This window comes from Miniopterus schreibersii (assembly GCF_964146895.1).
Source record: "Miniopterus schreibersii genome assembly, chromosome: 6".
Lineage (NCBI taxonomy): Eukaryota > Metazoa > Chordata > Mammalia > Chiroptera > Miniopteridae > Miniopterus > Miniopterus schreibersii.
The window spans coordinates 53,250,975-53,539,332 of record NC_138107.1 but is presented as its reverse complement, the minus strand read 5'-3'; the positions used below and the strand labels follow the sequence as shown (position 1 = coordinate 53,539,332).

Below are 288,358 nucleotides of genomic sequence, written 5' to 3'. Positions count from 1 at the left end.
TGCTTGGCCTCATTAACCCACATCAAAATCTGCTATCAAGAAAAGATCATCCATTCCAAATTATGAATGGCTGATAATGCTTCAAGTATGACTCCTTCAAGAGGATCTTCAGTTTTCAGCATTCTTTCAGCAAATACTGAGCCCCTTCTGGTGCAAAGAGAAGTGGAGACGGTACTGGGGGAAAAGGACAACCAAGCTTTCCAGCCGAACTCAGTATTTCAGTTTCTAATTTTGGCCATTCTGATAATGGCAGAGTAGATTCTATCTGATTAACCTTCCCACCAAAGACAATTAAAAATTCTGAACCCTAACCAAAAATAATAATAACAACCCATTTTAAGGTCCTGGAGAGCAACCAGTGGTTTGGTTCTGTAGACAAAACCTATAGAAGATATTACCTTTGAAGAAAGGGAATCTCAATGGGTGAGATCCCTGTTGATCAGGCTTTTCCTCTGACAGCACTATTCACTTCCCATGGTGGATGCAGACAGAGCTCAAACAGAAAGTGGCAGTTCTGTTGAGCTGAGGAGTCAGAAGCTGGAGTTTGGGGTTTCCACAGCAACTGCAAATTGGGGAGGGGAGCATCCCAGAGAGGAGAGAACCTCAGAGGGGAAGCTCCAAACTTCCCTCAAATCCCAGATGATTCCTGATCTGTTCATGTGCAGGGGGAAGAACAGGGGAGGCTCAAGTTGCCCATGGAAAAGCAACAACTGGAGGGCTGAAAGAGCGGCTGCCTTATGTTGGGAGATAGAGTTTAGAGTTTAATTCCTACCAAGTTAGAGTAGCATGGTAAACACCTAAGACTTTCCACTGAGACCACAAAAGGGCACACCTTAGGAGTAAGGCTTACTTCCCAGGACTAATGTCTATGCCCTAGGATTAAAGGCAAAACCAAGCTAGACTTGCCTAAAACCAAGTCTTCACAGCTGTACTATTCAGTATAGTAATCCCTAGGCACATGTGGCCTTTGTAATTAAATTAAAATCATATAAAATAAAAAAATGTAGTTTCCAAACCACATTTCAAATGCTTGTAGTGGTAAATGGCTATTGTATTGGACTATACAAATTATAGAAAATTTCTATCATCACAGAAGTACTATTGGATGGTGTGGCTCCATAGGACCAAGATAACATGCAAGTAATTTAACTGCTTGCTAGAATAAATCTCAATTTTCTTCTGAGGAAAATAGCAAAATCCAAAGTTTCTTTAATGTATTATTCATAAAGCTCAATATATAATTTAAAAATTACTAAATGTGCAAAGAAGCAGGAAAATGCAATCCATAGTGAAGAGAAACAATAGTCAATAAATACAGGCCCACACATAACCCAGATGTTAGAATTAACACTAATATACCTGATAAATATGTTGAAAGATCTATAGGAAAATATGCATATAGTAGGTGAAGAGATAGGAAATTTCAAGGGAGATATGAGAACTATAAAAAAGAACCAAATGGAAATTCTGGGACTGAAAAATACAGTTCTGGAATTGAAAACTCATTGGTTAGGAATTGACAGCACAATGAACACATGTGAAATTATCAGTGAATTTGAAGACAATGGGTATCATTCAACAGGAAGGGGAAAAAAGGTTAAAAGAAAAAGAACAGGCCTCAATAATCTGTCAGATAGTATCAAGTAATCTAACATACAGTATATGTAATTAGAGACCCAGAGAAGAGAGAGAGAATGAAATAGAAAAAGTATTTGAAGACATGTTGGCTGGAAAAATTTCAAATTTGGTCCAAACCAGTAATCTCAGCAAACCCCAAATAGCATAATTTCAGCCTCACTCACTTACTGACAAGATTCAGGGGAACTTCTATAAGTACAACAGGACCTGAGTTAAGGATGCAAACATTTAGAAGCAGTGTTGATGCTGACAGAATTCCAGAGATTTCTTCTCAGAATTTTGTCGACTCCAGAAAACAACTCTAGGGCACACATAATGGACATTTTCTTTCAGGCCACCCTGCAATGGGTTCTTCACACATTTTGAAAGTATTAGGTGGATTTGACTTCAGATTAAATTCAATTGGGAAAAAACGTTATATTTGGATGGAGAATAACAATGATTTCTGAGAGTTAGAGAAAAATGGGGTGAAGTTTGGGGAAGAAACAAAGGAAAGTTAACTAAAAGCACCAATAATTCCCCTATCAGGAATCAGGTTGAGTGAGTGGAATGAAGAAAATATTGGTAGGAATTAGCCCCAATGACTCACATAACCTGACAGACCCTCCATAGTTACACAGGTGAGGCACATGTGAGTACCTACAGTGCCTAGGATGCTTTTCTTGGCAAACACACAAACGCACACACACACACCTGGACAAAATGAACGTAATTATAAGGAAAATTTTTATCTCACAAAACTGAAATTCTAGAAGTAATGTGGCCTCCAGGGCTGGTTGATTCAGCAGTTTAATGATGTCAACAAGGACCCATGTTCTCTCCTTCCCTGTTCTGCTCTTCTCCACAAAGGCTTCATCTTAAGGTTGGTTCCCCTTGGATTTTAAAAAGGCTGCCAGGGCACGGGCTACACATGTATACTTGTTGATATATAGAAGGAGAAAGAAAAAGCAAGATGACTCCTCAAGCAAGGAATATAAGTCCTTCACTTAGTCCGATTCAGCCAACTCAAGTTGTGCCTATAAGGGAAAAGGTCTTTATCTCAGATGCCAGCAATAAGATTTTAGAACAGATATGTGTAGGGTAACTTTAAACCTGAGTTTCTACCCATGCTCTTTAAAAAGGTCTCTGATATCAGGGAGGTTATGGAGTTACATATTTTGCTAATTTAGAACTAAGCCTCCCACAGCAACAGTAAATTACATTTTTGTTTATTTTATGTTACTAGGAGCAAACTGATGAGCAAATGAAGTTGCTGTTGAAATTCTGAGTACCTGCACTATGGGGCTTTCTCTGGTATCAGACATTTAGCCAGCCCTTCAATATGGGTCTGATAGGCAGCAATTTCTGTGTTTGAGACAGTGTGTAAGCATTTTAGGTGATAATAAACATTGGGTCAATAATGGAGTCAATCCACTTACAGCACGACCAGAAAACATTGAGGACTCTAGCAACAACAAAATTTAAAACAATAAGAACAGCCTGGCCGGGAACGGCTCAACGGTTGAGCATCCACCTAAGATAGAGGAGATCGTGGTTCGATTCCTGGTCAGGGCACATGCCAAGGTTGGGGGCTCGATCCCCAGTTGGGGGGCTCGATCCCCAGTTGGGGGCATGCAGGAGGCAGCTGATCAATGATGAGTCATCATTGATGTTTCAACTCTCTCTATCCCTCTCCCTTCCTCTCTCTGAAATCAATAAAGATATTTAAATAAATAAATAAATAAATAAATAAATAAATAAATAAATAAATAAATAAAATAAGAATAAAACAAAATGGAAGAGAACATTGAATTGAAAGTTAGAGTTCTGATCAAAAATATCCAAATGACAATAACTTATGTGGCTACTCTAAGTCTGTTGCACAGTGAAACCAGTTTGCTAAGTGTGTTTTTCATACATAATTGGATTTGTGTTCTAGGTTGGCCTATCCACTATGGTGCATGGTATACTTCTGGGGAATGAGAAAAATGGTGATAAACACTTGTGATCTACTTGTCAAGATGAGGTCACAGCTTGCATTCTAAGATTTAGTAATCAAGTCATAATGAAATGGAAAAGGCTTTTTCTTTTGGTGAAAGGGAAAATTGGTAAGTACAGTCTCACTGTTTACATAGTGACTTTTGTTTTACTTAATAATACTTGCAGAATTTGTTTAGCTATCCACGGTGCAACTAAAAGTCCTGAAAGTCAGGTCCCACATAATTTCTTTTATTAATAATGGGCATTTGCTACATTGGCATCAACCTGGTGATCTTAGAGGCACCCTGGCTACCCAATAACCCCATTTATTGCCCCAAGAATGGATAAAGGCAAAGGGAGGATACCCAAGCAGAAGTGAAGTGGGGATGGAACAGCTCAGAGAAATCACTAGAGGACAGTAGCAAGTACAAGGCTGAAAGACGTGGTGAGAGGTAGCTATAGAAAACCATCCAGAGAACACTGGCCTAAAGCAGTCCTTGGTGGAAGGATTCTTTTCAAACCATGATGTTTAGTGAAATAGGAAATAAGGAGACAAAAGGAAAAATCATGCCAGACTCAGCAAACAGCAGCTGGAACCCAAGAAACCCAAGGACAGTCCTGAGCATGGAGAAAATACTGCTGGTTAGGCATTGTTCTCTAGAGCCAGGCCACACACAGAGGGTCACCACTGAAAACAAAGGACGATTAGAGTTGGCATATGTGTATGTCTTTGAAAAGCAGGCCTAATGCTTTCTGGACACAGACACTTATTTTGAAATCTGTCTAATGGCAACTCTTTTCATAAGCTGTAACCCAAAGACACCCAAGTTGAAACCTCTCCTCTTTATCCCTGGTCACTTCTGCTGCCTACACTCACAGCAGGGTTCTTGGTACCTCAGACCCATGGAGGACCTCTGTCTCCTTGCCTGAATTGAAACCCATCTCTACTGCTCCTTTTGCAGTTCTCCTAAGTATTCTTCTACACCCTGCACATCCAAGATAAGGAGATGGGAATAGCCTGCTCCTCATGCCCTGGTGCAACATCCAGACATTCTTGGAAAAGTGGCTGCTTCTCTGTGGTTCTGGTGGTGTTGTCATCCATTAGCTTGCCAGACACTCCCTCTCGTTCCCCAAGGGCTTTTCTTTCTAGCTCACAATGTTCCCTAACACCTCAACCCCCCACCCTTCTAGGAGATGTTACTGTATACTCATGGCCTCTCAAATTTCTTAATCTACTCCACCACCCCCATTACTAATTTCTCTGTCATCTTGTCATCTTTCAAATTTCCCACTCTGACTACAATTCCCTTTCTCTTTCTATGTAGCCTAGTCTGCTTACTTACCTACCCTGCATCTCATCTTACTGAGGCCTTACTGGGCCCCTCTACTTTCCCTTATCCATCAACCCACTCTGTCTTTGCCTTTGAAGCCACTTTAGATTCCATGGTCCATTATGTCAATTACTATCTTGCCAATATCCTATATTTACTGGCCTATTTTGTCCTTTCATCACACTAGCCTGGTGGGAGGGGGGTGCGGTGGGGGAAGCAACTCTGGAAAAACTCAGCAATATACCTTTTACATATGTCCTCAGCAGCCAAGCACAACTGGAGAAAAAAATCCCCTGGCTTAGCAGAGTCTTCCCTGTCATCATCTCCACTAGCTCTCAAACCAACTCCACCCCTGTCCTCTTGTCCACTCACACTTCAGCCTCTGAAACAAGCATTCAAACATTTTTCTCAAGGCCTTCAGTCCCCAACTCATCCCTCACTCATGGCAGATGTCTTTGCTCCTGCTTCACAGAGGAAATAGAGGTCCTTGGGTGGGAATTACCTCACTTCCTGCCATCTGCACCTATAGTCCAACTTGCCCCTGTGCCTATCCTTTGTTCTTTCTTTCTGACAAAATGGAAGTGATGTCCCTCCTCCCAGATAAGCCAACTCTTTTCCTCATGTCACGGATTCCAACCTTCTGAGAAAGGTATGTTACCAATTATCCCCCTTTTCTATCTTTCATCTGTTGTCCTCTTTTCATCATCACCTAAACATGCTCTAGTCACTACCATTCTGTAAAATTCTATTCCTGGATCCCAAATTTTCTTCATGCTTCTACTCTTCCCCCCACCCTCTTCCCAATTGGTTGAAAGAGTTGTGCATAGTCACTACTTGCCCTTATTTAACACCTGTTTACTCTAACTGGTTTTCTCCCCTACTTTGATACCTTTTTCAAAGTATCTAGTGACCTCCATTGTCCCTAAATCTCATGAATAACCCTCAGTCTTCATATTATGTGACTTCTCAGTGGATTTTAACAAAGTTGACCCTTCTTTCTTTTTGACCTCTGTGGCTGTATTTCTCTGTCCCTTTGGCCAATTTTCCTCTTCTTCTTGAAATGATGGAACTGCTCAGGTGCAGCCTTAGATCCTCTTATTTTCTCATTCTACACTCTCTGCCTAAGTCAACTCATCCACTTTCATGGCCCCATTTTTATGCTGAGAGCTCTCCAGTGTGTACAACTGCCCAGACTTTTCTCCAATCTCCAGAGCCACTCAACTACCTGCTTTACGTCTCTGCTTACATACCACAAGCACATTTGTTTAGAACTGAACTCATGGTCTTTCCCACCATACTGCAGATCTTGCACTTTCCCTTCCAGATCCATTCTCTACCCAGGAGGCTGACTTGGTTGACTATAGTCACTGACTCACTTGCTTCTGGATTCCACTTGGATTTGGCCACTGGCGATCCCTGGCAAGAGACTGGAAATAAGGCAGAGAGTGAGTTCAAGGTGTTTATTCCCTTAGCTCCCTCTCTGTGAGGTTGGCACAGGCTGTCTGAGTCCCTTGACTGAAGGTCAGTACTTCTCTTAATGGGGTCTTCTCCATATGACCCTCCTCTTCAAGTCCAGGGCAGTAATACTCAGCTGCTACTAGCCTTTGGTTATTGCCCTCTCTCTTCTGATTTTCCTATACCCATCTACACCAATATAAATAGTTCCCTTTTAAAATTATCCTAATTTGAGCACACAACCTGTTTCTTACTGGTGTTCTGACTGATACAGTAATTGATGCTGAAGTTGCATCAGGAAATAGATCTTTATAATGGGATTCTGAGAGTGGGTTGATCATGTTTAAGTCGTCAAAGGGATAAGTTTGTGGGTGATGGGGAGGTCCAAAAGATGGAAATGGACTCTAATAATCTATGTTTGCAGTAGTATCACAGTCATTCAAATCATCAGTGCTCCTAGCATGGGATGAAGAGTAAGTGGAGGGCAAGACTTTGGCACTTAGTTATTCAGTGAAAGGCAGTGAGTTTGAAGATTGTGGAGTCACCTGGTTTTTTTCTTATAGCTCCAGAGTGTATATGTAAGCAAAAAGATGAATTAAGAGCTATGACTTTATATCCCTAAGAACACCTGTAGAGATTAAGCGTCCATGGCAAGCTTGAAGGAGTCTCTTGTAATATAGTCCTTACAGTAAACAACCAAGCCCCGGGCTTCATTGTAAGGGTTGCAGAGTTAATGTACCAATTAAAAGTTCAGCCTTTCCAGGTCCCTAATGCTAATGTTAGGCACTGGTGGGATGTGGAAAAGGCTGAGAACTTTGAACTCTAAATTCCCTTGAGCCCTTTTTCTGCAAAAAAGCCTTTTTAGTAACTACACTTGGAGCAATGGCCTTAAGAGCTGGTGCCTATGTTCCTTAGACCCACTCTCTCTCCTTTTTGCCTCCAGCTCCATGATAAAAAATAAATCTGATGCACATTAACATTTGTTATGGCTCTTTTTTATTTGTTGGCATTGAATTGGGTAAAAACTGTTATCTTGTTTTAATTTGAAACCCCTCCTGTAGGAATTAGAGTTTAAGTATTTTTTTCCCCCCCACAAGATTTTTGATTATTTGTATTTCTTATTCTGGGCCTAATCACCATGTTCTTTGCACAAAATACACACTTGAATGGTTGGTCTTTACTGATTTTTAGGCATTTTTGTACGGTTGATATCATGGGCATTAACCCTCTATCTGTTGGTCTTGAACTTTCAACATAGAACTTTAAGTTCTTATGTAATCAAACTGTCACATTTTCCTTTAAGCCTTCTTATCTTGTTTGGGGAGAGCTAGCCTACTTTCTATCCTGATTTTATTCCTATTTTATTAGAGTTGTGCTGTACATACTAGTTTATAAGTTGCTTCAAGTCCTTTTTGAAAGAGATAAGGGATACACAGACCCTATAAAGAAATAAAAGTGCTGCATGAGACATGGGAAATACTTTTATTTATTTGTAACTGTCATGTTCCTTGGCAAATGTAATTCTTGCTGTGCCACATACATTTTAAAGTGATGCCGGAAGAAGTAATTATACCATAACTTTAAAGGATTATAAACACCTACGGGACAAAGGTACTGTTTAAACACGTTGCTAATAATGTGTTTGCACATTTTTCAAACGGCTCCAATTACATTCACGTGGATCAGCAGCATGACTTACACCAGCCTCCTCTGAGAAGGATGGAGAATGAGAGGAGGTCAGAATATTATTCTGTAAGAGGTTGTTTAGGCAAAGAAGTCATTTCTCTTGCTATAAACAGAATGAAGAACTCATCATCCAGCCATTGTAATTGATCACAATTATGTTGCCTAGTTGTAGGGTACAAAATGAAGGAAAGTATTTGGTCAAAGATTAGCACAAATATCAGAGTATTTAGTCAGATCCAAAATTTAAGTTGATTTAGCACCACCAACAAAAATGAAATCATTTCAAAGAACCAAAAATGAAACAAAGAAATGAAAATGGAGATTTATTCCACATGTTTCCTTGGAAGGCATGGTCGACAATTTTTTATCCTTACAGCAACCACATATTAAAGTAATTTAACTAATTTAGACATGTTTGCCACTACCACAAAGAAAATAAATTATAGTGGCCTCTAGACTGATAGCTAAAAAGCCAATTCACTGGAAATGGAAGGATGTTGAAGGCACTCACATTATGTAATCGGTACAGTATGTCAGTCCTAGTGGTCTGGTTAACCAAATGAATGCACATTTAGTGAAATTTGATATAATTTTTTCCTAGAACTACTCCGCTCAATTACAGCAAAATCGGTTTTACTGATCACAGGCTGCATAACTTGGAGACTGAGCACGGTTTGGGGACAAAGATGCTTTTATTATATCCTTTGGTCTTCTGTGGCATATGAGGGAAGATGTGTCAGCAAAGCTAAATGGATCCCTTCCATACTTCCTTTATTTAGGAACCTACTTAGGATTAAGTGATATGGAACTTGAAATAACTTCAGCACTCATTTAGTCAACGCTCTTCATTTTACAAAAGAGGAAAGAGAAGAATAAAAGTTATGACTTGTCTGAGGCCATATAGTGAGTTCACGAAAAGCTTGGACCATACACCCAGACCAGTGTTCTTTCCATTGTAGGAAAATGCATACTCCAAAAATCCAGGCCGTTTGGGACCTCTGGCTCATTTCAGATAACTCAGGCATTTTCATAATCTTTCCTAGGTATCAAGCTATGTTGAGTTAATCCCACTGAACAACTGGAGGAATAAAGAAGGGATCTTGACAATAGGTCACTGAACCCGAGGTTAGGGTGTTGGTCTTTTTCTTTTTTTCTTTTAAAAGCTGAATTTGATTCTTTGCTTCAGATGAAGATCAAGACATGGCCATTCATTGTGGAGAAGACAGGTCCCCTGTCCCTGCTCTCTCTTGTTCTCTTTTGCTGGTGGCTTTGTAATTTGAAAAATGCACAATGGGCTGAAAGTTGAGGAACTCTGAGCTGGGGGTAGAGCACCACCAAAGAGGGGGGTAGAGCTGCCTAAATGTTAATTGAGCATCAATTTTTTTAAAATTTGCAATTTTCTTTATGTATTTTGGAACCTGTAAATTCCCCCCAAGTCTCAGATAGTTTCTTAGGCCCCTGAGATCACAGGCTTGGGCACTATGCTTATAGCGCCCATGGGATAAAGGAGCTGGAAAGGAGTGACATCCCTGTACTGTGACCTTCTCCCCTCAGTTTCTACAGCCCCTACCCCTCACCCGCCCCCCCCCCCCACGCCCCAAGATTCTCTAGGGGGTCCTGGAGTGACACAGACTTGCTGAAAATGACAAATTAGTAAACTTTGAGTAACACGATCTCCTTATTCAAGTCCATTTGAAAACAGGTTAGCAAATCAGCTGGGGGTCATTGTCACATCAAATTCCCTTTCCAAGCTCACCCTATAGGCTCAGGCCAGTTTCCTTCCTTCCTCCCTATTTTTATTAACATCCTACTGCAAGTGTCATGCTGTTGAAGGCAGGGCTACAGTGAACATGTGGCATTTCTTTGACTATTCAGTATGCATTCCACCTTCCAAATGACATCTCATTTCTCCTCCCATGCATGCAGTTTCAGTGGGGTACAAGCCCAGGGGTCTGCTCCTCACATGGAAGCTCTTGAAGAGACCAGATACTACCTCTCCCAGCCTTGAGAGTTGACATGTGGTCTAAGCTCAACCAATCTCAGCTCCCCTGGAACTTTGAACTGTGAACAAGTGACTCAAGGACCTCAGGAAGAGTTGTCAGGGAACCACACTGAATACAGTGGTACCTCGGTTTTCGAAAGTGATCCGATCCGGAAAGCTGTTCTAGTTCTGGAAGGTTCGAAAACCGAGGGATCCACAGCCAACAGCTAGGCCTCAGGATCTTGCCCTCAGCAGAAGCTATGGGGAATGTTCTACTTCCGAGGCGTGTTCGAAAACCGAAGCATTTACTTCTATGTTTACGGCGTTCATTAATCGAAATGTTCATCAAAGGAGACATTTGAAACCAAGGTACCACTGTATCCTGAATTGCCTGCTGCTGACCTTCTGGACCCTACTCTGTTCCTGCCCATCTCTATGCCTGGCCCTTTACTCTGCTATCAATTCTGTGAGTACCCAGATATCTTTCAATACATAGTCACCTGATTATATTAGTTTGAGCAGGTCTCTGTAGTTTGCAACCAAGAAGCCTGCTATAAGAGTCCTTTCTGGCTGGACCATCACAATGGGTCTACAGCATTGTCTTCTAATCTGCTTCGTCTAAAGTGTTCTAGAATTAGACTAAATTAGCTCTCTGCTCCACAGGTGGCACAGCCTCCAGAGTTGGCATTCTTTTAGCTGGTATTGATAGAAAATTTTCCTCTAACTTTTTAGTCCTTACAGTTTCTTGTTATTAAAATAAACACACAAACAAAACTCATCAGAACTCCACTTCCACAGCTATTAGAAATGTGAGTCCCCCATTTTCCTGCTCGGAACCCTCCTCTCAGGCAAACACATTGCACATGTTTCTCTACCACAATAACTAAAATGGAAAGGACTGACAATGCCCAGTGTTCCCAGTGTTCCAGGATGTCAAATAACTGCAACTCAAACGTGTTTGTTGGTGGGAATGCAAAATGGTGCAATCACTTTGGGAAAATGTTCGACAGTTTCTAGTAAAGTTAAATGTATGCCTACTCTTTGACCTAACAATCCCACCTCCAGGTATGTATCCAAGAGAAATTAGTGCATATGTTTATAGAACAACTCGTACAAAGATATTCATAGCAGCTTTATTCATAATAGCCAGAAACTGGAAACAACCCCAGTTCCATCAAGAGAAAAATGGATAAAGAAATTGTTGTGTATTCATACAACCAATACTAAGCAATAATAAGAGCAAATGACTCATACATATAACAGTGTATGTGGATCTCTAAAGAATTATATTGAGCCAAAGAAGACAGGAACCCACATGACTCCATTTATAGGAAGCTTGAGAACAGACAGAACTAATTAATAGAAATCAGAACAGTAGTTATCTCTGAGGGGATATTGACCAGAATTTGGCACAGGGAGCCAGCCTTCTGGAGTTTGTAAATATATTCAGCATAGGTGGTAGTTACATGAGTATAAAAGTTCATTAAGCTGTATAATTGAGATCTGTACACTTTATTGTGTATATGCTATACTTCAGTGAAAGATACAAAAAAAGATAAGAAAATGATTATATGGACATCAGCAGTTCTATAATTTAAACATATTTTGCTATTTCTGCACTCAGTCATATTAGATTTATAACCCCCTTCCATATATGATGTTGAGGAAGGTTGGAAACCTTTGTACTTTCCCCCTCCATTCTTTGTTTATATCAAGGCATTAGGAAACTAGCGTGTTTCCCCTTCCAGGAGTATTTTAATGTACAAAGGAAAACCTTGGGGAGAAAGTAATGATTAACACAAAGGAATGATAGGCTTAATGGTGGGCTTTCAGGCATCAGTAAGGGAGGTATTTCAGGTCACAGGAAGGTCAAGAGAAGTTTCCAGAGTACTCCACACTGAATGGAGAGAAATGAACAATAAACTCCTAACAGGACTTCTGCTGATCCACTGGTGTGGCCAACAGCCTTTGTTGTTCCGCTCCCATGATGGAAAAAAATCAGCCTACTGGTTTCCGACAGACAAGAGGAAGGGTTTGTCTCTTGGGGCCAGTCTTTTCCTCCAAAGCTGGAGAAAGGGGGGTTTCCTGGGCAGCTCTCCCTCCATATTGAGAATGAGACAGAAAGTAGAAAAAGAGAGGCGGGGATAAGGGACACTGAAGTGGAAGATGAAAGCAGAAAAGCACAAGAGAAAGTGAACATGGGGCAGCACCGTGGGGAACGGACAGAAGACACAGCAGGGACAAGGAGAGGGAAGGAGAACCCAGAAGAAGGTAAAATGAAAACAGAGGAGACCCAGAAGCAAGAGCTACTGTGCACTGGGCACCTGCAGCCTGTGAGTTCCCTTGTTCCCCATGGAGCAGCTGGGCAGGGTGAAGGACCTCCTGGCTCCTTCCTTTCAGTCTCCAAGCTCTCCAATCCCTTACCTATGCCCACAACAGCACAGTAGTTTTCTTATAACCTCATCAGATCCCATTATTCCCCAGCTTAAAATTGTTTAATAGCTCAACATTATCTCCTTGAAAAGTCGAAGCTCCTTAGTGTGGCCTACAGAGCCTTTCACGACTGGTCCCTGCTTGTGAATATGTTTAGTGAGTTTTAGTTATAATCCTATTTATGGAATTCGATGGTCTAGTTTCTCATTGAGAACTCTAGGAGGGTATCCGTTGTATTTACACAACCCAACTCCAGAAAAACACTGTGAGAGATACCTGTCCATGCAACAGGGGCCCTGGCAGGCCCTGAGTCTTCCAGCCGGGACTACCTGCACCCTTCCCTGTGGACTAGGAGCAGGAAGTTGGGATTACCTAATTCAAATTTGAATAAAGAGTAGACACCATCAGCCTATGATCTTATCAAGGCTCTGGTTCTGACAGAGAAAGTCTCTCTTCTACTGTCCAAATCCTGGCCCCCCTTCATGACCCATCTTAAATACCACCTCTAGTATGGCCCATGCAGGAACGAGGCTTTCTGGTGTTTTGGCTGCAGCCCTGGTTTACAGGGAGTAGGAAGAACTTGGAACCAGAAGCTGACAGGCATTGGGGTGGTAACCTGAGAAGATACTAGTGGCCCAAGGTACAGCCTTCAGGGACCCACAGCAAAAAGGTTTAGTTTCTGCAAGCAGCAGTCAGTAAACTCAAGGGTCTGGCCTCCTGTGGGGACATAGAAGCAGACAGTTCTAGGAGGGGAAATAGCTGAAATTAAGTGAGAAGCCTTGTCTGTGTGGTTCCAGGAGACTAGTTTGTTTAGAGCAGGACCCGGACTAGGGATATGGAGCTAGGATGTAGGAGCTAGTATTTAAGTGCCTGAGGGAAGAGATAGACAAGAGCAAAGCAGAAAGTCAGGACTCCAGCCTGGATGAGGAATGGGAAGCAGATCCCAGTCATGCAGACCACGTCAGCCCCCAGGGAGAGCTCCGGGAAGGTGGAAATTCTGCAGGTCTCAGGTGTTAAAGGCCCAGTGCATGCTCCATCAATGAACTATCAACCAACCAGTGATTCCAGCCTGACCGCTGCTAGTCACTCCAGCTAGAGCTCAAAACTAGGTCTGGCCAGGCTTGAAGGCGAAAGAGTACTGTGAACTGCAGCTGCTCTGGGCTGGGGGAGGCAGGGGCTGCACTTCCTCTAGGAACCTGTCCTGCCCTCCTCCTGCCCCTCACTGTGATATTTGAAGGCACCTCTCCTCACTTTGTTTATATTCTCCTACTGTAAATAAACTTTGCAGTGTGTAGCAGAGGGCCTGGCACACTCAGTAAATGAGAATTAGGTTGGATTGAATTGCCTTTAGCTCCTTGGCAGTGCAGGCCTTGGTGTGTGTTGTGCTTTCTAAACCAGCCTTTTCCCATATTTCTTTTTTTTTAAAGTATATTTTTAATGATTTTAGAGAGAGAGAAAAGGAGAGGGAGAGAGAGAGACATCAATATGAGAGAGAAACATAGATCAGTTGCCTCCCCCATGCACTCCGACCGGGGATCGAACCCACAACCTGGGCATGTACCCTGACTGGGAATCGAACCAGCGACCTTTTGGCGCACAGGACAGTGCCCAACCAACTGAGCCCCACTGGCCAAGGCTCCCATATTTCTTACATCACTGGTCAGGACTCCTCTTCCTCCAGGTCCCGTAAAAGGTAGAAACAATCACTTCCCATTCTCTCTGGGAGTGAGCTGGGACTCACAGGGAAATGGGGGAAAGTGCGTACACCCTACACCCACCTTCCTCTGCCATCTCAGAGTTCAGCCCTCAGCAAAAGCGATCCATTCTTTCTTCCTTTCTACCCCCAACACCGGTGGAAAAACGTGCTCTGGTTGCTATGGAGACCAGTCACCGACTTCAGAGTGCCTGTTTATTAAAGATGAAAGTAATGTATGCCTGGCTGCTCTGAGCAGCTGTCAGCCAGAGATTCGGCTGTTGGTAGAGGAAGTCCCTAATTTCGAGGCATGATCACTCACTTAAAAGAGAGACGGCCCCCTTCGTCTTTGGAGCAGAGCTGGGCAGTGCGGGTGAGGTCTGCCCCAGCAAGCACTTCTTGTTCAGGTTATTTTTGTGTACTAGCCTGGTCACTGTACTTCTTTCCCCACTTATTTCCTTCTGAAAATATATATCCTTTCAGTGGTGTGATAAATTAATTCAGCTTTGTGGGCAGGTCCAGGAAACCCAAACCCTTGTGACGTCGCTTCCTTTGGAAAATGCATTCTGGATTTCGAGCCACCTACTTACAAATGAGGTTATCTGTTTATCCATTCAACAGTCCCCAGCAGGTGTGTGAGAGGGAAAGAGGTGGTGTGGAGAGCCATGGAGAGGAACTGATGTATTTTGTGTGTGCTTTGACAGGTGCAAGAGAAGCAGGCACCTTCTGGGGGAGGCAATAAATTACAAGAGGTGGGATCGCCTCTCTCTCGGCCAAACGAGCTGTGCGAGCTACAAAAAAAACAAGTTCGTTTTTTTCCTTTTGTTCTTTTCAGTCATTCGATAGTAAATTCTGAGAGAAAATTTGAATTCTGAGATTCATTATTTTGACTCACCAAATATTTAAAACCAGCGAAGCTACTGGGTTAATCACTGGCCGGTTGTAAAGGCACAGTCCCCAAGGCCGAGCTCTAAGATGAACAAACCAGCCAGGGAGGCACGTGGCTCAGGGAGGAGGCTGCTGGTAGCTGCCCTCAGGCCCAGGAAGAGAGATCTTGCCCTTGCTGTCTCATCAGAGTCTGTCCGAGTCTCTCACCCTTCCTGACCTCAGTTTCCTTATCTGAAAATGAAGTAACGAGCAAGCTCATCTCTCTCAATTCTAAGTATTCTTTTGTTTTTGGTAGAGAGTGTAAATGTATGTTTCCATAAATAGAAATGGCTCCTGACCTTGAACAGCTAAGCAAAGGTTAACTCTGGTCTAGATCATTGTTAACCACATACAACTTGTGCCTCTGGTCAACGATGTCTCAGGCCAAGGTGGGCACTTATTTATAGCCACAGGCATTTACATGTGGTCTGGGATAGAGTTTCCACCCTGTTCATTCTGAGCCACCTGGAATTTGGGAACAAAGAGGGCATGTGCAGCTAAGGAATGGAGACGGAGATAGTCAGTGCCTTCAGAAAGTGATGCATCCAGAACCTACATCAGCCTGAGGCTCCAGACAAGAGGCTTCTGGGCAGGCAGGCCACTGGCCATCACCTGAAGCTGTTTATTTCTCACACTCTCCATACCTAGGGCAAATAGAACTGCTGTCTCATGTGATTGAAATGTCCTAAGTTTGTCCTGAAATGATTTTTCTCCAAAGGACATGCACAGATATTATGTCTCGTGTTTCATTAAAGGAAATTTGAGTCCCACTCAAGGGATGCCAAGGTAGGTCATAGCAATGTGTGTTTTTTTAAAACATATCTATTTTTTATTTTTTATTTTATTATTATTATTATTTTAAAATATATCTTTATTGATTTCAGAGAGAGGAAAGGAGAGGCAGAGAGAGAGATAGAAACATCAGTGATGAGAAAGTCATTGATCAGCTGCAGCCCGCAACCCGGGCATGTGCCCTGACAGGGAATTGAACCCCGATCTCCTGGATCCTAGGTCGATGCTCAACCGCTGAGCCATGCCTGGCTAGGCAAAACATATCTATTTTTAAAAAAATTTTATGCCAAATGTACAAAGCAGCGGGTAAAAAGGGAATAATATTTATTCATTCATCCATCCATTCATTTAACAATGACTTATTGTAGGTACATATTACAGACCTGTTCTAAGTATAAACCTGACCTCAAGGGGGATACATTTTTTTTTCTTAAAACCAGTTTTATTAAGGTATACTTCTATACAATAATTCACCCATTTTAAGTGTATGGCTTGGTGTGTTTAAACAAACACATAGGTTCATATAACCCCCATAACAATTAGGATATAAAACATTTCCATTACCCCAAAAAGTTTGCTTGACTGCTTTTTGGTCAATCCCCTGCCCCCTCCCGCTGGCAATCACTGATCCGCTTTCTGTCACTGTACTTTTGCTTCCCTAGAACGTCATATAAGGAACATACCTTTTATTAGAGACTACAGCTAAAACAATAAATAGGCATTTGCTCTCCTAAGTGAGGCAAGGGCTTTGAAATGGGACACACAGACTGTGCTATGGGAGCACATAGTGATGACAAGAAGGGACTTCTGGATCTGAAAGACTGATAGTTAATCAGGTGAGGAGGAGAGAGAGTAAGGAGTGTTCCAAGCTGTGGGGATAGTATACAAAGGTCAAGAGGAGAGAGAGCGCTGGCAGGTTTTTCTGGGACCTAAAAATTTTCATAGTTCAAGGATGGAGTATGAGAGGGTAGGAGTGGCAAGTCAAGAATTTGAAGAGACAAACTTGTTCAAACACAGAAGGTCTTGATACATCTTGTTTGGCCTTTATTTGCAGAGTGGGGATCCTCATTGAAGGATCTTAAGCAGGAAGGATCGAGGGGATCAGATCCGCATTTTAGAAGGATCACTCTCCCTGCCTGGAGGAAGCATGGAGGTCAAGGCAGGAAGCAGAGCCCTGATGAAGAGGCTGGTACTGCGACCCAGGTGAGGGGTGCTAGCACACTGGGCGGGGGTAACGGCAGATGGTAGGGATGAAGAGAGGTGGGTAGATATGGGAGAGATTTAGGAGGCAGAAGTAACAGGACTGAGTAACTTGTGGGAAGTGGAGAGAGGGGGAGAGAAAAGTATCAGGAAGATTCCTTGGTTTCTAGCTTGGATCCCCTCAAGGAAGACGGTGGCTGGCACTGTTGGAGAGAAGGGTTGGAGAAGTGGGCAGAAGAGACAATGGGTCCTGCTCTGGACACGTCGAGTGTCGGGGCATCTAGATGATGGCACCTGCAGTTGGCTGTGTGAATCTAGAGTCAGGTTAAGAGACCCACAGTGAACTTGCTCTGCTTCCCAACTCTCTGTAAACTAGTTCTTCCATAGAGTTGACCTACAGTAGACCAAAGTGTTTATCCTGTTGAGTGGAGCGTTTTTTCATATGAATAGGACTTGCTCTTTGTGTAGTTAGGCCTAAAGAGATTGGCTTCTGTGTTACAAAGCTTTGAGAAACTGGGAAGGTATTACTACTTTTCAGTGACATTTTCTCCCCTCCCCTTTCCCAATACAACCCATCTATCAGCACCTGAGTATCTCTGAGATGGGGAGGCGAAAGGGGAGTGAAGCAAGACCAGTCCTGCCTGAGCTTTCCCATCTCAGATTGCCTGGGGGCCTGATGGTATGCTGTCAGTGAGGCTGATAGATTGTGTTTGGTTGCATTAAGAAAGTGAAGCCCACAAACATGTTTCAATAAACAGAGACTACAAGTGGGTAAACAGTCCAAGGAAACCCTCTGAATTTCAACCTCTATTTTTCTTTCAAATGGAAAGATAACTAAGGAAACGCATTTCATATTTTTTTGTTCTGGAGAAACCTAATCATAGGTGCTGCCATGGGGGCAATGAGGGGCTGGGAGGCTGACACAGCACTGTTTCGGTGTGGGGCAGAGCTATGTGGAGGGAAAATTATTTTGTCACTGTTTAAGGCTAAGGGAAGCCACAGTCTTTTAAGAAACTAATAGAAATTCCAACAGAAAGAAAATGAATATCGACTTCTATAAGCAATTTCATTCCTTTCACAAAATTCACAATCTAAAATGTAAAAGCCTCTTATAGTTCAGGTAGAGGCTGGGTGTGAGTGGACAGTGGGTTCACAGTACACAGACCAGACTTGTCCTGGGTCCCTTTCCTTGCCACAGAGGAAAGTGAACCACAGATCCTCTGTTCCCAAAGGCAGGCACTGTTTTCTTTCAGGCATATGTCATTAGTTAGCTTATCAAAGTCTCAGGTGGGACTGCTCTTAAGTGACCTGTGTTTTAAAACTACATCTCCCCTATCCCTCCATAACTAAGAAGATGAAAAGGGGCCCCTCAGTCACCTATATAAACACCATGAATTGTGAGCAGTTGTCTTGCTTGCCTGGGAACTCAGGCATATTATGCATTTGGCTCTTTTTTCTGCTTCTCTTTAAGCTGACAGTCATAGCCGGGTCTCATGTTGATCAGCTGTGCGGGCTACTTAAAAGTATTTTTGCTTTTATTATACCGTAAGTCACATTCTGCTCGCCTCCATTGCTGTATTTTCCGAAGGGGTTATGTCAAAGGAAACTGAACACCCACTTTTCTCATGATTTGCTCATCAGCTCGCACACTCATCAGAAGACCAATGCTACCTGATCCTTTGGAAGGTTATTTTCCCCGTTAGGTGATGTGTCAAGGGAAGGGGAGCTGGCCTCAGCGTCAGGTGACTGTTTTGTTCCCATTTCTACCGTTGACTCAATAAATGCCCTTGGGCAAGTCACTGAGCCTCTTCGTGCTGCAGTCTCTGGGGATGAAATTTGCCAACTGCACCACTGCATCATGTGCACTTGAACCTTAGTGCCCTCCGGGATAAAAATAGGAGGGGCAGGTGTCCATGTGGCTCCAAAGTGGTAGGAGGACAATGACCACGGGACCTCAGAAATGCCCTTGAGCTGCAGACTCTGCAACAGGGTCAGGCCACACCTGTGTCCTCAGGCATTTGTCCAGTCGCCTGTGGGGTCAATTCTAGCACTTGAATTTTTCCAGAAAAAAAGAAGGAACTGCTTAACCTTCCAGTCCTGCATATTCTGTCTGCTCCACGTCCCCATATCTCTGAGCTTCCCCGGCCATGACACTCACCGCTGATTGTTGCTACTTGTTTGATCACTTGCCTCCTGGACTAAAAACTTCTTGAGGGAGGGGATCATGTCTGTCTCATGCCAAGTTATACCCTTAGTATCGAGCAAATGTTTGGCAAGTAGAAATTATGTGAGAAATATTTGCCAATTGGACAAATGGGTGGATGCTGTCTAGTCTCAACAGAACATCCCATTTCTGCATCACTGAGGTTGCCTATTCTTGGCCAAGGTGTGGTGGGATCTGATTGACCTCATCTCCCTACAAACTCACTATGGTGTAATAATGAAAGCAAGTCTCAGACCAAGTCCTGTGACATATATTTATTAGTAAGAAGGCCTCACAACATTCAAGCAGCTGATTCTCTCTAAGCTCAGCAAAGTTCCAGCCCTCTGACCTTTTAGGTGCTCCGTCCACACTTTATATGAAAAGTTCTCTTGGGAGTGACAGGACAATATTCCAAAGACCAGATTTTAGTTAGCATCAGGCCACCAGAATGGTCTAAATGTAGGCTAAACACAGGACAAGTTCTGAATCATGCCTCGGATGTCATTCAGAAAGTGAACCAGTGAAGGGCTGGCTAGAATCTTATACTCAGCTTACGTAAGAGTAGAGAGGATCCCTAATGTTTTAGCCATTCCACTTGTCTTGAACACCATTGGGTTCAACAGTAAAAGCCCATTTTAAACATCCTTTATGTTAATTAGCAGATTGCTAATTTTGCCAACAGAAGCCATTTCTGTCATTCATGGTGCTAATTAGCCAAGGTTCTGCTGTTGACTCAGGTAAAGATAGTTAAAGCGCTTGGGGGCAACCACCTGAGTAAGTTTTTTTTTTTAATGGTGAACTGAGGGAAGCCACAGAAGCAGCTCAGACTTTTAAAGGGCAATTTAAAAGGCCCATGAGGCCCTCTCTCTGGAAATCGACAGAGCTTCCTTCCTTATATGTTCTTAGCAACCCTCAGGGGGATCTGGTATACTAGTTGGCTTCCTCAGGTGGACCTCAGTCTGTGGTTGTAACCGGCAGTAACTTACCTGCTGGGTTCCCTTACAACCTGCTTAGCCATGTAGGTAATTTTAAGCCTGAGGGGAAGATATCAGATAGGCCCCAGAATATTTTGATTCTATCGACCAAGGAAGGTTCTTTATATTCTTCCTTTTGCCTCTCATAAATACTTATATTAAGGTCAGCTGAAAAGTCATCTGATTGCTCACAAGCTCCTCTCTGCTCCCACCTTCTCTAGCCTCTTAGCTTTGGACATGGACGCCCTGCACTGCTGACCCACTCCTTACTGGTCAGGAGCCTAAGCCATGCTGCAGGTAGAGGTCTCAAGTTCTTTGTGCCATTACTGATCCTTTGTGTTATTGTGGCTGATATGTATTCCTGGAGCTGTATCAGTGTTCTCTCCTACACACGCACACTCTATGCACATTCTGTAAGAGTGGGCCTCTATCTTGGGTGTCCGCTTAGCACTCCAGTTCCCCTCTGGAATTAGTGGTTTGCTCTGAATTTCAGAAAACATGGAGATCCTGCCCTGCTCTTGTTGCCATTCCCTGTAAGACAAATCCACCCCTGGTACAGTATATCCCATCACCTGGAACCATGCCATCCTGCCAGGCTGGCTGCCGTGAACCCCTTTGGATACAATACACAGCCAGATGCTGCCAATGACTCTGGATATTGCCCACCTGGCTACTCTTGGGACAGTGAACCCTGCGGACAAGAGGTTCCCCAGCTCTAATCCTACCTGGTTATAGGTTCTTTTCTTTTCTTTTCCCACCATCTGTGCTGCCAAGCTTGCCAAGGAAGTTTGTCTCTTAGTCTTATTACAGCACAGGGTTAATTTTATATGTGTCACACTCCATGGTAAACAAGTTATTCACATTATCTGTTATTTCCAATAACCCTGCTAGGGGAAACCCAGAGGAGCAGCTTTAAGTGGTTATGCTTTGCTCCATCCAACATCACCCCTAGAGCTGATTGGTTCAGGGTGGGCCCCTAACCAACAGGAAGCCAATCAATGGGCTGTTCACACACACACACACACACACACACACACACACACACACACACACACACCCTGGTAATCCCCATTTCTTTCTTGGAAATTTAGACAGAGGAATGTCAAGGAAAAAAAGACTTGGTAGGATGTTTAGAAATAAGAAAGTAAGAGTTGAGGCCACATGGGTCATGAGAAGCCCAAATTACAAAATATTGAAACTATGAGTAAGCAGAAGTAATGGAGGAGAGAAGTGTTTCAAGCCAAGGGAAAGAAAAAGCTCAGAGGAGACTGAGCTAGGTTTATAGGCATGGCCTCCAACACCTGTCACAGCCTGGAGTCTCCCAAAACTAGAGTGTCTCTCCAAACCCAGGGCTGTGAGTCTGCCCCCTCCAATACCTGTTTCTGGCTGCCTGTGGAAGACCCACTCCATTAATGCTCCATATTTAATTTTACCAAAAAAAAAATCCCCCTCCTGAGCTAGCCTGCCTGAATCTGTTCCTTCTGACCAAGAAAACACTCCCATTTTACTGTCTTCTTTCTGTGTGCAGAGAGGGTGGCATGTATCTTTGCAGCTTTTTATTCCTAATACAATGCATGGTAAGTAATGGGCTTTTGGTAAATGAATGAATGAATTTTTTAAAGCCCAAATTAACAGACTAATTCAACACTTACTATTTTACGTTGTAATGTCTTCAGTTTGGTTCTCTCAAAGCTGAACAAAGAATAGCCACATTTCTTAGCATTTCCCCCTACCCCAAGCCTTTCTTATTCCAGGAAATTAGAGACCCATTGCTAATTTTTAAAATATAAATCCTTAATCAGATTCAAAATCTCCCTCAAGAAGTAATTCTTCTACTCTTATCCTCAATCCAGTTTGTTGAACTGATCAACACACATGGATACACACACAGTAATTCATCATTTTGATTTCTGGACAGTCCTCAATATTTTCAGTACCTAAGCTTGTGGTTCCAATTGTCCAGTTCTTCTAAAAATGTACTAGCACTGGTTTGAGATTATCTTCCTGCTTGAAATTTATTGATCAATTCACTCTTTTGTAACTTTGAAAAAAGTTAATTCAATACAAGAAAGCAGCAACCTTTTCTTCTAAAGGTATGTAAAATTAGTTTGGTTATGAAGAGAACTTTTGAACTCGGAGCTGTTGAAAATTACTTACCAAAAAAGGAAGGTGTATCTATCCCCTAATACAATAGTCTCCACTCCGGTGGCTATGGGCCTGCTTTCGCCCACCATCCTGAGAACAGTGGTAGCTTTCACTACGGTGACCATCAGGACAGGGAGGAGGAGAGGGAAGGTTTGTGATAGGGCAGCTGTGGGCAAATGTTTACTGTAAAGGGCCAGAGGGTAAATATTTTAGGGTTTGTGGGCCTTGAGGTCTCTGGCACAACTTCTCAGATCTGCTGTTGCACCACAAGAGCAGCCACAGACAATATGTGAATCGGTGAGAACAGCTGTGTTCCAACCAAACTTTCTATATGGTGGCTAAAATTTGAATGTTATGTAACTTTCATGGGTCATGAAATATTCTCCTTTTGATTTATTTTTGGCCATTAAAACATGTAAAGGCTGTCCTTATCTTGTGAGCTGTACCCAAACAGGATGGGAATGTGGACGCAGATTTGAGGTCCCTGCTTCCTACCCTACTTGAGTGCTGGGGGTGCAGGGTGTAGAATAGATGCCTTAGATAAATGTGGGGGCCCCAGGATGGAAAACACTTGGGACTCCTTCCCAGGGTGAGTCCTGGGGAGACTGTGAGCCTCCTTGAGAAGCTCTGTGTCCCCCATGGCACAGGAGCATCAGAGGAACAGTGGCCAAGGGAGGGATGGAGGCAGCTCTGTGACAAGCACCCAGAGTGGTGAGAACAAAGTAGTCAAAGCTCCAGAGCCCCCATTCAAGGGCATGTGGGGGAGGCTGGTGAGCAGCCAGGGTATTAAAAGAAGACTGGGCTGGGGAGAGAGGCCAGCCTAGACTCACAACCAGAGGCTGATGCCCAGAGTCATAGGGGGCAAGGCTCTCCTCAGAGGAGAAGCAGCCTGCCTCTACTCCTCCAGGCTCCCTAGAGCTGGTGAGGGGCAGGGAAGAGGGCTCCTCACCCCCTCATGCTCGAGGAGCCGAGGGATTGGCACAGAGCACACTCTGAGCACCTTCAAAGTCAGAGCTGAAGCAGAGCTAAGATCCAGTGTATCTTCTTAGCAGTAGCATCCGCCCTTCCTTAGAGAATATTTTTATCCACACATGGGGAGGATATTTAAAACACACACCCATCTCTTCCCACAGGACAAGGGGGGCTTCCCATACCAGCTGCAGGATGGTTGACCACCCAACAGGCTGCACATTGTGTCTTAGACAGGGTGTCACCTGGCAGTGGCAGAGAACTCAGCCAGCACTGGTTCGCGAGATGCTTCCCGCGGGGCAGTGACATCACCCCTGAGATAGGAGACCGAACCCAAAAGCTCCTGGTTCTGTAATTCAGCATCCTCGACCACCAGATCTCTGATGAGTAGGGCTGTGGTCTCAGGGGGTTATTCCAGAATCCCATCAGGGTACTGTTTAAATCCAGAACCAGAATGAGCCCTGGAAATGACACAATTGCCTGCCATTAATTCACTTTGATGAAAAGAAAGGTTTTTGGTTTCTTTATGCCTCAGTTTCTTTACCAGCCTTATTGTTGTTGTGTCATATTTATTTGTTTAATTCCCCCCGGCCCTTCCTTACCAGACTTTTTCCTACTGCTGAAATCTAGTCTGCAGAGAGTAAAAGTTGTAGAGTGGATAGGAAATTTATATAACCACTATAGTTCGATATCTCAGTGGTTAAAAGAATGCAAGTATTTATTCCCACAAAATTGAATTTATCAGTTCAAGAGAACTTTGCTTTAAAACTCAGGCTCCTCTACATGAATAGTCAATTTTTGGATTTTTCCTCCGCCCTGGGCCTCCTTGTTCCTGGATGCCATCCCGGTTCCTGTGCAGAGGGGGACAGGGCATGCAGCACCCCGGCATTTGGGAGAGGGAGTTTTTGGCTCAACACTGTCCTCTGTCCTACACTGGCATCTACTCAGCTGGATCTTGTCCTGTCTTGTCCTCATAGTCATGGGTTGGCATCTCCTATTCTCGTCCACAGTCTTACCAGGGCCTCCAGTCAGCAGGCCCATATGATTACATTCTCTTGGGCCCAGTCCCAGGTTCCTTTGGCTCTGTGAGCCTCTGGTGCTTGGCTGCCTGGGCACATTGGCTGCTTTCTCTTCCCCTTGCTGAGGAGTAGGGGTCCATGAGTCACTCCTTCAGTCCCTTGCTCAGTCACTGCTGGTGCCATGCTAGATGGGGGCTTGTAGAGCCTCAGGACCCACTCCTGGGGAACCAAAACATAGTCCCCTCTGTTCCTGGCTCCTTATTGACCAACATGGTTTTTTATTACTCTGCCTCCCAGACTCCAGTAAGAAGGCCATTGGTGAGGTCAGAATTTGGAGGCCTCTCAGAGACATCCATTAATATCTGCTTTACTCTCTTCTCACAATTCTTTCTCCTCAAACATATCAGGTCTTGGATTGCATGACTTAAATTATAAAGATGTTAAATATCTCCAAATTAATTTATAATTGTAATGCAATCTCAATCAAAATTCTAGTTGTAATTTTGTTTTTTAGAAATGATATACTTATTCTAAAATGTATAGGGAAAATAAGTTCCACAGTTAAATCAGTCTTGAAATGAAAGAATGAAGAGGGGAAATTGGCTACCAAGTGTTGAGAGACCCATGCAGTTGTCTTTAATGTGGCCATGGAGTGGCATCAAGGGCCTGCAGACAGCTTTATGTTTACCTGTGAACTTCATCTAACATGGAATCAGCACTACAAATTAATAGGGAAAGGATGGGCTGTTTAGTAGATGGTGGGAAAACAGGCAGAGAATGGATGGAGAAAAAGTTGGATCCCTATCAAACCCCACATACAAAGGAGATTTCCAACAAATTAGAGACCTAAATACAAAAGGTAAAACTATAAAGTTAACAGAAGAAAAGCACTGTAACCTGGAATGGGTAAAAAATTCTTAAGCCAGACTTCAAAAGTGCAAACCACAAGGTATAAATGGTAGATCTGATTACATAAAAATTAAGGGTTTCTGTTAACAAGTGACACCACAGTTGAATTTAATTTAATGATAGATGAAGGTTGTAAGAAAAGATTTACAATGTCTAAAATTTACAATGACAAAGGATCAACATCTAGAATATACAAGGAACTTCTGAAATTCAACAACAAAAGTTAGTGCACCAAAAGAGAAATGGGTTAAATATATAAATAGACAACTTACAAAAGAGGGAACCCAAAAGATTTACAAGGATATGAAAGAAACTGCTTGTTAGTAATCAGAGAAATGCAAATTAAAGCAACGATGAGAGATCACCTTACATTCTAAGGATGTGATAAGCTGTAAGGCTTACAGCTATTAGCCTGGCAAAATTAGAAAGCTAGACAATGCCAAGTGTTGACAGGAGTGTGGAGATAACCAAATTAAGTATATGGATATCTTATGACCCTGCAATTCCAATCATGGCATAGGTCCTTTAGAAATTCTCACACAGCTTCTTTAAAGGAACATGTAGAAGCAAGGGTTGGTCAAGGATTTGTGGGGCTTGAAGTGTATGTAATTTGGAGAACCCTATTTAAGAAAAAGAGTAAAATTTATGAATGTAAAATTAGGTACGACACTTTGGAAAGGCCTGTGTAGGCAAGTTGCCCCAAAGCTTAGGCTTTTATCAGCCTCTCTGTGAATTTGTCTCTGCATATGAGGAGGTTCACTGCAATGTTGCATGCAAGGTGGGAAGCTGAAAGCTTCTAAGCCAACTTGGTTATCATACCTATTGTGTCCCTTGGAATAAATAAAAGATTATAACATCTCAGCATTCTCTTTCATAGTAAGGTATCCCCCTATACTTTTTTCAAAAATGTAATCCTCCAATAATGGGAAACCAGACCCCCAAATTTGTTCAAGTAATTTATTACTGAGGCTTCCAGGTGTAAATATGCAAATAGAGCCTTAGAGATACAGTGAGGAAGTCCCTATGCCTCTGGCATGGCAGGGGCATTCAGTTGTACTAGAAGAGAGAGAATATTTTGCAATACTTCCCAGCTTATTGATTTTTAGAAATGCTTTTCTACTAAGGAGAGTGCTTGAGACTCCATGAGATTCCCCGGGTTGTGCAGGATTTGTTCTGCTCTGCAGGTGGAAGGTCTAGGACATGGCCCTGGAGAGAGTGCTGGGTTCATCTGCCTCAGGCAGCTTTCTTGGAAGGGTAGTGGAAGCTGAAAACACCAAGCTCCCTTGTGAAGCAAAGTACTCAGAGAATAGAAAGAAGCTAGATGAGTATGGGCTTCTCTTAAGTGGAGCTAGATCTAGGGATGCTGCTGTGTGACCTCTGGGCGGTGATCAGATCATGAGGGTGGAGCCCTCATGAATTGGATTAGCGCCCTTATAAAAAGCTCCCTTACCCCTTCTGCCAAGCGAGGAAATAATGAGAAGACAGCAGCCTGCAACCCGGGAGAGGGCCCTCCCCAGAACCTGACCATGCTGGCACCTGATCTTGGACTTCCAGCCTCTGTGAGCAATAGTTTTCTGCTGTTTACAGGCCTACCTTGTTTTACTGTGCTTTGCGTTATTGCACTTCACAGGTGTTGTGTTTTTTTACAAATTGAAGGCGAGGCTCTCTACCAGCAAAAAGATGACAGTACTACTCACTTTATTGTGGTGCTCGCTTTACCATGGTGGTCTGGAACCAAACATGTGCTACCTCTAAGGTATGCCTGAATACACCACGCAGTCTGCAGTGCTTAGTTATAGCGGCCCAAACAAACTAAGACACCGCCACAGAAAGAGGCATCCATGAGGGCTGCCTGCAGTGGACCCAGTGGTCAAGCATGCCCTGGGGCTAATAGGGTTAGTGATAGAGCATGAAACAGCTCCAAGGAAGGTCCTCTGGATGGGTTCCAGGACAGACACCCGTTACATGCAGGAATGGGGTGCATGGCTGGTGCTCAGGACCGACTGCCCACCCTTGTTGAAGGGCCTTTATGATGTGCTGTGAATCTATGTTGTGTGTGTTCAGCATCCTGGGTTCACCTCAGGCTCAGCGCACAAGGCCAAAGACAACTCAGCAAATTCCAGCTGCCACCTGCTGGTGCAGCTGAAGCTTCTGGTCAGGAGCTCAGCCTCTGACGAAAGAGCAGATGAGCAGAACTGGACTGAGTCACAGGACCCTGGCTTAGGAGTTGAGGGCATAACTGGTAACACTGCACATGGGATTTGCCTATCAGGTATGGAGAAAGAGGAAATGCCATGAGCCAGAGTGAAGGAGAGACTCTTTGGGGCCCCTCTGGGGAGCTCCTGACTGTGGCTGTATGGCTTGAAATGGTGGAAGAAGAACATGGAGGAGAAATTTGGGGTCAGGTTAGCAAGGGGCCAAAGAGATGGGCAATGAGGGGCAATAGAAGACTTTTTAAAGAGCATAAAGAGAGAATTAAATATTTTAGAGATAAAACTCAGGAGATGGGAAGAGAGAGAATGGAGGAGGGGAGAGATTTATTGGAAGCAGCAAGACCTATTATGAAGGTACCTGCAGCAGTCCCTGGAAGAGATAACAAGGACCTGAGCTAGGGATACAAGGATGAAAAGCCCAGATTCCCTACTAAATCTAGTGTGGAAAAGATGAGAAAACAGATAAGTATAATGGTCAAACAGAGCCATGATGACTGTAGCAAGGCATAGCCAAGCACCTCACCAAGCATGGTGGCCAGGAGTGTTATAAGGAGTTGGTACACGAGCTGCATTCTGGAAGATGATTCAGAGTGAGCCAGGCAGGAAGGCCGAGCAGGAGGCATTCCAAGCAGGAGGAACAGCATGTGCCAAGCACAGAGGCCCAAGAGAGCATGGGGCCTTTGGGGAACTGCAAGGGATCTGCTGTGTGTGGCTGGTGTATGGAGTGTGAGTAGGGAGTTTCAGTGGAGCTGACTCACAAAGAGCTTGTACCCCACACTGATTGATTTACAGAGGGCAAGTAGGAGCCACTGAAGGTCACAGTTGAAATGTGGGTCCGGAGCTCACAACCCAGGCTGGGGCAAGAGATAGACTGGAAGGTCACTGTAAGCGTGGGAGAGAAACAAAATTTCCTCCACCCTCAAGGTTTTCTGGCTGGTCTAATAATCAAATAGACATCAGACAGATTCACAAGATAAAATAACCAAATTTAATACACACTGTATGGGAACCCCACACACATGAGAGAGTTGGAGAGTCAGAGACTGCACATGCGCGAGAGGTTCGGAGACAGAAAGGAGGGTTGAGGTGTATGAGACATCCTGAGCTAGGGATGAGGCAATGCGCCTGGGGGGCTTCAAAGCGTCATTGCCGGATGAGAAGAACTGAAATTTAGCCCAGCCAGGCGTGGCTCAGCGGTTGAGCATCGACCTAGGATCCAGGCGATCAGGGTTCAATTCCTGGTCAGGGCACATGCCCGGGTTGCGGGCTGCAGCCAATCAATGACTCTCTCATCATTGATGTCTCTATCTCTCTCTCCCTCTCCCTTCCTCTCTCTGAAATCAATAAAGATATATTTAAAAAGAAGAGCTGAAATTTAGTAAATAAGCTTTCCCTGCCATATAGGCGGGTCAATTATTTTTTGGTCGTTAATCTCTTATTATGGGCAAGGCCTCTAATTCAAGTTCTTCTAGGAGGTTAAAGGGAGGGATAGGAGTTTCTCTTGAGCCTGAAACTAAAACTGCCTTTAGCTCAAACATTCTGCATACCACAGAGGCACACCTTGGCATGACTTGTGGACCCCCACATAAGCAAATGCTGGTTTAGAATAGCTGGGGGGGGGCAGGGCGGGGAGAAAACTCCCAGACTTCTTCTCTCTGAACTCTGTTTTTTAAATTCTATTTTACGTGGCAATCGATTTACTGGTACTTTCCCCCCAGTCTAGATAATTGCTAAATGTACGGATTTTGCCAGTATGAAATTAATCTGCTCTGTGGAGCAAATTGCTTGAGCAGAACAACTTTTAAACTGTTTCTGCCCCGGCAGACCCCACCCCCAGAAGATCTCAGGATGTGATGAATTTGACCAAAAAATAAGTCCCAGGTGGGCTACTGAGCCAAGGCTGAGGAGGGAGGTGGCTCCTGTTCTCAGGGCAGATCCCAGAGGAGGTGCAGGGTTGCGCTGCTCCCACTAGGGCCCAGGCTCTCTGGTCTGCTCAGAGGGCAAGAGCTCCTGCAGGGGGCCAATTGTAGGAAAGCAGGAAAATGAGAGAATGGGAAGAATGAGGCTTATTTCCTGCTGGTTCTGCAGTGATGGTGGAAAAGCTATTTTTCTAGCCCACAGGAAACTCAAACTCACTGAAAGGGAAGAAAAACCTTGGCATTGCTTTAGCAAATTTCAAGTAGACTCCACATTCCACCAGAACAATCTAGACTGCATGTGCTAGTCCCTTCCACATTGCAGGTTGCATTCTCTCTGGCTGGCCAGTCTCACTGGGCAATAACACATCTAAAGAGAAATTGCTTCATCTCCAGGTCCTGTGTCCCAGCCTTGTCAAAATGAGAAATGAAATTAAAATAGGATTTGGATTTTTTTAAACATTAAAGTTGCTGGCTCAATTTGGATTGGCTCTCCTTAAAGTATTGCTTTTATTCACTGTTCCGCTGCTGAGGAATCCACGGTGACCATCTATCAGCCTTTGGGTTAGGTTAGAACTCTCTTTGGTCTTCAAGGCTCTCCATGAGCTGTCTTTTCAATTTTGTCTCCCACTCCTGTGAACTTCTGTCATATATTCTAGCCCAGCCAGTATCTTACCGACCTGCCCTGAACACCAGGCACTGTGCTTGTTTCTATTTTTGCATTCTATTAGGATGCATGTTTTGCAACCCGAAAGAATGCGGAATAGAATGCATTTCTACCCTTGTATTCAATTTTGCATTCTTGTTTTTGCAGCTTTCCCCTACCGTCTCCTTTCTTCTCTATCTGCCCACATATGTCAAGATTCAGACTTGGACCTGCCCTTCCATAACTGACTCTACTGGTGGCCTCCACATATCTATGCCCCTCTTTTTCTTGGCAAACAGGACCTCGGACCTGTTCAGGGGTCCGGCTTTCTTCCACTCAATTTAGTGTTTCTTTCGGTTATGAACATAAGCAACAAGCTTTAGCAACATTAGCAGAACCTGTGACTTGGCCCTAATAGCAATCATGGATATTTTCATATCACATTTTGGTTGTTGCAGGTATCTTGAATAGAGCGGCATTATGATTTTCACGATCTTTAGCACCTTTGCCTTTGTGAGTACCTTGCTTCATAAAAGTTATATTTTGCCACAGCCTGAGGATAAAGACAAATCAGGGTGTCCCGAAAAAATGTATACATACTTTAACAGCTGACAGCTCAATTTTGAAAATGAAATGTATTTTAATAAACACTGCCTTTATAATTATTCAAAGTGTGTTTATACACTCTTTGGGACATTATATATATAATGGATAAACATTTATATAATGGATAAATATATATATATTGGATAAACATTTTATTCAACCTTAAAATTCATGTTTTCTTTGGACTTTAAAAAAATCAAAACACTTTTAGGGCCCCTGAAAATATGTCGGTCCTTAGGCACTATGCCTACAGTGACTATTATGAATAAGTCAGGTCTGATCTAAAATATCATTAATGCTCTCACTATTTCAGAATTTTGGTAGTTATTAGACCCACTGCTAGATCTTATTATTTAATGTATTAAATAATTTAAAAAAATATTTTGACAGCTTTATTTCAATATAATTAACATATTGAATACAGTCACATATATTTAATTTTTCTGTATTAAAAATAGTTTTATGAGAGGGGTCCACAGGCTTAACTAGATGGCCAAAGGGTCCATGGCACAAAATTGGTAAAAAAATTATGTCAATAGTATTCCCCATGAGTCAGTGGTTTTGCCTTTTTTCCATCAAGATTCATACCGTAGTGCCAATCATTTTAGAAAATAGTTCTAGCCAACTCAGGATTTTAAGGTGTTTGTTCTTCCAATGAATGATGCTTCGTGTTTTACTGTTTATGTAAATTGGATCTCCTCTTCCTGGAAGCTCTTCGAGGGCTGGCAATTTGGTTTCCATTTCCTTGTGCCCAGTAGTACCAGGTGCCCAGTAAGTGCTTGCTGACTCAACTTTGCCTCTGAGCATGACACTGAGGTAAGTGGCGTGGAAGGTATGGTTGTCTTTTGTAACATCAATCAGCAAAATCCACAAAAGTTCTAGTTTTCCTTAATCCAATTTGCAAACTCAAAGGCCTTATGAGTTTCCCTAGACCAAAATTAGTTATAATTGAACAAAAGTTCAGTGTTTAGAATTATGAATGTAGAAGCAGGGCGGTAAGATATACAGAAAAAATAAAAAAATCTCACTTCAGGGAGGCAAGGAGAAAGAGGCCTTCCTTAGAGCTAAAATAAACATCCCCTTTTCATACAGCCATGGATGTGATTCAGGGGCCCCCAGGCCAAGTCTAGAGCCCAGCCCTACATAATTTAAAATGTCACCCTCCAGTTATAAAAGTAGGGAGCCCTAGAAACACTGGAAGAGGCCAAATACAAAATAGGCTGAAAAAGAAGCTCTCTCTGCCTGCCCTTTATTCACCAACAGCAAGGTCCCAGTAACGGTGATACGCACAATCCACTTACCCTCTCCCCCCTCACCTTTAATCCTCCCCAACCCCGTGGATTGGGTATTATATCCCCTACTCTGCAGGTGGGAAACAAGCCCAGAGAGGTTGAAAGTAAGGTACAGACTTCCCGAAATACACCCCTACTTTCTTCTGTATATCTCCGAAGAGATTCATACTCCATATATTCCTACATAACAATAGTACAATCAGTGCAATGTTAACTCTGAAAAGTTAGCACTGATGAAATGCTATTATTTAATATAGTTCAATTTCAAATTTCCCCAATCATCTTAATAATGTCCATTGTACATTCTTTTTTCATCAGCAATTCACCTGGCATTTAGTTGTCACATCTCTCGTCGTTAATCTAGAACGGTTATTGTTATTATTATTATCTTTCATAACAATGACATTTTTAAAGAGTTCAGGCCAGTTGTTTTGTAGAATATCCTTATTTGCTCTCCCCATTTGGATTTGTGTGATTGTTTCCTCCGGATTCTATGGAAGTTAAACAATTTTTGGCAGGAAGATGGATAATTCACTCTTGAGGAACAAAGAAAGCCACTCATATATATGTCCCTGAGTCCTTTAAACTGTGAGGGCTACCACAGAATCCACATTCTTGGGTATTGTGTTTATAAGAGTTTCCCAAATACATGCTAATTTGAGGATCCTGTGATTTTGTGTTTCTTGTTCAAATTGGTGAAGCTATTTGTGTCAAGGCAGGCCTATATTTCTCCAGACCCTTAACAATCTTGCTTCATCCAGACAGTGCCTGAACCCAGGGCCCAGGGGCTGAGCTGGAGCTGCTGCCAGTGGACTGTCATGGGTGGAGGTGGCCAGGGGGTGACAAATGCTTGTGATATTGCCAGAACCCCCGGTGCAAGCTTTGCATGGATTCGGCAGAGGCTCAGCTTACAACCTCAAGGGCTGTCTGATCCTGCCTTCTTTCTGTCTGGTAGCTCCCAGCCCAGCCCTGAAAAGGCTGAACAGGGAAGGAAACAGGTCAGACCCCATTACATGTGGTTGTGTAGGTGCAGGATAGACATTCCGAGGGGCAAGACTCTGAATGTAGAAATCCCAGCAAACCTGCAGATGGGAAAGAGCTTTAGTGATGATTGACTGGCTGCTTTTCAGATCAATGCTGTAAAATAAGAGAAACAATGAGAGGAAATTCAGTTGCTTAAACTTTATTATTTTGCTTATCAACATTCTGGAGCTTTACACAAAATCTCAAAAGAGCTATTTTTATTCTTTGATGCCTTTAAGTTTACTGCTTCTGGTTCCTGACAGTTGTCCTCTGTCAGATTCCAAGGGCTCAAAATTACTCCAATTAAAACTTGGATTCAGTTTCTTTCATGATAAAGTGTAAATGACTAACAACACTTTAAAGTGTTATTTATATGGAGAAATTGGCACTTTCTCACACTCCACAGCCAGTGGAAGAGATTTAGCTTAAAATTTTTCACATTTGCCAGATGGGGAAAATATCTAAGCTTGTGTGTGAATCCCCCTAAAATTAATTTACTTGTTCAAAAAATATTTTTTGATGCCTGTTATAGCAAAGCCTTAGGGAAATATAGAGATGGATGTAAAAGTACACACAAGAAAATTCACACAAATGGTGAAAATGTGGCATGGAAACTTAAATAAATGTTTTGCTTGAGATTACCAAGTTTACTTCTACCAATCAAGTCATAAATCACTCAAGTATTTATTGATTATTTTAAGATGTGCCTTTTACTATACAAAGACCCCTGGGGAAATATTGGAGAAATGTAACTTAGTCTGTCACCCTATACACAAAAAAAGTGAAACTTGACCCCATCTCACCCTGAGATGGGGTCAAGTTTCACTTTCACTCATATGAATATCTTACTGATAACACAATTTTTAAAAACACTCATCAGTGCCATCTTTGTCACAATCAAGTGTCCATTTAAGTGTGCATCTGTGTCTGTACACTCTCTCCTCTGTTCCTTTGGTCTATTTGTCCTTGGTCTTTACTACACACTTTAGATTTGTCCCACCTAGGGCCAAGGAAGCTGGGTATTGGTCCACCAACTCCCATTACTCATTGGCTGAAGATTGCTTCTGGGAACATTAGCTCCTTAGCACGTCTGCACTGCTCCATGCACAAGCCCCAAATAGTCCTATGATCAGGGAAAGCTTCAGGATCCATTTCCCCACTCACATGGTTGGTGGAAGCATACAATTCCTTGTGGTTGTTTTTTTATTCACTATTATATCCTCTAGATACAACCTAGAACAGTGCTTCACATGTAGGAGATGCTTAACAAATGATTGTTAAAGAAACAAATGCTGTATCCTGAAGAGACCTTAGAGGTCATCTGGTCTGGTCTTAATTCAGAGAAGGGACCAGGCTGCCACACATTCAGTGACAGCAGAGCTGGGACGAGAACCCAGGTCTCTTTTCTATTCCATTGCTCTTCCTACTCCACTGCTTTCTACTCATCCATGGGAGCTCAGTACTGATAACTGATAAGTAAAATAGAAGGGAATAGAACTGAACGTGTTCCTGAATGTTTTGCCAAATAAAACTATGCTGCTCTTTTGATCTAGTAACTTGTCCAAAGCAAAAGTCAACAGTGACTAGAAGGGGGCAAAGCATGAGTTATTATGGCTGATAAAGCAGCAGGTTACTGATCAAGTGAGTCATTGTCCTGCCCCAGGGAACAATGGTCTCAGTTGTCTGCAAAGGTAAATGAGTTTGGTAAAGAACTGGGTTTGCTCCTTTGATGAACAGGTGAGGGAAGTGTTTGCTCAATAGCCCCTTTCACTTTGTTCTTTACCTGAGTGATGGCTCCATGAGCTGCTCTTAATAAGCTTAGTGTCTACCTTGTAAAGCCCAGAAAGGGAATTCCTCCTCTACAAAGTGGGTCAGACTCCTTCTGCAGAGAGGTTGCATGTGGGGAAGGACTCCCCTCTCCTCCCATACTTTCCCCTGACCCACCTCTCACTGTCCTTTGTAGCAAACTCTGCATTGTTAAGACAATTTAATTAAACTAAAACAACTTTGTAGGTCCCCAGGTTATTTCTTTTCCCACCTTGTTTTTAGGTGCTTTCCTTTCTCTGTACTTTCAAATGTATTTCCTGCAATGGCTAGACATGGAGCGGAGATGCAAACTAAAAAATAATGGTATTATTTTATTTGCATATTTCCATGGGAGTGGTGGAGAAATTTCAGATGCCAAATTTGCAGGTAGGATACGTCAGAAAGTTGTCTCTTTGCTAATTAAAAAAAATTCATTGTAAACACTATGGCACACATATATGTAAGTTAACTCTAATCTTCACCCTAGGGGTCATGGACAGCATTCGAAGGAAACTAATCGAGAAACCGTCATGTAGAAGTGGTTATGTAAGCAGTATAAACATTGTTATAGAAGTCTATTCCAGAAGGTGTGTCAATTATCATAAGTGATGTAAAAAAGACTTTTTTATTAGCTGCACAGTCTTCAAGCTATGAGTTTGGATAGAAGACTATACTAGGTCCTGCTATCCTCACATGGGACTAGGGTACTTTTCTAGGAAGCCCATGAACCTTACACGTTGGGGCAGTGCCCCAGGTCCAGAAATCCATATGGCCCTGCCTCCTTCCACTGCATGGGTGGCTCTGCTGCCTGATCCAGCCAGAAGCCTAACTAAGCTGCTGTCAGAATATTGGGGTGACTGCCTTCTTCTTGTGTAAGGTGCTTGTTAGCATCTGAATGTGGGGACTTGACCAAGATTAAAGGAAGAATTCAATGATGGGTTTTATGCTTGCTTGCTAATGAAGTTTCCTATGTGTGGCAGAAATTGGCCTAAGACTAGCTTCATTATAGCAAAGTGTCTGGGGGTGAGGAGGTACAGGAAAGGGATGTTTGCCTTTAGATGCTGCAGTTTGAGGAATCTGAAAGACACAATCTTTTTAAGATCAGGTACAGGCTCCCAGTTGGAAGCCAAGATACTCAGGTAGGATCTTGAGGACAAGGTAGAGAATAATAACAGACTAAGGGGATGCTAGAGGTGATGTCAAGGAAGAGAAACTAGAGAGAGAGAAGGGAATGTGCTGCCCATCCAAGGAGGAACCTATATGGGCTGATAGAATACTTGGCACTGTCCTTCAGACTCCATGTGCTTAGGTGATTGACTAATGGTAGGAATCTCTTTTTTTTGGTAATGGGCTCTATATGTACAGTTGTGGGCCTAATTAAAGAGTTACATTGAAAACTTGGGCATATTGGCAAGTTAGGGTTTTAATACTCTGCTATTTGGAATCCTATCCCAGACCAGCTACACTGGGCATTCCTAAAATAGTTCGTATTATTGATATGTTCAAGCTGTCCCATAGAGCATCTGCTTAAGAAGGGTTCAGATAACTGTACAGGATGCATAACTGGAGTGATACTTGGGGCACTTCATTCCTTTTTTTTCAATCCACCCCTACCAGCTGACTTCTAGGCCATTTTACCTTATATGAGCATAATGTAGTATAAAGACTGTAGACTTTGGCACTAGACAGATCCAAATTCTAATGGCAACTCATTACTTCCTAACTGAGGACAAAGTTTCTTTAACTACCCAAGTCTCAATGTTCTCATTTCTAAAATAACAATAATAATATATACTTGGTAAGATAGTTGTGACCATTAAATAATATAGGTAATACACTTGGGCGGCGCTTGGCACACAGTTTTCAGTAAATGGTGACCTTTATTTAACTCTGGCACTACTTGAGGAGAGGAGGAAGGGAGATGGTGTCTGAGAGAAAAGGAAGGAAGTTTCTTCCTCCTTGACTGCAGGAGAGTTAGGAGTTGGTAGGAATGGCTGGTAGGAATAATGAGTTGGCCAAAAAGAAGGATGGATGGAAAGAAGAAAAGAAGGATAGGAAAGAAAGAATAAAGTAGAGAAAATAGGCAAGATCCCCAGGAAGAAGAGCACGACATGGCCATAAGTAGTCATAGAAGAAGTTTCCTAGAGCCCATCTCTATGGAAAGTGTGGTCCTCATACCAGCAGCATTGGCCTCACCTGGGAGTTTGTCAGAAATGCAGAGTCTCAGGCCCCTTCCCAAACCTTTCAAATCAGAATTGATATTTTCATAAGATCCCTAGGTGATGCCCGTGTCTACTAAATCTGTTCATGTTGTTTTCATCTGCTTGGGGTTGAACAGATTTAAATCAACTGGAAGGCACTGGGGCTTAATGATATCTCAGAAAGATTTCCCAACTCAATGAGTGGGGTCCAGGATGTGTCACTGCCCTGGGCACTCTGATCTGGACAGAGGTTCTCAAAGCCAGAGCCAGGCTGGAGGCTCTGAGGTATTCTTAGAATTTCTTGTCTGGATCTGAAGTAACAGGTGTGGAGGAACTGGGAAGTGGTGTGGTTAACCTTTTTCTGAGGAAACAGGAAGAGAGTTAGGATTGTCCTTGAGGCATATCTGGTAACCAGGGAGGCACCCTTTCTGCAAGGCATCCTGCCATCTCTCCCTTCAGCTCCTGGTGAGTTCCTTGACTCTGAACAATGAAAGCACTTTTGTCTGTGCCCTGTATTTTTCCTTTACGACAGGTACATGAGAAAGAACTCTGGACTAATGGCCTCGGGAAGACCTCTTCACTTCCCGGTTCCCTGTTCCCTCAAATGTAATAAAGTCTTAAAATTATGATGTTAGGTGCCCAGCACTTCCCAGTGCAGTGGGGACCACAACTGTGGCCTTCTGGTGACTCTTCCTACCAGGTTCCACTCCTAAGCCAGCAGCCAGGCAGGTGATGAACATGAGAGAAGACTCAGGATGTAAAGTAAGAAAGTGTTGGCTTTGGGGTCAATGGGAGAACACGTGCCGCATCGGAACAGGGTCAGTCTCCACTCAGTCCTGCCAGTTGTCAGGGCCCAGGGTGACCAAACTTTTATGTTAATTTTCTGATTTTAGAGGCTGCTAGTGAATTCATTTAAAAAACAAACAAACCCTGCTGCTCATACAAAACACATCTGAGGCTGGATGCAACCCACAGGCTGCCAGTGCCTGACCTCCTTCCTAAGTTGTTTAAAAGAGAAAAATAAAAATGTTCATCCAGCCAGAAATAGGCAAAGGAGACAAAAACTCCTGATTTGCTGCTTGCCCCAGTGTGGCAGGTCTTGGTGATGCCGGACCAAGGAGGACAAAGATGCTTGTTTACCCTTCTAGATGGGCACAGTTTGACATGAAATATTGTTGTCATACTATATTGTTGGCAACTAAATACAAAAATACAAAAACAGTCAATAAGTCACGTATTATGAAATGAAGAGAGCCAATCGTAATTAGTTGATTAATTATTGTCAGCCTCTTGTCGTGTGCTGATACATGAGTAACGTAGGTTCCCAGTATTGATTGCATTCAAGCCAGGATTCCTCTGCGGCTGTCACCTGAAGGACACTGTGGCCACAGAGGTCCACCTCAAGTTACTGCCTTTTGCAAAGTGATAATGGGGTGTACAGCCAGGTGTAATTTAAGCACATCTTTCTACAGGCTGTGGGTGGTTATGGCTGCATTGCTGTAGCTGTATTGCTTTCAGCTTTAATGGGAATCTTTATTGAAACAGAAACCTAATTCCATTTAGGTTAATAATATGTCCACTCAATCTTCCTTTCCAGAACCAACCTGATCTTTAAAGTTTCTGGAGGAGACTGGCAGTGATTCCTCATTGCAGGTGATATCTCATCAGATAAAGCAGGGTCAGGAAAGACATTTTCACCTAAAGCACTTTGATTGCTTTTTTTCACAGTGTAAGGCAGTGTCTCTCTTATCTTTGTATGCAGTGGTGCTAAAATTGTGGTGTGGGACCATAGTAGTTGGCATTTGTCTCCCACATGGACCAACTTGAAATTCAGGAGTGGTATGAGCTTGTATTCACATGTTGAGCAAGGATGCTAGCTATTCATTCCAACTCCGCTTTTAATCTGAGCTCCCTCCCCTGTGTGATTAATGGCTATGGAAGTAACTTATGGAGGCTGAAGGTGGGTCCTGGGAATATGACAACCTGGATGCCATTTCCACCTTTCCCACTCCCAATTCCCAAATTTCTTCCTCTCCAGAGCCAAACAGCTGCAAACTCCTATGAGTGGTTGTGTACGAGTAGAGGCCTTGGGCCATGGTGAGACCCAAGCAGAGAGAATTGTGAGGTTTTTTTCTCCCCATGGACTGGGTAAGTGCCTAGAGAATAACGCCAAGGCCAGGAATGGAGAATGGAAGGCAGCAAACCCCGGGGAGCTCCTATAATTCAGCCTGGGGGCTGAGGTTTCCTCACCTTCTGCCATCTGTGGGACTCCCACCATTTGGGACCCATGAGCTACCCTGATACCTAAGTGCCCACACAGAAAAATACTCCAGTGTTTCAAAGGGGCTCGAAGCCAGAAAGAGGATAATCAGTTAGAAAAAGCAAAACACATTCCCAGCAAAATGCAACTGTGAGGAGGAAGAGTGTGTGTGTGTGTGTGTGGGGGGGGGGGGGGATAGGTGCTTAAATGAAAAAAAATAGCAACTGTTGGTGGGTGGAAAGAGAGGGAGAAATGAACAAGATTCCCAAGGTCCAAGGAAGGGAGGAGAGAGGAAAGTAAAATTATTCTAAAGCTCTCATCTTATTGGAGTGAGGGGCAATCAGGAGGCAGCTGAAGCAGCTTTGTGGGGGAAACTATGCTTATTAGTGAGGATAATAGTATCTTGTTTTCAGGGGCAAAATACAGATAAAAAGTTTATACAAGAAGCAGTTAGGCTCTCAGGTCACACTCCTGCCTTATACAGGATGAGTGGCCATCTACTGCCTCCTAGCAGAAGGCTCTCTGAGAGGTTGAGCCAGAGGGATTCTGGACCCAAGGACACCAAACACACTGAGGCAAGGATACCACATTGAAATGTGGGTTAGGAGGAAGATTAGTTACCAAAAGGTGGGACTCCTGGGCCCTGGTGTTCTTTTGTGCCTCACCTTCCAGAATGCTAGCAGCTGTGCCTATTCTTCTCAGGAAGGGAATTAGAAGTTTCCTCTCTGTGGGACCCAACTATCTCAGGGGAGAAGACCTAAAGATACTGACAGGTAGAGAACCCCAATGAAACAGACAGTGCTATAAGGACACCAATCAACAGATTCTACCCGCACCCACTGAACTCCTGAACTACCATTTAGTGTATCACTCTTAAATATGATCAGACAACCAAGGATCACCAGACATGTGAGATAATCTAACATGAAATGCAGAGATAAAAAAAAAAAAAAAGGACAAAGAAGAAATTTGGGGAACAAAAGAGGAAAAGTAGGGCAGCAAAAAAAACCCTTAAATGTCTCCAGGGACAAAAGAGAAGATATTGTATTCAAGAAACAAAAGAAGCAATTAGAAAGGAACATTTACAGTACAATTCAAAGAGATCTTGGAGATTAAAACTAGGATAGCATAAAGGAACACTGTAAGAGAAGAGCAGAAAGAAGTGTTGTCAAATTTAGCACATAAAAAGACAGGACTCCTAGTTAAATTTCAATTTTAGAGAAACAACAATTTATTTGTTAGTATGAGTGTGTCTCATGTAATTCCTGTCTGAAATTAAAATTTATCTGTATTTTATTTAGTAACCCCAGTTGGAAGACAAAAATAGATGAACTCTCCAAGAATATAAAGAAAGAGAGAACAAAACTGAGGAAGTCCAATAAGGAAGGACAAAAAAAGAGGAATAATTTATCAAGGAGATTTCCCAGAACTGATTTAGACAGTCTGCCTTAGAGCTAAGCACGAAGGATAAAAAGTGCCCAACAAAGCACATCATTATGAAATTGCATAGTACTGGGGAAAAAACAGTGAGAGATCAAGCCACGTACAGAGGATCAGGAATGAGAATGAAAAAATTATCTACAGAAAACAGTGGAGTGATACATTCTGAATTCTCAGAGAAAATTGATTTCCAGTTTAAAATTCTATACCCAGCTAAATAGACCACCAAATCTGAAGGCAGAATAAAAATTTTTTCCAGACCTTCAAGATCTCAACAAAGTTAACTTCCAAGTACCCAGTCTCAGAAGGTTATTGAAGGATGTGCCCCATCAAAATTTGAGAGTTAACCAAGAAAGAAGAAAAGGACCCAGGAGGCAAAGGCAGGAATTCTCTGAGATGATCTTGGGGAGATCTTAGGAAAATAGCTGTGCAGCAGGCCTCAAGAATGATCAATTCTAATTGGAGGAGGACAAAGGCTCCAAGTGGGGTATCTATTTGAAAAAGAGGAAGTTTACAGAATATCTGATGTTTGAAAGTACTGAGATGAGATTTTAATTCAGTTGTAGAGTTTGGATATGAATTCGTGATTGGCACATGGGAAAATTAAGGATGTGAGAAAATTATTAACACAAAAGAAAATGAAAAGTTGTACAAGAAGGTCATTTAATCATAGTTCATTTCATGACTTAGTTGGGAACATTGTCACATAGTCATAATAATGTAAACTGAATGCTAATCAACCAATATTATGGCATGGGGAAGACTGTCTGTGTGTCGGGGCAGGTAGGTTGGTGTGTATGTTATAGAGTTTGTGTGAGCAAAAGAGCTAAATTCCATAATGCAATAGTTGGAAGTCTCTACATGATAATCAAAAACCGAAATATCAAGAAATAGCTACATACATATACCATTTAGAAACAGAAGAGCAAATACCAGTAGAAACAGATATAAATGTTGTAAATGGTTGTCTTCTAAAGAGTGTGAATTGAGGGGTAGGTAGGGGCAAGGCAAGGACTACTGTTTTGTATTATAAGTTTTATGGAACTGTTTTACCCTTTAAAAGTATTTACCTTGATCAAATTAAAATTTAAAAATTGTTAATGTAGCAAATTTTATTTTACAAGGAATCTAGCAATACATCCAAAGAACAGAATCCTTGACTATGCAGGATTTATTCTAGGAATTCAAGGGAGAGTCAATATCAGGAAATCTATCGACATAATCTAGTATATGAACAAACTAAATCTTTAAATGATTGTATCAATAAAAATATTGTTTATAAAATTTAGCAGACATTCCTAATAAAATTTTTAAATGAATTGGACACTGAAAAGAAAATGATTTATAAAAATTATAAAATAGATTAGACTACAAAAAATAAAAATAAATGTTATCCTAAATGGCAAAAGGAGAATAGTAGGAGACTGTTCTTGAGAGGCAGCAGCTCCCTCATTGTAAAGAGACTTGTTTCCTGTGAAGTTAAGAAATTTAAGTTATATCTTTCCTGTAGTCTCCAAAATGTGAAGCACTTGTTTTAGGGTCCCAGGGATCTACGTTTTAAACAAAAGCCCCAGCTAATTCTGTTTTGGATTAACTTTGGGAACCATTACTTAGGCCAACAGAGGTTACCAGAGGGTTCAAACTGAGAAGCAACAAAATCAGATTTTCAAAGACCTCCTTCTTTCTCTCCTCCTTACCCTCCCTAGCCCACCCATCTCCATGCCATTAGAATGTAGGACTAACAGGGTTGTAACTCTAAGTTAGACACACAGTTTCCTATGGAAAAGTTGGGTTATGCTAAGCCATTAAAACTGGAAAAGTTACTGGAAGTGGCCTTGTTCCTGAGGCATCACACTTTATCTGATTCACAGTAAACAGCAAAATAACATCTTCCTGGGACAAGGAAATAAATTAATGTCATGTCTTTTCTAAAAATCTGAAGCTGGTTTATCTTGGTTTTGAAAGTTTTGTGTGTGTTTTTAAAATTTCATAATAACAAAGCTTAAAATAGTTCTCAGAGGTAGTCCATGCCATTTTTGCAAGCACTGGAGGAAGTAAACAGGGCAGAGGAAGTCCTCAGGGTGGGTCTCAGAACCCAGCTGGAACTGTGCTCATTCAGAATTCAGTGACACCAGTGTATGAAGGTGGATGGGCTATCCCTAGAGATCTGGGGAGAAACCACCCCAGAGAGTCCTAGGGCATCTCAGGAAACATAAGTAGCAGCAAAAATCACATACAAAAAATCACTATTTCTGATAAGGTGGTTCCAAGGAAAGCAAAGGCAATGACCTGGGAGACTCTCGGAACAGAAATCTAGGCACTGGCTCTGCAGCTTTGGCACACATCAGAATCACCTGGAGGGTGTGTTAGACAGTGACTGCTGAGCCTCATCCCAGGCTTTCTGATTCAGCAAACCTGGGTGCAGCTTGAGACTTGAGATTTGGCATTTCTAACAAGCTCCCAGGTGCGGCTGCTGCTTCTGCTCCGGGGACCACAATTCCAGAACGGCCGTCCTGTCATAGGCAAAGAAAATCCACTCAGCAACTTTTGACCCTACTGAAGGAGAGGAGCTAGTGGTGCAGGTGCATGCATGCTGCGGTCATACTTAGAGGTCTGCAGGACTGTAATAAAACACTCCTGTTGAGGCCAAGGAATAGACTTGGACCTACTTGGCCAGATAACTATGCACCTGCTTACATCAACCAAGCCATAAACATCTGATGAGTGACTATCATCATTACAGCTACCATTCATTAAGTGCTATCTGTATGCCAGACACCTCATAAACATTTAATCTTCACTGTAGCCCTACAGCTTTCTCCCAGTGGCCTTGCCAGGCATATCCTACCCCAGGGCCTTGGCACAGCCTGGTCCCTGGACCTGGAACATGCTTCCCCCATATAGCTCCCTCCTACTTTCAAAACATCTTGTCAGAGAGGTCTTCCCTGGCCACCCCCTCTAGAATCTCAACCTCCACTACTGCCCTAAACTGTCATTCCCACCTTCAGGACTTTATTTTCTCTCTGAGCACTTATCACTAACATTAGCAAGTAAGCACAAAGCAGGGATTGTGTCACTGTTTCCCTAGAGCCTAGAAACTATCTGGGACTTAGTAATAGTCAGCACTTAGTGGTAAAATGAACAAATGGAAATTTCAGAGATCCAAGCCTTACTTTGCAGGGATCTGCAGAATTTGGTAACGTGATGATTAGAGCCCATCAATCAAAAAGCATTCACGCCCTGGCCTGGTAGCTCAGTTGGTTAGAGCATCATCCTGATACACCGAGGTTGTGGGTTCCATCCCCAGTCAGGGCACATACAAGAATCAGTGGAACAACAAATCAAGTCTCTCTTTCTCTCTCCCTCTCTTTCCCCCTCCCCCTTCCTCTCTCTAAAATAAAAATAAAAAAAAGTGAAAATAAAAACCAAATCTGGTATTATTTCATTGGAGATGTCTAAATGTGAGGGAAGAAAATAAGTAGAAATTAAAACAAGGAGAGGATGGGAAGTGGGGCTAGGGGAGGGAATAGGCTGGGCTGAGGAGAAGCCCGGACAGTGGCACCGCTCTTCTCCGCCCTGGAGGGAGTTGCCCCTCAAGACTCTGCCAAGGATGACTCTGAGTGGGTGGGTGTGTCCTGTGGGCTCTAACTGGAGCAAAGATAGCTACTGCTGTCAGCAAGCATGGAAAACTCTGCCCAGCCCAGCTGCTAGGAGACAGGATTGGTTTCTGAAATGACAAAGAAGGGTTAGTTGAAGAGTAGTGTTCACATAGCCAAACCAGCTGACACTGGAGGAAACTAGAACTAGGTTTTCACCAAAAGTGGAAGCTGGCACAGCAGCATGACCTCCTGGAAGATGCCAGGTTCAAGAGCAGTCAGCAGCGAGCCAGCAACCAGACAGACTCCTGAGGCAAAAGGAAGACTCTAGGCCTGTGATTTAACTGCATAAACAGACTCAGTTAGATTGGAAACTGTCTGACAGAGTCCATGCCACGCAGAAAATATGAAACATTTCCTCTCTTGGCACCTGTTTCTAACGGACAGTCTGCAGTGTTGACTATCTTGTGACAATATATAAATTCAGTTCCTTAATGAGCTCCAGGGAGAGTTCACATGCTCTGGCCAGTGTGGCTTGTCTCATATTTGAACACGGGGGCGGGGGGGGGGGTGCCAAGTGCCTCAACGGTTGAGTTCACAGTACACACAAGCAGGTGCTTGGTTATGCTTCACAGCACAGAACAAAGAGGAAAAAGAATAAAGTTTAAAGCCATGAACAGACTTGACCTATTGTGATCAACTGACTCACGATTAGATTCAACTCAATTCTATAAACAGTAATTATAGAAATCCACTGAGAGTAGAAAAACCTTCTTTAAATAAAAGCTGAAGTGTGATAGTGACGGTTGGGTTTCCAGTGTTAAAAGTCCCCAAACTGTAGAGAAGGTAATTTAGCAAAGCTGACTTCCAGCGTCCATCAGGATAACGTTGAAGACCTACTATGGACTGCAGAGTGAAGGCTGCCCGTGTGACTACAGTCCCAGTGCTGAGATGCAAGGAGCTGAGTGGAGCCAAAGGGAGTAGCTCTCAGGCTAAGAGCTTGGTCTAGAGGAGTGCAACTGTTATTAGAGGTTTTTTGATAAAAAGCCCAAGGTTACATATGCTTGGGACACAGCAGGTTAAACAGTTAAACTGGTCTCTTTACTGCGTTTTTTATAGGCTTATGTACACTGGGAATCTACGAGAGGACTACAGCATAGAGTGTTTCTCAGATATTTGAACATAAGAGGTTTTTTTAACAGAATCTACCTGAGGAAAAATGGCTTAAGCCCATTTACCCCTCTGTACCTATTTGGGAAGACGACTACGGGCCAAGTATGAGTGTTCATGAGCAGATGCTGTTAGGTCAGCCGGGAAGATGTGGCCATCACTGTGTTAGCGAATTCTTGAGGTGGACATGAAGCTTTCTCGAGCCTCTGAACCTGACTGTGCCAGTGACCTGGAGAGTGGCTCCCTCCAGATGGGTAAACTCAGGGTGGGCCTTCCACGATGCGCTCGCAAGGCACAGCTTCGAACCACGCCTGACACTGGAGACACGTTTTTTGTTTGTTTCTGTTTTTGTTTTTTTAAGTGCTGTTTGCAGCTTACCAAATTGATTTTATTAGTCTTTAAAGGGTTGCAATTTGCAGTTTGAAATATACTAAATTCTATCTAAACTTTAGCATGTTAAAAGTTTTGTACCTCTTTCCCCAAAGAATTCCATATTCATTATCTCACATGGAGAGGCCTTAGGACCAAGTTTTTCCTTCAAGAAAAGTGGTACCTAATATCTTCTTTGTGTAATTCACCATCTCGACTAGGCCCCTGCTTTAGGAAAACAACAGGGAGAGCTGTGGTTGTTCAAAGGGTGCTTTCAAATTCTAAATGTGACTTCATATTCTAATCTTATTCTGCAAACAACACACAGCTACTTGTTTTCATTGAGATGACAGGTGAGCGCCCAGATAGAGGGAGTACAGGCGCCTCGACGGGCACCGCGTTGGACGCTCCCAGGCAATCCCAGGGCAGGCAGCCTGACCTACAGACGCTCCTTCTTCCCTTCGTCTCACAATCAGCGTCTTATCTGACGCTCTGACACCCAGTCTGGGCTCAGCATCTGAGTGAGAGTGGACCTAACTAACCAGACTGAACTCAGGACCCCAAACAGTCTCCTGATGTCTTGAGAAAGGTGAGAAATATTAGGAATTAAAAGATTCTCGTGATACCTTTCTGCCATGTCAGAAAGGCCTGCCCCTCAAGGCCTTGGGTGCGGTTCTCCAGGCCAGCCCGTGCTTTTATTCCCACGCTGTGCTCCACTAAGTGCGCCTCCATCATTTTTTTTAAAAACTAACAATTGAATGTGATATTTTGCAAAGCACTGTGGTTTTTCAAGCTTTAATTTAGAGGGGTCTAGAAAATATTTGCATTCAGTTTCTTTTTTCACTCTCTTTTCCTCTTGATTTGCTTGCTTTTTTTCCTGAGCATTTTGGCGGTGAAGTTTATCATTATTGTCCCTTGGAGTACTACCTGAAGTATAAAATACAACCTTGTTGTTTGGAAAATTAAAAGAAAAATAGAAATGCCAACGTGGGTCTAAGAAGCAGCGGGAGAGAAGTGAGGTGGTGGCGGGGCTGGGAGGGACTGTAGTCCAGACACAATGGCAAATGATTCATGTAATTTCAAGACTGAAAAAAGTGAATTTTACCATGCTAAGTCAATTTAACTGTTCGAATGGTTACTGCTCCCCTGGTGTTTATAAAAAGATATGAAATGAAAGGAGACAGACTCACATAGGCTTAAAGAGTTTTCAGAAACCATTATGGCCACAAAGTCTGTTTTGGTTTTGCCCAGTGTTATGAATCCCAGCTTAACCGTTTTACTGTATGCAGCAATGAGACAGCAGAGCATGGTGGTCAAGAGGGGGCTCTGTCCCTGACTCCCTGGGTGACCTTGGGCAAGACACTTCATGAAGTCTCAGTTTCCTCCTTTTTCAATGGAGTTCGTTCACAATTGTACTTACCATTTAGGGTCGTCATCGGGATTTAATGAAGAAATGTGTGGAAGGCACTTCTAGAAGTCTCACATGGTGAATGCCTAATGAATTTTGTTATGAAACACTATGTGAATAGAGTTACTGCAAGCTCATCATTGGCAGAGTCCCATGAAAGCCAGCAAGAGAAGTCCTGCAGGCCTGTTGCTCCATCCACCAAGAGTAGCAGATTTCAATGAGGAGCGATTTGCCCTTCAGGGGACATTTTCAATGTCTGGAGACACTTTTGGTTGTCACAGTAGTGTGTGTGGGGAGGGGATGCAGAGCTACTGGTGTCTAGTGGGTTGAGGCCATAGATACTGCTTAACATCCTACAGTGCACAGGACAAACCACACAACAAAGGATTATCAGGCCCCAAATGCCAACAGTGTCAATGTTTTAAAAACAAAACAAAACAGATCTAGCACAGTCCCTTTAACATCTTTGGTCCAGGGATTATACATTCCTCCACGGCTAAAAGCAAACAAACAAACAAAAAGTTGTAAACAAAGTCTCTTGAGAATAAAAGAAAACTCTCAGTTGCTTTTGGTAGAGAGGGGCGCAAATTAGAAGATGCAGATTTAAAAAATATATATATATCTTTATTGATTTCAGAGAGAGGAAAGGAGAGGGAGAGAGAGATAGAAACATCAATGATGAGAGAGTCACTGATCGAGCCTGCAACCCGGGCATGTGCCCTGACCGGGAATTGAACCCCGATCGCCTGGATCTTAGGTTGACACTCAACTGCTGAGCTACGCCTGACCGGGCCAGATTTTTTGTTGTTGTTATTTTGTTAATCCTCACCTGATGATATTTTTTCCATTGATTTTTTAGGGAGGGAGGGGAGAGAGAGAGGGAGAGAGAGAAACATCAATGTGAAAGAGACACATTAATTGATTGCCTCCTGTACCCGCCCCAACTGGTCCAGGGATCGAACCTGCAACCCAGGCATGTGCCCTTGACTGGGAATCAAACCGGTAGCCCTTTGGTGCATGGGCAGTGCTCTAACCACTGAGCAACACCAGCCAGGGCTAGAAGATGCAGATTTTAGCCTGGTAGTTAATGTTAGAGACAGAATCCTGCTATAAATCTATGACTGTCCAAGCTTTCAATGTTGAGGTGAATTGGTGGGAGCCCAGAAGTCCATGGGGAGAATTAGACCAGTGAGAACATGGACTCACTTTAAGTAATTTTGTTTGGTGGCCAGAGAAAGTTTTGATGTTAAGCAGAGTCCTGAGATAAAAGCACAGACATGCTGAATCTAAGGGGAATATCTTGATTGATAATTCCTTGGGCCTATTTTCAAAGTAAATATAAATCAGGCTGGATCCTTGTTTTGATTCAAGCAAATATACTAAAAGGTATGTGATTCTCCAAGATTCGCACAAATCAGGCCCAAAGACTTTCTAGATTGTTGTTGATAATAACCCTAAAGGGGAAACAGTATCTTTATGTCTTGACTACATCCTACCTTCAATTTGTGATCAAACATAATAAGAGGAAGCAGAGACATGGGCTGAGAAATGAGTGAATATTTGCCCAATGTTATAAATCTTAACATCAACTTTGTTGTCCAAAGCAACGAAACATATCACTGAGCGTTAAGGTCCAACCATCCTCCCTAGTCACCTCGCCAGAAGCAGTAGGCGTGGACTGTTCTGTGTATATGAGATGCAAACCTCATACTTCAGAGCCACTCCTTTCTCTTGTTTAGCAGAGAGACCAGGTGGCAACAGAACCTCTTGGGTACAGTTGGCAGACCCGGCAGGACAAGCAGCACTTCAGTCCACAGTCTAGTGTTTGCCTGAGTTGCATAAGGGCAATTCTACGGCAACTGAAAGGGAGGGTGAAGGATGGTATGTCTGACCAGAAAAGCAGGGTCAAAAAGCCCCTGCGAAATGGCACAGGACCTTTTCATGTTAAATTTGGAAGGTCAGTACACCACTTGAACTGCCATTATGGCTTATTCATTTTCATGAAATCCTCTTGAAATTAAAAAAAAAAAAAATTATTGATTTTTAGAAAGAGGAAGGGGGAGAAAGAGAGAGAGAGAGAAACATCAATGTGAGAGAGAAACATTGATCCGTTTCCTCTTGAACAAGAAAGAGAAACATTGATCCGTTTCCTCCCGAACAAGCAATCTAGGTATGTGCCCTGACCGGGGATGGAACCCACCACCTTTTGGTGTACAGGACACTGCTCCAACCAACTGAGCCACACTGGACAGGGTTGAAATTTTTCTCATATTTAAATTTCTGTTGGAGTTCAACCAAATGTATAACTATTCCAATGGCAATTTATAGTTGAAAACCTATCAAAAATTAAATAAGCTTCTTGGTTTGGGGAGGGGGTGATGGCTGTGTAAGGGGCACCCTGACCTTGCCACTTACTAAGCAGACACAGGTGTGAATGTACAGAACAATATTCCAGAATAGTCACAGAAAATAAATAAAGATTACCCTGTTGCCCCGTTTGAATGCTGGGACATTGTTAGGAGTGCCCAAAAGTTTGATTACATGGTCAACTTTGTAGCAAGAAGGGAAGTCTGAGTGATCTTCAAAACTTTGATAGAAGTGGGTTCACTAAAATATTTCAAAGCTAGAATGCTCCTCAGAGTACCGAAACTATTGGGCAAGAAGGAAACATCTGCAAGGAAATGCCTTTACGATAAGTAGTATAATTTGAAGAGCTCCCTAACTGACCATGATATAATAACTACCTCTACAAAACACTTCGCTCTGGAGAGGCTCTGATGGAACCTGGAGACCTGTAGGTCAGAAGGAAGCCTCCTTGCCACATGCATGAGTGAGGAGGCACCATGGCACAGTGCACAGTGGTAAAAAAGCACTGGACCTGGTACCCAGAGACCAGGCCAGAGTCTTATTTCCTGCCCTTGTGATCTCAGACATTCTTCAACCCCCTGGAGTCCAGACCTATCAGTAAAATGAAGATGGATGCTGGCATCTGCTATGTACCCTACTGGGCTGTGAACATTTGAGGAAGCTTCACGAATGGTTGACTAAACAGCCAGTGTCTTACTGTTCTTGTCAAAAGGTAATGAGAGTTAGAATCAAATTGTATCCTATTAAGGAAATATGTTTATAACCAGATTACTTCCTGAGAACTTCATGCTTCCTGGCATGGTCTTTCATTTCTCTTCTAATATAAAATTCGTCAGGAAACCTATGTTTCACTGAGTAGAAAATTGCATAGCCAGTAAATATATTTTAAAATGTCATACTTTAGGCCCATCTCCTTTGGTCATCTGGACATGGTCTTTTTGAGGGGGTCTTATCCAGAGATCTTTTTACTGCAGTGGACAGAAACCCATCCAAGTTAGTTCAAATAACAAAAACAAACACAAAAGCAAACGACCAGCAGGCTATCTCGCATGCATCCCGGTCCAAGTAGAGTCACCCCTCATTTAACTGGGTTTGGAAATGGCCAATATCAGAGTGGTGCTTTTTCTGTTTTTCAGTGGCTTTGTGGCTTTTCTCTTAACCATAAATTCACCATAAATTCACCACCACCCCCAGTCTCTTATTGGTTCAACACAGGGACTATAGTTTGTGTCTCATAGTTTAATCTCCCCTTCCTTCTTCTTGCCTGGAGTGTAGCTGCAATGCTGTTCTCTCCACATCAGCTTCCTTTTTAGCATCTAAAGCTCAGAGTGCATGTCACCAAAGCTATAGAATGACAAGCAAATTTGGAACTGTACTTTTTACAGAATCACCTTTGGACAAGTTACTTAATCACTTTGTGCCTCAGTTTCCTCACCTGAAAAATAGGGATATTATTATTTATTCTCAACCGTAGTGTCTGTTCCAGGATGCTCAACATTAGCCATTACCATTATTAATTTTAAGGAGAGGTTAATTTATGAAACTGACCAAAAGCAGGCATAAGACTGCACAATCTAAGCACTGTATCCAAGTTCTAAGATAAGATGTAGTAAACACTGAGCTTGTCAGGTACATCTCCAGAGAAGATGACTTGAAGGGATTGGAATGACTTGGTGAAGAGATATATTTTGGTTTTCAATGACTATATAACAAATCATCCCAGAACTTAGGGGTTTAAAACAACAATTATTTATCTACTCACAATTCTGCAGTTTGGGCAGGGTTGGCAGCATCAGCCCATCTCTGCTCCACACGGCCTCTGCCAGCTGGGCCATCCAAGATGACCTCCTTTCCTATCTGCCCCAGCATATCAGGTGGGGCTGACTGGACATCATCCTCTTTCCATGTGGCCTCCCCATGTGGACTTCCCATCATCACAATGGCCTCAAAGTGGTCATCTTCTTACAATGTGCCCAGTTCTCCCAAAATGGAAAAGCAGAAGCTTCCAGACTTTCTTAGTAGCTGGGCTCAGAAGTTCCAGAATGTCATTTCCACCACATTTTATCAAAGAAGTCACATGCCATCCAGTTTCAAGGGGAGGGGACTGCACAGGGCAAGGATATCAAGAGGCGTGGTTCACTGGGGACACAAGGGGAAAGAGACCGTGACAAGTGGTTGCACAGAAGCTTAGGTGCAGGAGACAGAAAATACAAAAAACAATGCAACCAAAAAGCCCAGCTAGGCCCTGATGAGCATGAGAATTACAGAAGAGAATGGCCTGGCTGTTGTTGTGAAGAGTAGGAACAGAATCTGAGGGTTTATTGGGGTCTCAGTTCTATTGCATCACCTTTACTGATTCAAATGTTCAAACTAGGGAGTAACAGACACCTCCACCCCACCCCCACCTCCAAGTGTCCCTGGAAGAAGTCATCTTTGGGAAATTAGAATAATTTCTTTAACAGATCAAATCCACATAATTTCTGTCAAGGTTTTAAATTGGCATGCATGTCAACAGAACCCAACGGTGACAAAGGCTCTGGGAGGGGCCTCTAATAAGATGTTCATTCCCATGGTGACTCTTTCATCACTCACCATTAGTATTTTTCCTCTCAAATTTTCCCTTTATTTCTCTGTTTTGTAAAGCGGTAAAACCCTTGATTTTCTGTCGGCTGATTCTTTTCCATGTGGGTAGATCTGGGAATTTTCCCAAAGAACCAGCTTTTGATTTGATTGATCCTGGGTGTTTCGGGATCTTCTTTCTGCCCCCATGGTGGGGTGTGGTGGGGTTGATAGGAGAGGCTAAGGCTGGTGTCGGGCGATTTCGATGGCACTCAGTGTGGTTGCTTAGCTGGGGCTTAAATTTACACCCCAGTGCTTCTCTCTCCTGCCTCTGAAATGGAGAGCTCAGGCTTTCCTTTAGTGACCTCTCTTCCCTAGAGGGCTGGTGGAGCACAGCGAGGCCTTCCCACCACAGGAAGGTGTCAGCATTTGTACTGGGGGGTGGGACTGAGAGGTTACAACTGCGAGGTCAAGGCCTCTTCCATTCACCCAGGCTGCCTCTTCCTCAGCACCCATCTCCCCACCTGCCATGACTCTGCCGCCTCACTCTGCTCCTGCCACTTAGCTCTTTGGAGAGTATTTCCCCTCTCCCCCTTTCTTCATTCTGATTTCCAAACTTCTCTGCGGTGCCTTCAAAACGTGAGATTTTTAAAAAATGCACACAACTTTATTTTAAAGCAGCACGGGTCTCAGGGTTCATGAATTATGACATCGAACTTAACTAGAATGTTAATTCATTCTTGTCTAAATCCCGGGTCTGGCACAGAACCTGGCCAGAGTAGAAACTCAAGCCCTAGGCACTGAATGATGCATGAATAGCACCCGGAAAAAATCACACCCTGCTTGGGATTTTATAGTTTGTTTCCTAAGTTTGTCCCTTTGGACTCTTCTCCCATCACAGGCTGTATCCAGGGAAAACAAGAGATGAGTTTCTTAGAAACGGCTTCTGTCAACAGTCAGTCTCCCTCCTGCCCCCTCCTCTGCCAAAGTGGTGAGTCTGTAAACAGCTTTCCTTGGGAAACAGGCACTGGGAAAACAGAAAACCAACCAGGGAGCTGTGAAGCGACTCAGGAGAGCATTATCTGAGACCAGGAGGGGAAACACAGGCATATTGGAAAAGAACATTTAAGATGTAACCTTTCCGAAGACAGCATTGACTGTAAATAGTCAGGCTCTAAGTTTAATCGTTAGGTAGTTACTGAATTTCTTTAGCTATATCTGCTTGTGCTTTGTAGAATTGCTGGGCTGGGGATTTATCAAGAGGAACGGCTACATAGTTTCGGGGAAATGTTTGATGTCACATTCTTTTGCCTTGTATACGAATCTGCTTGGGCCACCACAACAAAACACCATAGACTGAGTGGCTTAAGCAACAGAAATAAATGTATTTTCTCAGTTCTGGGCTGGAAGTCTGAGATCAAGATGCAGGTAGGGCTGGGGTCTTCTGTGGCCTCTCTCTTTGGCCTTATAGATGGCACCTTCTTGCTGTGTCCTCACATGACTGTCCCTGTGTGTGTGTACCCCTGGTATCTCTTCTTTTTTTTGTCAGGACACCCAATTATATTGGATTAGGTCCCATCCATATGACCTTATTTAACCTTAATTACCTCTTTAAAGGCCCTGTCATCAAATACAGTCACATTCTAAGGTACTGGGGGCTGTGACTTCAATATATGAATTTTGGAGGGACACAGTTTACTCCATTAACCTTGTTTGCTTGTGGAAGTGAGAGTAGCAGAACATGTCACCCCAAAATATACCACCTTGGCATTAGGATTATTTTGAATTAAAGGCATTGAAAAACAGCATATGCAAGAAAGCATGCTGACCTCTCCTTTTCTTCCTAAAAGCAGGGGGTAAAACTCAGATGTGAAAGATGCCCCGTCTATACCAGGAGGAAAAAATATTCTCATCACCGAAGATGGGGAGTCGAGGCTGAGAGCAATCTGTACAAACAGACCCTGTTGAATAACCCTTATCTGCCTCTAGGCTCCTATACATTTTTTTTTTAAAAAAATATATTGATTTCAGAGAGAGAAAAGGAGAGGGAGGGAGAGAGATAGAAACATCAATGATGAGAGAGTCATTGATCGGCTAGCCCGCAACCCGGGCATGTGCCCTCACCGGGAATCGAACCCCGATCACCTAGATCCCAGGTCAATGCTCAACCGCTGAGCCACGCCTGGCCGAGCTCCTATACATTTTAGATGCTTTTCCATAATTACCTTCATTTTCCTGTGAAGGCTCCTATGTACATGTAAAAATAGTAAATAAAATGTCATACTTTTCTCCTGTTAATCTGTCTTGTACCAACCTAATACTCGTGCCCAGTTGGAGACTGTAAGAGTGTAGAGGAAAAGTTCTGCCTCCCCTAAATAGGCTTGCTAAATACTTGTTGGATGAAAAACAACATCCTTTCTCCCCGGTACCCACTCTTTCAGCCAGTTCCTAGGACTGTTAAAACATAAAAAGACTATAAACAGGGAAGGAGATTATACAGGGAGCCCCATGTGGAAATGTGGGAATATGGATTCCAGTGCAGGGGTTCTGGCCCTAGCTCTGCTTTGCCTCTGTTGCCCTTGAGATCATGACTCTTCCCTTGCTCTGTCAGAGCAAAAGAAATTAGATCTCAGTCATTTGATGGGAGGTGCAAGAAAACAATTACTTAGTTATGAACCATCATTTCAGAAGTCCTCCACTGTGGAAACTCCATGAGAGGTTACATTACAGTATTTTCCTTTGAGTGTAGGACAAGGATGTGGCCTGCTAGCTACAGTTTCTCTACAAGTCTTGAGATGCAGAACATGTCTAGTCTTTTGAGGAGTGTCTTGTGTAGCACTGGAAGCCAAAGCCATGAACAAAGGAGAGGCTAGAGTACGTTCTCATGGGATGCTGCCAACTTCTTATACCATCGCTTGCTGGGTTTACTCTGCCCAGCCCCACTGCCCAGGGGCTCCCTCCCAGGATGGCCGCCTGCAGAAAGGCTGCCCATTGACATGCAGAAACCAGACAACAGGCTTTACTTTTCAAAGGAAAGAGATCACATTGGAACCTTTGGAATTAAAACTCGAATAATTTTAAAAGGACAGGATAAAATACTATTTTTGTCAATGTTCCCCCCCCCATATTATATACATAATTTTTTTTCAATATGCACAAGATTATACAATAGCCTAGAAAAATACACATTCAAGCAATAAATCGTCCCTGTTTTCTCTGGACGGTGGTATTTTAGATTTGTTCTTTTAATTCACCCATGTTTTCTAATTTTACTACAAAGGGATTGATTTTCTTGAGTAATAATAGAAATTTGTTTTTTCAAGGATGGGAGCATTTTCAGTTTACTGTAGTCTTTCATTTACTCCACTAGCACTTGATAGGATAGAAATATTACCTTTATTTAATGAGTTTGCTCATTAGTACCATAGATTAGAAATGTAATGAACTATCTATGTTTCCGATGGGAGTGATTGGAAGGAATGACTTTGGCATAGCTCTGGGAGACGAATTTTTGGTGTTGCTATGGTTATAGGAGCTCTGTATTTCACTTCCAGGTTATAGGTAGACTTTCTCATTTCTTAAAAGGAAGATATTTTCCACTGATTTAAAAACTGATCAAATCTCACCAAACCTATATACTTTACTTTCTTTCTTTATGAGAATGGGAAATGGCATCAGGGAGAAATTACGTGGTATGTTTTTGCCTTTACTTTTATGTCAAGAACTACCAAAATAATTTCGTTTTGGAATCATTTTATCTACTATATGACTCCTTTCTGTTCAAATAATAGCAAATGGAGTTATTTACATAATTGATGCAATTATTTAATAATGAATATACAAGTTTATCAAGATTTACTTACTGAGTTTTTTCTCTTGTGTTTTTAAGAACCACAGAAGTTTTTCATGGGAAAGGATACATCCAAAAATGTTGGGGGGAGTAGGTGTATGATTTTCTAGCCTCAGTTCCTTTCAGATGCATTTATCCCTATCACAGACAAGGGACAGGAACTCTAAACTGTCCTCTGGTGCTTCTGAACACAACGGATAAATTTTACCCTAGGCTTGCACAGTCAACACACAGTTAGCCTTGGTATACACAATCAGGTGTTTGAGGAAAGGAAGATTAAAAATAGAGTGAAAAGTTTATAATAAAAACTACTGTGCATATTATATTAGTTCACTTCTCAGCTTTGAGTGAAACAGGGTGTGACACAATTTGCAGAATCCTTATCTACTTATTGGTGCCTTGTAACCAGATCTCTTTTACTGTCCTTAAGATTCTGTTCTAAAACCCTAAAGGCATTTGTCTACATTAGAAGGCACAGGTGCCCAGCCAGTGTGGCTCAGTGGTTGAGCAGCGACTCATGAACCAAGAGGTCACCGGATCGATTCCCGGTCAGGGCACATGCCTGGGTTGTGGGCTTAGTCCCCAGTAGGGGGCGTGCAGGAGGCAGCTGATCGATGTTTGTCTCTCATAAATGTTTTTCTATCCCTTTCCCTCTCTCTCTAAAATCAATAATAATAATAAAAAAAAAGGCACAGGTGGTTTTCTCACAAGTCACCCTTGTTATTTTTAGAACCTCTTCTGTACCTCCCTGTCTTTTCTAGGTGGCCCAAGGTCCTCTGTGTTCCTGATGAGCTGGTGTCAACCACCCATTCAGAGAGAACATTCTGTCTCCCTGGTTTCAAGTGATTTTCTTGGTATCCCTGAATGTGGGCCAACACGGAACACTGGGTTTCCCACTGCTTGCTCCCTGGGCTCTGTGGTGTCAGTGTGCCTCATCAGTTTTGGAAGCTCGTCACATCTTTTCACCTTAGCCGTGCGTGTGCTGTCAAATCTAACTTCTGCTTTGTTCTGCTGCGCCTTATCAAGGTACTCCTCTTACACTGGCAGCGCCTTTGCCTTTCAGAAGCGCTCTGCTCCAGCAGCCTTGCCGCTAACAGTCTCAGGGTTTAATTAACCGAGGCACAGAAACCATTTCCCACTGAAATTCCCAGACAGGGATTTGGTAAAATGAGATCTGCTAGAGTTAGGGTAAAGGTGGAGGAGAAAGACAGATTAGGTATCATTTCATGCTAGTTGGGTATTATTATGTGAGGACAGTCAATGTTTTACTTTCCTATTTTCAGAGTCAAATTCTTAGTGCAGCTCAAGTAGGAATGAGAGCTATAAAAATAAGGGATATTACATAAGTATTCTCAGAAAATTTTTTTTTTCAAATTCTACACACGTTTTAAAAAAAGACTGGGGCAAGGATTTATTTGCTTGCTTTTTATATCATACTAGCTCCTTCAACTAAGGTGGTTTTCTCTTGTTCTGAAGTAATACAATTCTCCCTCATGAATTTCTTCCTCTTTCAGGGGTTCAGTCAAAATGTAGAAGGGCCTGCACAGAAAGTTTTTATATAAAGTTTACTGATTATTTGGGAGTGGGAGGGTCCCAGTGAGTAGAGAAAACTATTAATGAAAACTAACAGGCAGGTTAAATTCCTACCATGCAACATTCCAGTGGTTTCACCTCTTATATTTTTCCCTCATGTACTTCATAGTTAGAAAAGATTTTTTTAATTCTCACCCAAGGATGAGAGAAGAGAGGAAGAGAGAGAGAAAGAGAGAGAGAGAGAGAGAGAGAAACATTGATCAGTTGCCTCCTGTATGTGCCCTGACCAGGGATCGAACCTGCAACATTTTTTTTTTTGGTGTACAGGATGATGCTCCAACCAACTGAGCCACCTGGCTGTGGCTAGAAAAGATTTTTTAAAGTGAATTTATTAAATAATAATTCACCTTCCTACTTATACTTATTGACAGTAAGTGACAAGTGAGAATGCCTGACCAACATGTGATAACAATGTTCTGGCAAAGACAAAGAAGTCAATGATGAAACTTTATATAGAGGGTAGTATGGTTTTCATCAGATTTATTTTTTTAAATTTTAGCCATTTAAAAGTCTCTTTGGACTCAAGGGGCCCAAATAAAGAGAACTTGTAAAGAAAGTCAATAGGGGAAGGAAATTATAAGGACTAGAGAATCTGGGTTAAGGGATGCCACGGGACTCCTCTCTTTGGCATCCTCACCAAATTATCTACAAGTTTCTCATATTGGATATTACTTGTCTACAGTAGTCTGTGGTTTTGCTTTCTATCATTTCAGTTACTAGTGGTCTGAAAATATTAAGTGGAAAGTTCTAGAAATAAACAATTCATAAGTTTAAAATTGTGTGTTCTGAGTAGCGTGATGAAATTTTGAGATGTCCAAATCTGACCAGCCAGGGACAAAAGTAATCCCTTTGTCCAGCATATCCACACTGTATACAGCACTTGCCCATTAATTAGTAGCTCTTTCAGTTATCAGATTGACTGTCATGGTATTGCAGTGCTTGTGTTCACGTAACCCTTATTTTACTTACTAATGCCATATTCACTTAACTTATAGTTATAATTGTTCTATTTTATTATCAGGTAGTTAATCTCTTATTGTGCCCAATTTATAAATTATATTTTATCATAGATATGCAACAAACATAGTATATGTAGGATTTGGTACTACCTGTGGTTTCAGGGATACACTGGGGGTCTTAGAATGTATTCCCCTCAGGAGAGGGAGAATACTGTACATTGAAACTTTCTCAATAAAACCGTGTTGCACAACCTACCAAAGTTTTAAGTCCAATATGGTCTGTTATGTTACAACTAATGTTTCTGTGACATCACTGAGTTCATCTGTGATCCGTTAATAGGAGAATGAGCTCAGTGTAAGATGGAGTTGTTTTGGTTCCTTGACATGGGGCTCTGGAATAGCAGAAGTAAAATTTTAACCTTTAGCATGAAGGAAAGTTCTCAGTCAGTGGTCTATTTTTAAAGAAATAAAAGGAGTGCCTGCACCTGGGGCGAAGCATGCTCCCAGTCTTGCATGACTCTGGGCCCCAGCAGGTTGCACTTCCTCCTGTGATCAAAGCTCCTCTTACATCTGCTTTGCTCGGCAAAGGCAAATATTCCCATTTTATTGTTTTTGTGCATTTTGCAACATCCCCTGAGACAGTCTCCCTCACATGTTGAGTTAGTTGCCTGTTTGCCTGGTTGTCCAGATGACCTCTGGAGGCCTCAATTATTGTTTTTGTTAACATTTTGGTTACAAAGATGTATAAGTTTTAAAAGTTTATTATTATTTTTACTGTAAGCTGTTTTTCTTTTTCCTTTCATTAAAATTAAAATATAGTTAATATACAATACTATATTAGTTTCAGGTGTACAACATAGTTATTCAACATTAATATACCTAATAAAGTAAATAAGCTCTGTTCTTTTTAATGAACATTTTTGCAAAATGCATCATTTTTCAGGAACACGTGTCTTGTATTACAGTAGAAATCCTGTACTTTGCACTTAGCAGATGCTTAATAAATGATGGCAGATTATAATTACCTATATCACAAGTATTTTAAACAGTGATTCCAAGGAATGGTTATGTTGACAATGAACCAAATTGCAAGAGCTTAGCAAGATCATTAGACTTTTCTAGAATATAAAATCTTTAAGTCATTTTAATTTGTCTGATATACTTGTCACTCCTGTTTTAGAGAAACAGAAGCTAACTTTTTATTTTCAAAGATTGATGAAAAATCATCCATTATTTCTTGAAGTTGAATAACAGGAAATTGTACTTGTTTTTCAAACCATTTGGCAATTGTAAGAAGCTGCTGGTCACAAAATGCACGTCCAATAAATTGTAGTCCTATTGGCAACCCTTGGTTGGAGAGGGCCACAGGGACAGTCACTGCTGGCAATCCTGAGTAAAAGAAGAAACCTATTAGTTGATTAACTCTCCATCCAAAGCAGCAAAGATCTCTTCCATTTTCCAATGCTAGTAGGTCCATGACAGGATAAGGTTTAAAAAAATAACGAAAATTATATGATATACATGCTTTTGTACCTTCCTTTGTTCACTTAACAATGCCTTGGTTTTCGAACATTTCAGAACTCGAACAGTCTTCTGGAACGAATTACATTTGAAAACCGAGGTACCACTGTATGTTGAAAATCACTGTTATCGGGAACATCTTCATTCTTTCTTATAGCCGCACATATCCCATTGTGCAGGTTTACTGTAATTTATTCAACCATTCTTCTATGGTTCAGCATTTAGGTTGTATTCAGTACTTAGCTTTTTCACACTATGCCCTAGTGAATTACCTTGTACACGTCTCTTGGTATTCCTGAAAGTTTCTCAAAGAGGATTGCTTCACCAAAGGATAAATAAATATGTAATTAGATAATGCCAAATTGCCCTCCAAAAAAGATTTGAACTCCTATCAGCAAAATGAGTGCTTTTTTCCTACAGTCTTGCTAAGAGAATATACTGTTGAGCTTGTAAATTTTCCCAATTTGTTAAATAAGAAATAGTAGCTCAGGGTAGTTTTCATTCCAGGTTTGGGGCAGAGAAAGTACAGTGGTACCTCGGTTTTAGAACGTGATCCATTCTAGAAGACCATTCAAGTTCTGAAACGTTCCAAAACCAAGGGATCAATAGCCGACAGCTAGGCCTCAGGATCTTGCACTCAGTGGAAGCCATGTGGCACGTTCGACTTGCGAGGCGTGTTCAAAAACCAAAGCATTTACTTCTAGGTTTATGGCATACGTAATCTGAGATGTTAGTCAACGGAGATGTTCGAAAACCAAGGTACCACTTTATAAAATCTTGGGATATCTTGTTATGCCATAAAATAAGAAAGTTTCCAAAAATTAATGGGACAGGTCTGAAGGATACGTGCAATTTGAAGGGGCTCCTGTTGACTAAATCTGGGACAATTTGAGCAGCAAACACAATAATGATAGTAATTGCTTATAATACATTGAATTTTAAAAAAAGGAAAGCTATTTAGAGAAGACTGCTAATTAATATATACAGATGGAATGCTCTAGTAGAAAAGTCAGTATTTTGTAATTCTCTAGGTATCAATTCAGGCAAGGAGCATCAATGGATGCTAAAACTAGGTTCACGTTTATTGGGGAATAGAATATTCACATGGTCTCAAAGTATCACCTCACCAAATGCTTATAACTGATAAAAAGGAAAATGTAACTTTACAAGGAAAACATCTGCAGTTACTTCCTTAACCAAGGGTTCAATTTATCTTCCAAAAGTGGAGCAAACTAATGTTAACTCTTTCCTGACATGAATAATACGTAGTATTTCTGCCAAAAATGTTTAACTCAACCCAATCTCAAGGAAGCAATCTGACATTCCAAATTATGGAGGGGACATCCTACAGGACAAGTGAATTAGACTCTTCAAAAAAGTCAATGTCACTTAAAACAAAAATGTTAAAAGTAGGGGATTTCTTATCAGAAATAAGCAGGCTAGAAGAAAGCAGCACAACATTTTTTAAGTGCTAAAGAAAAGAACTGTCAAAATAGAATCCTATTTATAGCAAAAATAATCTTTAAAAATGAAAGGAAAGAAAGCGAGGAGAATTAGTTGCCATCAGATGTACCCTAAAGGAAAGGCTAAAGGAATTTCTCTAAATGGAAAGGATATGATAAAACAAAGAACCTTGATATATCAGGGAAAAATAAACACAGTAAGCAAAAGCACAGGTAAGTACAATGGACTTTCCACCTCCTTTTGAGTGTTCTACATTATGTTTGATGACTGTAATAAAAATTATGATACAGACTGATGTGGTTCTAAAAACACAAAGAGAACTGGGGGGATTTAAAAAGACATCATAAACGAATGTACATATTAGGGGAAAAACAACTTATAAAAGACATTTTTGATGCAATTGATAATTTAAATTTATTATTTTAGAAAATTTAATTATTTAAATTTAAAATATAAATATTTAAATATGGACTGTATTTGGCAAATTATTGTATTTATGTTAGTCTTCTTAGGTATGATAATGGAATTGTAGTTATATAGGAGAATGTCTTTATTCTTAGAAGACTCACGATAAAGGTGTGTGTAGAAAGAGAGAGAGCTAGAGAGAAAGAAAGAAAGGAGAAAACAAAAGAGGCAAAATGTTAACAAGGGTGAATCCAGGCGAAGGGCATATGAGTATTCATTATACTACTTTTCAACTTTTCTGTAGGTTTGAACATTTTTAAATATAAGTTTAAAAATATGCTATTCAGTGGACTGATTCTTAATATGTGTATGTGTGTGGGGTGAATACTTGTATTCACCCCACACACTTTTCTAATCATTCCAGAAGGACTAGCAATTGCCTTTAGGAAACAATCTAGCTAGAACCTAAGTTGAAGACCAGGGTGCCTACATAAAAATGTAAAGAAATACAGAACATTCTTGAGAATCCTCACCTGCCATATTTACAGCCTGTGTAAAAATATCACCTTGGGCACTTCGAGTTCTGTTGTCTTCCTTGATGAACTCCACATACGGTACTGCCTCACTCAAGGTGGTGGGAGTTAGCAAGACATCCACTCCAGAGTTAAAAACATTCACAAAATCATTAGCAATGAGTCGTCTCACTTTCTGTGCTTTGACGAAATAATTCTCATAGTTTCTGGGGGGGAAAATAGATATTTTAATTTCAAGGGCTTTTTGTTATTTTTTTGAACAATTCTCATACATAAGGCTTGTTAAAGAATCACTGGATTCTTGGTTTTTATGAGCAGGCACCACAAAGATTCCTAACAACACATAAAAATGAATTTTGTTCAACTGTGATGTCATTTAAAAAGTCTGTCAGTCTGAAATTTAATCAATCAGAATCCACTACTCGATGCAATTCTGCATATATAATCACAAAATATTAACACTTCCAGGGACACCATTAAACCAGAATGTTCATTTTCAGGTGAGGAAAATCAAGTATAGTAATTAAATGAATTTGCAAAGGTTACAGAGATTGGCAGTGGAAGAAGAAGGACTAGCAATGGGTCCCTGGAGGCTCATTCCAATCCTCTTTCTATTATAATGTCTTATTTCATCAATAGTATGAGGATAACTAATGAGTAGGATGCTGAAGTTTTGCAAAATTCTAATATGCCATCAGAATTAGACACTAGAAAACAGGCTCTGGAAACAGATATTGGGGAAAGTATACTGTATTTGCAATTTGGTATTTTATGGATAGGCCCAGCCCAGGATGGAAATGTGCAATTCAAGGAAAGGTGCTTACTTTACTTAAAAGATTAAGGAATTAGTCAGACATAGAAGTTTACTATAAGTCCATAATGGAAAGAAATGTTAACAAGGGTGAATCCAGGCAAAGGGCCTATGAGTATTCATTATAATACTTTTCAATTTTTTCAAAAGGGAAAAAAAATAATCTTTAAATCCCTCTGAAGCTACTAATGAAGGCTGGCAAAAATACTAACTATTTTAACTTCAGTTTCCTCACCTGTAAAAACGGATATCACAACTCCAGTCTTACTGCAGACCAAATACAATGAGATAAAAATGTGAAATCTGTTTTATCCTAAAAGAATGCTATAGAAATATCAGATGTCTTTCTTATCATTTGACCACAGAGTCCACAGAGATGAATGCAGGCATCACCTGTAACTTACACAATGACAACTGATGGCTTAAATAATGTATTAACAGCATTCCCCAAACCTAAATTTTATAAATGAACAAATACTTCTGTTTTCTATTAATTTTCTTCCTCCTTTAAATGTGGTTCAGAAGCAGAGCTTCTGCTTCCATCAATGATGTGGTAAGAGAGATGGGACTTATCCTGCCATATTAAACAACTAGAAAATGAGACAAAAGGAAACCACCATTTTCAGACCTTAGACACCAGGTTTTGGGAAGAGGGAACTCAGAAGAGGGGGCTCTGAGAGAACAGAAGCAAATGAGTGAAAAGCCCTTTGATTTCCCTAGAGTAATGGCTGCAGGCAGTTTTCAGGCCTGAGCCCAGAGAGGAGGACCCTAAACAGAGTTTAAGAGTGGGGGAAGGGGCTTTCAGTGATGGAGCACACGATGGGAAGTTCAGGGAGGCACACAGCCACAATTTGCCAGAGCAAAGTAACGGACAGGAGAAAGGAGCACACAGAGCTCAAGGGATCACTAGAGATTGGTGAGAACATTTAAGATCTACTCCCTCAGCAACTTTCAAGCATACAATACAGTATTGTTAACTATATTAACTATGCTGTACATTAGATCCCCAGAACTTATTCATCTTATCACTGGAAGTTTGTACCCTTTGACCAACATCTCCCAATTTCCCCCAGCCCCCAGCAACTACCATTCTACTCTCTTTCTATGAGTTTGGCTTTTTAAAAAGATTCCACATGCTAGTGAGATCATACAGTATTTGTCTTTTTCTTATTTCATTTAGAATAACGTCTTCACAAGATGGTCAATAAACATATATTGAAGACAATCTAGGCAGGAGTTATAATAATTCAGAATTCTCTCTTGGAGCAAACGGGTACATAATGGAAGGGAAAACTAAGCTGATTCACTAGATTTTTCAAGAGACATCAATGTAACTTCCTACCTAAGGCTCTAATAGCAATAAGCCAACGTGGCAATAACAGTCAGGGAACACTTAATGAGTCCAAAATCCTTCAGGGTTTACTATTTAGTTTGTACTAATTATTTAACTAGAACATGAATTTTTTTGTTTCTTAACAGGAACCAAAATTACTATAAAATAACCATAGGCCTTTAATTAGGATTTCTAATTCAAGTCTTAAGGATTTTGCTTCTTTAGCAAATTATCTCAACTTATAAGACCTGCTACTTACTACCTTACTGTTGAGTTTTTAAGAATGGAGAAAATTCCTAAACCAATTATCTTACTCTTTTAATAAGAAAAAGTTTCCTGAGAGAATTCTCCCTCTCACCACATCGTTAAAGCCTTCTCGTCTGGTTGCAGCATACATGGCTTCGGTAGACACATTAATGTCACATCTGTGACCTGAAAACAAAAAGAGATAAACATTACTTGAAAAGGAAGTAGAGTTGTGGCTGAAAGGCAGACCTAAATTTACATTTGTGACCAATACTAAAATTGTGGGAGATTGTCCTTAATGGTTCCTCTTATTTGCCTTGTGACTGACTGACCAGTCAGGAATCAAGGAGAGAGAAGAAAATAACCAAGAGGGAAACATCATTTGTTTCTCCCTCATTTGTTTGTTCATCCATGCATTCAAATGTTTACTGAGCATCTACTATGTGCTAAGCACTACATTAGATGAACTGAGAATACAAAGATAAGATACTGTCCCTTCAAGGTGTTAAGCTCAGAAAGGTGAACCGAACACACAGAGATATTAATGATGAATAGTGTAAGTATAATGCTAAAATGACAAAGGATTCACTGATTTACTTCTCTAAATTATTAACATTATCTTGGGCAATAATTTTTTTTAAGCCACTAATAAGTAAACCTTTTCCAATGTTGAGACAACTACCTTAAAAACACAAAGCACAGCCATCTTACCATATTCTAGCCCGTCAAATCTTGCCATGTTCGATGCTACTTCTGACGTACACAATACTTGGTAGCAGACGACTGAATAACTGGTGTGGGGCAGGGACACTTCCATTACTTTGGCCCCCTCAGACTCAAAGAGGTTTGCAGCTTTGGACCAAAGAGATTGTACTTCATTTGATAAGTCTGGTACAAGATATTCCTTATTGGAAAAAAGTTAAAGAACAGAAATTAGAACATCTGTATAGATGATTTATAAAACTTTATACTCTAGGACCTTTGGCAATAGATTAGAAAATTTGATTAAACTGCTAGTAGGTAGCCACAAAGATTGAACTAATTTAAGAGTGTTCATGGTATGACAAGCTCAGTACTAGATATGAGCTGGATTAACAATATTAAAGATTAGCGATTTGGTTGGAGAACTTATATTTGTTAAATGTTCATTATATATCAGGTACTCTGCTGGATGCTTTCCAAAGGTTTTATACTTTAATGCTTTTAACAATCCCATGATGTAGGTATTATCTTTCATTTTATTAATAAAAAATATAGAGACTAGAGAAGTTAAGTAACTTTACTAATATTATATAGCAGCTAAATATAGGATCTAGGATTCTAAACTAGGTCTGTTTCTATAACCTGTGCTCTCTCTAAATCCTTAAAAGAAGGCACAGCTGTTACTTTAATTGAAGATTTTAAAGAAAGTAAAATTTCTCTACAGCAGTGGTCTCAACTGGGGACAATTTTATCTTCTTCCTTTCAACCAGGGGTCATTGGTAGTGTCTGTAACATTTTTGGTTGTGGGATTGTGGTATAGTGGGGGTGTTACCTCTAGGGGCAGAGGCAGTGATGCTGCTAAACATCTTACAATGCATAGGACAGTCTCCCACAACAAAAATTACCCAAAAAAGTATCGGTGCCCTGGCTGGGTGGTTCAGTTGCTTTTGAGTGTCATCCTGTACACCAAAAAGATTACTGGTTTGATTCCCGGAAAGGGCACATATCTAGGTTGCGGGTTAGATCCTGAGTCAGGAGGCAACCAATTGATGTTTCTCTCTCACATTGATGTTTCTTTCTCTCTCTCTCCCTTCCTTTCTCTCTAAAATCAATAAACATATCCTTGGGTGAGGATTAAAAAATAAAAATTATTGCTAAGCTCAAAATTAAAAAGAAAAATTAAAGGTCAGTAATTTAATATATTTACTTTCATGTACGAATACTCAATTGGTATTGTAATAAGTGCAGTAGTAATACTACTACTAATAGTAATGTTGGCAACGTTATTGATCCTTTACTATGCAAAGCATATCTTGGGCTCTGTCCTTTACATCAGGGATTAAGAAACTATTGCCCATCTGTGGGCCATATGACTTGCCAGCTATTTTGGAAAATAAAGGTTTATTAGAACACAACCATACTCTTGATTACACACAGTCTATGGCTGCTTTCACAATACAGTGGCAGAGCTAAGTAGTTATGATAAAGACTGCATGGCCCACAAAGCCTAAAACATTTACCTAATTGACACTTTACAGAAAAATTTTATAGCCCTTGCTTAACATGATCACCTAATTATTTTTATTGAGGTGTAATTGACATACAACATATTATATTAATTTCAGGTGTACATGATTCAATATTTGTATGTATTAAGAAATGATCACCACAGTAAATCTAGTTAACATCTTTAACTATACAGTTTTTTTTCTTGTGATGAGAACTTTTAAGATCTACCCTCTTAAGCAACTTTCAAATATGCAATAGAGTATTATTAACTATAGTCACCATGCTCTACATTACATCCCCATGATGGTTATCTAATTCAAACCTCATCACTCTCTGAAATCAACACTGTTATTATCCCCATTTCACAAATAGGGAAATTGAGCTTAGACAGATTAAGGCACATGCCCAGGTCACATAGCTAATAAAAGCGGCAGAGCAAGGATTCAAACCCAAGCAGTCTGTTTCCCAAATCTGTGCTCTGTGTTTGACTTGACAGTATTTCTGTAAAGTAATGAAAGGGAAGAGTTACCTTTGGAATTCCTATACATAGTTTGCTCACATCTGTCAAACTGGGAAGCACAAATGGTTTAACAGGATCTTGTACTGTGGTAGAATCTTTGCAATCATGCCCCGCCAGTACACCTGTAAAGAAAAATACTTGGGAGTGACATTGTTTTACGGTGAAACTGTAATATTTTGAAACTATATGGAATTATATAACTACCCAACACAGTTGCTGCATCATCCACGCATCTGGTTAAGATTCCTGTCACATCCATTGAATTCACCAGGGGAATGAGACCGTGACGAGAAACCAAGCCATAGCTTGGTTTTAAACCAACAACCCCACAGTGGGCAGCTGGATTCCTGGTTGATCCTCCTGTATCTGATCCTAAAGCCCTGGAATTTAAATGGAATTCTCTTTAGAAGACTGACATATATGTAATTACATCTGAAATCTACCTTTTTAAATGCACATTTAAAAACTGTATTTCCCCCTGATTATATAAAAGTAAAGCATGCTCATCTCAGAGAATTCTTAAAATATAGAAAAGGGTAAGCGGTAACCATCCTGAGGCAAACAGTGTTAACATTTGGCAAACAGTGTTAACATTTGCCATATTAACTTTTTAAAAATGCATTTCTCTTTCATAGTTCAGGTCGTTCTATAATCATGTTTCCATCTCTTTTTTGCTTATCATGAGCCTTTTGTTATATCTTTAAAATTACTGAAAATTTAAAATATTCTATCATATCAGTTGGCAATTTCCAATATTTTAAAGTACATTTTATCAATATACATACAAATCTTATACCTCCCTTAAATGGCAATTTTACAGTATGCTTTTACCAACTGAACACACCCTTCCCAGAAAGTCAGATACAGCCCTTCTCTACCACATTTATAATCATGAATAGAAATGTATTTTAATTTATTTAAACATTATGTTGTTGCCAACTAGAATAATAATTGCATAATTAATTACTTCATAACAAATACCTTTAAACATAAATCTTGGCTCATATGTCTGATTATTTTTTAAGTTAGCTTCTAAGAAGTAGAGTTAATGGGCCAAAGAATCTGCCTGTTATTATAAGTTCTTAATACATACGGTCAAATTACTCATCAGAAAGGTTATGTCAATTTATAGTCCCAACTGCAGTGAATCACATTGTGTTTAATGTTTCATTGTTTCACTGAGTGCTAGCAGTTCTTAAAATATGGTTAAACTAATAACCAAAAAGCTTTGTTAATGTGTATTTTAAAATAATTTTTCACATTTATTTGTATTTGTATTACCCAACTATGAAGTGTCTATTCATTGTTTTGCCCAAAACTCGGAGTATATGCTTTTATTAAAAAACAAACAAAAAACCCCCACAAAAACTAACCTTGAGGACATTATGCTAGGTGAAATAAGTCAATCACAAAAACTGCATAATTTCATTTACATGAAATACCTAGAGTAGTAAAATTCATAGAGACAGAAAGTAGAAGAGTGGTTGCCAGAGGCTGGGGGACAGGCAAACGGAAAGCTGTTGTTTAATGGGTAGAGAGTTTCAGTTTTGCAAATGAAAAAGTTTTGAAGATTGGTTGCACAGCAATGTGAATGTATTTAACACTACTGAACTTACACTTAAAAATGGTTAAGATGAGCCTGGCTGGCGTGGCTTAGTGGTTGAGCATCGACCTATGATCCAGGAGATCGAGGTTTGATTCCCGGTCAGGGCACATGCCCGGGGTTGTGGGCTCAATCCCCAGTGGGGGGCATGTAGGAGGCAGCTGAGCAATGATGCCCTCTCATCAGCAATGTCTCTCTCTCTCTCTCTCTCTCTCTCTCTCCCTTCCTCTCTCTGAAATCAATAAAAACATATTAAAAACAATGGTTAAGATAGTAAATTTTATGTTGTGTATATTTTACAATTAAAAATTAAAAACATTTTAAAAACTGTTTCAGAAAAAAAGTTTCTCTGATTACAAAAGTGTGCATGCCTGCTGCAAAAGCTAAAATATTCTATTAATAAGTGTAATGTAAAAAATAAAATTTTTTATAATTACTACCCCCATAAAAATCTAGTTATCAGTTTTAATATACATTCATCCAGACACTTCCACGCAAATAACATATAGGGTGGGGCAAAATAGGTTTATAGTTGTTCATGTGGAAATACAATAATTAATAAATAATACAAGGATAAACTCTGCTTTGAGTACTCACAACTGTAAACCTACTTTTGCCCCTCCCTGTACACACATATATAATTACTAATTTTAATAAAAACTAAGGTCATACTATACATGCTATTTTGCAACTTGTTTTCTACTTAACAGTATACCTTGGATATCTTTCCATGTCACTAGTGGTCTAGCTCATTCCTTTTAGTGGTGCACAGTATTCTAAGAATCGTCTCATTTTTAAAATTATTATAGAAAGAATGAATCAAAGTGAGGGGGAGGATGACAAAGCAGAACACTTGATAGTTTGGGACCCATTCAATTTGGAGTTACTTTGGGTCTGTGCTTCTCTTGACTACACCCAGAGTAAAACTTTGGACTGAACAAGGCTCCTACCAGTCACATGGCCCATGTGTTCTACAGAAAATGCAAATTAGATTGCCTTTCTTACCCAGTCCATTTGAGCCACAAGATCAGACTGTTGCTTTCACAATTTCTAAAAGGATACATTTTCTTATTAGGATTCACTGACAGCTATGTAAAGTAAAACGTACATTTCCATACGAATTACATGTCAAAACGCCATCTTCTCAAAGCTCATTCGGAAAGATGAACACTAAGTGGGGTGATGAGGATAGGAAAGAGCACCTAATCTGGCAGTTCTAACTTATCAGAACTCTCATTAATATTAATGCAGTGCTATCAAATTTCACAGAGATAAAATGAAATGGTTTTGCTTGTTAACAATATTTCAGGGAAACTAAAAAAAAAAATCTGTAGAGTCTAAATCTCCATAGCTGTAAAGAATATAAATAATTTATTGTTCACAATGCTTCTGAAAGGGCTTAGTTTCAGTGGATAATTAAGGAGAGATAACTATAATAACAGCACTATCTATTTACTCTTCTTTAGGTGGTTAGGAAATGCTTTACAAATGGGAACTAAAACATAAAGCATGAATGATACTTTCCAAATACGAAGTATGACAGGTAAGCAAATCAACTCCCTACAAACTTGAAAAACTTTTACTTGCTGATATACATTTTTAGTTGCTGATTGATAAAAACACTATATTAAATATTCTATTGATACATACTAGGAGCACTTTTTTTCTTTCTTTTTGTTTTGGGCAAAAGTCAGAATTAGCTGAAGGATAAACCATAGCTAACAATTTAGCTCAGCAGTATTCAGCTAAAGCCATGGTATGTTAGTTAGTCCTTAAATATCTATACAATCAGTAAGCAGACACCCAAATAAAATATTTAAAAAATGAAATTCAATAAAGTCCATTTATGCTAACTGGCTTATTCTGCAAGATCCATAAAATCATGTTTTTAAGAGAATCAGGTACTATAGAGGAAGACTTTAAACGTTATCTTAAAGTTAATTTATACATTTAACTTTAAGATAACATTTAAAGTTATCTGAGTGTATTTATAAGACATAATTTTGATACACCACTGAACACAAATAGCTCACTAAGAAGAAATAAAAATACCAAAGTATGAACTTCTCTACTGTTGGATTTTGCCTATATTTTATGACTACTGGTATTAGGTTGGGTTTTAAAGTACAGATGGAAAAAACAACTTACGCAAAGCACGTGAACGCTGCTACGGCTGCTGCACTCCCTCCTGAGCTTCCTCCAGTTATAAGCCAATTTGAATCCTTGTGCTCACCATGGGGCTTCCACTTCCTCTTTTCTCTGTACTGTTCTGAATAACTCCAGGGGTTTTTAACTGGTCCAAATACACTATCTGTGCTCCCAGATCTGAGATGAAGAAAGGTGCTTAAAATTTTCATTTTATGTGAAAATTTCATCTTCTGATTATTTGCTTCTGACACTGTATATAATCCACTGTAAACTGAATTGGAAAAGGTAGGAAACCTGCTTAGATGTAGCTTTCTTTAATTAGATGGTTGCGGAGGTGAAGGATGGAAAGAGCATTTGTGATAGAAAGTAGAGAAAACTAGTCTGCTAAGAAACAAAGATTTTTATTCCAATTGATCATCTAATTCAGTTTAAGATGATTTCTCTTGTAAACTAAGGTCTTCCAGTTGAAGAGTGTCACAAACATTCAAACAGTTAATAAGAAGTCTTTTGAAGGAATCCCTCTATTAATCAGAAGTTTTAAGAAAAGCATTGTAAGTGGAATGCTAATAACTTACTTTTTAAATTTTGAAATAATTTCAGTCTTACAGAAAAATTACAAAAATAAAAAAGCATGAAAAGTACTTTATACCTTTTAGCCAGATTCACCTACTGTTAACATCTTGCCTCATTTATCATTTGAGTGTTCTGTGTGTATGTATGTACATACACACTTTTTTTTTTTTCTGAACCATTTAAGGGTAAATTATATTGCCATGGCCCTTTACTCTTAAATACTTTAGTATGTATTCAGTATATATTTCCCAAGACTAAGGGCATTTTTTATGTGTTTATTTGCCAACTGTAAATATTCTTTAATTAAATGTCTGCTTATATCTTTTACCTATTAAAAGAAAAACTGAGTTGTTTTCTCGTTATCATGTTGGGAAAGGTTCTATACATAGGCTGTCTCCAAAATATGTATACACACACTTTGACTAATTATAAAGGCAGTGTTTATTAAAATACATTTCATCTTCAAAACTGAGCTATCATATATTAAAGTGTGTATATATTTTGGGGGGACACCCTATATACTGGATGTCAGTTCTTTCTCAGATACATGTGTTGCAAATATTTTCTCTCAGTCTGTAGTTTTTGTTTGTTCATTTTTAAAACAGCCATTTCAAAGTCCAGAAGTTACTAATTTTAATGAAGTCCAATCTATCAATTTTTTTATTTTACAAATTGTTCTTTGTGTCCTAAGAAATCTTTGCCTAACTCAAGGTCACAAAGATTTTCTCCTACATTTTTTTCTATAAGTTTTAGGTTTTATGTACTTTAGCCTCTTTTAATCTGGAACATTTTCAAAGCCTTCTGTAGTTTTTTGATATTGACATTCAGTAGAATATTTCTCAGTTCAGATGTCTTTTGTTTCCTTGTTATTACTTTAGTTTATACATTCTCAGCTGGAAAATTGCATAGCTGATGGTGTGTTTCTTTCAGGGAATCACATCTGGAGGTACACGATGTTCACTTCATCCTCATTGAAGATATTCATTTTGATCAGCGCTTCAAGGCAATGTCCTTATAACCTATGTTCAAGTTTACTCCATGGATTTACTAAGTACCAAGACAATGAAAAGATAAGCCAAAGATTTGGAGGAAATATTTGCAAGTCACCTGTATGATAATGGACTGGAATCCAGAATATATATAAGAACTCTTACAACTTAATAAGACAAACAACCCAATTTTAAAAAACGGGGTGGAGGGCAAAAGATTTGAATAGAGTTTTCATCAAAGAAGATATACGGGCAGCAAAACACATAATGTTTAACATTATCAGTTGTCAGGGAAATGCAAACTAAAACCAAAATGAGATACAACCATATACCTATTAGAGAGTAGAACATAATCTCACAGAGGGAACTGAGAACCTGGCATGACAGTCCTCACAGAATTACCTGACTACTTTTAGGAAACTACATAATGAAATTAAAGACAGATGGAAGAATACAAGAGAAGAGCATTTCAATTTTACTTACCCCATAGCAAACTCATCTAAGTTTGTTTTTCCCATTAGTAGAGCTCCCTGATCCAACAGCTTCTGAACTACTGTGGCATTATAAGGTGGTACATAACCTGAAAAAAATTCAGTTATTTTTATTATAGGAAAGAAAACAGTGAACACATATATCATATTGAAGAAACAATATTTTAAACTGCAATTAAGCAATTCATATTGACATGTGTTAATTATTCTTAATTTGACTAGTAGATTGTACTTTCTTTCAAAAGTTAGCTAGTTTTTTCTACTGCTAACTACTGTGTTTTCCAAAGACAGTCTATATTCACTATTTTTATAATCTAAAAACTTTGACTGTAACAGCACTGCATAATATTGAATGACAGAGGTGTAACCAATTTATTTGATTTTAATCACAAAATCATATTTTTGTTTTCTGAACTTGAATTTTTCTTCTAGGATGATGCTATATCACAGTAACTTTTATCCATTTCCAGTCAGAAATAGATTTTTATTGTTAATTAAAATTTTTTCTATCTAATGTATATTCCAAAACAAGGAACAACAGTCTACCTATCATAGGAACCTAGGCACATACCTCAGAATATTACTTTTAGTATGTAGTACTCTGAATAACCTTTTTCCATTTCATTTTCTTCCTAGGATCCAAACACTTTGATAAACATGATTACTTTTTGACTTACTAAACTGTAAAGAATAAAGCTAAGCACCACAATACTCATATAAGGTATAGTGATGTAAGGTAGAAAAGTCAGAAAATAAAAAATAACAGGACAATAGAGGATGATGAATCCTCAAGATTCAAGAGGGGTAATGACAGCCACTTCATACTATTACCATGTTATCAATGAGTGGGAGTTAGAGGTTGCTTAGTGTATTTGCAGTGATCAGTTATTGAGTTTTCCTAAACAGGATTGCTAAAATTTCCTAAATAAGATTCATCCACTAAGCTAGCCTACTTCTAAAGAATAATTTTGCATTCTGAAAGAGCAAATAGTGAAAAGGTAAAATTCCATCCTAAGTATCTCCTTTGTAGATATAATTAGTCTGAGAGTATCTTGGTGCTTTAGTATCTTATCTCTAATTTAAACTGAAAAATTCTTATTTTTAATAAAACTATTAATGTTGTGATCAGTTAGACTTAACCTTTCAGCATGTTTGATGCACACGTTGTCTCAATGCCAGATGTGCTAAAGTTGTCTTTTACTGCAACAGGAATTCCATCTAAATCCCCAAGTGGGTGACCTGTGATAAAAAGCCAAAAGAATAGATGTATCTAATTCAAGATATAACGGCATATTAATACTAGTTGTTTACCTAGAACTATTAGTTCTAGGTGAAGATACTTCTTCAGAAATAAAATTCATATTAGAAATTATTGCAGTTGGACAGTATAAAGCATCATATATCCAATTGCTTCATTTTTATTATACCTCATGGCAAGTTCTTTAAATTCCTTTAAATAAAGGAATGCTTTATGTTAAAAGATTCACTTGCCACATGGAGACTGCTACATCCAATTAAACTCTTTCTCTAAGGACATAACAATTAACTATAATTCAAAGTAACTTACCTTTCTTATATCTTTCCTCTGATTCTTCAGCTTGCTTTAAGGCCACCTCTTCTGATACAGTAATGTAAGCATTTAGAAACTTGGTCTTCTCGATAAGGGAGAGACATTTTTGACAGAGCTCAGTTGGAGTAATTTGGCCTTGTTTCAGTGCCGCAGAAACCTATAATATATAAGTACAAAAACCCTTTGCTGAGTCTGCAAAAGTTTCAAATATTATACTGAGGCAGGCAGATAGAGTGGAATCTCTTGGATGCAAAACCCAGAGAACCTATCAACTCTACACTTAGTGTAGTGAATCAGGGTAATACCTTGATCAGCTTGAAGATGGTTTGGAGGACACCACTTTCACAGGCCTAGCTAAGTAACTGTTTCTAAGCCAAGCTTGAAGAGACAAGAGCAATGGTTTAGGTGAACCATCGTGCCCAGTAGAAGTAGAGATCCAGCATGGGTGAAGCATGGGTTAGGGCAAATTGTGTACAGAGAGTAGCTTAGCAGCAACACAGGCAGTCCATAGAGAAAGAAAAGAGAAGTGAACTTGACAAGGCAATACAGGACTTCATGGCTCTAAATAAATGATCTTTATTAGATAGATCTTTAGATTTATTGCAGAATTCAAGCAAAAGCCATTATGCACTGAGAGAAATGCTTAGAAAATATGGATTCAAAAGCAAACAAGCTTTTCTGAAATCCTGTCTTTGCTACATTAGGAAGACTGGTAAAGAAAGCAATAAAATAAACTGTACCACAAGTGATCAGAACCTGTATGTTGATAGCAAGTGCAGCCTGAGGTGAAGAGATAATTATTTAACACTTCCTACAGAAGTAATAACTACATACTTATCAGGTAAAGTAAATCAATAAGAAGTCAAAGATAACACCAGTTTGGAAGATAATACAAAAAGGATTGGATTAGATGGGAGCTCAGAGATAAGGGGGCTGGGGAAGAACATTTATTGAGTATTTACCAAGAGTCAGGCATTGTTGTTGGCTTTACATGCATTACTTCATTTAACCCTTAAAACAACCACAGAAGTTAAATATTATTAACACCATTTTAGAGATGAAGAAACTGAAGCTCAGGAAGGTTAAGTGATTTGTCCAAAGTCACACAAATAGTAAAGGGTAGAAGCAGTTTTTTTAACATATGCTCCTTCATCATTTCTTTCTGTACTAGTGGGAGCTTAGTTTGTCCTCTAAGTTGACTGTATTTTCACGTGTCCTAAATACATCAAGCAAAAAAAGTCTGCATTTGGAGGAAAATTTGCAAATAATCTGCTCTCAGCTGCTGAATAAATCATCAAAGCAGTCGTATTCTTAGGGCTGAGGGTTTTAAATGAGAAAGCTGTGGCAATAGGTCACTGGGAGGACCTAATGCTGATGGACAAGAGGAGGAAAGAACTGCCATGGGGAGTCTGGGGGAGTGATTCAGGGATGGAGAGAGGCAGCTGGGCTTGGCTTAAAGGAAGTAACCTAGTAACAAGAAGAGATATTTCTGTTCAATGTTTTGTATGAAACATAAACTCTTTACAAGAAAGGAGCTAGAGAGAAATAAAAAGATAGCACTGTGTTCTAATATTATAAATATGGAGTGAAAAGAAAGAAGAAAGTATTAGGCTGGGTACAAAAGTCAGAACTAGTAAACACCAAAAGGAGAGAAACAGAGAGCTTCATAGGCAGGCCTACCCCATGGCAAAGTTGTAACGGGAAAATTATGTCTGCCACTTTCTCTCCTTTGCCTCAAGTCCTCTAATGCCCACTACCCGTAAACTGCTTTCTGACGTGTCAACTGGTATGAGAATAAGAAGGAGCTACAGTTGTAGGAAATGAGATTGCCTAGGAGCACTCATTTTAAATGGTGTGCTGATCTTCGTTAGGACCATTTTTAGGAAATCCAGATTTGAGAAAGTCAGTAAGGGAATTGGAGAAGAGAAATGAAAACAAAGATGCTAATGAGCTAGACTGGATTGAGCATAAGGAATATGAGATATAAATAGTACGGCTCTCATGGGAAAAAATTAAAAGTGTCATATCTTGAATACAGGATGAAATCAAATATAAAACTTTTTGTTAAAAAACAAATTCTCTCTCCTTGGCACTTCTTTCCTCTATTGGAAACTAGGCTTTTCCTTGAGGCTATTGCTTCTCCTGCAGCTTTCTCAAGGGATTACTGTTTTAGGTCCTACCTACCATGTACCGGAGTCCAAAGGAGAACGGAATGTGCGAGCAGGCATCCTCCTAGGTCCTTAATGCCTTTCTCTTCCATCTTCTTTCAAAACCTGAGCTCATCTGAAGCACAGGCCTTGGAGGTGATTATACCACCCTCACTGGTGTAGTAAGTACTGCACCAAGTCTCTCTACTACTCCTTTTCACTCATTGAAGATTTTAGTAGCTAGCTCACTGTAATCTTCTTTAATATGGCTCCCGTTGCTATTTTTGTCAAATTCGAACTTCAAGTCATGTACCCTGACACCCGGCCTCTCAGTTCTTGACCTCACTCTACACACTTTTCCTTCACCTCACCCCAGTGACCAACTCACATGGTCATAGCCCAGACTACATCATTACCAATATCTTATAACCTCCCAAACCTCAATTCTAGTTATTCCACATCTCCAGGCCCTTAAGCCCATTTACTCTACTACCCACATAGTTTGCAAGAAAATGGGGACCTCAGTTCTAAAACCGCAAGGAAATAGATTTTGCCAACAACAAATGAGGACCCTGCGATGTAAAATTAAACTACAGATAGCCCTGGCTGACACACTGATTTCAGCCTTGTGAGACTCCTAAGCAGAGACCCCAGCAGTTCCCTTCCTGGACTCCTACTGGATATGTAATTAAACTTTAGAATTAATATTAGCCTGGTGTCTGGCTCCTAGAAACAATGGGGGTCATGCCACAAAAAAGGAAGGTAAAAGTAAGACTCCTCCCCTTCCTGAATGTACCTGGGTAAAATTCACAAATAGGAGTTTTATCTCCTACTTGGCACTTTAGCTCTTTTTAGTGCTTCCTCCCAGGGCTTCTCTGTTGCCCTAAGCCTACACTTAGGTCCTCCAAATTGCCCTAAAACTCCATAGTTTTTAGCCCTCCCCTTAATTTCCTCCCCAGCAAATTTTCCCTTTCTTCAATTGATTATCTCAACTAGGGTGTGATGGAGAGAAGTTTGATTGAACTAATGAACAGATCATTCAGTCTTTCCAGGCATCTTTACACATTTAAAATAGAATGTGTACTAAATTAATCTCTAATTGGTAGAATAGGGGGCAATGATACAATGATGTGGAGAAAATACAGAGTGGACAAAAGATATATTTGGGGTTGGGAAAATAACCACCAAATGTTTTGCACACAGTATCAATAAGTAATTGTTAAAGGAGTGATTGAATGAAAGCAATCATGCCAGGGCAACCTCCGGTATATCCCTGGGTCAGTTCCCCTACACGTTTTTTTTACCCCCTTGACGTAAAAGCTGTTTCTCATAATGCCTCACTCAACAACCTGATGAAGGGGTAGCACATAAAAGGGGGAGCTGAACCGGAAAAGAACAGAAAAAGACCATATTTGTTCAGTTGTATTTCATTTTAAAACAAGTTTTCTTTAGTTATTTTAAAGAACAAATAGGATTCTTCACTGACAGTAAAGGCCAGATGCAATTAAAATGGTAAAACAATAATTATTTGGGGGGGGACTTTTTAAGCCTGTGGACTTTAAAAGTTCTCATAATTTACAGTTTTCTAAAAGGCTGCCAGGTGGGAAGAAAAGACTTTCCAGGTGAAGATAGAAGGCAGGGTAAGTCCTCAACCACTACTTAGAAGCAGAGTCACCTGGAGCCTTGGTTAAACCATATACTCTGAGCCTTACCACACACACAGCCCTGCCTCAGTGGGACACGACTTAGTTTTAACAAGGGCTGGAGGCGATCCTGATAGCAGTGCGCCTGCATTCAGATATAAAGGTTGAGAGATGGAGGCCAGGAAACACAGACCTGAATTAAAACCCTAAGAGCAGGGATAAAGCGAGAGGACAGATTCCAGACATAATTGCAAGACAGAATTAACAGGGGTCAGTGATTTATCGGATGCTAAAGATGAAGAAGAATCTAAGGGCAACTAGGATAACAGTTGTCCCATCAATAAGACTATTAAGAATTCAGAAATCAGGTTTCGGTGTGCTTTTTTTTTTTTTTTTAAGATGGAGGTTTGAGAGGAAAGAGGTGGTCCTGCTACAATGATGAAGCCAACTCTGGTTAAATGGTGCCTGAGATGCTTACGGGACATTTGTTAGACACGTCCAGAAGACATTCGCCAATACAGCCTAGAGTTAAAACGTGACGCCCAGGAAACGGAGACAACGGTAAAGCAATCGGGCATCTCAGTGGCGGGTAGAGCGCCGAGAATGAATAGATCGAGGGGGCGGAGGAGGGGCAAATCAGTCGTTTGACTTTTGCCAGGGACAGAGTTGCTGGGCTCCTGAGAACTGCATCAAATGAGTGTTGGGGACAGAAGAGAGACTGAAGGGGACCAGTAAGACCCCCCACCTCTGGCAGAGCCGCTCTATAAGCATCGGCAAACGTGTAACTGAGAAGCCGGTGGACACTTCCACCCCATAGCTCCGCGGTACAGAAGTCTCCCCTGCTAAGGTCCTAACTCTAGAACCGGTATGGAGAGTACAGCCGGAGGACCCACAGGGCCGAGTCCCCAACCCAGTTCCAGGGAAGGAGGCGGCGAGGCTGACAGAGGTGCGCGGTCGGGCCTTGGACTCCGAGTCCACGGGCTCCGCGAATCTGTCCGACCTCCCTGGGCCCTCAGCAGCCATTTCCACTCACTTCTCGGAGGGTCCGACCCAGCATGGTCCTCGCGCCCAGCCTGCCACCCCAGGGGCCAGGCGACAAGAAGGAAAAAGAAAGGTCAACCACTGCTGCCGGTTTTACGTGGGCGCAGCCATCTTTGCTCGTCACGGCACCCTTCAGCACCGAGTACTTCCATTGGTCGGGGTGCAGCCGGAGGAAACGATCTTGGCACGCGATTGGTTGGCGCCGCAAGGCCTGTCCCGCGGCGACGGCGAGCGGGCGGCGAGGAGACTCCGGGCTAGGGTCGCGGCGCGAGGCCCTGAGCGTCTGATTTCCTGCGGCGTCCGGAACGCGAGCGGAGTCAGTTGGTCCGGCCCCGTGCTCCCGGGACCGGGCGGAGTTCTAGGGTTTTGATTTTGGTTCTGTTTTTAAGGGGAGGGGGTGTGAGTGGGGAGGATAATGGACAGAATGCTGACTGGAACGTTAATTGGAGCATTTTAGATGCGAGGAGCCATCTAATTCCATATTCGTGTTCCTTCGTTGTCTCCATTAGGCCAACTTCATTTTTAAATTCTGAGTTTTGAAATCAGCCGTTGTGCTAGGCGAACTCAGACAGAATTCAGGGGTGACAGTTGAATCCAATCCAAGTGCATTTTAATTAGACGCGCAACTCAGCCGCATGTTGACGATGGAATTCCTGAAGACGTGTGTGCTTAGGAGAAAGGCATGTGCTACGGTTTGCTTCTGGAGAAGCCAAGTTATACAAAAGCCGTCGGTTAGAAAGATTAGTACTACCTCTCCAAGGAGCACTGTCATGCCCGCTTGGGTGATAGATAAATATGGGAAGAATGAAGTGCTTCGATTTACTCAGGACATGATGATGCCTATCATACACTATCCAAATGAAGTCATTATCAAAGTTCACGCGGCAAGCGTAAATCCTATAGATGTTAACATGAGAAGTAAGTTCGAAAGACATTCCTCCTTGTTATACATTTTTTCTTCTTCAGAGAATTTCATCAGGGATCAGTAGCTTTAAAAAATCAATTGTTACTTGACTACACTTCTTTGGTTAACACAAAGGTTTTTGACAGTATGTCAGCAGATATTTCCAAAATTGTTGAAATTGCAATGCCCAGGGTATACTTTAATAAGTTTGAATTGCTTCCATGCTTCCTTAAAGTGTAAATTGGGACTTGAGAGTTGCGTCCACAGCAAACTTTCTGGTATACTCTCCCGGGAATTTTGTGATGTTCTGAAGTTTATCACCGATTTTAGTTTTCATGTCAGTTCAGAATTTGAATTTTTATAATAATCCTTTGGTCTCTCGCTGTTCACAGCTTTATTGGTCCAGTGGACAAAGTGGAGCAGAATGCCAGGATATCGACACAGTACTTTCCCCCTTTCTCCTGTTGCATTTGCCTCAAGCAGTTCAGATACACTTTTCTGTTATCCAAAGTGGGAATAGTGTTACTGCGTCTTAATTTCTTCTAGGCTATATTGACAAATACTGGAGAGTACTAGGATTCCTTAAATATGTACTATGTAATGATTATAAGGCTGAAAAATTTATTACTATTTGTGAATTACTTAACTTTGGAAAGTAAAGACAAAAATATTTCTTATGGGAACTCATTCATGTTTCTAAAGAAGTAAAAAAACATCTGGGGTGATTGGTCAGTTAACCTCAGTGCTCTAAGTAGGCTTCCGAATGAGTTTTAACTTAATCATGCGGCTGTGTTTTGAAGGCCTGTGTGTACACCTACAGTTCTACTCATCAGATTGCCTCAATAATAATTGTACAGGGTGGGGCAAAAGTAGGTTTAAGTTGTTCATATGAAAAATACAGTAACTAATAAATAATACAAGAATAAACTGCATTTTGTGTACTCACAACTATAAACCTACTTTTGTCCCACCCTGTATGTGAACTGTGTGTAATGAATTAAATTTCTTTGTTTATATACATATCTAATTACAAAAACAAAATTAAGATTAATGATAGAATGAGTAATTTTGTGGAATTTATAGAGAAATATGAGAAGTTGAGACTTTGACTTTTATTAATTTCTTCCTCTTTGTTTCTAGGAGTTGTGTGATAGATTAGAATAGCAACTCTCAAATTTTTTGGTTCTAAGACATCTTTACGTGCTTAATAATTCTTTGGCTTTTGTTTATATGGGTTATAGCTATGAATATATCTACCTTGTTAGAAATTAGAATAAAAATTTTAGCACGCTTATTAATTCATTTAAAAATACAGTAAACTCCTTTTGCGTTAACATTACAAAATTAAATCAGGTTAAAATATAAAATGACAAAAATAAGGACTCAAAAACAACTGCATATGTGAAACACTGAAAACAGGTGGTAGTAGTAGTTGATAGAGCATAGAATCTACCTTCAAAGTGCTTACAGTGAAAAATAACTGCATTTTCCAAAATAAGCCAAAAAAAAAGAGTGCTAAGAGTCGCATTGTTTTACACTTGTACATATCTCTTTGCTTTCTGGTTTAATAAAATAGATGGGTCTTCATATATATATTTCTGTATTTAGTCTGTCACAATATGTCATGTGAAGTAAGTGGAGAAAAACTAGCCTCACGTAGGTAGTTGGAAAAGAAAGGACCTCTTAGACTCCCCAAGAAGATTTGGGGACTTAGAAACATGGAGCACAACTGGATTAGGGACTTTTCCAGTTTCACTGTATTTAGTTCTTTTGACTCCAATTTTTAATGCTGCTATTTTTAACTTAGTGAATATATCTAGTATCCACTAGTTGTCCTATATGGTAGCCACTAGCCACATGTGGCTATTGAGCAGTTGAATTGAGAAGTGAAGTTAGTGTAAAATACACACTGGATTTAAAAGACAATCAGAAAAAAGAATGTAAAATGTCTCAGTAATTCTATATTGATTACATAAAGATCTGATTGTATTTTGTGTATAGTAGGTAAAATATTAAAAATTAATCTCACTTGTTTCTTTTTACTCTTTAGTGGCTACTAGAAAATTTTAAATTACATATGTGGCTTGTATTATATTTCTTTTGGACAGTGCTGATCCAGACAATGTGAGGACTATCTATTACACATTCCTTTGGACTCTTAAAGAGTTTGTAACTAGAAAGTTCAATTAAGAAGGAAAGGAAATGATATACTACGGAATCCCACATGAAATCAACATTTGTACAGCACATCCTCAAATACTATTGTTTAGGTTAACACTGTTTCATTATAAAGTTGATGAGATTAGCCTATGGGAAAATTGGTTTTATTTTACATTGTTTTGCTTAAAGTTGCAGAATGTATCCGTGATTTTAAGTGAGGACTTAACTGTATTTTTCGTTGTTGTTCATTTTGACATAATAATTGCTACCACTACTTGGGCATGTTGTTTTATTCCATTTACATTGGGCTTGAAGATAATTTAGTTTTTACAGGATATGTCTTTAAATGGTTGGTTTATATCCAATGATCAGTGCTTACACCCAGTGATCAATGAGTATAAACGGTGAAGGTAGAACTTATGCTCTGTCAACTACTTCCTGTTTCAGTACCCTACTTCACGTATGTAGTTGTCATGCAGTCATTATTTTTATGGAAGTTTATATTTTCATTCTAAGTTAAGATTACAAATTAAAATTAGCAGTATTTTATCCATGAGCAATATTTACATTTGTCTTCATTTAGATCTGTTAACTTTCATTTCTTTGAATGCACATGCATAATTTGTATTGTGTACATTTTCATTTCAGTAGAATGGCTGGATCTGGACTTTCTTTGCTGCTACTTAATAAAATATTGCAGCATCTTAAGTATAGTATTCTTAAGACATCTTAATTTCTTGTGATTTGACTGGGTAATATTATTTGCAAGTTACCCTCTTTATTTCCTGCTCATGGATTCTTTTTTGAGAATGTATGATTGTTGTTGCAGAAGGTATCTGAAATGGTAACTTGGGAAAATTAGTAATGAGTAGATGATTGTAAACTGTAGAAAGTAGTTATTTCCCTTGACAAGAAAGCAAAGACATGGCTACTTTATTTTGAAAGATGAAAGTAGGCTGTTTTTCTGGATATGGCCACTATTGTTGGACATAAAATCATAAGTTTTACAAATGGCTAAAGAAATTTTTATTTTTAAATTTTTTATTTCCATTCCCCCACCCCTTTGGTAACCATCAACTTGTTCTCTATATCTCTGGGTGTGTTTCTGTATTGTTTATTCTTTTGTTTTTGTTTTTAGATTCCACATATAAATGAAATTGTATAGTATTTGCCTTTTTCTGACTTATTTGACTTAGCATAATATCCTCTAGGTCCATCCATGTTTTTGCAAATGGCAAGATTTTATTCTTTTTTATTGCTGGATAATATTGTGTGCATGTGTGCGTGTGTGTGTGTGTGCGTGTGTGTGTGTGTGTGTGTGTATCTCACATCTTCTTTATCCATTCATGTATTGATGGACATCTAGGTTGCTTCCATATCTTGGCTATTACTGGGAATGCTGCAGTGAACATAGATTAATTTTAAAATAAAAATAAAAATGCAGCCAACAACATCATACCAACAGTTTGATCTCTTTAGATGGGATTAAAAGTCTTTGAAACTGATGACAGATTTATGATTTTCCAAATTATTCCAATTCTGACCCAGTCAAACTGGCCACCTCTAACAGTGGGATGAAGTTTTTAAGAGCCCCCATTCATCTGTGTCATGAAGCAGGTTCTCAGTTACTAACTACCAGGTACATTTTGGATTTGGGGCTAGTTTAGCTAATACCAGTGAGCCAGGACTACTCGGTTGATACATTGACATATCAGAGTGACCAAGAAAGCTATTTAAACAACCCTGCCCTGCAGGTCTCTACCTCAGAGAGGACTAAAGCCTTTTTTGCAGCTCTGAAACAGCAGCTAAAATTTGATACGGCTAAAAGCCACTTCTGTTGCTCAAACCACATAGGAATTTCAGTGAATAATTGTTTAATTGTGTTCTAATGGTGGAAATGGAATGTAAGACAGGAAAAGTAAAACATGACTTTTATATTACATGTGAAATTGATTTTTTTTCTTTTCCTGATGGAATGTACCTCTAGCTAGATGACAAATGTGTAATATTCACATGATGGCCATCCGCTTAGATTTTCTGGGACTATCTCAACTTTCAAACACTCTCCCATGTGTCTTTTTTTTAATTAGAAAAACAACGTCTACAAGCTACCCACCTGTCAGGATCTCTCCCTGTATCTTCCACATTCCCTCCTGCTATATAGGTTAATTGTCATTGTTCCCATCTAAGGCCAGCCCTCCACTTGGGTTCTAGATTCCATCCCCTCTCAGCTATTCGGGAGCAGTGTTTGAGCAGTTCTCTTCTACGTCTTCAATCTTTTACTTTCTACTGGATCATTCCCATTAGCATACAGACTGGCTGTTATTTCTCCCCTCTTAAAGAGGGTAGAAAAACAAACTAGTAAAAATCCTCTCTCCATCTCAGTTGCACACTTCCACTTCTCTGCTCCCCTTTATAGCAGGACTATTTGAAAGAGTTGAATGTTCTCACTGTCTCCTATTTCTCACTTCCCATTCTTTGTCACGCCATGCCACAGCAGCTGCTCCTATCAAGGTTACCTAATGTTGTACTGCCCCTGAGAGTGGGTGTGGGGAAAGGAGACTTACAGACTGATCAGTGATTCTGGAGCATAAGTTGTGGTACATGACACTAGAAGGTAAGCAGGGTGCTTATCTTGGAGAACCTCACATAGAGGAAATGTTCTCAGAAGATGTCAAGCAGAGAGACAATTCAGATACTTTTGTGTCTTGGGAAAGCCATTTTATATGTTGAAGCTGTGCAATAAACTGCTTGGGGTTATTGTAGATAGAATAGCCAATTTATTACCAAAAATATGATCAGAAGAATGTTTTCAGCTCTACTTAGCTGGTATTTATGTAAATATTCTTAAAAATAAAAGGATATGTAAAATAAAGCAATTAACTTGATTTAACATACCAGAACAGGTGCAGTCAAGTGGTTCTTTTTCACTGAGGAATCAGTCTATGCACTTAATCAGTGATGTTGTAGAAACACTTTTTGGGAGGTGGAGACCATTACTTATAGACCAGTATCAGTGTCAAATATAACTCTGTGCCTTATTTATTGTTTGTTTTTTTTTACTTCAAACAGCTTTAACATTTATCTTCTTCATCAGATGACACCAAACAACTTTGTTGTTTAAAAAGTTTATAAATGAATAAATTAAAGAAACTGTTTTCAAAGAACAAAGTAAAACTATAAAAGAAAATACTGAAAGTACTGAAGACAGTTTCAAAATTGGAATTTAAACATTTTGAGCAATGGTAGCTTTAGTTTAACAAGTGATTATAATTTTCCAAGTAATTTTCTTTGAAAGGAACAGGACTCATTTTGTTTCTTTTTTCCTTTTTTATTGAATTTATTGGGGTGATAGTGGTTAATAAAATTATATGTTTCAGATGTACATTGCTGTAATACATCATCTGTATATTGTCTCCTATCACTATTTATCCCCCCTTTACTTACCTCTGCCACTCCTATTCAGCACTCAATGATTTTATGCTTTCTTGTGTGATGGTTTGAAAAAACCAATGATAAGTTTGATTGCTTTATAATCTACATATTGAAGATCTAGAATTGTACCTGGCCCATAACCTTATAGTAGTTTTTAAGTCATTCCACTCTTTTGGAAGAAACAGATAAAACTGTATTTTATAGGTGGTTATGGAGCTACAGCTTTAAATATGAAACGTGATCCTTTACATATTAAAATCAAAGGAGAAGAATTCCCCCTGACTCTGGGTCGGGATGTCTCTGGTGTGGTGATGGAATGTGGACTTGATGTGAGGTACTTCAAGCCCGGAGATGAGGTGAGTTATGAAATGCTACTATTCCTTTTCTAAATATGCAGATTTCATTCTGCTTCTTTTGCAAGTATTTTTCATATCATTGACCTTCTCTTCTTTTCAACAAATATACTGAGCTTGGCTGGAACCCTCATTTTCTTGGTTCTCTTGTTCTTGGTACTGTCAGAATAGCTTAACTGTACCTAAGTGTTCTAAATCTAGTGCTTAAGAATTCCAAGACTTTAAATATGTATGATTGGGACTATTTTTCTTTTTCTTGAAAGAGTCTTTAAGTGACAATTTCTACCTTATGGGCTAGATGGTTTTAAAACAGCTGAAGTTTGGTATAATCACCTGTCACTTGTCATCTTGAATTTTTACACCAAGAAATTAAAGTGAGTTCATAATCATAGCTAACACTGGTCTGGTTGCTTTTCATAAAATAACTCTTAATCTCTATGAAGTATGTACAGTTAGCCCCAGTTTACAGGTGGGGAAGGCAAGCTATACAGCTACACAGAAGTCCCACAGCTAGTAAGTGGTAGAGCCAGAATTCAAGCCCCAGGGACTGCTCTTAACTGGTATTCCAAGTATGTAGTCAGTAAATACAGCAGGATTTTTACTGGCATCTGCTTCTAATGCGGCTTGACTTGATAAATTCAGAATCATACTAAGTAATACATTTACTTCATGTGAAAATAGCTCTTTTAGTTGGTATATTTGCTGACTTGTGCTTTTTTCACTGGGTGGGGCATGTATTGGGAATACCCTCATGCTTAGCTTTGGTTAAAAGAGATCTGTTTCTAATGAAGTTTGTGTGTGTGTGTGTGTGTTTTAGGTCTGGGCTGCAGTTCCTCCCTGGAAACAAGGCACTCTCTCAGAGTTTGTTGTAGTCAGTGGGAATGAGGTAACTCACCAGTTCTGTGCTGAAATGCCATTAGAAAGTATAAACAAAGACTGACAAATATCTCTGAAATAATTGTGGGTTTTTTTTCAGATCAGGTTCATGTTTAATGGATAGGTTTGAAAGAGCTGAGATAGAGAATAGGAATTTTTGAAAGATTAGAAAAGTATTTGATGTCATTTAATAACACTGCTTGCCAAAGTGGTATCTTTGTCTTGTGGAGCAGGGATTTGGAGTGAGATCTAGAAACCCTGCTGTGTTTCTTGGTTTTACCCAGTGTAAATGGTGGAAACCAAATATACCAAATGGAGTGTACTGATTAATTATAAACAGAAGCATGGAAGTATCAAGCTGTTTCAAATAACTTTAAAAACAGGAGTCTAATCACATATAGTCAGGAGATCTGACTATTTGAATAGAGAGAAAGGGGTTAACATTGCGGAAGTTGGCTACAGAAGGGAGGGTGGGAAGGGAAGAAGGGGTATTACTGAGATTAGAAAAAGTCTGGAAAGATTACCTTCCAGTAAATGGGAGTAAAGGAAACAGCTGATCTAAAAAACAAATTAGAATGTTTTTATGAGGACTCAAGGTTTATTTGTATTTATTTTTGAGTATTGTCAGGACTAATGGGATTATCAAGTGTGACCTTTTTATGAGTTAAGCAGTTATATCTGATAATGTAGCCTGTAAAACATTACTCAACCTCTGACCCCAGGAGGGCAGGTTGAATCATTTGGAGAATATTCCTTAGGGATAATCTAAAGTAGTGTATGTAATAAATACTGAACCTGGCAGAATGTTATAGACTTATCCATGAAAATGGTTGGATTCCTATGAAGATAAATGTACTTGTGTTCCTGGGTTTGTAAGTCATTGCTTATTTTTATTGTCTTCATATCTAGGTCTCTCACAAGCCCAAATCACTCACTCATACTCAAGCTGCCTCTTTGCCATATGTGGCTCTCACAGCCTGGTCTGCCATAAACAAGGTTGGTGGCCTGAATGAAAAAAATTGCTCAGGAAAACGGTAAGTATCAATGATGGCATCTCAGCTTTCTCCTTTTTCTTCTGTAAGGTCTTTGCCGTAGATCATCAGAAGTGATAAAAAGAGAATCGTTTACATGAGCAGAATTGTGCTGATGTTTAAAACAGCTTCCAAAAAGAGTCTATTTGTGTCCTTTTGTATTTTTTCTAAACCTCATCCTATTGATTCTTAGTCCAATCAAATGTCAATTTTAAAATTGAAATGTATAGATGGACTTTAGGACTCTGAACCTTCTAAAATAATGCAAAATTTTATGTGAATCTCTGGGAAGAAGATCCCTAGCTTTTACCAGACTCCTAAAAAAGGTTAAGAATCACTCTATACAGTTTCTAAAGAATGATGTCAAGGTGCAGGTGTTTTTCCTACCTCTACTAGGAGTTGCTCTCATACTTGTGGATTTCTATGAAAAGCAGATATAAAGAGACTACAAAACACTGCTGAATAATCTTGAGGTGTCTTAGGCTCAATGCTTGGTGTTAGGTTAATTTTGGTGCCTCAAGGCCTTGAATGTATGCTTGTTTGAGTTAGCAACAACAGTGAGTAGAAATGTCTTCGATGGTTCATATTACAATCCGGCTGCTTTCTAGCTGGGTGGCCCACTCAGTCACTTCTCTTTGGGTTTGTTTTTAATGAGATAATATAAGTAAAACTAGTGGCACAGGTTGTGGCACATGGAAGGCACTCAATAAATGGTGACTACTATTATTAGCAATGAGATTATACTCTTTGTATTTTAGAAAGTTGGCATCATAGGGAAAACTGATGATTTTCTTTTGGTGAGAAAACTAGGTACTAAGAACCACTTAATGATTGTGATGAGGGAGAGAGCTATAGGGCAAGTTTTAATAAATTACAATAACTAAGTTTTTTGATTGCTAAGGATTGTGCAGATAAAAATAACTAAAGTCTGTGTCATTTCATACATATTCCTGTTGTGAAACATTGCACTTTGCATTTAATGTGTTGAGTTATAGAGCATTGGATTTAATGAAAGCTAAATAGCTATATTCCTGAAAGCAGGGTGAAGACTATTCATCTAATGAGGTGCTGTCCTTTATCGTAGGATTCAAAGCAAATATTTATTCTAAAGGTCAACCCTGTTTATTTTTTAAGCTTTGAGGCTTAGCTTTCTTGCAGGTGCCATTTTGGCTCAACACTTTGTTTAAATTAAATTAGCTTGACCACATAGATTTTTATAATGACTTATCTTAATTAATAACCTTGCAAAAATCTTTATTCAAGATTTCTAGACCTTTATCATTATTATAGGCTCTGCATTGACACTGATGCTTTATTGTTTTGTTTCTCCTTAAAAGCATTAGACTTTCTGTGCCTGCATGACACTGTGGTTAGAGATCTGTCATTTCTTTTGCCAGTTCAGGGCTCTCCAGGTGTCCTTTTTTTTAGTACCCTGAAAAAAAACAATTTAGAAACATCTGGCTCTCTTCTCAGATACATAAACATGTGCCCCCCTCCCTCCATTTTATTGTTGGCTTTTTGGGTAATTCTTAGGTACTTATTTATTTTTTATTTAAGCAATAATGGCTTGGAACTGGAGAAGTAGAGCCCTGAGTTCTATTCTCTACCCTGCTACTAACTAATCAGGTGACCACTTGCATGCTATTTATTTTCTCTTGGAAGTTTTCCTCCAAGGTACTGTGTAGGTTGTTAGGAGAGCTTTGAGAAATGGAAAGTTTTATACCTTATAAGGCAATTATATATTATATTGAGTTGGGTCTGTTCATTGATTTAGCCACATGTTAACCGAACTGGAGTGCATCCATTGTAAAGAGCCTCACTAGCTCACATCATAGACTTCTGCCACATTCCCACGTGCATGGTGACCATATGATGCCTTTGTTCCAAGCGACAGTGAGAGCTTGGCTCTTGGTGCTCTAAGAAATTTTAGTTTTCTGAAATTACCACACATGGGTGGTAATTAACAGCCTACCTCTCCAACTACTTATTTGTGAGAATCACAATAGATCAGTGAGTACCTTAAAATACTGTGAAAAATACTTTTACATGAAGAAATTACTACAATAGTAGGATTTTATTACACATAAACTCAGAGGTTCCAGTGTCCAGAGTGGTTTTTTTCAATTTGACTAATGTGGTGGTGGAGCCTATTTTGACTTCTCTAAGCAGTAATTATTCTTTTTCTGTTACTATTGGCATTAAGGCAGTCTTTAGCCTGCACAAAGCAGGTCAGTGTTTGTCTGTTTTTTTTTTTTATTATTATTTTTTATTGAATTTATTGGGGTGACATTGGTTAATAAAATTATATAGGTTTCAGGGATACAATTCTAGAATACATCATCTGTGTATTGTACTGTGTGTAAAGTCTGTTTTTCTAACCAGTTAATTAAAAAAAACAAAACCCCAGCAATGATAAAAATACCCATCAGCACCTTGGAAGATTTTATAGGATGTTTTTAATAACAAACCACTTTTTGAAATAAGACAAAACTTTCTAAGAGTTTGATCGTGTTTACCTTTCTCTTTTTGTTATACATATAATTAATTCTTGCAACAATTGAGCATCAGTGAAGCAAGGGGATAATTTTACATTGATGTCATGTAAAATGTCATTTTTGCCCACACTTTGGTATTACTAGAAAATGTCAGCTGAAATGATTTCCTTCTTACCTGCCCATCCATAGTTTCTTCATGATTTATTCAGTAGGAACACACAAGGCTCTTAAAATGAATACAAATTTTTTAAAAAGTGGTTACACCAGATATATTTTTTTAAAGCAGTCCGATCTAATGGTTATATTTATTAGTAATGTCATGGTCCACCGTGAATATTTCATACTCTGCCTGAAATTCATTTTTTGCTGGAAAAGTTGTGCTTGACTCTGTTAGACAGAAGTATTTGAAAGTGTTAGAAATGAACCATTCCTCCTTCACAAAATAAATTTAACTTTTAAATTGTGTGTACTTAAAACTCAATGCAGTGAATTTAGGAATGCTATTCATTGTTTCCTTTTTGAGATCAGGCTTTATGACAGTAACATTTTGTCAAGTAAGGGTAAATTAGGCATCTGATTAATTCTATTTATAGAATTAGGCTCAAACTTAAAAACACTGGATTTACCCCTCTTCCCCCAGTGTGCTTATATCGGTAATAATAACAGCTTCCTTCTGTCAGATGCCTTCACCTGCTTGTTTTTCACCCCACCCGTTTTGCCCCCCTCCACTCCCACCACCCCTTTGGACTTTGGGTTTTCATTTATATTTGACTAGGTTGTATGGTTAGAGGGTTAATGGGAAGGAGAAAGAAACCCCCGCATTTTACTTGTTCCAAGAAATTGTGGGGTTGGGAAGAGGAGGAGAGGGAGAGTGGAGGTGCTGGCCTGTCCAGTGTGATGCAAACGAATGTGGCCTCTACTCCTGGACCTGTTCTCCAGGAGCTCCAGGAGAACTCAGTTAAAGGAATTAGTAGAAAACTTTTTCCTGGCAATTTGTATTTTAGAGATGAGTTTTCTAGGTGGCAGGGTAACTGTCTTGTGGAGTTTAGAAGTCATTTACTTTTCAATGCTCTATAATTAGTTTCCAGCCTTGCCATTCAACTGCAGCTGTTCTCACGGGAGTCATAGCTGACTAAGTTGTGATGTGGGCTGGGCCACTGGGGCAGCATCATTTTGTGGGTCCTCATATATGAATTAACTTTATCAGTAGTGTATTGTAAGTTTTTACAAGTCTTTTAATTGCAAGAATTTTCTACAGACTGGCTTCTGGTTCTGTACATCTCTGGTTCTGTTACACCTTGTTTAACCGTGTTTTTACTTCATTGCTCTCATAATCCAGTGCAAGGTACAATGGTACTCAGTCTTATCATAATAACATTTAATGATGCCTTATTGTGTTGTCATTTGTTACAGGGGCCCTAGGCAAGAACTTCAAATGGTAGAGCAAAAAGATATTTTCCCTACCCTACAGAGCCAATGAAGCTTAAGTTTTGGGTCCTGAGAGGAGCCCCAGCAATATATTTGTGTGGACATATTAGTGGGAAGTAGGAATGTTCCTGGAAGCCATGTGGGGGAGGAAGAGACTTTCCTCTACCGTTCTAGGTTCTGCTGGCTGATCTACTCATCAAATCAACATGAGACAGATTAACAAGAAAATAAGCAAGTTTAATTATATAAATATGTATGGGAACCCCACATATATGAGAGAGTCAGATATATACATGATAGGTTCAGAGACAGTTAAAATGAGGTATACATGGCATTCTGAGCTAAGGATGAGGTAAAGTGCCTTGGGGCTTCAGAGGGGAGGAAGGTCATTCAGATATTTAGTAAGAAGTTTACTGTGCCTTACAGATACGTCATAAAAAGTTATTTCTTGTGATAACACTTACTATAGGCAAGATCCCTAATTTAAGTTCTTTAAGGGGGAGATAAAAATTTCTCTTAAGCCCACAGAGTCTCGATTGCCTTCAGCTTGAAATAATCCACATGCCAAAGTGTCACTTCTTGGGGGGCCTGTTCTGAACCCTCTCATCATCCTTATACCAGGACAGCCTATAACAACAGCTCTATTCAGAAATTACAATAAATACATCAGTATTTCCCACTAAACCCAAAACAAATGTATGTTTTTTTAAAATACGTTTTTAAAAATTGTATTTTAGAGAGGAGGGAAGAGGGAGAAGGGAGAGAGAGAGAGAAACATCAGTGAAAGAGAAGCGTCTATCATCGATCAGCTGCCTCCTGCATATCCCCTGCTAGGGATGGAGCCCACAATCCAGGCATGTGCCCTGACCGGGAATTGAACCAATGACCTCTTGATGCAAAGGTCAAGACTCAACCACTGAGCAACACTGGCTGGGTGCAAATGTACTTTTAAATCAACTTTCCTTCAGCCAAATTTAGTTAGTGTCACCTGAGAAGAGGACAAGTATAATGGAGTATAAGAGTGGAAAGAGACAGAACTTTTAACTGATTGTGCTTAATATGGGCGGAAAAGTAATTTTCACTCTACCTTTCCGTGTTTTCTGCTGGGAACCCTGTAAAAAGATTTAAAAGAGAAAAACAAGTAGAAGTTTATTAGCATGCATACCTCATGTATACATGGGAGATACCTCGGGGGGGAAATTCCTTCAGCTTAAACTATTCATTATGCCAAGGTGCCATATTTTGAGGTCGAATGTCCTGAACCCTGTCAGCTCCATGGTAAATCCTTCTCTCACCACACTACTTCTCTCTCTCATTCACCCTACTGTTGCCATCCTAAATGATCCTGCCCTCTGTCTCTCTTCATTCCCTCTGTCCTGCACCAGATTGAAAGAACCAGTTCCCACTGCCTATCCCATTTGGGGAGATGTGTTCCCAGTACCCTGGGCTGAAATTCTGAATGCATTTCCCACAGAATCATTGTTCTACTGTGCATGAGGTTCCTGGTCCATTATGGGTTAACTAAACCTTTTTAAATGGCTACCCCGGGCACCTTGCCAAGGTGTATAAATAGCTTTGTTTTCATGGGAAAATGTGTTTAAAGTTCCAAACAACTAATTCACACGTGAACTCTTCTATAACTTGAGGAATGTCTACGTGAATTACTGAGGCATAAAAGAAGGATACACAAGTCCAGGCTGCCTTGGTCGTGTTCGGTTGATTTGTTTTGCAGCTGTATTTCACTTCCATTAAGTTTCTCACTCACTTCAGGGAGTAAACTCGGCATATTATGATGTATTTGGCTGTCTTTCACTCATTTCCCCCCAGATGCAAAAGGAGTGTGTGAAACTGGAAAATGAGATTCTACATTTTCAGCAGCATCCGTATTTTTTAAAGACCATTTGTTTTTACTGAGGGAAGATTTGGATATATTTAAATCATCTTTATTTCTGAGCCATTAGGACTTAGTAAAGGGCACTCTGCTCTTACAATGTGGCTGTTTCCCCCACCACAAGTATGTGGTCTGAGGGGAATTGTGCAAGTCATTTACTTCTATGTTAGAAAGGCAGAGAAACTAAACATAAGCCTAAATTAGGTTGAAAATGCCAATTCTTTGTCATTAATTCCTAGAGTATACCTTCATGATCATCATTTCACAGGTGATGAAGCTGAGGCCTAGATACTAAGTTAGTGAAAGAGTTGGAACTAGAACCCAGGTTTCTAGGTGCCTAGCTCTGGCATTCAGAGATTTCAGGGGCTAAGCCAGAATATAGAAATTTGAAAGATGATCCCCTACTTCTGGAATTCTTGCTATTTTTTAGTATATTTCATATATTTTTTATTTGTAAGGCAATTAGGGTGTTGATACCCTTGCCTCATATAGGATTATAATACTGAAAAACGTGATTGTAGAGGACTTAGGGGCCCAAGAACTAAATAAAAAGTGACTCAGGAAAAAAAAAGCCAGCATTGCTTTAGTGCCTTAACATATTTTAGGGAGAATTCAGAGATTGGGTAGAAATTACATAAAATTAGATTTATGTAATTAATTACATAATTAATTAAGAATTAATTAATTAATTCTTAGGGTTTAAGAATTCATAAGCAGTGTAATAATTATTCATACTTTTGACCATATTTTATATATCTGCCACATTGTAATGCCCAATGACTTCAAAAGAAGCTCTATATGTGGACTTAGGATGTAACAGAGAAATGCGATAAAAAAATCTTAGCAATTTTTAATTATAGTGCTTTTTGCAAATTGTATTTCCTGGGCAGTTGCTCTATATAAACCAATAAGCAATACAGCACACCTTTCTTTACTATAACAGGCTTCTACTTAATGAGGTTTGAGTATATATTGTAACCATCATAGCAACTAGGTAGAAAGTATTCCCTCTATAGCACATAAGTGAAGGGCAGCTGGGGGTAAGCACAGCAGTGTTTTCCCTTTGTAGTGAAAGTGCTTTGAAGAGTACAAGAATAAGTTAGTTCAGCCACAGGACTTCAAACTGTAGAGAACCAACTGACTTAGTGCTGGCTTGAAAATTTATTTTGCCTGCTGTCCCTTTGTGGGACTTTCTTTGAAATAAAGTATGGGCCCTGGTTGAACCTGCACAAAACATGGAGTTTGCAGGACCAGAGAATGTTGTGTCCCCAGGGCTTCTTGACCAGCTGACTGATGGTATGTAGCACTTCGGTAGGCTTGCTCCTTGCCTGTTTTACACTAGGGCACCATCAAGTGGCAACATCAGGAACTGGAGCTGCTATTGCAGCTCTCCCTCTTCGGCCAAGCACTGCTGAGAAACTTATTTTTGCTTTTTTATTTGGAGGAATGGGCCTGCTTTGGATCAAGAGTTATAGGGAAGTGATGAACTGTCAATAATGAGGTCAGAGAGGTGTCTGGCAATTGGATCCTTAGGCAGCCATTATATTTGGCATCATCTTAAATCCAGCATTCTCAGAGAGAGAATTATAAATTATTTAAAGCCCTTTTCTTTACTGGAAAAAACTTTAATGCAGTCTTTCAAATAGGCAGGTGATTTCTTCATTTGGGTAATAGCAATTGTTGCCTTAATTGTAGGATATAATGCTGATTTAGATTTTGTTTTCTGTACACTGTATTATGTGTTCACCATTCCAAGTCAAGTCTCTGTCCATCACCATTTCTCCCACCTATACCCTCCTCTACCTCCCTCCACCTTTCTCCACCCTGCAATCACCACAGTGTCTATGAGTTTTTCCTCTCTTTTTTTTTCTTTTCTGCTCAATTCCCCCATCCCCTACTCCCCAGTATCTGCTGCATTCAGGGTGGTATCCCCAGTGCTGGGCATACTGTGAGGTCTCTGTCCTCAAAGCCTTGCAGAATAGCTTGGGAAACAAGTGAATGAATGAAAATTAACAATGTGACAAATGCCAAATGCAGTGGCATGGGTATAGTCTTTGGACTGTCTCAGGGGTATTGTGCAGGAAAACTGGGACTTGAGCCTTCAGAGGAAGGGAGACCTTAGCAGATAGTGAAGGCATTTGAGAGCCTGATGAATGGGTCAGTGTCCATGGGACTTGGGGGCAAGAAGTGAGGGGGCCAGGGTGGCTGAGAGTTCTGGTCAGGAAATACTGAGAGGGGTCAGAGTTGAGATAATTAGGCTGTGAAGAGCTTAAATGAGAGTTTGACTAGTTACCTTTCTATAAGAATGAACCACAGTAAGAGGGTAAAGGTGGATGAATTAATCTTTGGATGTATAAGTGAGGCAGTTTTAATGCTATTTCCTTTCATTTAGGAAATACTAAAGCAACTAAATGTGTGAATGAAGGGTTTTAGAGGAGTGGATCTTTAAAGTTTCTTCTATTTATAATTTTGTGAAATTAATGTAACTCTTCTAGAAGGAACAAATTTAGAAGGAGACTTTTAAAATTTCATTTAATGGTATTAATTTCAAAGGGAACAGCCGGCTCAGAAACTTTACTAGTAACTTTTAAGATCTAAGGAGTGACAACCAGCCTTCTATGATTTGAGTAAGAGAGAAAAAACTAAAATGAAACTAGTGTTAGGATTGTAGACAGAATACATGTTCCAAGTTCTGGTATACTTGCTAGAGACAGGTGGAAATATTCTCTGTGCTTTCTAGCAGCCAAGCCAAAGAGGGACCCACAACTAGCAGTTACACACTTTGTAATGACAAATAGAAGTCCAGCTACTCCTACCACTTAATCTTCAGAAAAATGTTTTTCTGTAGGCACTCAGAATTCTCATGAAGAATTTTCTTAACGGTATCTCCTTAGCTAATGTGTCCAATGTCAAATTGTCACTAAATGTCCCTCAGCCTATATTGCTAGCATAACACCAAAGTGCAGTTCAGTACAAACAATTTTCTGGGGATCTGAAACTATTCAGTCTAAGGAAGGTGATTCACTGGAGCCCTGGCTTAACAAAAATAAAATTTACTAAGAGTATATAAAGCAGTGATTCTTGAATAGTGAGATTCTCTTTTGGGTCACACATTTCTTTGGGGAACTGATAATAAGTCTGGATCCCTCCCCACCCCAATGCACTATGCATACTCACACCAAATTTTGTGTATTATTTCAGTCTGTTCACAATTTCAGAGGGTTCATACCCTTACACCCCCCCCATCCTCACTCATCCATAAACTTCCCAATGTCCACCCTTGGTACAAAGTTGCAGAAGGGCTACAGTAATCAAACATGATAAAAACCTGGAACACAAGAATGTTTGTGCTGATAGGACAGATTCATCTGCTTTAATAGGAAGCCAAATTGAGGCTAAGATTGATTTCCATTTATGAAAGTCGGTGAGCTTGATGAGACATGTCTGAACAAAAGATGTTTATTCCACTTTGGCAGGAATGTGGTCAGGAATGTGATTTTTCTTAGAGAGCAACTGAATTGCTCTAACACTAAAAAGGATCCCAGAGCGCTCTCTTAAAGAGGAAGCTGTGGTAATTTTAACTTAGAAAAATTGTGAGACAGATGTTACCAAGAACCTCCTGAGCCTCTTGAAAAATACAAATTATTGGTACTTTGGTATTTGGTTTCTTGGTAAAGAGTTCATAGAATGTCTCTAAGCATGTATAGCTTATTGGTGAATTTAAAATAAAAATCCTTGTGTAATAGAATCTTGGGAATTTGAGTGACTTTGCTTTTGAGATTGTTTATCTTTGAACCAATTGCATGTTGAAAATATCTTGTTTATTCAGTTATATTGGCTTAATATTTTCATTAATTGTAGTTTCTTTTGAATTGCAGTGTTTTAATCTTGGGTGCTTCAGGCGGAGTTGGTACTTTTTCCATACAGGTAAACAATTTTTTTTTCTTTTAATTTTGAAAAGCGATTTATACATGCTGTTCCAGGGCTGCTTGTAGTAGAAGTAATACATTAATAATAATAAGACATGATGATGATGATAGTTTAAAACATCCTATATGGTAGCACTTTATAAATGTTAGCTATTTAATCCAACAAAGGTGTTTTATTATTGTTTTTGGTTTTTTGAGATAACTGGTTAATAACCCTTTTTAAACTTCATGTGTACAGCATTATAATTCAATATCTATATACACTACAGTTTGCTCACCACCAAAAATCTAGTTTCTATCCATCACCATATACCCATTTCACTCTCTCTCCTTCCCCTCTGGTAATCACTATTCTATTGTCCCTATCTATGAATTTGTTTTTGTTTTGTTTCTTTTTTGTTTTATACTTCACATGTGAATGAAATAATACATTTTTTGTCCTTTTTTGGTCTGGCTTATTTCACTTAGCATAATACCCTCAAGATCAATGCATGTTGTTACAAATGGTAATATTGTCTTTTTTATGGCTGAGTAGTATTCCATTGTGTATAGTGCCGGAGTTCCTATCATCCGCTCACTGAATTGGGGAAGAGGGGAGAGTACTCCTAGGAGATGCACACTTTGACTTCCTTTTAATTCACTCCTTTTTAATGCACGATTAGAAAATGCTATGGTGTGACTATTTGTGTTCCTCTAAAATCTTAAAAAAATGAAAATAAAAAAATAAAAGTGAGAGATTAGATAGATTATGAATGGTTTTTAAATTCTTTATTCATTTTTTTTGTATTTAACAGATATTTGTTTAGCACCTGTGTATGCCATGGAGTAGGGATTCAGTCATGAACAAAACACGATCTCTTATATTCTAGTGAACCTTTGCAACTTATATTAGAAAGCTCAGGGAATCAATAGTCGTCAGAATGGAAAAAACAACTGATCTCTTATGAACTATAACTATCAGTACAAAAATGTATTGGTGAACTTCAAGTAACTATTCTCAAATTAGGCTGATGTCTCCCTTTTAATTCTGTGAAATTGTCATTATAAAAAAGAATTATGGCAATTTTGGAGCAGGATGCTTTTTGGATACTTAATCCTGAATAATTTAGTTCTTTTTAAATTTAAGTCTAATTATTCCTTATTACTACTTTTTCAAGATTTTTATTTTTTTATTTTTAGAGAGAGAGGGAGAGAAACATTGATGTGAGAAGGAAAAATTAATTGGCTGCCTCCTTCATGCCTCCTAGCGGGGATCAAGCCCACAACCCAGGCATGTGCGCTGACGGGAATCAAGCTGGCATGATGCTTTTGGTGCTCAGGATGATGCTCAGTCAACTTAGCCACACCAGTCAGGGCATTCCTTACTGTTTTAAAAATATAAGGCATCTGCATTTTATATCTTGGGAACTATATATTTAGGTCTTTTTATTTTAAAGATAATCCATGTTTAAAAATAAAATGGCCCTATTTTCTTCACTTCTTTTTAAAAGCACTATATCATTTATTATCTAGTACTGAGAACTAATTGCTGTGATACAGCTGTCTGACTCAAGACTGTACTAACACTTATCGGAGATGCAAATGAAGAAATATTGCTTTTTTATGTTCTGAATATATTTTAAATTGTCATTTTCTGAGGACATTTTTATTTTATTGTATTTTATTATTTTTTGCCATTTACTTTTGTCAACCTTAAAAGTACTAAACTTGAGGCTATCAACTCCTGTCTTTGCTGATACTGGTGAAACATCAAGTCCTTCTCTGATTGGATTGGTTAGAACTTCATAACAATAGGTGACTGGCTGTCTCGTCCAGGGAAAATGAGATCTATTTCTTGGAATTTCTAAGTGAACAAAAGTTGAATCATTTTTACTAGTCTCTGACAGATGGCTTCCTGTAGTTCTTGCTAAGATGAAGCACTTAGAGTTCTCTAGAGATCAGGCTGATATATGTACATGTGGTGCCAACTATTTTTAAAAGCACAGTCAGTTTTCTACTTTCCCCCTCCCTCCCTTTTTTTGGCAGGTAATGAAAGCATGGGATGCTCATGTGACAGCAGTTTGCTCTCAGGATGCCAGTGAACTGGTAAAGAAGCTTGGAGCAGATGATGTAATTGATTACAAATCTGGAAATGTGGAAGAAAAGTTGAAATCTTTAAAACCGTATGTATTAAAACAATGTTCACATTGGGGAGGTCAGAACAGGGACAGTTGATAATGCAAGCCTGAAATGGTTTGGTGGCCTTATGATCATGTTGGAATTTTAGAGAAGAACATATGAAAACACTCCATGTCATTAGAAATCCTAAATGTTGGTTTCTGTTTTAATTCCAGATGTTAATATAGCACAGTAACACAATGAGATAGGTACTGAGGAAGATATTTTCAGTTAACTTTTATTGTTGGTTTGTAACAGGTCTGAAGGCAAAATTGGAAGTGTGTTTCTTTTGATGGCATCTGTCACCACAGGAAGAACTTAGAGCAGTGCATGAAAATTTATGATTAGCACTAAACATGCTTTTAGTGTTTTGGCTTAATAGGGGCTTCACAGAAACAAAGGCAGCATAAATATTGATGATGGAGCACTGTGAATGTTCTCAGTGTCTCTACATGCCAGGCTGTGGTTTGGCCTAATGTACCAAACAGGAGTAGTTTCAGGCATTCTCCCAGGCTGTATTCATCCCAACTGTGGCCCAGGCAGAAATAGAGGGTGTGCTTATTAATCTGGTCTTCATCTGGCCAGTACAAAGCTGAAGCTGAGAGCATAACCTAGGAGTGTTTGGAAAGCTAACTGCTTTTTAAAAAATTATTTTATTGATTTTTAGAGAGATGAAGGGAGAGAGAAACATCCCTGTAAGAGCGCAACATTGATCTGCTGCCTCTAGGAATAGCAGTGTGAGACTGAGGCCAAGGTCAACCCATTCCCCTCTACCTACCCTATGTTTATACACATCTGGAATGTGTCACCAGCGGACAGAGAACCTTACAAATGGAAAGCTGTAGCACGCTCATACTAGCCCACCACAGCTGTGCTACAGTTTGCTCCTCCACATCTCTGGTGCTACTCCTTTTAAGTAGGGGGACCTCACCAGCTTACAAATGCAGGCCATTACTTTTTTTTTTTTTTTTTTACAGCTTTAGTTAACATTGATCTTTATAACCTCTACCTGGAGTTTGGCCTCTGAATCCACCTAGAATAAACTTGTTCCTCCTTCTAAATCACTATAAGAATCTTAGAATCTTATAGCAGGAAAGGGCTTTGAAATTCTTCAGTACAACTCTGTCATGTTATGGTTGAGAAAATCAGGTGTAGAGGGTGTGTAAGTTTTGCATGCTCAAGGTCACTTAATCGTGGGTGGGAGAACTACATCTACAACCTAGTCTCCTGACTTCTTTTTCAAGTGGTGCCTATTCTGTGATACCAGGCTGCCCTTAAGTTTTATTTAAAATAAGTATCATCATTTTTGTTTATTTAAAATTTGGGAAGGAAGAAAATTAAAAGCGGAAACTTTAGAAACTTAAATTCATATTTTTTAATCCTTTCTAATGAAAAGAAAGGTCATTCTCCTGCACTCATAGCCTTCCATTTCTATCTGCCCTTCTTTAGTTTAGACCCAGGAAAGACTCAAGATCCACAAAGGTGGTCAAAGCTGGGTTTAGAAGTTCTGCTGTTTGACTTCATCCAGATGAATTTAGAAGAGAAAATGGATTCACCAAAAAGGAATTTATCTATCAACTTGCTTAATTTTTAAGCATACATTCTCTAAATAGATCTTTGTTTTATTTTCACAAGTATTTAAAAGCTTCATTGGGTTTTATCCCCTTTAAGTAGAATGTAGTTAGACTAGACTTAAGAAGTTGAATATCTGTCAGTGCCTGTGGATTCCATTATGACTGGATTTTCTGGGCATGTTAGAGCAGAATTGAAGACTGAGAGCAGGCTGTTGATTTCTCTTTATACATTGTCCTGATGCTATACATGAAACAAACAAAAAATAGAACGTTCCAAGTGAAGAGCATGCTTCTATAAGCAGTTCTGAATCTAGAGGGATTAAAAGCAAATAGTTCTTGTGGGTGAAAACCTTACATACTAGTCATTCCAGTATTTCTGTGCACTAAAAAATACTTTGACTTGTATGGGATGCATAGCTTTGCAGTTTTCTATAAAGCTTGAGTTGGGGTTTCTCAACTTTGGCAACCTTAGTTTTTCATCTATTGGCTTTTGGGGCTGGATAATTTTTTGTTGTGAGGGGCTGTTCTGTGCACTGTAGGGTGTTTATCATCATCCCTGGCCTCTAGATGCTAGTAGCCTCTTCTCACCACCTTCCACAGTTGTGACAATTAAAAACGTCTCTAGACATTGCCTAATATGTCCCCTGGGAGCTAAAGTCACCCTCTGTTAACAACCAATTGTTTAAGTCTTTCTTAAAGTATTAGAAAATATGGTTTTATAACAACAGCAAAATCAGTCACATTTGACTTATCTTGGAGAAAAGCCAGAGAGTCCGTGAATGGGTATGGCCCTTTCTCCTTTGTCAAAGCGGCCTCTCCTCTGCTGCATGCTTGGTTTGTGAGCTGTCCCTGAAAGAGACCCCATGGCTAACTGGTGGTGGGAGTGAAGAGGGATTGGCGTTCTGGGCAAAGACTGATAAGGGTGTTTCAATTTCATTCTTCCTCTCCAGGTTTGATTTTATCCTTGATAATGTGGGCGGATCCACTGAAACATGGGCTCTGAATTTACTCAAGAAATGGTCAGGAGCCACATACGTGACTTTGGTGACTCCTTTTCTCCTGAACATGGACCGGTTGGGTATAGCGGATGGCATGTTGCAGACAGGCGTCACCATGGGTTCTAAGACATTAAAGGTAGGATTAGAGTCCTGGTTGGTGAGAGCAAGCAGGTGCTAATGCTTCTGGAAGTTGATTCCCACCTCTTCGGTTTCTTTCATCTTGGAGGCAGCACAGCACTGTGGCTACGAGCATGGGTTCTGGAGTCACACACTGACTGGGTTCAGAGTCTGACCTCCACTTAGTAGCTGTGTGACCCCTTGCAAGTCAATGTCACTAAACCTTGATGCCTTCACCTGTAAAATGGGGCTAATAGGATATCTGCCTTACTTCATGTTGTAAGGATTTAATGAGATAATACATGTGAAGGACTTGGCACAATAAAAAGCCCCTGATCAATGTTAGCCTTTATTAATTATTACCATCTGATATACCTTCTACTTTCTTGCCTGTTCCTGATGGCATCTGTCTTCACCAGTCTCAACACATACAGTCTCTTGTATGGGAAGGTGAAAACTTTATTAAGACCATGTGCAGTTGGCTGTTTTTATGTTCATAGGATTGTGATATGCCATTGATTCCCAGCTGGGGCTTTCAGACCTTTAGAAGTCCATGAGCAATGTTTGAATTTCAAAAACCTGAAGGAAATTGTATTCTTACTTCAGTGAGGCTACAAAGACTAAGAGAACCATCAGGCCTTTTCTGGAATTATATTAACTTGTCCTAACACTGCATATCCCATGTGGATCAGAAACTAGCTATTGATGGCATTCTGGGAGTTTCTGAGGCTTGATCAGTCAGCCTGTTAACAGGGCCACTGTTACCAGGGCTGTAAGGAGCTCTGTCCCCCACCTGAACACATCCAGTGTGTGGTGGGCCTTGGAGATGCGTAGATCAGCCTTGGTTACAGAACTGATAGCTTGAGAGACTGCTCTCTACTTAACGTGATAGCCTGTTGTCCTCACAATGATGATAGAGCCAAACATAATTCCATGTTATACACTGTTGGTAGTAATAGATCATTGGTTTAAAGTCTGAATTAGTGTTAAGTTGGAATAAGTGATATAAAAATGAAGATAAATTCTATTTCATTAATCAGACAAAACACGTTAGATCCAGGAAAAAGGCTGTAGAAGGTTCCTTTACAGTAAAAGGTTGTGGCTCACTGTGTTGAGCCCTCCACCACTGACCCATGTTTGTGAGATGACTGGCTAGATAATTATCTTAACTTTTTTTCCTAGAAATTCATTTGGGACCTTTTGGGGAGTGAAATTTAGGACCTTGGTCTCTCGAATTTTGTGTACTAACTAAATACTTAAAGGTAGTAAAGAAGAGTTGTGGTAGAGGAGAACAGTCCTCAATTCTTAGGAACCGCGTGTGGGTAATAGAGGTAAACACCCAGCACAGTGCTCCAGGGTCTTCATTTTCATTTGATTCAGACACAGCCAGAAACAGTGTCCACAGGGTGCTTTGTGAGAGAAACGAATCATAACTGTCCTTTTTCTCATCTTTCCCTTTTCACAAAACCCAGGCTTTCCAAGAGCTTTAAAATATAAGTTTAAGTTTTCTATAAGATTTTACAGTTTGTACCAGTGAGACCACTTACAATTTAACCTTCAGAGCTGTCCTCTGAGCGTAAAACAGGCAAAGCTCTCTTCATTTTCTCTTTCCCCCTGCTTGAAAGATGATAGTAGTAATCTCATGTGAAAACCTTTTAAGTAGTTTCTGATGTCTTTCTGAGAATGTGCACAGTTAAAGCCTCATTGTAATGCTCCAGGCTCTCCTGCCTGCTTTGGTTTACTCTCTCCTGTAATGGCCTGGAAAAAACACACAGATGCCTTAGAGCAGAATGTAAAAATTCTGCTGTTGCAGACCAAAAGTTTCACTTTACAGGGCAACCCGCTGTAAAGAATTATAGACAGGGCAGTGGTGACTATTATTGTTCCTTCTTTAAAATTCTAAACAATTACCAGAATGTTTTAATTGTGGTCTATAAGGCCAGACCTTAGCAGGAAGTACATGAGCAGGTCTTCTGTGATTGTAATTAACTAGGCCCCCTGTAAACTTGGGATAACCTCAGTGCTTCAAACTGTATTTTTTTGCTTTCCTTTTTAAAGTTAGTTACCTAGACCAGTGTTTCCCAACCTCTTTCATGCTCTAAAACACATAGAAAATGGTAGTATTTGAAGAGAATATTGAGGCTGCTGTTGGTCAGGAGCAAACTATCTGGAGACTCTGCCAGCCCAGGTTCAGCCTTGCTCCCACAAGGGCTGACAGGAGTGCATGTCTCATCACACCTATTCTGGGGTAAGCTTGGTTCTGTTTGCATCTGTGGTCTTGGGATAATTATTAATGGTGACTCCATTAACTCTTAAAATTGTTCCAGGTTAGACAATAAACTGTAGGGTCAGTTGACCAAGCCAGTATGCCATTCCTGGCACACCCACTGGGAAGCTCTGCCTATACAGCAGCTTGGTTCTATCTTTATTTCTATAGTATTAAACTCTGATTTGATACTGCCTCAATCTTCCCTCAATGAGCTTTACTTTTAGCACATGATAAATACTTATTGTATACTTTTTATGGATCAGGCACTCAACGTACATTCTCATATAATCCTTCCAACGATCCTGTGCGCTAGGTGGTGGTGTCACCATTCTGCAGGCCTGGAAACAGGCTGAAAGTAGCTTGACCTAAATAACACAGCTATTACGTACCTGAGCTCGAGTAGCAGGGGAGTTCCATTACACTTGCCAGCTTCCTGCATGGTATCGCGCTGAGGGATCGTGAGGGCAGGCTCCGGGAGAGCCTGAGCTGCTCCACAGCAGTTGTGGGAAGGTGTGGGGAGGGAGGCAGCCTCTGGATAGTTCACATCTGGTGAAGTGTAGTTGGGCAGGTTGTTGAGGTATTGTGGAGACTCTCCGCTCACTTATTATTTTGATCATGGCCTAATAATAATAAATAATAACAATTCAAAGGAAATTTGGCAGTAGAGTGGTCATAAACCCTCTTGGTATAAGATTTTTGCTTATCTTCACCTGGGGATGTTTTGTCCCGTAATAAATTAGGTGGCTTGGGACTTGCTGTAACTATACGGAAGACCCAGCCATGATGCATAAAAAACTGTAACTTTGTTTTGCCTTTAAAACTCTTATTACTTTCAGAGCCAGAAAAAAAATGATTGGATTTCTTTTTAGATTATATTTTGGTGCCTTATACTCCCAAAGAATTCTTGAATAAGGTAAAAAGCTCTTTTCTGGTGCCTCTGAGCCTTACTCAAACCTTAGTAGAGAAGGCCTAGAGGTCTCAGCCCTAGTTTCTCATGGGGAAAAGTTGAGTGTGTAAGACCAGCTAGACTGTCACTTTCAGGAGAACTTTCTTGTACTTACTTGCTTGCCAGTCACAAGTTGGTGAAGAAGCCTGAGTTCACAGGGATATTTCTTTGTTCATTCACTTACTGAACATTCATGGAGCACCCACTGTCTGTCAGCCACTGTGCTAAGGCGCTGGGCATATAGCTCACTGTGGCAGCATGAAATGGGAAGTCAGTTTGTCTGTCTTAGTTATCCAGAAAACACTTTTCTCTAAATCTGCATTTAGTCAGATTTTACCCTTTCCTATATTTGACATGTCTTTTTTTCTTTTTTTTCTTCTTAGCATTTCTGGCAAGGAGTTCATTATCGCTGGGCCTTTTTCATGGCCAGTGGTCTATATCTGGATGACATTGCAAAACTGGTGGATGAGGGAAAGGTATGTGCAGCCTATTTTGTTGCTAGTGTTCCTTGTAATTTCAGTGACCTGCCCACCAAGCCCAGTCAGTGGGAACTCTGCAGAGGTAGGCTCGACCAGCATACGTGCTGCCTCACATGGCCAAGTTTAGGTGCTGTGGTTTTGATTCTATCTCCAGGGGAATCACAGACATAGACTAGTACATCTGCAAAAGCTTACGCCAGCTAGTCTAATGCTCTTGGTTTATAGATGAAGAGGCAGGCCCAGAGAGGTTATATGATTTTCCCGAGGACAGTGGGTTAGTGGTTAGCAGAGCTGGGATCTGTAACTGGGCTGCTAATATTTTGGCGATGGTCCTGAAAAGATGGCACCATGAGGGCAGTCTGCATGGAGGTGGGGGCACGCTCATGAGTTTATAGTGGAACTGCTTCTGGAGGCAAGCAGATTTCCAGGCAGATAAGGAAACCAAACACTGTGGAATCTAAACCCCAAAAGAACTGTAATGGAAGTCAGGTGCCCCGGCCTCCTGTTCCCTGGCTCGTGTAAGAAAATTGAGGGCCAATAAATGGTATCCCTGAGAGGGTTAATGGGCAGGAAATGGGTGAGAACAGATAGAGACTTTGTGGGGATAACTGGTTGGTTTTCTGACTCTGTGTCTGTCCTGCAGTGGGCATTGTGGCGAAGGACTGCTGCTTGTAGTCTGGTCATATCTTTTGGGGTATCAAAAGGCCTTTCAGAGCTGCTGAGAGTTGAAAGGCTCCTCAGGTACTGCCTGTATATTTGGGTTCTTACATGTTCTTAATGGCCCTGCTATTCCATCTCTGGAGGATGACCCAGAGGCAAACTCATATTTTGGTACTGATATTTATGGCTTTATTGAGAGATTATATGGAATTATAGGATAGAGAACCTTATACACCCTAGAGGGTTGCATGAGGGCATAGATAAAATCATTCTCCTTTTACAGATGACAAAGCTGGCTCAAAGAAATAATGGGACATGCTCATTTGCAAAGATGGGACCAGAACTCAGACTTCCGGACTCCCAGTCCCGTGCTTTTCCTTCTCCACCGTTCAGCTGTATTCTTAGTGCTTAGACTGTTCTGGGGCTTCAACTTAGGTTATCTTTTCCTTGTCATTTTACAGTGGGCAGTGAATGGGATTGGAGCAGGGCCAACATTACCACCACATGATCCATGCTAAGCTACTTGCAAAAAACACTTTGCAATGGGCTTGCTTGTGCTGGCACCTGCCCCTTGCTGGCCCATTTCATCTTTCCATTTCAGTTTTTCAGTTTTTGAATGGAATGTTTTTAGGAACTTCTGACTGGTTTTTGCGCATTTAGTGTTTTTTGTTTTTTTTTTATTCTAATACAACCAAGGAAATGTATGATAGTAAAGACCTGCTGTTTCCCAAATTTTTTTATTCCAAAGTTACATGCCTTTTCTTGGACTTCTGAGTGGACAGAGGCTCAGCCTTATATTGACTGTGTGAGTGCTTCTTTGCAGGGTTCTTCCCACATCCCTTGGGATGCTTATTTTATTTCTTGGAAGATGGGACTAAACAATCATCAGATAATTTGGCCCATAGATCTGCACAGTACTCATGTTGTTGAAGCCCCCTTGTTAGAGGTCCCTGTCCTGTAGAGGGCCACCATACAACTGTGCTTGCCCTGATAGCTACTCCAAATTGTCCACTTGCTTACCACTGCTGCTTTGTATTCAAAACACTGTCTCTTTCTCTCTACCTGGAAATCACTGTTTACGAAACAGAAGAGAGGTGACTTGTGTATATGTACCTATCAAATTTGGCAGATAATGGTGGAATGGCTAAAAAAGGACATGATAGAAACAAAGATGCCCTTGAAGTATCCTCAGATGAGAGGGAGTGAAGAAATGTTTTTTTGGCCTTCTCGTGACCAGGGTTATTTGGGCTTGGGAGTAATTCTGACAGTGAAGGGCTCTGGGACAGTGGAAGTTGATATGTGACATTGGATGCCATAATGAAGTCAGCTGTCTTGTCGTACATCCTGCTTCTTTGTGGGTGTGATAGGTCATTGACTGCCTACACTTGGAAATCGGAAAGGATTACATACTAGGTCTACTTACATACCGTGTGGTTAGTAACGATTGTTAAAATGGATGAGGCATTGAAATTGTTCAAGCTTTGGCTGAGCGCTTAATGCCTAATTCACAGGTATCTGATAGAGGAGCTTCACACTGTGAAGCCATGAACCAAAAGAGCCTACTCTTTTAAAATACTTTAAGTTTTTAAATAGATACATATTTATAAGGTTTAAAATTTAAAAGGTAGGAAAAGTAATTTCAAGAAATCTTCCTTTGCCTCCTGTCCCCCAGTCACTGTGATTCCCATGTCGGACACGACCACCGTTACCAGTTTCTTGGGTATTCCAAAGATGTTCTGTGTATAATAAGCTAATACAGAGAATGACTTAGAATTAGCACAGTGAGTATAATGGACTGCTACTGAAATCGTGCCTACAGTTTATTGTCATTTTCTGCTAAGCACAATAACTATTCCCTATTTTTATACTGTTTAGCAAACATTTTTGTAGGAAATGGGAGGGCCATAGCAAATATTATATTTGTGCCAAACATATGTCATTGGCTAGCATACGCAAAGATTAAAATCAGGAAAACCTAGCCCATATCTAGTTTACTGTCCTCACCTCCCTCCACCCTCCATCCTGCCACTGTGTCACATTTGGAGAGACCAAAGCCCTAAGAAGGTCAAGGTCACAGAGCTAGGCAGGGCCCAGGTCTCATGACCTCTGGGACAGTTCCTTCTACCATGCTTTGCTGCCTTTAAAGATTGGGGCAATAATAGTTAAAAAATAAATTTCTCACAGGACCTTCACTGTTTTCTGCTTGCTTAGGCACCCAAACATTAGATAGGTGGAGTTTGAATTCTATCTACAATATCCTCTTCATGAATCTCTCAGTGTCTCTTAAGACTGAGAGGAGGTAGTGAGGCAGTCTTTAGACCACAGTCAGCCACCAATAAAAATGACTGTGCCTTTTTAGGAAAAATATTTATACATATTTGCCTTTATATGCATGTATTAGTTTCCTATTGATGCTGTAACAAATTACCGTAAGTGTTGTGGCTTTAAACAACACTTATTATTTTAGCTGTGGAGGTCAGAGTCCAAAATGGGTTTGCAGGACTGTGCTCCTTTGGAGGCAGGTGGTGGGAAGGGTCTGTTTCCTTGCCTTCTCCAGTTTCTCTAGAGGCTGCCTGTATTCCTTCGTTTGTGGCCTTACATCACTTTAACCTTTGCTTCCATTATCATCTCTTTCTATGACTAATCCTTCAGTCTCCCCCTTATAATGACCCTATGATTATGTTGGACCCACCCGTCGGTTCTCCCATCTCAAGATCCTGAACTTAATCTCATCTGCAGAGACCCTTTTGCAAAGTAAGTTATCACATTCACAGGTTTTGGGGCTGTTACTCTGGCCGCCACAAACACAAAATAACTCAAAAGATATGAAAGAAACTTGAAATATTGGTTGCCCTTGAGGAGGGGAGGGGAACTAGATGGCTAGGGATCAAGGATGGGAAGGAGATTTTTCTTTGTACCCTTTCATCTTTTTGAGTATGTTTCTTTGTACACATTCCTCATGTAATTATTAAAGACCTTTGAAGACCCTTTAGTGTCATCAGGTCTATCAAAGATCCTATGTGACCAGCCAAGCTTCTTGGTTGAGTGATGATGTAGATAGCTCTGTTTATGTCTTTATTTTAGCCAGCATCAGAATAGTTCCTGTGTACTAACTTGAATCTAATTCAGAACATTTACTGAGGGCCCGCTAGCACTCTGTTTCCCCCAGGAGGGTGTGGAGAGATGTACTGGCCATGCTGAGTTACCTATGAGCTCCCTGCAGCAATGGAAATGTTCTCTGTCTACACTGTGCAGTATGGTAGCCACTGGCCAACTGAGGGACTGGATTTTTCATTTTATTTACTTTTGATTAATTTAAATTTAGATAGCTACATTGACTAGAGGTTACTATATTGGAAAGTACAGCTTTAGAGAATAAAGTACTAAGTTCTGAGTTAGGCAATTTCCCAGACCCCTGTTGGGATGGCCAGGCCCTAGTTTGGGCAATGAATTACATTCCAAAACTGTAGGCTCCTTATTTGCAACTGGATTTTTTTCTCCATAGGAAGAATGCAGTGATCAGGGATTGAATCCTAGGACCACTAGAGGAGGGTTATCTTGCCAGATATGGCAGCTAGCTCATGGATCTCAAGCCTTGATGCCGCAGACATTTCTGAAGAAACTGAGATTCTTTCTGTGGGGAAATGTAGGCGGAATTGCTCTTCACATCTGGCAGGAATGAGTGCCTTTTTTCAGGGGACCTAGGGACAAGTCCTGGATACTGTCCAAAATGGGCACAGTTACTCCCTTGGAGAGTATCCCCATCCCACCCCCCCACCCCATCCTACCACCTATTTTCCACCTTAATGTTTTCTATCTAGGGCAGGAAGTTCCAGAAATAGCGAATTCAAACAAAGTTGGCTTCTTTTATATCTCCTTAGTTTAAGTCCCCTCATTCCCCTTTACCCTGACCCTGGAAATATTAAACCTATCTTAGAGCCATACCTGTTCAAGAGGCTGGAACTGTGGTCCTGTTGCCCCTGTCCTGGGTCCCCGGTGTCTGTCCACAGGAGTGTGGACTTGGACTCATGCCAGGAGCCCTTAGGTCTCCCTTGGTGTCTGTCACTCATCTGTCTCTCCTCATGCCCTACCCCCTGTGAGATCTGAGGTTTCCATGTCCAGTGGAGGCTAAGGCAAGGGCCTGTGAGGAGGTGGGTAGACTGTGACTCGAGCTTCCCTCCTCACACTACATTCTTGCATGCAGTCCTGAAATCAGGAGTCCTGGACCCTAACTGTGGCTCCTGTGCTGACTGCTCTGACCTTGCACTCAGCATTTAACCACTTGCAGTTCTGTTTCCCAATCTATCAGATAGGTTTGCTTAGTACTTGGGTGCCTTTTAAGCGCTGCTGTTCTGTAGTTCTCACTGGGAAAATGGGGATTGAGCAGAAACCTCCCCGCCCTCTGCCATGCCTGTCTACATGATGTCCTTGCTCCACCAGCTTGCCTGTGCTTTCATGGTGAACAGACTTTTCTTTCCTCTTCCCCTCAAGAGGCAGAGAGGGTTTTGCCTCTGAGGCCAGGAGGCTTGTCCAGAGGCTGGTAAGCATCAGTATGCCTGGGCCACATGGGAGGTTGAGGTTCCCACTGTCCCTGTCTCCTCATAGAAGGGATTTCAGGCAACAAGTGCCAAACCCTGGGGCCTGGCTTTCTCCAGCCTCTGTGTAAGGAAGGTAAGGAGATGCAATCAGGAGACCTCGAGTTTGGGGCCAAGACTGGAATGAGTGCTGCTGCCTGGCGTCTGTCTCCTGGTCAGCTGTGGCCCCATGAGTAGCGGGGAGTGTGGTGTTGAGCCCACACACTTTATAACGGCTTCCTGTGCTGGACGGACTATAGCAGTGTCATCACATAAATGTCCCCACTCACTGCGAGTCACCTTTCTTTCCCCTCTGGTTTTCACTCTGATCCCTTTGTCCCTAACAAAGGAGCAGTGTAGTTCTGACGGGAGGCTGTGCGTAGACACTGCCTCATTATCCAGGTAATCTCCGTTTGCTATCACGTATTCAGCCAACATTGGCATTTGCCTGCCTGTTAATCGAGAGCCCTTTTTTCATTGTCACTTGTGGGAAGAGCTGAAAGACTCATTATGCCACAGTCAGCCTTCTGGGGTTATTCACCACAATAGGCCTGACCAGCCCAATTGAAGTGTGTAGTCACTGCAGGCTGCTGTGTCATCAGTTCCAACCCAGGTCTCCCGTCAGAGTCTAAAGTGAGCAGAGCTGGATGAGCCAAGGCAGTTCATGCTGGATGGAGCAGGTGGAGTCAGGCTTCCTTTGTGACCTCTGGTACCACTATAGCTGCATTGGTTTTGTGACTGGTGTCCAGTGCTCAATGACAAGTTGATATTATTGCCTCCTTTGTTTCTTGATTTCTCTCTCAGGTGCCTGTTTTGTGTACCTACTTTGGATTAGTGCCTAGCACTTAGAATGGGCACAGTCAATCTTTGTGGAATGAATAAATATGTGTATGATATGAGTCAGGGACCCTAAGGATAGAGCAAAAGGATGCAGTGATTCCCACACTAGTGTGCAGAAAACTCACCTGGGAAGCTTATTTAAAATGTATTGTCTCCACCTCATCCCTAGAGATTCTGATTTAGTTCTAACAGGAGGCCAAGGACTCTCTGCATTTTAAGTATGCATTCATTGCCCTAGCTGGCGTGGCTCAGTGCTTAGAGCATCGGCCTGCGGACTGAAGGGTCTTGGGTTCAATTTTGGCGAAGAGCACGCACCTTGGTTGCAGGTTTGGCCTGGTTGGGGCACGTGCCGGAGGCAACCAATCAGTGTGTACACATGGATGTTTCCCCGCTCTCTCTCTCTCCCCCCGCCCCCCTCTCTCTCTGTAAAGCAATGAAAAAATATATCCTCGGATGAGGAGTAAAATAACTAAATAAGCATGCATTCAGGTGATTCCTTTTCAGGTAATCAGCATCCAGAAAACAATGTCCCAGGAGCTTTAAAGAGCGTGCTGGGCCCTGGCTGGTGTGGATCAGTTGGTTGGATATCATCCCATGCACCAACAGGTTGCCGGTTCGATCCCTGTCGGGCACATGGCTGGGTTGTGGGCTTGATCTCCAGTGGAGGGCATGCAGGAGGCAGCTGATTGATGTTTCTCTCTCACATCGATGTCTCTCTCTCTCTCCCTCTCCCTTCTTCTCTCTCCAAAAATCAATTTAAAAATCTTTTTTTAAAAAAGGGAGTGGGAGGTTCGGGAGGTTTCATGTGGGACATGCAGGACACAAGGTTAATGCAGTCCATTCTTTATCAGAGAAGGCAAATAGGTTTCATCTAACAAGCCGGTTCAGGTCTGTTCCTAGTGGCTGCAGTGTTGAGGAAGACTCTGAGATCTTTTTGCTGGGAGGACCATAATTACTAATCCGGGATGTCCTCCATAGGTACAGATAGGAGGAGTGGCATATGTACCGCACATCTGCCCTCTTGGTGGCCTGGACACAGGGCTTAGGGACCAGGTCCTCAGCTGGTATGGTTTCTTAGCACAAGATAGGCCAGCCAAGATGCAGGCTGTAGTAAATTGTTATAATCCTTGACTACCTTTCCCAGCCTTAAGATTGTAGGAGGAGATGTAAAAAGCAGCTAATGATGTATGAAAGGCTCAGTGAGTAATAGTGAGAGCATCGACTCTGGTAGCAGATTGAATTCTGCCTTATCACTTGGCAGCTATGTGATGGGCAACCTACTTAACTCTGTGCCTTAATTTTTTCATCTGTAAAATGGGAATAGTACCTACCTCATAAGGTGGTTATAGGGATTAAATGAGGTAAACGATATAGAGCACTTAGAAGAGCACCTGTCACAGTGAAGACAACACGTGTCAGCGGTTAATTTTATAACGAGCTTATTGTGATTTGTGGGTACAAAAGAATTTTCAACTCTTTGGAGAAGGGAACATTTGGAGTCTGAGATACTCTTCTGGTGGCTGAGCTGTGAAATAAACATAGTACATCAGGTGCATCTGAATACTACAGAACTCTTCTTTCCTTGTAAAAGGAAGTGTCAGAAAACACACATTGGCTTATGCCTTTTGACAACTTAGCCCTGCCTGTGGAGCTACTGGAGGTGTCAATTACTGATTTTGCTTAAAGCTTTGAAAGGGAAGAATTCAGCATGGGGAGAGGGTGCTAACTGGGACCTAGTTTCAGAAGGTGTTTGGCAGTACTAATGAACAGTATGGTAAAAGTATCCAGGCATTTACGAACTGGCTGGTGTGGCTTTCCTATAAATTCTGACCAGCTGCTTCGCTGTTTAGCAAAATTTATTTTTCTGTATTCTTTTAAAAAATATTTTAAAAATATTTTTTATTTTTCAATTATAGTTGACATACAATATTATATTAGCCTCAGGTATACAACATAGTGATTAGAAATTTATATAACTTATAAAGTGATCACCCTGATATTTCCAGTACCCATCTGACATCATACATAGTTACTACACATAGTTATTATTGACTATATTAACTGTGCTGTACTTTACATCCTTGTGACTTTTTTTATAACTGGCAATTTATACATCTTAATCCCTTCTCCTTTTCACCCAGCTTCCCAGCTCCTCTCCCATCTGGTGACCATCAGTTTTGTTCTCGTATCTATGAGTTTGTTAATGTTTCATTTGTTTTTAGATTCTACACGTAAGTGAAATCGTATGGTATTTGTCTCTGATTTATTTAACTTAGCATAATCCCTCAATAACCGTCCATGTTATCACAAATGGCAAGATTTCATTCTTTTTAATGGTTGTATAATATCCCGTTGTATAGATGTACCATATCTTCTTTAGCCAGCCGTCTATTGATGAATACTTAGGTTGCTTCCGTATCTTGTAAATAATGCTGCAATGAACATAGGGGTACATATCTTCTCATATTAGTATTCCGGTTTTCTTCAGCTAAATACCCAGAAGTAGAATTGCTGGGTCATATGGTAGTTCTATTTTTAATTTTTTGAGGAAACTCCATACTGCTTTCTACAATGGCTGCACCAATCTGCATTCCCACCAAGAGTGCACTGGGGTTCCCTTTTTTCCTTACCAACAGTTGTTGTTTTTTGATTTATTGATGATAGCCATTCTGAAAAGTGTGAGGTGATATCTCACTGGTTTTAATTCCCATTTCTCTGGTGATTAGTGACATCAAGCATGTTTTCATATGTCTGTTGGCCATCTTTATGTCCTCTTTGGAGAAATTTGTTTTGGGGTCATTTACCCATTTTTTAATCGGAGTGTTTGGTGTGTTTTTTTTGGTATTAAGTTGTATGAGTTCCCTTATATATTTTGGATATTAACCCCTTATCAGATGTATCATTGGTGAATACCTTCTCACATTCAGTAGGTTGTCTTTTTGTTTTGTTGGGGGTTTTTTGCTGTGCAAAATCCTTTTAGTTTGGTGTAAGCCCATGTGCTTATTTTTTTCTTTTGCTTCCCTTACCCAAGGAAATGTATCCAAAAAATATTGCTAAGAGTGATGTGAAACAGTTTATTGCTTATGTTTTTTTCTAGGAGTTTTATGGTTTCTGGTCTTACATTTTTAAATCTTTAATCCATTTTGAATTTATTCTTGTATATGGTGTAAAAAGATGGTGTAGTTTCATTTTTTTGTATTATCTGTCCAGTTTTCCCAATACCATTTATTGAAGAGATTGTCTTTACCCCATTGTATATTCTTGCCTCCTTGGTCATTGATTATAAGTGATATTTATTAAGCTCCTGCCACATGCCTAGCATTGTTCTGGGTGTTGTGGACGATACAGAAGAGGTGGCCTATACCACAGGTACTCTAAGCTCTGGTCAAGTAGATATGCCAAACAGTTAACAAATTAAAATAAAATCTGTCCTCATTCAGTGCACTGCCTGTGAAGGGGCCACAGGGATACATACAGCAAGACTCTTGGGATTCCCTCTTTGGTATTTACCATACACAGCAGGGTAGGTGAGACGTGTACTCAGATGTAACAAGCAGTCCATGAAGAGGGCCACATGGGTCCTGTAGCAGTTCAGAGAGAACTCTGCCAACTGAGAGGTCAGGAAGGGTGGTATGAGACCTGGGCAGGGAGGGTGGTAGAACACACAGAAGAGAGGCACAAACACACCACGTCAAGATAGTGACAAGCAGACCATGTTGGTGAAGCGTGGAGACTGCGTATGAGGGCTGAGGTTGGGAGGGTGGTGGCCGCTGAATGTGGATTTGGGAGCTGTTGAAGATTTTTGACTAGGAGAGTGACATGACCACCATAAAGCAGAAGTTAGATTGAGCGATGGTGGAGCTGGGCTACCTTATAGAGAGGAGCAGACAGGAGCAGGGGCAGCAGTCACCGCAGTCACAGCCTGGCAGAGAGCTCCTAAGCCAGATGCACAGGACAGATCTGAGAGAGACTGGGTCTGAGGGGTGGGGAATGTCTGGCCCGTGGGCCATATATAACCCCAAATCATTTGGTCTGGCCCTGCCAAGGCAACCGCAGGCGGGACCCAAAACCCAATAAATCTAGGAGCTTTTTTCATAGCCAGTTTTAAAGTTGATAATTTGTATGGCCTGTGAATGATGTTATAAATACCCAAATGGCCCTTGGCAGAGAAAGGTTCCCCACTCCTGGTCTAAGTGAAGAAACTAATTACAGACACCACCTGTCTTGATGGATGTTGGTTTTCTTATCCACCAGTCAACCTCTTATTGTGTTTTACAGATTCAACCAGTTATTGAAAAAACCTTTCCTTTTTCTAAAGTTCCAGAAGCCTTTCTGAAGGTGGAAAGAGGACACGCACGAGGCAAGACTGTAATTAACGTCATTTAAATAAATACTCAATTTAGTGTTTACTGGCTCTCTTATTTGGTGGGTGCCTGTGGGCCCAGACTTTTTCTAGCCATCCCTTTCCAGATTAGACTATACATTTCATGATATAAGTTTAAAAAAACAAACAAAAAGACCACTTTTGCCAGTAATTTTTTATTTTCTGAACTGAGCAGGGCAGAGATTGATTTTGTAGCCGCACCACCACACTTCGCCATCACTCTACCTGCTCAGAATGCTTTCTGACATTACCCGCCTACATCCCCAAGTTCCTGTTTGCTGAGACGTCTGTCCCCTGCCAAGCACAAGGGATACACAAGTAAGACAGGGTAGGAAAATGGCCATACTTAGACTTGTCTATAAAGTCAGTGACAATTACATATTTTTTCCAGGCTGTTCTTTCACACCAGATTTGCCAATCATGGCATCTTCTGTCCTAGTCACTAAGACTGATTTTACTGTTTTAATGTTAGTGAGATATGGATGAGTGGCGGCATGGATGAGAGCTTACCTAAGGCCAGCGCTTTCTAGATTCATCAGTGAGCACCTCTTTAATGGCCCTAGATTTCCTTTGATTTGTATTCTGCTCTGCTGTGGTCACAACAGCCCTCTGAGTTCTGAACCTCTTAGGGCCTAAACATCTGGCCCTGATTTGGTTGGTTACTCTTAGAAATTGAAAGTGATGCTAAAGTTTCTTACTTTTAAAACCCTTACATTTTGCATAAGGGCTAGACCTCCTTCAACAAGTGAAACATGCCTCTGTGAGGACTTTTCCATGGAAATTTCCACCATTCCCCTGGGGCTCACAGTTCTCGTTTCTGACCTTAAATGCCTGCATTTAGGCGTCTCACCCATAGGCCTGCGGCTGCTCTTGAAGCCAGCCTGCCCTTCATTCACTTGAGGTGAGTGTCGCTCTCCTGTTGTAGTCATCGTTACTGCACCCTAGACACTCGAGGTTAGCTTTTGGTGTAGGCCTGTTTGAGTAGGTTTCTACTTGGTTTATCCTGTTAGACACTCAGTAGTAGTGTGCTGGATGAGGGCTTTTCTCTGGAATTGCTGGTCTCACTACTACAGGTTTATCTCACAAGAAAGACTGTTTTCAGAATAGCTGGAAACAGTCTCAGCTATTTTCCCTTGAGGGATCCCAGGGGGCGGGGTGGGGCAAACTCAAGGCGGGGCCTCATCCCTGTGTCCACGCAGAAAAGTGGAGTGACCGGTTCACCACTGTCAGGAAAGGGGAGAGTCAGCCAACCTTTCCCTGCCATGTGCCATCACCCCTGAAACTTGCCTTGTCCTAACCAGTCAGACACTTGTTTCTAATCTGCCAGCTGACTCTTTGAAGTGTTATGAGGGCTACTGAAAGGACTCTGTTCAGTTTCATCAACACAGTTAACCAGAAACAAGTTTATTCATGGGATGACTCCAACAGAGACTGCTGTAGGATGTCTTAGCCCCCACACTGGGATGAGATGCACAAAGGCTGAAAATCAGCGCCACACACCTCAGGACAAGACAGATGTGCTGGCTGCTGTTGGACACGTACAAGCATCACTTTAAAACTGAAGATACCACACTGATGACCATAATTGCTTACCACAGACTCAGAGAGGACTGACACTTTAGAGTGAGGGACACACTGGAACAGAAGAAAAGGAAACGAGGTTTGTTCTTCCCCTGATGAGAGCACCAGCATTCAGTGACGAGGACAATGACATGAGGACAGAAAGAGGAAGAGGGCATTCAAGGATTGTTCAGCAGTTTTGTTCAAAGTGAGCATGCACTGTTTGAGCAGCACCATGTGGGCAGTGTATCATCAGCAGTTAAACATTTTCAACTTTCACTGAAATGCTTGCTGAATTTTAGGGTTTTCAGCGTTCTAAGATTTGACCAACAAGCATTGCTTAAAGCCTCCTTTCCTTTACTTTTGGAAGAGAATTGCTGGTCATCCTCCTGAGCCTTCCACACCCAAAGTAAGTGACCACAGGGGCTGCGATACCCTGAGACCAGAGCTTTCCCCGGAGCAGGGCTGTGGAACATTACAGGTAAGGTAGCCCCATGCAGGCCTCCTGCCAGTGCAGCTGGAGAAAGGGTAGGGAATTAGGCTAAATGACCTGAGTTTAGCAAAGGATCGCATAACATTGCTTCAGAACTAGTTATAGATGAGTGGGGATGGGTAATAAATTAGGTCGTGGTGATACTGTTCCAGCAGCATCTGTAAGAAAAGCTTTAAACAGCATTCATTTGTGACAGTCTTAAGGCAGCCCACGGTGAGTTAAATAATCTAAATCCAGCTCATAAGTGTAAGTAGACAAGGACATGAAATCTTTTAAATGTACTAACTTTTAATATTAACAGAAAAGTGTTTTGTCTATACTCATTCAGTTCCTTAAAATATGAGTATATAATTTCTCTCTTTGCTATACAGCATAATTATGATTCCAGAAAATAGAAGATCAGGGACCAAAACTATAGGCCTAATACATTACTTCTCAAGTGCTAAAGTTTCTACCTTACAGACTTCAGCCTTTACCCTTCCCTTTAAAGTGTAAGGGATTTGTAGGTCCACCAAGTCGGTGAATTTGTTCGTGCTCTCTCCTGTCACTGTCTTTGGAAATCATTTAAAATGTACGTAGTCCTAACATCTTGAGATAAGATTTTTTTAAAAACACCCCAAAGCTGCTAATGAGGCAACCTATATAAGCAGCTGCTGAAAGGAAATGAAAGGCAAGAAATGAAAGAAGAAGAAATTATTGGTTTAAAACTATTACAGTCTTTTGGAGATGAGACCACTGTCCCAGTCCTGGCAGCATGATTCAAGAGTGAATGTAGAGTTACTGAAGGAGCACACGGCTTCCTCTTGGTTCTTCCGTGAGCAGTCCTTTTTTTGGTTTGTTTTTTATAATAAGGTAGCTGGGAGACCTGCAGAAATACTCCTCCCGTGGTCTTTGTCCAGGTTTACAGGACCATGGCTTCCCACACTTGTGTTAACTTCTCTTTGCTGGCGGTGTTCAGGATAATGTGATTTTGATCATACTGTGCACCCCCTGAAAAAAGGAAAAGCAAAGTAGTAAAAGGAAATGTGCCCACTGTGAAGGGGCCGCGGCAGACATAGTTCACCTCAGCACCAGAATAACTAGGTAGGAGAAACCGGGCGCAGAGCCGTGGGCCCCAGGAAACAGCAGAGGACAGCCCTGACCGGCACTCAGTCGGACAGGTCGGTCGCTGGGGGTGAATGTGTTCAAGTCCCACGGTAAGGGCACCAGCAGCTCCCCCAGGATTTCTTACTTCCTGGGGCTCCTTTTCCCACTCAAGTCTTAAAACTTAGTCCACAATTATTCTTAAGATGCCTGAAATTGGGGGGATCAGGGAAGAATCTGGAGCAGAGAAAAGGAGCAAAGAGACTGAAATACGTTCAGTGGTGGGGTCATGGCTTTGAGATACAGTGAGGAAAACAGACCTGAGCGTAGTGGGATGGTTGTCCGATGGAACGGGTTTTGCATGAACAATGAAAAATGGCTGAATTAGGTAAACGGAGGTCTAAATGACGCCCAGAGGATGGGCAGCACTCCCACTACTGTACTCACAGGCTTTGGTGCATAAAGTCAAGGCATTTCAGATGCTGAGTTCGGTTTACTAGTACAGGCCCCAGAGACTGCCTTTCACCAGAATGTAAGAGTATTTTCCAAGGGTGCCTACTAGATATTTCTGATACTTGGTTGTTAAAAACAGCCTCATGGTCTTCTCTTAATGGAGAAGTTCTAACAAAAGGGTGATCTGACTTTTTCCCATGTGGGATAAACATCCTTTCAGATGCCTTATGCTTTTCTAGCATAAGTCCCTGCACCAAGGCTGTGTCACTGAGGACTCCATCAGAGCAGAAATCTGTTCACCTGCTGCAGGGTGAGTGTGACTGGTAATGAAATCATACTTCAGCCTCAAGCTAAGAAGAGTTAAATGTCCTTACTCTCTTTTAAAGCACTTACAGTATATCCAAAAGGTCTGATAACTTACACCACAGATCTGGATAAGTGGGGAAGGAAATCATCTCCTATCCAGTGTTCCTCTTGTACAAGTTTGGTTTATCATCATTGGTAATCTAGAGCCTCTACACAGCGAGGTATAGGATGGAATACAAGGGCGTGTGCCTTGGGCCTTCTGTGTGCAAGTCTGCAGTGGAAAAGAGTTACTACCACCAGCAAACCTCACAGTGCCCACTAAGTCACACACAGTCTGCTCCACTGAGAGTTCTGGAAGTGTTATCTCAAGGTCACAATGTCTTTCATTCTTTGAGGTTATAGTGTTTTAACTTCCTTTTTTGTGTACATTACGGCATAATTCTAATTAGAATCATGAAGACTAGAAAGTTCCTGAGAAATAATCTGATTCATTCTTCTTCCTTTGGGAGAATTAAAATCATCCCAGACATCTGATGCTTTTAAACTGCACATGAATCAACGCCCACTGTTGTCATAATGTATGTGGTCTGGAATAATACATGAATGTCCACCAAAACAACTCGTGCCCCAGACACCAAGAGACAGGTCTTGTAAATCTTATAGCAACATAGTTAGGTAACACATGGTTCCATAGTTGTAGCTAAAGACAATTACAGTTTTCTATAAAGTGCACCAAAGAGATGTAATTGTATTTCCTTTGCACAGTCTGTGGGACGTGTGGCCTTACTTGCTCATGTCCACGAGATGGCACCGTTCTCCCATTCTGAGATTTAAATGCTGTTTAACAAGCCACCAAGTGACTAAGGCAGCAGCTACATACTAGACAGACTGAGGATTCACAGCATACAAACATTATCCTTACTCAGGAGGCATTTGACCAACTTCCGTGCATTTTAGGAAGGGACTTTGGAACTTAAAGCACTAAGGAGGCACTTCCTTGAGTCCCACAGTTCTTGTCAGAGTCAAAACTGGAAGCCAGGTATCCTTACTCCTGGTCAACTGTTAATGTAGGAAATGCGGAAAAGTCCTATATGCCTGGCGATTCTAGAAGGAAGCTCTCTGAAGCCAAGGTAGTATCCTTTATTTTTCTACCTGGACCCTTCCACATAGTGGGTACCCAATAAATACATGTTTAAAAAAACAAAGGGAAAATGCTCTAAGTTAGCTCATGAGGGTAACTGACCTTAACCCTGGACAGAAGCAGCTCATCACATTTGTAAAAAACATGAATCCATTTTTTTAGGGAAAAAAAACAACATTTCCAATGTAGTCACTTTCTTTGGCTTTTCTAGAGGTTTTGAAACTACCTCCAGTTCAACAGATTGATGAAAGTAAGAATAAAAAAGGGTCTGGTTCAGCGATTCTTAACCAGTCTGAACCTCAGGTTGATCATCTGTAGAATGTCCACAAATGACAAATCTTGTACCTAATGTCATGTGAAGGAGATATTTATATTACCACTCATTTTCTGAATGTTACATCTATTTTCTTGTATCTTGCATTTCATGTGTGGTTTTGGCCCCCATGCAGCCTGTTACATGTCGCTTAGTTTGTGCTCCCTAAGTGTCCTCTGCCTTTGCCTCACAAGCTGAGTTTGCCCCTGAGCACCTTTCCAGCCTCTCAGGTTCTTCGTGAATTCTAATCCCAGTATTAAGTGGGCTGCCCACTCGATCCATGACACCCACTTCTGCTCCCCATGCAGTCACCAAAGCCCCTGATGAAAATGTTCAGGTTTACTCTCCATCATCCAGAGAAGTTATTTTAAAACCAAGTTGCAGCTGTTTCTTTACCCCTATATCAATTTTTAATGACAGCCTGGCCGAGAGCCATGGTTAAAGTAAAATTGAACCAGTTTTCTAGCAATTTTTAAAAATGAAGTATGTGATATAGTAAAGGCTACATTATAACCATTTCACTGAATTTATAAACATAATCGTGTTGGCTTTCCTGATAGGAAATAGAAAGTCTCCATTAATGTTTTAACGCAAAATTACCCATAGGACATAAATAAAACACACTTCTTCATGTGCTTGTCAGTAGCAACAAGAGTTTACTGAATTCCCATGTCTATGTTAGAAAATCACTTTTGTTTTATGTTGTTTTTAAATCATCAGAGGTTCTCCTAGTGGTAAGGGGAACTTGCTAAAAATGCAGATTCTCAGGCCCCAACCCAGACCTACTGTATCAGAAACTGAGGGTGAAGCCTATAGCCTATATTTTAGTAAGTCCTCTAGATGATTCTGATGTAGATAAAGTTTGGGAAACACTGCCCAAAATTTATTTGTTCTTCCCAAGCACCATCAGTTTGCTCTGGATTTTCATTGAGTACATGTTCAGTTAAAATCCTCTTGGCTGTGTTGTTTAATTCCTTTTAGATCTTAGATCTTTTCAATGAAAGGTTACATGTATAGACATGAGAATCATCAAGTGTACTGAGACCACAGCCTTTTAGCTTGTGATTTTTCATCTCACGCTGCTAAAATAAAACAGAAGATTTGAAGACCACCCATGTGCAGACTCCACCTCAACACTTAAGGCCAGATGGACTGATCCTCTGAGCCTCAGTCTTGGGGCTGTAGCGTGGGACGGGTAGGAGGGAATAACAGGCTGCTGTGAAGGTCATGAGAATGCAAAGTGTTTAGCACAGTGGCTGACACGTCGTAAGTAATCTCTTACTATTTGTCACAGTACACACACCATTTTCAGAAGTAAAGAATAGATTTTTAGTTAACTAAGGAAGACACAACCAAGAAAATAAAAGAAACAATCCTCACCTTTGATATCTAAAACTAAATTTGGCTTCAACTTGCTGTAGATCCTGCCGTCCGACTTCATGCTCCAGAACTGACTCTCAGCATTCTGGTCGAGGGACAGGCCCAGCTTGGAGCCGGAGGTGACCAGGCTCCCCACAATCGTCAGGCAGCAGTCTTCGGCTATCTGCTTAGTGCAGAGACACGGTATCTTAGAGATGGACATATGCTTAAGTGTTACCGGTTCCCTGTTTAAACTAATTTTTAAAGTCACCCTAGATCCTGGCTTCATTTACCCTTACGCCCCTTAGTTCAGATGACACGAGTGATGGAGAGTTCTGTTCCTGTCCATTGTAAGAGACGTCTGCCCTTTGTGAGACTGTCTTATAGTGAGAGAAGCCTGAGAACTGGATAGTTTTCCCTCCCGGAAATGACTGTCCTCTAAGGCTGGGTCTGTTGCTAAATCCTCCCCTCCCCCCCAACCACCTCTGCTCAGCTGGACTCTTCTAGAATGTGGCTGCACTTCTAATTTTGAAGGCTGTTGTAGCACTAAAGTGGCTAAAAGGGCAATTTGTTATTTTAAAATTTGAAATTCCGTTTATTAATTTCTCTCGTCTTTTTTTCACGAGAAATGTCAAATTTTCTTAAAAGGCATGCTATCCAGCTATGAAAGGAGAAAGAAGAAAATACCAATGCAGTAAAGTACGTTTTCATGCGGGAGTTTTGTGGTCCTTCTGAGTCTGCTTCAGTGTATGGTAGTCACATGTTCACACAACACTAACAGCGCTGAAGAAAATGCTCACGGAAAGGACTATCTACACTGAGATAAAAGGGCTGATGATCTAGGCTGCTTTACTTCTCATCAGCCTACTGAATTCAAAGTTGTTAAGTAAAATCACTAAAATATTTGTTAGAAATCATTGATGAAAGGCTCCATTTTTCTTGAATTGTCTAAGATTATTCAAAGGCAGAATTGGCCATTTTGCGCTCCTGTGTTACAGCTCTTGCTGTTCCTTCTGTGCGAGTCTGAACAGCACTTGGGCTCACTGGAAGGATGACTCTCCCCCAGGCACCACGGGCCTAATTAACAAGCCCTTCACAGGCTGTGTGCCTTCTGCTGACTCATGGGCACCACGTTTAGAAAAAAATTGGGAGCAAACAGTCAAGTCTATAAAATCAGGAAGTTAAAAAGAGTTTCTACAACAGAAGCATGAGCTCCTCTCATAAACTCTTACTCCATGCAGCCCTTAAGCTGTGTTATGGAGGAGTGAGGCGAGAGGAAGGTGGGGCATTTTCCACTCTCCAGGGTGTGACAGTGAGGAAATGGATTGTGTCTACACGGGCTGGCACCTCCTCTGCCTTCATTCTAGTCTGTGAGGTCTTCCAAAACGAGCAGACCAAGAGAGGTTTGTGTTGATAATGCTGGGGCTTATAGTTCATCTCTATACCTAGTAGAAATTACTATATAATTTTCCATTACTATATAAAAATCAAGTACAGATATCAATACTCTATCTTGGATCAGTCTTAGATTTACCTCCCATTTTACATCCGCAGACTGGTTCTATAAGAGCTAAGAAATATTTTCATGAAAAACCTAGTTTATTTCTGAAGGTGCCCCAGGAATCGTGAAATAGCACTGACTTGAAAGATGCCATCACAGGCCTCTGTCTCGTCCTAAAGCTCACCCTGCATTTGATGCATCCCTCTTGATAAATCCAGATCTGATCGTCAGCACCGACATCCTCCATGACCTGGATTCTGAGAAGCTTCAGGTCCTCTAAGTTTCCGTTGGTTGACATGAATAACCCTGTTGCTTTGTTTCGAAGTCTGAAATAAATTCGTTTCTAGAAGACAAAACCCCAGCAATGATCACATAAGTTGTACTGTTAGAAGCACTGAGCAGCATCAATGACGGGCAGAATCCAAGGTGAGGGTGAGTTAGGGCAATTTCTATACCCAAGAGTCCCAGAGGCTTTAGGATTTTCTCGCTGAGAAGATTCTGATGAAATGTTAAAGAAGTGCCTGGGGCAGGGAGCCTGCCTGTGGACAGCCCAGGGCCTGCGACCCGCCATGTTTTGATGTCAGGCGTGATAATAGCATTTCTGAAAGCAGCCACGACCTCTTAGCACCAGAAACAGCCCAAATTCAGAAATTCAGGGTGATGACAGGAGGGGCAAATTTCAAACTTAAAATTGAAACTCAAAAGTTGAATTACATTTACCAAAAATTAAAAATAATTCAGAGAAGAGTCTATTCAAAGCATGGAGAAAAAAATACCTGATTAAAAGGTCGTAGAGAACCTATTTGGTGACAGCCACTGAATTCATACCAGTTAGGTACTTCTGCTGGTGACAGCAGGAACTGCCGACCCCGGTAATTGCCATATTCATAAGTAACCCATCTGCAAAGAGAAAGGTAGATAACTGCAAGTAAGCGGCAGTATCCACTTGACAACGCGCCTCAATTACAGTTTTAGAACGTTTCCAATTTTTAGACTGAGCTTTATACTTTAAATATACGTGGTGGGAGGGACTACCTTGTTTTCTAAAACACCCGTTTCTCAACAAATAGCAAATTCTTGGTACATAATTATGCCACAAAGTTCTAGTGAAGAGAAATAGGTAAGTTTTTCCTCCACTAAGGCAATGAAATCGAGCTAATAGTCTTTCAGCAGGACAGCCCAGTAGTCCTATGTTTCACAAAACATTTCCAGTTGTAATAATGGATCTGTTATGTAAATAGTTAATATTCGTAAAGTTCTTAGTGCGTGGTAAATTAAATAAAAAATAACTCAAATTTTAGTTTAAAGTGGGAGTAATCTTCCTCAATCCAGAAAACTGCCAAAGCTACCCAGGGCTCCCGGAGATGCGGGTGCCCACCCGAGGTTATGAGCTCCCACACATAGTGGCATGTGGCCAGCAGCCTTCCTCTGGCCGGTGTGTCACATCAGGGAAGAATGTTCTCGACTTTTAATCCTGGAGCTCAAAACCTGCTGGGGAAAAAAATCACCCACAATTCTAGCACCCAAATAATTTTTTTTAAGCAGCTATGGTCCCTTCCAACACTTGATGCATACAGGTAGACTATACCTGTTGTTTTTGTGAGTGAAAGAAAAATACTTTCTTAAAAGCATTTATTACATTGATAGTTCTTACTCATTTTTACATCTTAATTTCAAAATTACTCAAAGTTGAGGAAAATCTTCCCATATTGACCTTTAAGTGCACAGCATCTGCCAGTCACTCCTGGTTAAAGGGAAACCCCAACCCATACTCCAGAATCAAAGGAACTTGGTCTTTCAAAGGGAAAGGAAAAATGAGCTCTTACTTGCTAAACAAGTGCTCAATAAATGTAGTGAGCATTGCTTTGCAAAGCATTCCCCTAGGAACTTTGAGGTGTTAAAGACAAGTCCTTATCTTAAGTAAACTAAAAATGTGGAGGAAGAGATGAGAGATGCCTCACACATGGCCTTTCCCAATGAGAAGGGTACACTATGAAGGCGCATAATTATTAACCCTTACAGAAAATAGCAGGGGTTTAAGGTAAGGTAGGAGAGAAAGAAGTATGACCAAACTTAATCTTTAAAATCGACTCTTACTAAATAAGCAAGTAGGTAACGCACTTACATGCCACCGATCACCTGAACAGAGCGTATCTGCGTGTTGAATCCTAGGGATCGGAGGTTGACTGCTTCTGCGTTAAGTTCAATCTTTTTTCCTTTGAAGTCTTCTCTTTCGAAAAGAATAATTGTTGGTTCAGACAATTCCTGTTTAGGAACAAAAATAATGTTGTGTTTACTCATCTTTGATAGTAACTTGAGCTTATGCAAAAATCATTTTGTTCCAAGGACACAGCAGGATATCTGGCCGGGCTTGGCCTGTCATAAACCCTTTCCCGGGAAGTCGGGGTATTTGTACGCTCCAGAGCTAAATATAGGAAGGAAGGGGGCAGGGAGTTTTCCTACTGCATGGAAAGGCAGGTAAATGTAAATAGTGCTACAAAGGGTGGGGGATATCCCAGGCACAAAGGAATGGGTATATACGCCTGGAATAGTGACATGTTTAATGAATTTATTTTCAATCCTGCCATTTTCTACTGTGATAAGGAAGGGCTGGGACTGGAAAGCTATGGACATAAATGGTGAAGGTCAGAGGGCTATTGCAGTCTTCGGGTCTAGTGTATGCATTTTCAACTGTCTTCTTTGTTTTAATTGTCAACAGACAATGATTCTGTGCACTCATGCTCCCAAACTTTCCTGGAGGAATATTAGGAGGAGAGAAAACTACAGGATGGAAACCCTATGTTCAAACTGTCATTTATTTTCAAATTATAGATCCTTATGACCCTAGACCAAGCTCTAATGATAATAATCCTAAAATCATAAATGATACATCAAAAATTCCCTACCTGCTTAAAGTTTTGCGGCAAGGGCGTGGGCCTTACTGCTTCGTTTATGTGAATGTGCCCTGACACGTAGATTCTGTTGACCAGTAAACAGAAGATTACTGTGTAAAGGTGGTTTGTGTGGTATCTGAAGGCTAATGAATCCTACCACATCATTCCATGTTTCACTGCTATTTTCACATCTCAATAAAGGTCAACATTTTAGTTATTTGAACATGCAGGCAAGGATGAGATAAAACCAACTCACATAAATTCTTTCTGCCTTTAAAACTAAAATCAACCATATATGTTTAAAACTTTTTATGAGAGATCAGCTACTGAAAACTAAAATCTTTCCAAAACTACACACTCAGACTAACATCTGAACATTACCTTGCAGTTTTATTCTAATGAATATTGCTTTGACTACATCAAAAGTAAAGATTTCTGTTCAGAAGGGGCACTATAATCTGTATTAACACGTGATAAACCGGGAGAAGTCACTTGATTGCAAATCTCAAAAACAACAGCGTAATAGGTTTTGTGTTATTTTTTAATCCTCACTCAAGGATATTTTTTCCATAGCTTTTTAGAGAGAGTGGAAGGGAGAGAGAGAGAATGATGTGAGACAGCCTCATTGGTTGCCTCCGGCATGAGCTCTGACCAGGGCCGGGGATTGAGGCTGCAACCGAGGTACATGCCCTTGACCACAATCAAACCCAGGACCCTTCAGTCCATGGATCGAAGCTCTACCCACTGAGCCAAACCAGCTAGGGCAACAGCATAACAGATTTTAAAACTATAAGTAATTTCTGCAAATCAATAACAACAACAACAGATACAGGAAACTATAAAGAGCTGAGCAAAGGATATAAACAGACAATCCACTGAACAGAAAACCCAAATGACTAGTAAGTACATGAGATACCAACCTCTCCAATAGTGAAACACAGATTAACAATGAGGGAATACTTTCTACCCAATTCCTTCCAAAGGTAGGAGGTCAGAGTACTCAGTAATGGCAACGACGTGGAAAACGAACCCACGGGCACTGCCAGCAAGAGCCTGAAGTGGTAGAGCTGGGCAGCACTTAGTGAAGCTGCATATTCACGCACATAAACCCAGCGAGTCCACTCCCTAATATGTGTGCCCAAGAGACCTCCGCAGGCTCATGGGGAGGCACAGAGGAGAATAAAACGAGCAAAGCACGGCGATGGGATGCTTGCCCCGGTTAGAATCAGTAGAGATACAAACAGCACAGTGGCCAGCTCTTAAAATCAGGTACTGAGTTATGTCTATCATGCAGTGAGAACTATAGCATCACGCTGTATATAAATCAAAAGTCTATATAGAGGCTTTTTAAAAACACTTTTTATAAGAATATCCAAGCCGTGTCCCACACGCATTACAAGGGGTGTCTGTAAAGGGGAGAGGGGTGAAAGAGGGATCGGGTATGAGACGGACAAACAGGCGAGGGGCCGGGAACGACCCAGGATGGTTGTGTGCCATGACCGAGTCAACACTGCCTCAGTCTGAGAAAACAGCAAACAAAAACAATTTACATGTTAAAGATCTAAAAAGAGCTCAAAAGCTACAGGGTAGGAAGTTCTGCTGCAACTCGCTTCTGCCTGACTGTGTGGGCCGCGCGTGTCCGGCACGCCGGGTTCACAGTGACATACTCACAACATCTATAAACCGCAGGGACTTCACGCTCGCTCCCGGCAGGCAGCCCATTGCGGAGAGGCACGGGTAATGGCCTTCCTCCAGCACGTACTGGTTACCTGAGAAATGTTCTCCATCGTACGCAACCCAGCTGCAGGAGGAAAAACCACAAACACACACAAAATGTGACTGGAGGATTCCTGTTCAAGACTCTGATTTTTAGAGGTAGCCTGCTATAAAACAACATGCTCGTGGCTGACAGTGTTCTTTCTTCAAAAATATCTGGACATATTTTCTGCATTTAATCTGGTGGCAAATATTTACAATAAGTCAGTTGTTAGCTTTGCATTTGGGAAATAAAACCTCTCTCTCCGTGAAATGATTCCTGTTTTTCCTCTCCAGCTGCCAGCACTCCTTGCTGCTCTCACGGGTGCCACATTCTCCCAGCCACCGAAGTGTTGTCAAGCCCTGGGGTCCTCTCGAAAATCCTTCAACCTTCACAGCTAGTCAGTCACCTGGGTCTGCTGATTTCCTCCCAAAATTTCTCTCACATTCCTCTATTCTCATTCCCAACACCTCTGCGCTGGGCCGGAGTGAAATTACCATCGTGACTCACACAAGTCGCTCAGCCTCTCTGGGCCTCAGCGTTACTGATAAAATGGTGATTCACCATGTCTGCCTAGGAGAGTTGGCGTTTTGGTTTTTTTTGTTTTGTTTTGTTTTGCTTTTCATCCAACAAATGCTTATCGAGGACTAACTCTGTATCAGACACTGTTCCATTGCTGGGGGCAGAATAGAGGCCAAAACCAAGTCCCTGCTATCTTGAAGTTTACACTCTAGTGAGCTCAGACAGACAATAAATGAACAAAAAGTTGTATGTCTGATGGTAATACATGAAGTTGGGTAGGTGACAAAGAGGAACCGGGACAGGTGGAGGGATGTGCCCATAAAGACTGAAGCTTTACTGGGAACCTGCATTTGAATGCAAAGGTGCTCTTTCCACTCTGCCATAGGAAGCGAAATGACGGTGCTGTTTAGACCATACAGAACTATGAGTAAAGGCACTATTACTATTATCATTCGACTGAATTCCTCATCACCCCTGGCAAGGGTTGCTCCAAGGGTTTCTTGACCAAGTTTGCCCTGACCTTGGGCTCTCCCCTTTCAAAAGCTTTTGTAAAACCACTGTTTTCAGCAGAGCACTTCAAGCTCATGCCTTTCCCGCTGTGATTCCTATGGCATTCATCCAAACTCATGTGCTTGGGGGGAGCCTTCATGACCTGATGCCACCCTCCCAAACTTGTATCCCCTCCCCCCAGTGAAAAGACCTGCCAGCTAGAGAGGGCGGTGTGCTCCCTGGTCAGCAAACGCACCAACTCCCCCGCAGCCATGCACTCGCCTGCCATGCAGAACGCCTATCCTACCCCTTATGTGACAGGAAAACATCTACCTTGGGAGGTACCTTAGAGATTACTCAGCCCCTCTACGGATGATGGGATAGGCCTAGAGAGGACAGAGCCCGGTCCAAATCCCTGGAGATGGTGATCTTTAGCTTGCCCAACCCACACCGGTCTCCATGTCCTCTGAGGTCCTGCACTTTAGTACTCACTTGTATTATCTGGGGGGTTTATCTAGTACCAACCACCTAAAGGTGTCACTAAATACTGCTGATGTGTGAATTCTATTTTCCCCAGTGACACGGCTCTGCCAGTCCGCTGTGTTGCTTACCTGCCTCCTAAAACTCTGCAAGACTTGGTAGAAAACGAATCATCAATTTGACTTGTTGTTTCTTCAAAACATTGACTTTGACCTTGAAACTCTGGTTCCGAAAACAAGTGAATCTTGGAAAAAGTAAATGGGAATACATAAAATTATTCTGCAAACACATTAACTCAATCAGCATTGGACGTGACCCAAACATGCTGTTAACTCTTGTGATAGTAAAGGAATTTTATAAATCCTTTCATTTTGTACTTCTACATGAATACCAATTAGAAATGCTTTGGCTGTACCACTCACAACTGTTTAAGTCAGAGACATCAAAGCACAATCCAACAACAGAGGTAGCTTTCTATAGAGCACTCTGTCCCGACAAGCCGTGAGGCATTTTAAAGCTTTACTGTGGCCAAAAGTAATTGTTCATCAGTTCTAACATTTACAAGAAACTATATTTTGGAAACAGTATAGCTTTCCTCCCTCTCCATGGAAGATATGTGCTGACTGATTAGAATCTTGTGTAAGCCAGTAAAGGAGGCTACAGTGGGGTTTGTGCCTCTGTAATTACGGCTGTCTGAACACTTCCAGTAAAAAGCCCAAATAACAAGTGTAATGGCTTCAGTGAGAGACCATATTAAAGAGATCATATAAAATGTTTGTCTAATGCAGACACAGCTAACATGAAAACTCATTTTACTGTTTATCACAATAACTATATGTATTGTTTGAAATATTAACTTGTGCATTCATGTAAACTCTGATTCAATATAATGATATAAAAATTCAGCATTACATCATGAGAGCATTTTATAAGAAGTACTTAGATATGAATCAATGGTATCAAGCATTAAGATATTTAAATCTAATTTAAAAATACAGTTATGCTTTCAGACATAAAAATGTGTAAAACTAACAAAATGTCCCAAATGTCTGAAGTTTTACACATAAGTTCAGCTTTTCAATGGATGGCCCCTAATTATAAAAAATAGAATTTTTTTTTTTTTTAAGTTACCTGATTTCGTCTCCTTGGCCCAGTGAAAGAATCCTAAAAAGTTTTAAAGGGAAGAGTTAGAAGAGAGTAAGTAGAGCAGACATCTTTAAAAAACTTTTTTTCTTCCAGATTAGCAATTACTGTTAAAAATAATATCAGCATAGTATCTATGGTGTTAAGTATTACATGAACCAGAAGCACACATGAAGGAAATCCAGAATTCAGTTAAATATTCCCATACAAAAATATGTCTCCTTACCAAACATATGGGTTGAACAGAAGAGATCTTATAATTTTTTCCTCCCCAGTCCTCAAAACTGGTATAAAGGCCTTTATCCAGTATATACTGTTCTCCTGTGAAGTCAGGATTTTCATAGGCTACCCATCTGAAGAGACAAAAACCCTGATTTGTCATAGTTCATCATTTACATAAACAACAAAACTATTAGTCACCTCTCAGTAACGCTGTATCACACAGAAACTTGCATTTGTTTTACTAATCAGCAATCTTAATAATTTTCCTGATTCTCCATTAGTCTTTTAGGAGCAGGTGGATTTGTCCAGATGAGACGTCAAAGTGGTGAGTGAAAGAGCATCTTGGTGTGAGCCTTTTGGTGTTCTTGCTTATCCAGTCCTATGCCTTGAGAAAGCGCCCATGGAGACTGTGTCTGTATTTCTTTCTAATTCTATTCTAAGGAAATAATTTGGACTTTCAAGAAGCAGCTGTCAAAGTACTTCTAATAGGCAAGTAGGACTTCTTTTTGTTATCAGCATGAATATATTTTTTCCAGAAATATACAGGGTGGGGGAAAAGTAGGTCTACAGTTGTGAGTATGTGAAACACAGAGTTTATTCTTGTATTATTATTTATTATTGTACTATTTTCCATACGAACTGTAAAACTACTTCTGCCCACCCAGTATTATAGGAAGCTACGTATCCATTTCACAATAAACCACGCTGTAAAAAACAGTTGACAGAAGAAATAGTTAAAAATTAAAAAAACAGCTAAGTAAAATTTTGTTTTAAATGAGATTTCCAACATGACATGCATATGTAATAAGCAAAATTGAACAAATGCTCAGAAATACTAAAAACAAATCCTTCTGGAATGTTTTCATTTACCTTTTAAGTGATCTGCACTCAGAGAGGAAAAGCAACTCACTAGGATGCTATTTCCTACCCAAAGACAAAGTCTTTGAGAGGAAGGAAAATTTTCAATTCTGTTATATCCAAGTGTTATATCCAAGTGTCTGCTCCTCAGTTAATTCACTGCCCTCCTGATCCCCTTACCGCTGAAAGGAATAATACTTATATGCCTCTATGCATACTAAGAACTTTCCAGAATGCTTTCACATTTACTATCACATTAATGATGTACTCTAGGGAGGTACTGGTTTTCCCACTTTACAGAAGGAAAAACCTAGACACAGAAAAATTAATTCATTTATTCATTGAAGAAACACTGGCCACTTACCATATGCCAGGAACTAGACTGGCATGAGGTAAGCAAAGATGAAAGACAAAATCCTTGCCCTCAAAAGCTGACAGATGAGTAACAAGCATCACATGGAATTATTTATCGGTGTTTGTTCTGAATGGGAAGTGACTTGTCTAAGGTGACACAATCACTTAGTGGCTGGGGATGATCGAACCCCTGATTGAGTCTCCTGAGGCTCATCAGGTTCTCTTCACCTCAATGCCCTGAACTGCCACCTGCCCTATAAAGTTTCCTTTTAGGACATACACTTAGAATAGATTACGATTTTAAAAGTCCACACACTTAGAATAGATTATGATTTTACTATCTAAAGGGCTTGACTGAAACAAAAATTCACAGAACAAGACTCTCAAAGAAGATTTTTCTGACTTTGAGCTCTATACTAAGAAATAAAGAACCAAACTAAAATGCTTATTTAACAAGAATGAAGTCATTAAGGTAATTTTTATTTGAAACCATTAAAAACGAGTAGGTCCGTCTTCCTCCCTCAAATCTTGGCACAGCTCCCCCTTCCCGTCCCACACGGCCCCACTCCAGTGCTAGCCCCTCCAAAGTCTCCCGAGTTCAAACTGGAAACTAATCTCTCTGCTGTGGATTCTCAGAGCACTTAATCCCTACGCCTTTTGTAGCATAATTATGTTTTATATAAATACTGTAACTTCTTTGAGGACATAATAAAATGCTGTGCACAAAACAGACTTCAATAAATATTTGTTAAATGACCAATGAAATATGAGGAAGCAGCTGGGCCCGGTAAGTACAGAAGCCTTTCCACAGCCACACAATTTGAAAGGAAGTGGCGTGCGTGCCCACACCTCCCTTCAACTTCCCCCAGTGTCAAAACCCAACTGCTACAACCAGTCAAGGAGCCTTGCCAGGAAATGCTACTAGAGGTGACTAAAAATAGAAACACGTAAAAGCAACGTTTTATAAAGGGAAATGATTTCAAATAAACAAGGGTTGGGTAAAAAAAAAAAAAAGACTGGCCCAGCACAGTAAGTCCATCTGTGCTGACAGCACAGTCTAATAAATGCCCAGGGAAATTCTGCACAGCACCCTGTGTTTCTTCTTCGGGGCTGCATGACTGAGCTCTGACTAACTGAACCAACACACCTGGTGAATATCAGAACGCACAACTGTTTGCTCACATGGGCCTGGTCACTGTATTTTCCTTCTAAATAATTAACTTCAACAGTAATCTCTAAATATCGCCTCAGCGACATTTCAGATGACTTCTGTCACACCATCCCTTTTATCTACGGCAGGTTCTAAAACGTTAGGGCTCCAGAACAGGACTAAGGAGAAAGCATTTCCTGTTAAGAACACAAGACCCAGAAGTCCCTGGTGTCATTCTGCCAAGATAGAGCCACAAGCAACAACCTACACAAGAATCTGGTGGACGTGACTCACAGTAACATACCACGCTGGAGACACATCTCAGATATCCAGGGCTCTGTGGAAGGCCCCGTGAAATGCAATAGAGTGGAGGTTAGAATGGCTCAGATGGCCTATGTTACTACTCACGACATAAAAAAACCTGACATCAAGCACTTTAAACAGAACCAATGTCAGATGATTTCATATAACCATTTAAAAATATTCTCATTCACAACAAATTATAACTTTCAGCCTGGGTCATAAGAATAATTATAGAATTCCTTTTAATAGACACCCCCCCCCCCTCCAGTATCTGTGCCCACTCTTTCCTATGTTACTAGGGAACTGCTTACCCCAATCACATATAAGTGGCTCCTATGGAACTGAACCTACACCTCAGCTCCAATGATGGGCACATAACACAGCCACAGCCATCGCCCTGGCTACAGTGGCTGGTTGAGGCAGGTATACAGGACTCAAGCCTACAGAATCAAAGTCACGCCTGGAATGTTTGTGAGAAAGAGAAGCTCTTTTCACTGGAAGAAGTGAGATGGAGGAACAAAAGCCAGATGGCCACCATACCACCAGATGGAAAGGCCTCCTAACTGAAGCTGGAATAGAAAAATCCCGGGCAAGAGACAGAGAGAGACCATGTTCTGATGACAGCACCTGAGCCCCTGTATCCAGCCATGACTGAAGCAAACCTTCTGCAGGACATTTCAGTTACGTAGGCCAGTAAATTCCACTTCCATCACTTACACCAATCCAGGTTGGCTACAGTCACTTGCATCCCAAAGAGTCTTGACTAACCATCTTTCAATAAAAACTTAGTTTAGCATTAATAAAGCATTCAATTGCTAACTCCAGGGACAAGGAAACAATTATTTTTATGTCAAAATAATAGTGGGGAAATATAATGGAGCAGGTGTAGGCCACAGGAAAGTGGAATGGGACTCTGTCCCTGCCTCGGGTGTCTAATGTAAAATCACTATATTATTTGATTCCCATCATAAGAAATTCATGAGATCTTTCCATGCAGAATGACAAAGGAAGTGGATCTGTAAATTTCTGTCACAAAACCCCAAAGCCTACTCCAATGTTATATTACACATGAAAATTATATGAGAAAGATTTCGAAAAGTGGTTATGAAAATATTGTGGCAGTAGGTATTAAATGACTGATTTAATGTTCAGCTTAATTCTCTGTCAGAGAAGGTATGGGTTTAGTGCTAAGCAAGGTGAAACCCACGTTTAAAATCCCGATTGGGTTATTTCACTTACACTCCACTCAGTACATTAATGGACTGTGTCTTCACTCCATACCCGGTCTCCATTAAATTAGCAACAATTCCTAATACATCGATACTGGAACCTTTGGATCCAAAGTGTTTTTCACTGTACATTATCATGTGAGCATTTGAAAAATCCTATTGAGAAAAAAAAAAAAGCAAAATTCAAAGGCTAGCCATGTACTATCCCCAAACATCAAGTGTTAGCCGTTAGCTTTTCTTTAACTTACACCTAATATAGGTCGTAAAGACTGAAGCTCTCCATTGTAACCTCCCCAGGCTTTCCAGTCCTTGTATTCTCCTTCTTCAAGCAAATACTGATGACCTGTAAATCCAGACTTTTCATAAGCCACCCAACTGCAACAGAAAAAAACATGGAGGAGAAATTCTCAGGTAAAATGTTTCCAATGTATGGATCAGTTTCACTGACAAACACAAATAGTTATAAGTTATGACTATTGGGATTCTTCTCTAAAATTTAAGCTATTAACAGAATGGCTCCAAGAAAACAATCTAAGAAACATACATCAATGTTTTGTAAAGGAGGGTAGGGGTGTGTGTGTGTAATAAGGACTGACTCAAAAGGATATCAGCAAATAAAACTGGATAAACATTATATATTTTTGCCCATTTATAAGACCACTAGCAGTAGACACTTCCAAAGGAAATATATAAGATCTAGAAAATATAAAATATGATCATTAAAAAAAAAAAAAAAAAAAGAAAGCAAACTAACAGTTCAGTAGCTTAGAGCATAATATTAATAAACAAGATTGTAGATTTGATCAATCTGGCTGGGCCGATAGACCAGCCTTGCTCAGCTGACTGACCCCAAACCAGCCCCTCAAGCTGCTGTCAAATCCGGGTCACCACTGGCTGAGGAGAACAATTTTGAAATTCTCTCTACTGTAAGATCTGGAATGTTTGTGTGTGTGTGTATTTTTTTTGGGGGGAGGGGCATGTTTATTACTTGATTAAAGAGGAAAAATAAATCCTTACAGGTTGTGCCTCTCTACTTACATGCCTCTAAGAACCTTCATAGAGCCCACCGATGTCAACGGCAAATGTTCGTCTCCAGTGGTTTCTTCTGCTTCGCTCCCTTCCATGATAAAACTACACATTTCTGTTTCTAGTTCCACACATTTTCCCTCAAAGAAAGGCTTTTCATAAATAATTACCTGTAACAGAAAGGAGATATACCAGTACTTTGTAAGAAGTTAAATATCTCAACAGCTAAACGTTAAATCAGTAATTTAACAACACTAAGTCCTGGAACACAAATTAAAATTTTCTCATCGTATTTTTAAAAATTAACTAAATAACAATACCTTATGATTTTAAAAATCAGAATTTTTTTCCTGACGTGGTATAGCCCAAAGCTAAGGTTCAAAAGACAGTTTATAAACAATTGGGTTTTGTTTCAATGTCTCGAACTGATACTTAGAATTTCACTTAGGCCAAACTAAAGAATCAGAATATTCTAAGTTGTTTTAAAAATGAAACAAGCTAGCCCTGGCTGGTGTGGCTCAGTTGCTTGGGAATCATCCTGTGCACCAAAGGTCGCCAGTTTAATTCCTGGTCAGGGCACATGCCTGGGTTGTGGGTTGGATCCCTGATGGGGGGCACCATCAGGAGGCAACCAATCAATGTTTTCTCTCACATCGATGTTTCTCTCTCTCTCCCTCTCCCTCCCTCTCCCTCTAAAAATCAATAAATATTACTTAAAAAAAAAGAAAAAGAAAGAAAGAAACAGCCCTGGCTGGTTTAGCTCAGTGGTTAGAGCGTCGGCCCAGGGACTGAAGGGTCCCGGGTTCAATTCCGGCCAAGGGCACGTATCTCAGTTGCAGCCTCAATCCCTGGCCTAGGGTCGGGGCAAGTGCAGGAGGCAACCGGTCAATGTGTCTCTCTCACATAGATGTCTCTGTCTCTCTGTCTCTCTCTCTCTCTGTAGCTTCCACTCTCTCTGGGAAAAATATCCTTGGGTGAGGATTTAAAAAAAATAAAAATGAAACAAACTAAAGATCAAACTATGTCATAGATGTGGGAAGCAGAAGGAGCCTGTTGGCGTAGGGAGAACTTGTCTTGAAAGTTTTTTCCTGGCTACTGGCAAGCAGTCACAGGCCCTACAATTAGTAAATACAACTACAAATTATAAACGTGATACAACAATGAACCTCTGAGCCATGGCTGCACACGCTGCTAGCGACAACTAGTGCCATCAGCACCTTCCAGCCTCAAGGATGGCATGTGGAAGTGGGGACAACTTCCTTTGGCTGCAACTATGTTTCATGCAGGTTGAGCTGTAAAATCACACAAGTATTATCCTCATAGAGACAGACTGGAAATAAAATTTAAAATATATATAGTTTTACCTTTGGATCTATAGGGAATTCAACTTTACGACCACCCTGAAAAGAAAATAACACAGTGAGAAAAATGGTTTTTCATTGATACATTACCTTTTATATTACACGTGGCGGATTATGGTAAGCCACAGAATCTCACAGTGAGAGGAGATTCCGGTTTGTTTAAATTTACGTAGACAGCTCTAAAATTACCAACAACGCAGAACACATGAGGAAGACGGCCTGGGGCAGAGTCTCACAGACTGGTCTATAAGCTGCATCTACCTGTTAGCTGTGTTTTTTGACCCAATAAATTTTAGTTGTTTTTTAACTCAGTAAATTTCTCAAAAAAACAAACAACACAACACAACCCAAAACCGTATTTCTCATTCTCTTAAAAAGCAGTCCTAAGATCTGACATATCTGGAACCAAATTCTCACAGGCAGCAACCCTCACCGCCTGAGCTTAACTAACCCTCCACTGTGCTCACTCTGCGGCCGGGACTCGGGCTCCCATCTGCCCGTCTCCACTGCCCCCCAGTTCAGTTCCCAGCCAGCCTCAGTCGTGTCTATTTGCTGCCTGGCCCCTGGAGGCATTTGATTTAGAAACCTATGGTTTACAAAACTGTTGAAGTTCACAATATGATCTAGAAGATTCTTGAAATAATTAACATGTTAGGTAAAATTTAAAACATCCCAAAGGATGGATCTATGGAGGTTGTTATACTTTTATAATAAAAACTTCTTCTAATTCCCCCAAACTCACTAAAAATAAACCATACAAAAGGTATTACAAGGATATTAAACACAGTAAGAGTTAAAATCAGCAGTGGGAAAGTCAGAAGATATTTTTAAGCAATATATATTTAACAGCTTAAAAAAAAACAATGCAGCACAGCCTATGATGCTCAAATGGACCAAATGAACTGTAATTATAAAGGAATGTGGCTGATTTTGCCAACAAACCAGAGCGTATACAACCAAGTAAGTACCCTTTCCAAAAGTAATTCTATTCGAATGCAATAAACTTCACAGTTTTATAAATTATCATTAAAAACTGCCTTCTAAATCAGGGGCAATTCTGATACGTTCACAAAACTAACAAAACTTTGGTCTTTGAAAGTGGATTTAGTTTTAGAAAAAAGCCCCAAATCATCTGCCTTAAGACCAGCAAACATGCAGCTAAGTTACCACAAGCTTTGGCAGGAGGGCTGAGATTAAGATAAAAAGTTATCTCCCCGACGTCCTAATTTATTTCAAACGGACTCAGAAGACAACTGCAGAGGGGAATTTCAAAATCATGTTTATAGGCAGAGCCACCCTTACTTAGCGGGTACCCACTACACTGAGGCACACACTGTGCTCGGGGACAGGACAGTTGCAGCCTGGATCCTCCCAAGGCTTCGAGTCCAACACAAGAACCAGACAAAGAACAGGGCACAAAATGGGGGTAGGGCAGAGCAAGCACAGGCTCCTCGCTAAGGCAAATACTTGAGAACACAGCATTCATTTAGACAGCCAGCCCCAGTGCCCCGAAAGCTGCCACCCAGCCTTCTGTCACTATGACGGGCTGGTCCACAGCGGGTCCTGCCCCTCCCCAGCCCCGTCCTGGCTCATGCAGTGCCTTCTCTGGCATCTCCATCTAAAATTAGCCACCTAAGGCCCACCTTCGTTTATCCCCCCAAGCATCCCTTTCTTGGTCACATCACCCACAAGTTGGACTTTATCTGTTCTTCCTCCTGTTTTGCCAGAGAGGTCTAATTTTTTTCACTTTCTTTACTTCCTAAACCTGCCCCGGGCTGAAGCTCTGTGCACACATCTGGTCTCTGGAAGGCCGAGAATTCCTGAAGGCAAAGGACAAGGGCTTATCCACATTTTTTCACCTGAAGCACCTAGCAAGTTATCTTTTCTGTTATTTCTATCTACTACCTATCTGTTTTTAAAAGTCTGCTTTATTGCATCAAAGTCACATCCTGTGACTTATCAAAGTCGAGGCTGGCAAAGAATCACCCACTCCAAGGTCACTGTTACATTTTTACCATTTTCAGAGGCCGCATGGATCCAATGTATGCTACGTCTGTATTCCAGAAGGACAAGTCAGGGTATTCGCCAGGCTCCAGGATAAATGGGACACCCAGAAATCCGGGTTCTTCATAAATCAGCCATCTAATTAGCACCGAGAAAGGAAATAAACAGAGACAGTTCATCACCTATCTCAGTGATGAGCAAGGGAAAGAACAGGAGGGGACGTGGATGGGCCTGGACGATGCGTGGTTACACTCAGCAACGTTAGACTCGAGCAGGAATAAACCATTATATGTGCATCTTCTTAAGAGTCTGCTTGTCTCCTTGGTTGGTTCTGTCCACTTATTTTAATTTACATTAAGAATTGCTTTAAAGTGTAAACATCTCTATTACTTCCAAGTGTTAAAAGTACAGTTGTCTTGTTGCTCTGTGTGCATTTAGAGAGGGAGGCCACAGCTAGGAAATCTCAAGCTATGTTTTAAAAGGCAACATCTCACTTGTAACCAAATAATAGGATATTCTACTTACTCCTCTGTCATAGTGTCAAAGATTAATAACAGCTAACATCCACCTAGAGCTTAATAAGGAAAGCCGCCCAGGATTTCATCTAATCCCCTTACCAGTGCTATGAGGAAGGAAAGCTACTGTCCCCTTTTTATAGATGAGGTTAAGTACATTGCCCAGGGCCACATAGCCAAAGGCAGAGCCGAGCCCAGCTGACTCCAGACCCAGGCTCCTAATCATTTTCTGATGGTAGTTTTCTCATTCCAGGGCGCGCATGTAACCGACTCCACAGTGACTCAGGCTCACCACAGTGAGCATGACAGTGCACAGCGCTGGCCTCGCGGGCTCTGAAATTCTGTAAGGCTCCTTGTTCCCAAGCCCCAAAGATTCCTGAGTTCTTGGATTTTTATGGCTTTTTCAATACCACACCCTTTTATTAGGCTTGTCGGCTATCACTTCTCCTGTGGCCAGGGAACCAGCGCCCCACCCTCCCCTAATGTGCTAGAAACCAGGAAACCAGAAACTTATGCCTGTTAGAACCGTCTCTAAAGACGGTGAAAGTCTTAGCAATTTCCTGGCTCCTGGAAGGGTTCTGGGAAGGTGAGGTAGCTGGAGAAGTGGCTTTTATATAAGAGAGTTGTTATATACCCTCTTCATAGACAAACGAAGAATTCTTGGTGATCACTTCTACCCTCCAGTTCTTTGTTAGTCTTGCCAGTGGCCCAGCTGGGGCTTTCCACCATGTTCCCCAGGACACCACGCCAAAAAGGGGGTGGCTGTAAATGAAATCTCTTACCAGCAGATGCATCAGGTTCTCCCTCTTTGCTTTTCTCTTGTTCCCAATCTTGGCCCAAGGGCACATTTTTTTTTGGTGATAGCTTTTGTTTAAAATTCCCCTGGATAAATCAGTAACTTCTTTAGACTCACTAATTATACAGGGATTTACAATCAAAATCCTACTGAAGACTTGTCAACACACACACACACACACGTACACATACACATGAATGTGGAGAGGCTGTGTGTGGTGTGCGGGGGGGATCAAAACGAATCTAGTGTTAGAAGCCAGGACGATAGTTACGGCGGGAGCAAGGGGACACCGGGAAGAGGCGTGTGCAGGGGCTTCTGAGATACTGGTTACGTTCTTTTTCCTGATCTGGACGACGGTCACATTTTGAAAATTCACTCAGCTTACACACTGATGATTTGTCCTGCATCTTTTTGTACAAATCTTACATATACTTCAATAAAAAAGTTAAGGAAAAAAAGAGGCTTATCTTTTAAATAACACTGCCATGCCCCTAAACCAAAAGAAAACAGAAGCTAAGAGTGGGGTCCTTAAACCTCTTTAATGTTTAAAGTATGACAGTTAAGGGTGAGTCTCATACAGGGTGTCCCCCAAAAGTGTACACACACTTTAACAGCTAGCTGATAGCTCAGTTTTGAAAATGAAATGTATTTTAATAAACACTGCCTTTACAATCATTCAAAGTGTGCATATACACTTTTGAGGGACACCGTATATTTTTTAGAGCTCGGTGCTCTCACAGGCACACCTCACATTTTATGCCCTGAGTAAATGGCAGTTTGTCATAAACTGTGCTATTAGGCTACTCCCATGTGAATGGGCTAAATTATTCAAAAACACAATGGATGGCTCACAAACAAGTAACTCTGAGATTTTGAAATGATGCTGAGCCCGTTCATTTTCTTTTCATAGTTTGAGTTCTGAGGGGATTTGTTCATCTGACACTCACCAGTTCACTTTCCTTGAAGCGTGTGGCTTAGTCATCTAACATTTATAGAAGCAAGTCATTTGGGGTGAAGGGGGATTTGCTAAAAATCTGACCCACTGGAAATGGCTGCTGTTCTATGACTTCCCCGGTGAGTGAGTGCTAAGGGCCCTCAGACAGACATATCTGAATGTTGGATGGACTTTGGAATCTGAACACTCATTTACAGAGTGTGATTCATTTTTCCTTAATTCTGTTCCAACAAAAGAGTGATTCATTTTTCCTAAATTCTATTCCAACAAGATGCATTATTCATGAGGCCATCGGGAGAGGGGGAAACTATCTTCAGGAAAGTATCTTTTAGTTTCTAGAGGTACTCTTATTGTCCCTTTTACTTAGGGAATGAGCTTTTGCCTATATTATGAATAAACAGTACGACTATAAAGTATGGGCTTCTTTGGAAAAAAACACACAAAAAAAAACAACTAACAAATTATGCATTCAAATATTGGTGAAATAATAAAATGTCCATCTATACTTTTTAAAAAGATAAATTTGCGTAATTACTCTTTTAGAAATACCCTTATACCAAGTCACATGAGAAAAACTGGTCTTATCTTGTTCACTTGCTCTTAAACCAAAAGCAGCCATTCTGGCTGGATCCCAAGGCTTATTCTCTAGACATGGCGACACACAAATGTTGGCAATTTACAGAAACCAACTGGGTACTCAAAAGATGACGTATGAATGTGCCAACTTTGAGGTTATTCAAAAGAGGTTGAGCTATGAACCAAAGGGGAAAATGTCCCTTTACAATGGAGCGGTGAGGGAGGCACCACTGTACCAAGCAGCCCAACTTGGTATTGTCAATGGGGAGCTGGTTAGCACCTCTGCGATGCAACACAGATATTTGGCAATACCTTCATGAAGAATCCGTCCAAAACCCCTCAACCTGCATGTGATCATACCTCTAGACCTAACCCCTAATACACAGAAAATTCAGGCAACAGAGGAACAAGTTAAATGATATCATGAGGAAGTAGAGATGAATCTAGAGTGTAGTATATTCTCTAAGACAGCTGACCTAAATGCTTCAAAAAGTCAGTGGCCTGGGAAACAAAGATATGGGTACCTTAGAGATTAAAAGGGACTTAAAAGAGACAGACAACTAAGTATATTTATATGAACTTTGATTGGATCTTGATTATTTTTAAAAATCCATAAGACATTCCTGAGAAGATTGGGGAAATTTGGTTATGGGCTATAGATTAGATGCTATCATGGACGTATTGTTAATTTTCTTAGAAGTGATACGCAGGAGGGTGTCGTAAAGAGATGCAGGTGAAGTATAGAGGAATGAAGGGTCATGGTATCTGCAACTGTGGCAAAATATGAATTATTAAATCTAAGCGGAGGATATGTGAATGGTCACTGAACTACTTCTACTTTGGGGTATGTCTGAAAACTTTCATAATAAAAAGTTGGGCTCTGATGATATAGTGTATTCCACAAGGAAATATACACAGTGAGTATTACATAGTAATAAAAGAAAGAATGAAATTCAGATTTACACACTGATATGGGTAATCTTAGAAACAATGTAGAGATAAAGGAACAAGCCACAGGGAACTTTGAAATTTTTGTAAAGCTCAAAAGCAAGCACAACTAAAATATTGTAGGGACAGACACTATAGGGCCACACTATAAAATAAGGGTGTAAGAAAAACAAAATTCCAGCGAGAGGTTGTGTGTGTGGAGAGGGGTCAGGAGGACGGATCAGGTGGGCTATGCAGGGTGCTGCACACTGTTGGTAATGGTGAAGCTTAAGCTGGGTGGTGGGCACACAAATGTTTGGTTTTTTACCAGGCTTCATGATTCACATACGTTCTTCTGTATGATCAATTATTTCATAATAAAATTGATCAAAAAATATTTGGCTATTAAAAATGTCCCTTGATTTCAGACCACCTGCATTCTCGTAACTTGAGTAAATGACCAAGCCTGTCTCCCTTAGTTAAATAATGGCGTTAAACCCCATGCTCTCTCTGCCTCCTTTGAAGCTCCCCCTCACCTCTGGGAGGATGGCTGCTAGCATTAGCCAGCTATTAAAACGAAGGTTTAGAAACAGATTATACTCAACAGAATATGAGAGGAAAATGTATCTAGAAATTACTCATTTTCCCAAATAAAAATCTGACAGGTAATACCCTTGTTTTGCATATGTGTAGAAGAGCCTAACCCAGAGTAAACAGGCCCTGGACTAAACCTCCTAATGGAATTTTTAAAAGTCCCTCACGCAGTTTAGGGGACTGGAGCACCGACAGAAGCTCGATGAGCTCAGGTAATTATCAGTGAATTCTCCCATCCATCAGGACTCCCCTGCAGATCTGTAAAAGCACTAATGACCCGGTCCCATTGCTGACCAACCAAGTTCCATGGGCCCAAACTGTGAACTGACACCCAAGACAGCTTTGTATTCTCCTGGAGGCGAGAGAAATGAACAGCCCGAGAGAAGCTGTGCTGTGCGAGCCCATCATAGACTGAAAGCTGTGACAGGCTGTAACTGCCACCCACAAGACAAGTCAAACTTACTCTAAAGGCAAGAAACGTTAAGTGCAGCTCATCAGGCTTCCCCATAGCCCAAGCCTGAGTCAGCAAACCTTCCAGACACTGAGATTAAAATATTACGACAGACGCCTATTTCATTGTTTTCTCAGAAAGTGATGTTTTTCAACATTCACACTTTAGGTCTCGACGTGAAAAGTTAAAGGCAGCAAGACATAAAGACATTTTTTTCTTTTGTTTAGATTCCTCCTTTTCTTTCCAATCACTAAATATAAAAGTGCCCGAGGCTCAGATGGCTTCTCTGCTCTTTACACTCACTCCCTTTGAGATCTCCTCCAGGGCATGGTTTAAATGCCTTCTCCATGCTGTCAACTCCTAAATTTACATCTCCAGCCTCCCTCCAGGATTCCAGTCTCAGGTACCCAGCCTCCTTCCTGACCTCCGACCTCAATGCCAGCCGGCACACCCAGCCTCACCTCTCTAATGCTGAACTCCTGAGCTGCACTCTTCCTCCCAACCAGCCTTCTTGAATCTGTACTGATGTTTGATTGCTGAGCTATTATTGATGTATAGAAGAAACAGTAACACTTGGGTTGGTTCAGGGGAGGTTCTTTCAAACATTAACAGAAGGAACCGATTTAATGAACTAAAAAGGTGACCCCCTTAAATAAATGTTGTGAATTATGTTCATGTTTCAAGATTCCAACAAATGCTGGTGTCCCAAACTCTGGATGTTTCTCAGCCCTTAACACCTCACAGACAATCTGTCAGCAGATGTTGTCAGTTCCACCTTCAGAATGTATCCGGAACTGATCATTTCCCACCAGCACTGTTCAATGTCTAAGCCACCAAAACCTCTTGCCCATATAGCCGCAACTGCCTCCTAACCTGTTTCTTTGCTTCCACCCTCGCCTCATTACAGTTTATTTTCTACACAGCAGTTAGTGGCCTTTCTAAACACAAGTTAGACCAGACTCCTTCGGTGACTACTCACGTTACTTCTAGTAACCAAATATCCTTCCCAAAGCCTAAAAGGCCTGACAGGACATGAGGCCTCTCTCCCATCAGCATCCTCATAGCTCACTCTACTCCAGCTGTTGCCCAAACATGCCCCGCAGGGCTTTGCAAAGGCTGTGCTTCCTGCCGAGGCCCTCCCCTGCCCTTCCTCCCTCAAATATCCCCAGGGCTGACTCTCTGGCTTCCTGCAGGTGCCTGCTTAAATGTCACATGTTAGACCTTTCCAGAGCACACTATCTAAAGTAGTACGACCACTGTCCCTCTCTATAACTTACGTTTTTGTAGTATTTACCATCTGACACATTACATATGCATTGTCTTATGCATACCCCATTCATATAAACTTTTGTTCATTCCCTGAATATATGAATATTTAGAAATTATATATTACCATTGAATATATTATGAATTTATTAGAAAATATACACAAAAATAAAATCTTAAAAGGAGATTTTAAATACAATATAAAGAAATTTTAGGGCCTGGCTGGAGTGGCTCCGCGGTTGAGCGTTGACCTATGATCCAGGTGATCGCGGTTCGATTCCTGGTCAGGGCACACGCCCGGGTTGCGGGCTCCATCCCCAGTGGGGGGCCTGCAGGAGGCAGCCAATCAATGACTCTCTCATCATTGATGTTTCTATCTCTCTCTCCCTCTCCTTTCCTCTCTCTGAAATCAATAAAGACATATTAAAAAAATTATAAAACAAAGAGAAGCTTTAGTGTTTAGGGCTTTTCTTCCCTGCGTCTCGGTGGATGTCTTTCACATGCCCTGGGCTGTGCACTCCACTTGAGAGACCCTGCTCTTCAGCGCTGCAGCCTGCGCTTTCTAGCCTCATTTCTCCCCCATCTGAGATAGTCCCATTTCCTTAAAAATATTCCTGCAGTTTCCTGTGACTTGTGAAATCAACATCCTAGGGGCTTTGGACAGCATTGTGTGACATGTTAAAGGGAGTCTCATGTGTGTTGGCCTCTATACCGCCTGAAATATCAGGGGCACATGCTTTGAATTACCTCCTTTGAATGACCAGGAAGGTAAAATCTCTTACTCAGCTTTGAATGAATCAGGTTCCTCTGTGATAAGGAAATCCTTACATTGAAAATACATTTCCCCTCCTGCATTTCCTCTAAGAAATCGTTACTGTTTGTAAGAGCTGTACAAAAGAATCAGAATTTTATATGCCTTATCAAAAGACAAAATCCTTTAGTCAATACTTACTTAACAGGACAACAAATCAAAGACAGAATCTTTTAAGTCTTCTTTCCAGTATGACATTCATCAAAAAAGCTTCATTGAAATTGTGTCTAAAATACAACACTTACGTGCCCCAATGTACTTTCATGGAAGAGGTCTTCTGCATTACACCAAACCCCTGCATTTCTTCAGTGTCATCAAAGTAGGAACTTACGACTCCTAACCCTTCTGGTTCAGTAAATAAGTCAATGTGACTAACTCTGTAATCCTGAAAAACACACACACATACATACATATATAATAATAATTACACCATGTAACTCTACAGTAAGATCATTTTTTTCAAATAATTAAAATAAGCTTTAAATATACACATATTTTTCACAAAGCACCTTTCATTTTACCCCTTTCCTGTTTTCACCCATGACTTACTAATATGTGATCTTTAGGGGCAGATACATTGCTTTCGTCATTCATCTGAGTTTTACATTCAAGCAAAGATAGCCGCAAATGTTTTTAATTAGAGTTTTGGAACATATTTCTCTCATCCTCGCTGAAAAACTGCTTGGCTTTCCTTGGTGACAGGAGTTTTAGTTTCTTTGCTCTGATGTGACCACACACCCAACTCCAGAGAATCCAGTCTATAAAGTGTTGTGCCAGGAGTCTCCCTCCACTGTGCCCTACGTCCCCTGTAGTAACTCTCCTTGAGTATGACCAAACTTTTATGGTGCTGGGCTGGTCTAAGTAATGCAAAGGCACAGTTATGGTGATTTATAAATCTCTGCACTTTGATCGCTGTTCCATGCCCTGCATGTCCACAGTCCATCAAGCACTCCTCAAAAGGCCTCTCCTGGCTGAGTGACCAAGTGCAAATCAAAGCTCTATTAATATTTGATTGCTTAGCTAGGTGAACTGATGTATAGAAGAAACAGTAATACTTGGGTTATTTCAGGGGAGGCACTTTCAAATATTACCAAAAAAAACAAATTTAACAACTAAAGAAGTGACTCCCTTGAATATATGTTGTGACTTATGTTTGTGTTAAAAAAGCCAAAAACACAACCTGTAAAAATAGTAATAATAATAATTCATAATGTATCAGGAGCCATAAAAGTATTCCTACCCTTTAACATGACACCCTTCAGAAAAATTCACCCCAAGGAAATAAAGCAGAAATTTATAAATGATTACATGCATAAAAAATGTTCATGCGTTATTTAAAGTAGTAGAAAACCAGAATCAACCTTGAGTTCCACAGATAGTAGAAAGAAGAAATAAATGATGGTACATCATGTCAATGGAAACCCCAAAGGATGCAGACATGAAAAGCATTAACTTTACCAAGTCTGTTATTATCAGGCACTTTCCCTTCCCCACCTTCCTGAATGCACTTAAATCCCCACCCCACCAGATTCTGATACCTCCTCCAGTTGCAAATCAATGAGAGATGTTACCAATGGGAGTGTGATCTTCAGAAAAATGGTGCGGAAAGAGAAAAACGATTGAGAACCAAAATGTTAAGTGAAAAAAAGGAAAAGAGCATTGTGCCTATATTACAACTACAGAAAAATACAGATTAGAATATGGCCAAGATAGAGAATCCAGAAAAATTCATGATGGTGGGATTTGGATGACATTTTAAAACACTGCTGTATTACCAATATTATTTGAGCAATAAATAAAAACTGCAGGTAAATTATTCTACTAACTATGGCATTTTTATTCATTTATTTTTAATTTTATTTTTAAAAATATGTTTTTATTGATTTTAGAGAGGAAGGGAGAGGGACAGAGAGATTGAAACACCAATGAGAGAGAGGCATCAAATGACTGGTCGCCTCCCGCACACACCCCAACAGGGGCTGGGGATCAAGCCTTTGACCAGAATTGAACCTGAGACCCTTCAGTCCTCGGGCTGATGCTCTAACCACTGAGCAAAACTGGCTAGGGCTCAAAATCTATTTTTTTTAAACCCACATGAAATCTCAAACTATCAACTAAATTATTTTTGGATTATTTATTTTTCCAAAATAGAACTCCTATAGGGCACTCAAGGTAATCAAAACTCACACAGCAACCAAAAAACTAAATAAAAGAAAAATCTGTTCATTCAGAACTCATCAAAACTAGGTTATTACATAAAGTACATATGGAGAAGGGATGGGAGGGCCAGGAGTGAGAAATCAACTTTCCAAGATTTATCATGAAAAAGGTGACTAACCAATAGAACGTTTCTTTTCTAATTCATTTTTTCATCATTATTTTCACTTTATTTTATTTTATTTATTAAATTTATTGGGGTAATACTGGTTAACATCATTATACAGGTTTCAGGTGAACAGTTCTTCAATACTGTGTCGCATGTTCACTACCCCGAGTCCAGCCTCCGTCCATCGCCATTCATCTGCCCTTTACCCTCCCCCATTCTCCACCCCACCCCGCAATCAGTGTCCATGAGTTTTTTCTCTTTTTTCCTCAATCCCTCCTCCCCAACACACAGCTCCCCCCTCCCCAACAGCTGTCAGTCTACTCTCTGTGAGTCTGTCTCTATTTGGCTTGTTAGCTCATTTTGTTCATTAGATTCCACCTAAGAGTGAAATCATGTGGTACTTGTCTTTCTCTGACTGGCTTATTTCACTCAGCATAAAGTGAAATAAGCCAGTCTTTTCTAATTCACTTAAAGTAGACAAATACTTATAGAAAGTATATCCATAAACACCAATCAAATATTTTCCCCACTTATTTCATAAAATGAACTTTTCTTTCAAAGTAAGACTTATCTCTCTGGCATTCAATAAATATGTGCTGAATGGATAGATGGATTCTGGTTTTCCCATAACCTACCTGGACCACATGTCTGATTGAACCAATCACCACAGGCTTAGGAGATTCTTCTTCCTCTTTTCTTTCCAAAATATCGTCTATACCCCAGAGACCAGCGAGTTCCAATTCTCCTTCTTCTAAGGGGATGGAGTGCCCTTCAAAATTTGGCTTCTCATACAAAATCCAACTAAGAATAAAACACAGCAAAACTATTAGCCAGACCTGTTGAGTGAGGTTTAGATTACTCAAATATTCTGGCTAATAGCCACTACATATAAAATATATTATGGCCAGTTCTCTACCAATGATTGCTACTGGCCCGGCAGAGATCTCCCTCTGGATACGCTGTTGGTGAAGTTTATTAGATCCTGCTCTGAGGCTGTCTGAAGCTGGCCACTGGATGTGTTGGTTTTGGGCCTCTTGGGAGGGTCTCTGGTGCAGGCCAATGTTAGATGCTTCTGTGTGTGCCTGGCCCTCAGCAACCTGTTTGGAGCAGTCTCGATGTGGCTTCTTCTGTAAATCCTTGGTTATAAGACTCTTCTTCAGCTAGTCTTCAGTTAGTTATTCAGGATGCTTGTTCTTTAATTAAGTTGTAATTCCAGTTTGGTCCTGGGAGGAGGTAAGTGTAGCGTCCACCTACTCTGCCGCCATCCTGAAATTCCCTCTAACAATGAAAATATATTAACTCTCCCTAAAACTAAAATTTACTAAAATTTAGCCTCTGATAATTCAAGAATTACATCAGGGTCTTAGAAAAGTTTCTGCTATCAATATTAATGTTATAGAGATACTAATGTTCTATAGAATTGCCAGTTAGTGGAGATTTATAAAGAGTAATACCTCAGATAAATGGACTTTTACTGTAATGTTTTTCTCTTTATATGTGAAGAAAACACTTTTCTTAGAAGGGTTTAAACTTACATTTGAGTTATATTGATGGATATATTGCTACAAAGGACTACTTGCGTGTTAATAAAAGGCACTTTTAAAATGTCCTTTGCAACAATACCCAAACACTAAAGAAAAATTTCATGTCAATACAAGGGTTTACAGTTGTTCGTATGAAAAAATAATAAGTAATAATACAAGAATAAACCTTGTTTCACGTACTCACAACTGTAAACCTACTTTGCCTACCCCTGTATATAACAGTGCTGCTCTTAAATGCTTATGCTTTCAAGAAAAGAGAGAAGACAACAAAAATTGACAAAAAGGTCAATTTTATTAAAAAATGAAGTTGCTATACAAAAACCTTTAGTGTTATTTTCAGTCTTCAAATGTAAGAACAAAAGCTAACTGTATTTTTCTAATGAACATGTTGAATAAATAGAAAAATATACTAAAATATCTAAAACCTTACAGGAAAGATACTGCATATTTAATCAACAGAAAAGCTTACTAGTTTTATAAACCACAGATGTCTACAGCCCTATCTCTTTATATCAAACAAGTTTATAGATAGGCACCAAAGATAAGTATTCATGCCACATAAGTAATTTTTTTTAAAACTGCTTTTCTGAATTCAACTTCCTGTGTATGCTCTGAAGCAATTAAGCTGGTAAAAGAATTTTTTCACCAGTTCCTTTACTATGTTATCAAAAAGTTGGAAAATAACTTTTAACTTAGTCCTTCACTGAACTATTATTTTAAAAGTTAGCAAAATGTCTTTTCTTATGGAATTTGAAAAATTCTACCAACATAACTAGTATAATTCTTATCAACTTCATTGAAAATTCATAAACCAAATGTATATTATGGACTCCAATGTTCATTAGTCTAAACCAATGTTATATGTACATGGGGATATATGGGAAAGAAACTTACACTGCTACCCTTTTCTGATTTTTCTAGCAAAAATATGTATCATTCCTGTAATCAGAAACAGGATTAAAAACCATATTTCTTTGTTATGAATTCCTTTTAATGCTTGTTGTGACCAGTACTTTCTACCCTTTATATTGCTAAAGGCATAATTTAAAATAAGGACTGAGGACCAAAAAGGTAATTAAAAATGTAAAATGTGAACCCTGTAAGTCAGGAAGTCAAAGTGCCATTCTTACCATCCTCTAACAACTTTTACAAGTACCACAGGAGACAGGGTCCAAGAGCTGCAATCCTCATTGTCGCTGAAGACTTCAATACACTCCTCAGAGACATCTGGTTCACTATAGATCACTACCTATAAGAAAATGGGAGTGGTAGCACTTCTCACTGTACTTCATCAGGCCAAAATAAAATCTAGACTAGAAACAGAAAATAGTCTTACCTTTCCAGGTCGAGGGTTGATTTTATTTTGGACACTTCCTCTAAGCGTCTGTAATCAGATGAACAAAAACACAACAAATAATTAAATGTTGTGTAACAGTCCTCTTTTCTCCTCCCATGATCCTTTGAGTAAGACCATATTCACCTCACAATTTAGCAATTTTAAAACAAGTCTACCTTGATTGATGCCAAAGTTGTATTAAAACTCTCTTTGAGTCTATACTGTTAAGAGCTTCCCCTGCCCAAGTGAATTTGCCATTCCAATTTCTCTTCATTTAAATGCCCAGGCTATTTTCAGCAATCTAGAAAATTTAGGACTCAAGAGTCAGACCTATGTTTTACATGAATTTACAGAATAAGAATTCAGCAGATTATAATTCAAAATATCTCAGTATAATCTCAGATAAAGAGAAATTATGATGTATTAATTATTTTAGATATCTAGAATGAGTTGAATCAATTTTATGTGTTCAGTACATACCTTATCTGAATCTATAAATATTGTTTTTCCATAGTAGCATCTACCATCACATAACAACTAGTAGTCTAAATAAAAACGTGTTTATGAAGCCCTGGCCTGTGTGGCTCAGTTGGTTAGAGTGTCATCCCATATACCAAAAGGTGGTGGGTTCCATTCCCAGTCAGGGCACATATCCAGGTTGCAGGTTTGATCCCTGGCAGGGGTGTGTGCAGGAGGCAACCAATCAATGTTTCTCTCTCTCTTTCTCTCTCTCTCATCTACCTATCTATATATATCTATCTCTCCTCTCCTTTCTCTCTCTGAAATAAAACAAAACACATGTATATGGATTATTTCACAAGGAACTTTGCACATAGTATTTAATTACTCCCTTTTTGATAGATAAAATACGAAGACCAGTAAAACTAGAAATACGTAACACAATAAAAATAGTAATTATACATGTAAAAAAATTATAAAACATGGACTACTTTCAGTGCTGAGCAGGATGGCTATTCTAAGGACTACCTTTGATCTGATCACTCTTGCATCATGCCAGAGTAGAATATGCCCAAAAGACCAGAGAAAGGCCTCAGTAGAGCATTATTAGAAGTCAAAATGACATTATTTATATGTACACATTATAAGTAGATAAGCTGAAGAAAAAGCCTAAAATTTAAAACAAAATTCATGTAAGACATAGAATATAGAATAGTTATATAATCAATAAAGCCCAAAACCTAAAGAAAAACAAACAAAGGAGGTGTAAAGCACTTTGTTTCTCCTTTTTACCCCATCTGACTTGGTTTTTCAAGGGATTCCACAGGGAAACTGTATATTTTGTTGTCAGACTCACCAGAATGTTGTCAAATAAGAGAAGTGATCCAAGAATGATCAAAAAGAATAGGCTGTAATGAAGGGGAAGTGGACCAGTGGAAATGTTGTGCTTGAGAGAAATACTTAAAAATTTTATGATTTCTGAGAGCTATGGGCTGATTAAGTGTTCATATACAGTAGCAGTTCCCAAAATGTGGTCCAGGGACCCCTAGAGGGTTCCCAAGGTACTTGTGGGGAGTTCATACGATCAAAACTATTCTCATAAGAAGAGGGTATTTACCTTTTTCACTGTTTACCTCACATTATACAGTGGAATTTCCCAGAGGGTCCATGACATCATTGCCATGATGGCTAATGTCTAATGTTTTAGTTTTAATGTCTAATATAATAAATTCTGACAGGTATAACCTATGTGAACAAAAGCTCTTTGGAGTCCTCAATAATTTTTAAATATAAAAGCATCCTGATACCAAAATTTTGAAAATTTTGAAAAGAGGGATCTGAACCTATGCTGGAAACCCAACTATATTTTTTGAAAGAGCTTCCAGAACTCCATGCTAAGATAGGCTTGTAGCAAAAGCCAATAAAACAAAGTGAAACATGTCACGGTGCCTTAGACGCATAAGGAAGGGTGCAAGGTGTTTTCTGCTTGGATAAAGTGCTTTGGATGATGGTCTACAAGTGACAGACGGCCTGGTCCGCAGGACGGGCAATAGGACTATAGAGGTCACTCATGTTTCTGGGCTAGCAGAGCTGACCTCTAAACCTTATATTCTGTTTTCCTCTTTCATTGTCCTCCTTCAGCTTAAGTATCAAGCTTGGTAATAAAAAAGGCACAAATTCACATCAAAAACTGAATTAAGAAAACTATGCCAGCAGTCAGATAGAAGATGGAGAAATCATCACTGTTGCTCAAAATCATATTTTGCTGCTGTCTCTACTACATTAAAGGAAAGATCCGATGCAGACCAAAATTCTTTACTCTTCAAAGGCTTTGTAGGAAAAAAACACTTCCCCAGGTGAAAACTAATTCCGAGTAAAGAGAAAATAAGTTCTCACATGCATAGCACACACATTTATTGCTACTTATGGGAAGAAAGAGTGACCTCTCAGCACAAGGGAGGGATTAGGAATAAGGTTCCTTGGCAAGGGCTTTTCCGAACAAAGGAAGCTGCTTCACAAATCTTCAAAATCCTAACTACAGCACTGAAAATATAAATTCACAAGTGCCCTACAATACCAGTAACTTATTTCCCCTGCTAGACTCCGAATACCTTGAGAAAAAATCTTAGTACCTCTTTCTTGGACCCTAGCAGTCCTTGTACATAGGTTTCCAAAGATCAATGAATTAAAAAATGATTGTCCACAAGCCTACCCATTTCTGAAATAACAACAGGAACTGCTCATCACTCTCCCCTCTCACTTTATAAATGCCCCAAATAAATGATCAGATGTTGCTACTTACTATTGGATCTGATAATGGCATTCCAGAAAAGGGAAGGTTTGGGTCAAGCCGTCTGGATTTGAAAAGGCCCATGAAGTCTGTGTCACTGTTCCCATAGTTCAGCAAGTTCGGTTTAAGCACACCATCAACGTGATTAGCCTTTTCCACATCATCACTGTTCTTCAGTTTTGAAAATTCAGAAAATTTAATGTCTGGCAAGTGTAGGTTGTTTTGTGAATCCAGATCTTTTTTGGTTTCCTCCTTTTGCAGGTATTTTTCCATGTAGCTTGGACTTTTCAAGCCTGAATGAGATGTACTTGACGAGTCAAAATTGAAGACCTTTAAGTTGTTGGGCGGAAGGCTCGGCTGTTCTTTATCTGACGTGCAGGGTGGGGCACCCTCAGCCGCGGGCTGTGACGCAGAGGACCGAGAAAGAGAAGTGTTCTGAGAAGAGCTGAAAGTTGTGGTCATAGCATTGACTGACGTTACAGAGGGAGAAAAGATTTTGTCTTGTGGTAAAGAGGATAACATGCTTGAGAAAAGTGCACTTCTTTCTAGCCTAGATCTCTTCACTCCACCATTTGTGACATCCCTGCTCTCTTTGTCATTCATTTCTGAAGTCGCCAGAGGTTCATCTTTCCCGTTGGTGTGAGCGTGCAAGGACTTGAAGAGGATGCTCTGTTCGGTGGACATTCGTTTGGACCTCGGCGTGGATTTTGCATCTACATTCTGCATCAGCTGTAGAGCTGGTGACATTTCGGGCTGGCTTCCCTTTTTCTTCCCCAGACCAATGGTAAACACGTTGGGATCAAATACCTTTTCTAAATTGTCCTCATGAATAGGAGGCATGGCAAAGTGAGGGGCAGGGGAGTTTGGCACCCTGGCCTTCTTTTTCTTCTGAGGCACACAAACTGTGCTGTCCATCTTTTTGATAATTTCTGTGAATTTCTCCATATCAGAAGAAGTATCAAGTACGCTATCACTGCTACCAGCAGAAACGTTCAAAAGGCTGGCAGGGCTGTCCTGGCCATTCGTGACATCTTGATCTGGCCTTTGAGGAGTTTCTAAATGATTTTCACCACCTGGGGAGTGAGTGGGGCTGGATTCAACCATCGGGGGTGTCCTATTGCCCAGACTCTGAGCCTGGATAGGCAGAGTTTTCTCTGATTCCAGCGGCATGACTTGTGGGCCAGATTTTGCTACCTGTTCCTCTTTGCAATGAATGTGTTTGGGTGATGGGCTCTTATTGCCCTGTACTTCCTCTTCCTGGGGAGCACAGCTTGCAACGGAAACCACTTCAAGTTCATTATTGTGACAACTTGGCAACTGCACTTCTCTAACTTCAGAGCTATCCGAGATGATCTGGCAGCTTACGTCCTGGGTGCTCTCCAAGGGAAGGACGAAGGACCTGACCTGGACAAGGACCTTGGACGGACTCGCAGTTCCCACAACTTCTGGGCTGTGCTCTGTGGTCAAAAGAGGGCTTGTTTCTCCTCCCCCCCCAAGTTCGGAGGAGGGCATTTTCTCATTATCCAGATGAGACGCAGGCAAACGACATCCACTGTGGTTTTCTGATACTCTTAGGTCAGTGCCTGGAAAACTGCTTATGGGAGCATCAGCACATGCATCTTTGGGCATATCCACAGGAACTGCTGCAGGCAGAGAATGAGGCCCATTCGATGACTCAGCAGGGGCCTGTGAGTCAGAAAATTTATCCTGTGGCTTTGGTGTGGCTGTTGGTGAGTCTCTGGTATCAAGAATGGCAGGAACGTCTTGTGCTGTTTCAGTCACATTTTCAAGTATAAGTCTTTTGCTGTCAGCAGCCTTTGAGTCGTCCTGTCCTAAGAGTTTGTGGTCCTTGACAGGAATCAGAGCAGTGGCCAGTGGTACAGAAGGGCAGTCAGCATCTACTTGAACATCTGCCTGATCACCCTGTTTAAGCTGCGAACCAAGAGCTTGGTCCTCGGTAGGCTCGCCTTCCCTTCCTCTTACACTGGGACTTCCACTCACTGGGAGAATCTCCTCTTCACAGAGAGTAACTTTGGTTTCTGCAGAGCTTTCCTTCACCAGAACACCATTCTGGTGACTATTTGGCATTATTTTCTTCTCAGGTTGCTCCATTTCCTTGGGTTTTTTGGCTAAATTCAGCTTTGCCCTCCCGACAAATGTTTTATTAGAGGCAAGGGTGTTCCTTGTGCCTCGAATGTCAGTGTGTTTTGGGTTGCTGTTTGCCCGTTTGTTTTCAAATAAGGAGATTTTGGTGGCAGTGTTTCCTTTATGAACTGGCTGGCTAAATGGATTATGCTCATTTCCCAAGCTGTCAAGATTCTTAGGAGTTTTAAGATTTAGTTCCACATTTTTGGGCTTGGCAGGGCTGCAAGAAAAAAGCAATATAATAAAGTTACTGACCTGGTTTTAAAAAAGTGAACATACCAATTTATTAGAAAACTGTAAAAGCCAATGTCTTTCTGGTATGTAACTTTTTAAAGAAATGAAACTATTTTTAAACAATCTTAAATACACTATCAGTTATTTTTAATCAATGCTTTGCTTCTGTGTGAGGGATGAGAAAATTACATAACTAAGAAAGTCTAGAGGTGGGAGGTTAACAAGTTTATCAAGTACCTAGGATGTACGCACAGTGCTTGGCACTAGAGTTATGACGTCTTAGGGCCTGAAGCACATTAGAACAAATATAAATATTTAATACACTCCCATATTTTAAATACATAAATGATTTCTCTACACGTCAACTGTGTAATTTTTATTTTATCATATTTTTAAAATTATGTCAGAAAGCCAGGTTATAAAAAATATTTACCTATTTTCTACCTCTTTGAATATTTTATTCCCTTCATCCTTCCCCCATAAAATTTTACTCTGATTAAATAAGTAGGCTCACTACAGAAAATTTGGAAAATATAAACATGAAAAATCACTCATTATCTTACCACTCAAATATATTATCTCAGTTAACATTTTAGCGTATGTCTAGCATTTTTATATGCAGTTAAATGTTTTAATAGAATTAAGATTATTCTGTTCATAGAGTTTGGTATCTTGCTTTTAAAAATAAGATTACTTAACTTTATAGTTAACATTTTTAACATGTTTCAAGTTACCAAAAATTTTGTTTGAAAAGTTTTCTTAATGTCTGCAAAAAAGCCATCACATGGATGTACCATAATTTACTTATCAATTACTCAGTTGTTAGTTTTGTCACCATTTCTTTGGCAAAGTGAGTCTCCCCTCTTGCCTTCGTCTCTTGGGTATAATTATCCCCTAATGGAAACCATAAGTCTTTGATGTACACACTTTTTTCTTTCTGAGAAACAAAACATTCTCTGTTTGACATTAGCTGGCTCTGGTCCTGGCTCTTATACTAATTATCTGTGTGAACTTGGTCAAGTTACTTTAACTCTCTGAACTCTAAACAAAAAAAACCCTAGTTTAGAACAGAGTTGGTTCCCCCTTCTCACCCCCCAACTTATGGTTGAAATAATCCTTCAAGGAGTTCTCTTCAAGGGCTATAGTTGGGGACAGTAGAGACTGAGGGATGGGGCTGTTGGCCAGCCACCCTCCTTCCTTTCAATTAGAATCACTCCTACTTATCTGCTTTAGATATCATTTTTATATAAGCTTTCCTAGAAGAATGGACTCCAAAGCTAAAAACCAAACAAAATAAAAAATGTCTAAACCATTGGTCTAGTGGTTTATAAAATGGAAGAGATAATATCCACCAACATTTCACTGATTGCCAAGCACTGGAGAAACACTCTATGGCTTGCCTAATGTACAATGTTATCCATTTTCTTTTAAGATGAGGAAGCTGAAGCTTAGAGAAGGTAAGTAATTTGCCTGAGGTCACACAGCTATTAAGTGGCAGGGTCAAAATTTGAAGCCAGTTGTTCTGGTTTCAGATGCCACGTTCTCCACCACTCTACTGTTCTGCTTCCCCAGAAAGGTTGGACAAGACTCGCCTCAAAGACCTCCTCTGAAGGAGTCAATGATTTATCATATCTATAAGATAAAGTAATCATACTTGATGAGGCCGCCACCATAGTTATAGCATAGTGCGAAGCTAGGAAAATTCTAGGACAAGCAGAATAGGGAAACTAAGACAGACAGTTCAACAGCAGTTTGCAGCCACCGGTAAATCCTATCTTTCCTAAACCAAGGACACTTAAGAGTGAATAGTTTGCACTTTTCCTCCACAACCGGAGGGAAAATAGCTCAAATCACCCTACTCAGGGAGACAGGTAACAGAAATACAATTAAGTGCCATTTGTCAACCATACCCAAGGACAGACAAATTAAGAGTATAAATCTCATTTTGGTACATCAGCATAAAGCTGATGAATATTCTACTGATCAGCCCCTAAGATCTCCCCTAAATGTCCAGCCTTTAAAACCCCTAAAAATGAAGGTCCCAGCAAACTCTTCCTCCAGGGAGCTTGCCTGTACCACTCCCTTCCCCCACTCCTTCCCTGACAGGCACGTAGTATCCCCTAATCTTTACAGGACCCCATGAGACTTGCAACCAGGGGAGCAATGGGCAGCAACAGCTTGTCCTGCGCTTATCCCCTGAACCTGTCTCCAAGGCTCCCTTCTCTCTGACTTCCCAGTGAGCCAAAGCAGCCCAGCCTAGACTCTCCTGTTGCTTCCTCTATGCCCTTCCTTGTTTCACTGTCCTAAGTATATTTTTGCTGTGGTCAATAAATTATTGCTTGCTTTTCTACACTTTGCCTCTTGATTGAAATCTTTCCTTCAAGAAGACAGCAACCGAGGTCTCATTATCTCACTGGTAACACAATAAGAACACAAAGTGGAGAAGCAATGAAATCTCACGCTGCCTCCCGCATGGACTCACTGTCCATCAAGAACGTTGGGCCTTTTGGGGGAATGGACAATATGATTTTGGGTGAGACACCTTAGCCTTCTGGATAAAATGAGAAGACTTGAGAAATCCTTCCCAAATGCAGCATTAAGAATTTAGATTTTCATTTTAAAATTTGATTTAAATACTAAATTGGACATATTCTCCTTAATTTCTCCCAGACACTGCTTTCTACAAAATCTCCAGTAGATCTTGAGGCTCCCACACTTTGGGCCCAAATCAAAAGCAAATTAACTTATCAGCACTTCCTTAAAGATAAAATTCTAAATGAAGTGAGATGATTAAAAATAGAAAGCTTACAAATGCTACCAGTGAATGAGGGATGTTCACATACCAGGGAATATACATTTTAAAAATTCTCACTAATCACCTCTAAGAACAGTCAAACATCAAAGTGTATCTTATGATGTAAATGGAAAACACTACAGGTTAGCCCACAAGCTACCTTAAGGACAAGAAACAGATCTGCACATTAAAAGATTTACACCAAGATCAAAATACATTTTACAACCAAACTTTCTGTGCTATTAACTTCTGCTACCAAGAGTCACTACAATTAACCTAGCTCAAAGTGATTAAAAGACTCCTATAATTCATGTCGCAATGCCTTCATTACAATGTGAGAGGAGAAAATAATGGAGCCTAAAAAGCTATGGCTATAATATGAGAGGAAAATTCTCCATATTTCAAATATGCCATTTTTAAGAATCTCAAAATTCAATACTTGGTAGAGAACCAAAGACAATTTTTCTCGCAGCTTCAAGAAACACGCTGCTTCATCGTCATTATTTTTGAGGGAATATAGTTTTAACTTTAAAACTTCAGATTCAAATTGCTTTTAAAAAAAAATAATGAGTTAACATCTTTTCTTGAAAGGCAATCAGGGGAAAATTAAAGGGTTTGAAAAACCCCATCAGTCAGTCAAACAGAAAAGAACTAGATAGAATTATTAATTTTCCATTTCAATAGTTTGCCAATTCACCAAGTGGGAGGCCCTGCGGAAAACAAAATTAAATAAACAGTGTCTGGCAAAGGAAAAATTTTAGGTAGAAAGAAATTAGTACTGAGAAGAAGACACCTGGTTTAGTTCTATTCCAGACAACAGCACATAAAGAGTTTCATTGTAAGATCCGCTTCCCTGGGTTTGTTTACCCTGCTCCTAGCAGTGTAACGTTTCTGGTCCTCCCACTGGTGTATTCCTATTGGCAGGTAGGGGGAAGCTGAAGAGTCCTAACCAGGGATACAGCAACTTTTCTCTGAGGTTCACACTGGGAGGTCTGAATGTTGGCGCACTGGCCCTCTACAAATAATGGGCATCATTCACTTAGGTTATTTCTCCAGTGCTGCCATCACAGAATAAATAGCTGACTATATCAAAGGTCTCCAGGTCAGAAGCCAGTGAGGTAGCTCAAGTTATTCATTAAGCAGACTTCCCTCTCAAGTGTCTACCAGACAGATCTCCTACGCTAAAGCTTACATATCCAAGAAGTCAAATAGTCAGAATGGACCAGTTAGCTTAAGAGTGACAATGTTGTGAAAACACCAGCTCTTTTCATACACGTGTGAATGCAGGAAAAACGTAAGCAGTTTTGATACTCATTTTTCACATGTGCTGACTGGGAGATAGAGGAGTGAGAGTGTGAGAAGGGGGGGTGGGATCTTAAGAGTTTTCTAGTACCCTCTCCATCCAGTGGTCCCACACCACTCGCATGATCATCAATGCACAAATCCTCCAAAAAATCCAGTGATTTTCTCCTTCCTTTTGCACATCCCCAACCTTTACAGGTGGTAACATCCACGGGCAGTTTAATCAGACATCACTTCATATTGTTATCTGACTTGTCGGCATCTTGTGCTCCAGACTGGGCCACAAACTTTTCAAGGGCAAAATACTGAATCATAGTTGTGGCTTTTTCCCCCCATGGTTCATAGCACAGTACTACGCACAGATGGGACTCAATAAACATGAAAAATCAATCAACTTAACAGTGATTGGTCAGTCTGCTGCTGAGCCTGCTTCTTTTAACATGTCTTTTCATTTAGCAAACAGTCTCCCAGTCAGAACACTGACCTTCCTTCACTTCAGTAACTGAAAACTACTTTTCAACTTGAAGGCAAAAACATCACCAACCTCCCTAACATTATAAAGGGGAAGATGCAACCAAGACACTTGTGTGAAGAGTTTGGAGTTTGTTTTTTCAGGCTTAGGCAAAGAATGCACTAAGCTCCATAAAAAGTTCCATGAATAGTCTTAAACTCACACATGTCAAAGCTGCTGGGACATGCTGAACATATTAGTCTTTGCTCCATGTTTTCAAATTCACTGCATATGCGTTTTAAGCGAGCTCTATCCAAGAATGCCAGGGTACATTGTGAATAAAGGACAGAATCAGCTTATGTCAAGCCCTACAGTTTTCTCTCTATCCCTTAGGTAAACACTGAGCCTCGAGAGATGTATCATTTTTACATTCATTAAATTAAATCTTGTATTAAACCTGGAATTAACAACTGATGATGCTCCTCTAAGCTTCTCTTCTTAAACCTTAACTATGTTAACTAGCTCTTGCCTTGTCTTCATTTCAACCAAGGAGAGAAAATTCAGTGCTCAGATAGTTTTCACAAATACAAAGACCCTGAGCCTCTCCGCTGGGCCGCCCCGCACGTGCCCCTCCGCCCGGCCCAATTCCGTTGTCACTTACAGGGTCACTTTAGTGGTCACCGTCGACCTGCCGGCACCGAAGTGGTTCCTGGGCCTCAAGCCGTCCGCGTCGGGGCCTCCAGCAGATCTGCCCGGCTCCTTGCTCCGCTCTCCGCGGCCGTCCCAGTGCGGGGGGAGCGGCCCCCTCTTGTGCTCGGGCTTGATCTCCGGCAGCAGCGAGCTGCTCTTGACCGTGAGCTCGCGGGGGACGGCTCGGGGCGCCTCCTCCGCACTGTCCGCCGCCGCAGCCTTGGAGTCGGGCGCGGCGCCCCGCTTGGGCGGGGACTCCTTGGCGGGCGCCCGCGGGCTGCCGGCGGGCGGGCTGGGCACGGCTTCGGGAACGCGGATCTTCCCCCTCTTTTTGGTGGGGGACGCGGCGGGCGGGGGCTGTTTGCCGCGCTCCGACTCCCCGCGGGGCTGCCCCTTGCAGCCGGGGCTGGACTTGGACTCCGCGCTCGCAGCCGAGGCGACGCCCCCGTCCGGGGCGGCCCGCGCAGATTTCACTTTCTTTTCCGCGGAGACGGTCCCGGTGGCGGCGTCTGGCGCCACCTCGTAGTCGAACACCGCGTCGTCCCTCGCCGCGCCGTCGGGCAGCGCCGCGTCCGGCCCGGGGGAGTCCGTGGACTTCTGCGACCGCCGCCGCCGCCCGGGCCTGCGGCCACCCGCCCTCCTGTCCATGTCGTCCTGGTCGTCGTAATCTTCTGCCCCGGGAGAAACGACGGCCGGCTCGTCCCCCTGCGCGTCCTCGGTCTTGCTCAAGTAGATGTCCAGAGTTAACACTTTGGCGGGATGGGCGCGCTCTCCCTGCCGGCTCCCTCGTCCTCCCGGCGCGGCGCGGCCGTTCACCTGTGCGGAGCCCGCGCGGTTCTCTGCGCCCTCGGCGAGCGGGTCCCCTGGCGGAGCCGACGCGTCCTCCGGGGGCGCGCCTTGGGGCTCCTCAGAGCCTTCAGCACCCGCGCGGGACACTCCGTCAGCGGCCTCGCCTAGCCCCCCCGCGGGCCGCTCCCGGGTGGGCGAGCCTGGCGCACCCCCTGCACGCTGGGCTGTCTCCGGGTCCCAAGCAGCGCCGGGCGAAGCGTCCTCCCGCGGACTGCGGGCCGGCGTCCCTGCGCCCTCCCGCCTCGGGGAATTCTCCAGGGAGGAATGCAGCTGCTTGGCAGCGGTCGTGGCATCTGGGGAGGGCTCTCCCTCTGCGTCCAGAGGCTCTAATTGGCGTGAATCACCTGCATGGCACGGTTGCCCGGCCGCCGCTGCGCGGCTGCTGGCGGGGGCTGCTTGGCAGACGGCCTGCGAGCGCTCGCCCTCGGGCGCCCCGGGCTCCTCCCGCGCCAAGCCCTCCTCGCACCCGTCGGTTCGCCCCGGGAGGGGGCCCTGAGGCTCCCCGCGACCCCCCTCCCTGTCGGGGAGCTGGGAGGAGGTCGCGTCTCGGGGAGAGGCGGGTTTGGCACTGGAGCCGCTGGGGCCCTCGGTCCCGTTCCTCGCGTTCCTCTTCCTTCCCGCCGTGAACAGGTGGCCGAGTTTCCCCAAAACCGGCTTCCTTTTGTTCTCTTCGGGTGGCTGGGCTCTGGACTGAGAAAGAAAACAGAATGGGGGAGAGAAAACGTGAAAACCCGTGGGGTGTTGTTTTGTGTGTGTTTTTTTCCTTTTGAGTAGTAAGGACATTGTGGAATTAGAAGCCAAAAGGATAATAGACCAGACTTTCTCACTGAAAATGAGATGAGTTTTGGTTACATTCATCCCAACAAAAACTCTGATTTTGCTTTTTAATTTTTTTTCTTAAACGCCCTCTATGTTTGGTGCGACTTACAGTAACGTGTACTCTATTCTTGTGTTTCAAAGGAAAATTTGGAAGGTCCAAATAAGCACATGCACAAAACAGAACATTCCCAGGTCTCTCTAGCTTTGGCTTTTTACCTCCTTCCCCCAGTAAAGACGCGAGTTCAGAACAGCCGTGCCTGACAGCAATAAGCACAAAAAGGCATCTTAAGGCAGATTTTTTCCCCCTGAATCACCGCTCTTTCGCTCTTTTTTTAGGAGGTGAGGAAGGCGAGGGAAAACAGTAAGGCTGTCCTCTCCTTTAGAACAGTAAGCAGCCGCCTGGGTGCGACATCCTTCCAAAGAAACAAGAAAACGGGGAGCCGGGCGCCTGAGCCCGCGCTCGGCCAGAGCCGCAGTCGAGGCGGCGGGGCCTGCGCTCCTCCAGGGGGCGGAGCGCGCGGGCGTTCAAGCGCCCACTGACCCCTGCCCACCGAGCGACGACTTCGGCGTTCGCCCGAGAGGTTTTCCCCGCGGGAAGTGCCCAGGAGTGTCAATAAGGAGAGTACGCGGGGAAGGAGGGCGACCGCGTGCGCGTCGCCTCCGCTCGGGCCGGGACGCGCGCGTGGAGCCGGCGCGCGGGGCTCTGCCTGCGCTGACCTCGGCCCGGGGCCAGGCCCTCACCACCCCCCGCTGGGCGCCGGGCGCGCACCGGCGAGAGCCCCAGAACCAGCCCCACCCGTGGGAGGGGGCCCCGCGCCGCCAGCGACGATCCGCACCGACCCGGGAAAGAGGAAAAACCTGCTCCTCGTGGACGCCTAGAGCAAAAACGGTCAGCGCCCGGGCGGGCGCCCGAAGCCAAGAAGGCGCTCCGACCAGAGCTAGAAAAGCGAGCCAACCACTGCGCCCGCGGCGAGCCCGGGATGGCCCCGCGCAGGGAAGGGACAGGCGAGGGGCCTGGGGCTGGCGGGGAGAGGGGGGACACTGGGAGCAAGAACGACTAGCCGGCGCTGGGTGTTCCCGGTGACGACCCCACTGAAGCCGAGAACACATGTGTGGCTCCAAGAACTTACTAAGGACCTTTCCACTTCAAACCCAGGAGCCACCTTGAGCCCCGCCTCTCATGGAAGGTGAACATTCTAGGCAGTTTTTACCACACTGACAGCTGACAGGAGGGTTCCTGAGTCTCTCTTTAAAGCAGCTCCTTTTCATTTGAGTTATATGCAGCCAGGGGACTTTGGAGATGGTGGGAAATAAGAGAGGCTGTAAGATAAAGCATGGAATTAACGGAGTCAACAAGCGTTCATGGAGATGGCCCTGGCGCTGCAACGCCAGGAAATTCTGCCACAGCCTGTGAGCTGCTGTTAACCCACAGTAGAAATCAAATGAAGAAAACGAAGCTTGCACGAGGAAGAGACTTTAAGTGTGTGGTGTTGGGGGCGGGGGGGGGCAATAAAGTAAGGTTTCAAATCCAAGGCCTCCGCTTCCAACCCTGCTCCTGCCACTCCACCACAGGACCGCTTTCAGAGGATGGGGAAGTGCAGCGGGCATCTCTGAGAACGACTGCAGGAATAGATTGCAGACCATGCACACCCAGAACAGGCTCCTGAGGAAGTGCTCACAAACCAGATTTCCTGACAAATCCCACGCTTCTGGTTTGAGAAGCACCTAGTGGGAGCTTTGGAACTAGACAGCTGCTGCATGAGGGAATGGACCAATGTTGCAGCCACTGGGAGGATTTGTGACTGAGAAGATAGGTTTCTAAAAATCTAACCAGATATTGATAAATAATTCAATTCTTGAATAATTATTCACCATGTAATTAAAAAATACATTAACATATTTCAACTTCCTAAGGAATATATTTGGATCTACTTAAGTCAAAGATATTACATAATTTTTAAACATAATACTGTCACTTGTTCCTACTGAACAAACCCTCTGTGTTCACCAGACACTTGCTAAGTGATTTATATAGAGTCTCATCTAATCCTCCTAACTGCCATCAAGGTAGGAAGTCTTTTTATGCTCACTTGTCAAGGTTACTACTTAAAGTCCCACAACCAGTTGTCTTTCTTACTCTGGAGATGGAGTTCTTTGTTCCTGCTGCCTGGACAGGCCTTCAAACGCATCCTGAAGAAGTAGCCAGGGAAATCAGTTTGAGTCTATTGGCTCAATTATAGCCCATGTCAAAAAAAACCAACGAAGTGTATGTTTTATTCTGTCCTGCCAATGATGTTGCAATCCATTTTTCCCATGAAATTGAAAGACGCCTGATCAGCAGTCCTCTCTGCTCAGTACAGACTCCTCCCCCCCCCCCCCCCCAACTTTGGCTATAGCTGCTTTTTATAAAACCAGTTGCTCTTCAGAACTTAGCTTCATCATCTACTTGACTCCTCTCCGTATCCTTCATCCCTTCCCCGGGGGCAGCCAGTTTATTGCCTGCCAAGCTGTTCTGTCCGCTGAACTTGCTAGAATTGCAGAATTTTGTTTGTTTATACATGAATGTTCACAGTAGCTTTATTCATAAGAGTGAAAACTGGAAACAGCTTATATGTCCATCAACTGGTAAGTGGATAAATCATGGTACATCCGTACAACAGAATACTACTCAGCAATAAAAAAGGATGGGACTTCTGAAACATGTAATGACATGGATAAATATCAAAAGAGTTCAACTAAGTATAAGAAGTCAGACTCAAAGGTGACATATTGTATGGTTCCATTTATATGATGCTCTAGACAAGGCAAAACAGATCTATAATCATGGAAAGTAAATCAGTGCTTGCCTGAGGGCAGGGTGGGAGGTACAGGTGTGACTGGAAAGAGGCACAAAGGAACTTTGGGGAGTGATGGCAATGTCCTAGCTTGATTGTGATGATGGTTACGCACATGTACTTATCTTTCCAAACTCATCAGACTGTATACTTAAAATGGGTACAATTTCTATATATGTTATATCTTAGTAAAGTTGATTTAAAAATAAAGCTTTTCCCTGGGAAATAAAGAGCAGAAACACAATCCACCTGGTTCAGGTGCATATTTCATAGTTCTTAGTCAATGACTCAAGTCATTTCAAAGGCTAGGTCCTTATTCATAGGGGAATGAAATCTTCCCTGAAAAGGGCTGGGTCCCTGTGACCACCAGCATCATATCTCTATGCAGGATCCTCTGAACAGTGTTCAGAATGCCCCATTCCTTCAGGGTAAAGTCCACAATTATATCTTTGAGGAACACCCTTCTTTTTAGCTGGGGATTATTTCTTTCCAGTGTTCAATGAAGAATGAGAGAATGAAAAACTGAATGACCTGGGAGTTGTCCAGAGTGGCAGTAGGACCCTCCTTAAGCTGGAGGCTTTGCACTTTGAGTTCTAAATCCAGGATGGGAGACCACGGACCCAATACATTCTCCCTCAGCTTTGGCAATCATCTGTTAGGAACGGGAGTGTTTTCCAAAGAGGCCATGAGGGCCCATCAGTGTTCTTCCTGCTACCCGAGGCTGTCCTCTGGGGATGAGCAGGGTCCTGAGGGTTCTCAGACTACAGCAGAGCCAGGCAATGCTGGGACCTCCTCTATAGTTAGCTTTTTACCATGTACTTTCCACCCACCTTACTTAAGGCAGCCTGTCCACCTCACTCTGAAGAACCTCCTGTCACTTGTGTCCTACTGGGATGAGTGCACTCTACCACAGGACTATTTTGGGAATGGCCCATGGGTTGTGTGCTGGGATCTGTTTTAGTGTTCATATTGGCTCATATTAAATGTTGCGTATTAGGGGGCATGTGTAAGCATCTATGACAAGCCCATATTCCTGGCATGCAGAGGCCCAGGTACCACTGGTTGCAGTGCTGTTCTGTGATTCTCAGCCTTCTTGGTGTGGCTGCACCTGTTATCAGTAGCTGCCACTTCTATTATTATATATAATTTCAAAGATCTCTGCTATCTCCTCAACCAGCGGGAAGCAAAAAATCAGGAAATAAGGGATAAATTGTTAATATACTACCAAATTGTTAGTAGGCCAACATGTCTGGACATACAGGCAAAATAGTGTGCTTACTGCATTTTCTCCCCCAGATTACCTATTGGAGTCACTGCTTTAAATTTTGAAGTACTTCACATGAAATCATGTTTGGAGGTTAGAGAAAAATATCTTGAGCATATTATTTGAAAATGTAACTAGGATATTGTTTAAGAATAAGTCTTTCATATGTTTCCCACCTTTTTGTTGCCCAGTGAAATATAAGCCCCTTAAGAGCAGGAAAAAATATCCTGTCTGCATTCCCAGTGCCAAGCGCAGGGACTTAGAGCTAGACATAAAATTTTGCTGTTACTAAAGAATTAGTAACATCCATCCTCACTTCCAAAATGGAGTTACCACACTCGTGGAGAGAACTATGAACACAGTTAGGTCTCAACAAAACAAAAACAGAATGGAAATGTTTTCTGTACAAGACAGTGTGCTCAAGGGTTTACAGCTCTGTTTTGCTGAGTGAAGGTTCTGCATGATGATGCAGCTGCTGGCACACACGCTTAGACGTCTTCAGGTTTACTGCTGGCTCCCAACCTGAATCTGACTTGAGAAAACAGATCAAGATCTCTCTACATGCACTCACCTGTACACCCTGCTAAAATGTGGTCATTGATGTATAAAAGCAACTCTTTAAAAAAAATTTTGTGATTCCCTAAGGGCTCACTCTGTTGATTTCTGAAAGATCTTAGCTCCTTAACTTCAGTTCAGCCATGATGAAGAATGAATGAGTCCAGTGGACATTATCACGAATAATATAATTGGCCATGTTACCTTGTTAATACTCACAGCACACGTGTGCTTGCATTGGTGAGGAAATTGTTTTCTGCATAAATTTGTAAAAAATCGCTTTAGTTGTAAAGGCTTCAAAAAATAAGGATCTAACCTACTTCACCCTTTAACTTTTAAAGGTAAAAACAAGGATTAGAAAATTTTGTTCAATAAAAGTAAAAAATACTTTCAACTAAAGAACAAAAATGTAGTATGGGGAAGGGGGAAGAGAGAAGGGGAAGGAGAGAAAAAAAGAGAAATAGTCAAAGCTGGATAGAAAATCTGATGTAGAAATAGGTGGCGAGAAAGAGAGAAAAAAAGCAAGAAGGACTTTCACGAGGAGACATCATTGTTTCCTTACAACTTCCAGGATATTCATGCTGAAGACTTTTAGAATTAAAATTAAAATCACATTTTCCCATGATGAGTGTACAGCAGAATATCAGCTTAGTCTCAGAACCCTCAGACAGAAAAAGTTAAATCTGACAGAGGATCCAGCCGTGGCTGGGTGGCTCAGTTGGCTGAAGTGTGGTCTTATACACCAAAAAGGTTGTGGGTTTGATTTCCTGTCAGGGCACATGCCTAGGTGGCCAGTTCTATCCCCGGGTCGGAGAGTGTACGGGAGGCAACCGATATTTTTCTCTTACATTGATGTTTCTCTCTCTCTCCCTTCCTCTCTCTCTAAAAAAAAAAAAAAAAAAAAAAAATCAATAAAAGCATATCCTTGGGCGGGGATTAAAAAAAAATTAGTGTAGGATCTACAGACGGTTCCTTGATTCTACAGACTTAGATATGGAATAGGCATTTAAAATTATCTACTATCCTTCCCATCTCTCCATTTTGTGTTTTAATTTTTGGTATTGCTTGTGCTAATATATATGGCCTACTCTAAATACATACAACACACACACACAAAATGCAACAGAAGAAATGTTCACATAAATATACCTTGACCTATTAAACACTGAAACTTTTTGTTTTAACTTTTTAAATAGAGATTTTCCTCTTATATGTTACACAGCTCCCTCTCTTAGAGTTTACTAAGTATAATTTAGCTACTTCTTAATGATTCTGGAGATAGAACTGTGGACGTCTGTTTTTCCATTTGTGCTGTAACAGTGATTTCTTCCAGGGCTGTTACAATGAGTGAAGACTAAGGCTTGCACTGTATGACCCACAGACTATAACACTATGTAGTAGTAAGCAGGCCTCTTATGCAAAGAAATATGAAATTACTACATTCAACCATTTTTGATCTACAGTACAATTTTATATGGTGCAACCAAGAACACCATTGTCATTGCTCCCGGTTGCCCCTGTGCTGTGTCTAATATTGCTTAGCCTCCCAGTGCCCCTCCCCCCATCCCTGCTGCTCACTATTGCTTTTCTAGCTCTTTATCTCTTTCACCTTCAGCTGACTCATACTAATCTACTTACAACCTCAATATGTTTGTTTTCTAATGCTTCCCACTTCAAGCAAAATGACAGTCACATCCTGTTGCATAAAATCACAGGTATACCACTGGGTCAAAGAACAGTGACAGACAGGGGTTTTTAACTTTCAGGTTTAAGTGTCCTGAAAGAGAGGCAGTATTTAATATGAAAGCCAACATTTATAAAATATTAAATGTTCATTATTCCCAAAGTATCTTCCACTCTTCCAGAGGATTTAATGAAGTAAAGAGTTCCTTTAAAAAGTAGATTACCAGTCCCACATAAATCTTTAGGTCATTTATTGTTTGATGAAACAGAGTGAAATCTAATTGTTAAAACCACTGACATTTGATCAAACAGAAAGGGAGATAAGATCATAGAATGTTTGAATTGTAGGATCATTTATTCATTTATTCCACTAATAATTATTGAGAGTCTGCTTTGTGCCAGAATTTTCTATTTATCCTAAAAAGGCAAACGGTAGCCCAAATTATTTTCTTAAGATACAAGTCAGGCTTTTTAAAAGTTAGTTCAGTTTCTACAAATTAGCTCTCATTTGAAATTACATCATTAAAAAAATAAGATTTTATCTATTAGAATATGATTTCTATGCCACTATTATGAATGTACTGATTGCACAGAGTATGTTACACCCACTTGGGTGATCATTCCTAAGCCTTGCCATACAATAGTGGATGTGACAAAGTAAAGAGCAGAGGCTCTCTCACTTATTATGGAGTGCTGTCTTTAGAAGCTGGTAACTGTATAAACAGTGTGAACTGGATATTTTTGTCTGCTCCCCTTTTCTGTGATCCAGGCCCTTGACCATGATGGACTACAGAAACTGACATGCTTACCCTTTGGATTTGGTTTGATTCAGCCAGTGGAAGACACTGACGGAATTGAAGGGAGAGACTGGATTGAGGTTGAGGTGGGTTTTCCCCCTCCTCTCTCAGTCTTTGTTAGGCTCTTAGTTGGATATAGGTGGCTTGACTATGGTTTCTGTCAGGTAGCCCTACCCTGCAGTGATACTTCTCTCTCCAGGTTCCAGTAATTGCTTCCTCCTCTCGTTCCTTCAGACCTAGGATGGAAAGGGTGCTGGCCAGGGAGTTGCTTCCTTATCTTTTGCTTGGGGCAGAACCAGATTTTGGGGGGCATGAAGCATATATAATTTTGAGAGCTTTCTTTAAGAACAAGAACACAAAATATTGGATGACAGATTTAGGGACAGAGCCTTGGAAGAAGCCATGTGAGCAAAGAACCACAAAACTTCAGCTTCTTCCACCTCTCTTGGTTTCCTTAAAACCTTGCCCACACTTTGTTAACAGTCCCTCATTACCTTCCTCAGTAACTCAGGTTGAGTGTGCTGTTTCCTGTGCTGGGAACTATTATTTACTGTCTGCCTAATTATAGGTATTAAGTAATACAGAATGTTTCTCTATATGCAAATTGAACAGCTTCCCAAACATCTTCTTTTTCTCACAAAGATAACTATCATGCTGAATTAATCTGCTTTGTAGTAAAGATGTATCATCCTAATTTTGTGAATATTTTTTTCTCACACATAGTGTGTAACTAAGAGGAGATACAGAAATTTGAAATTTATAGCAAACTGTTTCTTACTGATTCCTGGATTGTACACACATCTTGATTAGTATAATCAAATTACTGAGCTGCCTCAGCCTCAGTTAGTTCCTAATTGGAGTAAAGAAGCTTAGCCAAATTGGAAAATGGAAATGTGCTCATTGTGAAGTAATCAAGTTCTTTTTATTGACTCGAACCCCCCCAAAAGCATGTTCTTTATACAATTTGAAGAGAATGACTGAGAATTACATGCACAAGAACTCATGTTGAAGATAAAGAATACATACTTTAAAACACCAAAAACAAAGAAACAACAAACAAACAAACCATTAGTGATTCTCAGAATCTAAGCACTACAATCTCAAGAACTAACCTTCAGTTAGGTCATCCATATATAAATGTGACTGGGGACAAGAGGGTGAAGCAGCCCAAAATAGGAATGATACAGCATACTAGCCCTCCCACTAAGTACAGTCAAGTCCACTGTAAGGCAACTGAGACCAGGAAGAGAGAAGGAACTTGGCTGAGGAAGCTCTGTCAAGAGTGAAGTCTCTCCAACATAGCACCAGCAGCTCTAGACTGTACTTTCAGTGACCTTAAAACTTCAAAATTTAAGGTTGGTTTAACCACATTTAAAAGTATAGCAGATGCCCGGCCAGCGTGGCTCAGTGGTTGAGCATCGATCCAGGAGATTCCAGTTCCATTCCCGGTCAGGGCACATGACCAGGTTGCAGGCTCAATCCCCGGTGGGGTGTGTGCAGGAGGCAGCCAATCAATGACTCTCTCATCACTGATGTTTCTATCTCTCCCTCTCCCTCTCCCTTCCTCTCTCCGAAATCAATAAAGACATATTTTAAAAATAAATAAATAAAAGTATGGCAGAATACACCTAAGAGAACTAAAAAAACAACAACAAACAAAGTCCAAAGTAAATAGAAGGAAGGAAATAGTAAAGATTAGAGGGAAAGAAATGACATAGAGACTAAAAAAAAATCAATGAAACCAAGGGCTGGTTCTTTGAAAAGATAAACAAGATTGACAGACCTTTAACCAGACATCAAGAAGAAATGAGAGAGGACTCAAATAAATAAAATCAGAAACAAAAGAGGAAAATTAACAACTGACACCACAGAAATACGAAGGATTGTAAGAAAATATTACAAACAACTATATGCCAACAAATTGGACAACCTGGATGAAACAGGTAAATTCCTAGAAAAAATAATCTTTCAAAACTGAATCAGGATGAATCAGAAAATCTGAATAGACCAATTAGAACTAATGAAATTGAAGCAGTAATCAAAAAACTCCCAACAAACAAGTCTAAGACCAGATGGCTTCACAGGTGAATTTTACCAAACATTCAAAGAATTAACACCTATAGTTCTCAAACTATTCCAAAAAATTCAAGAGGAGGGAATACTTCCAAGCTTATTTTATGAGATCAGCATTATCCTAATTCCAAATCAGATAAAGACACTACAAAGAAAGAAATTATAGGCCAATATCCCTGATGAACATGGATGCTAAAATCCTCAACAAAATATCAGCAACTGAAGCCAGCAGTACATTAAAAAGATCATATACCATGATCAAGTTGGATTTATTCCAGGGATGCAAGGTTAGTAAATACCTGCAAATCAATAAACATGATTCACCACATGAACAAAATGAAGGACAAAAATCACATGATTATATCAATAGATGCAGAAAAAACATTTGATAAAATCCAGCACCCATTTAAGATAAAAACTCTCAGCAAAGTGGGAATAGAGGGAACATATCTCAACATAATAAAGGCCATACATAACAAACTCATAGCCAACATCATACCCAATGGGCAAAAACTAGAAGTGTTTCCCTTAAGATCAAGAACAACAGGGATGTCTACTTTCATCAGTTTTATTCAACATTGTACTGGAAGTCCTAGCCACAGCAATTAGACAAGAAAAAGTAATAAAAGGCATCCAAATTGGAAAGGAAGAAGTAAAATTGTCATCATTTGCAGATGACATGATACTGTATATAGAAAATACTAAAGATTCCTCAAAAAAAAAAAAAAAACTAGTAGAACTGATAAATGAAATCAGTTAACTAGCAAAATGCAAAATTACTATTCAGAAATTGGTGGCATTTTTATACACCAATAATGAACTATCAGAAAGAAAGTAAGAAAACAATCTCATTTACAATTGTATCAAAAAAATAAGGTACCCAGGAATAGATTTAACCAAGAAGGTAAAAGACCTATACTCGAAACATTATAAGATACTGAAGAAAGAAACTGAGAAAAATACAAATAAGTGGAAGCATATACTGTGTTCATGAATAGGAAGAATTAACATAATTAAAATGCCCATACTACCCAAAGCTATCTATAGATTCAACACAATTACCAATGATGTATTTCACAGAACTAGAATATTCCAAAAATTTCTATGGAGCCACAAAAAAAACCAAATAGCTTCAGCAATCTTGAGAAAAAAGAACAAAGTTGGACGTATCACACTACCTGATTTCAAACTATGCTACAAGGCCATAGTAATAAAAACAGCATGGTACTGGCATAAAAACAGACATATAGATCAATGGAGCAAAACAGAGAGCCAGAAATAAACCCATGCTTTTATGCTCAACTAATACTTGACAAAGGAGGCAAGAACATACACAGTGGGGCAAAGACAGTCTCTTCAATAAATGGTGTTGAGAAAATTGGACAGATACATGCAAAAAAAAAAAAATGATACTAGACCACCAACTTACACCATATACAAGATAAACACAAAATGGGTTAAAGACTTAATTGTAAAACCCAAAACCATAAAAATTTTAGAAGAAAACATAGGCAGTAAAATCTTGGACATTTCTCGTAGCAATATTTTTTCTGACATATCACCTCAGGCAAGGGAAATAAGAAAAAAATAAACAAATGGGACTATATTAAACTAAAATATGTTTGCACAGCAAAGGAAACCATCAACAAAATGAAAAGACAACCCACCAAATAGGAGAAGATATTCGCCAATGATACATCTGATAAAGGGTTAATATCCAAAATTTATAAAAAACTCAAACAACTCAACACCAAAAAAACAAATAATGCAATTTAAAAAATAGGCGGACCTGAATAGACACTTCTCCAAAGAGCACAAATGGCCAATAGACATATGAAAAGATGCTCAAAGTCACTAATCATCAGAGAAATGCAAATTAAAACCACAGTGAGATATCACCCACACCTGTCAGAATGGCTATCATCAATAAATCCACAAAAGACAAGTGTTGGTGAGGATGTGGGGGAAAAGGACCCCTCGTGCACTTTTGTTGGGAATGCATATTGGTACAGCCACTGTGGAATATAGTATGGGATTTCCTCAAAAAATTAAAAATGGAACTGCCTTATGACCCAGCAATTCCACTTCTGGGAATATATCCGAAGAAACCTGAAACACTGATTTGAAAGAATATATGCAGTATTATTTACAGTAGCCAAGATTTGGAAGCAAGCCAAGTGCCCATCAGTAGATGAGTGGATTAAAAAGCTGTGGTACATTTACACATTCAAATTCTACTCAGCTGTAAAAAAGAGAAGGAAATCTTACTTTTTGAAACAGCATGGATGGACCTAGAGGATATTATGCTAAGTGAAATAAGCCAGAGAAAGACAAATACCATATGATTTCACTTATATGTGAAATCTAATGAAAAAATAAACGAAATAGAAACAGACTCATAGATACAGAGAACAGACTGACAGCTGTCAGAGGGGAAATAGTGAAGAGATTAAGAAAAACCCCCACAAACTCTGGAACACACAGACAGATGACAGTATGGTGATTCCCAGAGGGAAGAGGGGTGGGGGCAGGTGGAAGAGGGTAAACAGGGTGGGGGATGGGGGCAGATAGATGGTGATGGAAGGAGACTAGGCTTTCAATGCTGAGTGCTCAATGCAATGTGCAGATGAGGTATTGCAGAATTGTACACTTGAAACCTATATAATTTTACTAACCATTGTAATCACAATAAATTAAACTTTAAAAGAATGGCAGAAAAAAAGTGGATTTATTTCAAGAAAATGGAACAAACTTTATCTTTCCAATTAATATATACTTCCCTGAAATATCTCAGTTCTCTGTAATTTCAAGTGAGAATTGACTTCCTCAAAGAAGCAGAACACATGCTTTTCTGAAAAGAACACAGGAATAATACTAAATTGGCATCAAAACATTTATCCTCTCAAATATTCCTCCTCTATCATAGGTTATTGAGAAATTCACATAAAATGATAGATGTAAATGTGCTTCGAAAATCACAAAGCGCCCTAAGACAGTGATGGCTGGCATAATTAATAGCCTGACATTTTGCTGATGTTTCATAGCCCCAGCTTAAATTATAGAAGCTAAGTAAATAACTAATAAGATTAATTATGATTCTCAGTTGGTGAGATGAAGATGAAAATAGCCATATTAGATACAGTTTGTAAAAGAGTTCTGTCTGCAGAACTTGGCATATCATTGCTTATGAGCACTCGCCTTCAATGTGTCATGACCAGAATAAAGAAAACAAATGCCCTAGCCAGTTTGGTGTGGGCCCGTGGTCTGGGTTCAATTCTGGCCAGGGACACGTACCTCGGGTGCAGGCTCAATCTCCGGCCCAAGTTGGGGCCTGTGCAGGAGGCAACCAATCAATATGTCTCTCTCACATCAATATTTCTCTCCCTCTCTCTCTCTCTCTCTTTGCCCCTTCCACTCTTTCTGAAAAGCAATGGATAAAAAGTATCCTGAGTAAGGATTTAAAATTTAAAAAATGAAAGAAAACAAACAAAAGTCTACCTTTAAAAAAAAAAAACTTTCCCCCCAGATTATAACATATAGACGACATGCAAATGGGTAGCGAGAACCGTCTGGGTCACACCTGTGTGAAAGAGCACTTTGCTTTCTATAACCTTATCCTGTTTTCTTTTTCCTCATAGCACTCATCATTTCCTGAGCTATACTTCCTATTTACTGGTATACCTTACTGTCTAGCTTTCCTTACAGAATGTTAGCTTCATGAGAACAAGAATGTAGTCCCTAATCCTTCCCCAGTGCATGGTACCCATAGGCACATCAACCATATTTTCCACAAATCCCTCATTCTCTCACCCATCACTAAGTGAGGGCCAGACTACAGTGTATAGTGGAACGGCCAATGGCTTGGGGGCAATGAATTATTTCTGAAGTCCATAGTGAACAATTCTCAGACAGGAATAAAGGTGTGTTTCTAGCCTTCTCAAGTATTCCCCCCAAATCCAGTTTCTGAAATATTCATCTTCTGAGTTGTTTTGAGGATCAAATTGAAACAGGCCAATAAGTCAACACAAGTGAAATAAGAAAACTGAGACAGTTAAACAGCAGTTTGCAGCCATCTAGAGAATCCTATCTTCTCTAAACCAAGGACACTTCAGAGTAAATGGTTTGCACGGCCAGGTGTGGCTCAGCGGTTGAGCGTAGACCTACGATCCAGGAGATCGTGGTTCGATTCCCAGTCAGGGCACATGCCCGGGTTGTGGGCTCGATCCCTAGTCGGGGGCGTGCAGGAGGCAGCCGATCAATGACTCTCTCATCATTGATGTCTCTATCTCTCTCTCTCCCTCTCCTTTCCTCTCTCTAAATATATCAATAAAGATATATTTTAAAAAAATAAAAAAGAGTAAATGGTTTTACACTTCTCCGCCTCAACCAGAGGGTAAATAGCTTAAATCAACCTACACAGGGAGACAGGCAGCAGAAATCCAATTAGTGCCATTTGCCAACCACACCCAAGGACAGACGAAGTTAAGAGAATAAATCTCACTTTGATACGTTGGCATAAAGCTGATGAATATTCTATTGACCCTCTCATAAGATCTCTCTTAAATGCCCAGCCTTTTAAAACCCTCAAAATGAACGTCCCAGCTCCCACTCTCCCTCCCAGGAGCATGCCCAACCTTTTCCTCCTACCCCCTTCAGTCCCCACAGGCATGCATGCATTCCTTGAACTCTAAGGGGCCCCACAAGGCTTGTAACCAGGGGAGCAATGGGCAGTGGCTGTTCATCCCGGGCAAACCCCCTGAACCTGTCCACAAGGCCCCCTTTTCTCTGATTTCTTAGTGAGCCAAAGCAGATCAGCCTAGGCTCATTTCCCCAGCCCTTTCTTGTTTCACTGTCCCCAGCTTTAATCAACATCCTCTAAAATGCACCTGGACTTGTGTTGTGAAATTTTCCTGCAAGAAGTCAAGAACCCACACACTGCCGGCTGGCCCTAGGCAGACCCGCCAAGGGCAAGGTTCCCTTTCCGGTAATAAAATAACATACTTGTAAAACACCTAGCACAGTATCTCAGGAAGAAACAGGGAATGGAAAATGAAACATTAAAAGAAAAGAATAAATATATATTCATACTGGAAAGTCAAGAATATATAAACCAGTATAATGAAGAAAATATAAATTATCCTTAATGTATCCATCCCAAATCACCACTATTACTATTTTCTTCTTTCTAGCTCTTTTTTGAGGGCATTATATAAGGTCATTTGTATATGCCATTTAGAATATTGTTCTTTCACTGAAGTGATGCCAATAAATACATTTCAATAATAGTATTTTTAATGGTTGCACTGAGTACCATTATGTCAATGTAGCACAATTCCTACAGGTGTTCATTTATGTTATTTTCAATGCATTGCAGGCTTCAGAGAAGATATTTGTAGCTTATTTCTACACATATCCTTAATTATTTGCATAGGATATGTTCCTAATTAGTAACCAAGGAATGAAAAGGAAAACCACAATGAGATATCTTTACACACCCACCAGATTGGAAAATAATTGAAAAGAACAATAATTCCAAACAGCAGAGAGGATGTGGAGCAGTAGGAACTGTCACACACTGGTGATCAAAATGTAAACTGGAACCACTGCTTTGGAAAACACTTGGCATTATACGTAACAGAACTGGAGATATGCATATTCTATGAGCAAGCAAGTCCTCTCCTCGGTGTATTCTCTAGAGCAGCGGTTCTCAAAATTTTAGTCTCACAACCCCTTGACACTCTTAAAACGTAAGGACCCCAAGAGCCTTTGTGTATGTTAGTTATATCTACCAACACTTATCAGGTTAGAAATTAAAACTGAGCAATTTTTAAAGTTCAACATTACTCAGGACACATTCTATTCATCATCAGAGCAAGACATCATTGCATGTCATGTTGCCTCTGGCTCCCCACTGTACACTGGTGAGAGCATGAGCGTGGAAGACAAATACCATCTTTGCATTATTATGAAAATAGTTTCGGCATATGGACACCTCTGAAAGACCTCAGGAAGACTGAAGGGTTCCCAGACCTCACTTTGAGGACTGTTGCCCTCTAGAAGCTCACAAACATTGTTCTGGAACATATGCACAAGACTGTTCACAGCAGTGTTGCTTGTAATAGCCCCCAACAAGAAACAGACCCAGATCCTCTCAATAGTATAAATACGTTAAGTGCAGCACATTTATAAAATAGGATGCAACAATAGAAATGAATGAACTTCAGTTGCACACAATCGATAGATAAATTTTAACAACATAAAGTTGATCAAAAGAATCCAAACACAAAAGAAAACATAGTATAAAATTGCATTTATATGAAATTCAAGGACAGGAAAACTAATTTGCATGGTCTTGGGATATATTCACAGGTAATAAAACTAGAGAAATGAGATGTGATGATCATACCAGTTAAGATAGTGGTTATCTGTTGTGGTGCAGAGCCTGTCTTTAAATTTTTTCTATTTTATCCATTGTGGGGTTTTTTAATTAACTTTTATTTTTTAAAATATTACAATGAAACATTATTTATCTTGATTACTGAGGTTTTGGCACCCCCTTAATCTTTGCTGCTGAGGTGAGTGTCCCACTCCTGTTACCCTAGCACTGGTCTTGGTGATGAGGGAGGAGAGCGGTGTGGTCAGAAAGAGACCCCAGAAGACTTGAGAGGTGGCAGCAACATGCTATTTCTTGACCTGCACCTGTTGTCCAGGTGCCTGCTTTATAATTATTCATTATATCTTATATTTTATACACTTTTCTGATGCATTTCTTTGCTTTCTAATGACATCAAACATCTTTTATATACTTATTGGCCTTTGATTTTTAGTCTTTTGTGATTTACTCCAGCTAACCATTCTTAAGAACCTACCATGTGCCAGGGACCTCAAAACAGACCTGAAAGGTGGTAACTGCCATGCTCATCTCACATTTGATAAAACTGCAGTGTGAAAAATAATTTAAGTGACTTGCCTAAGGTCATGCACAGCTGGTGGGACCAGAAGATGCACATTCCTCTCCTTCCATTTCCTGCTCTGGTCCCTTCAGTGAGGAGGAAGAGGAGAGGTGCAAGGATGGGAAATGGACAGTGGAAACCAAGGATTAGGGATGGGAGGGGCAGCCCCAAGGGAGCCCAGAGAACAGCACTAGAACTACCAAAGGGGGAGAAATTCACCCTTCAGCTCACTGGGGCGTATACACTGATTGGTTTTCATTCAGTGTCTAATATCTTTTTCCACTCCCTGGGTCTTCTGGCCTTCCCACGCCCTTCCTTCCTGCCCTCAGGAAGGTCCACTTGATTTCCCCCCAACGGAATTTGGTCCAATTCTTCACTCCTCCACTAGACTGTCCTGGGGGAATTGGGGCCATGTATGCGCTGGGGGTGGGGAGTCTGTGAGAAAGTTGCTGCTCCCTCAGACTTGCAAAGTAAAACATTTCATCACCTCTCACCACTCTGTTCCTGGCAGGCAACGTGAGCCCGGATGCCTCCTCTTTGCCTCAGCTTGTAGGTTTGGATTGCATTTTACAGACACTGTTCTTGTACAGGCTTGAGGCAGACAAGCCTGTGCACCCAGGTAGAGCGCTGCCCCAGTTCTGTTACGCCTGGAGACACACGCAGCAGGTCCCTGCCCACTTCAACATTTGAATGGAAATTAAAATGTCTCCCTGTTCACCACGCCATTAGTACCCACAGTGCTTTCTATGCACCTTTATCTCATATTGCAGAGAAATTAAGGGAGAAACAACCTTCAAAATTATCAGCCTGGCCGATATACCTCCTCTTGCAGCTCTACCCACCCTACTCTGAGCTTGCTTACCAATAAAATGCACATAGACTACAGTTCAATTAATCTGCTTAGTACATTTCTTAGGTATTTACAATCAAGCCTTAAAAAATGATTGACCAAAATATAAATTTTACTTATTAAACTTAAAATACTTTCTGAAGGTTCACAGTCACCATGCTCTTAAACCTAGATGTTTACTTTTTAAAATTTTTTCAAATCATTTTAAAAAGGCATTTCTTGTAAAAACACAGGTGTTAATTCTGTGAAGATTAGGAGCTCATCTCTTAGTGTCAATACTATTTGACAGTGTAGTTATGAAGCCACTGTGTCTAAAATACCAAAGAATGAGGGAAATGTTAAGTAGTAACAAAGAAAACACTTATTTGGGGCTTTGTATTTATGCCTTTATGATCAAACTAGTGACCAAAGTTTAATAGACCTACATAAACTTCTTTTTCTTAAAAGTTTACAAGATTGCTTTTTTTCTCATAACTTACTTTATGCCATAGCACTTCTCGAACGATACGGTTATAAGAAGCCGAGCACCATAAATTTCTGTGTCCTAATAAAACCTCGTTTGGGGAAAGTATGTGCAATACATAATAACCTGTTATGGGGACAACGCCCACTGGAGAGCACATTTGAAAGATAACCTACATTTTAAAAGAATGTGTAATAGAGTTCTATGTTCTCTTACCATGAAGAAAAAGAAAGATCATTCTTTATTCTCAATACAATGTTTCCCAAGTAGTGTCATCCAAGGGGCTGGACATCAGTTTGTCCTTGACATTTAGAAAAGAGGTGAGGAGAAAATATTTTTTTTTAACTCAGGGGAAAAAGGGGCTTAACTAAGTTTTATATAGCACACCCAACAACAGGTCTATAGAACTGACATTGTAAGACTGGCTGACGCAACTAACTCAAATACATTTAACAAGAGTAGCTTGTCAAAGATTACCGGCAATATTTTAAAGATCACAAACTAGGCATTTCCACTTCTACTTTGAGCCAAAATCCCCCAGGGTACTCAGTCTCCCACTATATTCCTTCTACTCACTCTTGCTTACAATTTTTAAGCCCAGAGAATATGCCAGCTCTGGACAATAAACACATTGTGAAGTTAATTGATGTCAATAATAATACAACATAAGTTCAAAAGAAAGTCTTAGTCATTGAAGAGATAACAAAAGTTCAGGTAGTTTCTTACCATGATGTTGCTTCTTTTTTGCTTTCTAGAGAAACATCAAGAGAATAGGAGAAGTAAAATGTAGCTGTGCAGGCATTACCAATATCAATCTTCTTACTTTTCAAAATAGCCCAGTCTAGTCTTCCTCCTTCCAGTCTACCCAGTTTAACTCTCACCAGTTCCCTTTCCAGCCCTGCTTCCTTCCGGAGGCTGAGCTGAATGTCAGATACTGACTGTTTATGGGAAAAGCACATTTAATAAGGGTGTGTTTGATTCAAGAGTTGAAAGGGTTAAAGAGGTGTGCCCATTTTTGGGTGTGACACTGAGCCAAAGTGGCTGAAAAGGCAACAGAGGAAGTATGGAGAAAGTTTCCCTGCATGTGTTAGATTGTATGGAAAACCTGAATATAGGAGATGGAAAGTAGATAGAGCAAGAAGGATATTTTAGCTTTAATTTTCCTTTTCTGGTGAACAAGTTCAACTTTTTTAATGCTGAGTTTTTGTTATGTCTTGTTTTAACTCCAGCTTTTATATAGTTATGCATTTTTTAAAAATATAAATTACATCTCATAAACCACATACCATGTAACATTACAAAAAAATAGGCGTGTGACATAATAAAAAAGGCAAAAATTATGTCCACCTCATTAAAACCCAAATATCTGATACTTATATTCATCAATAAATATAATTCAGTAATGACCATAACATTTGCTCCAGTAGTTTCTAGTTTGCCTAAGTCTTATCAGAGCTTTTCAGTATTTGGTAACAAGTTTCATTCTTCAACAAAATAGCCACACTACTATTAGACCTATTAATTACTTAAGTCTTTATTATTAGGGGATAGAAATAAGAAAAAATCCTCTCCTATTTTTTTTTTTTCTTAACTATCTGTATTACAAACATTTATTAAGTACCTGCTGGCTCATGTCAATATGCAAGCATGTATTATTGATGATGTTGAGTTTATATGTGAGGTGCTATCCTTTTTTATAATTTTTTAAGCATTTCAGAAAACTCATCACTCTTTTTTTTTTTAATTGACTTCAGAGAGAGGAAGGGAGAGGGAGAGAGAGATAGAAACATCAATGATGATGTCATTGATCCATTGCCTCCTGCACACCCCCTACTGGGGATCAAGCCCACAGCCCGGGCATGTGCCCTGACCTGGAATTGAAGTGATTTCCTGATTCATGGGTTGACACTCAACCACTGAGCCATGCTGACCGGGTTCTTTTTTATAATTTTAATTTTAGTTTAAATTATGGTAAAAAGCATATAACAAGATTTACCATCTTAATCATTTTTAGTTGTACAGTTCAGTAGTGTTAACAATATTCACCTTGTTGTGCCACAGATCTTTTTCATCTTGCAAAACTGAAACTATACCTATTGAACAAGTCCCTGAAAACCAACATACTCCTTTCTGTCTCTATAAGTTGGACAACATTAGATACCAAACATACAGTGTTTGTCTTTTTTGTGACCAGCTTATTTCACTAAGCACAATGCCCTCAAGGTTTGTTCATGTTGTAGCATAAGACAGGATTTCTTCCCTTTTTAAGGTTAAATAATATTCCATTATACATATGTACCACATTTTAAAAAATTCATTCATCTGTTAGTGGACATCTGGGTCACTTCTAACTCTTGGCTACTGTGAACAATGCTGCAATGAACATGGGTGTGCAAATATCTCTTTAAGATCCTACCTTCAATCTTTTTGGATATATTCCCAGAAGTGGAATTGCTGGATCAAACAGTAATTGTATCTTTAATTTTTTGAGGAACCTTCATGCTGTTTTCCATAGTAACTGCACCATATTACATTCCCATCAATTGTGTTCAGTGGTTCCAATTTCTCCACATCTTCACTAACACTAGCTATTTTCAGGTTTTTTTATATTGGCTATCCAATATAAAAGGTGTATCGCACTGTGGTTTTGATTCACATTTCTGTAATAACTAGTGACGCTGAGCATCTTTTCATATGCTTGTATTTGTAGCTCTCCTTTGGAGAAATGTCTATTCAAAGTCCTTTGCCCATTTTAAAAATCAGAATATTTGTTTCTTTTGTTTTTGAGTAAGAGAGCTATTCCTTTTTTTAAAAAATTTATTTACAGATTTTAGAGAGAGAATATGCCTGCCTGCACATTGGTTGTTTTATAGACAAGTCTATAAGCTTCTAGAAGTCAAGGTAAGCCAAAGAAGACAAAAAAGAGGAGGAAGAATAAGAAAGGGAGAGAGAGAGAGCGAGAGAGCTGCTGTTTCACTTATTCATGCATTCATTGGTTGAGTCTTGTTCGTACCCCCAACGGGAGTTAAACCCGCAAACTTGGCTTACCCGGACAACGCTCTAACCAACTGAGCTACCCGGCCAGGGCCGAGAGCTATTCTTAAGAAGAGCCATAAGAAATAGATAACTACACCTATTTTAAAAATATGTTACAAACTTTTCTAGGCTTGGCGAGAAATAATTCACTTTCTTCTGGTCTAAACTCAGTGATCATTTCCTCTATAATTGTCTATGTAAAAAGATAAAATTTGAGTAGATTGAGAGTTAAAAATCTCCTAAAGTTAAAAATAGATATCTTAAATAATCACTTAAAAATATTAAAAGGTTTATTTATGGAAAGACTCAATGGTTATTTGCCAGCCATAACCGTGCTTATAGAATGTCGCACCCATGTCCTGGCCTGTGTGACTCAGTGGTTAGAACGTTGGCCTGGTCAAGGGCATGTACCTGAGTTGCAGGTTCACTCCTGGCCAGGTTGGGGCAAGTGAAGGAGGCAACCAATCAATGTGTCTCTCTCACATCGATACTCTCTCTTTCTCTCCTCCTTCCCTCCCTTTCTTCCACTCTCTCTAAAAAAATCAATGGAAAAAATATCCTCAGGTGAGGATTAACAATAACAGCAAAAGAATGTCACACCCGTGGTTGCAGAGGGCTCTCATAATTCATTTATTCATTCAACAGCATTTATTGGTTGCCAGCTCTATGCCAGTTTTTACATATTCGGGGTAAATAGACACAGCCTCTGCCATCAAGGAACTCACAGTTTGAGGTAAAGGGGAAGGAAGGAGAACAGATATCTGAAGACAGTGCAAGGTGATGTGATTGTTTAGAGGTATGTATGGGATGCAGTGGGCATATGATGATAGTTACCATTTATGGCAGCCTGTGTAGAAGAAGTAGTGCTTTATTGAAGGGGTGGCATTTGATTTAATACTTAAGATGCATGTATATCCTAGCACTGGGCTTTTTCTGTCTTTGTTAAAAACATTTATTAGTGCTGTGATTATAGATATACTTGATAACATAATCTGAAAATAAGAATTCTTCTACAGACCCAACCTGGATAGAAAAAAAACATGAAATAATTACTATCTTTTATATGGTACCTACAACATATTCACTATGTGAGGGATAGAGAATATAAGGCTTAGTTTGACTTCTAGAAGCTTATAGACTTCTCTATAAAACAACCAATGTGCAGGCAGGCATATAATTAAATGCTAAAATATGTAGAAGAGACATTTGTAATGCTCTAAGAGTTCAAAGAGTATAAAAGACCAGTGAGGGTGTGCCTGGAGACTGCAGGAAGGACAATCCTTGAGAGAGAGATTTAATGAGACAAGAGCTGAGGAATGACATTCCAGGTGAGCGGAAGAGCCTGAAGGAAGGCAATAAGGTGACAACAGGCACAGGGGACTCACGGGAGTGATAGGACATGATGGTCAGTGGAACAAGTAAGTGGAAGGTTGAATTAGTGAGATTAATCTAGTTTGGGGAGGGCCTTGCAAGGCAAGTCAGGAAGATGTGATGTTTTGGGAAACATGAGATCTTTGCAGGTTTCTGAGCACGGAAGTTACATGACCCAAGCAGTGTCCGAGGAAGACAAGCACGGCAGCCTTTGGTGGGCCCACTGGACAGGGACCTGAAGTCAGCAGTTCAGATATGAATGGCTAAGGAGCCTGAAGGAACCACAAATTGTGGAAATAGAGAAAAGAAAAGAAAGGACTGAGGGAAAGCAGACACCACTTGGAGAATGCTGAATCCAAAGCACCTTACAATGCAGTCTCAACGCCTACGGGAACGCCGGAGGTGTGCCATTGCAGGGTCAGGAGACTGGCTTGCTGAGTCATGGTAAATTTAGGGGACAGTTAATATTTTCCAGTGGAAATGTCCACAAACCATGTAGAGTGGACCCAGAACCCATTTTCATTCTCAGAGCTATACATCTACATTTTCTCTGAACTCTAAACAAGTCACATACTAGATCACATTTGGGTAGGAAAAATATAAGTGATGGTTTATAACTGGCATTGTTGGCTCTATTATAGGGCAATAAGTGCTATTATTTCCTGTAAAAGATACATGTATCTGTGGCCAGCTTCCATCAGCCTTTTCCAGGTTCCGATCAGGAGTCAGCCCTTTCACAGGCAGCCTCTTCCCCAGCGGTTCATGCTGAGCACCTTTGTAGTGAGACCTGCATTAATCAGCCTAAATAATGACTACTCTGACAAGACCTGTGGGTATTTCATCATTTTGTTTAAATAGTGTTTGGGGTGGGGGGGAAGGTTACACTTTGTGATTATCATAATGAAGGAAATAAAAATAGCAAGCCTGTAGTTTTGTTTTTAAACAAACTAATGAAATCCTCTTGCAAGAAACTTCATTAAATTAACATCAGGCAGAGATGAGAGGAAGAGCTGCTGGTTTAAATTATTTTTTCACTCAAGGCATTGTACCATTTAATTAGCACACATTTTTTTAAAAGTGCACATTTTAAAATGGTCATGTGCTCTGCTCACCACTAGCAACAGGACTTTCCCCAGGGTGTGGGGAAAGGCATGAGAATCTGGCACACCTTCTCAGGCCTACCCCTCAGCCAAATTCTCTAAGGGTCATTTCAGCTTCGAGGACTTTCGCCACACACTCATTCTTTCTCTACTTATGTGAATCTGTATTCTGGAGCAGGAAGGCAGGGATGGGTGAAAATTCCTGTCCCGGACTCTACGACTGGGTCTTTGCAGAACACAGAGGTGGGGCTGGATGCAAAAGAAAGCAGAATTGCCAGCGCCTGCCTTTCCTCCCACATTTGTTGGCCCTGCCCTTCCATATCACTTCGGAAAAAAAATCACATAAACATACTTCAACTACTAGTCACCAACAATGTGCATGTAAATAAGTGGAGAGCATGTGTTCACAGGGCCCAACAAATCTTCCCAGTGAAAATATTCAGTATTTGAGCTTTAAAATTTTTCCAAAAGAAATCGTCTTTAAATTGTCATCTTTTATTGTTTTTTAATCTACCCAATCTATTACTGCATTAGGTCTCGACTAGTTCTCCTTTCATAACCCCCCTGGTGAGATAGATGTTCCCCTCATAAACTGAATTATAGAATTTTCTTTCTTCCTTCATCTTTTAGCAAACCTCAGCCCAGGTACAAACCTGGTTTAAAGATGACTATGTGATAGCTGATGCCAGCCAAAAGCTCACACCCTTAAAGGCGAAAGAGCCTCCATCACTACCAGGGCGAACTAGGGATTCCCCTGGTTGTTTTAAAATAGCATCACACCACCTGAACTCTTGGATATATAGGCTGGGGCAAAAGTAGTTTTACAGTTGTGAGTGCCCAAAACAGAGTCTGTTCCTGTGTTATTATTTATTACTATATTATTTTCCATACGAATAACTGTAAACCTACTTTTGCCCCACCCTGTATTTGAGAAAAGCTGGGTAGAATTCTGACAGGGAAATGACAGCTATAATGCAAGCTCATTAGACTAAAGACTCCCTGTGGTTGACTTTCCATGCCCTGCTGGAGGCATCAGTCTTTCCACAGAAGACAAAAATCTTCCCATAGTTCTTTACATGTCCCTCAGTCTATGCACTGTTTAAACACACATTTAGCTTGTTTCCCCAGCTGTTAATTAACAAACTCAGCTGTGTCACTTACCCATGAAAATGCTGTGTTCTTGTTTCTAGATTGAATAAAATGAGCTGAAACCAACTCTAAACAACATACAACAAACTAAAATGACTTGTAATAATTATTGTTTTCATTTTTAATCTACTCCCCAAAATGATGGGGGAATTACATCTTATTTTTTCTCTTTCAAAATTGATTTTTAGAGAGAGAGGAAGGAAGAGGGGGAGAGAGGGGGAGAGAGAGAGAGAGAGAGAGAGAGAGAGAGAGAGAGAGAGAGAGAGAGAAACATCTATGTGAGAGTGAAATATTGATCAGCTGCCTCCTGCATGCCCCCTACCTGGGATCAAGCCCGAAACCTGGGCAGCGCACTGACGGAGAATCGAACTGGCAACCTTTCGGTGCACAGGATGACGCCCAACCAACTGAGCGACTCCGGCCAAGGCTATACCTTCTTTCATAGACATTATTTAAAGACTTTACATTTAAAATAGAAATTAATTTGAAGTTTTTCCTACTATTTTGAAGCAATTTTGGGTCTTGTGACACAATCAAATAAAAAACATTCTATTAAAACCATTGTCCTAAATATATTTGTGGCAGGGAGAATTCTAAAGTAGCTCCCAAAATTCTTGCTCCCTGGTGTACATACATGCCTTGTGTATTCCCTCACTTTGAGTGTGGGCAGGAACTGTGAATATGACAATGTCACTCCCATAATTAGGTACATTACAAGGCAAAGGCGAAGGGATTTTTGCAGATGGTATTAAGTCCCTAATGAGCTGACTCTGAGTTACTCGAAAGGGTGATTATCCTATGTCAGGGAGCCCTGACCCAATCGGGTGAGCCCTTTAAAAGAGGTCTACAGGTCAGAGACTTGAAGCATCAAGGAGTCTCTCTCCGGTTGGCCTTAAAGAAGCACGCTGCCACGAGTTCTACAGCTGTAAGGAAATGGATTCTTCCAACAACCACGTGAACCTAGAAGAGGGCTCGAGCTTCAGATAAAACTGCAGCCCCAGTTGATACCTTGATTGCAAGTTGTGAGACCCTAAGCAGAGGACGCAGCTAAGACTTGTCTAGACTCCTGGCCCATGGAAACTCAGATAATAAATATATGTTGTTTTCAGTTGCTAGATTTGTAATAATTTGTTGTGTTCAGCAATAGAAGACTAATTTCATATTCAGCGAATATTGGCCACTTTCCGTGCACAGAGGACTGTGGTACATTTTGCCATGAATTTTTTAAAAATGTAAGGATTAATTCATGCATTTGAGGACCTTTAATGTACTGGGGACCATCATATAGGCACCTACATGAGGACAAAATAAAGCATCATGTATCTATATTAGTCATAGCAATTCTTAAATTAGGAAAGTGAAGAGAGAGAAAAATCATGGGAGGCTTCGTGAAAGGGGTGGCACAAGCTAGGATTTGCATGAGCAAAGCGGAGATGAAGTGCAATGTCTCAGGGAGATGCCAGGGGAACACTGGCTGAGACTCCTTCTGGTGTCTCTTCCCCACTCCTCGACCATGCCCAGGGCCTCTGTGGATGCTGCTCTTTCTCCTGGGATGTCCTTCTCCCAGGCCATCAAATGGGCCTTCTTCACTAAATTTAAGCCTCTTCAGAGAGGCTTTCTGGGACCACATATCCTTCTAAAATGGCGTGTGCGCGTGCGCGCACACACACACACACACACACACACACACACACAGAGCATCATTTCTGTTCCCTTTGCCAGTGCTGTTTGGACTGGGTATCTATTTGACTTGATGTCTATCTCCCTGTCAGAATGTAAGCTCCTTGAGAACAGGGATTTTATCAGTCCCCTTCACCCTAAAAAACTAGTGCCTGAAAGAGCTGGCTCATAATAGGCATCTCACATCTATACTTCATACTTCAACAACATTAGCTGAATGAATAAATGCATTTCACAGATTCGTTCGAAAGCGAAAGGCTTGAAGTCTGACCTGTTCAGCACACAAATGTCTGACTGGTAGGGAAGGGTATCAGTCAGGTCCTGTAACAAAGTACAGGAAGAGTGGGATGATTTGATGATCATCTCATGTGTGTAGGACACAGAGAACCCGTGAGAACAGCACCCTACTCCAGGGAAACGAACAGGTCTGAAGGGCAAGAAGGGAGAGGATACCAGGACAGGCAGACGTGGAGAAGCTGTGCTGGGGGGACACTGATAGGAGCCAAGGGGTATGGCCATCCTGCAGCAACCCCACAGAGAGGGCTCTCAGAGGATCAATGCCCACCTCACCTCCCTCCCTCTCTCTGATTTTCTTCTAGGACTCCTCTTTGAGGGGCCCAGTGGGAAGCCCAAAGGCCAAAGCAGGGTGAAGGGTGGAAGAGTGACCCAGAGGGCCAAATGCAGGGTCTCTGGAAGAAAAAACAAAGGGTCTGCAGAACAACAGTGAGCTGGGCCTCTGTCTTTTGCTGTTTCTGAAGGGGATACAGATGACATAAGACAAAGGAGGAGTTTGAGGCCTCATCACCATAAAGACCAGGAGTGTTGCAGACCTGTGAGTCATGGTTTAATTCTCCTGGCTGGTAAGTAGAATTATCAGCTGGAAAGGTTTTATAATTATTCTCTTCATAAATTTAGTTTGTCAGAGGGAAAGAGTTCTTCTAGGCTAAACTTTCACCTCCATTGTAGCAGCCAAATTTCTTTTAATAACCAAATCCTTTTGATAACTGCAGGCTGCAGTGAGCAGTCCTAGCTTGGCTTTATACTTCCCTTAAGACCTGGTGATCAGTTCTGCAATTATGTCTTCCCTGACATAGCACTGGGAAAACAAATTTTCTAGCAAAAAAATGGATGATGACCCCTATAACTCAAAATGGAAACACCTAAACATAAGAGCTAAAACTATAAAACTCTCAGGAGAAAACATATGTGTAAATCTTTGCAACTTTGCATATGAAAATGGTTTCTTATAACATGTAAAGTACAAGCAACCAAAAAAAAAAAAGATGAACTGAACTTTATCAAAAGTAAAAACTTTTGTGCTTCTGAAAACACTATCAAGAAAGTGAAAAGGCAACCCACAGATTAAGATAATATATTTGCAAATCATGTATCTGATAGGGATCTGGTATCCAGAACCCTTATAATTCAACGATAAAAAGACAAATAATCCAACATAAAAATAAACAAAGGACTTGAACAGACAATTATCCAAAGAATATATATAAATGGCCAGTAAAAACATAAAAAGATATGCAGCATCATTAGTCTTTAGAGAAATGCAAACCAAAATCACAAGCTATTACTTCATACCCACTAGGATGGCTATCCTCAAAATGATGACAATAGTATTGGTAAGGATATGGATAAGTTAGAACACTTACATATTGCTGGTGGGATTGTAACAAGTGCAGCCACTTTGGAAAACAGTGTGGAAGTTTCTCAAATGTTAAACAGAGTTACCACATGACTCAGCAATTTCACTCTTAGGAATATATCCAAGAGAATTGAAAATATATGTCTATACCAAAGCTTGTACAGGAATGTTCACAGCAGCGTTATTCATAATAGCTATAAAGTGGAAACATCCCAATGCTCACTGACTGCTGAATGGATATACTAAATGTGGCATGTCCATACAATGGAATGTTGTTTGCAATAGAAAGGAATGAAGTACTGATACATGCTACAGTGTGGAAAAACCTTGAAAACATTATGCAAAGTGAAAGAAGCCAGACACAAAAGACCACATACTGTATGATTCCATTTATATCATATGCCCAGACTTGGCAAATCTAGAGAGACAGAAAGTAGATTAATGGTTGCCAGGGACTAGGAAAAAGAGGGAATGAGGAGTGACTATGGGGTTTCTTTTAGCAGTAATGAAAATGCTCTGGAATTAGATAATGGTGATGGTTATACAACCCTAGAAATATTCTAAAAACTACTGAACCATTGTATACTTCAAAAGAGTGAATTTTATGATATGTGGATGATTTCTCAGTTTTTATAAATGATGAGCAATAATGAAGTGAGACTATTTCTAGTCTCCTTATTGCACCAGCCCAAGGACACTAATGGAAGTAATAAAAAATCTGAAAACACATGAAAAAAAGCTATGGGGCCCTGGGGTAATGCTAAGACCAAAGATATTAAAGTGCCATGTGAGTCCTTTCCACTATCGTTTTAGTGGCAGTTGTGGAAAGGGAACTGGAAAGAAGGGAAGGTGGCAATTAAGTGCCTCCTATGAACCAGGAGCTTTGGCAGAGCCTGCAGTCTCTAACTGGGATGGGAGGGGCACATTCCACCCAGGCCTAAGGGGCCTCAGGTACAAACTTGTATAGTATTTCTAAATGATATTAAAGACTCAGGTACATTAAGACAATAACAGGAATTTTTGTCCCTTATAAAAACTACATCTCATGAGAGATAAACTGACATTTTTGTATAAATCCTTATCTTATAAATCACAGGATTACATTGCATTATATTTGTGTGGGCTAAGAATATTAATTTGTTTAAAGTAAACATTTAGAACATATCATTATTTTTACAACATTATTTTTGGCATGTGTTCATTTTTTTGTTCTAATATATTAGAACTTTCTAAAATGGAAGTGATCTAGACCTGTCTTAATTTCTAAGGAGCCCTGATTATATTTAATCCCTTCAACCACCCTAAGAGGTAAATATTATTGTCCCATTTTAGAAATTAGAAAAGTGAGTCTCAGCAAAACTAAATTAGTTAACCTGTCTTGTAAAATTATTAAGTGATATACAACTCATGGTGTTATTTTTACACAGTAAGGAAGATGAAGGGTGAAAATGTAGGTTTTTCTGCACTTAAATGCACCACAGCAGCCCCTATGCCCAGGTCCCAGGTACCACGTGGTGTCTTTGTGTACAGTCTTGCTTACAGCCAGGCTGCAGGCAGAACCTCTGCTGGAACCCTTCCACCAAACTCTGCCGCTCATGCAAATGTACCAGGACTGCTTTGAAGAAGAATATACAACTGAGAAATGTCAGTAAAGGCCTGCATTTGACCAGAAATATAGAAATATCTTTGCAGACCTCCCCTGCATCCTTTAAAGAGAGGAGCACACATTAAATAGAGCAGGAGTGCGGCCTTAGTTTGCTTGCTAAACTAGAGCAGGGCTTAATGTCTTTGTGCCGGACAGACTGTACCGGATCTGGAGAACCTGAAGTAAAGAGACTCTGTCTCTGGCTAACCTTTTGGAGGGAGGAGAGTAGAGAAGGAATAGAAAAGGCCAAATCCCACCAGATGTATGCCACATGAATGAAAAAGCCCAAAGGCATTATCCTTGTTTTCCAGAAGAAGAAACTAGAGGTAAGTGAGACTTTGCCAAAATCACGTGGCAAGTAGAGCTCGCCAGAATTCATCCAGGTCTGCCTGACTCCTGAGAGGATGTGCCTCCCACTACTATAGTATGTGAGGCAACATGTGCAGTGGTCAGGAGCACACGTGCAGCTTTGCTACACACGTTTAAATCCCACCTCTGGCATGTACTAGTAAGTGACCTTAGGCAAATCGAGAGACCTTTATTCCTCACTGTTTTCACCTGGAAAAATGGGAAAACTGGAAAAATTGTATGTGCCTCATTGAGTTGTGACAAGTATTAAACAGAGCTCTGGGTTGTTGAACATGTGGAGGTGCGGGGAGAGTGGAGAGGGCATGGAAGCTTCATGCCTCCTCCCCATGCCCTGCCCTATGCATCTCTTCTATCTGGCTGTTCCTGAGTTATATCCTTTTATTAATAAACTTGTAATATAATTGAGCCTAAATTGGAAAAAAGCTGAAAATGAATAAATTATCATTGGAATCAGGGTATGAGAAAATAAAGGACTCCACTTTTGATGACTGGAAGAATATTCAAGGGCCCAGCCCTTGGGAAGGTCCTGACCTCCTCCAAGGACAAAATCCAAAATTCAGAAATCCTAAAGGCTAAGAAACTTGACTAGGTCGATTCTAAAAAATAAATAAATGTTATCCTCAAGGGGATTCCCACTCCATACTCTGATGCAGTGGAAAGAGAATTCCAGGCCTGCAGAGGCCTGGATGTGAGTAATCTGATGGTGGATGATCTTGAGAAAAAGTCTAGCACAGGTCGTCATACTTCCCAAGTCTTCCATTTGCAAATGAAAATAACATTGACCACATATATTTTATACCTCTTGATAAAAGTGTGAATACTGCTAAAAAATTGTTTCTAAAGGGCTAAGTAATGATAGAATTAGGACAGTGCCTGGCATGTAGTAAATACTATGCTATGTAAGAATTTGCTATTATCGTTTTACATAGTTTCTGCAATGAGCAGGATTATAGAAGGATCTATATATACACATGTAATGGGATGTTAAAATGGAATGCTGCCCGGCCGGGCGTGGCTCAGCGGCTGAGCGTAGACCTAGAATCGAGGTGATCGGGGTTCGATTCCCGGTCAGGGCACATGCCCGGGTTGCGGGCTGCAGCTGATCAATGACTCTCATCATTGATGTTTCTATCTCTCTATCCCTCTCCTTTCCTCTCTCTGAAATCAATAAAGGTATATTTAAAAAAAAAAAAAAAAAAAGGAATGCTTTCTGCTCAGTTTCATCTATGCCTGAAATCTGAGAGCAAATCCAATAGCAGGTATCAAATAGCTGGGCATTCTAAAGTGAGGTGCTAGACCACCTACGCAAAGACTTCCAGACGCATCTCAAAGCCAGTATAAGACTTAGAAGTGAGAAGGCTATGAAAGAGAGATCATTTGAAGAAAGCTCTTTCCCCCAGGGAGAAAGAACACAGGGTCTGCCCCTTTTCTCAAGCCTAGTGAGAGGCATTCAAGGGGACAAATGGAGAGCTTCACGTGTGTCTTTTGGAGGTTGGGTGACAGAGGGCAAGTGTCTCACGTTTGAGAAACCTAAAGGCAAGGCCTGAGATTATTGGACTAAGGTAAGGAGAGAGAGGGAGGAATTGGTACTTCAAGTGATGGTGAGGGTCAAAGAATGTGAGAGAAAGCCAGGAAACAGATTTGGACCCTGCTGGGGAAGCCAGCCTGGAGCAGTCTTAAAAGAGACTGCCAAGAAGGGGGAGGTTATAGAGGAGGGACAATGGGACTGTACTAGGGTCAGTGTAGGGTGAAATCAATGCCTAAGGGCTAAGGGTAAAGCTATGAACAGTCAGCCCAAGGTATTGGCCATCTAAGAAATTACAATGAGAATTATGTCCAATGGAGGAACCCTAAAGAAAACCACAAAAGCCCCTGCAGAGAAGCAGCTATAAATATCCACTTAATCCAGAGAATAGCTTCAACATAAGTAGGTGCCCCTTTCCCCTTAAGCCCACTATCCCCCTTTCTCACTGCAGGCTTCCCACCTAAATCCCACCCAAGGTGGGCAAGTCGGGAGACGCTCAATTGATTTGGATTTAGAGTTTTCATTACTACATTCAGCTAGACATTTTAATCATTGAAATAAGCATTTTACTTTCTAAGAGTTAGTGATAAATCCATAGAATGGAAAAGAAATAGTTCATAGATTGTGTCTGAAGGAATAGTGATGACAAAGCATAAGGTTGTTTTCTGCTTTCACATATTGAATTCCACCCACTCGAAGTAATGTCCCTCTTGTAAGCAGCCCTCCTCAAAATACAGAAAGTTGGGCTGGACTGGGGGATGACCTGGACGTGGGAAATGCACAGATGATAACAGAAATACCTTCTGGGTTATAAGGAGAGAAAATATGAGATCCATATAGAGCAAAGTGGAATCTGTACATGTTATAGCTCTTCATATGCTGCCCCTTGCTTTTTGAAAATGTGAGGAAGAAAATGAACATGAAATCATTGACCATGTATAAAACATCATGAGGGATACGCATGTGTGTGGTGGAAATGGTTTTTGATTAAAGTATATGCTCTTGATGTGAAAGCCCATGAGACTTGTGTTCATTCATTCAAACATTTATTGAGCATCAACTATTATCTAGGTTTCTCCTGGCTTGTGTTTAGGTCTAATTAGAAGTGCACACTGAATTTTAAAAAGTTTCTCTTAACAGTAAGCTGGGAAAGGCATGGTTCACAAGTAAGGCTGCTGTTGGTATTCCAAATACGAGGCGTGTGCAGCTTGCATGCATCTATAAAAATGGTGTGTTCAGGTGGAACACACTTGATGTGGCCGTGCTTTCCATTGGTGTGTACTCTGCCAAATGCCGACTGTCCTTAGCAGATGCATGAGAAGCAGCCCAAACCTTCAGGCGTGGCCCCACACGGCAATTCCTTTCAGCACAAGATTGTAGAATTCAGCGCGTGCACCAGTTTATAGATTGCAGCTGTCACCAGCCTCAGCCCAAACCACAGTTTAACTGGCTTTATTGGGTTACAAACATAATTATAATTAAAGTTTAGAAGGAGAGATAAGATAGATCTAATCTTCTTGACATACAAGAAAATATATACACACATTATTTTCTTTGTCATGCTTGCATGCCTTCATTACTGAGGCACTCTCCCAAGGTGCGCAGATCTAACCCAGAGGGCAGCACATGAAGGGGCATCTGGAAATCTAAACCTTGGGGTGCAGAAATGGAAACCACTGATGTCCCTCCACACCTTGTCTCACACGGCAGACAGCCACGTGCCAGCTCAGGGGCACGCTCCTGGCACTGGTGCTGTTGCCAGGCTCCCCACCAGGGAGAATAGCATTGCCCTCCTCGTTTGCACAGGGACAGGGACTTCTGCAGTCTCCCTGGCCCTCAGGGGAGGGAACTGGGGCCGTGCCCCACCCCCTCAAATGGTCTGGTGCCTTGCTCTGGATCAACTGCAGAGAGAATGAAAAGGCCTTTTCATGGCGTGAGATCCTTCCAACAGGAAGAAAACCTTCACGCCTACTTCTGATGAGCCCCATAAAAAGGGTTCCCTCTAAGCTGAGGAACAGAGAGAGGCTTCAGGAAAACCTTGGCAGAAAAGCCTTGTCCAATAGGGCAAGAGTCTGAAGGAAGGGTGGGGCCACAAAAGGACCCGTTGTCCACATCCCTCCCCTTTCATTTTTCTGGTTACTCGATGGCACCTCAGGTCACCAGGGACGACTGAGAGTGAGATGCTTTGCTAGGAGTTTTCTCAAATGCAAATGACGCTTAATTTGAGATAATCTAAGATAATTCATTAACTATAAATTGGAGTCCAACCTCAATTTATTATCTAAAGTAAAGTAGACTGAACAGGACTAACTTAGAAACCATGACTCACTGCTTCAGCTGAACTGGAAATTACAGTTCCTTGAACTAGCAGAATGTCCCATCAGGAAACACCATTTAAATGAATGTTCACTGTCTACCAAAGGCAGAGAGAGCCCGAGGTGCACTTTATCCGCTTCTGCCTCTTTGCTTCCTCTTCCTGTGCTTCAGTTCACCATAAACTTTCAGTACAGACAAAATCCATTCATCTTTAGTAAAGTGCAAATAGAATGAAATGATGTCATTTTTGTGGCTTTGGAATTATAATTGGAGAAATGACACATACAAAAAACATGGCAAAAGTGGCTGACCTGATCTTAAGATATGTTGGTTCACATAATTATGCCAGGGTGCCTTCCTAAATAAATACCTTTTTTGTTGCCTTGTCTAAAAATAATAATACTACTTTATCAAATATGGTAAGAATATTTCACTAAATTTACTTCTGGGGGTGGTGTTCTAAGTGCTTTACATGTAATAAACTCCCTTAATCCCCATAACCCGATGAGGCAGATGAGTAAACTGAAGCACAGAAACATTTATTAACTAGACCAAGGTCATACAACTATCAAGTGGCCGAACTTGGATTTGAACCTGAGGTGATGTGACTCCAGAATGCTTGCTTTTAGCCAATCACCACACTTCCCAGCCTTTTCAAAAGTGCTTGTGGCTTTACATAGCAAATTGGCCTCACTTCCTGTCCCTCATGGGCAGTCCCTAAAAAGTTCACAGAAGTAATATTATCTATTAAATCACATCTACAAGCTTTCTCGTTTTTAATAGTGATTTATGGGGAGGGAGGAAATATAATTTCACATACTGAATGACCAAATAACCATAATTCACAATCAGCATTTAAAAAAAAATCTCTTTCTCAAGTTTCCCACGGATTAATCATCGATAAATCCATAGCTGCGTCATTCTTTGGTGTCATAGCCACCAGGATACTCAACCAGAAAGTCTGACTCAAAGTGTATTTGAAATCCATTTTATGAAATGCTCTTCTGGTGTTAGACCTAACCCACATAATTATAGAATGTTAGAGCTGAAAAGGGCCTTGGAGTTTATAGAATTTAATCTCCTTAAGTGAGGGTGTCCAAGGACACATGAGTTGCCCCAGGTCCTACAGCCATTCAGTGGAAGGACTGTCATGAGAACAACTTCACAGACTCCCAGGGTTCAGTGCCTTTCTCCACTTTACCATGCTGCCTGCCCCACCTCATGTGACATTTTATATATAAAAAAGTAACATGTTTTCATTACCTGGGGCTAAAGACACTTCCCTATGCTCTGTACAGACAAGGTTTATATAACTATATTCCACTGGTTGAATTTTGGAAATATACCTGGTTTACTTGAAATACAGGTTAGGTGGTGCTTACCTTTTCTTCATTTAGAAAAGCAGACAGGTAAACATCATAAAGTGCTGGGAGGACATGGAATAGGAGTGTGGCAAGTGAAAAAGGCATCCTACTTTCATGGACACTCATTTTCTATTATTCTATTCTACTTCATCACCAATCATTTGTCCTCCGTGGAAATCAGTGCTATCCTCTGAAAACCATTAGAAAATGTAAGTTCTGTGAAAGACAAAACATGTCTCTTTCCAAAGTATTAGATCCTTGGCCTCATGTCTGGTCCATGAGCTCAGGACCTCCATGGTCTGCCTGCCTCTCAGCTCCTTCTGCCAATCCATCTGAACATAGCCATTTGTTCGTTTCTTCCAAATCACAGATTTTACCCTAATTATCTGTATCTCAGAAACCTTCAGCAACTATCCACTGTCCTCAGGATAAAGCCCAAAGTTTTAAAGCCCTAAACAGACTGCAAGTCTGTTTACACACATCTCTCAAGCCCATCTGCCTTTGTGTACCTACACAGCAACACTGATCTCATATTTGCTGTTATTTCATTTTAATTTTTCCATGTACATTTCTCTGGCCTTCCCATCCATTTCATAAACTCCTTTAGGGCAGAGGAAATTTTTTTACACTAAAAATAATTCCTATGTACCTTAAACACATAAAAGAACTAAGTAAGTATAATTAGCTAATTATTTAATGGCTTTTCTGTTATCTTTCCCCTCGGCCAACATTCTCCTTTTACTGTAACAGCAGAGAGAACATACATGTCAAATTCTGAGAACATTACTGTATTTCCATAAAAAACCTATTATCTGTAATAATCACACTTTATCAAGAAGAAGATAAATAATGTTTAGCACATTCTATTTAAAAAACAAAAAATAAACATATATTTAGATAGCTTTTATTCAAAGCAGTACAAATTTTAAAGTTTTTAACCTACAAGATAAACACTAAGTCATCTATAAAACTCAGTTACCTAAACAACTCACTTTCCGAGGTTCCAGACAGCAAAGTATTTCAGTTCAGCTATAGACATCCAGTTCTCCAAAATATTTTAAGTGATTTATATTTCCACAGAAACATACAGTTAGTGTTCATGAGACTCCAATTTAACTTAAAAATAAAAATAATTCAACAAAATTAATTCCTACTCTAATAAGTCTCTGAAGAAAAAACACTACTTGAAAGACTTTTTTTTCAAATTCCACCTCTGATTAAAGATGTAAAGCAGGTATCAGCTTACATTTGCAAAATTTTTCATAGAATACTGTGATCATTTTCTTTCCCTGCAAAAGAGAAGCTAAAGCCATACGGATATGCCTGTGTTCAGAGAGTAAATATTCTGCTTTAAAATATGCTGAATCTGTGAACTTTTTACTGGGTCAGTCCTATCTATTGAAAAATAAATGTTTTGAGAGTTACTATTAAACTTCTCTCCCTGAATCAGAACAAAGATAAGAGGCAGGGGGCGAAAGAGCCTATCTTTTTTGTCTGTTCTATTACCTGTTTTTGTTTATTCTATCCTTCTTGGCTATGGCATGCAAACAAACAGGCCCTTTTTCTTTTCTGAGTGTCTGGCATAAAGAGTGTTTAACAGGGCTAAAATATGCTTTGGAAAGGAGAGAGGCTTGGAGAACTGAAATAGTCCAAGGCTGTCTCCTCACTCCCAGGTGAACCACACACCACTTGTCACCTGGCTGTTAGATTCCTTGAGATAGTAACTTGCATTCAAGAAATTGTATCAAGCACTAGGGAAATCTCTTGAGGTGTGGTGTTCCAGGAATTAACCCCTAGGTACTTCTTTACCCATCTAGTACAAAAAAGGCTTCTGGGTTGATTTGAATAATTTATAGTGAAGACTAAAATAGATATGATCTTGTAAAAATGTGAATAGCAAAAACCAGGTTAGTATTACCTATCAGTGGATGAGGCAGGTGCCCATGACATGCCTGCAAAGCAGACCCACACGTTGATGTTATAAAGCATTCTGCCTGTTTTCACAGCCTTTTGTTCTGCCATTCTAGGTGATGGGATACTTCTTTAAGGACAGGATTAGTCTGCATTTTGCTTAAAGGATTTACCAGAAACATTTTGTAAGGGGAGGCCAAGTTGCAAGTTCAGCCCTGCTCCTTGAAGATCCACATATCCTTCAGACTTAAGAGACATCCTCAAATAGCTAAGTTCAGTAACTTCTCTCTAAAGACTAGAAATCATCTGCTGCATGTCCCTTCTGTTTTACCAAGCCATACTCCCCCTTTCTCTGTAGTCCCTCTCTTCCAGACTCCAACCATGCCAAGCAGAGAGCAGTCTCCTTTCACGTAGAAAACCACAAGGGTGAGACTGAAGTACTGCGAGAACAGTATGTATCTGAGTCATTTCCATTTGGCTGGCTTCAATAATATAATCTATTGATTCAACAGTGCAGGAAACCCAAGTTCAGGCTGAGAGTCAGGAGCTCCAGGATTCTTTACTGAGCCCAGCAACATATTGCTTGGAGTCTGAGCACCAACACCCTTGCTTTTTCCTTGTTTACAAAACATAGATAATGATACCAACTCAGGAGCTCAAGTTTGAGCTAATTAATGATTGCACAGTGCTAAATATAAAGACGCTTTGTGGGACAGGCAGCTAATATGTCCCTTTAGGAGTGACACATATTAATAATACTGTGAGATCCTCACAAAGCTGTCAATCATTCTGAGGAAGGTGGTCTAAGTAGACCCACCCTATTTCATTTTTATGATTATATACTTGCTTTTTGGTTTCCCTATCTAGATTCATCTTTTTAATATTGTGGAATTATTTTATTTCTATTTCTTATTTAATCCCTTACCTATGGCTGGCTTTCAGTCAGTTCAATTCTTCTGGGTGTGTTACAAGGCGTTGTGTTTACCTGGCTGTTGTTGGACAGGCTGGAAAGGAGTGACTACACCAACACCCCAGGAAGCAAAGGGAAGCTCCCTGTCCCTCAGGAAAAGTCCAGGACTTGGCCCGACAGCCTGAGTGCTCAGAGGGGTGCTATACCTTCCCCACCAGCATGAGTGACAGCTTACTATCTCTAAACCGGAGACTCCATGGGCCTTGAGCTGGAGTTGCCTAAGCTGTTTGTTACAAAACTGGTTCCTAACCAAAAATACTGACTTTCTGTTATGCAGGTTTGTGTGTGTTTTTCTTTTAATGCCATTAATTGGGACAATGGATGGGAAAGTTGTGGCACAAGGAAACAGGTTTTTAACTCAACTGCTTAGGAAATATTGTAGGGGTGGTTAATCCCATCAGTTACAAAACTGTAGAATAGAGAAGCAATGTTCTGTACTTACTGTGTCAAGTCAAAATTAATAAAGCAAACCAAATTAAGAAAATTGGACAAATTGCTGAATACCTACTAAGTATTAAGTAGTCATCGAGAAATAAAATAGTTAAGGCAATTAAGTTGAAAGTAAAAGGTACAGAGAAACAGCAATTTATTCGTTCAACTAACATTTATTGAGCACCTACTATGTGGCAGACATTGTTCATGGCAGTGAGCAAGAGACAAAAATCTCTGCTTCGCAGAGTTTACATTGTAGGGGGGAAAGACAAATCATAAAGAAGCAGGAAAATAGATAGTAATATGTACCATACAGATAATTCATGTAGTCAAGGTGATCATGACCAAGTGGCCTTCCTACAGGGGTGACATTAAATCTAAGATGAGAAGGACAAGAAGGAATCAGTCCCATGAGGCCTGGGAAAGAGCATTCCAGGCCAGCAAACAGGCAGTGCCAAGTTCTCAAGGCAAGAAAGAGTTGGCATGTTCAAGTAACTGCTCCAGTGTGGCTGGAGCAGAGCACGGGGCAGGTGGTGAGTTAGGTAGAGGCAGGGGCCAGTTCACAAAGGGCCTAGAAACCCTACCATACTTTTGTCTTGTGTAATGGGAAGCTGATGGAGAGTGACAAGCAGAGAAGTAGTAGCATCTGATTTATGTCTTGAAAAGACAAGACGACTCTGCTGCTCTATGCAGAGTCATGGGGTAAGAGCACAAAAGAGGCGGGGGAGGCAGGCCTTTGGGAGACTGGCAGCGCGGCAGTCCTAACCTTCAACAGTCCTGGGAGGCTACCTGCTCATTATTAGGAAAACTAACGGCAAGTGATCATTTTGTGTGCATCACTTTACGGGCCACAACCACATGTCTGCTGGGAGAGCAAAATAATATCCCATTTTTGTGGACTGGGAAACTAGATCACATTGAACAAGAGTCCTGGCCAAGCAGGACTCTGCACCCATGTGGACTGCAGAGATTTCTGGTGTTTAACTCATCCTGTCCTTTCTACAGCCATCAGTTTCCTGGTGAATTCCTACCACACTTTTGTCAATGGTTACTCCTAAACCCCACTCTTCTCAATCAATCATCAATTCTCCCCCAGACCCATTTTTGGGGAGTAACTGTATTTCTTTCTCTACAAAGAAAAGTGAAACTTGAGTGTGAATTCATTCTCCTGTCGACTTCACATTCTGACACTTTCCCTTGGTTTGAGAGTGTGTCCCTCCTCCTCTCCAAAACCATGGCCCTCCGGTGCTCAAGATCCTCCTCTCAACCAGGTTTTACTCCCGAATGATTCCCTCCTTCTGAAGCATTTCTAGTATTGTCCTTTCTGCATCTAAAACGGCCTAGTGTGTCCTGTCTTAAGGAGCAGGACAAGGGGGAGCAGCCTCTAGCCTCCCCCCCTCCCCCCCTCCAGTCTCTGCCTCCCCTCTCCAGCTCCCAGAGCCCAGTTTCCTCAGCTCCCACAACCTTCAAGAACTGTATGGTTCAACCTTATCTTTCTGTTTGTCAAATTCACTATCCTTGTCAACTCACCTATTTCTTGAATTTCCTCTTTTATTTTTTACCTTCAACTTGTGTGAATTATTTATTTCTTTTTAAGTTTAATCACTCATTATAAATCTCTCATTGTATATTCAACACTTATGGATGACTTTGTGAGGTCCCTCACTGGCATTCTTTCTCTAAACTTACTACAGGCCCACAATCCCTCAGGAAAGCCACTGGGGCCACAGTAGGTTAAAGTAAGAAACTTCAGATTTTGGAAAGGTAATAGGTACATATACCAAACTGCATTAATACTTCTACAGCAAATATGTATGACAATTCACTCAGAGAGGGAAAATTAAAGATAGTAAATTGCTTCATGAGAGTTCAGGTCAGATTTGGCAGCCGGATGAGCTTTGATGTCAATTTACACACAAAAAAATGAAGGAACAAAGGAAGCAAGGAAAGAAGACAGGAAAGCAGGGGAGAAAAGAAAAAACAACTTTGAAAGTTTTCAGATCTAATTTGTTCTGATGAGATCTCAAATCTATTTCTTCATACTGCTCTCTCTATGAATCTAAAATTTTCTACCCAGTCTTCAAGTTATTACTTCAAACTCAACATTTTCTAAAAAGCACATTTCACTTTTTCCTTGCAGTCTCCCTTTCTGAAAAATTTCATTCGTCATCAGGAACACCATTTTTCTAGCCTCCTAAATTAAGAACCTTGAAATATTTTCATTCCGTCCACTTTGCCCCTACATGTAATCTATATTCAGATCTTTTAACTTCAGCCCATTCAACAGCCTCTACCTTAACACAAGCCTGAATTGTTTTTCTTTTTACTGAATTTATTGGGGTGGCATTCGTTAATAAAATTATATAGGTTTCACGGGTACATGTCTATGATACATGCTCTATATATTATATTGTGTGTTCACCACCCCAAGCCTGTGCTGTTTTAATAGCCTTTTGGGTAGTTCTGAGACTCCACTCCCCATCTGCATTCACAGCTTTCTATTTCCCAATACCTCACACACCCTTCCATCACACCAGGATTATCAATGCCACTACCTCTGAAATACTTCATTCACCATGAATGCTTCTTTGCTCAAAACCTCACAATTTCGTCTGTATTTAAAAATGGAATTCCACCCTGGCCAGATGGCTGAGTTGGTTGGAGCACCATCCTGTGCACCAAAGGGTTGCAGGTTTGATTCCCAGTCAGGGCACATGCCTGGGTTACGGGTTTGTTCCCTGGAGGCAAACGACTGATGTTTCTCTCTCTCTCTCCCTCTCTCTCCAAAATCAAGAAACATATTCTCGGGTGAAGATAAAAAAAAATTTGAATCTCACTCCACACTTATTCCTGAAAAAAAAATTCTCTTCCTAAGGCTTCTTTCTGTACCATTCTCTCTAACCAAACACATTCAACTTCGGGTAATTTACCTCCCATGCGTTCACGTATCACCTTGATTCTGATGCCTTTCTTAATTATAAGATAGAACAACATAATATCAAATGAAACTGATAGACTGTATCTCACATTTTAGTCTTAAATAAAATAGTTTGACATTTCTTTTAGGCTTATTTTTGGGTAAGTTGGTACTTCATGTGACTGAGTCAGTCAGTGTACTTCCAACAAGCTCCCTTTCAGTCCCTTCTATTTTTGCTGAAAGGAGAAACTCCCAAGGTACCTCATTAGCAAACATGAAATGAATAAATAAACAGCACATGAACCAAACATAAGGAACAAAGGATAAGCCACTGGCAGAATGTTAGCATTAAAGTTGCAGAAGCACTAGGGACTCTCAGTGAGCTCTGAATGAATGCTGAGCACACGGGTATCTGAATTCCCTCCCTTATTTTGTGTACTTCAGCCCTGTAGTCCTTCCTTTTATCCTGTAATCCACATACTCATTCCTTCATTACTATTTGTGCTTTGAAATATGTGATGCTCCATTTAGTACTTTGGATGACAGTCAATAAATATTTCCTCACAGCCTTGCAAATATTTCATAGAAAAGGCGACTCATTGCAAGAACAGCTAGCAAAATAGAAAGGTCAGAATGCCAGTCTATTCAACTACCATCCCCCAATAATTCCAACTTAAATATCATTCTATTCAGTGACTTTATGAATGACCAGAAGGAAGCAATCAAGAATATCCTCATCAGATTTAGAGATAAAACTAGATATTCAAGGTAGCTAATGCTTGGAAAAATATGAATACATTTCAAAACAATTTGTTAATATGAAGTGATGCTACACAGTAAAGAAAATTCTAGCCCGGCCGGGCATGGCTCAGCGGTTGAGCATCGACCTAGGATCCAGGCAATCAGGGTTCGATTCCCGGTCAGGGCATATGCCCAGGCTGTGGACTCGACCAATGACTCACTCATCATTGATGTTTCTATCTCTCTCTCCCTCTCCTTTCCTCTCTCTGAAATCAATAAAGATATATTTAAAAAAAGAAAATTCTATAGTGACGAGCAGCTTCTTCAGGTTTAAAGATGTAATAGACAAGTTAGCTAGGTAAAAATAGAGAAGAAGCCTGCATTGGTGGGGGGGCACATATAAATAACAAGTTAATGAGAGCAGTGTGATAACTTTTTAAAGGCAATATGATAATGACATTAATTAAAGTGTTACATAAACTTATAGATACTAGGTGTGGAAGAACATTATATGAAATCTTATCTGGTTGTTTTCATGATTTATTTCAGTAGTAAGCATTTTTTTCAGGAGAAATTGTACACAGATCAGTCGTAAGTAGAAAACAGAAACAAGTGAGCTTCTTGTTTCTGAGTGAAGGCATGGCCCGAAGCTCACAAGCCTGAGTTCCTGCCTCACCCAGCTTCTCATTCAACCCTTTCTTTCTGTTGCAGCCCCAAAGGATCCCCTGGGCTCCACAGTACCCGGCAGGAGCTACCCCCACTGGCATTTACTGTCCTAGTTAAGCTCTGACCAATTGCAAAAACAAATAAACCATAAACACCCCCTCAAAAAAACAAACCAAAAAACAAAACAACACAAAAACCAACCCATTTAACACTCAGAAAAAAAGGTATCTAAGCGAGTATATTCCTAAATAATGCCCAGAATACTTTCAAATATGTGAGACTATCGTGGCATTAGCCCTGCATAATAGATACTGATTCACAATCATGTGCCTCATACTCAAACATTATTAAAGAGACATTAGACAAGTCAGTGATTCAGAAGGATTGCCTTAGCAAGGACTTACCTCAAAATCCCGGTCATGGTACCTGTTTCTGGAATTTTCGTTTCTATTCCGGGAGTCAGGACACCTATTCCGAGAGTCAATGCTCCGGCTGCGGTTGTTGGCACAGCAGTGACACCTGCCACAGCCACACCTGCAGCAGGTTTGACCCCCCATCGAGGCTCTGCGTTGGACACGTCTTCAGATTTCTCTCAAGAGAGAATAAGAAGTATTGCAGGAGTGGAGTGTCCAGTGCTACATATGCAACCAGATATGGATCCAGTTGGCTCAAATGTCAGAGCGCAGCCAGAGGTCTTTGTTCTTGGCAAAAGAAGGGATCCCCAATAAGGGGTTTCACCAAAACCAATATTATTATAATTAGGAAAAATCCTTTATCGATTCAAAGGAAGACAAGCCCCTAATTCTTCATCTCTCCAGCCAAAACAAGGATGTGATCCTCTCTTGATATCCTCAGGAAACAAATGAGCATCACTGGCCAGAGACTCCTCTTTATTATGGGAATGATGTCACAAGAGCTTTAATTCCCCCCTGTGCTGCGTTCGCTGGTAGGAATCAGCTTGAAATATAAGGATGTCAAAGAGCATTAATAGTAATTACTACTTACAGAGAGCTTTGTAGATGCCCTGAGCTTCACCATCATAAGTGAGCCCTCACAGCAAGACAGGCATGCTGGTCAGGATGATCACTGCCCAGATATTCATGAAAGGATTGGCCCTCTCCTGACTAGAGCTGGAATTGGAATCCCAAAGGACTTCATTTCAATGTCCTCAGTCCTGGATGGTTTGAGCCTAAGAGTGTTGTAAATATGTTTAATACTAAGTGCAAGAAATTCATTTGAACAAAGGGACTGAACAATAGGCAGGAACAGCACTGGGATAGGTGAGAGGGAAGGGCATTTCTGTTACTCTCCTGAAACCTTTATTTAATTCCATTGGATGAGTGACCAAAAAGATGATTTCAGAAGTCCCTCTCCTGCTGTCCGTCTCCTTGACACTCCCCTCCACTGAGGGAGGAGGAGCATTTTGGTTTTTCACTAAACAGTTCCTCCCCACCACACAACAAATTTAAATCCTGCTGGAATGCCAGAACACTAAGTTATTTAAAAAGAAAAAGAATACAAGAAAGATAAAAATGCCCCTTATAAAAACTCATCTTTATCAATCCTGAATACCAGTGATTATCACTTTATCACAGTATCTTCAAAAAGATAAACAACCCAATATAAAAATGAGCAAAGACCATGAAAAGATAATTCACTGAAGAAAAATGGCCAATAAACATTTGAAAAAGCGCTCAGCCTCATTCTTAATTGGAGAACTGCAAATTTAAACAATGACATACCAAGAGGTTGGCAAAAGGAGAAAAACTGATTACATACAATATTCATAAAGTGGTAGGAAAATAGGCCCATGTATTCACTTTGGTTGGGAGCTTAGGTTGATAAAACCTTTTATGAGCAATTTGATAGTACTTATAGCACTTAAAAATAAACGTGCTTTTGACTAGGTTAATTCAATTTCTAGGGAATTTATCCCACAGAAATACTGACAACGACAACAATAACAAAACCCATAAAGACAGCATTGTTTATAAAAGAAAGTGGAAACAGCTTAAATGTCCATAAAGATTGGTAAACTATATAATGCCACATTATACATTTGAAATACTATATAGCAAATCAAAAGAGGCATATTTATAGATACTGACTTGGAAAGATAATCACGAAAAAGGCTTAGTAAAAACATAAGTTAGAAATTATATGCAGTGTATGATCCCTTTGGTAGCATAAATAGATTCTGTTTATATAAACGCATAAGAAAAAGTCTGAAAGGACAGACACCAACCTAGCTACCATCAAGAGTGAAGAGAGGATTTAACTCTTTATTTTGTATATTTCAGTACTGTTAGAAATTTCTGCAGTAAGCAAATAATATTTGGAAGAAAAATTAATAAATATATTACCACACTCTTTAAAAAACTCACAAAACCCTACCACAGACAAAACCTAGTTTGGATGAATACAGGAAATGGACCGGCTGATATATATTTCTATGTTTATTTATGCATATATAAATAAGCATCACCCTCCGTCCGTCACTGCCTCAAAGAGAGACAACACATGCACTTGGGATGGAAAGGAAAACAAATCACTCATTGATTTCCTGCTACAGCCTTGTAATGATGACACCTTTCAATGCAAAGTATCACAAATAGATACAGAGACCTTGGATTTTTCCAAAGCTGGCTCCACAGAGGCAATCACTCTTTTTCTTATAAGGCCAGACCGACTTTTATGAGAAAAACAACTGCCATACAAGATCTTGTTGTTTGTAATGCCATACTTAGGATATTAGAGCAATATTCTCCATCCTATAGAATGCCCAACTTAGGAAATCTACGCAGGAAAGGCAGGTCTTGCTGCACCCAATAATACCAGCCTTTTTTGGAGACAACTGTCCCCAGGCCGCCCCGATACCTTGATCTCGGCAATGCCACAGCACAGGCGCTCTTTCTGGTGCCCACACGTGGCTTCCTTACGCATGGGGTGCGCAAAAGTAGGTGTACAGTTGTGAGAATGCAAAACACAGAGTTTATTCTTGCGTTACTATTTATTAATTATTGTGTTAGAAAATGTTTTTCCCTCTTTGCTACCTCGACAAATACTTGTCGGGTTGAATTGTTCTTTTTGACTAAACTAGAATAACCAGGCAGGAAACTGGAAAACACTCCACCTTGACAATTATAAGATTAACTGGGCAATGGAACAGCTGGCAAAAGTGGTTGCGGCAGAAACATGGCTGAGATAGTTGAGACTAAAGCAGATTCCTGTCCGTTTGGGATAACTGGGAGCACCCCAATCTCAAGAGTGAGAGGAGATATTCACAGATGTCGCCTGAACGACAGAGAAGCTTGAACAAGAATCAAAATCTGCACAGCTGACTTCACAGGGAGCAGTGCTGCTTTGGCAAGCTTTCTTCTCTGTAGATTATAGGTAGATGTGCTTTTGGAGGTTTTTGTGGACTTTTTCTTTTAAAAAGTCCACATACACACACACTTATACACATGAACGTTCACACACGCTTGTAGGCAATGGGAAGCAGGCCTTATCTGGGTCATTGAGAAGGAAAGAATCCAAATGGTTAAAGCAAAGTTGTTTCTTGCTTGAATTAATAACATAATTGACATAATTGCTGTAGCTGCTTATTCCATTTTACTTTTTGAACTTGGCTCCAGAATGATTAAAAATATGACAATTTCACTTATAATCACTTAGTCACATGTAATTTTCTAGATCAAAACAAGTGATTAGAACTGAAGGGGGATTTTTATACTAGAAATCATTGAAAGGCTTCTGAAGGTGATTTTGCCTTTTTGAAGATGCTAATTTTAATTAACACATTGCTCATTATGTTTGTTCTATTTTTTTTTTTTTTTTTTAAGAAATACTTTAATCAATAAAGCATTCCCTCATATCCTAGAACTACCTCCATGTAGTGGAATTAAGACATTTTTACTTACAAAATAATTTAAACCGTAAATATAAGTACATGAATGAAAATAAATATAGCAGAACACATATAATCTACAATGTTAATCCTCTCTTATATGCAAAAAAAGAATTATTTAACATGTTTGTCACATACGATATATATATATGTTTCTTTTAATGATCTCACTTCCTTATGCTTTTCTATCATATGAAAATATGGTCTGTTAGAAATATAAATATTTTACATAAACATATCTTCTACTCTAAAATTGATTAAACACTTTATGTAGCCATTTAAAGGGTAAATTGTTTTATATAAATAAATATAAAATCCCTGGTGATTTTTTGCACCTAAGATTTAAATTCTAGTAATATTCTGTTTTGATTTGTAGTTACACTTTTTTCCTAATTGATGCATATATGCATTTGAGAGGCAATACTATATTTTTAATTACAAATCCATATTTTCATTTATACAAGCAGATACGTCAAATGTATGATTTTAATTGGAGTCAATGTAGTATTGTCAGCTTTAAGGAATGTCTAAGGAATTTTAACAGCATGTTAAACAAATATAACAACATAGAATGTACAGAACAAATACAGAGAGTGAACAAATTCTGGTTGTCCAGGGAAAGGCAAACTGCTTAATTTTAATGAAAATTAAAAATGTAAACATTCGTTTGAATAAATAGATATAACTTAGAGGGCTAGATCAACTCAGAAATCTTGAGAATTTATGACCTTCTGCATGGGAAAGACTCTAAGGGTGCTCATGATATAACCACCTGGTAAACCTGCTAAACCTCACAGGAAATGACAGGCTCAGTGCAGAGAGTGACTAAGAGATGGGTACTTTTGGAGGTGTGGGAGGTACCCTGGCACCCACAATAGGTACGAACTACCCGGAATCTAAGTGGAGTTAACTTTTGTTTCCCAGTAATACTGGCCAGGAAGGTAGCCTGGGGGAGTCTCGCACTTCTGCGAATGGTCCAGTTACACCTCTCAGCCGTGATCTCAACAGGCATAAGGATGAGAACACATCACTAGAAGATAAGGTCTGTTCCCAGCCCCTTCCTTTTTCCCAGCCCTAGTAGAATATGCAGACGGAAAGATCAGGAGCCCAGTGTGAACGAGGGCTGCTGGAGGGAGCGAGAGGGACAGTGAGAGAGACAACAGGCAGATCCTGAAGTGGACCCTGGAGCCAGTTCTTCCTGTTGTGGTATTTCCAGGTACAGGTGTGCCTGGGTGACCCCATTTCCAGTGACACTCAGAGACACTGTAGCCAGAATGGCATTCTGCCTCTGCTTGTTCCCTTCCTCAAGTTCCTGCCCTACTTCTACCTGCTCTGGCTCCATCCTACACTGGGTTCCCAGTTCATTTGTTTCTGGCCCCAAACCTGTGCCTTTCCCACGGGTACCAACTGGCCACCTCCCTGCCAGTCCTTGAGGCACTGACACTCTGGCTTGGCCTTGGGGCGCCTCCTGTAGGCTACCTAGTGCCCAGGACTCCTTGACTGCACCCTGGGAGAGCAGCCGGTGTTGAGAGACTATGTCGAAAGGGCTATCAATACCGTGAAGAGAACACAGCCATTGTTGGGCTGCAAACTAAGGCGGGGGGGGGGGTACCCCAGACCCTTCTCTGGCTCAGCGGTTGAGCATTGACCTAGGGTCCGGGAGATTGCAGTTTGATTCCCAGTCAGGGCACATGCCCAGGTTGCAGACTCAGTCCCCAGTAGGGGGCGTGCAAGAGGCAGCTGATCAGTGACTCTCATCATTGGTGTTTCTAGTTCTCTCTCCCTCTCCTTTCCTCTCTCTGGAATCAATAAAAGATAAAAAATAAAAAATTGTTACCTGGACTTAAAGAAACATGATAGGACATTTAATGGTATGTTACTTAGAGAATTATTTTATTTTAAGTTATTGAAGGACAAATGTGGGGAACAACTTGAAACTCTAGCTGGGGCCAGTGACTAAATTTATCAGGTTTTGTTTCCAGTTATAAACTATTTCTTAAAAAGAAAGAAGAACAAAGTGAAAACCAAATTGATAGTAAGTATAAATTATAGTAAGCTGGGTATTTCATTTGTTTAAATTTAAATTTGATTTTTTAATTTTGACATTTTGTAAAATTTAATTTTATATTTCTGGTTCTCTGATTGATATTACACTATTTTGAGATAGGAAGCATTCTCTGTTGAATTTCCCTGCCCACTTTTGTCATGTTCTAAGAAAATATAAAATATGAGCTGATAATCTCACCATGTCCTTTTTTCTTACTAATTTCCATCAGCTTGGGGAGAACTCTTCTTTTAAAGCAGTATAATTAAGTCAGAACTTTCTGTGCAAACATCTAGATATTAAGAAGCAACTACTGATATAACAACTCTAAATGCCTTACAGTAGGAAGTAGTAAAAATGCTTTTCAAGGGAAAGAATCACTAATTCCAACTATTGATGTCATCTTACTGTGTATAGCTTCGAATGAAAGCACAGCCTGTGTAAGAGGGAAAGGCAGGTGAAGGAAGCTGTGACAATGAGGAAAAACACCTGAAGGCAGCAAAGAGCAAGATTCAAGCTCACCCCTGAGACTCCTTATTTATTATCATGGTGCTTTGATATAAAATGCCCTTTTTACCACCTACCATTTTACTACTCTTTAAGCATGCGTTTGTCAATCAGACAGGGGTTATTTTACAGGGTTTTAATTCATTAAAGCGTTTATTCCCAGCAGCCATATATTGGAAATGAAGCATTACCTTTTTAAACAATCTGGACTCTGCAGGTAAAGGCCCAGGCACCTCACTGGTGGTGTCAAAGACCTGGGATTCCCCACTGCGCAATGTCAATTCCTGGTGATCTCCTGCCACCTGTCCTCCATCCACTACGTCCAAAGATCTGTAAAGAGTGAAAACGCAGTTGTGTCATCAACCTATCAAGAACTCTGGAAACTCAAGAAACCTTAAGGCACATTTCTTTGTGTATACAGGTGACCCCTAAACAACACAGTCTGAACTTATATGCAGATTTTTTTTCAATACAGTCAGTCCTTCATACCCATGGGTTTCGCGTCCATGGATTCAACCAACCACCAATCCAAAACAATAATTGCAATCAGCAGTTGGGAGTCTGTGGATGTGGAGAGTCAACTATGCATTGTTTTATGCCGTTTTAGATATGGGGCTTGAGTATCCATGGATTTAGGTATCCAAGGGGCGCCCTGGAACCAATGCCTACTGTAATTAAGTTTTGGAGGAGTCAAAAGTTATATGCAAATTTTCAACTGCATGGGGTCAGTACCCCTAATTCCTACATTGTTTCAGGGTCAACTGAATTTCCAATCATCTGCCAAAATAATGAACCATTCTTCAAAACCTACACAGGACTGTAGAAAATTTGGTACTCTCACAACACATTTATAAATAAGCCTTGATGAGTTCACCATGTGGCTAACAAAATTTTTTTTTTAACAGAATTCTTTTAAACCCTATGCAGAAAACAAATTAGATATAGGCGGGTAAACAGCTACACAGATAGATTATGGCATGAAAGCAATTCAGTTTCATTTTATGATTTCTTAGTTGTTCTGTCATTGATCTTGAGAAAAAAAAAAAACCTGTAAGTTTCCTGAACACTGAAAATAAAATGGGAACTAAATCCCAGTTAGGAAGGAATCTAGGTTATGCCAGGAAAGGGAACTGTCTTCAGAATTATAATATTTATTAGACTTACAAAAAATAAAAACCAATCAAGGCAGCAAGAGTGTTCTAGCACTCTCTGTTGGTTACTTACCACAAACCCATTTCCTTTACCCAAGCCCCCAGCCTTGCCTCCAAACCCACAGCAGGGTTTCCTTGCTGCTTACCCCAATTTTGTTCAGCTATCCATTCTCCATGCACCTCAGAAGAAGCTGCTTCTGGCCCTGGTCAACCATGATTGATCTAATCATGGTGTCCCCTTCCCCTCACCAGCAATTGATTTAGACATATGCCTACATATATCTCTCTTGCTGATACTACCACATTGATTTAAGTTTCCTTGACCCTCTGAAGTGCTCATACTTTGCTCTACTGATCTGATGCAATTTTGGCCCATGAGATGAGAGGAAGTCTGCTGAAAGAACCAATGGAAGGTCTTTCTCTGAAAAGGAAGACTACAGAAAGAAATAGTTCTTCCCTGCAGGTCAGGGTCACCCAGTATTCGATGAATGTGACAGCTATCTTGGGACCATGAGGTATTACATTAAGGAGAACAGATGGAGGAGAGAGCAGAGCAGAAATATGAGAGCAAGTTGGGTCTTCAAATATATTGTTGTGCCTCTGAATTAACCAATCCTAGACCTGCCCTAGCTCTGAGGTTTTTGTCATGTTACATAATAAATGCCCTATTCATTGAGTCATTTTGAGTTGTGTGTTCTCTGCAATTGAGCATCCTGATACAAGGGTTGATATATTTCTTAAGTGTATAATTAAGGCTGGGGATAAAGATACTGGAGCAAGATACATGTTTTGAATGAAGAATGCTAATGAAGTGGGAAAACAACTAAAAATCCAAGGCTTTAATATTTCAGAGAAGAAATAGAAGCTTTTGTGGAATGTCTACAATGTGCCAATGATACAAAGATAACTGTAGTAAAGTACTAACACTTTACAGGGGCAGGGAGACACATAAATCAATAGGGTAATGTCAGCTAGAGAGATGTGTTTGGGCATAATTTGGAGAACTCAGTCATGTTTTGGAAAAAATTCTCTGTATTATAGAAAATGTGAAGATATATTAGCAGCAATAATTTCTTTTTGTCTTCCTTCAATTACCATAAAAGTAATATTTGTATATAGTAAAGATAATTCAACCACTATCAAAGGGAACTGAAATAAAAAATAATTTCGCCCGGCCGGGCATGGCTCAGTGGTTGAGCGTCGACCTAGGATCCAGGCGATCAGGGTTCGATTCCCGGTCAGGGCACATGCCCAGGTCATGGGCTCAATCAATGACTCTCTCATCATTGATGTTTCTATCTCTCTCTCTCCCTCTCCTTTCCTCTCTCTGAAATCAATAAAGATATATTTAAAAATAAATAAATAAATAAATAAAAATAGAAAAATAATAATTTCTTTAGCCCCATCACAATTTCATTCTGCATAAATAACCACTCAGAACAGTTTCCTCCTGCAACATTTTATGCCATAACAAGCAAATCTCCCCCAGGAAGTTGAGTCAGTATGTATGAGGGAGAGAGAAACACCCTCAGAATAATTTCGATAACAGCTCAAAAGTATCTTAAAGTTGAGAAGGTGCTATAGTCTTAACATGGATGTGTATCAAAACCTATTTTTACCATAGTAATTGTTCCACTGACCCTAAACCACAGTGCTCACCTGTTCTTCTGATCACAAATAAGCCAAGGGGAGCAGCAAGCAGGAGAAAACAACACTAGGACTTGAAAACCAATCCCAACCACTGCAGTCTCATTAATTGTAAAACCAGAAATTCATAGGAAGTCTGCCACTTTTAATATTTTTTCTTTCTGGAGAAAGATATATGTGCCCATTGAATGAACTGAGAGAGTGCAGAGATAAAGGCACACTACGTGTGCTTCCTAAGTTTTATGTTGTTGGAGGTAGGCACACAAATGGAGTTCAATCTTCCTTCTAGGTACTTACATACTGTGTGATTAAAAGCTGGCAAAAGTGCGCTTTCTGTATCTTTTGCTTGTGATCCAATCCCTGACTATAGTAGGATCCTTTTGCTTGCAAGTAACACAAAGTCCAACGCACAGAAGCCTACTCAAAAATGAAATTTATGACTGTATACGAAACAAGAGGGGTGAACTAGGTTGGTTTAATCAGTCTCTTTAGTTGCTGTTGAAGTCAGTGGCTGCTACAGTTCTGGTCATCACATATGGATATGATAATTGCAGAAGATGAAAAGAGGATCTTTTCCTTAGCAGTGAGGAAGTCTTCCCCAGAAGCCACCTAGCTGACTTCTTTTCATGTTTCATCCCTATACTAGACCAATTGCTGGACCCACCCCCTTGAGGCTGAACCTGAAAGACATCACTGTGCAGGGTGGGTGCCTGAAAAGACTGGAGCTCTATTAGGGAAAAAGGCGCAGGGCAGGGAGTGGAAACGAATGCCGGTGTGTTATGTCACCTCCCTAACTTAGACTGGAAGCACACTATTTGCAGAGGTAGAGTCGATACCTATCATGACTGAATTTGAGTTGTCAAAGCAAAAACTTTCATTACTTTGGCCTTATAGCATGTTCAACCCAGGAAGCCTGCTGCCCTCCTGGTTTGGGGGGTAAGCTAACAAGACAGCATGCTATCCGAGGTTAGTTCTATATGCTTGAGGTCATGACAAAAGGTAGGTTTTGTTTCTCAATCACCAGAAAAAGGGGAAGACTACTACAGACAGTCCAGGGAAGGTCCTAGCTTCACCCACGATTCTGAAACAAGAAATGCCGAGTGCTGTGGTACAGCCCATAACCTCTGACCTCCCTCTGAGGGGAAGAGGGGGAGGTGTTGACTGACTCCCCTTCCCTCCTGACCCAGGTCCAGGCAGTGCAGCTGAGCACCTGTCACGGGTGCCATTTTTTCAGAGACGGCTCCAGGATTTGGTTGGGAGGTAAAGAAAGGCCGCAGGAGGGCTGAGTGGGCTTCATGAGCAGAGCTCAACTTCAGGACAGCTTTTCACCTACCCCCAGATGCACAGGCCAGCCCAGGAGCATTTTCTAGTTCCTCTCTAGTGTGGGACACGGAACTTCACTCACAGCAAACTTATTGCACAAGTTTATCTCTGAAGCACAATCCTCACAAAATATTACACGGAATGAAAAGACCTAGAATCATGCTGGAGGGTTCCTAGGACCCAGAGTTAACATTTAAAACAGTACTTAGCATTCATTCTTTCAGAAGGCTTTTTTTTTTTTTAACTCTGTTTTTTATTGATTTTAGAGAGAGGAAGGGAGAGGGAGAGAGAGAAACATCGATCAGCTGCCCTGTGCACAGCCCCTACTGGGAATCGAACTGGCAACCTCTTGGTGCATGGATGATGCTCGACCAACTGAGCCACACTGGCCAGGGCTCAGAAGGCACTTTTAGATCTTCTACTATGTGCCATACATCAAAGTACACAGAGGAGAGCAAACCCACTCCCTGCCCTCTAGGATATTAAGGCCTCGTAGACATGAGGGCTCATCAAGTGGGCAGCAATGTCTTCATTCTGAATAATAGTTTCCTATGGAGCTAAACATAGATAAGTCTCCCTAACCTAACAACCAACCTTTATAAATGTTTGCAACAGGAAAGGCCAATTGGAAAGTTTAATTTGTCTTTTCCAAAGAGTAAATTTTAGTTTAACTCCCAATGAGTAGGCTATAGATGGTCCTAAGCTTGGCTACCTGGTAAGAAATTTAAGATTCGTAAATGGAAATACAGTTTCCTTTGTGAATAGTCATTACTGGTCTTTTATTAAGGACAATACCTCAATACCTCTTGAGTTAAAAAAAACACAACAAAAAACCACACAAAATAAAATAAAATCCCCCAAACTCTGCATACTGGTCTGCAGTTTCAGCAGAGGATAATTTATTAATTTGCTAATTATAACCTGTATTTTCCTTTTTGTTGTTTTTTTGTTTTGTTAGCACAGATAGTATGCAGCCAGGAGTGAAAGAGTTTCAGTGTTAGGTATTTTATTTTACTCAGACTCATAAATAAGTGGAATATTGGCCAGCTCATTTAGTTAAGCTCTGTGTTTCCTTTTTATTTGTCTTGCTTTTAGAAACCAGATTGCCCTTCTCCTTGGAGATTAAGTTGGTAGAAAATTAATAATGGCAAGATTGTTTACCCTTTCCTAAGTTAAAAAAAGCCACATGGCTATTTCCAGACAAATCCAAGCTTTGTGAGGCTTGAAGCTTACATAATTTGGGTGCCCCTCTCTAAGAAAAAGAAAACAAAATATCATGCTTTTTCAAAATTTATAGCACAAGGGCCTCTCCTAAGGCATTGGGAGTAGCCTTTGAAGCTTAAGCCTCATTTGCAACCTATAAATCCACTTCTGGTTTTCCTATTTTGGTCCACTCCACCAAGCTGTTTCTCCAGCATTTTTATGTGTGTAGCCCAAGATAAAGTAAGTTAGATGAGTGTTTTTATCTAATGATTCTCGCTTCAGAGATAATGTACATGCAAATCATAAGATGTGACACCAAAGTCAAGGTTAAGGTTTAACTATAGGGTATAAATTGAGTCTGTACTGCCACCTATTGTCTACTCAAAGAATTATTAGTGTGTTCTAATCACTGGAGATGTGATTTGAAAGTTACCAAAAGGTACCTTCATCTACACTGAATTATTTCCTCAAGAGGGCTTAAAACACCGGACATTAAAGACACTCTTCTGAATTAAGGTGGTGGTTGTAAGGCTACATAAGTTTCCTGGCCACAGAGAAGGGAGAAAACTTAATTCACTAACAAACAACAAATATAGTGAGTGTAGTATTTCTTTGCTGCAACTTCTATCCTGCTAACATTAGACCCTTGTATCAAATTACAGACATACATCATTAGATCAATGCAGACCTGGAAAGGCCCCTAGTGATTACCTGGTGCAGATCTGAAGACACATTAGCTCTGAGAAATCATGAGACTGACAGAGCTGAGGGCCTGCTGGTCACCCGTGTGCATGGAATGGGAAGCCAGGCTTCTACGCCCAGGCTCACAAAGAGGCATCCAATGACTATGTGATAACAGAGTCGTATAAATCTGTCTTGTCTCCAGAAAACAAACACAAATCTATGTCCTTTGAAAAATCCAGGGTTTCTAATTTATAGGATGTGTGTTTTTTCTTTCCCAGAAGCAATGTTGTATTCACATTTATATTTTTCTCGGCTGAATGAGAGATGAAATATGGCAATGGTAACCCTCCAGATTTCAGAGTCATACCAGCCTGGCCATTAGCTATGCGATCTTGGGCTAATTACTTAACTTCTCTAAGCCTCAGTTTCCTCACCTGCAAAATGGGGATTATAATCAGATTGTCATGAGAATTAAATTAGGTAATATTCGTAAAATACTTAGCCTAGTACTGGCACATAGTAGGTGCTCAATAAGTATCAGCTATTTTAATATGTATACGGATGCCAGCTGACATTTCCTGGGTAATAACTTGCTAGATATCATTTGTTTGACTAGCGAATTTATCAGGCTCAACGATCAAGTGATATCAAAATGAGAATGTCTAAGTTGGAAGATACTGTAGAGGTAATCTAGTGGCCTAGCCATCTCATTTTGAAGATAAGCTTATTGAGGACCAGGAAATTAAAAAAATCCAAAACATCTTTGTAATTTTATCTATATAAAGAATATTACATCATTAATACAAGTATTTAGCGGCAGCAAATGGTATGTAATAGTTTTTAATGCAGAAGCTCTGCCATCTAGTGGTTGCACAAGAGCATTGATCTTTTTTAGTAGCATTTTTGTAAAAAGCAACACTGGTGCCATTGGCCTCTACTCCAGATTGCCTCCATATTCCCTGGCCTCTTAATTTTTTTATTATTTTTTTAAGCAAAAAAGATATATACTGTCATACACTGCTATGTAGACTGGTAGATGCCACTAACAAATAGTAAAAATAAAATTCTCCTATGGCTCATTATTTCCATAAAAAAACTATTTTTCAGTTATCATTGCTGAAATGGAATATAATAACCCAACTAAAAATGACCCAAAAATACAGTGTCCGGCAAGCTCCAGTGCAGTGTGTATCTCTAATCTTGATGTCTTAAATAGTGGCTTAAAGGGTGGAGGCCATCTCCCAGTGTGCTGTGTGGGGCAGAAATGTCCAAGTTCCCCTCACATCTGAACACTAAAATGCAGATCATCTCTCTAACAAAGGCTGGGGACCTTGGCCAGAATGACTTTATTTTGTGGAATCTAGGCTTTGAGCGCTACAGAGTCTACAAAATTTAATCAAGCGATCTCAGGACAGATAATACGTAGATTTTGGTCATCAATCACTCCACATGTCCAACAAACCATGAAGCCCACTCAGAACCAGGCTGGGCTCAGGAAGGTTTGGCTTTATTAGTGATGGTCCCAGAGGAAGGAAGGATCTCATTCTGGGCAAAAGTAAAGAGAACTGGGAATCATTGCCCCAAACTCCAGAGAACTGGGGAACTGAGGTCTGTGACTCAAGGAAGGGCCCAGGTGTATAGTACGAGTCTCGTGTTTCATGCATGATTGCACACGCTCTCACTCAGAGGAGCTTAAGATCATAGCGTTTTTTTAACGTCTCTTTATAACATTCAAGTTGGACAAGTTAAGTTTTCAGTTGTCAAAATATAAAAGAAGTGTTCTTGATTGCTGGTATTTTCCTTTTAAGGCTACTCGAATTCCTATCATCTAATGGCAGAGAACAGAGAATGTCACTTTTCTTTCGGTGACATATATAATCCCCAAAGAAAAACTGTCTATTATTCTACTTGGCTTATAAATAACACATTAATAATGCAAGAGAGAGTATTTTAAATTGTTATCCTTTGCAACAAAAAACAAAGCTGTGGTGATTATATTATTTGAACTTTCCCAGCTATTCTCTGCTGTCTAGTCTCCCCGGCATCCTCTGACCCATTCTAACGTTACAGATGGAGTGATCTTCCTCATGTGCTCTCCTATTTGAAAACCATTAGATGTTCAGCACTGTCTATGGGAAAGAGTTCTAATTCATAGCCTCGTACTGAAGTGCCTCCATCTTCTGAACCCAGGCAGCTTTCAACCATAGCTTCCTTACACACACTGTCTTCCAGGCGGTTTTGCTGTTTTAGCTTCATTATAACCATTGATGGCTCTTTCTCTTGTCTCAGAGAGTAAGGTCCTTAAAGAGCTCATGTGTATGATTCCCTCTGTTTTAGCCACAGCATATAACCACATCTGGCACATCACAGATGTTCAAGAGGGGTTTACTGGATGAGTGAATACAAAGCTCCTTCTGCAAAGATGGGCTGACTCATGACTACAGCAGCTGCTGCCAGGCCTGTTGCTGTTTATGACTGTATCAAATAATGTCAATATAAAGCTCTGGTTCAAAGCCCTTCTTCCCAGTCATGATCACTGCGTGCTAGACTGGCCTGTTGTTATTTTCTAGACGTCTATGGTGATGTCACACACTTTGAAGTTGACTTTGTAGCAGCTTTAATATGCATCACCTGCTTCCCTTGTTTACCTCTGTCCCACCTTAGCTCACTAGTCCAAAACCACTGTGGTGCCAACAGCAATTAGTAAAAGTCTGTAAGACTCTGGGGTCCCTGAGAACCTGCCGCTGAACTTGTCTGCCTCAGTGAGTCCTTCCAGGCACTCAGTGTATTATCTTTCTCATCCCTGAGCTTTGATCATGGTTGCATTGCTGCAAATATTATTACTTCCTAGCATTCTAGACACAATAAAGCTTCAAGAGAAATTGTGTAATTGTTCCTGGTATCAAAAATTTTTAGCACTTACTAAAGTCACAAATACCTACTTTTCTTACAAATCAGATACTCTCAAATTTCTCAGAGCTTTAATTCAGAGATTTAAAGGCTCTGCTCCCTGTATTCTTACCACATGGTGGTCTGTAAATCTTTAATTTAAACCTAGAAGTGAGAATTGAGTCTTTAAACATTACTTGTAAGACATCCAAAACATTCCCACACATAATATCTGGTCCTAATAGTAAATGCCCTCTGATGATAATATGAAACTAGAGAAATTATTTCAAAATATGAGAGTGGGTCTCTACCTTTTTTCACTTTTTCAAGATAATTCTTATGGAGGTTAGTTTTTATAGTAATTTTCTTAACTATTATTTTCACCATGTTGGACTTGCTCAATTTCCAAATACCTGGCAGTGGTCAATGATTAATGAAAAATGCTCAGTAATTAGTACATAATTGCCTGAATCACATCTGTACCAGGTGGGTAAATTCCACCTGCACCAGGTGGGTAAATTCCACAGGGGACCAGAGTTGCTTAAGGGCCTCCTAGATACATTGTTTTGTAGTGACTAGAATTATCATCATTTACTTAATGAATGAGTTCAATTAGTGCCTTTAATTGGTGCTAATGTTACAAAAGAAAACTCTAATTAAAAATCATTTCTAACAAGAAGTAATAATGCAAAACATATTACGGACACATCAGGAACACAGATTTTCTGACTGAAGACAATGAAAAGGTTCTGAAGCTGAATCTGAGAACAGGCTGATATTCACCATCTTAGCTCTTATCAACTGAAATCCTCTAAGGTGTGTGAGGCAAGAAGAGATTATCACTGTGTCCCTACTCTCCATAAAGTTCTCCTAACAGAGATGTTAGTAACAAGCTCCAAATGTCAGCTTCAAGTCCCCACCCTGGGGAGGGGGGTGCTCCGATACCACTTTAACCTCACACTCCCCTCTCTGCAAACTCAGCCTTTTGGTGTGGTCGGGGAGACTTGTTTGTCCTTTCCTTATGTACACGCGCTTTGTTACTTATATTGTCTTTGCTTGGGTTCCTATTCATTCTTCCCCTTTCCTCTTTGTAATCTTTGGCTATCAAATTCCACTCTCTAATTTCAAAATTCACTCCCTCTGGGACTTCACCGATTGTAATGAATCTTGTGTTTCCTTACCCCTTAACGACTCAGTTTATACTAAAGGAAATCCCAACTTACAACAGGACCATGCTCCAAAACTTGATTTTAAAGTAAAAAGAAAAAACTCCCACACAAAAAACGGAAAGGAAACGAATGCCAATATGAATCACAGAGTTGTCTCAATATTGTTGTTGTTGTTGTTTTTAAAAAGAAAGGAATAAAACTGTCTCAGAAATAGTATTTTTTTTTCTCAAGTACAAATTATTCTCTTTTTGGAATAAGAATTATTGAGAAAGAACAGATTCAACTAGAAAGAGATGATGGTTATGGAATTTTTCAGAGATTATACAATGGCTTTACAGGGCTTTTGCTGTTACCAGATCTAGATTTTATTCTTTCTAATTTCACATTAAAATGGATGGTTTTTCCTTTCTTTCATGCAAATGCATCCCTAGCTGTACTACTGGACTGTCCAGGGATCAATAGGTGATCACAAATTACTGTGGAATGAAAGGAGACACAAAGAATGGAAAGGAAAAAAGAAAAGGAAGGGAAGTGGGGGAAAAGGGAGAGTGTGTCCCTGGCCAAGACTGGAAGAAAGAGGGGTGGAAAATATTCAAAATAAGGTGGGGATGTGCTTGGGAGGAAAGGAAATTCCCACATGTGGAAATCATGTAGCTGTGGAAGGAGAGTGGAGGCAGAAGGAAAGAAGCAGCGTGGGTGCACAATTTCCTAGAGAATAACCCCGGCCCCACGGTTCCCCAGGCTGAGTGCTGAGGCCTGAAGCTCAGGACAGGCTTCCTGCACAACAGCTCTTTTTACCTAAAGGACCACAGGGCACGCAAAGATCATGTGAGTGACAGTCACAGGTCTTGAACTCGTAGGTTGAATGTATGAAGGACCATTTCTCTAAGTCAAAACCAGTTAAATATGGCAGTTTCTTATGGTTTAATCTAGTATTAAGGGTTCATATTAGGTTTTCTGCAAATATATATCATTTCTCAGTTCAGTTGCAGGCTTTTGGGGAATTATCATCTTTTATCCCTATAACCTGAACTCAGTAGGTATAAAATAAATACTGTCTTTTGGTCAAGGATGACATAAAACAAGTTTTTTCTTGTGGCAATGGCTGATTGAGAATCTAGACTGTCAGCACCGAGAGCTGAATCACTAAACCACAACACACTCTGTCCCAAGAAAATGTTTATTTTGTTTAACCGGATTTTAAATTAGGGAGTGTTATCGCATTGGGTAGGATGAGGACTTGTGAGTCAACAAGCTTGTGTACACAGCTCTTTATTTTTGCACTCAAGGTGGAGGTGGGAACTTTCACACTGTTTGACTGAAAGCCAGGCACAAGCTAACAGAAAGAAAGAACAACCACATTCACGCTTTTCACTCAAAATCCCTTTATAGTACTTTTGTAATAAAAAATGTTGTAATACTGCCAATACTTCATAAAGGAAATAAACTTGTTTTTTATAAATCAGATAATAGGACATATCAAAATGCTTCTAAAAAGTGAGCAGTTCATAAAATCAAAGAGTAGATATACAAAGTTATGAAAATTTTTTCATTTGGCATATTGTTTAAAATGGAAGAAAATGGCTATTGGCACTTTCCCAGCTTCAGCAATTGCTTCTTACTAAAAAGAATCAAAATAATGTTACGAGAAAAATTAACTTCCCAATCTGTCATCTTATCTTTCTTCCTTTTAAAATGGTATAATCTTAGGGTTCCTTCTATGTAGGAAATAGTAGATATAAAGTCTTTTTCTCTAGTTACCAAATTCAGCAGTTACAACTCATCACTAGACTTCAAATATGAGAAAATCATACCGTTGCAATTACTTTTTATCTGTATAATAGGTTTTTTGAAAACAGAAAAGATTTGTCATGAAACCATTACACGGATCATTCCCAAGGGTTACTCACTGTACCCTTTCACTTCCCCATCAAGTAGCTTCTGTGTGTTACTGATAGAAAAGGGAGATATTGATCAACCTAACTAAACACTTGGATTCTCCACTTGAAATGCAAGCAAGTTACTGAGAAAGCAAAACACATATAGATTTACTGTTTATCCAGTTATAGCACCAGCCATAGGCAAAGGGGTGGAGTCTGACACCAACCCTTTCCCTTGGCTTTCTCTGCACTTTCTCCCTTTACCACCTTACTGCAGATCCCAGGACTCTCTTGTGGTTCCATCTCAGCTGTTAAACAGAAAGATGATCTAATAAAGGTAAATAATATGAAAGAAATATTCACTTACTGTGTGTGCTGGGATGAACAGTGTCCCCCCCAAATTTGTGCTCACCTGGAATCTCAGAATGTGACCTTACTTGAAATTGAGTCTTTGCAGGTGTCATTAGTTAAATTAAGATGAAGCCATGCTGGACTTGGGTGAAGCCTAATACAATGACTGGTGTCCTTTAAGAGGAGGGAAATGGACACAGAGACACAGACACACACAGACGCGTCAGGAAGAAGGACATGTGGTGCTGGAGGCGGACATGGGAGTGATGCAGCTGTCTGCCACGGGACACCAAGGACTCCTTTCAATACCCAGAAGCCAGGAGGAAGCAGCAAGGATCTTTCCCGGAGCCTGCAGAGGGAGCACGGCCCCACGGACACCTTGATTCCAGGCGTCTAGCCTCCAGAACTGTGAGGGAATAAACTCCTGTTGCTTTAAGCCACCAAATTTGTGGTAATTTGTTCGGGCAGCCACAGGAAACTAAATCGCTGTGCTACTCTGCTGAAGTGAATGCATTTTTTAAAAAGACTTCTAGGAGAGGGGAATGTCTAATGCAAAGAGAAGAAATAACAGGTACACCTGGCGTCAATAAAAACTCAGCGGACCCCAGTCGGCGTGGCACAGCGGTTGAGCATCAACCTGTAATCCAGGAGACAGAGGCTCGATTCCCAGCAGGGAGAGTGCAGGAGGCAGCCTGTCAGTGACTCTCTCTCATCACTGATGTTTCTCTCTCTCCCTCCCTCTCTCTGAAAAAAACAAAAACCAACTCAGAGGAGAAGGAATTTTTAGGGAAGTGGGCCTTCTGAGTACTTTCCCAACGAAACTTGGCTGTGCCAGCCTTCTCCCCAGAGGTGTGGGCTGGGCTGGGCTGGTGGAGCACTTTACTAAGCCTCCTGGAGCGAAAAAGAAATGACAAGAATTGTTGCACTTTGCCATCCAGGGCATCGCAAAGACACCAAAAGTCCTGAGATAAATAATGCTGCCCCAGGTAATAAGCAGCACTGGCATAAAACAGAGAACAACAGGAATACTGAGAGGGACTCTCTGAGTTCAAGAGGACTGTATATCTCCATACCATGCATTCCTTTAAACCCAAGCAGGTACATCATACTTCAAAATTAATTCCAGGTGGCTGAAAGAATTAAATGTGAAAACATCAAATCACAAAGAGGTTAAAAAGCATAACCTGGCATGTTAGGAGATAAGACAGGAGGCAAAACAACTTCCTAAGATTAAAAGCAATGAAAGACATAAAAAAGAAAAATACTGGTAATTTTACTAGACAAAATTTTAAATTTCACATACTTTTTTTTAAAAATGAAAGTCAAATGCCAAGCCAAAAAAAATATTTTCAGCAAAAATATCCAACAGTTGGTGAAGAGTCATACTGGGTAAAGAAACCATACAACTATATAAGAAAAATATTAGCAAACCCAGGAAAATGAGCACATAAATAAATAAATTTCAAAGGAAGAAATAAAAAGTTAATGAACATATTTTCCCAACCTCACTACTAACCAAAACATGCAAATTAAAGTAACAATAGATAAAAATTTTAAATTAATAATTCCCAGTGCTTTTACATACTGCTGAGGGATATATTAATTGCTATAGCCTTTTAGTAAGTTATTCATTAGTACTTATAATGAGACTTAAAAATGTTAATATAACTATAACCTGTGATTCTACTTCTAGGAAATGTTTATAGGGAAATAATCAAAGAAGTATTCAAAGATTTACTTACAAAGATATTTATGGCAGTGTTATTTAGGATTAAATTTGTAAACAACTCAACCAATTAAAGCAATGATTAAATAAATTATGGAATATCCATATTATGAAATGTCATTTACCCTTTAAGTCATAGGGGTAAAGCCTGTGATATAAGAACAAGTTGAAAAGTAGAATTAAAAATTGTGCATCGAATATGTTAAATATTCAGGAACGTAGGGAAAAAATACACTAAAATCTTAACAGTGGTCACCTCTGGCTAATTGGATTATGAGTCATTTACGTTCTCTTCTGTATTTTCCACAACTGTTATACATTCCCTTATAATTAGAAAAATATTTAATTAAAAGGTTTTAAGACTAATAGTCTCCTCGGGGAAGTCTAAATTAGGATTTTGAGTGGCAGTACCAGAAGGTAAAACCCAGATGATGGAACAGACCTTTTTACATAATCTAATAAAATATTAATGCATAGATTTTACCTGCCAGTCTCAATTTCTTTTTCCCAATTCCTTAGGCCAATAACTCCCAACCTAGATTCCGAAACACCCAGGGTTATTGTTAATTATCTCATGAGAGTCACAGTATTTTTCTTGAATAGCTTCCAAGACACCATTTGTTTTTAACATTTGTAAGGAGAATACTTGCAGGGAACTTCACCCTGTTTAAGGAAATCAACATCAGTTCTGATGTTTGTCTGAGGATTAAAAAGTAATAATCCAAAGGTAATTTTGCAAGGGTGGCACCTACATTAAGATAAGGGACAGGAGAGCAGAGAAGTTGACAAGAGAATAATTTTGTTTTGTTTCCTCTTGTACATAATTTCAAAATCACTTATTCTACTCCAATTGAGGTCAGGGTGCAAATAACCAAAGAGTGTCCTGATGCCATTTATTGTGTCATTTTTCAGTGCTCTGTATCTTTTCAGTCCTCCCATAGCTTCTTTTTGTTATCTGCACACATTTTATAGAACAAATCAGTAAATCCATAAAATGAAACTAGTAGGGATTTACAGGTAAATCTTCTATCTTCCACAGTGATTCTGATTTAGTATTCTGTAGTGTTGTTTTAGATCAGGGCTTGGCAAGCCATGGCCAAATCTGGCCCACCGCCTGTTTCTATAAAGTTTTATTGGAACAGGCACACAGTAGCTGTCTGTGGTTGCCTTTGTGCTAGTGGCAGAACTTAGCAGTTGCAACACAGACTGGGTGGTTGACGGTGCCTAAAATATTTACTATCTGGCCCTTTTCAGACAAAATTTGCTAACCTGTGTTTTAGATCACAAACTCCTACAAGCTTGCTTGGCAGAGTATCTTCTTCTTGCATTTTTATAACCATCATTGAAGAGGAAAAATCACTCTGAAAACTCTAACAAATATTAACAGATAATTATCATACAGCATAAGCTCAAGTTTATCCAAGTATGAATAAATTCAAGGACGGGGAAAATTCACCCACTGTCCTAGATGTAGGTCCAAATCTGACAAATTCTTCTATTTACTTAGTTTTCTTGACTGTTGCAGTTATTCTCCAAGATGTTTCCCATGATCCTCTCTTCCAGGTATTTATGCTTTTATGTGGTTCTGTCTCACACACAGTGATGCCATCTCACTTCCGAGACAAGGTCACAACACTGTGGCTTCTCTCTCATCACTTGCTCCAGGGGAAGCCAGCTTCTGTGTCATCCTGTGGAGAGGCCCACATGGCAAGGGACTGGGACCTGCAGCCAATAACCAGGGAGGAACTGAGGCCTCCTGACAAGAGCCACATGAGTAAGCTTGGAAGTGAATCTTCCACCCATCAACCTTTCATACGACTGCTGCCCTGGTCGATGGTTTGCCACCTAAGAGAGACCCTGAGCTGCAACCACCCAGCTAAGCTGCTCCTGCATTCCTGACCTGCTTAAACTGTGAGATGATAAATGTTTATTGTTTTAAGCCCCTAAATGTGGGGGTATTTTAGAAATAAATACATTAATCTCTGCCCCCACTTACATATCCCAGTTTCTAGCTATTAAAAGTCATCTGCACAAAGACTGTCAGACACAAGATATGGTCCTTGAAGTAGACCATGAATCAGATCTAGCTCAGGTCACATTATAAGTATCATGGGCTTCAAACAAATTGGAGAATTTCCTCTATCTATAAAAGCTCCAGGTTCATGTCAGCCAGTCAAGCAGCGCTTGAGTCTTCCACTCTCTGGCTATAATTTTTGACACTAGTCAGAAATTGAAATGATTGAGATAATGTGGACCCTGAAAACAATACAATGTTCATACCAAGAGGACTGAAACCCACCAGCATATGTGTGTCAGGGAAACCAGAGCTCAAACTTTTCAGACCAGCTGAGACTTCCAAGCAGCTTTCAGTAGCCTTTCTACTTTTACCAGAAGTGAATGATAACAAAAATATTTACATTTGTGCAGCACTATGTAATTGGAAAAGTAGTGTTTTTATGTATATTATATCTTTAATACTCACAGCAACCTTGACTTATAGGTTTAAAGTATAAGTCATCTTACTTTTTATAAAAAGAGAGATTAGTATAAGAATAGAGAATGGCATCTAATTACTTCTGAGACATATTTACATATGCTTCAGAGAGAAAATGTAAAACTCAGAAGTTTAATAAAGGGGCCTCAGAGGCCAAGTCAGGGGTCGAGTGAGGACAGGCTGACACCTGGTGGGCCATTACAGTTACCAGGATTCCACAAAGGAACTCCCTGTTTTTTCCACTGGTTCCATACCCAGAGTGCACTCACCAAAATAACCTCTGTGTTTGTGCTAGAGTATGACATTCCTAACCCACAATTGTTCAACCCCCCAGTAACCTACTAATTACCCTGACAACATACTTAACTCCCTGGAGGGTAGGTGCTGGGTGTCCTTCATCTTTGTACTCCCAATAGCTTGCATGACAGTGACTGCACATAGAAGGCACTCAATAAATGTCTGATAAAGGAAAGGAGGGAGGAAAAGAGAAAGGGAGTAAAGAAGAGGTTTGAAGCACAATATAGTTTTCTTCAAACTATAAAATCTATTGTATTACAAAGTGCATTTTAAAAGTTGTGTAATTTCTCTTGCTGGACCTCCTATTTAAAATTTCTGAAGTAAACAAAATCAGGCAGGAAACATTGATGGAGGTATAAAGGAGGGGAGAAAAGCTATTTGAATTCATGGTGACTCATCTCCTAAGGAATCTAGGTTACGAGGTACAATTAAGAGACCATGTTTATCAGAATATTTCACTCTTAAAGAGCTTCAGGAGACAAGAGGCATCTAGAAGACAGCAATGGTTTTGCTATGCTGAAATTAATATTCTGGTTCATTATGAACATAATCAGTGTTTATAGCAATGTTACCTATAAAAGAGGGCCCTGTTCACAGCTCGTAATATAACTGATGCCTAAACAAACAATGTAAAGAAACCCCTCTATGTCAACACAACCTGTGGGTGGCAAATTCATCATGTCATCGGCACCCACTGATAACATCTGGTCCCATGAGTCCAGAGTGGACCCATGCCAGCTCTTGGCCTTGACAGAATTATCAGGGAGCCAGATAAGTATTGGCACAGTGGGTACTGCAGGGTACAGACATGTTCCAAGTGAGCCTGGGCACCTTCACAGGATAAGCACCATGATAAAATATTTACAATGCTCAAAAACAAAAATACAACAAACCTCAAAGCAATATGGTCATTTCCACATATACATCCTTTCCTCCTGGTGTAGTATTCCCACCTGTATGTAGGATATATTGTCAATAAAACAGAACCTAATGCCAAGTTTCAGGTCAGTGTATTTGTTTAACAGGAACAGGTCAATTGTCAGTCCCTATGGGTCTATAATCTTCGAGTCCATCCCAGGTATAATTCCCAGGTGGACTGGAATCTGAATGTTTCAGTTTAGAAAGACTATGTGAAGAAGGTACCTGAACTGAATGCAAGATTAAAATGTCCACCTAAGCATGTACTTATATATCACTTAGGAAAGTTCTAGGCCATTTGGAGAGAGGTTTATTCCAAAGTAGGGATTAGGAAACTACATGGGAGGGAGAGATGGACACATTTTTGGGAGGCCGTGGTAACTCGTCTCCAGAGACCACCCCAACAACTCCCCTGTCTTGGTACTGCATGCTGCTTCTCACATGGAGGGGTGGAGTTATTTCCCCTTTTGAGCTGCCTTCTACCCAGGTGAGAAGCCACATGGAGAGGAGTTGTCAAGGAGAACCCTGGAACCTGACTAACAGCAAGAAAATGAAGCACTGGGCATATGGCCCCAGCAGAACTGCTCCACCAGCTCCCAGCTGTTTTAGCTGAGTTGTCAGGCATGTGGGTGAAGGAGCCATCTCAGAAGTACCAGCCTCAGCAGATGTCATGTAGAGCAAAGCTGGTCCCACGTATTGTTCAAATTCCAATCATTAGGAGCAATAAAGTGATTGTTATTTTAGGTCATCAAATTTTGATAAAGATGTTATGCAGCAATAGATAACCAAAACAGGCTACAGTCACATAGTCTTCTGCTAAAATCTCTTTTATAAAAAATTTTTTAAAATGTCACACTTGGTCATTTCTTACAGAAATCATCTGCAGAAAACCTAGCTCTTCTAAGAATTTGTTAAGTGGAACCTGGAGTCTGAATAGATACACTTTAGAAAGAATAGAAAGACACATGTTTCTATGATACATACATTTTAAATTTTTTATCTTATTTAATTTATTTATTTATTATTTATTTATTTTAATCCTTACCCGAGGATACGTTTTCATTGATTTTTAGAGAGAGAAACATTGACCTGTTGCCTCCCTTACATGCCCCAAAGGGGATGGAATCTGCAACCCAGGTATGTGCCCTGACTGGGAACCGAACCCGCCACCCTCTGCTCCAACCAACTGAGCCACCCAGCCGAGGCTTATGGACAACAAACAGTCAGTCGTATTAAGTACGGAAGATAGTGGTAGTTTCATAGGAATAACCGCCTCTCACTGGGTGATGACTGTGACCCAAGCACTGTGCTAAGTGCTTTACATCTATTATCTCATTTAATCGTCATTACAAACTTTTGAGATAGGTGTTATTACCCGAATTTTATACAGATGAGAAAACTGGTGCTCAGAGAGATTATGCAATTCGCTTAATGCCTAACTCACACAGCTAGGAAGCTGCGGAGCTGGGATTTGAACCCAGCCAGCCCAACTCAAAAGCCACTTAACTCCCTAATGTAGTATAGAGCCTCCACTTTAATAGTACAATAGTTTCATTATTCAGATACTTTTCTGTTCAGAGAGGAATGTGCTCACAATCATCCTAGCTACAAGTGAAAGCCATATTTTAGACTTAAATAAGTGACTCAAAATATTTTGTATGCAATTTGGCATCCTCTTGCATTGCAATTATGGTATTTGGTCAGATTTATGTTATATAATTCTGGCAGGAGATAGGAAATTCCCTCATACACAGTATAGACATCCGTCCGTTAGTTTATATTTCCTAAAAGATTGTTTGTTATGTAAAAGGAACAACTGAGGCACAACTATTTGATTCCAGTGATTTATCCAGGTCAGCCCTCCTGTGAACTTCAGTGTTAATTTGCTCTCTTTATAGCTGGCCCTGTCCATCACACCGATTTTCCCTTCTTTCAAAAACATACTCTCCCTCGCACAAATACATGCCATCCTTTCATTATTCAGAGAGGACCCCAATTAGCAAGTCTGAAGATGGCAATATATTCCACACAGAGCCAGAAAATGGAAGGAAATGAAAAGAACATAATTTCATCAAAGGGTAAATTTTCCAGTTATCAACTCTGCCAGCCCTACAAAATAGCTTTTTATTTCAAAAAGTCTACAACACAATAAAAATCCCCAAAAAGAGATGTTTTAAAACCAAGTGAATAATTAGTTTTGGTTGCTTCTAGAACCTCAATGAGCAACCTAGTTCACAAAAGATCAAGGGAAAGGATACTCCTGTTTATCTGATAAAAAGTTGGAGGAGAAGCCACCACACCTCAGAACACCCTATCTGTTCTTTCCACAAAGAACCTTCACAGCTCCTCAGCTTTGCCAAACTGCACTAGAGTTTAGGATGGCGCTTTGATGCATGGAAAGGACAATAAACTGAAGGACTGATATGTTTGCTGGATGCCAAACATTTTTGTGTCATCACGTCTTTAGAGTGAAAGCAGAATCTGGTTTGGTATCAGAAGACCTGACTTAAAACACTATCTCTGCCATATCTAGTATCTCATTGGGCAAGACACTTAATCTGATTTCAGATTCTTGGTAAGGATGATGAATGACATTTGGCATGCCACAGAGCTGTTATGAGTTAAATGGGATGGTGCTTGTGAGAGCATTTTTTCCTCCCAGTGATGCACCCCAAGTTGCAGATGACACAGTGGAAGAACTTGGGGGGAGTTTAAATAGCAAGGAGAGAAAACCCTAGTGACGAAGAATGATCAGAGAGGTTGGGCTTCTGGTGATGACTAAGGCAGACAGGCCTGCAGGGCCTGACCGGGTTAGTCCTAATTGGTCTCTTTAGGAGAGGTGGATAACCAGTTCTCATATAGCCTCCGCTGGGGATGGCCATCGAGGCCATGTGCAGTGGAGACAGGGGAGGAAAAGATGGTGATTGTGAATGGTGGCCTCACCAGGAGGACAGGGAGCCTTTGGACTTCCACATGCTCATTAAAATGTGTTCAGTGAGCGAACGAATAGAAACAATGCTGGCTTTTCACTGGAGTAAAGTGGTCAGTGTGAGTCTGTATCATCATTAGATTTTTATTAAGATGTACATCCTTAACTTTTGTATTTTAATTTGGAAGTTCAGGAAAAGCCAGTTGATTGATTAATTATCCTTCAAAGAGGGTACTAAATAGGAGGAAAAACCCCCACATTTTATTGTGCTTGAACTCTATGTTCCTAGAAAAGTTGTTTGGACAAGGAATTTTATAAACCAAATGTTATTTATAGCTTGCTAGTCAAAGGAAGTTATTTTGCAAAGTGGAGAATCCATTGCAGTACAAATGGCCCTGGATTGCCTTGTTTCTATAGTTTTGCTTTTGATATAGTAAGTTATCTTAAATCACAACATGTGAAAGAGGGAGGTGGGAGAGGGAGAGAGGGAGAGAAAGGAGAGGGTGGAGAGGGAGAGAAAGGAGAAAGAAGGGAGAAAAGAGTTAAAGTGAACTAAGTCTTCCAGTATTTTACAAACAGCACTCCCACAGTTAAACTGGAAAGGTTCACTAGAGCCAAAATTAGATCATTTTAGTGCTTCCATACATCTCCTGTATTGACAAATAAAGAGGCAAAAATGTTATGTTTATATCTATATTTATAACAGAAATAAAAATGTTTCTGCTGCAGAGAGTTTTACATGAAAACTGCTCTATCAGTAAAAAAGTTTTCCTACAGAATTAAGCCCAGAAAGATAAAGGAAGAAGTTGAATGATTTAACTATAGCTGAGAGGTACCTTAGCAAGATAGATTTGTTATGAAAATGTCTTGTTCATACAGACAATCAAGTCCAGCACTTACTTGGATGAGTCAAACTCCTTTTAGTCTGCAGGTGAAATCAACATCCTCTACTATTTCAGTCCAGACTACGATGCTCTAAGATCAATTCATTATTTTCCACAGATCCTGGGATCATTAAAAGGTCAATGTTTTCCTTCCACACACCAAGAATCATATTAGGGCAGCAAAATGCCAAATGGTGGCACTGTGGCCTCCAAGAGTTTGTCCAGGGAACAGCTCACTTCGAGAGTCACCACTCACCACTGAAGGCCTTTAAAAGTGTCTACTCCTCACCTCCTTTACCAGTCAGGGCAACATGGCAATTCTAACGTAAAGCTCCAGAAAAGGGCGATCCTGTGAGTCACACTGTTTTTAGGTACCTAATTTCTGGGTGTGTTGATAGGATTTTCACATCCTTATATACCTGTTGAATCAGTCCCATTACTTGAAAAGAACCGCTTGCAGGCAGGGACCAGCCTTCGCCATCCCCAAGAGACAGTAAATGAAGGTGGGTGTGAATCGCCCCAAGTTAGAGTGGCAGAAGGGCCCTATGTGCTTTTTGCTCCTGAGAAAAACAAAACAAAAATCTACCTCCTAGATTCTTGACAATGCTGCCACCTAAAGAGCTTTATTTGCCAATGTTCCCCAAATAATATTTAACATACTTTTTAAACAAGGAACTGGGGATTCTAAACTTCCACAGTATTTTTTTAAAGAAAGGAGAATGGCATGGGGGAGAAGTGGAATAGGTGAGAATAGCAGAAAAAATGGAGCACAGTTATCTGGAGAAAGGAGAATTATTATTATTTGTAATCATCACCTGAGGATATGTTTTTATTGAATTTTAAAGAGAGAGAAACACCGATGTGAAAGAGAAACATCCATCGGTTGCCTCCCGTACATGACCTGATGATGGATCGAACCCACAACCTAGGTATGTGCCCTGATCAGAAATCAAACCCACAACATTTTTAGTGTATGGGACCATGTTCCAACCAACTGAGCCACCTGGCCAGGGCAAGGAGAATTATTTTTTTAAAGCTACTACAATTTTGAATTCATAAAAATACAGTTTGAAACACTAGCAAGAATAATGTCGACTTATTCTAGCTAATTAAGGGCCAAACCATGGCTGCTAATGATAAAGAACTGATAAGATACCCACTTCACCCCTATCTACACCAGTGGTGGAAGATAAAGCCGCAGAGAAAGCCTAAGAGCCTTTAATTATCTTTACAGAAATTAGACTTTGGGGCACACACATTCATTCCCTGGGTCTAGGCTGGTTGTCTGAGGGACAAACAGAGCAATACCTTCCACGGTTTGCTCTTTTGGGTTTGTTTCCGACACACAGGGCTAGGACTAGGGTGAGGCAAGAGAGGCCTGACCCTGAGAGCGAGGTCTCCTTCCGTTTCACACAGTGGGTGCCTCTCTTGACTCACCCCAGTCTTGGCTCTGCTGCCACATATTGTTCCTCACTCGCTAACATCTCAGCTGCCAGTCTGTAGCTCTCCTTTTAAAATATTAAAAAAAATTTCTTTCATCAAGTTTTTAAAAATGTAAATTCCACTATTGCTTTTTCTCTGTTAAAATAAAACATGCTTGATGTAAAACAATTCAAGAAGCACAGCATATATATAATCTTAAAACAAAAACTCATAAAAGAAGAGATATATTTGTGGTTACCAGAGGTGGCATAGACGGACGGGTACACACTTCCAGTTATAAGATAGATAAGTACTGGGATATAATGTACCACATGACGATGGTAATTAGCACTGCTGGATGGTATATTTGAAAGCTGCTAAGAAAGTAGATCCTAAAAGTTCTCATCATGGGCAAAATTTTTTTTTCTTTTTCTTTTTTGTGTCTATATGATATGACGCATGTTAACTACATTGATTGTGGTGATTATTTCTCGATACATGTAAGTCAAGTCATGATGCTGGACACCTTAAACTTATACAGTGCTGTATGTCAAGTATATTTCAATAAAACTGAAAGGGAAAAATACAGAAATGAGTTGGAAATTAAAATTCCAATAATGCCACACCTAGAGGTAACCATTATAAAGATTTCTTAGTGCATACAGACACATTTTTCAACAAAAATAAGATTATATTATACACTGTTCTTCTTTCATTTACTTAACAGTGTCATCATGATTATCTTCTATGTCCCTAAACACATAATATGCTTAAGGAATACCATCATTTGCTTACTAAATCCTTGATTGAGGGAATTTTAAGATGGTGCCAGATTTTTGCTTCTATAAATCACTCTGAGATAAATATTCACTTATTCAAATGTTTATAACTTTCCTCCTTTTCTCAAAATTTCAGCTGAAGCCCCACATTTAAGAACAATGGGCAACATGTTCTGAAGAAAGGTATCAGCAAAAACTGTGCCAGACTTACTAAAACACAGCAGAACCAGTCGAGCAACTATCAGCCCCCGTCTTTTACCTCAGGCTAGTATAAAACCAACTAGAAATCTGAGAGGAGGCTGAAGAGCACCATCAAAGTAAAATCTATGTGGGGGTGTCCTTCCCCTCCCTTAGGGGGAAAGAGAGAATACTTCTCACCCACTGCAGCAAACAAGCGAGGGAAGCCCCAAGAAACCCAAAATAGAGACTAGGAATGCCTGCAAGAGGGAAAGATAGTACTTCTTCCCCTGATGAGTGTCTATTGTGCTGTGAAACTGGGGCGCTGGAGCTGCCGTGAGTTCCCAGTAGAAGCATTCTTGGGAGATTTTGGCCAGAATGCCCTGGAGTTTGGGGACATACATGGACATACATGGGCAGAGCCCAGGAAAGGGATGCTAAGAGGAGAGTCCCATCATTGTCCATATCAGGGAATGCTGCAGGATCGGAACACCTGTGAGGTGTCTCTAAGAAATCCACAAAAGCACCTCAAGAGACAAACAGTCAGCATTTGAACGCCTGACATATACAGAGGCTGGGGACAAATAGCAGCAGCTAAGCTGTACAATTTGCCCCTCTTCTGCCAGCCTCACCTTCCCCTGCCCAACCTTGAGGGCAGAGCTGAAGAAAGGGCCCTGGAGATTACTTTTATATATACAGATTTTTTTTAAAAGCATTTTTAAAGTAAGAATTATGTCATGCACTATTTTTCATGCAAAAAGGTAATGGCTGTTTCCTGAAAACAATTAAATACATATAAAATGTATAAACATCTTAATGAGATACTTGATGTAATTTAATCCAAGTAAGAAGTTGAAATCATGAGATTGTCTTTGACATTCTATCAGTTTTGACTTTACATGTTAATGACAACCACAGCTGAAAACCTGGACTCATAAAGGTTTGTAGGAACAGGTAGAATCAGAGCTTTTGTTGTATGTCAATTGGATCAAAATAAAACTGGGAAGAATAAAATAAAATAAAAAAGAGCCCTCATCTCCCACTTTACCAGATTAAAGGCAAACTGATGTGAAAAAAGCCTGGATTTCTTCAAAATTCTGCCAGTTGAATGCATTTACATTCTTTTCTTTGTTCTCACGTCAATTAGGTCTGTGTACCTGATGTTGCTTCTATCAGAAAGTGAGGATTATAAACCCAGTTTTAAGTGGGTTGAAAAGTACTCTTCAAAAGAGTTCAACTGTTTCCAGGTGATCTTTGCCTGCAGAGAAAGCCATGAAAGCCTGCCCGAGCCCCGCCTCCAGTCCTGGACAGTCCACGTGGCTGTGTGCCTCCCACTCCTTTCAGAGCGGTGGTTTGGAGCTCCTAGCCAATCCCACCATGTTTACCTCGACTCCAGTACCAGCATCCTTAACATCACCTGAAGGGCTTTGAAAACAAGGTTCTCATGACTGATAAAACCAAAACCACACACCAAGGTGGGCCAAGCCAAACACTGACTGCACCCAGCCAATTTGCTTGGAGTGTGGGCTTTCCTATCTCTCCTCAAGACAAAGTGAAACTTTTGAGGAAAGCCAATTAAGCAAATCAAACTTGTCTTCCTGAACCAGTGGCCCTCTGGGCAGTAGAGAAAGACTTGATCCTCCCAGTTCTTAGAAGAACTTCTCAAAGTAGAGGTAATTCCAGGCTCTGGTTCTGGGAGGATAGCAGTAGACGAGCCTTTCTCTGGCCAGGCATATGGTTTTGTGGTGGAATCCATGGGAGTACAGAAATCAGCAAGTCACCGTGGTTTGTGAAGTTTCTCCCCCACCAAAGGAGCACACCAGTTACCGTGCTAAGCAGAAAAGGAGGTCTCAGAAGGTCAAGATTCGCTTCCATTTGAAGTGTTCAGAAAAGTAGTGTTTCGTCATTTCAAAGGTAATGGAAGTCTTTGAAGTATCCAAAAGAGGCTCACAAAACAGAAATTCCAATCAGGTGAAAGAGCACACAGGACAGAGGAAAACCAGGAGCTCGTTGTACTAAATATAATTTCACCAATTTCATTCAGATGGATGCTAAAGGAAATGAGATAATTGCCAATCTCTCCAAAATCTGTTTTAAAAATTAGAGGAAATATCAGCAATTCAGGAATTAAAATAATATGGGAGAAACTCTGATACGTTTTTCTTTCTCTGCAACAAACCCCAAATCAGCCTGTAAATCTTATGATCACACAGCTTCACGAAAGTCTCTCTTATCGAGTGTGGCTTCATTTACTGGTCAGTACAACATAAACTTTTACTATACTTAAGGACTGGGCTTTTGTGATGGAGTAAATCCAGATTTTAATCAAGTTAAATTCTTTTAAGATTCATTCCATTTTCATGTAGATCTGCTCTGTCTGTAGTCAGCATCTGTTCCTTTTTGCTGGCCCAGAATTTCATCTACTTTTCTTCCAGTTATAGCACATTCATTACTCTTGGGGGGATCACTCCTCTTCCACTCTTACTGTGTGGCTTTGCTGAGACTGACCCAATGCCCAAACCCAGGGGTGGGCACAACCGCTGTGGTCAGGAGAATGGAGTATACTGACTTCACAAGCATGGATGCGTAACCCAAACCAGGCCACAATGAGACACAACACCAAATGGTTGGAACAAGTGGGAAAGAGAGCTTCTCTTGTTGCTGCAAGGTGATATAAGCCTAGAGTTGAGGTGGGCACTTCGTGGCAGGAGGTCAGAGCATGGTTACCTGAGAACGTTTCCCTCACAGAGGAAAACAGCCAGGAGAGAATGGCATATGTGTCTTGAGCCTCTGGACCCAGCCTTCCTACAGCCAGGAACCACCTTGGACTTTTCAGGTGTGTGAGCCAATAAAGTCCTTTCTCTTTTTTTGAGAATTTGAGTTGGATTTCTGTACTTGCAACTGAAAAAATCAGGAGTGTTATAAAAAGTCCAGCCCGGCCAGACGTGGCTCAGCGGTTGAGCGTCGGCCTAGGATCCAGGCGATCGGGGTTTGATTCCTGGTCAGGGCACATGCCCGGGTTGCGGGCTCAATCAATGACTCTCTCATCATTGATGTTTCTGTCTGTCTCTCTCTCTCCCTCTCCTTTCCTCTCTCTGAAATCAATAAAGATATATTTTTAAAAAAAAAGTCCAACTCACTCTTAGCTCGCCTCATGTGTACACTAGTAGGACATTTGCCACACACAAGAAGAACTGAAATTTGGAGCCTCATCAGGTTCAGAGTTTAAAGGGACAATAATCTTTGTCTTATCTTCTTTGCTTTAACATTTCCCAACTTATGTTAGGCCAAAGTAAAGAAAGACAGATGTCCCTAATCACAAAAGCAGGGCATGAGAGCTTTCGTTCCCATCAGTGGCAAACTACTCTAGACATCATAACCTAGCAACAATGACCCCCACGCCCTCAGTGACAATTCACAGCGACCATGCCACCCTACACAGGTGTGGGATAAAGCGTAATGTATGACATACTTTTATTCCTAACAAAGTTAAATTTTGAAGTAATAGAAAGGACTTTATTTGAGGTGATAAGATGACAAAATTTGAGAAGCCACTCTGCTCCCACTCCAAATACACAGAAAATCTGGATAAATTATAATAAAATATTTAAAATACACGATTACACTCAAAAGCAAGAAAGAGAATTTTAAGGTGCCAAGAAAGAAGAGGTAACTCACACCATCTGCATAAGCAGTGTGACACTACCTGGCATGAGGGGATGGAGGGGCAGTGTTAGGAGCTAAAATACATTCCTTAGAGCCAGGTCTTCAATGCCAGCACCAAGATGGGTATAGAGGCCTCTGGCCTGATAGTGAGGAGGGTGAAACTGGGCTCCCACATAAGTATAAGTGCTGAAAAGCAGTCCTATTTGTGAGTAAGGACTAGAAGAATTTCACTTGCAGGCCTGGAGACAAGACACAAAGAGAACTATTGGTGAAAAAAAATCATTCAAAAACAATTTAAACCCCAAGACTTGAAGGCTATGTAGCTACAAATATGTAGGGGCAGAAGCTCTGAGCTAAGACACTAACCTAACATCAAAATTGTCCAGTGCCAATGAGACCAGTAGGCAAATGCTACACTGCCTCCTGGGTACACCTCTACAGGCCAGGGCACACATGGGACTACCACAGAAATCAACCCCTGCTTCAGACAAGCTCATTTCAGAAATGTTTTCCCAGTCCAAAGTGGGTCAATAGCAGTTGAACATCTCGTTATGGCCCAAAGTGCCCATGATAGTTAAAAAAGCCAATTTCCTCTAGAAACCCAGCAGCTTTCAGTAGAAAAATATATTTCAAACTGATTTTATCTCACGTTGACATACAAAAATGCTTTCTAATTTATAGTCATTACCTATTAACCACATTGTATCTTTCATCTTTCACCCAGTTCTTAAAGATTAAGGTCAATCTCCCAGGGGCTTCCTACAATTAGCATTTTTCTAATGAATACGTTTCCTAACTTGCCTTCCACTCTTTCAGCCAAGATATCAATAAAGATGTTATGTGACTGTGATTTGGATGTTCGGATATAATTGTTCTCTTCATGAAATAGATTAACTATTATGTTCTTAGATTTCTGAAGAAGTATTTTGAACATCTCAATTTTAATCTTAAATAGCAACCTGATTAAATAGCATTAGCGTCGGTCAACACTCACAGTTCTCACACGGAAATGTATACCTGTCAAAATGCTGTATTGTCACTTTATAAGCCTAATTCTTTTTTCATGCACATGTATGAAACAGTGCAGCAGCGTAAAGGAAAGGCTGCCGGACCATGATACAGAGGCCTGGAATCCAGCCCTGCTGTGTCCTCTTCGTGGGCATCTAACCTTGAAGCAAGTCACGTAACCTCCCTAAGCACCAGTTTCCAGGTTTATAAAACGGTGGTAACATCGCCACACCTCCATGCCTCACAACTTATTGTGAAAAGCACTGACAGAGGAGGCTGAAAGGAAGGATGGGAAGATGACAGGCGTGAAGAAACCTGCGCGCTAGTGCTCCTCGGCTAGTGCCCTTATGTGTCGTCCTTAAGCAAGTTTACTCTCTTACTTGTCATCTGGATTCCATAGCTCCTAAAAGCCTTCCCACACTGGACATTCTGCTGAGTTCCCCTGGAACTAGCACCTCTCCAGATTTCCATTTTGCATATTGTTTTTAAGCTAGTATCTAGCTTTCTTAGACCACCTCAAGGTGTTGGTTTCTGTAACTTTATGCACATAGCCTCCATTAGAGTAACCATTCCCTATCGGAGTATTTTTCTAACTGTACTTATGACCCATGACACACACTGGTTTTGATTACTACTTTTTAAAAATACCAAATAGAACATAAAATAATGGAACACATCACATTTACTGGGCTAAGCATTGTTCATAAAAAATTATTTCAGTTCTGTGTGTGTTTTACTAGGTTACAATGTAAAATCTGTTTCTGACTATTGGTCACAATAAAAAAGTTGGAAAGCATTGCTTTACACTGTAGAGCAAAACTAATTATGTCATCTCTTTGTATAAAAATCCTTTAATAGCATCCCACTGCCAGGACAAAGCCCCTTATCTTTAATGTGAACTACAGGGCCTTGTGTGCCCTGCCTTTCTCTCAGCATCGCTTTATTCCATACAACCCCTTGCTCTTTGTGTCCCAGCCACAATGGGACCTCTTCAATTCTTCCTCCAACAAACATTTTTTCATTAAGAACCTACTACATGTCAATGTTCTAGATGCATGAGCTAGCACTGTGAACAAGACAGATCAGTTCCTTGCCCTCATAGAGGCTACGTTCTAGTCCTTGCCAATGATGGGTGTGCTTGTCACACTGCCCACACTCGTCTCCCCTTCCTTCATCCCCCTGCCCCCATGCCACACAGTCAAGCTAGTGATATAATTATTCCTTCAGGCTACAGATCAACCATTCAGGTGTCCCATCCTCAGAGTCACCTTCCCTGACAAGTCCCCACCGTTCATTGATGATCCTGAGTGAGTCTTGAAGATTCATTCAGGAAACATGACAATAATGATATCACTAGTGATAGAAAATATGATAGAAAAATTCTCAAAATCTAATTTTCTGTTAAAGGGAAGCAAAACAGAGGTTAAACTCTTTGTAGTAGATAATATAAACAAAGTACAAGTAAAGTCTGAAACTTTCACCAGTTCTTACTTAAGAGTCACTTGTTACAAATGAATTCAATTCCATTACTTGCTCTGCAGGTTAAAAAGAAGTTAAGAGCATCTTCACAATTTTAGATTTAATATCAAGAAAAAAATGGTTGTCCTTTTTGCACCTCTTTTCACCTGAAAACTCAGTTATGATAGGAAGGTTGTTAGATGAAAGGGGAGCTCAGCGGAGGAAGTTAGTGCTTGCCAGGCACAGACAGAGCACAGCACTAGGCCACTGACCAATATCTCAACAAGTTAACAGGAAAGATAGTTCCCCCAAACACCATACACTTTCATAACTCTGCTTAAATTGCTCTTCCTCTCACCCCCCTCTACATGGCAAAATATTGCTCTTACTTTGAGATTTAGCTCACATCTCCTTTGTGAAACCTTCGACATTCCCTCAAAGAACTGATCACGCTCCCTTATGTCCTCATAAACACCGTCGGTGTTGTAATTTTCATAGGGCATTATAGATAGTTGGTCAGTATCTGTCTGTCCCACTGGATTAGAGGTCCATGTAGGCAGAAATTGTATTCATTCTTCTATTTCTACTTCTGGTTCTTTGCACAGTGCTTGGCACTACTGAGGGTTTCTTCTTTGTTCTATAAATATTTATTGAGTCTACTCTCAAAAGTCCCTACTGAGTCATTCATTTTCTTTCAAAACCAAGGCAAATCCTTTCATGACTACCTAAAAATATTCTGCCCTTCCTTGTGATCAAGCTTCTCTTCCTGTTGCACTTGTTTCTATTCCTATCCTTCTGGAAAATTTTTCTCCATCCATTAATAGGATCCAATAAAGTAAAATAAGAGATAAAGAAAACACAAGCACAATTACACTAATATAAAAAGTAAAAGAAAAAGGGTATTGACTCAAGCAAGATTCTGCAATGCCTGTTGTTATACATGCAGAACATATTTAATTGCGTCTTAAAGGACAGATCTGGAAAACCCAAACTTAAGTAATCGCACAGAAAATTTCTTTCCAAACCATCAGAGAATGCTTAAAGCTTACTCCCCTGGATCTACACAGTCTTTAAAGATTTTACCATGTCTATATTATACATCCAAAATGTTGCTCAAATGGAGGCTCTCAGCAAGTTCGAAACTGTCTAACAGAGACATGAACTTATTTAACTTGTCAAGTTCTTGATAGTTAATCATTGAGTTGCAACAAGGACACTAAATAAGTTGTAAGGGGGTAGTAAGTTATTTTCTGGTCTAGAAAGTTAGAAGGGCAAACCAAAGCATGCAATAAATTATAACCTAAGAATTAAAGGTGAAAAACAAATTCCTTTCGAGCAGATTGCGAAACTGACTACAATGTTTGATCTATTGACTCATGTCAGGCTTTTCTATGTACAACATTATTAAAGTGCTGACCAAAGGGTTTTACTCCAGTGAGAGAGGTTTTGACAGGAAGTGGTAAGGTGATCCATCAGGCTTCTTCAGTTATTTTTTAAATGGGTGAACTCTGGTTAGAATTAAATTGGATAGTTTTAAGTATTCATATATATTTGTTGGATGTTTCTACTATAAAAAATAACCTGACTGTCCGGGTAAATCTCCTCACTGAGAAAGTATAAGGGAATTGTCAACTTAATAGAAGCTAGGTAAAAAAACACTAAAGCTAACGCTCACTCTTCATTTATCTTCTCAACCAGTCTTCATGGGACATGTGCTATGTGCCCCATATCATTCTAGGCACTAGAGAAAAAAGATGGCACTAGCCTTTCAAGAGCTTATGTTCTAGTAGAGAGAACCAAGCATGTAAACAAACAAATGCAAGAAAGCATGATGGAAGTTGTGACAGAGGAATTTAGAAGATACGGTTTTTAAAAAAAGGAAGGGGGTCAATTTTGCTTGGAGGAAGCCACGATTTCACAAAAGAGGTAACACTCTGAAGTGGTAATGTTGCAGCAACTGACAAGAAAATGAATGAATAAAAGTTCAGGGTTGCTTAGAAGTCTTTGAATAGTTAGAGATATTTTCATGTTCAAAAGAATGTACTTCCCGCATATTTTATGGGAAATATATTTTTGCCATCAGTTGCTGAAGTACTTGTGAGTTCACTGATTATACTATTGGGTTTTCACTGTTGCTATTCTGTTCTCTCAGCTCAGCACGCCCATGCCCACCAGGCCCAATATCCTCTAAAAGTAGGAAAAGTAGGCAAGGGTTCAACTACATATAGTACTTCCTGATTTAAAAAAAACACCTATCGTTTATTTTAGTAGTTATGGATAAACTACAATATGAGTACCTCTCACGATGACACTGATTGCCAGGGAATGTGGGGCCATATAAATTTGATACAGAGACGGTCAATACCCAAAAGCTCTATCAACACAGAGATACAGCAGCTCAAATTCCCACATTTACACCAGCAAAAGGTAAAAACATAAAATTTCCTGGAATCATACAGGAAGTAGGTGACTATTACAACTTATCTCTAGGTAATCCTTTGTTAGAAATGTTCCCAATGTAGAGATTAGCACTGAGTGGTCAGGGTGTTAGTGGTGATACACCCTGCTGGTTTCATAGCGGCAGGTATGGCAGTAGCCTTCCGCTGACCCCAAACCATCTCAGCTTGGGCATAATGCCCTGACTCCTGAGCTCTGTTTCTTGATCACACCCTCTCTTTTATCAGAGATGAGGGGCCTAAAGCTGAGGATTATAGAGGAATTATTTTGCAGGCTGTGAACTGAATCAAGCTGATTAAAAGTACTAACCCTTATACCTCCTAAACTCTAACTTGATGTTTGTTTTATTTGAGACAATTTCTAAAACAAGGATTCCAAGTCCTATTTTTTTTAAAAAAATCAATTTTTAGAGAGAAAGAGAGGGAGGGAGAGAGAGGGAGGGAGAGAGACACATCGATCTATTGTTCCACTCATCCAAGCATTTATTGATTGATTCTTGCAAGTGCCTTGACCGAGGAGTGAACCTACAACCCTGGCATGTCTGGAGGATGCTCTAACCAACTGAGCTACTTGGCCAGGGCCAATTCCAAGTCCTCTTAAATCTATAGTCACATGCATATTAAAATTAATCAAGATAAAAGCTATTTGGGAAAACCTAGCTTTTAAATAGTATGGCTTCATGTAATACCACAACAACTTTAGTTTGGATGTCTTTGCATACCATGATGTAATCAACTGAAAACGTCAATGTTCAAATAGTGGGTGTTGCCCAGAGGTCTTGTTTTTCTGGAAGAACAGGGTCTCAGTAAATCCTCAGTCTGCACATTTGGTCAAGAGGCAATACCATTAAACTTGACCTTTCCACTTACCCATGCTAAGAGTAGCATACCAGAGATTTTAGGTGCTGATTTTTCTGACTCTGGTGTTAAAGTTGCCAAAGAGAATAAATGTAGTTGAAATGCTAGAAATGAAACTACATATTTGGGCAAAAGTTGTAGCGTTTCCCCTTTGCTAAAGATTGGTGAGATAGAGATAGAGATAGATGATAATACTATAATTGCTTGACGTTAAATATGGAATAATTGTGATGTACTCTTTGCTTTCCACTGAATTTATGAGTTAATTTAGTGTTCACACTGAAAACAGTGATCAGAATCCTGTTTGGAAGGGACTCTGGGTGGCTAATCCAAGGTTAATACCCTTTCACTATAAACACATAGAAATGTAAGACAAAGTTTACAATTCAAAAGAGCTCAAAAGAAAGAAAAAACCAACAACCCTGACATCAGAAATGAAGAAATGACTCAAAGTAAAAGCAATAAGTGTACAGCTGGCACCTTGGCATCCTAGTTGGGATAGCAGAAAATAAGCTCTAATATCTAGGGACTCTTTCTTTAATGACTCTGAGGAGATAAGAGACATAGCCCTGGGATCATGCAAGGCAGAGAGCCAGAAGTAAGACCCTGTCATAAAGCTGGATCCATGGATGGTACACTTTCTCCAAAAATGGAAGCAGAAACAGTCCCCAATGGCCCGGGAAAGAAACAAGGAAGCTTGCTATGAGCTCAGGGCTCAGGAGAGGGAAAAAGTCTGCCATGAAAAACAGAATGCCAAAGCCTGTGATCCATGCAGATGTGGGGTGTGAATTTACTGCACCTGTGTAATGCAGTAATCCCAAGCTGAGGAATTAGTATAAAAACTAGTCTTGAGTAGATGAGACGCCCAGAGAGAGGGCAAAAGCAAGCCCACCACTTAAAGAAAACAAACCAAAAAATTTATATCTTTAAAAATTTATAATCATGGGGCCAAGAAGAAATCATAATTGAAATTATAAAACAGAATTAAACAATGAAAATATTATATAACAAATTAAAGATATATAGCTAAAGCTGTACTTAGAAGGAAACTTACAGTTTTAAAACATAAAAAAAAAAAAGACCAAAAATTAATGGACAAAATGTTTACTCTAGAAGCTAGAAAAAGAACAGGATAAACTAAAATGAGAAACAAGATAATATCAGAAATTAATTAATAGAAAACAAAGAAACTGTTGAGAGAAAAAAGGAAAGTAAAAAATTAGGAATAAATACAGAAATAGAAATGTTTTTTAAATCATAAAAATATTATGCCAATATGTTTTAAAATATTTAAATTACCAAAATTGGCTCAAGATAAAACAGACATATTGATTAAGTTCTACTAAGTTAAGGAAGCTGAAACAGTATTCCAAAAATACTGAAAAACTACTAGGCCCTGATATTTTTACAGTAAGTAACCTTTACTAAAATATTAGGTAACCTTCATGTTATAATCCCTTTCCTATAAACTGTTCCAGAGAATAGAGAAAGAAGAAAAGCTTACCAATTAATTTTATAAGGTTCATGTATCCTTGATATCCAAAACAGACATGGTTTATAAAGTAAAGGTCTCAGTTATAGCCATAAAAATGCTAAATAAAATATTAGCAAAAGGAGTTGATCAATGTACAAAACATACAATATATCTTGCCAAGAAGAATTTACCCCAGAAATTCCAGCCTGGTTTAACATTAAACAATTAATGTTGCTGTTAATAAAACATAGGAGAGTAACAGATTAAAGATGAAAAACTATATGGTTTTCTCAACATACACAGGAAAATCTCTTGATAGAATTCATTAACTATTCATGTCAAAATCCTCTAGCAAACTAAATAAAGAACAAAATTCTTGTTCAGAGAGGCAGACTGCCATGGGTTCCAAACACCTTTGCACATCCTTTCTGAGCGTGCCAACCTCAAGGCCTTCACTAGCATGTCCTTGAGCCATTTCTGAAGCCAGTTACATTGTCAATCATGTGACAGCTAGTCACACAGGTCAAGGCAATCATAACATGACTGCAGCACAACTGCGTGCTCTGCCGGAGAAGCTGGCTTGTTCATTGCTTGATACAAAAGGTGCTGGGCCCTTTGCCTTGGGTCCCCAGCTGTGGGACACTGAGCCATCATCACATTGCACCACGGAGCTGGGGGTCAGGAGGACTGGTGTTGCCACGTTGAAGCTCAGGCTCTTCACTGGGCTGTGAATAATAAAGTATCTGGCTCCGATCCACTGAGTCCCGTTATCTGCTTTCAGCATCTATGGGGCTATGGCAAGACAACTGGCTTGCATCTCTTTTGGAGTCTTGTTATTTTTGTAATTCGCAATGAGGCTTGAGCTCTTGCCTGATAAAGAGTATTGAAACAAGCATACAACAAGCATTATGCAGCAGTGAAATGTTAGAAAGAATCTCTCTAAAGCCAAGAATGAGATGAAGATGCCTTCTATCGCCATGGCCACTCATCCCTGAACTGCGGCTTCTAGCCGGTGCAAAAGATAAGAAAAAGAAACGTAGTATAAAAATCAGGATGAAAGAAACAAAGTTGTAGTTATTCATAGATTAAATGATTATCTAAGAAAATCCAAAGAAATCTACAAATTATCAGAAATAATAAGAAAGTTTATCATGGTTGTTTCATTTAAGATCCATGTATAAAAATCAGTAGTGTTCCTATATCCCAAAGACTCTAATTAGAGAATGTAAAAAAGTTTTAAATCCTAGTCACAACAAAAACTAAAGGTAGCTAGTTATTTTTTAAAAAGCTGGTCAAGGCCTTCAATTATAAAATTATAATCTGTCCTAGAGGACATGAATAAAGACCTAAGTAAGTGAAGAGATATAATTCTGAATGAGAATGATTCACATCATAAAGATGTCAATTTTCCTCTCAATTATTCTATAAATCCACTGCTTTCCTAATAAAGATGCCATTAGATCTTTTCAACAAACTCACCAAGCTGATCAATACTTCATAATGGACAAGCGAAAGGCCAAAAATAGCCAAAGCAATTTTGAGGAAGAATAAAAAGAATTCATATGGGGAAATATTAATAAATGTTATGACATTAAAAATTTTAAACTTCTATATTACACAAGAAATCATCAAAGTTAAACAATAACAACAAAAATGCCACAGTCTGAGAGGAGCTATTTAAAATACATAGAACAAGCAAAGAATTATTATTCAGAATACAGAAAAAGCTCAATAAGGAAATTCAGTACAAAAATGGTCAAAAAAAATATGTGCATAATCCACAGAAGAGGAAATTTAAATAATCAATACACATAAAAAAGATATCAGCAGAAAAAGGTAGATTAAACTACATTAAAACTAAAAATGATGAACATGCTATTAAAACATGAGGACCAAATTCTTCAAACATTCCACATTCTTCAAAACAAAGAAAGGCTGAGAACTGATTCAGATCAAAGCAGACTAAAGACTTGTAACAGCCCGGCCGGGCGTGGCTCAGCGGTTGAGTGTAGACCTAGGATCCAGGCGATCAGGGTTCGGTTCCCGGTCAGGGCACATGCCCAGGTTGCGAGCTGCAGCCGATCAATGACTCTCTCATCATTGATGTTTCTATCTCTCTCTCTCCCTCTCCTTTCCCCTCTCTGAAATCAATAAAGATATATTTAAAAAATAAATAGACTTGTAACAATCTATTGCTCTACCCACTCTGGCCAGGGAAGAAAATTGCTATAAAGGACATTATTAGTCAATGGACAAAATTATGGGAGGCGGAGTAGATAAAAGTATTGCATGTTATGTTAATTTTCCTTAAGTTGATCACTGTACAGGGATAATATGAGAAATGTCCAGAAAAATATGTATATACAGAGAGAATGATAAAGCGAATAAGGCCAAATGTTAACAACCGGTAAATCTGAGTAAAGGGTACATGAGAGTTCTCTGTACTATTTTTCTAACTTTTCTGTAAGTTTGAAAATATTTCCAAATGTGACCTCAAGTGCTTCTGCACTTTTCCTTTGAGGTCTAGTGTTTTCAGAAAGAACACTTTAAAATGTGATTAATATCAATTTCAGAGGCATGCATTTAAAAACTGGAAACAACTCAAACATCCCCAGTGACACTATGATAAATAAAATAAACTATGAAGCAGTTGTGAAATGGGACATTTAACATCAATAATTATTGATATGCAAAATATGGATATCTCTCATAAATGTAATATTGAGTGAAAGAAGCCCGATACATACTGTATGATTCCAATGATATGAAGACAAAAACAGGAAAATTAATCCATGGTGAATAGAGGTCCGAAAAGTAATTCTTTTCGTGATGGGGGAGGGGAGAGGATGGTGCACAAGAAAACCTTAAGGGGTGATGGCAAAGTACTGAATTTTTATCTGGGTTGTGGTCACATGGGTGTATACATATGTAAAAATTAATCAAACTCTACACTTAATATTTTATACTTTGCTCTGTGTAGGTTATACAATTAGAAAGGAAAGGAGGGGAGATGTGAAGGAACAGAGGAGAGGGGAAGGGGAGGGGAAGGGAGGAGAGAGCATGGAAAGATCAGATCTATTATATCATGCCACTACTTTAGACACTGTGATCTAATAAGGAAGCACCAAAGAATCTGTGGTAGTTTCTATAATATTTTCTGCTTTGTTACCAAGTCCCTAAAACCCAGTATTCCCAAACAGTAGAACATTTGTTCTTTGACAGGTCTGATCAGAACATTCTTTTCTTTATAGGTCCACCTTACAAATGACTCATCTGAATGCTATTTGTACTTGAGCAATAACAGACTTCATGGATAAAATTAATTAAACTGTTACCTAGACCTAGGAATTATTATTTTTTAAAAATGTATCTTTATTGCTGAAAGTATTATAAATGTCTTTTTTTCCCATTGACCCCTTCTTCCCCGCACACACACCCTCATCCTGGGAATTATTTTTAATTAAAATCCATTAGAGCCAGGCCGGTGTGGCTCAGCGGTTGAGCATCGACCTTTGACGCAGGAGGTCATGGTTTGATTCCCAGTCAGGGCACATACCCTAGTTGGGGGCTTAATCCCCAGTAAGGGACCTACAGGAGGCAACCAATCAATGACACTCTCATCATTAATGTTTATCTTCTCTCTCTCTCTCCTTCTCCCTTCCTCTCTCTGAAATCAATAAAGACATATTTCAAAAAAGAAAAATCATTTACAGACATAAGAATATAATAATTTCTTCAAAGATTTACTTTAAAATGTATGGTCTGCTAAAAAAGTGAGCACCTAAATTATTTTCATAGCTATTATGAAATAAAATTAATTTTAATATTAATGACAAGTTACAGCAGCTGAAAAAAGCCAAAAAAATATCACAATGAAACAGAAACCTAGCTCTCATTATAGGAGTCAATTAGACTAGAAAATTATGCAAAAATATAAAAAGTGATAAAAATATGCTTTAATATTATGTACACATATATTCATAAAAGTAAATACCAAAAAAGATTCAACTGCTTCTCTTGCATACAATAATACCCAGCTAACACATTTTGTATAAGTTACTTCAAATTCCTGCTCAAGAAAGAAAACTCATACTTCAACTCTGAAACAGAGGTAATTACTAGTTTTCCTAAATATGACTTAAGAAGACAAATGAAGCCTGGCCGGTGTGGCTCAGCCGCTGAGCATTGACCTAGGATCCAGGAGATCAAGGTTCAATTCCAGGTCAGGGCACATGCCCGGGTGAGGGATCTCCAGTAAGGGGCCTGCAGGAGGCAGCCGATTAATGATTCATCATTAATGTTTCTATCTCTCTCTCTCCCTCTCTTCCTCTCTCTGAAGTCAACAAAGACATATTTAAAAAAAAAAAAAAGAACACAAATGAAAAAATTATGAGATCTCTCTTTTACCAGAATGCCAAGAATTTGGAAGTAATTGATTGGTTTATTTCATACTATAGTTTTTAAAGAATAAATGAATTTTGACAAAATTTGAAACACTATGGTTGCTAAAAAAAAAAAAAAAAAGAAAGAAAGAAACATTAAGTTGGAGTATAGGATTTAATTTTGTAAAATTATTAAATTATTCTTATTATCTTAAGAAAAGTATATTACCAATAAATACTCTCTGCCCACTTTAATTTTACCCCGAGCGCTTACAAATATACCAATATTAAAATGGGCAAAGGACATTCCACAAAAGAAGAAATACAAATAAATAGCCAATACACATATGAGGCCATTTCTACTTGCCCCGTAATCAAACAACTACAAATCATACAGCAAAAAGCAATTTTTAACTGAAAAAATTGGAATTTTTTTTTAAATTATAAAAGTTACAGATGAAGCTATGAAAAAAGATATGGAGAAAGGAATTTTAATTCCAAATGCAACTTCAGTACTGAGCTGAGAATAAGCAGGTGAACAGAAATGCAAACTAAACTCTCACAATTTAGAAACTGGTGAAATTGATACCAGCTTTATGTCAGTGTTTATTTCCCAGCCTAGGTATTGTCTTTTAAAAAGTTAAGTACTAAATATTTCTAGCTATAATAATGAAGAATTTAAATTTTTTTAATGGATAAAACTGTAAGAAGTATTAATTTTTCTCTTACCTAATCACCTCTGTGGCTATAACCCAAATACTATCTCTTACATGGTGGCATCTTACTCTAATTGTCAGGAGAGTATAAAAAAAAGAGATGACTTGAAAAAGAAACTTGCCAGTCAGAACCTATGAAGTAAAAAGTGTAAGTCATAGGCTATACATCAGATGGCATTTTTCTCAGCACACTGATGATTGGTACCAGAAATTGCTCTTCTGCTCTAGAATTAAAGTGTATTCCCCTTGTTAGGAGGCTTCTGCTTCAAATAAAACTATTTAATACACATAAAATATATTCAAGATATTTTTAAACCATAAGAGCCTTTGCTCTTAAATTGCTAATGACAGAGCTAGAAGCAGATAATTCAATTAAGCATTTCCCAACAATTCATGAAGAATGACTGCGCTGGGATGGAGGGAAAGGACAGGATGGAAAAGGGGATACAATCTCCCCCTCCTTCCTCACATTTAAGCGCTGGGCAAAACCACTCAGAGCTCTTGCATTAGCCCCAAGATACTTTAGGACCCAGGAATATTTAGAGGTGCAAAGGTGGAGAGAGGGAGAATACCCATAAAGTGATTTTCAGACATCTGGGGAAGTTTTTCAGGGTCCACAGAAAAAAGCTCATGTGATTTATTGCTGGGCCAGTGTGCAGGAGGGGCTTGAGTGTAACTTAGAAAAAGCTCTCATCGTGAACAGTCAGGTTCATGGTAGGATGATCTCATAACTTACTATCCAAACAAGGATCTTTTCAGAATAAAAATGGTGCTAGTAATAACTATGCTGGGACAACAGGTATAAATCAGGACACATGGCCATCCCACTAGTGCCCAGTCAGTGCCTGGCACCCCCACAGCTCAATAAACCTTTCCAGAGTGTCAGAGGAGGTAGGGCGCCTGTAGAGTCAGCTGTGAGCATAGAGGAAGGTAAGGTCACCCTGTGCCCCAGCCCCCATGAGGGAACTGAACCTCTTCCATCTCTCCTGCACTTGGAAGGCAGGTTTTCCTTCCTCTTTTTCCTTCCTCTCTCCTCTCTGTATTTTCTTTTTTTATAAAATCTGCCATTGAAACCAATTTTTTTTATTACTTTATTTTTTAATCCTCACGTGAGGATATTTTTTCCATTGCTTTTCAGAGAGAGGGGGCGGGGGGGGAGAAACATCGATGTGAAAGAGACCATCGATTGACCAGGGCCGGGGATAGAGTCTGCGACCGAGGTACGTCCACGGGCTGACACTCTAACCACTGAGCCAAACCCACTAAGGCATTCTCTCTATATTTATATCAAAATATTTCTTTCTATGTAGAGTTCAAAGCATTTTGCAATTCTAATGATAATTAATCTCACTGTTTGTGAAATTCTGATTACACCACATGTTCTTTAAGTCCCTACAACTTCATATTGCCTCTTTATGAATTTGCACATCAATTCCTAGATTGCACTGTATTGGCCCCCTGAAGAATTGCCTTAACTAAATTATGCTTCAAGTCAATATTAGGGGCCATCAGACACATCCTCAAGAAAATTGTTGTTTGGTCTATTTTAAGAAATTGTCAATAACGTTCTTTCTGAGCTCACAGAATTCTCTTTGTAAGGATTCCCCAGAGACAATTCTGGTCTTAATAAAAAGAAGTGTTTAATTCTCCTGATGGGTCTATTTAGCTTAAGGATGGAACTGTATAACTTAGACCATTTCTCATTTTACTGAGTGTTAGAAAACTTAGCACTAAATCTGAGACCCTGTCATAGTCATGGCTAGGTCATTATGATCAGCAAGGTTAACCTTATTTCTTATTAACTTGGGTCCCACCTTTGTTTTTTCTTTGTTGTTTTACTATATTTGTGAATCATGCTACTTTGTCATATTTTACGTTCCCTGGTAAGCCCCGTGAAATCCTTACTAGATTAAGATACAGTCATGAGAATATAAAGGAAAAGGGAAGCAAGAAGGAAAAAGTAGAGCTATTGTCTCTAAATTCTATTTTTATTTTAATCGGTGTCAAAATCAACCGTTTCAAAACCCACCCTGTCTCAACTGTGTTTCCTCTAAAGAAGTGGAGAGGGCCCAGGTGCCCTGTGAGAGAGAGTCTCCTGGAAGGCCAGTGGGTCACAAGGAGTCTCTGCAGCCTTATTTTGGGTCAGAGTTTGAGCTCATGTTATTTCCCATCCTAAACAAAGGTGATACTAACCACCCATCATAAGCAGGAAGTGCCCTGCAAGTTATCTCCTCCTAGAGGTGATGTGCTGAGCTGAGCTACACACTTGCTCTCACCTGGTGCCTGCATGGCCAACATTGCACATCTTCAGCAAGACTTGCCTTGTTAGAAACACAGTTTATGAACAAGGAAGCATTTTTTCCCTCTGTGCAAGGCTGACTGGCCACATACAGGGATGAGAACCACAATTATGGCTTCCTTAATCCCGTGTACTAATCACGAAAACTCACCAACCCAGACAGTCATCAGCTTCTAGCTCTAAGCAGCAGTTGGAACACGTAGGAGACTGAATATGAAAAACTGAAGGAGGAAGTTAACTTGACAAATATGAATAATAGATGTGGAAATAAAGAAGTGATCAGGGGCAAAGTATGTGTGACAAACCTATAATACATTCATATCAGAGCCTGGTTAGCAGACCATTCATTCCAGAACTTTTCATGTGTTGTGTTTTCTGTTTTTTTAGGATATAGAACCCAGCCTTTCAAAACTATTCTTATTATTCTAGTCTGCATAAATTTCATTTACATACTTACATATATAAAAGGATGGAGGCTTTACACATCTGCTGTATTTGATTCTGTAGTAAATTATTACTTGTCACTACTTATGCAAATAATTAAGTTTAGGATATGGTTACAAATATTTATGAAAATTATAAGCAATGTAAAGAAAAGACCTTTAAACTAGAAAGACCTGGTTTTAGGCCCAGCTCTGCCTCCAGGCAGCAGGGTGCCCTTGATAAAGAGTCTCTTGAGATTTCTGTATTCTGCTCTCCATTGGGCTAGATCTCTGGTTTTCAAATCTTAATGACTTTAATAAGAGTTTGGTTAAAATGAAGACTCCGTGGCCCTAGGCCAAACCTACCAAATTTGAGTTTCTGGAGGTAGGGACAGGAACCTGCTTTTTTCTACAGGTGATTTTGATTTGGATACTTAAGCAGTACATTTTGAGAAACATTAGAGTAAAAGACCTCTTCACATACTTTTAAAAAATAATAAAATTATTTATATGCATATATGCATAACCCATGGACACAGGCAACGGTGTGTTGAAGGCCTGGGAGGGGGTGGGGCAGTCAATAGGGGGGAAAAGGAGGACATCTGTAATACTTTCAATAAAGATAAATTTTTGAAAAATCATAAAATTCTGGTTCCATGATTAGGTCAAGTTGAATTTTCAACATCCTTTCCCAAAAAGTTAATCCAACTGCCCTCTTGATTTCTTATCTGCCTTTCATGGACAAGAAGACATAAGAAAATGATTACAGGATTTTTCATTAGCCCTATCTTGATATCAATAATTTAAGCAGACTACTTAATAGCAATATAGTCATGGAGACTTAATTATAATATTCTTTTGCAATGTGGCTAACTCAAGGACAATGACTCACCAGGTCATATTATTGTTAATAACACCTTTTTTTTATAATTACAAGTACTTGATTATCAAAGATCTCCTGCTGGCTTCTGCATACCCCTAGTACAGAAACCATTCCTAAAAACTTAACTTTTAATTTTGGCCTAAATATTAAAGTCTAAGTTATTATAAAATATGAAACATAAAGTTATATTTTTAACACATATTTTTTCACTGTATAAATAGCCATATGTAGAAAGATTGATTTTTAAAAGACAAATTTACCTAGAAAGCAATAAAGTTTTCACAACACTTTGGGTGATGCCAAAGGAACAAATATGTAATGCTCATGACCAACATTCTATTTTAAATCCCAGATGTTTCAAAACCAGTCAAGGATGTTGCTGACAGCTGGTTTGATTCTCCACAGAAACTGATAGAAAATTCTGCATCTCCTAACATGTTTTATAGCACATTCAAAAATTTGCTTTCTCTACCAAAAGAAGAATTTCTTACTCCCCACGGAGTTTCACCCTTTGCATCACAGAGTCCTTGTGGATGCTACTCCCTTCAGAGTACTAGGTCTTAGGTGTGGCCCGCAATTAGGCCCTGTAGCTTTGACAACACTGACTGCACGTGTACTGTCAGCATGCCTTTGTGCAATGCCCATGGTCCACCTCCCAGATCTAAGGCTAATAGGCACTCAGGAGCCTGCCCCTCCCTGGCTGCTACATGTCATTGTGTTTAGAGATAGGAAATTGCTACAGCCAAGGAGGACTACTCACGCTTCCTGGTGTACTGCTTCAGGGTCCCTTAGCAGTGTTTCCTTCTAAAAGTGAATGCTTAGCCCAGCTGGCGTGGCTCAGTGGTTGAATGTCAACCTATGATCCAGGAGATCGAGGATTGATTCCCGATCAGGGCTCTATCCCCAGCAGAGTGTGTGTAGAAGGCAGCCGATCAATGACTCTCTCTCATCATTGATTTCTATCTCTCTCTCCCTCTCTCTTCCTCTCTCTCTGAAATCAATAAAAATCTATAAAAGTAAATGCTTATCTACCTTCAGCTGGTGCCCCATACTACAGTAGTTTGGGTTGCTCTGCTCTGGCTGGGTCGCTGTAACCAGCTTATGGCAGGCACTGTAACTGCCCCTACCCCTCAGGATATAGTAGTCTGGGGCCAGTGGACTTCCAACCACCTGGCCAATAGGAGTTCACAAAGCCCCAGGGAGGAAGTGCCGGAAAAACAGTGCCCTGCAGGAGCAGTCCTCAGCCAGTGACTGGCAGAACCTGGAGTTCTGAGACTCCTATATCTTTCCCCCAGGGATGCCATAGCTCTGACTTCTACACTGACATTCGGGATTTCCCAGGAGATTAACCTCCATTTGCCGACAGGAGAAACAAGTGTGATAATTCCCCCTTTATTGGCTGGCTTCTCTTTCCTGCTCACCTTGGTAACTCCCTACACGTACTTTCTGATTCCATCTGTATCTGAATCCTTGTCATGGAGTCTGCTTCTGGGAGAACCCACGTAAGACACCATCCCTAGGGAACCTCCCTTCAGTAATACTATTTTTCACCAGATATGGTTTTTAACAGTTAGAATTGGCTGGCATGTAAATGTGGGGGATCACATTTGTCTTAGTTTGTTAATGTTTTTCAGTCTCCTCAGCAGCAGGTTGGAATCTGCACACAAACAGAATATAAAATCTGGAAAAACAGGGATAAAGCTCACTTTATCCTTCCACTGGTTTTGTCCTATTTAAGGAGACTGAGCTGCACAGATGACTTGATTAACCAACAGTAACACCGTCAGCCAATGGCTGAACCAGGAGCAGGACTTAGAGAGTTTGGCCACAAGCTCAAGATTGAAGGCACTATGCCTCAAATCTATAAAGAAAGCAGTATGCTTTCTTTACTAAAAGACACATTGTGACTACATAGAAGCCAGACATAGAAAACTTCTAAGTGTTCGTTATTTTCTGAATTTTTGTTGTTAGTAAGGCCTGCTAGGCTACAAATAGGAGTGTCTTCAGATACCTTGGTTTAAATTTTATATTCTTTGCTGAATTAGTAAAATGATGACCGAACATAAAGACATGGATGTATGTATCTCAAGAGAGTCCTCAGAACAGCATTTATGTGATTCACCCTTCATGCTGTGTCTAAATTAAATATGTAACTCTGGCCATTTCTTCTTCTTCCTATTGCAACTGTTCAGGATATACAAAGTTTTTACTCAGAGGGGTTAAGAACTCTATCCTTGCTATCCTACCTCATGACCTTCACAGCTCTCTACTTTTCAGTAGGGACATTCCTACTGAAAAGGGTGGACATAACTATGTATCTTTAGAACCAATTCAGTTTCCATATGTATTAGGCATCGTTGTTTATTGTATTTACACCCTGACCAACTTTCCTGAAAAAAATTATAAATTCAAATATGTGACCCAGGATTTAGTCAAGGACAAACCTTAGGGGAAAAGACCAAGATCACTCCTTCTACTATAAACGAGGAATCTAACTAGGCCCCAGGAAAGTCAAGTGGTTTTACTGAATAACATAGCTAATAAGCAGAGATCCAAGTCTTCAGACACCTCATTTAGTTCCTTCCCCAAATTGTTATTATTCATCTTCTTTTCTGAATTTATCTACATTATTGGCACAAACATCCAAAGGCTATGATGGAAACAGCTACACCTCCTGATTGCAGTCTCCTCCATGCTAGTAAACCATCAGACACACTTAGGTGGCAGTCCCTCGACCTTCTGATCTACCACCAAGCTTTGATGCCACTGGGGACTTGGATGCGGCCACTCTGGGTTCCTCCCCCATACCCAAGCTCTGGCTTTGGGGCTCTGGAAACTCTTGAAAATTCAATCACAGACCTTTTCAAATCACAAGTTCCCAAAGAAAATTACTCTTTTTTAAATTGTCCAATACTTGAATTTCCTTAATGCTACTCAAATTTCCACCTAAGAAAAAAACTGAAGGTGCGTGTTCAGACCTGAATATGAGGAGCTCTGTCTGGTGGGGTAACAACTTCTGGGGTTTTGTGCCACTGAAGTTGTACAAGTCAGAACAGTGTCTTTGGTTATCAAACTCCAAACATTAAAATGCCCTAGAGACATCTGTCTTTCAAAGGAGCATAAAGTACGTTACGAGTCAAACTTCAGGATTCGACAGCCAGTCATTTGCTGCTATCAAAATTCCATTATTTTCTACATGTAAAATTTTCTTAGAAATGTTATGTTAAAAATTGAATATTCATCGCACATCAATGTTTCTCTCTCTTTCCCCCCTCCCTCCCTCTCTCTACCTACTTCTCTCTCTAAAATCAATGAAAATATCCTTAGGTGAGGATTAAAAAATTTAATATTCATAATAATGTAATCTTTAACTAGAATGTAAAAGTCAATATCTTACTCAACTAATCAAATAAATATTTTTCAATTTTCTCTTTTACTTCAATATCATTTTGCTCCATGAACTTTACCCATGTTAAATTAAAAAAAGGAAAGAGGGCCCGGCCATGCATGGCTCAGCAGCTGAGCATCGACCTAGGATCCAGGAGATCGGGGTTTGATTCCTGGTCAGGGCACATGCCCGGGGTTGTGGGCTCGATCCCCAGTAGGGGGCGTGTAGGAGGCAGCTGATCAATGACGACTCTCATCATTGATGTTTCTATCTCTTTCTCCCTTCCTCTCTCTGAAATAAATAAAGATGAATTTAAAAAAAAGGGGGGGGGGAGAAGAAGAAACGACATTGCAATAAATCAGTAAAGCTACAAAATATTTTTTTCTCTATCTATTCTCTTGGGATATTTGTGACGCTGGAGTGGAGAGAGCATTGGCTAAATTCTGGAGTCCTGGAATATAGTCCTAACTCTCATTAAACAACTTCATGCCCCAATTGCTTAATCTGCAGAATAGAGATGACCAAACCTAACTACCTCTCTGAATTACCTAGGAAGCCCACAGGAGCTTTCTCTGTGAAATATGTTGTGTTTATAAAAGAAAGGCAACCTGGTAGCAATAGCTGAGGAGGAACTATGAGCATGTCCGTCGAATTGCAACAATTCCCACAGGTACTTTGGTGGCGGAAGGCTGAGGTGAGTGGGAAGAACGCTGAGGAGGGGGCCATGCAGGGCAGCAGCGACAGGGTCCACAGAGCCCTCCACTTTCACCCTGTCACTCTGCAGAGGGACATGGACGGGAGAGCCCCACACCAGCTTCCGAGCAGAATTCCAGAGATGAGGGGGAATAAACAAAGAGGAGATTTGGATGGCATAACGATAGAGAAAACCTAATACTGCCATGTATCATTTCTGAAAAGACCTCAGGACAAGAAAAGAGAATTTACCATGCTTCCAGAAAAGAAGTGGTGAGAACCAAGGGATGAGTCACGGGGTGACGGTGCATGCTCTGCTCCTGGCCTCACCGTTCTCGAGGTTCTCGGGACACGTTCACACACTGTTTCAAAGGAGCCTCTCAACTGCCTGGTTGGGGGCCAGGCAGGTTGTATCATCCCCATTTTATTGATGAATAAATTCCCTGAGGAGCAATGAGTTTAGATGATTTGCTCAAAGTCACCTAATTGGCAACTGAGAAATCTAGGATTAGAACCCAGGCCCTCTCATTTCTATTTTCAGTGGGTTTTGTTTTTGTTTTTTCTTTTCTGTCATCATGGGTCCTTGGTAAATGGTAAGAAGTTCAGATATTGGATTTTAAGTGCATTATCCTTATTTTATACCTGTGGTATATACTCATAGTAATTCACTCTTCTAAGAGCATGAAATATAATCTGAATATCAGATCAACAAAGATACTTTCTAAAATAGATAAAACTTATTTTAAAAGAAATAAGAAAACAAGTACTAGGACTTTTGAGCAACCCAGCGAGTCCTTGGATAAACCTCAATACTCTTATGTGAGCCAGGGATCCGGTCCATGATGACCCAGTAACCATGGAGTACATTATCATTTGATTTAAAATACCTGTGGGGCATTAACAGCCCCTAGTAAGTTTGCTGACTGCTTTGGCATTTATTCTGAAGTTTTATAGACTGAGATTTAGAACTGAAGCAACAGCAAATGAAGTTAACTGTTTGCTACATGTTTGGTTTTTCATTTAAAGACGAAGAAAGTTATCACTCATACATAGAGGAATGCAGAAAACATGGTACCCATTCAGCTCACAAAATCCTGAGTGTGCTTTCTACAAAGACCAGGTCGTGAGCACACATGTAGATGAAGAGGAATATACAAGTGGGTTTAGAGGACTGTATGTAGGAATATGCTAACTGCCAAGAACAGGAGGAAAAACATACAGACTGAGACACAAAAATCCCAGAATGAAAAGGGAACTGAAACAAACAAACCAACAATATCCAAATGAAACAAGAGAACTGGGAACACTTGGCAGCTAAGGTATCCTCCTTATCTCTTAAGTAGAGGTGTCTCACACAGTGAGTGCATGGAAGAATTTATTGCTCCCTTCTCTCTGTTCCAATAGCAATTTGCTTGTATCTCAATGGGAGTACTTTAATCTATCTCCATTTTCCACTAACACCAGCTCAGACCTGACCTACTTTAACTCCCCCACACAATTCTGCAGTACAAAGGCTCAAACATAAAATACAATAAAAAGAGCATCCCACTTAGATTTAGATGATGTCAGTCAGAATCCCAAAAGGAAACATGGCACACACAAAAAAGATGATTGAAAAGTGTTTAAAGAACTGACTACTATTTACAAGATGTGAGCAGGTAAATAGAGAAAATCAATGAGGAATGATAGAGCAGCCCAGGGCCCCCGATAGCAGGAAGCCACTACTACCATTGAAACGGAGGCAAGGGGAGGGAATAAGTGCTGGAATTGGCAAGATCTGAGCTATAGAAGAGATTCACCCATCAGAGTCTGTGGTCTTCAGTGGAGCAATAAAACCACTACCACATTCCAGCATGACCTCCCACTCCTGTCCTCTCCTCTAATATCTCCCATTGGCTAAACCTAACCAGAAACTAGAGGGCAGAGAGCTTGGTCCATGCAGTCTGTAAATACAGCTCCTAGAGCACAGAGGAGGGTAGAGAGTGGATCTGGAGGGGCAAATAGAGATATCCAGAGACTGAGGCTTCACACAGAGATGTTCACTGCAGCATTACTTATAATAATGAAAAATTAGAAGGAACCTAAGTGTCCAATACTGAATAAGAAAATTATTTTATATATTTTAATGAAGTGAGAAAATGCTTGTGATATAATGTTAAGTGAAACAGGATACAAAAGGCTCTAATTTGCTGCCCTGGCCAGGTAGCTCAGTTGGTTGGAGCATCATCCCACACACTGAAAAAACAAAAGTTTGGGGTTCAATTCCTGGTCAGGGAGCGTACCTAGGTTGTGGATTTGATCCCTGGTCAGGGCATGTATGGGAGGCAACCATCTGATGTTTCTCTCTCACATAGATCTCCCCCCCCCCTTTCTCTCTCTTTCTAAAAATGAATTAAAACATATCTTTGGGTGAAGGTTAAAAAAAAAATTCCAGGCAGTCTGGATTTTTCTCTCTCCCTCATTCCCACTTTACTGACCTCATAAACACATGCTTAATTTACCAAGTAAGTAATTTGACACATAGGTAAGTAAAGTACTTAGTGCTAGAATGTATGTGTGTGTATATACATACATACGAGACATATCTGTAAAGATATAAATATAATCATCAATTTAGAGACTTTATATACATACACAAACAAAGTCTAGTGTTCTTTGGAATTCCTTCATCAGTAACAGTGTTAAAAGCCCTCAACAATGACCAAGTCCCTGTCCCCTGTATCTCTCAGCCTCTATCTTGTACATGGTTGAATATTTCTTCTTCTTCCTTATTATAATAGTACGTATGGAAACTTCTCAATATTTTAATGGTGAATATTGCAGTTCCTCCAGACGACGGGATAGTGTGACTTAGTTTCCCAACAATAGGACTTGAACTGTTTTGCCAGCCCACACCCCGGGTCTCACACACAGCAGGTATCCATACATGTTTGTTCAATAAATGAATGACTCTAGAGCAGTTTCACTCTCACATTCACTTACCTTCCTGAGAGTGGTAGACAGTAACTGAAGACCGCATTTCATAGAAATTTATGAGTATTCTTAAATGTAATTTATTAAATCTCTCAAATACATAAAAGTGAAAATAAAATTCAATTTTGAGAGAAATGGGCACTAAAAGCAAACTTACTAGCTCCTATAAAGACAAAGATCATTTAAGGGGTTTTCATAATTCTTTCACATCCAACTCTCTAGATCCCATTTTTCAAGTCAACAGTGTCTCCTATAAACCTAAAGTATTGGTCACCAGCATTCTTTCCTCTTTCAGGGCTGTGATTAATCTTTATGCAGAGTGAAAATCCGTCACATTTTTCACCCTAGATTCCTTTGCATACTCTGTGAATCATCCCAGCAGCAGGGAGTAAGACTGTGTGGCTTTTTAGAGTAGATTGGAATCAGGTGTAACGAGTTTAGTTAACCCTTTACGGACTGAGTCACTGATTCCCAGCAGAATGATCTCAAGTCAAGAATTCCCAGGAAAGCAAGGTGCCTCATGGACTTCCCTACGCACACAAATTCTTCGTTCCTGCATACTCTCCTTCTCTACAACGGGCTGAGGTGGGGTGCAGATAATCAAAAAGGAGAAATGCTTCCTTCCTGGCTTTTGAGAGGGTGATCGCTCTGAGAGTAAACAGATGAACACATTTCTATTGGATGTGTCTAATCTTTAGCCAGCTACCTCCCACACACACACTCTACCAATGGTTCATTCAGTGACCTTCAGTTTTCCATTGGTGCAGTGAAATATTATGAGCCTTGGGGTCAGAAAGACCTGGGTTTAAATACTGCTCCGTCATTTATTCACTAAATCAGCTTGAACAAGCTACTTTCAGGTTGTGTTCTCTCAAATGCAAATATGGGGAATGCAGAGCTCTATGAAGATTAGCTCTAACAGAGCTATTATTGTGAGGATTAAATGAGACATGCCGAATGTGAAAGCAACTGTCACATACTAGGTACTAGACAATTGTCCATAGCCCTTATCCTATGTATTCTTGACAAAAGTTTATGTTAACCTATAGGAGAGATTAGGATTACCTGGCTGAAAAGAGTCCTTCCCCTCCATTTCTCCACACCACACCCATTTTTCTTAGGAATCATACCCAAGCCCGACAAACTGGCTGTCACTTTTGCTGTTTGTTGATTAGCTATCGAGGGGCATGAAGATAAAAAATGGCACTCCTTTCTATGTAACATCCCTGGCTTTGTAAATTTGTGAAATCATAACCAGGGTATGATTACACACACACACACACACACACACACACGTACACACACAGGCAGCCAGGAATCCAGTAGTGAGCAAGGAAGGTGACACATCAGTTCCTGGGGAGCTTCTCTGCGGGAAGAAAACTCATGATGACGAAGGAGATGAATTCTTCCTGTATCTTCCACAATGACCACCTAGGCCCAAGACTAGTTGTCCCCTGATAGACATAAAAGAGAGGTTTTAAAAAAAGTGAAATCATAGGGGAGGGTATAATTAAATGCCAACAATGCACTAGCTACTAAGACCTCTGGGTCAAAGTGCTTGAAACTTCTCACAGGGTGAGATTAGGACAATCGCAAGATGCAAATTGGAAAAAGTCAGAACTTGGAACAAATGCCAGACATTCAGTCGTACTTGGCTTTTCTCTTGAAAGAAATCCAAAATCTGGTTTTAGACTAGCTTGTTTAGACGTGTTTACCGATTCATCTGGAGAATACCAAGGCTTTTGTTTCCATCCACAGTATGCTCCGATGAAGGGCTCCAGATCGATATCTGAGGCTACTCCAGACACAATTGTTTTGGGTAGACTAAATACTAAAAGGAAATCGTTTTGTAATCTCGCCTTGGAGCAACTATATTTCCTTGTTTTGCAGATAAAAATCCCTTAGTTCATGGGAGCTAACCATTGGAGAAGCAAGCCAACGTATGCAGTGCACTAGAGCCAAGAATGGCTGGCAAGGCCTGAGGGAACCTCCACTGCACAGGTTTGAAAAGGGCCAGCTCTAAGGTCTGCACATGGCATTCATGATAAAGGAAACACTGTATGTCAATGTGAATGTCAACGTTGTGCTTCGATGTCATATCTTTTTCAAACAGCAGATACAAAAACAACCAAGCTGTGCTTTCATAGGATATTTATGAATCTATCAGTATTATAAAAACATTTAAATCATAGATAAAATATATTACATGTCATAGCCCCAGCATTACTTCAAACCCCATAAAGGGAGTTTTTACATGGGTACAATATGGATACACTCTTTAATTATAAAGTGTATATATGACATTTTGGGCATGTGCAAGCTTTATAATTTTTTTGAAAACATGAATTAAGTTATTTTAAAGTGGTTTTTTTGTTTGTTTGTTTTTAGTTAGTAGGTGATGTACTAATTAAGCAGAAACTCTGAAAGTATTCAATATGTTGTAACCAGACTACAGTGTATATACCGGCTGAATACTAGAAACTCAGTCATGGGATCAGACAGTCTCATAGTTGTTGGTTTATGAAACTAGAGGAAGATTTTCAGGGGACTAGTCATCAGGAAGTTATATGAGTCAGTTGGGCTCCTGTCAAAGGTGGGTAGAGGCCAGGAATGGAGAGGTACAGTGTATAATCCAAGAGAACCCAAAAGAACAGCTGACCGGAAACCAGAAAACCTGAGTTTTGGTCCTGCTTCCTCCATCTGCATTGCCTTCACTGAAATTCAGTTTCCTTATCTATAGGACGAGGGTGTGGGCTTACTGTACAGAGTCATCTGGGCCTCAAGTAGGATAAAAATATCAGCAATGGTTTATAATCCTTGAAGTGTAAGGTTAACATAAGGTGCAACTTGTATTTGTTGCCAGGGAATTGTCAATGGTAAATCAGGAAGGAAAACTAAAAGATTCAAGCAGCAGGGCTTCTAAAGACTTAAAGTTAGAGCTGCTCCTAGCCAGAGCAGAAATTATAAATTTTGAGGCCACCTATCTGGCCACTTATCTTTGACCCTGCATTCTGCTGCTTGAGCCAAGACCGCGGGAGAGGAAGGAGGGTGTACAAACTAGGCCCACCTCTGGATATGCTGCTTCCTGACAAAGCTTGAGCAGAGGCCCTGAATTCGGGATCTATACACAGTACTTCTATATATAACATACACTGTAGAATTTCTGCTTTAAAACTAATTTCTTTCTTCCAAGATTTTAATGTGCTTATAGTCCTATGAATTTACATATTTTCTCTCCACTACTTAATATAGAAATTGTCCAGTACCAAAAATTAATTTGATTTTCTCTATATATCATAATTTCTGCTTGTCAAATCTAGAGCCTAAATATACTTAATGTGGGAATATAAAGAAGGCAGATTAACCACAGTGATGTCAATTTTCAGTGATTAACCACAGGACTCAAGACCACCAGTGGGGAATCCCAGCCCTGGCCCTTATGAACTCTGTGATGTTGGTCAAATTACCATACCTCTATGCCTCATTTTCCTCAAAATTGGGATAACAATAGTACTTATCTCACAGGGATGTTATGAATTAACTGCAGTGAGTTAATTTTATAAAGCACTTAGAACAGTGTCTGATACAGTACCTGTTAAGTAAACTGCATCTTTCAATCAAATCTTGATGGAAAACAATGTTTTCATAGACATAGTCAGAAGTTCTTATAAACTAAATGCATCCTCATATCTTATTTATAGCACATGTTATTTTGCCTCTTGACCTCAATTACAAGATATGAACTATCCAGCCAGAAAATTAAAAAAAAAATCAAAACAAAATAAAATATATATATATTTTATATATATTTATGTGTGTGTGTGTGTGTGTATATATATATATATGAGCTTATACTACTGCTTATTTACTACTTTGAAGAAGAAAAAAGAGGTAAATTTTGCATGGTGTCTTTGTGTAACTTATGGCCAGTTCTCATGTTTGGGCTATTGAGATGATCTTCAGGATGCCATAACCCTAACTTCTCATAAATGAGGCTCAGCTAGTGTCACTGGATTGAAATGGCACAAAGCAAGAATAAATACAGCCAGCAGCCAACTCTTTTCACCACAGAATATTATGCCAAGCCTAACAACAACTTACTTTTACTCACTTAATTGCCATCTATGGGAAGGTAAAAAAACAAAAGGCACTTGTAACCTCTGTTTCATTTTTCTGTGTTAGCTACAGGTTCAACCTGAACTCACGTTGTCTATAACTTGCTGGTGAGAGAAGCTGGGGACACCACGAGTGAACTTTGAATTCTCTGTCTCACTTGCATGTCCCAGGGGTCTCCTGACATTTAGTCAAAATAGTCCCTTGTTAGGAAGGGTTTCTGTCATTGCTTCACTTCCAGTGAACAGGCCAACCCAGGAGATGCACTGTGCTGTAAGGACAGCACTAAGCAAGTGTTCATTCTCTAAAATGGAGACTTCTCATAAATCTGAGTCCACAGAGGGAACTATCAACGAGCTAATGAGGCTCATAAAGGGAGCTACAAATGAGCTAATGAGACTCTTAAACTGACTGGCCTTTCTGGCCAAACTCCCCACAAGTATCAGACATTCATATATACTTTCCCTTGAAAACTCACTTCAGGACAAGATATTGAATTCACATTCCAATCCTCTGTGGGGTAAAAGCCCAGAATTCATTTTTCTAAAGTGAATATATGGAAAGACACCTGTTGGGTGTGCCATACATTTTGGTATGAAACTAAAAATAGTTGTTTTTAAACAACCTTACTTTGAGAACATAGGTGATGCTGGAGTCTCCTTGACACAGACTCTAGAACCATTTTGACAAAGATTGAGTAGATACCAAGTAAGCCATGTATCCAAAATAACAACCCTCTTCGGATCTTTAAATCTATTTAAGGAAAGTCAAGAATCGCCCTTTTTAAGTCTATAATTGTAGAGTGTCAACATCATGTTTACCTGTCATCTCAGCCAAGGTTTTCAAACCAGTGTGTCACATTCCAAGCACAATGCTTATTCCTAGGTGCCAAAATATGACAAAAGAATGAAATAATATAATCTCAGGCTTTAGCTATTTTAAGGAACTGAAGAAAATTACTTATGCATAATCTTGAGCAAATGATTCTTTTTATTTGTCTTAAGTGCCACTGTGAAAATACAAGTTTCCATGATTTTCCTTTTGGTCCAGTATTGGGTATAGTTTAAGGTGATCAGAACCTCAAGAAGACCTGGAGCCTTTGGTGATGTCCACATTAGAGAGTAAAATTTCTCATTAATTAGTCAACATGAGTAAAGCTTCTTAATGAGAGAAAAAAATGTTCTGCTTCTTCAGGATAATCCTCCTGACCTCAGTGTATTTGATTAAATTCTCTATTTCTGCACCTAATGCATCATATGCTACTTTATTCATCTTTATCCATAAGCCCCATCCTCCGCTGGACTACAAGCTGCCTAGGGATTACCTCTGATTTCATTGTTCTATTTCCCAGTGCCTGATACAGAATATGTGCTCAGTAAGTGTTTGTTGAACATAAAAAACTTCTCTTAAAAACTTGACTGATGCCCTGGCTGGTGTGGCTCAGTTGGTTGGAGCATCACCCCGTATGCCAGAAGGTGGTGGGCTCAATTCCGGTCAGGGCACATACCCAGGTTGCGGGTTTGATCCGTGGTCAAGGTAAGTATGGGAGGCAACTGATCGATGTTTCTCTCTCACATAAATCTCTCTCTCTCTCTCTCTCTCTCTCTCTCTCTCTCTCCCCCCTCCTCTGTCTCTAAAATCAATTAAAAAATAACTTAAATTTTTAAAAATTATTTCAATAAGATACATTGTACCATAGAATGATCTATCATTAATCCTAGAAAAGCATTTCCATAGGTCAGTTGAATTGCTTTTCATGAACAGGATCTCTAAATCGTCTAAATAATAAGTATAACAGGAAATGGAGGTTAAGCAGTTATTTGATAAAATGTTTCAAGGTAGGCAGAAATGCACACTTCAAATAATCTTCTCACCAGACATGATTTTTTATTAATTAATCACTTTTTTCTACATGGATATTCCTGAAACACAACTGATCTCTTAGGTAAACTCAAATTTTAGGACAGATATGTGTTTTTAATGTTCATAGTAAAATGGGTATTTTGAATGAATATTAGGAATTAGAAAATGAATTTCAATAGTTAATATCTTTGCTACATTGCTTTAATCATTGCCGAATAATAAAGCAGTGATCACTGTATCACCCTTACAAATAAGATTTAAAATTGAATGATAATGAAGGGAAAAGTGAAGCCAAGCCCAGAAGTTCCACAAAAAATCTCCAAAAGCATTTACATCGCTTGCATATGGACTACAGAGACTATGACTAAAAGCAGAGAGTAGATAAAGTGATACAATGACAGAGATAAGTGGCAAAGAACTGTCCGACTCTAAACTTAGGCTCCAAAATCATTTCAAGGGTTTCTCTAGCTTCAAGTACAAAGTTTATGTTTGGCTTCCTAAGACAGATGTATCAAGATGCATAACGGCCACCCTCTATAGACTAACATGCACATCCAGACACTCAAAGGTACTTCAAGGCTGGACAGACCTGAGTACAACTTCTTCTGGGCTTCTGAAGTTGTTTAACTCCACTTACAAAGTAAAAACGTATTTATTAATGCTACCACTGTTACTGTGACAACAACGGCAATTACCGCTATCACTGCCACTGTTACTACTGCTTCCACCTGCTTCTGGCTGGGCCCTGTGCCAGATGTTTTACACAGGTAATATCAAATCCTCACAGAGAAATGCAACTGCTTCTATTTTACAGGTGAGAAAGCTAAGCTAAAGACTGAGGCTTAACGAAACTTAACCAAATGGCAGAGGCAGATTTCAAACTGCCTGTCCAACACCACAGGCTATGAGTGATTTTTATCTTCTCAGGCCCACCCACCACTTGAGTCTGGCTCTCCCTCAGAAAGCATTAATGAATGCTTACTTCTAGGTTTGGGGGTTCAAGTCAGTTCCAAGGCAATCATTTCTAATGTATTGCATTGACCTTTGGCTAAGTGCTCATTTCTAATCAAAACAACACTGGGTGCCTTAATTAGGGAAAATAAAAAGGAAGTACCATTTCCATCATATAGCAGAAAATAAACAATAAAAGTACTGCTCAAAAGGAGGTATAGGCAAGATACTAACAAGAAAAAAGAGAAACAACTCTCATTTCCTGAATGCTTACAATATTCCAGTCACTGTTTTGAGTACTTGACATGCATTAACCTGTTTATTTTCATAACAACCTCTTATTATACCCCTTTTGTGGATGTGAAAACTGAGGTACAAAAAGGTTAATAACTTGCCCAGGATGACATGGCTAAGTATCACCATAAATAGAAGAACAAGGACTTAAGCCCAGATAAAGAAACCACGCTCTGAATAAACTGTTTACAAAATAGAATATAATTCAAAACCCAATAAATGGTAGCGCTGCTAATGGCTACCAAGGAAAGCCTGGCAGCAGCTCACCATGCCCTTTCCACACACACCACTGGGCCCTTTGATGGCAAGAGATCAATGGACTAGATAAGCCATGGGGCTGACCCAGGAGGGCAATGGCTCTATTTCTATGAAAAACGACATATCAACATGTTTACCAAAACCAAGCAGAAGAAAGCCTTTAAGGGTGAATTTTAGGAAGAGAGTCAGCCATATTCAAATTATTTTATGTAAAGAAAGAAAGAGTCATCATTGATTTTTAGAACATCCACACTAAAAGCCACAAATATTTGCAGACTACAGAAATCTGACATCAATACACTTTGAACCATCATTGGAGTGGTAAACTCTTCTAGGAAGAAAAACATTTTTCCCCCCACCTAACCCTGTTTTTTCCATTTCTTCCATTAGATCTTTGCATTTATAATAATGATGCTGATGATGGTTTTACATTTACTGAGTTTCTACTTTGTGCCCAGAAGTGTGATAGAAGTTTTGCATTTAATAACATAAACATTCATATGAAATTTCAGCCCTACAGAGTCATTACTACTACTTTCTCCATTTTCCAGTGGAAGAAATTGAGACTCAGAAAGATGAAGAAAGAAGAAACTTGCCCAAGGTCATACAGCCATTTAATTTTTGTTTGATCTAAAAGCCATAATATGCCCTGGCTGGTATGGCTCAGTTGATCTGGTGTCACCCCGGGCACCAGAAGGTTGCTGGTTTGATTCCTGGTCAGGGTTCATGCTTGGGTTGTGGGCTCAATCCCTGATGGGGGCATGCAGGAGGCAGCCGGTCAACGTTAGAATGCTCTGACCTTGATGTTTCTCTCTCTCTCCCCTTCTCCCTTCCTTTCTCTTAAAAAAAAAAATCAATAGAAACTATTATTTAAAAGCTCGTAATATTAATTGTATACATTCAGAAAATATGTGTGGCCACCTGACTGTCCCATCCTTGTGTAGAAACAAAGGCCACAGTAAGCTCTGCACCTTCTAGCCAAGTTCTACCACCTCCAAGTCCTGCACAGAAATGAAAGGAGCCACACTGGCCAAAGACTGACCAGAAACCTCAGTGCACTTTGACTACTTTCTTTAGACTAGAAGCAGTTATACTCCCTCATAAAAATGATCTAACTAGAAAGGTATCCCAAAGACAGACCCGTATGTTTAATTTTCAGAACATTGCTAGTACAAAGTTCATCATAGTACTGAAGGAAAGAAAAGAGTACTTCAAGACAGAACTAAAATACAAGAGGCTCGAGGAGAGAAACAAAAGCTCCTACTTTAAGTTTTAGTCTAAAGGGTATTTGCATTTGAATAAACTGTCCATAGCTGTGAATGATTACATTTTGATAGCCAGGAAATGATGGGACTAGGTCAGATAAGAACAACCGCTATGGAAATGTTTAAAATATTTACTGAGGTAGTAGGAAAAATACTTCAAAGTTGAGTACATCTTTATTAAGCAACGTATTTTGTTAGAAATTTCAATTCGTAATTAAGCACAGTAAGTCTTTGAATAGATAAAAATATGTTCTATTACAACCGGTTACTACCGTGGATGATAAAATGTGAGAAGAAATAAAATGCCTTCTCTTTTAATACTCTTCTCCCTACCCCCTCACACACACTCAGGCCTCCCTGAACCGCTTGTGCTTCTCGGGAAGTACCTTAACTCTTCCCAGTGTTGGTGGTGCTCAAAATGCAACCTCTGCCTGGAACTCCTTGCTTCTCCCCTCTTCCAATTGGACTAAGCCACTTCAGCCATCCTCCACTAGGAAGCCTTCATGGATTCCTTCCTCTGTGCTAACATCTATCAAAGCATTTATCTCACCGCTTGTTTTTTGGTCTCCACAAGAGACCAAGAATTCTTTGATGACAGAGACCACTCTTATTGTTTTTTATATCCCAGCACTTAGTTAAGGCATTCGATAAAATTTATACTAAATGAATGAAAATATACTGCAAAATTAGGACTTTTTTAGAAATAAAAGGAAAAAGTGTCTAAAATGCACATCTTGCAGAATTTTATTCTGGTCCTCATTGTTTATAAGGGCGTGTTTTAAAAACACACGCAGAAGGAGTTACTTAGCTACCCTTCATTTAAAAAATATCTTATACCTCCAAACCACATAGATACACTGTTACTTCGAACTGATTATTGTTCAACAAATGTATCAATTCAGATAGTATAACTGAATAATTACACATACAGAATAAAGGCACCACAAAATTATGATAAAAATTTAAAAAGCACAATGACAATTACACTTTGACTAGGTGCTGCCTCGTTCTGCCACTGATTCCTATAGGGACAAGCCATTTACCCTTTGGGCTCTACCCATAAAATGGGGGCAACCGTCGCTGCCCCTTCTCCATTCAGGTCCTGTAAGGACGGCGGGGTGCGCCGCAAGAGCGGGGTCTGCGCAGCGAAGGCTCCGTGACCGACCGCGTGGCACAGCCCCCGGGAGAGCCCCTGCGCAGCTCGTCGCGGGAACGAGCCTTCGCTGTCCGGCCTCCTCAGCAGGTCGGGGGTGCGGATCCTTGTGCAAGTTCGTCGACAGCCAAACAGAGCCCGCGTCCGGGGGCCCAAGTTTTCCTCGCGGGGGCTTGGTCTGAACCAGAACCCGCGAGCAACCTGGTCACCCGCAGGGGCCGCGCCCGCGCCCCTCTGGACCCCGTTACCCTCCTGCCAGGAGAACAGGCTCCCGGGCTTTCCTTTGCTCCCCTGGGTGGGGTGGAGCGAGGCCGACGGCGGGGGACGCGAGGGTCGGCGTAGCCGGAGCAGGGAGGGGGGAAGGGGAGCACGGGAGGGGCGACTGGGGGGCCCGGTCGAGGAGCTTACCTGGCCTCGCCGAAGGGCGCCGGGGGCGGGTGCGGAACGAACACCCCACAGTCAGACGGCGGGTGCGGAACGAACACCCCACAGCCAGACGGCGGAGGCTGCTGCTTCTTCTTGGGGCGCCAGATATGGAAAGGGGTGTGCTTCTTGGAGGTCCTGGACGGGCTGGACTCCCCGGGGTCGCCCTGAGGCGGCGGCGACAGTGGCATCTTCTCGCCTGCCCGCTCCGCCCGCTGCTCCGCCGCCCGGCCCTTGTGGAAGAACATACCTGGGCTCCAGCCCGCTGCCTTTACCTGCGCGCCGGCGGTCCCCGCCCCCTGGCAGGGAGGTGAGAGGACCGGGGGAGAGCCGAGGAGCGCGCGGCAGCGCGAGCCCTCCGAGCCCAGGCGGCGGCGCGCCCGCAGCACAGCGCCCCTGCGTGGCGAGGGCGCGCGGCGCCCGCGCAGGTGAGGCGCGCGTCGGGAGCCCCAGGTGCGGCCCAGGCAGTTCCCGCCTCGGGGAGCGCGGCGGCTGCGGGACAGCGACACCTCCTGGCATCCTTGGGAACTGCGTCTCCTGGCGCTGCATTGCCCTCCTCCGGTCTGGGACCCAGAGGGGGACCGATTTCAACATCTCTGGTGCACGTGCCGTCTGCCGCCGGCGGAGTTGTTGACCGCTTGCGACCTGTGCCAGGGTGGAAGGATAAGTGGTTTAGCCATGAGTCCCGCCTGAAGAAGGATGGGAGAGGCTCATCCCATGGACGGGCCACCCCGCAATTAGGACTATTCCCCTCTGGCCTTTGGGTGGCTTGGGCAATATCATGCTGGGTGGCTTCCGTTTCTGTTTGTAAACATGGGTGCCAGCTTCTCATCTCTGCCTTGAAGAGTCTAAATAATTAATTTGTACTTATATCTCATAAAGCACAAAAGGATAAAAAACAGAAGGTAATTAGGCATATTCCCCAGTTCCCAAAGGACTTAATAGGTCCCTCAGAATGAATTAAATGCCAGTCCCACAAGGTTCTCATCATCTGCTTTACTGTTAATGATTTCCTTTATTAATTTCACAACTGTGGTTAAATAGCAAAGACAACTAATATTTAAGCAAAGGAAGCACATGCACAACTGTTTGGGGCATTATTAGGGTATAAAGAGCTCAAGAATCAACCACTGCTTAAAAATTCAATACAGCACAAAGTCCCTCTTCTACCATAATACCTTCTTTCTATCCTCTTGAAAGACTCAGCTCACTCATTCATTGGTTCATTCATTCAGGGAACATTTATTTTTATTTATTTTATATTTACATTTTTATCAAGGTATAACCTACCTACAGTTTAAAAGTGCACAGATCATTAGTCTATAACTCAAATTTTTACATATTTATGTGGTTGGGGTATAAAATGGTTTTAAAGAGGAACAGCTGGCATGTCCCAGAAAATCCTCTGTATGTGGCTTTTAAATATACCATTATCAAAAGTATTTTCAGACTTCAGAAGTCTCTCTCCCATCCCAATTCAGTGTTTTACCCCTGCCTTTTCTGTAAAAGTTAACCATTATTTCAACCTCTCTTACCAGTAACTAATTTTGCCTCTTCTGGGAGTTCATTTAAGTATAATCAGAATATGTAATTTTTTGTGTTTGTGTTTTGTGCATTTTTTTGCTCAATATTAGTCTATGAGAATCATCCATATTGTTACATGTAGTCATTTTTCATTTTTAAGAAAAATTATTGTATACTATTCCACAATATGAATATATCACAATTCACCTATCCATTCTACTGTAGATGGGCATTTAGGTTGTCTCCAGTTTGGGCTATTATAAATAAAGTTGACATGATGAACCTTCTTAGACATAAGCATTCATTTATTTTGGGTATATACATATTGAATAGAATATGCATATGTTCAGCTTTAGTAAACTTTGCCAAACAATTTTCCAAAGTGTTTGTATTAATTTATACTCCTTTCAACAATGTTTGAAGTTTCCAGTTTTTCTACATCTTCATCAACCTTTGATGTTACCAATCCTTATCATTTGGTCTTTCTGATGGGCATCTCAAGAAATATTTATTTATTTATTTATTTAGCCTCCCCTGTGGATATTTTTTTCCATTTTTTTGAGAAAGAGTGGAAGGGAGAGAGAGAGAGAAACATCAATGTGAGAGAGACACAATGATCGGTTGCCTCCCGTACCCAGACCGGGGCCGGGGATTGAACCTGCAACCGAGGTATGTGCCCTTGGTTGGAATTGAACCCAGGACCCTTCACTCCGCAGGCTGATGCTCTACCCACTGAGCCAAACAGGCTAGGGCTCAAGAAATATTTATTGAAAAATTGAACAAAAAAAGAAAAAAAAACCCATAAAAATGAAAAGAAACTAAAAAATACCAAAAAAATATTTATTGAGTATTGATTATTTGCTAGGCTCCAACTTGGGGGAGGAGAATGACTGACAGATGCATCAGTGATATACAGTGAAGGGTAAGAGAATCAGTAGAGGTATGGACAAGGCATTGTGGGAGTTTGGGAACATTACTTACAGAGCCTGGGAGTTTGGGAAGGAGGATGAGTAGTAGCCAATAAGGATTTATTGTAAAACTGGCCCTCGATATGAGCCTTAAAGGGCAAAGGGAACAGCAAGAAAAGGGGAAGAGAAGGGAAAAGAGAAGAAGGGAAAAGAGAAGCAAAGGGGGGAGAGGAAAGGAAAAAGGAAATCTTATATACACTTGCTCAAATATTTACAAATTCAGTAATTCAGTCTTTCATTCCTGAGTCCTGGGTCAGGAGTCATTTAACAGCATCCCAGCTGCAAGAGAAATTTAAATTTTCTGGGTTCTACCTCAGAGAGATGGAAATCATGTGACTAAAAATTTGCCAAACATGGCACAGGACTAGGCAACCAAAAGCATGAACATGGTCACAGTCAAAGGAAAGGGCAAAAGCTATGGGAACACAGAAGTGATTAGCTCTGGATGGCTCAGAGAAGTCATCAGCAGGGAGGTGGCCGGTTCATGAGCTGTGCAGATGAATGAGAATTAATCGGATGGAAATGAGAGGGCTGGCAATCCAGGAAGAGTAAACAACATGGGAGTGAGGTTGGAGAAAAGGGGGATGGGGTGGGGCAGAGTGGCAGGAGATGACGTTGGTAAAATCAGGTGGGGCCAGATTGCTAAGCATTGGGTAAGCCATGCTTTTAAGGAATTGGGACTTAGCTTTGTAGGCAATAGGGAAGGGACTCAGTTTACATTTTTAAGTAGAGGAGTGACATAAGTAAACTTGGGTTTTATAAAGTGTACCCTGAATGGAGAGGAGTCAGGAAAAACTAGTAAGGTGAAACTATCTGAGTAAGTCCAGTCAAGAGGTTGCTACAAGAAGTCAGGTGAGCTGTAGCCAAGTAGTTCAGTTGGTGAGAGCATTGTTCAGATATACCAAGGTTTCAGGTCTGATCCCAGGTCAGGGCACATACAGAAATCAACCAGTAATTTTTAAAAATGTTTAAAAAAAAAAAGAGTCAGATGGGAGGTGATGGGAACCCACACCAAAGCAGTGAGGGGGTGAGGGGTGAGGGATGGAGAGGAGAGTATGGATACAAAATACCTGTAGGAGATGGAATCACCAGAAATTGTAGTGAATGAAAGAGAAGCCATCTAGGATAACTGTGAGGTTAGGATCCAGCTTAGGTAAACGGATGGAGGGGAAGCCATTAACTAAAAACAGGAAAACAGGAGGAAGATCAGAGTCTCTGGGCATGAAAATACATTTGGTTTTAAACATACTGAGTCTGAAATGCTTGGAGGTTACATAGGCAGAAATGTTTAATTCATTGAAAAATATGATTCTGGACATCACAGGTCAGGGCTATGCTATGTAGATTCGGACATCATTACTGCATGAGATCACCCAGAGAAAATGTGTAGAATAGGATAAAATAGGAGCAAGGACAAAACCCTGAGTAACACTAACATTTACGTATTTGGCTGGTAAAGGAGAGCCTACCTACAGCAGCGTCCAGACAGCAGCTGAAGAGGTAGGAGGACATGGGGGGCACAATATAGCCCCTGGGCAAAGGCATGTGACTTCTATCGTTGAGATTTTAATAGCTAGATAGAGAGGTCCTCTATTGTACAATGCCCCTTGCACTCGTCTCCCTCTGTCCAGCAATTTGAGATCCATTTCAGATCTCCACTCATCCTCCAAGAGGCCAATGCCCTCTGACCTACCCTGATTTTTTTCCTCTCCCTAGTCTTCTGTTACACTTTCTATCTGAATTTGACATTGTGATAGGCTGTAAAAATGCCCACAATTCTTGACTCTTCCCATAAAGAAGCAGTCTGTTTTCTCAGTGCCTAAATCTGGGTTGGGCATGTGACTTACTTTGGCAAATGAAACATTAGCATACGTGATGCAAGCAGTGCTTGAAAAGAGCTTGCAGTGTCCTTGCTTCTCTTGGAATTTTGTTGCTATATGAACATGCCTAAGCTAGCCTTCTGAATGATGAGAGATTTGTGGTCAAGTCATCCACATCACCCCAGCCAATATCACAAATATTAATGAGGCCATCTGGGACCAGCCAGCCCTCAGTTAAGCCACCAAGTAGTCCCTGGCACATGAAAGAGGTCATCAGAGATCAACCGAGACTGTCCCCACCCAGCAGAATCATGAGCTAACTAAATAGTGCTGTTTTAAGCTTCAAGCTATAGTTAAACTAATTAGTTAACAGCTAAAACCCAGTCTGTTTTAGAAATATGTTACACCCCTTAAAACATGTATTTTATCAAGGAATCTTTTAACACTAAGAGTGGACAAACATTTTCACTGCATAATCTGAAGCCAAATATATTGCTTTGAGCTAGCTATATATTAATATTTAACACATATCTTTGTACCTAGATATTTGTTTATAGTCACAAAATTTATTTGTTCTCCTATCTATATTCAATCAAATCTCTATGGCACTTGATGATGCTATTATTACAAATATTACTAATCTAATGTATAAAAACTAATAATTTTTATTTTTGTCTTCATCTATGGCTGCACTTTAGTTCACTATTACTCCTCCTCTCCTCCTAGCTTGTCCTAAATAACTAATCAGGACAACACCCATCTTGATCTGCTGAAATATTCAAGTTCCTTGGATGAGGCCCCCTTATACACAGCCTTAATCCAATCAGTCTCTATGTCTCCTTCCCATTCCTCGTTCTCCATCCCACCGTGATAACTCTTCTCATTTCTCAGTTGACTATAGTAGCTTTTCAGTTATTCCCATTGCCTCCTCTTCATGCTGTGGTGTGAAGAAGCTTCCAAACCCACAAATCTGATCATCTCACATTCTTAACTGAGACCCTTCAATGTCTCTCCTGTGGTTACAGCAGCAGCTTCAGAACCTGCTTGATGTGACCCAACCACAGGAAGAAATAAATTCCACATCACAACACAATGCACACATACTTACATATAGGATATGCATAACTGAAGTAAAAGGGTTTTTTTGTTGTTTTTGTTTTAATCCTCACCTGAGGATATTTTTTCCATTGCTTTTCGGGGGGGGGGGGAGGGGGAGAAACATTGATGTGGGAGAGACACATCGACTGGTTGCCTCCTGCACATGCCTGACCAGGGCTGGGGAATCAAGCCTGCAACCCAGGTAAACACCCTTGACCAGAATCAAACCTGAGACCCTTCAGTCTGAGGCCTGAAGTAAAAGTTTTATGAAAGAAATTTATCCTTGCTGCTTGGGATGAACTCTTGACATTTTCTATTTTATTCTACTGTATTCTTCTTCTTTTTTTTTTAACCCTCACCTGAGGATATTTTTCCATTGATTTTTAGAGAGAGTGGAAGGGGGGAGAGAGAGAGACATTGATGTGAGACACATCAATTGGTAGCCTCCCGAATACAGACTTAATCTGCAATCCAGGTAACTGCCCTTGACTGGCAATTGAACCAGAGATCCTTTAGCAACAGGCTGAAGCTCTACCCACTGAGTAACATCAGTCGGGGTTGGGGGGTGGTGATTGAAAAATTGAACAAATCCTCATATTTTACACTTGCTGTGTCTTCCATTCCCTTTGCCTAGAACAGATGTTCTTAACCTTATTTATTTATTCCTTTTTTTAGCACTGGACACCTTGGACAGTCTGGTCATGTCTATGAAGGCTTTCCCAGAATAAAGTATTTAAATGCACATATTCTTATAAAGGGACCCAATTATATTTATATGTAATTATAAAATATTAGAAAAAAGTTTGAGTTATAGTATGTTTTCTATTGATGCACCAAATAATAAGGTCTCCCAGTGGGTCTACTAATACCTACTGTAATTTCAAGTAGTGATGAGTGTAAATGGCATTTCAAGATCTGAGTCAACTGATATATAGGTTGAATATATCTGTGTTTCTATTGGTGACAAGGTACAAGTATTGCTAATTCTACTCCAGTTTTGGGCCTATATTTATAATTTTAAAAATGCTAAAATTCTAACTGAAGGTTGGTGAAAATAAAGATGTAATTGTTTTCCCAATGCAAATTCTTCGAAACCCTGAATTTGATCCATGTACCCCTATGTTAAGAGCCCCTGGCTTAATAGCCTTTTCCTTCCTTGTCCATCTATTGTACCCTATTTATCCTTTAAGATTTCTTTATACATTCTTACTAGTTGCTCTTTTTTATTTAGTTATTTTTGGTTTTTTATTTTTACTTTTTAAAATTTTTTGGGCCTTCCGGTAAAGATTGGAAGACTATGAGACAAATTCAAAAAGAGTTGTAAGCACTTAGTTGCTCTTTTTTAAAAAAACATTAATTACAGTTGATATGCAATATTATATTAGTTTCAGGTGTACAGCACAGTGGTTAGACATTTATATACCTTACAAAGTGATCACCCCATTAAGTCTAATACCCACCTGGCACCATATATAGTTATTACAATATTATTGACTATATTTCCTATGCTGCACTTTACACCCCCATGACTATTTTGTTAACTACCAATTTGTATTTCCTAATCCCCTCACCCCTTTCATCCAACCCTCCACCCCCCTCCCATCTGGCAACTATCACAATGTTCTCTGGTAGCTGTTCTTGAAGCTAGGTTCCCACAACAGCTGTGCATGGTTCCATGATGGCCTGTGAGGGACTGTTGCAGTCATTCGTTTACTTATCCGTTCTGTCACACTGGAATGTGAGTTCCTTGAGGAAGAAATGATTTCTGATGCTTCTTATTATCTTGAGTACCTAGCACACTGTTCTGTGAGAACACTAATCACTTTATAGATTGCTGGGAAAGGGTAGAGAGGGGGCAGAAAATGATACTTTATTGTCTCTGTCTTCCAGGAATACAGAAATGTCATTTTATGGTTAGTGGATGAAAAGACTTAGAAAACCTGCCTAGAATAAGCCAGTGAATGAAATCGTGGTGCATCAATGGTATACAGTAATGTGTGGCCGGCAGAACATGAACAGTTCCTATTCAGTTTTGCCTTTTGCTCCAATGGCAATACAACCCAGATGAACTATTTTTCTATGGAGAAGATTAGATCATGGGTCAGAAGCAGCCTTGGAACCTGAGATCGGTGACGAGTCAAGCTGCCTGAAGGTTACGTCTTAACTTCAGTTTCTCAATAGTTTTACTGTGCAGCTAAACTTTCAAGGCCAGTCACTAGGGTGGGCCCTTTCTAAGATTACCTAATTTTGTATTTGTAAGTCATTCATATATGTGCTTTCTAAAGAGGACTTCCCAAATTGTATGAGCATCGAGACTCTGGTGAGGATATTAGAAAAATGTTATAGAATTGAGCCCAGCACATAGTATGTTGTGCATGTGTTAGCTATATAAATAAGTTGTGCCCGGCCAGTGTGGCCCAGCGGTTGAGCAAGAACCTATGATACAGGAAATCGCAGTTTGATTCCCAGTCAGGGTACGAGCCCTAGTTGTGGGCTCAATCCCCAGTGGGGGGCGGGCAGGAGGCAGTCGATCAATGACTGTCTCATCATTGATGTTTCTATTTCTCTCTCCCTCTCCTTTCCTCTCTCTGAAATCAATAAAAATATATTAAAAACACACACACACACACAAAAGCTATGTAAGTTGCATATACATGGTGAATGTCCTAACCTCCTGACATGTACTATCTTACGTTTTTGTAATAAAATCCTCTCACAACACCCCCGCGTGAGCATATGTGTTTCATCCCTGCTTTTGACTATTCTTTATTCCTTTCCTAAATATCTGTACCTTTCCTTTCCCTCTCAGCCTCTAAAATCATGCCAGTCCTTTAAAGCCCAAAGTAATGAATGCATCTTAGAAACACAGTGATAGTTACAGAGCTTCACTTGAAGTGTTTAGAAAAACATGAAAAACAAACCATATCATGTTTGTGGCAGTGATAGTACTAAAGGAGGAAGACCTGGGCTCACTGTGCCATCAGACTGGGAGGTGAACATGAAAGAGTAATGAATATAAAATGGGCTTTGCAAAAATTCAAGTTCTTTGATGACAGACTTTTTTATTAGGTAAACTGAATACCTTAATTTTTCTTTTAATAAATTAGGTGTTGTAAACCATTATGCTTATTCCTAAAATTCAGAGAGCCTTTGGGAACATCCCTGGGATGGCAATTCTGACAATTAATGTATGTGGGTAAATTATCCCACAGAAAGGTCCCCCATACAGAGTTGTTGATCAAAGTCTGTATTACATCTCAATTAATATATTTTAAGGTAAAAAAAAGAGAGAGAGAGAAATCATCTAAATATTCAGCTCTGTGTAATTAAATGTTTCATTTAAAATTTTATAATTTTGTTTAAAAAAACATTGCACCCTGAAAGGCATAACAGAAACTTAAATGCATGTTACTAGGTGAAAGAAGCCACTCTGCAAAGGCTACATACTTTATACTTTCAATTGTATGACTCTGGAAAAGGCAAAGCTTATGCAGACATAAAAGGATCAGTGGTTGCCAAGGGTTTGGAGGCAGAAAGGGATGAATAGGTGGAGTGCAGAAGATTTTTAGGGCAGTGAAACTACTCTGCATGATTCTATAATGGTAGATACATATCATTACATATTTGGCTAAATCCATGGAATGTGAACCCTAAAGTAAACTATGGACTTTAAGTGATTATGATGTGTCACTGTAGGCTCATCAGTTGTAACAAACATACCCATGCAGTTCAGGATATGATAGTGGAAGGGGTTGTGTGTGTGAAGACAGAGTGTATGGAAACTCTCCAGACTTTCTGCTCAATTATGCTGTGAACCTAAAACTGCTCTGAAAAATAAAGTTAATTAATTTAAAAAATATATTGCCCTTCTTTTAAGTTCAGCATTTAATAACTTTAAAAATATGAATTTTATTTTTGAAAAAGAATCCATGGAGCTATGGGTTTTGATACATATAACATGTGGTCTATGCATAATATAGTAACTGCTAATAAACTATGAAATAAAAGTGCTCTAAGAAAGTGCTCTTTCAGTCATGACTTCTGCTTCTTTTGAACTTTTATGACATTTTTTTCTTGATCACTCTTTTTGTCCTGTCTTGCATTGTTGCTAAATCTCTGTGTAATATTCTGTTTCCCAGTTTAGATTGTAAGCAACTCTGAGGCAGAACTGTGACTGATTCCTGTATTTTCCCTACAGCCCTGGGGAAAGGGCATTTCCAACAGAAGGAATGGAGTAAGCAAAGGCACAGGGTGTGAGTGAGGTCCGACAGACACCAGGAGCCAGACTGATGGGCGCTGAAGCTGGTAAACTGGGTTAGGATTAGACCAAAAAAATTTAGATTATTTTCTGTAGGCAGTGAGGATTGGTTTTTGTAAAACCAGAGCAGGGGCATAATTAGAACTGTGCTAAAGAAGATTCTCTGGCAGCAGATTGTAAAATGGGTTGGTGAGGGGGAGAGGAGGCACAGAGCCTAATAAAGGACATAAAAACAACAGCTCCCATTTACGGAGAGCTCACTAAGTGCCAAGCACTCTGATAAATGTTTTATGAGCATCATCTCACATAATCTTCACAAGAAGTCTATGAAGCAGTTGCTATCATTATCCTCATTTTACCTCAAGAAAAATGAAGTGGATACTTGGAGAAGTTATATAACAGCCAGGTTCTTGGGCGAGCGACCTGTTCAATTGCTTAGTGCTTGATATAAAGCTCTGCTGTTGCCATCTTGAAATTCCTTTTCTTAACCAAGGGCTTCATTTTCATTTTGCACTGACTATGGTGCATTACATAGTCAGTCCTGGTTGAATAATTTTGCCTGTGGCCACACAGGTAATGGATGTCAGATATAGGATTTAAGAGCCCATGTCCTCAACTATGCTATGCTGCACTATCTTATGATTTCAAGAGTAGAATGTGGAGAGGAAAATAAATTTGAAAGAGATTTTACCAGTATTGAAAAGGTTTAGAAAGTGGGCCCATTTTGCTCAGTGGTTAGAACGTTGGCCCTTGGACTGGAGGGTCCTGGGTTCGATTCCGGATAAGGGCACATACCTTGGTTGCAAGCTCCCAAGGTTGGGGTGGGTAAGGGAGACTACCAATCTATGTGTGTCTCTCACATCAAAGTTTCTCTCTTCCTCTCTCTCCCTCTCTCCATTCCACTCTCTGAAAAGCAATGGAAAAAATATCCTGAGGAGAGGATTAAAAAAAGAAAGTGGGTTTTGTTTTTTTTTCAGATTGAAATAACTTTGTTTTGAGAACTTTTTAAGGCTTTCACAAGATCTCCTGAGGTAACCTGAGGTTTCCTATTAGAAAACATTGTTATTTCATTGAAGGTGCTGTTAACTAGCCTTGCAGGCTAAGCTTTGTATCTGGTCATTTGTGACATCTGGTGACAACAACGTGTTATTGCAAGGATTTATTTTGCTGTTTCAAGTCAGGCTGTTCAGGGTTTTTAAAAAAGACTTCCCACTTCCCAAACTATTTTTCTTCTGTTCTCATTGAAAAAACGGATTGAAAACTGCCTGATTTGTCCCAATTTTTTAATAAGAACTTTTTATAGAAAAATATTCATATGGGAAGAATCAAATCATCTAATTCAAAAAAATTTAGAATAATATTAATTTATGGAATCAAAATTAAAACACAAATGCATGAGTTATGAATATGTATTTTTTCAAAGAATATTTGACATATTACTTTAATCCACCCCTCAGAATCCATCAGTGTAGACAAGAAGATAAAAAGCTCTGAGTAACTGTAATCATACAGTTTAATAACACAATGTTTTCAATAGGAACACGCATTTTATCTGTACCAGTGATAGAATTACATATGGTACATGACATGGTTGTCATAGGGAAATTATGACTTTAAAATACATATTCAATTTTTGGGATTTCTTTGCTGTTGTTTAAGAGCTATTTTCACTTTATCAAGCACATATGTGAACTCAAGAAATGTGAAAATGACTGAATGACAAAGTGAATAAAAGTCTATCATTAAAGCTAAAAAGGCGCCCAGCCAGGCGTGGCTCAGCGGTTAAGCGTCGACCTAGGATCCAGGAGATCGGGGTTCGATTCCCGGTCAGGGCACATGCCCGGGTTGCGGGCTCGATCAATGACTCTCTCATCATTGGTGTTTCTATCTCTCTCTCTCCCTCTCCTTTCCTCTCTCTGAAATCAATAAAGATATATTTAAAAAATAAGTAAAAAAATAAATAAATAAAATAAAATAAAAAAGCGCTAAAAAGACACTGGCCAGGTAGCTCAGATGGTTAGAGTATCATCCTAATATGTCAAGGTTGCACTTTCGATCTCCAATCAGGGCATACACAAAAAGCAATCAGTGAATGCATAAATAAGTGGAACAATAAATCAATGTTTCTCTCTCTCTCTTCCTCTCTCCCTCTCTCTAACGTCAATAATAATAATTTTTAAAAAAGCTAAAAGAGTCTATCCATCCAGCTCCTGGATTGATTTTAGAATGCCAATTAAATAGATACAAAATGGAATTCCTATGACTGTTGAGCATGGAAAGTCTCAAAATAATATTTGGATCCTCCAAATATTCTCTCACCTCATAGGAGAAAACACTAATAATGATATAGTATATAATGATACTTTCCCAACTTTCAAGCATGTGTTCTTAGAATTGCAAAAAAATCCTAGAATCATAAATATGATCATAATCGCAATCAAATGTGTGTTAAATTCCTCAGTGTAATGCATTCTGGACTGCTTGTTTTCGTCTTTTGTTCAACATTAGTATCTATGTGCAAAGAATTGAGGTAGGTAGTGCCTTAGAAATATGAAGAGCTTATCCCTGGGTGGATTATGGGGGTATGAGAACTATTTTTCATATCTGAAGTACTAACTATTAGAATTGGGGTTAAATATTTCTATTATACGTTTACCCACAGGGTGGAACAGGAACAAGGAGAGAAAGGGAAAAACGGGGTCAATTCTTAAAGATTTCTTCCTATTAGGTTCTCCATACATAGTTTCCCTCCCAACATTTTATTAGAAAAATCTTCAAACATACATCCAAGTAGAAAGAATTTTACAGTGAATGCCTACATGCTCGCCACCTAGATTCTACCATTAACATTTTACTGTACTTGCATTATCACATATTTATCTATCCACCCCTCTGTCCATTCATCAATCCATCTAATTTTTGGGATACATTTCAGTAAATTCCTTATAGTTTGGGATACTTTTGGAAATCTATGGCATCTTAATCCCAAGAGCATTTTTTTTCAAGGTAAAATCTTTATACATGCATATATATATATATATATTTTTTTAATTTTTATTTTTTCCTAATCCTCACCTGAGGATATTTTTTCCCTTGCTTTTCAGAGAGAGTGGAAGGGAGGGGAAGAGAGAAAGAAATATCGATGTGAGAGAGACACATTGACTGGTTGCCTCCCACATGCATCCCAACGGGAGAGCAGATGGAGCCAGCCACTGAGGTACAGTGCTGTTAGTCAAAATCGAACTCAGGACCCTTCAGTCTGAGGACCAGTGCTCTAACCACTGAGCCAAATCAGCCAGGGCCAAGAGCTTTTTTAACAGACACTAATGGCTATCCACTGGGGATGCTGTAGAGGGGATTTCTGCATTGAGTAGGTAGAGTGGACCAAACTGGCTTTCAAACTTTTTTGACTGCTACCCACACCAAGAAATGTATTTCACACTCCTATCCAGTGTACACTACATACATACCAAAGTGATAATTTCAGGAGACAATATTTCCCCTTAACATGTGTGAAGCATGCCAATA

General features: G+C 40.4%; 3 protein-coding genes and 1 long non-coding RNA gene across 8 annotated transcripts; 1 reads left to right on the top strand and 3 right to left on the bottom strand.

Moving 5' to 3' along the window:
• Nucleotides 1-43,005: 43,005 nt before the first annotated feature.
• On the bottom strand, nucleotides 43,006-51,652 carry LOC308558478. Its single transcript, XR_013999007.1, has 3 exons — nucleotides 51,390-51,652; nucleotides 51,019-51,062; nucleotides 43,006-43,230 (listed from the first exon to the last, which is right to left on the bottom strand). It is a non-coding gene; the product is annotated as an uncharacterized lncRNA (long non-coding RNA).
• A 7,819-nt stretch (nucleotides 51,653-59,471) lies between these two features.
• Nucleotides 59,472-79,971, bottom strand: QRSL1 (glutaminyl-tRNA amidotransferase subunit QRSL1). 3 transcript variants are annotated; one of them, XM_081141001.1, is made up of 11 exons: nucleotides 79,830-79,971; nucleotides 75,004-75,163; nucleotides 74,577-74,675; nucleotides 73,429-73,525; nucleotides 71,384-71,560; nucleotides 67,837-68,012; nucleotides 67,642-67,754; nucleotides 65,613-65,805; nucleotides 64,970-65,087; nucleotides 62,512-62,717; nucleotides 59,472-59,977 (listed from the first exon to the last, which is right to left on the bottom strand). In XM_081141001.1, exons 1-11 carry the CDS (start codon nucleotides 79,851-79,853, stop codon nucleotides 59,754-59,756), a joined length of 1,587 nt encoding a protein of 528 aa, XP_080997127.1. In that variant the 5' UTR covers nucleotides 79,854-79,971; the 3' UTR covers nucleotides 59,472-59,753. The 3 variants fall into 3 exon arrangements, with proteins under 3 accessions (XP_080997127.1, XP_080997128.1, XP_080997129.1); XM_081141002.1 differs by lacking the exon at nucleotides 79,830-79,971 and adding an exon at nucleotides 77,191-77,249; XM_081141003.1 differs by lacking the exon at nucleotides 71,384-71,560.
• A 67-nt stretch (nucleotides 79,972-80,038) lies between these two features.
• Nucleotides 80,039-117,362, top strand: RTN4IP1 (reticulon 4 interacting protein 1). Of its 3 annotated transcripts, none has more exons than XM_081141222.1 (10): nucleotides 80,039-80,161; nucleotides 80,347-80,755; nucleotides 86,541-86,692; nucleotides 87,507-87,575; nucleotides 88,475-88,599; nucleotides 98,289-98,337; nucleotides 100,365-100,501; nucleotides 103,021-103,204; nucleotides 106,784-106,876; nucleotides 117,232-117,362. In XM_081141222.1, the coding sequence occupies exons 2-10, from the start codon at nucleotides 80,473-80,475 to the stop codon at nucleotides 117,337-117,339; spliced, it is 1,200 nt and encodes a 399-aa protein (XP_080997348.1). In that variant the 5' UTR covers nucleotides 80,039-80,161; nucleotides 80,347-80,472; the 3' UTR covers nucleotides 117,340-117,362. The 3 variants fall into 3 exon arrangements, with proteins under 3 accessions (XP_080997348.1, XP_080997347.1, XP_080997349.1); XM_081141221.1 differs by having other exon boundaries at nucleotides 80,051-80,153; XM_081141223.1 differs by lacking the exon at nucleotides 87,507-87,575 and having other exon boundaries at nucleotides 80,053-80,755; nucleotides 117,232-117,361.
• A 1,359-nt stretch (nucleotides 117,363-118,721) lies between these two features.
• Nucleotides 118,722-275,379, bottom strand: CRYBG1 (crystallin beta-gamma domain containing 1). Its single transcript, XM_081141220.1, has 22 exons — nucleotides 275,148-275,379; nucleotides 214,435-214,573; nucleotides 163,771-165,338; nucleotides 156,196-158,548; nucleotides 153,435-153,482; nucleotides 153,229-153,347; nucleotides 151,190-151,355; nucleotides 148,474-148,613; nucleotides 141,349-141,475; nucleotides 139,337-139,372; nucleotides 137,985-138,142; nucleotides 137,195-137,321; nucleotides 136,957-137,102; nucleotides 133,057-133,183; nucleotides 132,819-132,851; nucleotides 131,819-131,931; nucleotides 130,112-130,241; nucleotides 127,672-127,811; nucleotides 126,323-126,446; nucleotides 125,731-125,889; nucleotides 124,067-124,229; nucleotides 118,722-120,380 (listed from the first exon to the last, which is right to left on the bottom strand). Exons 1-22 carry the CDS (start codon nucleotides 275,351-275,353, stop codon nucleotides 120,292-120,294), a joined length of 6,411 nt encoding a protein of 2,136 aa, XP_080997346.1. The 5' UTR covers nucleotides 275,354-275,379; the 3' UTR covers nucleotides 118,722-120,291.
• Between the last annotated feature and the right edge of the window lie 12,979 nt (nucleotides 275,380-288,358).

What these genes read in the sequence shown, in the direction of transcription:
- QRSL1 (XM_081141001.1), bottom strand. Translation starts at nt 79,853, where the DNA reads ATGCTGGGTCGGACCCTCCGAGAA. An exon ending in TGCATCAAACATGCTGAAAG is followed by an intron (nt 73,526 to 74,576) that starts GTTAAGTCTAAC and finishes AATTTTTTTCAG; the next exon opens with GTTATGTACCACCTTATAAT. An exon ending in TTAGATGAGTTTGCTATGGG is followed by an intron (nt 71,561 to 73,428) that starts GTAAGTAAAATT and finishes TCTTCATCTCAG; the next exon opens with ATCTGGGAGCACAGATAGTG.
- RTN4IP1 (XM_081141222.1), top strand. Translation starts at nt 80,473, where the DNA reads ATGTTGACGATGGAATTCCTGAAGACGTGTGTGCTTAGGAGAAAGGCA. An exon ending in TATAGATGTTAACATGAGAA is followed by an intron (nt 80,756 to 86,540) that starts GTAAGTTCGAAA and finishes TGTATTTTATAG; the next exon opens with GTGGTTATGGAGCTACAGCT. An exon ending in AAGTTGAAATCTTTAAAACC is followed by an intron (nt 100,502 to 103,020) that starts GTATGTATTAAA and finishes CTTCCTCTCCAG; the next exon opens with GTTTGATTTTATCCTTGATA.
- CRYBG1 (XM_081141220.1), bottom strand. Translation starts at nt 275,353, where the DNA reads ATGCCACTGTCGCCGCCGCCTCAGGGCGACCCCGGGGAGTCCAGCCCG. An exon ending in GCGCCCTTCGGCGAGGCCAG is followed by an intron (nt 214,574 to 275,147) that starts GTAAGCTCCTCG and finishes CACTCTTTACAG; the next exon opens with ATCTTTGGACGTAGTGGATG. An exon ending in ATGAAGGTTCTTAGAGGCAT is followed by an intron (nt 137,322 to 137,984) that starts GTAAGTAGAGAG and finishes TTTCTGTTGCAG; the next exon opens with TTGGGTGGCTTATGAAAAGT.